Source organism: Macaca mulatta, chromosome 4, assembly GCF_049350105.2.
Source record: "Macaca mulatta isolate MMU2019108-1 chromosome 4, T2T-MMU8v2.0, whole genome shotgun sequence".
In the NCBI taxonomy this organism is placed as follows: Eukaryota; Metazoa; Chordata; class Mammalia; order Primates; family Cercopithecidae; genus Macaca; species Macaca mulatta.
In genome coordinates this window covers 38,980,249-39,234,573 of record NC_133409.1, presented here as the reverse complement: position 1 = coordinate 39,234,573, position 254,325 = coordinate 38,980,249, and the positions used below count along the sequence as shown (strand labels likewise).

General features: G+C 40.8%; 2 protein-coding genes across 6 annotated transcripts; one reads left to right on the top strand and one right to left on the bottom strand.

The window, feature by feature from the left end:
• The first annotated feature begins 62,715 nt into the window (after positions 1 to 62,715).
• SLC2A12 (solute carrier family 2 member 12) lies at positions 62,716 to 182,241 on the top strand. 4 transcript variants are annotated; one of them, XR_013416212.1, is made up of 7 exons: positions 116,793 to 117,051; positions 140,028 to 141,368; positions 163,686 to 163,808; positions 168,506 to 168,638; positions 179,646 to 179,986; positions 180,718 to 180,920; positions 181,768 to 182,241. XR_013416212.1 is itself a non-coding variant. In XM_077999434.1 (5 exons), the coding sequence occupies exons 2-5, from the start codon at positions 140,036 to 140,038 to the stop codon at positions 179,797 to 179,799; spliced, it is 1,743 nt and encodes a 580-aa protein (XP_077855560.1). In that variant the 5' UTR covers positions 62,716 to 63,104; positions 140,028 to 140,035; the 3' UTR covers positions 179,800 to 182,241. The 4 variants fall into 4 exon arrangements, 2 of the variants coding, with proteins under 2 accessions (XP_077855560.1, XP_014992896.2); XR_013416211.1 differs by having other exon boundaries at positions 180,718 to 182,241; XM_077999434.1 differs by lacking the exon at positions 116,793 to 117,051 and adding an exon at positions 62,716 to 63,104 and having other exon boundaries at positions 179,646 to 182,241.
• A 452-nt stretch (positions 182,242 to 182,693) lies between these two features.
• On the bottom strand, positions 182,694 to 220,240 carry TBPL1 (TATA-box binding protein like 1). Of its 2 annotated transcripts, none has more exons than XM_028847133.2 (7): positions 217,762 to 217,963; positions 190,736 to 190,914; positions 188,355 to 188,437; positions 188,125 to 188,188; positions 186,511 to 186,614; positions 186,319 to 186,413; positions 182,694 to 183,997 (listed from the first exon to the last, which is right to left on the bottom strand). In XM_028847133.2, the coding sequence occupies exons 2-7, from the start codon at positions 190,868 to 190,870 to the stop codon at positions 183,918 to 183,920; spliced, it is 561 nt and encodes a 186-aa protein (XP_028702966.1). In that variant the 5' UTR covers positions 190,871 to 190,914; positions 217,762 to 217,963; the 3' UTR covers positions 182,694 to 183,917. The 2 variants fall into 2 exon arrangements, with proteins under 2 accessions (XP_028702966.1, XP_014992898.1); XM_015137412.3 differs by lacking the exon at positions 217,762 to 217,963 and adding an exon at positions 218,460 to 220,240 and having other exon boundaries at positions 183,468 to 183,997.
• Positions 220,241 to 254,325: the final 34,085 nt, after the last annotated feature.

The window sequence follows — 254,325 nt, the reverse complement described above, 5'->3', positions numbered from 1 at the left end:
TGTATTTATTGCCCGTCCTGTGAAGTTGGACTATGTGTCCTGACATTTGGCTTGTCTTCAGTAACAGGTAATTCTTTCCAGAAATATTTGAAAGCCTGCTCTGGGCTGGGCTCTGTTCTGAGTGCTCAGGATATCGTAGTGGACAAAACAGGCAACTCTTCGCCCTTCCAGAGCCTGATGGAGGCAGACTTAAAGCAGTTTGTTGAGATGGAAATTGAGAAATAGTCTCTGAAGTTTGGGAGAATGCCACTCAAGAGGGTGAGAATTTTTTTTTTTTTTTTTTTTTTAAGACATGGTCTTCCTGTCGCCCAGGCTGGAGTGCAGTGGTGTGATCTTGGTTCACTGCAGCTTCTGTCTCCCGGGTTCAAGTGATTCCCCCACTTCAGGCTCCTGAGTGTCTGGGACTACAGTCATGCACCACCATGCCTGGCTAATTTTTGTATTTTAGTAGAGCTGGGGTTTTACCATGTGGGCCAGGTTGGTCTCAAACCCCTGGCCTGGCCTCAAGTGATGTGTCTGCCTCGCCTTCTCAAAGTGCTGGGGAGAATGTTTTAAATAAGTGGATATGTTCCCAAAAAGCTGACCTGGCTGGATATCTGGTTTCTGAGAGTACCTGGAGTTGACCAAGTCCACAGTGGGCTCAGTAAAGGGACCCTGAAGGAGCTCATCCCTGGCTTGGACTGAAGCCTTTTGAGCCAGTGTCTACCTAGCACCCTAAGGGCCCAGCAGGCTCTGGCTCTGGGGCTGTGTGGCAGAGCCCACTCCTAGAGCTCACCCCACTGTGATATGCTCTGCGGGAGAAAGCAAGGTGGCACCATCCTAGGAGATCTTGAGTCCGAAGTGTTTGGACTTTTTCACTCTTGTAGGCCTTCCACACAAATACCTAACAAATAATCAGGGAATCCCCAAACAGTTGATGTTGCTGCTGCCTTAATTGCACAAACCCCCTCCAGGCCTGCTGCGCCCCCGCTACCCTGACCTTCCAGTTTGCGCAGGGATTTCCCCAAGGGAAAGCTGTGAGCATTTTTCCTCTTATCCTTGCTCCTGAGTGTTACCTCACTTTACCTTAGTCCCCCTCTCCTACCCCACAAGGTTTCCAAGGGCCAAACAGGTGTTCGGAGATAACTGAGTTCTTCTCCCTCATACTCTGATGAAGGAAGAAGATGAAAGCGAGTCAATAGCTTTTTGCCACAGGTCATGCTCTGCAGTTGACTTACTGCTCTACAGGCACTAGCTACGTGTTCAGTTCCCTACCCAGCCCAGTTGACAAATAAGAGTCCAAAGCATGTATTTTCCTAGTAAAGATTGATGCCGGCATGTTAGACTCATTGCATATTCCCCCTCATTCTTATTCTCAGTAAGTTATGAATTCCTCCTTGAACAAAAAGTGCTTAAATCTCATTTTCATCTGAACACAGTTCAACTGGGCTTAGGAATCTGCAGAGTAATTACAGATAACTCAGATGGGTCAGTCACGAGTTACAAAGCTTTTTTTTTTTTTTTTTTTTTTTTGAAGGTAGAAGTCTGGTTTATTGGATTATAGTCCATCATTTCACATAGAAGATCTGAACTGTGTTTCTCCAGAATCGAAAGGTGCCATAGGAGACCCAAACATCGTCACCCAGATGGGAGATAAGATCAAGCACAAGTGGGTGGGAAGAGAACAAGGCAAGAACAGGGAAGTCAAGAAAGAACAAGAGATCAATAAACAAATGACAAATATTTACTAAGCACTGTGCTGTCAAATAATGTGTGTACAGAGGTATCTTTTACCTAAGGGGGTGGGGCATATCCCTGCCAGCACATTCCCTGAGCCCCAGCCAGCCTGCCTTTGAGCAAGACAATTGATTGGAAAAGGGATACTTGTCTTCTCCAAAGCTCTCCAGCTGTAGACTCTCAAATACGGGTTTGGGGAAATCAAATCAGCTAAGATTCTCATAAGCTAAAATGTGACTCTAAAACCACCGCTACCAAAAAGAATAAGTAAGTCACTCCCTTACAGAATTTGCCATCCACCTGGGGAGACAGGGCACCTACCCTTAATATGTGACAGGCAGTGAACGAGGGGTAAAGGGAGCTTCAGAATTCCCGAGACTCTCTGTGGGGTTGGGTGCCTACAGCAGGCTTCACAGAGGTGAAGCGCTAAGATTCTTCTTAACCAATTCTAGGAACTCTAATAGGATACAGGCCCTGAGAACCAGATTATAATTGTAATAGCTAATTCTACTGAGCTCTTATTATGTGTCAGACATTGTTCTAAGTTTGTTTTTTTTTTTTTTTTTTTGCTTGTTTGTTTTTGAGACATGATCTCTATCATCTGGGCTGGAGAACAGTGGTACAATCATGGCTCACTGCAGCCTCAACCTCCTGGACTCAGGTGATCCTCCCACCTCAGCCTCCCAAGGAGTTGGGGCTACAGGCACATGCCACCATACCTGACTAATTTATTTATTTTTTTTAATTCTTTGCAAAGACGTGTTTTCGCCATGTTGCCCAGGCTGATCTCGAACTCCCTAAGTGCCGAGATAACAGGCATAAGCCACCATGCCTGGCTGTTCTAAGTAGTCTGTACTCAAGGTGTTTACTCTTCATAACAACGCTGTGATGTCAAAAGTAAAGAAACTAGTACAGAATGGTGATTAGCTGGTCAGTAATCTGGCCCCAAAGCCTTTGCTTGTAGCCATTACTTTATCCTGCCTCAGAGGTGACAAAAGAGTATAGAAGCAAACAGCTGTGAGCTTGTTAGTGATCCATTTATTAATTCACCAGACTTTTACAAAGATACCTTCTAGATGTCATGCTAGGCAAAAATAGGGGGATGGAGAAGGAGAGGGAGAGAGGGAAAATTTGTAATTACAGACACTATCAGTGATTGATGAAGATGAGAAGCAGCTACAAAAATATACATTGCAGTGGGAGTATAACTTAGTGCACCATTTTGGAAAACTGCTTGGCAGTATCTGCTAAAGATGAAGATATATATAACTTGTTGCCCAAGAGTTCTCTTCCACGATATAGACCCCAAAGAGTGCACATATATGCAATAAAAAATTTGCAATAGTGTTCAAAGTAATACTATTTATGACAACCCCAAAATGGGAACCATTCAAAATGCCTACCTATAGGAAAAAGAATAAAGAAATTAGAGTGGTTTCATATACTGAAATACTACACAATGAAAATGAGTGAATAATTGCTGTACACAACAAGGAATAAATCTCACAAACACAACCCAGACTGTATAATTTGATTTATATAAAATGTAAAAGCAGGCAAAACAGCATGAATTGATTTGGAAGTTAAGATGTGATTACCTTTGGGGAGGAAGGCAGAGCTCATAGTTGAGAGAGTGCATAAGGGAGATATCCTACCAGGTGCTGTTAATTTCTTGATCTGATCTTGAGCTTGATATTGATTTCATCGAGCTATACACTTATGATACATGCATTTTTCTCTGTATGTCTTATACAACAAAAATGTGCATTACAAATACGTGGTATGATTAAAACAGGGTGTTTGTGTACAGAGGAGTGACACCTTACCCAACTCGGGGGCCAGGAAATGGGAGTACATTTTTAGGTAATTTAGGAAACAGATGCTTAGGGAGATGTAGAGAACCCAGGTAGACTGTCTTGGAGAACTGGATCCTGAAAATGAGGCAGAAAGGCCATTGCACAGTCAGGCTTGTAGTGGGGGCCGGAGGGGACTTGACGTAGGGCAGAATCTCAGCTCTATTGACCAGCTTTCTTTTTCTTTTTCTTTTCTTTTTTTTTTTTTTTTTTTTTTTTTTTGAGATGGGATTTTTAGAAGAGGCAGGGTTTCACCATATTGGCCAGACTGTTCTCAAACTCCTGACCTCAGGTGATCCACCCACCTCGGCCTCCCAAAGTGCTGAGATTACAGGCATGAGCCACCGCGCCCAGCTGAAAATAATTTTAAGTTGGGCGATGGACCATATCTTTCATGTTCTTGATAATCCCATAGGTGAGATGTTTAGGCTTCATCAGATACCAAAGAGAAGCATTTGAAGGTTTTCCATGAGGAAAGTGAAGTGATTCAAAGAGTGTTTTACTGGCTATCACTAAGAGAGCAGAGAAAGCTTTGAAATTAATACAAAAGAAGCCCTTTGGGAGACTTCTGACAGTCATCCCAGTGGTGGTGGGGAGTAAGGACAGAGCAGACACGTTTCCACACTCCCATGTCAATGAGACTTAGTGAGTTACTGAGAATGGCGGAAGACAGATGAATCCAAACAAAGCACATTTCATGAATTTACTTCTTTAATGTACTTGACAACTTACTGAAGCAGTTGTCACAGCTGCAATAATAGTTTCTAGGACAAAGGCCGCCCACCGGTTTCTTCAACATCCCCAGGATATAATCAATCAGCCAGTCAATAATCAATCAATTTAATTGGCAAGGCAAGACATTATGCCCTGTAGTCAGTCTCTAACCTATCCTGCTAAGTAATTTCTCTCCTCATCCATCAACAAGCCCCTAAAATCCAGCCTAGACAACAAGAACAAAACTCCATCTCAGAAACAAAAAACAAAGAAAGAAAGAAAAAAAGCCTCTAAAATCCTGTGTAACTTGAGCCTTGTACTAGGGGCAAAGCAATGTTAACACTTTCCCTGGTGTTAACTAGAACAATATTTCTATTAACAAAAACAACAAACCTGCGTATATATTCCCTGAATCTAAACTAAAAATTGAAAAAATAAATACTACAAAAAATAAAATAGAAAATAAAAATGCAATCATCCAAATAAATTAAGCCAAATTTGAGAGAAAGTATTTAAATGTTTTTCTCATATTGCATGAAAAGTGTTAATTATTCAAACCAAAAATTAATTTATTGCTTACACCTCACTGTGGCTTGCAAGTGATCTTTTCTAGTCTTTTTTTTTTCTTCTTCTTTACATTTTAAGCAATTTTTGGTACTGCTGCTCTTTGTGAAGCAAGGTTAATTCATAGGCAGTGTGACTGCAATCAGCCCTTTCCTAGTCTAACTTGGCCACTGCAAACAAATGTACACGAGAACACATTTAGTTTACATATGTTTTCTCTGCTTTCCACATGTTTTCTGTGAAAGACTTTATCAGCAAGACCATAAGCAATCATTAAAGGTTTTGGTTTGTTTTGAGACAGGGTCACCCAGGCTGGAGTGCAGTGGTGCAACCACAGCTCCCTGCATCCTCTGCCTCCCTGGCTTAAAAAATCCTCCCACCTCAGCCTCTGGAGTAGCGAGGACTACAGGCATCCACCACCATGCCCTGATAATTGTTTTTTATTATTTGTAGACATGGGGTCTTGCTATGTTGCCCAGGCTAATCTCAAACTCCTAGGCTCAAGTAATCCACCCACCTTGGGCTCCCAAAGTCCTGGGATTACAGGCGTGAGCCACCTCGGCTGGCCACTCCTTAAAGTTTACTCGGTGTGTGCCTATAACATTGTGTTCAGACAGATATCTTTGTGTATTTGGATGCCATGGAAACCATGAACTCTGATGGGCAGGGTTCTGTGTTTCCTCTTTTCTGGGTCCTCTGTCCTGTGCTCCACCTAGTAGTGTATCACAGGCAGCATGATGGTAGTGTTATAATGACAACATGCCAAGTACAGACTGTTCCCAAGGAAATACACAAGCAGACAAGCACTTCGTGGGAAGAGTAGACCAAGGGTCATCAGCATAAGGATGCAAGTCACTTAACATATACATACATAAAATAGGTGAGTGGCTGCCCATTTGTTCATGACACCTAGATGACTCCAACACCATGCTGCTTACTCTTCTTGCTACTTTTGATAGATTCTTTTTTTTTTTTTTTTTTTTTTTTTGAGAGGGAGTCTCACTCTGTCGCCCAGGCTGGAGTGCAGTGGCCGGATCTCAGCTCACTGCAAGCTCCGCCTTCCGGGTTCCCGCCATTCTCCTGCCTCAGCCTCCCGAGTAGCTGGGACCACAGGCGCCGCCACCTCGCCCGGCTAATTTTTTGTGTTTTTAGTAGAGACGGGGTTTCGCCGTGTTAGCCAGGATGGTCTCGATCTGCTGACCTTGTGATCCGCCCGTCTCGGCCTCCCAAAGTGCTGGGATTACAGGCTTGAGCCACCGCGCCCGGCCTTTTTTTTTTTTTTTTTTTTTTTAAGATAGAGTCTCGCTCTGGCTCATGCTTGAATACAATCTCAGCTCACTGCAACCTCCACTCCCCAGGTTCAAGCAATTCTTCTGCCTCAGCCTCCCGAGTAGCTGGGATTACAGGCGCCCACCACCACACCGGGCTAATTTTTGTATTTTTAGTAGAGATGGGGTTTCACCAGGTTGACCAGGCTGGTCTTCAACTCCTGACCTCAGGTGATCGACCCATCTCGGCCTCCCAAAGCGGTAGGATTACAGACAGGAGTCGCTGTGCCCCGGCCTGATAGTCATAGACTCTAAATGTAGCATTCCACAGGCCAAGGTCATTGCCCTCCCTAACCCTAATGAACTCATTTGATCCCAAGTGTGTTACAGTGTTGCCAGCAAAGCTCAGCACATATCTGTCTGTTTCAGCAATAATTAAATAAGTTTACTTAATTAAATCAATTAAAATATGGCTCAAAATGATCTGGGGTCCAAACTGAAAACTGTGATTATATTTTCCTCTGAAAGCTAATTTAAAAAGAGACATACAGAAAAGATCTGATATTTGAATTAAGTCACATGCTACCTAACAATGAACACTCTGGGGTAAATTTAGAGAAAATACAATATTTGAAATCAAACATATATGACAGTTATTTTAAAATAAGGTAAATAAAACAATAATGAAACAAGGAAAAAGAAAGAATGTGAATAAAATAATGTTTCCTTAAATTTTCCTTTTATTTATGTATGGATAACATGCTCACGTTTAAAATAAATAAAACAAAATATCACAGGTCAAAAGTGGAATAATTTTACAACCGCCCCTTTCAGTCATTCCCATCTCAATTTCTTCTGGCTGGAGATAACCAAGATTGAGCTCTTCTGGTATAAACTTTCAGAAATTTAGGATGCAAGTACCAGCGTGAAGGCTTCCAGTAACATAGATGCTTCTAAATTAGAATTTAAGGGAATCACTTCTCAGGCTTTTGGCTGAGATTAAGGTAAAAATTTTAAAGGAGGGAGAAGAGGAGGTTTCTGGCTGATTTTTTTTTTTTTTTAAGTCATCCCCATTGTTCATATTTTATAGAAGTCCAAAAGCTCACTTGTGTGATTCCAGCACTTAAAGATTTTTGGAGCAAAATTACCCTTACAATGCATGCGAGTTTTTCATCTGCTGCTGAATGCAGACCCAGGGATTTGCTTTCCTGCTTCAGGAAAACAACAACAACAAACAAACAAAAACAAAGCAAACAACAACAACAAAAAAAAATTGGTAGATGTGTTGAGACACGGCATTGACTTTCAAGGTTGCCCTTTGCAACTATGTACAACTTTTGCCTTGCCCACACAGTCTTTAGAATTTAACATCTCACCTTTCAAAATGCAACTTCACCCTAGCTACAGTCTTAGTAAAACAGAGTGGAAACCATCTTGATTTTCCTGTTACTAAATAGTTCTATGCCTAAGGCATACCTGAATGTTTTCCCAAAACCTTCCTGATCAGGGGGTACTTTCCCTTCCAGCCATTCCTGTGAGTCACTCTCACTATGAACTATCCTGTCCTTCCAATTTCACAGAGTCATAAAAATGCCAGACTAGGAAAGATCTCTAAGTCCAGGGGTCATAAATTTAATGGCTTCAGGAGCCAGTCTTATAAATCACATCAGAATAAGATAATCAGAGCCATGGGCAATGCATTTTCTCTTAAATGCACTGAAATTAAAATAATAATGAAAACCAAAAACAAAAACCACTGTCTGGCCAAGTAAAATGAGGCTGTAGCCAGAAACATCTGCAAAATTTCTAGTCGCATCTCATATGCAATTATGTAAAATTCAGTGAGCCCCCCTCCCCCACCACCCCAGGTTTTGCATTCTTATTCTTTCCTTATCTATCAGCAACACAACAGAAAACAAAACCCCTAACATTGGGTATTGAGAACTCTTCTCCTCCCAGCTCCGCACCCATGAGGAAGGAATGGGCTTAGAAGAGGGGCAGTAATTTTGCATTGGATGTCGCAAAGTCCATCCCTCCAAGATGATGATCAATAAAGACTGTCCCCAGCTTCTAACCATATCCACACACCTGGTGGGCCCAACTTCCATCAGAATCCCCATTACCGCTTTTGGAAAGAAAGCAGACAGGCTCTTAGTCATTAACGAGGAGCATTTGATAGGCCCCTTTTAAACAGACCATTCACTCACTCACAAGGGAAAATGGATCACACATTGTTTATAATAATCTGATGAATGTTCTGTCTTTCTGTAAAAGGACAAGACATCAGCTTGGCTAATTATCCAGAGTTACAATGAACAGGACACCAAGGAAAGGTATGGTGAGGGAGGCAGCATGGTGAATTAGGAGAACCTCTGACTTGAAAACTGGCTCCACTTCTTAGTCTCTTCTTTCCCAAATTGGGACTAAAAGCACTTGTTTTGTACTCTTGAGGATCTGAGGTAACTTACATGCCAGGGACTCAGAAACAATGTTTTGTAACTTAATAAGTAAGAAAGTAACAATGCTTTTAGCACTTGACCCCAGAGCTGGAGCCTGGGACTATTTGGACCTTCTTTGTGCTTCATAACTTAAAATATTGCTTCCTGTGAATTCCTCCTGTTGGGCATCTTTAAAAGCACTGAGAACAGCCATGTGCCCTCAGACCCTGGACATGCATACCTTTCCAGCTTCCACAGGCAGATCAAGAAGGTTAAGATATTTAAGTACCTAATCTCATGTCCCGGTTTTATGGTGCTTAAGACTTGAAGCCCATAGGAATCTTTTAAAACTTTTTCTAACTATCCTTTTGAGAGTTTTGTTATTTGGTAGAAATGTGTTTTTATACACATCTCAAGGTGCTCAACTGTCCCTTGGTCCCTGCAGGCAGGATTGGTTCCAGGGTCCCCCCCACAGATACCAAACCCCGTGAATGCTCAAGTCCCTTATATAAAATGGCTTATACTCCAGGAGCCGTGGCTCACGCCCGTAATCCCAGCACTTTGGGAGGCCAAGGCAGGTGTATCACGAGGTCAGGAGTTCAAGGTCAGACTGACCAACATGGTGAAACGCCGTCTCTACTAAAAATACAAAAATTAGCTGGGTGTGGTGGCGCGTGCCTATATTCCCAGTTACTCAGGAGGCTGAGGCAGGAGAATCGCCCGAACCTGGAGGAGTGGAGATTGCAGTGAGCCGAGATTGAGCCACCATGCTCCAGTCTGGGTGACACAAGGAGACTCTGTCTCAAAAAAAAAAAAAAAAAAAGGCTTAGTATTTGTGTATAACCTACGCACACCCTCTCTTATACTTTAAGTCATCTCTAGATTATTTATAATACATAATACATGTAAATGCTATGTAAATAGTTGTTCTATTTTATTTGAAAGTTTGTATTATTTTTTACTGTTTTCTTTTTTTTTTTTTTTTTTTTTTTTTTTTGAGACGGAGTCTCGCTCTGTCGCCCAGGCTGGAGTGCAGTGGCCGGATCTCAGCTCACTGCAAGCTCCGCCTTCCGGGTTCCCGCCATTCTCCTGCCTCAGCCTCCAGAGTAGCTGGGAATACAGGCGCCTGCCACCTCGCCCGGCTAGTTTTTTGTATTTTTTTAGTAGAGATGGGGTTTCACCATGTTAGCCAGGATGGTCTTGATCTCCTGACCTCGTGATCCTCCCGTCTCGGCCTCCCAAAGTGCTGGGATTACAGGCGTGAGCCACTGCGCCTGGCCTTTGGGTTTCAAAAAATATTTTCTTTCTTTCTTTCTGTTCTTTCCTTTCTTTCTTTCTGCCTTTCTGTCTGTCTTTCTGTCTTTCTTAGATGGAATCTTGCTCTGTCGCCCAGGCTGGAGTCCAATGGTGTAATCTTGTTTCACTGCAACCTCCACCTCCTAGGTTCAAGCAATTCTCCTGCTTCAGCCTACTGAGTAGCTGGGATTACAGGCACCTGACACCATGCCCAGCTAATTTTTGTATTTTTAGTAGAGATGGGATTTCTATTAAAATAAAAAATAACCTAAAAGCACATTTGATTTTTGTGCCAGGCGGGTCTCAAAACCCTGACCTCAGGTGATTCCCCTCTCTTGGCCTCCCAAAGTGCTGGGATTACAAGCACCTTAAGATGTAAGCCAACATGTCCGGCCTCAAAAAATATTTTCAATTCATGGTTGGTTGAATTCATGGATGTGGACCCTGTGGATACAAAGGGATAACTGTATCCATTTACTTAAATTGACTTTGAAAATGTTTCACATTGGCTGGTCGTGGTGGCTCCCACCTGGAATCCCAGCACTTTGGGAGGCCAAGATGGGAGGATAGCTTGAGCTTGGGAGTTTGAGACCAGCCTGGGCAACATGGTAAAACCCCATCTCTTCCAAAAATGCAAAAATTAGCCAGGCTGGTGATGTGCCCCTGTGTTCCCAGCTACTCAGGAGGCTGAGGTAAGAGGATCTCTTGAGCCTCGGATGTTGAGGCTGCAGTGACCCTATCTCAATAAATAAATAAGTAAATAAATAAATAACCTGCATTCACAGAACACTTCTCTCATGTTGACTCAGTTTATCTTCTTATCAGACTAGTAAAGCAAAGAGGGTAAAATATTTCTATTCAATATGTTAATACCAAGGCTCTGAAAAGTTCAAATGACTGGACACCTATGAAGACAGCGAAAGGGCCAGAGTTGGAATCCAGTGTTTCTGACACCAAAGCCTTCTCTTCTTCCCAGGCCTCCTTTGAACATTGTGGCATATTTACTGAGCATGAGCAAAAGAGCCACTGCCAGGAATATATAGGCCAGCTATTTTAGTCTCCCTTCCACAGGGATTGCTTTTTTTTGTTTTGAGACAGAGTCTCACTCTGTCGCCCAGGCTGGAGTGCAGTGGCGCGATCTCGACTCACTGCAACCTCCGCCTCCCGGGTTCAAGTGATTCTCCTGCCTCAGCCTCTTGAGTAGCTGGGATGACAGGCGAGCGCCACCATGCCCGGCTAATTTTTGTGTTTTTAGTAGAGACGGGGTTTCACCATGTTGGCCAGGCTGGTCTCAAATGCCTGAGCTCGTGATCCGCCCACCTCAGCCTCCCAAAGTCCTGGGATTACAGGCTTGAGCCACCGCGACCTGCAAGGGATTGCTTTTTTATGAGGCAAAATCTTGAAACTGTAGAAAAGAACCAAAGGTTACCAGTTAATAACTTTGGAACGTTTAGTTCAAATATGAATGGGCTGTTTTAAAGTAAATATTCTATTAAAATTTATTACAAATATCCTCAGAGGCAGCATCTTATATTTAATGGTATCTAAGGTCTGTGTTTAAGGGATAATAATACATACTGTACATTCCTCACAGAGCTATTGTGAGAATCAAAAAAAGGAACTTTTACATATAAGGAATTACTGTCTAACTTGCTTTATTGCCTGACATCAAGGTAGCAATTTGTGGAATATCAACCTCAGTCTGCAGCGCCACCCAGTGGATACAATGACACATGATACTGCATTTTCTCGTTTTCAGATACAAACATTACCTGTATTATTTACCTGTCTGGTACACACACTCAGTATACTATTTCTTTCAGGACTTTTATTTATAAAACTGATTATATGAAGTTTTCTTGATAAGTTTCATTTTCACAAGTCATGACCAAAAAAAGGCCAAAGTTTAGGGCAAGAACCCGTATTTTACCTAGAATGATCTATACTACACAGATGTCCTTGTCAGAATTTTAACCTGGGTGTTTATTTTGTAAACCAGCAGTGATGTTAACACAGGAGAAAAAGCTTAGGGACTTTGTTGGAGAGCTATTTCCTTCTTTATTTCCCATAACTTGTCCTTAAAATTCAGCCTATACCTGAAACTTGTTATAGTTCACTCATTCATACACATATCATTGCTTCAATAAAAATATATTGAGTATTTCTCAATGTTAGGCACCACGCTTAGTGCTAGGGATACAAGATGGACAAAAAGGAATGTGGTGCTTGTCTTCATGAGGTTTGCAAACCAGGCAGATGGATTAAAAAATAATTAGGTGACTATACAAATGTTGGTGCCTCACTTAGCTCAGAAAATGAGAATGTTTTATTTTTTGCAACTCAACAATATTAGAGTTTGTCGTGATGTATATCTGAGCATTTGGAGGCAGTGGGTTTACAATGTAAAATTTTGAAGCTCTTTTGTTTATTTTGTTTACTCTTTGAGACAGGGTCTCCTTCTTTCACCCAGACTGGAGTACAGTGGCATGGTTACAGCTTGCTGTAGCCTCTGTCTCACGGAATTAAGTGATCCTCCTACCTCAGCCACCTAGGTAGCTGGGACTACAGGTGCGTGCCACCACACCAGGCTAATCTTTGAAATTTTTTGTAGAGACAAGATTTCACTATTTTGCCCAGGCTGGTCTTGATCTCTTGAGCTCAAGTGATCCTCCTACCTTGGCTTCTCAAAATGCTAGGATTCCAGATGTGAGCCACCACAGCCAGCCTGAAACTCTTTTGTTTAAACCTGAAAACACAAAGAAGAGCGACTTCTTCCACGTTACAGCATAACCATACGAAACAGTGAAATTTAGAGTCAGAAACAACAGGGTTTGAATTCCACAGTCTCTTACTGCTCTGGTGATCTTCAGCAAATGATTGTATCGCCCTGACACAATTATTTGTATCAGGTGCAAATGTAGAAAGTGCAAGTATAAATGTAGTTTCCAAAAAATCAAATGCGCTGTTAGGCTGACTGTTTTTTATTTTCTGTAAAATAGAAATAATATCTAACTTAAAGAGGAAAAGCCTTGACTATTTCAATGTGTGATATACGAGTGATTAATCAATAATTTGCCTAAATGATCAAAGGCCACGATTTTAAATATATTACTTATATTACACTGACTCCCTGAAAAGTTTAAAATGTGAGAAAAACATATAAAAGTGGACCAAAACAAAAAAAGAAATAATTAGTAGTTTTGAGAACATAGCACATAATACTATTATGTTTGGAGGCCAATACAAGGTATTCACATTTCAGGGACAATCAGTGACTATATAAACTCTCATTTAATAGCCAAAAGCACTGGGCTAAGGCAGATGTTATAAATCCAGTTGGCTAAATAAGGTTTTTGTTTGTTTGTTTTTTGTTTTTTAAGGCAGGGTCTTACTCTGTCACCCAGGCTGGAGTGCAGGGGCACAGTCATGGCTCTCTGCAGCCTTGACCTGCCAGGCTCAAGTGACTCCCCCGCCTCAGCCCACCGAGTAACTGGGACTACAGGTGGATGCTGCCACACCTGGAAAATTTTTGTAATTTTTTTTGGAGATGGGGTTCCACCATGTTGCCTAGGCTGCTCTTGAACTCCTGGGCTCAAGGGATCCGCCTGCCTCGGCCCCCCAGAGAGCTGGGATTACAGGCATGAGCCATCATGCCTGGCCAGAAGTAAATATTAATTGGCTATCTTAGGTCTCATGACTAGTTTGCAGGACAAATGGAGCTAAAACCCATGACTCTTAATCCTCTGAGTTGTGTCTTTTTAGTTAGACACCATCTAAAGGAAAGGATATTTCTGATTATCTGAGCGATATTAACAGAAGAGTTTCATCAATACTGTTGGAAGTCTTGCCGTGCAGTCTTTCAGACAATTCCCCTATTACATGTATGCAGAGGGAATGTATCAAATGGTGTGACAGTTTTCTGTTCTGTTAAACACGTACACATTTGTAACCACAACTGAAACTATCTCAGAAGGGAGGGAAAGAATAAGCAGCTAGCGTTTGTGGAAACCTGCATATGTTTAGGCACTCTGGATACATTACATTATTTAATCAGGTAAGTACTGTTGTCTAGGAGCTGTAGAAGGGACACTGAGGCTAGCAAGGATAACTAACTTTTCCATTGAGCTAGTGAATGGCACAGACAGGATTCAGTTCAGGTCTTACTGACCCTGAAGGCCCTCATATTTCCATCACTTCCCAGGCAGAAGAATGATTGATGGAACGGAACATGCTCCTCCCAGACCTGAATATATGTCATTCTTTACAATATCCAGTCAACTGGGAGTAATACAGTTTATCTGGCATCAGAAAATTGAAGGCTGCTAATGTCAATCTCTTTATTTTACAGAGGAAGTTAGGAAGGTTAAGATCCTTCTGAGGATATTACTAGAATCCAAGCAAGCCTGTTATTTTTATTTATTTATTTGGAGACAGAGTCTCACTCTATGTCCCAGGCTGGAGTGCAGTGGTGTGATCTTGGCTCACTCCAAACTCTGCCTCATGGGTTCCAGCGTTTCTTCAGCCTCAGCCTTCCAAGTAGCTGGGATTACAGGTGTGCACCACCAAGCCCAGCTAATTTTTTGTATTTTTAGTAGAGATAGGGTTTCACCATGTTGGCCAGGCTGGTCTAGAACTCCTGACCTCAAGTGATCCACCCGCCTCAGCCTCCCAAAGTGCTGGGATTACAGGCATAAGCCATTGCGCCCAGCCAAAGCAGGTCTGTTAAACTAAGTGCGCATTATTTTTTATTGTCTGCTTTGAGGGACATACATGTTTACTAAGCTATTATTAATACTTATTTATTTTAAAGCTTATTGTGACCAAGGCATTTTTCACTCTGCATCAAAGACTCCTGAGAAGGGCCCACTGGGCATTTCCTTCTTGGCTCGTGTTCTTATTGTTTAATATGATCTGGAAAGAATGAACATTGGAAGGCAAAGCTAATCTGGGCAAGAAGTGTCACTCGACCTGGAGATTAATTTTCCAGAGGACTTTGCAGCTGAGCTGGCATTCCTGTGTGACAGTAGAAGATTGAAAGCAGGTAATAAGGTTAGTGCAAGGACCACGGCTGCAAGAACACAGGCACACTGTAAAGCAGGAATAGTGCACAGCCCTTGCATTCACACACGTGCACATCCTGAGCTCTAACAGCAACTGGGACTTGTCAAAAGGAGCTGCTACGCATCGTTTCTATGCCTGCTCAGCCTGTAATTCCTGAGTCTTTGTGCCCTTCCAAATGAAAATCCTGTGAAATGGAGTATAAAAGACCACCAGTCCCTGAATTTACTAGATGAGGCCTGGCGGGAGCCAGGTTGATTGGCCAGGGTTCTGCAATCAGGGCTGTGTTCTGGGAGAAACTTCTCACTGCACTGTGCTACGTGAAACAAGGAGCAAACCCAAGTCCTGTGCTGGGGCCAAGGTCAGAGGTAGAACCAGATAGACAGAAACAATCTTGATCCTGAACATATTGGTTAAGCTCTTTTCCTGTCTCAGTGATTTTCCACATGCTGTTCTCTGTTCCTGAGAGGCTGCCTCACCTACTCTTCATGTTTTTGGTGATGATGTACCCCCTTTTACCCTATTGTATTAGTCTATTTTCACACTGCTAATAAAGACATACCCGAGACTAGGAAGAAAAAAAGGTTTAATCGGACTTACATTTCCAAATGACTGGAGAGGCCTCAGAATCGTGGCGGGAGGCAAAAGGCATTTCTTACATGGCGGTGGTAAGAGAAAATAAGGAAGAAGCAAAAGTGGAAACGCCTGATAAAGCCATCAGATCTTGTGAGACTTATTCACTATCACGAGGATGGCATGGGAAAGACTGGCCCCCATGATTCAATTACCTCCCCCTAGGTCTCTCCCACAACACATGGGAATTCTGGGAGGTACAATTTGAGTTGAGGTTTGAATGGGGACACAGCCAAACCATATCATTCTGCCCTTGGCCTCTTCAAATCTCATGTCTTTGCATTTCAAAATCAATCGTGCCTTCCCAATAGTCCCCCAAAGTCTTAACTCATTTCAGCATTAACCCAAAAGTCCACAACCCAAAGTCTCATCTGAGGCAATGCAATTCTTTTCCACTTATGAACCTGTAAAATAAAAAACAAGCTAGTTACTTCTCAGAGATCCACTAGGCAGTGCCCCAGTAGGGACTCTGTGTGGGAACCCTGACTCCACATTTTCTTTCTGCACTCCCCTAGCAGAGGTTCTCCATGAGGGCTCTGCCCTGCAGCAAACTTCTGCCTGGGCATCCAGGTGTTTCCATACATGTTCTGAAATCTAGGTGGAGGTTCCCAAACCTCAATTCTTGACCTCTGTACATCAGCAGGCTTACCACCACATAGAAGCTGCCAAGGCTTGGGGCTTTCACCCTCTGAAGCCACAGCCCAATCTGTACATTGGCCCCTTTCAACCACAGCAGGAGTGGTCAAGACACAGGACACCAAGTCCCTAGGCTGCACACAGCATGGGGACCTTGGGCCCAGTCCAGTAAACCATTTTTTCCTCCTGGACCTCCAGGCCTGTGATGGGAGGGGCTGCCATGAAGGTTTCTGATATGGCCTGGAGACATTTTCCCCATGGTCTTGGGGATTAACATTAGGCTCCTTGCTACTTATGCAAATTTCTGCAACTGGCTTGAATTTCTCCCCAGAAAATAAGTTTTTCTTTTCTGTCACATAATCAGGCTGCAAATTTTCCAAACTTTTATGCTTTGCTTCCCTTATAAACTGAATGCATTTAACAGCACTCAAGTCACATCATGAATGCTTTACTGCTTAGAAATTTCTTCTACCAGGTACCCTAAACCTTCTCTCTCAAGTTCAAAGTTCCACAAATCTCTAGGGCAGGGGCAAAATGCTGCCAGTCTCTTTGCTAAAACATAACAAGGGTCACCTTTACTCCAGTTCCCAACAAGTTCCTCATCTCCATCTGAGACCACCTCAGCCTGGATTTTATTGTCCATATCACTGTCAGCATTTTGGGCAAAGTCATTCAACAAGTCTCTAGGAAGTTCCAAACTTTCCCACATTTTCCTGTCTTCTGAGCCCTTTGAACTGTTCCAATCTCTGCCTGTTACCCAGTTCCAAAGTCACTTCCACATTTTCAGGTATCTTTTCAGTAATGTCCTACTCTACTGGTACCAATTTACTGTATTAGTCTGTTTTCACACTGCTGATAAGACATACCAGAGACTGGGAAGAAAAAGAGATTTAATTGGAATTACAGTTCTACATGGCTGGGGAGGCCTCAGAATCATGGCAGGAGGTGAAAGGCACTTCTTACATGGCGGCAGCAAGAGAAAATGAGGAAGAAGAAAAACGGAAACCCCTGATAAACCCATCAGCTCTTATGAAACTTATTTACTGTCACAAGAACAGCACAGGAAAGACCAGCCCCTGTGATTCAATTACTTCCCACTGGGTCTCTTCCACAACATGTGCAAATTCTGGGACATTCAATTCAAGTTGAGATTTGAATGGGGACACAGCCAAACCATATCACCTATCTAAAGTAGCTCCCTTATAAATCATTCTGTTTCTCCAACATGTTTATTTCTTTTAGCACACTACACTCTGCAATTATTCACTTACTTATTATTTATTTCATCTTAGTATATAAGCTAAATGCAAGCAGAGACCTTATTTATCTGTTCTCTCTCTAGCATCTATGTGCCTGGCAGATAGTAAGTGTTTGTGCATTCAAGAAATGTTTGTTGAATGCACAAATAACTAATTCACTTGTACAATACATTCCAGACATTTTATTTTATTTATTTTTTTGAGACAGAGTCTCCTTGTGTCACTCAGGCTGGAGTGTGGTGGCACGATCTCGGCTCACTGCAATCTCTGCCTCCTGGATTCAAGCAGTTTTTGTGCCTCAGTCTCCCAAGTAGCTAGGATTACAGGCACCAGTCACCACACCTGGATAATTTTTGTATTTTTAGTAGAGACAAGATTTCACCATGTTGGCCAGGCTGGTCTTGAACTCCTGACCTCAGGTGATCCACCCACTTCAACCTCCCAAAGTGCTGGGATTACAGGTGTGAACCACCACACCCACCCAATTCCAGATATTTTAAAAATCATCTCTGCACTGGAAAGGAGAGATGCTAATACCTGGATCCATGTCAGCTGATCAGGTAGTCAAAACAAACAACCAAACAAAAAACATTGATCACCTGACATTAAGCCTGACATTAAAACTTAAGACTAGGCCAGGCGCAGTGGCTCACATCTGTAATCCCAGCACTTTGGGAGGCCAAGGCAAGCAGATCACTTGAGGTCAGGAGTTCAAGACAAGCCTGGCCAACATGGTGAAATCCCATCTCTACTAAAAATATAAAAATTAGCTAGACGTGGTGGCAGGTGCCTATAGTCCCAGCTATTTGGGAGGCTGAGGCAGGAGAATCGCGTGAACCCAGGAGATGGAGGTTGCAGCGAGCTGAGATCGTGCCATTGCACTCCAGCCTGGGCGACAGAGCGAGGCTTCATCTCAATAAATAAATAAATAAATAAATAAAATTTAAAAAGAGCTATAACATGTATACAACAGAGTCAGAATTCAAAAAGATTTTTGAAAGAATGAAACTAGATGAAAACTGATAATAAAGTTTCAGATCAAACTCCAAAGAGTCAACTTCACCACTGTAGAGTTGCAAAGTTTGGGCTTAACAGCATGTGCAAACATTATACCACTTAATTGATTGTAAACTCAATGTGAGTCAAGTGCAAATGTAGTTTCCAACAGTCAAGTGTGCTCTTAGGCTGACTAGCAGAACTACTGTGTCCAAAAGAAAAACAGCTCCATCTTTTACTGATGAAGCAATGCCAGGCGAACAAGATTTAATTTCTGGCAGGATCTTTGAAGAAAACCATTCCAGTTAACATGAGTAGAATGAGAAAGGTATTGATCAAGTTCCATAAGCAAAAACTGTGGATGTGTAGCCTGAGAAAGAGGACTTTTGGGGTGGAATTTAGCTTTAGAGAGGAATGAAGAGGGTATGTAGAAACAGAGCGTGGGTTAGCTGTTCACAAATGTTACAAGTGAAAGAGGGATCTGCCTTATCCTGCTGTGTTATGTGGCGGGATGGAACTAAAACTGGGCAGAAATCAAAGCCATGCAGATCTTAAAGCAATTCAAAGACTAAATCTGTAGCACTCCCAATGTCAAACAAAGGAGTGAGATCTTGACAGCTGGAGTGAGCAGGTTATGGCTCTGTAACGACTCTTGGGGCCAGGTTATACTGGGAATTCCTGTATCAGGTAGTGGCCTGGGCAGGTAACCCCTATATTTTCTTTGAGTTCTAAATATTTTATGCTTTCAAAGGTCTCTCACAGATCTGGGGGATAAAATAAAATTTGCAAGTGCATTTGGGAGTATGCAAAAGTGCTTTACAGGCATAACCTATTACTTTTTTCTTTTGCTTTTGTCTTCTTTTTTTTTCTTTTTGACACAGGGTCTGGCTCTGTCCTCCAAGCTGCAGTGCAGTATCCATACTCCCTCCTGCGCTGGGACTACAGGCGTGCACCACCATGCATGGCTAATTTTTGTATTATTTTGGTAGGGATGGGACTTTGCCATGCCTTGAACTGGTCTTGAACTCTCGAGCTCAAGCAATCCACCTGCTTTGGCTTCTCAAAGTCCTGTGATTACAGGCATGAGCCACTGCTCCCGGCCATAACCCATTATTTTTATCTACCATTAAAATGTTACTCCCTATACTTTATTACTTAAACATCAGTTTTAGTTCTTTGAAATAGCTAAGAAAAAGATCTAAAATAGGATTATAATAAGAAAATGGAAAAACTTTTCGATTGACCCTTTTAAATAATTATAGTGAATGATGCCACATTCGTAATTCACTTGCTTGGAGAGGCTACTCCCAGGGGAGACAAAAAGGCCAAATCCTGCTCTGTTGAAGATCTGACAAGAGTACTGTTCATTTCAGCAGCTGATGTTTCACAGTGGAATCTTCAGGGAAATTAGAACTGAGTTCTTTGGGGAAAGCCTCATAACATCCATTTTAAACCAGAATGACAACTGCCAGACCAGCCTGGGACACATCCTGGAAATAGACATTCCCTCAGCTTTCTTCAGTCCTCCAACACCATCAGATTCACAAGTGGGAGGGTATGGGTCTCATTATACAGAAGAACTTTCCATCAGTGTGAATTGTGGGTTAATAAACTCTGGAATGTGTCGTGGGGGGTGGATAAGGTAAACGCCTTCCTTAGATGGGATCATTAAAATAAATAGGATAGATTCTTATTTGTCAGGGGTGATTTAAGGCAGACATGGAGGGCTGGACCACTTAGCACCCAGGACACTCCTACTACTCACACCCATATCAGGATTGCTCAGGGAAAAGTTACCAAAACCAAGGATCACCCTGCTGTGATCAAATAAATCATTGCCGATGCAAAGCAGCGTTGATGCTGGCATGAGGCAGCTGCTCGACTCAGGTGGAGATCAAGCCTTCTGCATTTTATGGCAGGTGAGAACATGGCAAGTACATCACAGTCTTTCTGGAAGCAGTTCATGCCAGCCCTTGCACGATCCTAAAACTACAGAACAAATGTACTAAGGTACAACCAAATTCTAGCTAGGAAAAAAAGTAAAATGAATTGGCTGGTAACTCATAGCTGATGGGAACTGATGTGGTTTATCTGTGTCCCTGCCCAGATCTCATCTTGAACTGTGGTTCCCATAATCCCCATGTGTTGAGGAGGGACCTGTGTGAGGTAGTTGAAGCCTGGGGGTGGTTAACTCCAAGCTGTTCTCCTGATAGTGAGAGGGTTCTCACAAGATCTGATGGTTTTATAAGAAACTTTTCCTCCTTTTACTCTGTACTTCTCCTTCCTGCTGCCATGTGAAGAACAGCATGTTTGCTTCCTCTTCCACCATGATTGTAGGTTTCCTGGGGCCTCCCCAGCCCTGCAGAACTGTGAGTCAATTAGACCTCTTTCCTTTACAAATTACCCAGGCTTGGGTATGTCCTTATAGCAGCATGAGAATAGACTAATATAGGACCCACCCTCCAAATCCAAATCTTTCAAATCCCAGTTTTCTAGGAGTGAACTCCCGGGTATCTAGGATAATCTCTTAGGGTCATGGAGGGGCAGGGTTACCAGATCCTGGACACAGCATTATTGTTTCCAGACTCCCTGAAGAGACTGGCCATTGTCCCTCAAGCTCAGTTTTTCTGAGGCCTATTATGAATGGATTATGTCTGCTTCACACTGAAGGCCCCAGATTTTGGCTTCTTCCACTCTGTTTTCTCCCAGGGGCCCATTAGGAAATCTGGCATCCTCAGTTGTCTGTAATTCTACTCTTTAACTTGCAACAGTCTTATTTTAAGGTATTCGATTAAATGGATATAAGTCTTGTGTTTTATTTGACGTCAAACCTTTTAACTTTTTTATGGATATATGGACTATTATTTTATTTTGCTTTCCTCCATTTCCAAAAATAGGTAGAGGTTTGATTTTGAACTTTCTGTGGCTTAGAAATACAAATGTAAGCAGTGGCTAAAATTGTGTTATCTCCATTGCATTTGGCACAAATTTTGAGGTCACATAACCTGTAAAAATGTTATTAGTTTAACTTTTTCAAAAGAAGCGTATTCTTGGTCCATTATTCCTGTGAGTAATGTAGAAGCATTTTCTAAAACTTTTTTTTTAATCCAAGAATGCTGAGTCAATATGGCATTGGGTTACATTGTTGGTGCTATTATCATTCCTATTTTACAGCTTGGAAAAGGGAAGGTTAAATGTCCTAGAGATAAAGAGCATATCATCTCCCAAGCCAGATGAGGCCATTGCTGTGGCTCTCAGCAGCTCTATATTACCAACAAGGGCATGCTTCCCCTTTTCCTGGCTACAAACGAACTCCTGTTATTGGTGCAGAACCTGCAGAGTGTCAGCTGCTGGGCACGCCCTCTAAGCAAGAAAAGGTCTGAGCTTTAATCCTTCATCACCACAGGTTTGCTCTAATTCTAAAATGCATACTCATGCTGCTCTGCCTGTGGAGTAGTCATTCTGTATTAGGCTTCCTAATAAAATAAAATAAAATAAAATAAAATAAAATAAAATGTGTACTCACAGGGACAAGAAGCAGAGGGGAGGGAAAGCCTAATCTATTCACTTGCAAGAGTCATTTAACATAATCAGCCCTGAAGACAAAACATGTATTAGGTCTAGTGGCTCCGATTGTGACACCGGCAGCAATGAAAAAGAGCAAAGAAAGAAATTGTCACCTTTCAGGGAAAGCTCGTGGATAATCTACAGCATGTCTTACCACCCCCTCGACTAGGGTCCCTTCCCAGCGGGGCTAGAAGTCGGCTGTTGGTATATAGTTAAGAAATAAAGACAACTTTCATTCTTACTGTCTATGAAACACAGAGCTAGTAATCGGCTGGAGAAAAAGTCAACAAGCAAATAACATTTATTATCTCTCAGAGGAAAATATGTTGACATTCATCTCTAGTTCAGTGGTTTGGATCTGGGTACTTTTGTTCTTTCCCCTTTATGACACAAATCAAGAATTAATTATTTGCTTAAAAGATGTATTGATTGATTGATTGATTGATTGATTGAGACCGGGTCTCACTCTGTTACCCAGGCTGGAGTATAGAGGCACAATCATAGCTCACTGCAGCCTCCAACTCCCAGGCTCAAGTGATCCTTCCTTCTCAGCCTCCCAAGTAGTGGTACTACAAGTGTCACCATGCCCAGCTACTATTTCTTATTTTTTGTAAAGATGGGGTTGCACCATGTTGCCTAGGCTGGTCTTGAACTCCTAGGCTCAAATGATCCTCCTGCCTCAGCCTCCCAAAGTGCTGGGATTACAAGCACGAGCCACCATGCCCGGCCTAGAAAATTTATATCTATAGCATAAAAATACTTTAATGTGATTTTTCACTACCAGTCTTTAATTATATAGATAACTTACAAACATATTTTTCTTGTAGAAAATTAGGATCACAAGTAAAGCTAAATTCCCTTTGATCGTATCTATAATCTAGTTTCTTTTCCCTCAAAGTAACAAATGGTTATCATTTTTTTGTTTATGTTGACTGCTTGTAATCCCATCACTTAGGGAGGCAGAGGGAGGAGGACTGCTTGAGCCCAGGAGTTTAAGAGCTGACTGGACAATGTAAGGAGACCCCGTTCTCCAAAAAAAGGAAAAACAAAAACAAAAAAAGTGTAATTTTTTGTTTATGCTTTCAGATATGTTTCTAAGCACTACATCTATTTATGTGGAGTCAAAAAAATATAGTATTATTTCATGTATTTTTCCACATAAATATTATTATAGTATGTATACCAATTTGCTTTTTACTTCACAATGTGACATGAAGTTTACTCTTTACAATTTCAGTATAGACAATCACATAGGTGTCTTAGTTTGTTTTGCACTGCTGTAACAGAATACCACAGACTGGGTAATTTACAAAGAAAATTTATGTATATCCTATAGTTCTGGCAGCTGGAAAGTCCAAGAGTATGCTAAGGGCCTTCTGGGTATATTATAACATGATGAGAGGCATCGCACAGTAAGACAGAACATGTGTGTCAGCTCAGCTCCCTCTTCTTCTTTTTTTTAATTTATTTTTTTGAGATGGAGTCTTGCTCTGTTGCCCAGGCTGGAGTACAATGCTACAATCTCAGCTTGCTGCAATCTCCACCTCCCCGGTCCAAGTGATTCTCCTGCCTGAGTCTCCCAAGTAGCTGGAATTACAGGTGTGTGCCACCACACCTGACTAATTTTTGTATTTTAGTAGAGACAGGGTTTCTCCACATTGGCCAGACTGGTCTCAAATTCCTGACCTCAGGTGATCCACCAACCTCAACCTCCCAAAGTGCTGGGATTATAGGTGTGAGCCACCATGCCTGGTCCCCTCTTCCTCTTTTCATAAAGCCATCAGTGCCATCATGGGACCCCCACCCTGATGACCTTATCTAATCCTGATTACCTCCTAAAGGCCCTACCCCTAACCAACATACGGAATATTGGAATCAAGTTTTCAGTACGTGAAATTTGCAGGACTCATGCAAACCTGGCAGTAGGGAATATGTCATTGTGTTTTAGCTAAACTTTGATTTATAGACATTTAAGCTGTGATATTTTTCTCTATTATAAACATTGCTGCAAAGGACATCCTAGTACACTGGTGTTCCTCTGTTTCTCTGAGGTGAAGGTTAGAGAGGGAACTGCTAAGTTGTAAGGTATGAATATTCAAAATGTTAATAGCAATAATAATAGTAGTCAATAGTTACTGAGGAAATACTACCTACTAGTGATTCTAAGTGCTTTACATTCACAAACTCTATCAGGAGAGTATTTTATTGTAAACCATTTTACAGATGAGAATACTGAGACACAGTGAGGGTGAGTATCTCACTCCAGGTCACATAGCTAGCAACTGACAGAGCCAGTATTTAGGCCCCAAGCAATTCTAAGATTCGACTCTTTCTTATCCACAACACTAGGGCCTATAGTCCTCATTTTCTTCTAACTCATTTGTGTTTGCTACTTACAAGTGGAAATCTACTTACTTGGGGGCTAATCAATCTTATAAAATTGTATGTGCATTTTTAAAATTTTTAGTTTGAGAAGTTGTTTTTATACTAATGATTGATCATAGCCTGGCCTTAGCAAAACAATTCGTATAGCTTGGCAAAAGAAGACAAATTGTTCTATTGTCACCCGTGTGAAATGGAATGAGGTAAAAAGATGAAAACTTCAAAAACTTTTCAGAGAAGGGAACCCAAGCCCAGTCGGGCTCTGAGCAAGTCTTTTCTCACTAGAGAGCTTGATCCCCAGTCTTTAAAACCAGGTACTTAATCTATAACATCTGTTCAAACCCGTTTTAATTAAGCTCTTCTGCTTAGCCTCTGGGCAGTCCTTGGAAAACTGAAAGAGAGAAGAATTTTTGTATGGCGGTTGTGTGCATCATTCTGCTGTATTTTATTTAACATTTTTGAAACAATCTCAAACTTAAAGAAAAGTTGCAAGTCAGTGCCAAAAATTTTTTTCGGAATTACTTGCGAGTGAGTGACTGGCATGTTGGCCCATCTCCACCAAGTACTTTAGTGTATATTTCCTACAAACAAAGCAATTCTCCTTCATATCCATGATAGAACATCAAAATCAGAAAATTAATACCAATACATTACTGTCCTCTAATCTTAAGAAGACCTCAAGCAAGTTTTGCCATTTGTCCCAATGTTTTTTGTTTGTTTGTTTGTTTGTTTTGAGACGGAGTCTTGCTCTGTCACCCAGGTTGGAGTGCAGTGGTGCCATCTCGGCTCACTACAACCTCTGCCTTGCCAGTTCAAGCGATTCTCCTCCCTCAGCCTCCTGCATAGCTGTGCGCCACCATGCCAGGGTAATTTTTCTGTTTTTAGTAGAGACAGGGTTTCACCATGTTAGTCAGACTTGTCTCAAACTCCTGACCTCGTTATCCACCTGCCTCAACTTCTCGAAGTGCTGGGATTATAGGCGTGAGCCACTGCACCTGGCCCAAGTCTGATGCTTTTTCTTAATTAAATTCAGATTATACCTCTTTGGCAGGAATATCATATAAATGACATTATATCTCATCTTATTCTATTAGGTGACACACAATTTGAAATAGTTTCATTACTAATAATGTCATTTTTGCTCACTTATTAAGGTGGGTCTGCTAGGGTTCTCCACTATACAGTTATCATTTTGTATCCCTATAATTGATAAATATTAGGGGTAGAGTTTGAGATTATGTAAACGTCCCATTCCTCATCACACTTTCAATTTATTCTTTCCTCACTCCTTTATTTCAGTTTGTAATTATTGTTTTATTTAGTATGTTATAGCCTTTCATTATCATTATTTATTCTTTTATTTATTTTTTTTTTGAGAGGGAGTCTGGCTCTGTCACCCAGGCTGGAGTGCATTGGTGTGATCTCTGCTTTTGCAACCTCTACCTCCCAGGTTCAAGTGATTCTCTTGCCTCAGCCTCCTGAGTAGCTGAGACTACAGGCATGTACCACCACGCCTGGCTAATTTTTTTGTATTTTTAATAGAGATGGGGTTTCACCATGTTGCCCAGGCAGGTCTCAAATGATCCGCCCACCTTGGCCTCCCAAAGTGCTGAGATTACAGGTGTTAAGCCACCACGCCCAGCCATCATTATTTATTCTGATGCTTACATTGTCTCAAATTTGATATATGAGAGTCCCTTCAATCTGATTTCTAGGTACTTTTGAAAGGTCTCCATATTCTCTGAGCTTGCTTTACTTTCTGACAAAAAAAAAAAAAAGATATATTGATCTAGACCTGGAATCCACCATTTGTCCAAGGAGCACTGGTTCCTTTTAGTGGAGAGTGGTATCTAGACACTAAGATTGAGTGCTAGGGGTGCTCATTGCTTTGCTGGGTCTTAGGGTGTCACTGCTTCCAGGATGACTATCTCCCTTTCTCTCTCTCTCTCTCTCTCTCTATATATATATATATATATATATACATATATATATATATATATATATTTAATACGAAGTCTCACTCTGTCGCCCAGGCTGGAGTGCAGTGACGCACGGTCTCAGATAACTGCTACCTCTGCCTCCCGGGTTTAAGCGATTCTCCTGCCTCAGCCTCCTGAGTAGGTGGGATTACAGGCATGTGCCACCACACCTGGATAATTTTTGTGTTTTTAGTAGAGATGGGGTTTCACCATATTGGTCAGGCTGGTCTCGAACTCCTGACCGCATGATCCAACTGCCTCAGCCTCCCAAAGTGCTGGGATTACAGGCGTGAGCCACAGTGCTAGCTCTCAGCTTTTAATTTAATTGCATTTAAAGAAAGCAATCTGTGCAATTCATAGTAGCTGGCAGCCAGGGTAACACAGGGATCTGCCAGCCTCGGCCTCCCAAAGTGCTGGAATTACAGGCGTAAGACACTGCGCCCGGCTCCTCTATATTTTATTTATATATCTACATGAAAATTATGAACTTACACGGATGTTTCTAATTCCAGTTGAATTCATTGAATTCATTCTTGTTTTCTCCCAGTCCATAACTATAACCGCTTTTCCAGCAGTGAAAAACCTGCTCTCTTTATCTCTCCCAAATTTATTCATTTGCCAACGCCCTGGATTGTAACCTAGGTCCTGTTGCTCCTGCTCTCCCTGTCCCAGGATACCTTCTAAGCTCACACAGGCCCCAACACGCACGCCAAGTGGCCACTTGCTCATAGGGACACCCTGTGAACACACATGGTCACACCCTGGGCACATAGGCTCTGACACCCTGCTGTGCATACCTCCCCCAACCTGTGCAGACACCTATCTTTTTTAACCTCACCTGATAGCTTTAGACCACATTATTGGTCTCAATAATTGGACCAATTTGACCAAACAGAGAAGAGAAAGAGGAAGGGTGAGTGTGTCATGTTAAGAATAACTTGGTTTATCTATTTTGATTTTTGGTTATTCTCTCTTTTTTAATTTTTTTTTTTTTTGGTTATATGAAAAAAACTGCATTTATTTATTTATTATTATTTTTTGAGACAGAGTTTTGCTCTGTCACCGAGGCTGGAGTGCCGTGGCACGAACTTGGCTCACTGCAACTTCCGCATCCTGGGTTCAATTGATTCTCCAGCCTCAGCTTCCCGAGTAGCTGAGATTTAACAGGCGTGTGCCACCACACTAGGCTAATTTTTGTATTCTTAGTAGAGATGGGGTTTCACCATGTTGGCCAGGCTGGTCTCAAATTACTGATCTCAGGTGATCCACCGCCTCGGCCTCTCAAAGTGTTGGCATTACAGGCATGAGCCACCAAACCTGGCTAAAAAGTTGCATTTAAATTAGCCACAGCAGCAAATGATCTCCGACAGTTTGAATTAATTCAGTTATATAAATTAATTCTTACATTTTTCGGAGTCATGAATGTTTTTTATTTTTGAGGCAGAGTTTCACTCTTGTTGCCCAGGCTGGAGCATAGTGGCACAATCTCAGCTCACTGCAACCTCCACCTCCCAGGTTCAAGTGATTCTATTGCCCCAGCCTCCCCAGTAGCTGGGATTACAGGTGCCTGCCACTACGCCCAGTTAATTTTTGTATTTTTAGTAGAGATGGGGTTTTGCCATGTTGGCCAGGCTGGTCTCGAACTCCTGACCTCAGGTAATTCGCCCACCTTGGCCTCCCAAAGTGCTGGGATTACAGGCGTAAGCCAAAGTGCTCAGCCTGATCTTTTAAAATAGTAAAATCATAACAGTCTCAGGCAGTCCAAACAATCAGAATTCAGTCTATTTTTATCACTGTGGGTTTTCAGAATCTTGCTTCCTAATGTCTTATCCTAAACACTTCAGTGTTCCCATGGCGGTAACTTCATCTCCCTTCACCCTGCTCGGTTCCCAGCATTTTCAGGCTTCAATCCGGTCCAAGTATTTATACGTGCCACCCCCAGCTTGTTTTCCAGAACTCTGCCTTTGCATTCCACTGCATAAATACTCTTGTGAAGCCATGAATCTCAGAACGTACAGTTGGAATGGTTTATGGAGTGTCTAAGAAATTCAGGTCACTCAGTTCCATGACTCACCAGGGAAAGTCAGTAATTCACAGTTTATAAGCTGGAGAGACAGTCTATGACATACTGGTTGCCTTTTGCTCCTCACAGAGAGGCTGTTTTATTAGCTCAAACTAATATATGCCCACGATCCCCTGGTACAAAGACATCTGGTCTCTCTGGAGTGTTGCCTGCATCACGGAGGAGAGCTGTGGTCTGGCAGTTCCCCATTCCCAACATAACATCCTTGTTATCTTTCTGTGCAAAAAAAGAAAAAAGAAAACCTTCCAGAAAACCAAAAAGAACAAAAATTCCAATCAAGAGCATCATATGATCTGAGTCTGTGCCAAAACCAAGAAAAGAAATTGGAATTGTTACTATAAGTCACCAGTAACTGAATTAACTGAATGTTCAGCTTGAGAGGATGTGGCATTCAGTTGAGTCAGGGCTGCTCCTCACTGTGATCTCTCAGGTTTATAACTCTAATAGCCAGTTGCAGATGCAAAAAATGGAATTAGCTTTTTTTTTTTTTGAGACTGAATCTTGCTCTATTGCCTAGGCTGAGGTGTAGTGGTGTGATCTCAGCTTACTGCAAATTCTGCCTTCTGGGTTCAAGCCATTCTTCTGCCTCAGCCTCCCGAGTAGCTGGGATTACAGGCACCTGCTACCGTGCCCAGCTAATTTTTGTGTTTTTACTAGAAATGAGGTTTCACCATGTTGGCCAGGCTGGTCTTGAACTCCTGGCCTCAAGTGATCTGCCCTCCTTGGCCTCCCAAAGTGCCAGGATTACAGGTGTGAGCTACCATGCCCGATCTTTTTTTTGAGACAAAATCTCACTTTGTCACCCACGCTGTAGTGCAGTGGGGTGATCTCGACTGGAATTAACATTTTTCTTCCATTATGGAGATATTTCTTTCTGCTGGAAAACACTAAGTGGGGCAGAATCACATACATTTTCAAAGAACTTGCTAATAAATTTTCTTCAAATGCAAAGTGCTTAGAGGAAGAATGATTCCAATGAAAATAACGGGAGCATACACAAGCTGTGGACATGCAGCATCTGAGCATGGCAAAGGTGTGCGGTTCTTTGCTGAATTTGCTCTAGAAGGCCAGTGGATAGGTCTGGGCAAGGATAAATGTGGGTGCTGTGTGCTGTTCAGCAGAATTGCAAAGCACTGGGTAAGAGAAGACCTTTCAGAGAATGTACTTGGGAAACATTTATTTTGATCAACAATTGCTCTTTCAATGAAGGGATGAGAAAGAGTGTATTAGTTCATTTTCATGCTGCTGATAAAGATGTACTTAAGACTGGGCATGTATGAAAAAAAAGAGGTTTAATGGACTCACAGTTCCACATGGCTGGGGAGGCCTCACAATCATGGCCAAAAGTGAAAGACACGTCTTACATTGGTGGCAGGCAAAAGAGAGAATAAGAACCAAGTGAAAGAGGTTTCCCCTTGTAAAACCATCAGATCTCATGAGACTTGTTCACTACCAGGAGAAAAGGACACGGGAAGCCACCCCCATGATTCAATTATCTCCCACTGGGTTCCTCCCACAACATATGGGAATTATGGGAGCTACAACTCAGGATGAGATTTGGGTGGGGACACAGCCAAACCCTATCAAAGAGTGCCCGTTTCCATGTTTTGGGGAGCAAGAAGGAGAAATGGGAAGAAGGGAGCACTGACCAGGTCAGGGCTGGATGAAGAAAATGCCAGCCTGGGGTGAGAAAAGTACCTGGCCCTCAGGGATGTTGAGGGTAATTTTGTGCCATCAAGCGAGAACAGTCACAGGATCTTTGAGCTAAAATTACTTTTTAAATTGGCTTCTTCACCTCAAAGGGAATTCCATTAAATTTAATTCTTCCAGTGCTTCCTGATGTTGGATATGAGTTCTAAATTTATCTTCAAAGAATCAATATGTCAGTATGTTCAATTCTTTGCCTTCTACTTTTAAACTTAACTTCCTCCTAAAGGAACCTTTTTCGATGACCTGCTCCACCCTGAGTCATTTCAATTACCTGCTCCACCCTGACTCATTCTGATTACCTGCTCCACCCAGACTCATTCCAATTACCTGCTCTGTCATAACCATTTTCCCCACCAATTTAAAATCTCTTTAAATTAGCCATTCGGAATTAGTTTAGCCTGTGTGGTCTAACCCTAGCCAATAGGGGAATGACACAGCAGCTGGGGCCACATGCATCAGAGGTAAGAACCCCTTCCCCTCCCTTGTCCAAATGTGCGCTCACCATTGCTCCATCTGTAAGGGTGCACCCTTCTATAGAAGTACATTGCTTTGCTGAGAATTAAAACGAAAATTTTACATTCGAGTACTATTTAGTTTTTGGCACCAAAACTTTGTTTATAACACTGAGTATCTGCTCCCCTTAGGAGACCCTAAAAGACTATTTACTGTTTCCATGTCTTCCTTCTGTGGTAGGCCAGTGCATTTTCATGATCCTCACTCTACTTGCAGCTTCTGAGAAACTTTTCTTCAATCCCTTTGACAAGTTTTTCGTATTACTGCAGTAACAAGTAGGCAGCTAATTTCCCACGAGATTATTTAACTGTTCTAAGAGGATTTCGCTCCTTGCATTTTGATGAGACCACATAATTCGTGTAAATCCTCTTAGATTTCCCTTTTAGGCCATTGCTGTTGTACTACCAGCCAGTACAGGAGGCAGCCTTTATGTGCAGGAGATAAACAGCAAGAGATTGAAGTCGGAATGTCTCTGCTAAGATGGCTCCTGAAATGGCATTTGCCTCCTTCTGTAAACAGTGCTAGGTACTTTGTACATAGTAAGTCCACAGCAATGATTTTTTGTTTATTTATTGAAGAATACTATCTTTAAATTGGACCAAAGGTAAAATTGAGAACTTGCTGATAACTTTTCTTCAAATTTATCCACAATTAAATACAGGTGTGGTGAAGGAGATCATTACAGCCAGTCCCCTGATTTCATGTGTACAAGGCTGTTCATCAAAACCTAAACATTTATAGAACCCTTGCATCTTGCCTTCAGATACAGTGATGTAGCTCTGGCATATCATAAATATTCTTTAACTTTCTTTTCATTGATTAATGAAGTGCCATAGGTCAATGAATATATCATCCAAACTAAGGATTCAAGTAAACACTTTTTGGCAAGACCAAAATAATTTTCTTCTCTGTTCCAAATGTGTTGTTTATAAGACCTATCCTTTTTTGTTTATAAATGGATCTCCTGACTTTCGTATTTTCATTTCCAATGAATTTATAAAATAATAAGGTCAGATGTGATAAAATATCTCAGAAATTTAATCTACCCTGCTGCACACACAGATTGCAAGGAGTCTAATCCTACCAACTGGCAGGCAGGCAGTGACCCAGTGCAAGAGCTCAGCTGAGTCTACAACAGTCTAAAATCAGCATTAGTATGCCTGGACTGGGGAGGAGTTGGATGTTGCCTTTATACAAAAAGGTGTCAGCATAGTATCCCAGCTGGGACAAGGGGAAGAAAGCAAATGTTTATTGCCTGCTATATACCAGGCATTGTTATGGTGTTACATGTTAAATGTCTTACATTTCAACTCACAAAAACCTTGAAGGCTATGTTTTCTATTTTTATTTATTTATTTATTTATTTATTTATTTATTTATTTATTTTAGTGATGGGCTTGCTTTGTTGCCCAGGCTGGAGTGCAGTGGCTATTCACAGGCACGATCTCACTACTGATCAGCATGGGAATTTTGACCTGCTCCATTTCTGACCTGGGCCGGTTTACCCCTCCTTAGGCAACCTGGCGGTCCCTTGCTCCCAGGAGGGTCACCAAATTGATGCTGACCTTAGTGCGGACACTGATTGGCATAGCGCACTACAGCCCAGAACTCCCTGTCTCAAGCGATCCTCCCGCCTCACCCTCCTGAGTATCTGGGACTACAAGTTCACACCACCATACCTGGCTGTTTTCTCTATTTTATAGATGAGAAAATGTAAGCTAAGAGAAGTTAAGTAACTTGCCCAAGGTCGCATAACTAATAAATACATGACTTATCCAGGATTGAAACCCAGAAATATTTAGGTTTAGAAATTGTGCTCCTCCCAAGCAGAAACAAAGTACTCCAAAGCAACCTCCTTCCCTCCTTAAATGACACTCCTATTCTAGAATTTATTGCTAAAGTGACTATTATTATTTGGACAGTTACACTGAGCAACTTAGGATAGACCTGTTTTTCTGATGCTGTACATATTAAAAAAAAAAAATCTCTAGCAGCTCTAAGACAGATATAAGGTATTGGAAGATGCAGAAGCATTATATCAAAGATTAGCCATCTAGGTCTTTCTAATATCTTTTTGACTGAGTTCATTGGTATCAAATCTGATCTCCTTTAATAAATCGCCAGACACTACAACAACATGAAGTACATCTAAAAGAGAAAAATGAAGGCAAGAGATGAGGTATTCGATAAGAAAGGCAGTTTTGAGAAACCTGTAAATTAAGAAACACAAACCAACCAAGCTATTTCTCTTAAGCAGTTGTTTAACCTTGTGACAGCAGTTGGCTGATGAATGATCTTCGTAATGTTTTTAAAAAATCAGAAATGTGCTGAGCTAGCTTTATAGGTGAACTAGATATAGTCAAACACAGTTCTAATTCTTGGCTGACTCAGGGAGATTCTACATTGGGCCAGTTGTTATAAATGAGATCACTTTATATTATCACTTAGTGCAAATCTTCACAGTTTAAGCTCCCTAGCTTTTTCTTGGAGTTCTCCTCTCCAAACATTTTTGAAGAGTCCCCAGGTCTTGTGTGTGTCTGTGAGTCAAGCCAGGAATTCTTTGCATCTTGCTGTGAAATGGACAATTACAATTTCCTATTAAGGCCAGACTCCTTAAAGCAAGATGCAAGTTGTGGGAAATTTCCTATTGTCCTCAGCTTTGTAAATTCTTTTTTTCTTTTTTGCCAGGCATGGTGACCCAGGCCTGTAATCCAGGCTACTCAGTAGGCTGAGGTAGGAGGATCACTTGAACCCAGGAGTTTGAGGCTACAGTGAGCTCTAATTGCACCACTGCACTTGGACAAAACTGTCTCTTTTTTTTTTTTTTTTTTTTTTTTGAGGAGGAGGAGGAGTCTTGGTCTGTCACCCAGGCTGAAGTGCAGTGGCACAATCTCGGCTCACTGCAAGCTCTACCTCCCAGCTTCATGCCATTCTCCTGCCTCAGCCTCCCCAGTAGCTGGGACTACAGGCGCCTGCCACCACGCCCGGCTAATTATTTGTATTTTTTTTTTTTTTTTAGTAGAGACGGGGTTTCACTGTGTTAGCCAGGATCGTCTCAATCTCCTGACCTCGTGATCCGCCCACCTCGGCCTCCCAAAGTGCTGGAATTACAGGCGTGAGCCACCACGCCCAGCCCAAGACTGTCTCTTAAAAAATTTTTGTTTTCAACTTACATACAGTAAATTGCATAAGTCACACATACACACGCACACACACTTACACATTTCTAACAATCTAAATCTAGAGGGACCTATTGGTAGAGAGATAGACAGGAATGTATGTATGTATGAATGTGTAAAACCATGGCAAAGATCAAGATATGTAATGTTTCAGTGCCTTTGAAGGCTTGCTGCGTTCCTCCTATTCTCTGTGAGCCTGAGTTTAGGTCACCTAGACTGGATCTGCCCTGCACACTTGCCCCCTCCTACCTAATGTCCTTATTTGTATTGTTCCGCATAGGGCACTCATGATTTCCAAGTTGGTCAATGAAAATCAGAATTTGTTGTGTCAAACAGCTCCTCCTTTCTTCATTCTTCTTTTTCACTGTATCAGCAATAATTATCATTATAGTTTTAAGCAAATTTACAAAAGAAATGTTATTCACTTTAGAGTATTTAAAATATTATTTGAATTCTATACAACTTCTGATAAAGGGAGTCCTGTATAAACAGGGCACATGTATTCTGACCTTTGATGTGATCACAATGGGTGCCTTGTGATGAGAATTGCACTGTGAACTGAGTACGGATTGCTCTTGAGGAGCAGGGAGGTGGCTCAGGCCAGGGGCTGATGGCTCAGGCCTCGTCTCAGGATGGGACCATGGGTGAGTCACCAGAGCTCAGAGCTAGGCTCTCGGTCTCATGGGCTCCTTTTCCAAATTCAAGCAACTACCTTAGGTTGAAACATTTTGGTTAATTACACTGATGTACTGTCAAGCTACTGGCATCTCTCTATTTTTGAAACTATATTAGTCCATTCTCTCACTGCTATAAAGAACTACCGGAAATTGGGTAATTTATAAAGAAAAGAGGTTTAATTGACTTACAGTTCCATAGGCTGTACAGGAGGCATGGCTGGGGAGGCCTCAGGAAACTGACAATCATGACAGAAGGGTGAAGGGGAAGCAAGCATGTTTTCACAAGGCGGCAGGAGAGAGAGAGCAAAGGGGGAAGTGCCATACACTTTTAAGCAACCAGATCTCATGAGAACTCACTCACTATCACAAAACAGCAAGGAGGAAATCCATCTCCACGATCCAATCACTTCCCACCAGACCCCTCCCCCAGCATTGGGAATTACAATTCAACATGAGATTTGGGTGGGGACACAGAGCCAAACCATATCAATAACCTTTAGTTTTCTTGGTTGGAATTTGGTTAATTTAGCCATTCATGACATAGTATTGCTTCAGGTAAGGATTTCTCAAACTCTGCACTGTGAACATTTGGGGCTGGATGATTGTTATAGGAGGTATCTCATGCATTGTGGGATATTTGGCAGCATCCCTGGCCTCTATCCATTAGATGCAAGTAACATCTCCAGCTTCGACAACCAAAAATGTCTCTAAACTTGCCAAATATTCCTTGGGAGACAAAATTCCCTCCAGCTTGAGACCACTGCTTTACATGGCTAGCTTTGATCAGTTCTCCATCCATAGTTTCATTTTGGACAGTCTATATCTTTTAGTCTGAGAGGCAGAAATGAGGGCTCTCCTCTTATGCTCTGTGAACTGGTCTCTCATTATTTGCCACTTGAATTCAAGGTGGAAAACAACACTAAGTGACTACCACCAAGAAAAACATAGATCCTTTAAGTGTTTGTATCTGGATCTGTGATACATACCCAGATATCACAGATGCTTTGTCCATTTTGTGTTGCTATCATTACCTGAGGCTGGACAATGTATAAGGAAAAGAGGTTTATTTGGCTCAAAGAAGCATGGCACCAGCATCTGCTTCTGGTGTGGGTCTTAAGTTGCTTCCACTCATGGTGGAAGGTGAAGGGGAGCTGGCACATGCAGAGATCACATGGGGAGAGAGGAAGCAAGACAGGGAGGAGGTGCCAGGCTCTTTTCAACACCCAACTCTTATGGGAACTAATAGAGCAAGAACTCACTCATCTCTTCCCACAGAGGAAGCATTAATCTGTTCATGAAGAACCACCCCCCAGCACTTTGGGAGGCCAAGGTGGGCAGATCATGAGGTCGGGAGATTGACACTATCCTAGCCAACACCGTGAAACCCCGTCTCTCCTAAAAAATATAAAAAATTAGCTGGGCATGGTGGCGAGTGCCTGTAGTCCCAGCTGACCAGGAGGCTGAGGCAGGAGAATTACTTGAACCGAGGATGCCAAGATTGTGCTACTGCACTTCAGCCTGGGTGACAGAGCTAGACTCCGTCTCAAAAATAAATAAATAAATAAATAAATAAATAAATAAATAAAAATAAAAATAAAAAATGGAGGGGCCACCTTCATGACCCAAATGCCTCCCATTAGGCCGCACTTCAAACACTGGGGATCACATTTCAAAATGAGGTTTAGAGGGGACAAATAGCCAAACTCTAGCAACCTTATAAATGAAAAACAATAATGAATAATTATATGTGATTTCCTTTAAACACACACACACACACACACACACACACACTGCTTTAACAAAAAGTAAATCAACCAAATATTTCTTCAATTGAGAGTGATTTCCAAGTGACAAATATTACTATTTAGTGACAGTAATCCTTGTTTAGCTTCTTGTGCTTTCAACATTCAACAAAATGATACTGTCTTTTGAGGTCACTTTGACTTTAAACTTCGTAACAAATTGAACTAAAATTTATGTGTAAGTTTTCATCTGCTCCTAAAAATACAGCACTTAGACATTTCTATTGGATTTTGAGTCCTCATAGAAGAAGTAAAAGAAGCATCAAGACCACCGCATAGTAGGAAGAACCAATTTTACAGAGAAGTTATATCCTCTGCATAATTTGAGCTGGCAGAGGAGGCTTCTCTACCCTCTAGAGGAAATAGCTTTCCTCTAGCTGCCTGAAATTAAATCTTTCCTGCTTTGTTCCTGTAGGTTAACCAGAGAACCCTTTTAAAATATAAATACGAGGCTGGGCGCGGTGGCTCACACCTGTAATCCCCGCACTTTGGGAGGCCACTTGAGGTCAGGAGATCAAGACCATCCTAAGCTAACACGGTGAAAACCCATCTCTACTAAAAATACAAAAAATTAGCCGGGCATGGTGGCAGGCGCCTGTAGTCCCAGCTACTCGGGAGGCTGAGGCAGGAGAATGGCGTGAACCCGAGAGGCGGAGCTTGCAGTGAGCCGAGATCGCACCACTGTACTCTAGCCTGGGCTACAGAGCAAGACTCTTTGACAAACTTGGAGTAGTTTTACTTCAGTGCATCTAGCTTTGTGTTTTATTGTATTTACCTGTGTATCGTAACATAGTTTACATGGACTTTTCAAGCCCAACGTGCTAAAAAAGCAAAAACAAAAAATATGTTTGAATTGGTCTGTGGGGAAACTGTTCACAAAGATAGATAGAGCCCATTTCTCATATCAGAGTTCAGAAGCCTAATTTTCTGTCCCAATATGTATATGGAGATTCCATCATCTGAAATACATAGTTTCAAAAATATTTACATAATGAAATTTAATATCTAGATGGTTTTGTGTCATGTGTGATTTTTACAGCTTTATTAAGATATCTCACATACCATAAAACTCCATAAAACTCATCATTTTAAAGTGTACAATTCAAAGGTTTTCAATGTATTCACAGAGGCATGAATAAATTGATGCCACTATCACCACAATCTAATTTTAGAAAATGTTCATCACTGCAAAAAGGAACCTTGTACTCCATAGCAGTCACTCCTCATCCCCACCCCCACAGCCTTGACAACCACTAACCTAATTTTTGTCTTCATGGATTTACTTATTCTGGGCATCTCCAATAAATGAAATTATGCAATATGTGGGCTTCTTTTACTTAATATGTTTTCAAGGTTCATCATGTTGTATAATACATCAGTACGTCATTCCTTTATGGCAAAGTAATATTCCATTGTGGAATACGGTATGAAACCACATTTTTGTTTTGTTTTGTTTTGTTTTTTTGAGACAAGGTCTCTGTCACCCAGGCTAGAGTGCAGTGGCGTGATCTTGGCTCACCTCAGCATCTGTCTCCTGGGTTCAAGTGATTCTCCTGCCTCAGCCTCCCGAGTACCTGGGATTACAGGCCTGCACCACCACACCCAGCTAATTTTTGTATTTTTAGTAGAGACAGGGTTTCACCATGCTGGTCAGGCTGGTCTCAAACTCCTGATCTCAGGTGATCCACCCACCTCGGCCTCCCAAAGTGCTGGGATTACAGGCGTGAGCCACCGTGCCTGGCCAGCTGTGAATTTTTAATAAACGTATGTGTCTGTTTTAAATTAAAATAAGAAGAATCAATTAATTTTGAAGTTTTAATTGTATTAAATGATCTCACCGATTACTTTAAACTATTAGCTTATTTCAAACCTTTCCAGTGCACTTTTACTGGGGCATGCTGATGTTTTGGAATGTAAGAAGGCTTATACGAAGCATTTGAAAGAAGCTATGTCAATCATATTTATTATAAAGTAGTACTGCTTTAAGTCTCTTGAAGGAATCTCAAGAAAATTCTTATCCACATTGAAATAAATATACATTCTACAGCTTACTCAAACTCCCCCAATCTTAAAGATTGAAAAACTGAGGAAATATGTAGAATTTACAAAATAACTGTCTTCCATTTATAGTGATCACATATAATATAATAATATCTTCGCAAATTTTATGACTTAACATATAAATGAGTTTTAAACAACCTTGACAGTCAATAAGATGATGGTCATTTAAAAATATGGAAGGTAGACCCTCTATAATTTGATGAAGAGGGTTCTAAAAATCTCTCTTCTCTTGTATATATTTCACACTGACTTTCCTAAAACGGTCACCATTCATCTTTTCTTTAAAACAGCATACCAAGGCCTGGCACAGTGGCTCACACCTGTAATTCCAGTATTTTGGGAGGTCGAGGTAGGAAAATCACTTTACTTGAAGCCAGACATTCAATCAAGACTAGGCTGTGTGACTGACACAGGGAGATCCTGTCTTGACAAAATAAATAAATTAATTTTAAAAAATGTATTAAAGATTCCTGTAAAAGTAAATAATTTATCTGTAAGATATAATATGCAACACTATTATCATAATTTATAGGGAATTAATTTATCATATTAGATAATCAGCTGAAGAACTGGCTCAAAGAATGGGTAAACTTTGATGAGGTAGAAGATTGGAGAGTTTAGAGTCACAGTGAAGAACCTGGGATAAGCAGATGTCAACGAGAGAACCCTCAGCAACGCAGAGAGAGTAGAGGGGAAGCAAGGGAAGACAGATGGAGGAGCCGTGCTGTACCCACATTTGACCCGATCTGGTCTCAAGAATGCAGTCAGTCTCTTTACAAACGAAATGAAAACCCACATTCAGTACTTTCTTTTTAATTACTTATTTTTAAATATATAAGCACTAAGTGAATATATTTTCATTATAAAAAGTCAAGCAGTTCAGATGAATTTAAAATTATTCTTAATGATTATCCCTAATCCTAATCTCTTACCAGGATAATTGCTACTAGCTTGGCATTTATCATTTAGGGTGCATCACATTTATGTTTATACTTGTATCATCTGTAGTGTGTTATGTTTATAGTTATATGTATATGTAGTTTTTGTTTGTTTTGTTTTGAGACAGTCGCATTCTGTCACCCAGGCTGGAGTGCAGTGGCATGATCTCGGCTCCTCCCGGGTTCAAGTGATTCTCCTGCCTTAGCCTCCTGAGTAGCTGGGATTACAGGCACCGACCACTATGCCCGGCTAATTTTTGTATTTTTAGTAGAGACGGGTTTTCATCATGTTGGCCAGGCTGGTCTCGAACTCCTGGCCTCATGTGATCCGCCTGCCTCAGCCTCCCAAATGCTGGGATGACTGGTGTGAGCCACAGTGCCCAGCCAGTGTATGTAGTCTTTTTTGTTTGTTTGTTATATAGGGATGTTATTTGCCATATGTTCTCTTCTGTGACTCACTGTTTTACTTAACAATGTCTCTCAGTGATCTTTCCATATCAGATACTTAAACATAACCCTTTTAAAAACTGCTTTATAGTTATGGTATGTGATACAGTCTTTTAAAAATCTTTTAAGCTTATGTTATTAGGCATTTTGGCTGCTTCCAATTTTTTCCTGTTACATATACTGCCACAATTTAACAATCTTAAACACGCCTCATTGTGCACATGTGCAAGTGTTTTCCTAGAATAAATACCAAAATTTAAATTTCTGGGTCATAAGGTATGAGTACTACATTTTATTTATTTATTTATTTATTTTGAGACAGAGTTTTACTCTTGTTACCCAGGCCAGAGTGCAGTGGCACAATCTCAGCTCACTGCAACCTCCACCTCCAGGGTTCAAGCGATTCTCCTGCCTCAGCCTCCCTAGTAGCTGGTATTACAGGCCCCTGCCACCATGCTCAGCTAATTTTTTTTCTTTTGTATTTTTAGTAGAGGCAGGGTTTCATCATGTTGGCCAGGCTGGTCTCGAACTCCTGACCTCAGGCTTCCAAAGGGCTGGAATTACAGGCATGAGCCACCGTGCCAGGCCAAGTACTGCATTTTAAAATTGCACTCTATAATCTTACGAAATTTTTACTACCGCCGATAGTGTATGAGAAAGTCCCTTCACAAGTATATTAATATAATAATTAATATTATCAAATTTTGAATTTTTTTAATATTGTAGGTGACACAGGAGTGGTATTTTATTTCATTTCATAGAACTTTTCATAAAAATTTATGTTTGATATCACTCTGATAAGTGGCAAGGTTGAGCATCTTTTATATGTTTGTTCAGAGTTTATACCACCTCTTCTGTGAATCGTCTATTCTTATTCTTGTTTTTCTCTTATTGATGGATTATGAGTTCTTTGCTGATTTTTATATTAATCCATTGCCATGCATGGTGGTTCACACCTGTAATCTCAGCACTTTGAGAGGCCAAGGTGGGAGCCCAGGAGTTGGAGACAAGCCTGAGCAACATAACAAGACTCTGTGTCTACAAAAATTAGCCAGGTATGGTGACATGCACCTGTTGTCCCAGCTACTCCAGGGGCTGAGGTTAGAAGGATCACTTGAGCCTTGGAGGTCAAGGATACAGGGAATTATATTGTACTGCTGCACTGCAGCCTGGGTGACAGAGGGAGACCCTGTCTCTAAATAAATAAGTAAGGTATTAATCCATTGATTGTTGTGTATGTTGCAAATACTTCCTTCCAGTCTTCTAGTTGTCTTTTAACCTTATTTGCAATGACGTTAGTTATGTAAAAGTTCAGAAATTTGATAACATTGCATTTTTAAGGCATTAGCATTTTATATAATGTTTTAGAAGGTCTAATTTTAACTTAAGTATATTCTCCTTTTTTTTCTTTTAATAGGTTTGTTAAGTCTTTTGATAATTTGGAATTTTTGTAAATGGTATGAAATATAGATCTATTTTTTTCAACATGGATTGGCAAATGTCTGTTTTTAGAAAATTTATTTAATTTCATTTTGGTTAATTTTCCTTAAAGGAGAGGAAGGACTTTTTCCTCCCAATATCAGATCGATTAATCTTGAGGAAGTGCTAAGCCTGGCCTGGCTGAATCACATGTCCACCTAGGTGGCCAGGACAGCACAATGCCATGATTGGCAGCTGCCCAAAAGCTCATAGAATCAGTGTCTGGGAGAAGTCCTCAAAAGAAGGAACATTACTGTTCCCAAAGTCAGAGAGGTAAAAACACTGAGTGGGGCTGGGCACAATGGCACATGCCTGTAATCTCAGAACTTTAGGAGGCCAAGGCAGGAGGCTCCTTGAGGCCAGGAGTTCGAGACCAGCCTTGGCAAACATACCAAGACCCAATCTGTACAAGAAAAAAGAAAAAAAGGTGGTCAGATAAAAATAATAAATGCTCACCATAGCCCTAAATAATCTCTTTTATCTTCTTGATATCTTTCTTTCTGATCTTTTTGTTTGCTTCCATATAGATGAAGATACTAATAATTTTAATAGGAAGTACTTACAGAGCACTTCTCTGCACTGGGTTGTGCTCTCTGTTTTGCAGGAGTTCTTCTTAAAGATAAGTCTTTGCATATGTTGAACCAGCCTTGCATCCCAGGGATGAAGCCCACTTGATCATGGTGGATAAGCTTTTTGATGTGCTGCTGGATTTGGTTTGCCAATATTTTATTGAGGATGTTTGCATCGATGTTCATCAGGGATATTGGTCTAAAATTCTCTTTTTTGTGTGTGTCTCTGCCAGGCTTTGGTATCAGGATGATGTTGGCCTCATAAAATGAGTTAGAGAGGATTCCCTCTTTTTCTATTGATTGGAATAGTTTCAGAAGGAATGGTACCAGCTCCTCTTGTACCTCTGGTAGAGTTCAGCTGTGAATCTGCCTGGTCCTGGACTTTTTTTGGTTGGTAGGCTATTAATTATTGCCTCAATTTCAGAGCCTGCTATTGGTCTATTCAGGGATTCAACTTTTTCCTGGTTTAGTCTTGGTAGAGTGTAAGTGTCCAGGAAATTATCCAATTCTTCTAGGTTTTCTAGTTTATTTGCATAGAGATGTTTATACTATTCTCTGATGGTAGTTTGTATTTCTGTGGGGTCGGTGGTGATATCCCCTTTATCATTTTTTATTGCGTCTATTTGATTCTTCTCTCTTTTCTTCTTTATTAGTCTTGCTAGCGGTCTATCAATTTTGTTGATCTTTTCAAAAAACCAACTCCTGGATTCATTGATTTTTTTGGATGGTTTTTTTGTGTCTCTATCTCCTTCAGTTCTGCTCTGATCTTAGTTATTTCTTGCCTTCTGCTAGCTTTTGAATGTGTTTGCTCTTGTTTCTCTAGTTCTTTTAATTGTGATGTTACGGTGTCAATTTTAGATCTTTCCTGCTTTCTCTTGTAGACATTTAGTGCTATAAATTTCCCTCTACACACTGCTTTAAATGTGTCCCAGAGATTCTGTTATGTTGTATCTTTGTTCTCATTGGTTTCAAAGAACATTTTTATTTCGGCCTTCATTTCGTTATGTACCCAGTAGTCAATCAGGAGCAGGTGGTTCAGTTTCGATGTAGTTGAGTGGTTTTGCTTGAGTTTCTTAGTCCTGAGTTCTAGTTTGATTGCACTGTGGTCTGAGAGACAGTTTGTTATAATTTCTGTTCTTTTACATTTGCTGAGGAGTGCTTTACTTCCAATTATGTGGTCAATTTTGGAATAAGTGCTATGTGGTGCTGAGAAGAATGTATATTCTGTTGATTTGGGGTGGAGAGTTCCGTAGATGTCTACTAGGTCCGCTTGGTGCAGAGGTGAGTTCAATTCCTAGATATCCTTGTTAACTTTCTGTCTCGTTGATCTGTCTAATGTTGACAGTGGGTTGTTGAAGTCTTCCATTATTATTGTATGGGAGTCTAAGTTTCTTTGTAAGTCTCTAAGGACTTGCTTTATGAATCTGGGTGCTCCTGTATTGGGTGCATATATATTTAGGATAGTTAGCTCTTCCTGATGAATTGATCCCTTTACAATTGTGTAATGGCCTTCCTTGTCTCTTTTGATCTTTAATGGTTTAAAGTCTGTTTTATCAGAGACTAGGATTGCAACCCCTGCTTTTTTTGTTCTCCATTTGCTTGGTGGATCTTCCTCCATCCCTTTATTTTGAGCCTATGTGTGTCTCTGCATGTGAGATGGGTCTCCTGAATACAGCAAACTGATGGGTCTTGACTCTTTATCAAATTTGCCAGTCTGTGTGTTTTAATTGGACCCTTTAGTCCATTTATATTTAAGATTAATATAATGTATCTCAAAATAATAAGAGCTATTTATGACAAACCCACAGCCAATATCATACTGAATGGGCAAAAACTGGAAGCATTCCCTTTGAAAACTGGCACAAGACAGGGATGCCCTCTCTCACCACTCCTATTCAACATAGTGTTGGAAGTTCTGGCTAGGGCAATCAGGCAAGAGAAAGAAATCAAGGGTATTCAGTTAGGAAAAGAAGATGTCAAATTGTCCCTGTTTGCAGATGACATGATTGTATATTTAGAAAACCCCATCATCTCAGCCCAAAATCTCCTTAAGCTGATAAGCAACTTCAGCAAAGTCTCAGGATACAAAATTAATGTGCAAAAATCACAAGCATTCTTATACACCAGTAACAGACAAACAGAGAGCCAAATCATGAATGAACTCCCGTTCACAATTGCTTCAAAGAGAATAAAATACCTAGGAATCCAACTTACAAGGGATGTAAAGGACCTCTTCAAGGAGAACTACAAACCACTGCTCAGTGAAATAAAAGAGGACACAAACAAATGGAAGAACATATCATGCTCATGGATAGGAAAAATCAATATCGTGAAAATGGCCATACTGCCCAAGGTAATTTATAGATTCAATGCCATCCCCATCAAGCTACCAATGACTTTCTTCACAGAATTGGAAAAAAACTGCTTTAAAGTTCATATGGAACCACAAAAGAGCCTGCATTGCCAAAACAATCCTAAGTCAAAAGAACGAAGCTGGAGGCATCATGTTACCTGACTTCAAACTATACTACAAGGCTACAGTAACCAAAACAGCATGGTATCGGTACCAAAACAGAGATATGGACCAATGGAACAGAACAGAGCCCTCAGAAACAATACCACACATCTACAGCCATCTGATCTTTGACAAACCTGAGAAAAACAAGAAATGGGGAAAGGATTCCCTATTTAATAAATGGTGCTGGGAAAATTGGCTAGCCATAAGTAGAAAGCTGAAACTCGATCCTTTCTTTACTCCTTATATGAAAATTAATTCAAGATGGATTAGAGACTTAAATATTAGACCTAAAACCATAAAAACCCTAGAAGAAAACCTAGGTAATACCATTCAGGACATAGGCATGGGCAAGGACTTCATTTCTAAAACACCAAAAGCAACAGCAACAAAAGCCAAAATTGACAAATGGGATCTAATTAAACTGAAAAGCTTCTACACAGCAAAAGAAACTACCATCAGAGTGAACAGGCAACCTACAGAATGGGAGAAAATTTTTGCAATCTACTCATCTGACAAAGGGCTAATATCCAGAACCTACAAAGAACTCAAATTTACAAGAAAAAAACAAACAACCCCATCAAAAAGTGGGCAAAGGATATGAACAGACATTTCTCAGAAGAAGACATGCATACAGCCAACAGACACATGAAAAAATGCTTGTCATCACTGGCCATCAGAGAAATGCAAATCAAAACCACAATGAGATACCATCTCACACCAGTTAGAATGGCGATCATTAAAAAGTCAGGAAACAACAGGTGCTGGAGAGGATGTGGAAAATTAGGAACACTTTTACACTGTTGGTGGGATTGTAAACTGGTTCAACCATTGTGGAAAACAGTATGGCGATTCCTCAAGGATCTAGAACTAGATGTACCATATGACCCAGCCATCCCATTACTGGGTATATACCCAAAGGATTATAAATCATGCTGCTATAAAGACACATGCACATGTATGTTTATTGCAACACTATTCACAATAGCAAAGACTTGGAATCAATCCAAATGTCCATCAGTGACCGACTAGATTAAGAAACTGTGGCACATATACACCATGGAATACTATGCAGCCATAAAAAAGGATGAGTTCGTGTCCTTTGTAGGGACATGGATGTAGCTGGAAACCATCCTTCTCAGCAAACTATCACAAGAACAGAAAACCAAACACCGCATGTTCTCACTCATAGGTGGGAATTGAACAATGAGATCACTTGGACTCTGGAAGGGGAACATCACACACTGGGGCCTATTATGGGGAAGGGAGAGAGGGGAGGGATGGCACTGGGAGTTTCACCTGATGTAAATGATGAGTTGATGGGTGCTCACGAGTTGATGGCACACCAACATGGCACAAGTATACATAGGTAACAAACCTGCATGTTGTGCACATGTACCCTAGAACTTAAAGTATAATAAAAATAAATAAATAAATACATAAAAAAGAAAACAAACAAAAAAAGATATGTCTTTGATGAAAAAAACTTCATCAAGCATTTTCAATACAGTTCAGATGTGAGAGAGAAGCTTGGGTTTAAAATTTTTTAAGTTCAATCATCTATTTTTCTAGTTAAAAAGAATGTACCAATCTAATATGCATGAGAGATGCTAATCAGAAAACTTGAAGGGCACGAGTCCACTCTTGGAGATTTTCATTGAAGAAAGTGAACAAGTTAAAAAAATTCACTTTATTATTAATTTGCCAAACATATTATTAGTGATAAGCAAACATTGGCACTCAGTTTAAAAGTTTAGCAAAATGATGTTTCCAAAACCTGTGTGATGAAACAGAAAAAAGCTTAATGACAACATGCTAAAATTGCTAAAATTCTCGAGTTTGAATTCTGATTCTGTCACCTTGCAGCTGTGAGATTTTTGACTAAGTTTCTTAATGTTCCTCGTTTCCTCAACAGTAAAATAGGGGTAATAACAGTTCCTACCTCACAGAGGTGCTATAGGAATCTCAAGTGAGATAATACACATGAAGCGCTTAGCCCTGCATCCAGCACGCTGTCAGCCATTGTTATTACCACCACCATCATCATCTGTGAGTACAGCAAGCAAAATACTGGATGGAAAAAAAATCAGAAGGAAATGAACCCATTGGAGACTAGCCAAAGAAGTACACCTAAAATCATAGCAAAAAAAAATTCCAGAAGTTTACAATAACGCATGGAAGAAATTTACAGTTTGAAAATATAAATATCAGTTTAATAGTGAAGCTAAGTCTTAAATGTAATGCCTTTTTTATTAAAGCCTTAAATTTAAGCCTGAAAGTTAGCGACATCTGCTGGAAGAAAGGTGAATTATTCAACTTATGTACTAAGCACCTGTCCTCATTCATTTAATAGTTTATTGAGCAGGAATTTGGTGTCAAATGCTTTCCTAGATTCTGTGGACAAACTGATTAATTCCCACGCTCAAGGAATTTAGTCTTTCAGCTCAGGTGTAAGCCACCTGTGCTTAAGAAGAAAAACAGTGGACATTATCACCATGAACCTTTCAATTCTGTTAAAAAAAATATTAGATCTGTCGGCTGGGTGCAGTGGCTAACACCTGTAATCCCAGCACTCTGGGAGGCTGAGGCGGGTGGATTATGAGGTCAAGAGTTCGAGACCAGCCTGGCCAACATGGTGAAATCCATTTCTACTAAAAATACAAATATTAGCCAGGCATGGTGGCAGGTGCCTATAATCCCCGCCACTCGGGAGGCTGAGGCAGGATAATTGCTTGAAACCAGAAAGTGGAGGTTGCAGTGAGCTAAGATCATGCCACTGCACTCCAGCCTGGGCAACAAGAGTGAAACTCCATCTCAAAAAAAAAAAATTAGATCTACAACCAAGGATAAATTTTAAGCAGCAATACAAAGCTGGTATATGATCAAATGGTAAAATAAAAACTATCAATAGTAGAGCCATAAGAGTTTAGGGAGAGACAGGATATAGCAACTAAGGGAACACTTGGAAAGTCATTCAAAGGTGTGATTCCAGAATTTCTTTTAACGACCAGGGGGAGCTCTGAATGTTTTTGAGCAGAGAAGTGATGATAGAACTAGTAGTCATGTCTCGCTTAACCAAAGGACTATGTTTTGAGAAATGGGTCATTAAGTGATATCATAGTTGTCTGAACATTGTAGAGCGCACTTACACAGGCTGATGGTATGGCCTATTACACACCTGGATTATATGGTATAGCCTGCTCCTCCTAGGTTACAAACCTGTACAGCGTGTTACTGTACTGAATGCTGTAGGCAATTGTAACACAATGGTAAGTATCTGTGTGTCTACATACATCTAAACATAGAAAAAGTACAGCAAAAATGCAGAAGAAAAGATAAAAATAATGATACATTGTATAAGGCCCATACATGAATGGAGCTGGCAGGACTGGAAGTTGCTCTGGGTGAATCAGTGAGTGAGTGGTAAGTGAAGCTGAAGGTCTAGGACATTACTGTGCACTAATGCAGACATTATAAACACTGTACACTTAGGCTATACTACATCTATAAAAATATATTTTCTTTTTTTTTTTGAGACAGAGTCTCGTTCTGTTGCCCAGGCCACAGTGCAGTGGCCCTGTCTCACTATCTCAGCTTACTGCAAACTCCACCTCCTGGGTTCAAGTGATTCTTGTGCCTCAGTCTCCCGAGTAGCTGGGATTACAGATGCGCACCACCACACCCGGCTAATTTTTGCATATTTATTTATTTATTTATTTATTTATTTATTTATTTATTTTGAGACGGAGTCTTGCACTGTCACCCGGGTTGGAGTGCAATGGCACAATCTCAGTTCACTGTAACCTCTGCCTCCCGGGTTCAAGCAATTCTCCTGCCTCAGCCTCCTGAGTAACTGGGATTACAGGTGCTCGCCACCAAGCCCAGCTAAATTTTTTTGTATTTTTATTAGCGGTGGGGTTTCACTATGTTGGCCAGGCTGGTCTCAAACTCCTGACCTTGCGACCCACCTTGGCCTCCCAAAGTGCTGGGATTACAGGCGTGAGTCACTGCGCCTGGCCAATTTTTGTATTTTTAGTAGAGGTTGGGTTTCACTATGTTGGCCAGGCTGGTCTCAAACTCCTGACCTGAGGTTATCCGCCTACTTTGGCCTCCCAAAATCCTGGGATTATAGGTATGAGCCACTGCACCTGGCTAGAATATATTTTCCTTTCTTCAATTATTTATTATTATTATTTCTTCAGTAATAAGTTAATGTTAGTTTACTTGTTTTTATTTTATAAAATTTTTAGATTCTTTTGTAGGTAACAGCATAAAACACACACACATTGTATAGTAGTATAAAAATAGTTTCTTTCTTTGTATTCTTATTCTATAAGCTTTTTCTGTTTTGAAATTGTTTTATTTTTATTTTTTACTCTTTAAACATTTTATTAAGCACTAAGACATGAACACACACAATAGCTTAGAGCCTAGGCCTAGACAGGGTCAGGATCATTGATGTCACTGTCTTTCATCTCCACATCTTGTCCCACTGGAAGGTCTTCAGGAGTAATGACATTCATGGAGCTATCATTTCTTTTTTCTGCTTTTATTTTTTTATTTTTTATTTTTTTTGAGACAGAGTCTTGCTCTGTTGCCCAGGCTGGAGTACAATGGCACAATCTTGGCTCACTGCAACCTCCACCTCCTAAGCAATTTTCCTGCCTCAGCCTCCCAAGTAGCTGGGATTATAGGTGTGTGTCACCACACCTAGCTAAATTTTTATATTTTTAGTACAGACGGGGTTTCACCATGTTGGCCAGGCTAGTCTCCAACTCCCGACCTTAGGTGATCCACCCACCTGGGCCTCCCAAAGTGCTAGGATTACAGCCGTGAGCAACTGTGCCCGGCCTGGAGTTGCCATTTGTTATGATACCAGTGTCTTATTCTATAATACTTCCTAAAGGATCTGCCAGAAGCTGTTTTATAGTTAACTTTTTTTTAAGTAGGAGTACCTTCTAAAATAACAAAAGTACACTATAATAAATACATAAACCAGTAACATAGTCATTTGTTATCCTTATCAATCATTACGTACTGCATCTACATAATTGTGGGTACTATATTTCTATATGACTGACAGCTCAGTAGGTGTTGGTTTTTTGTTTGTTTGTTTTGGTTTTTTTTGAGACGGAGTCTGTCTCTGTCGCCCAGGCTGGAGTGCAGTGACGTGATCTCAGCTCACTGCAAGTTCCACCTCCCAGGTTCACACCATTCTCCTGCCTCAGTCTCCCAAGTAGCTGGGACCACAGGCACCTGCCACCATGCCCGGCTAACTTTTTGTATTTTTAGTAGAGATGGGGTTTCACTATGTTAGCCAAGATGGTCTTGATCTCCTGACCTCGTGATCTGCCCACCTTGGCCTCCCAAAGTGCTGGGATTACAAGCGTGAGCCATCACGCCCGGCCTCAGTAGGCATGTTTATACCAGCATAACCACAAATATGTGAGTAATGTGTTGTGCTACAATGTCACTAGGTAATAGGAATTGTTCAGCTCCATTATAATCTTAGGGAACTACTGTTGCATATGAGGTCTGTGATTACTGAAACAATGCAATATGGCAAATGATGGTATTCTAGGACAATTAGCCTTCTGAAAATCTATAGGATGGATTAGTTTGGGGATAGACTAGAGAAGAGAGACTGATTGGGATGCTATAACTATAAACAGCTGGGATGATAACAACCTGGACATAACTGACTCCAAAGTAGTCAGGATCAAAAGTCAACTTGGCAAAAGATATTCTATCAGACTTCTACTTCATGACATCCACATGAAGATAACAATACATGTTTCTGTAAAATGGACAAATGAGTATGTGTGCCCACAACCAACATTTGCTCCTGCTCTCTGGCAATCTCAGTCACTTCTTTGTGTTTAACTTAGGATGTTATCGAATCACACTTTTAAATATTTTATTTCCACCTATTGAAAAATTGTCCTTCTAAATATGAAATGAGTTCAAGATATCACAAATATTTGACAAATAACAAGCACTTGTATCTAGTTCCAATCTCATATAGAAGAGAGGTTCAGAACAGAATTTTGATACCTGTTACGGGTTGAATATTTTTTCCCCTCAAAATTCACATGTTGAAATCTAATTCCCAGTGTGATGGTACTTGGAGGTGGGACTTTGGGAGATAATTAGGTCACAAGGGTGGAGCCCTCATGAATGGGATTAGTGCCCTTATAAGGAAAGGCCAATGACCTACCTTTTTTCTTTCCATAATTTGATGATATAGGAAGTCAGTGTCTGCAACCAGGAAGAAGACCCTCACTAGAACCTGCACCTGCTGGCACTCTGATCTTGAACTTCCAGCCACCAGAACTGTGAGAAAGAAACATCTGCTATTTATAGGTCATTCAGTGGATGGCATTTTGTTTTAGTAGCTTGAGTGGCTAAGACAACACCCCTGCCACAAATGCAATGGACTCATTTACTCAGTCTGCAGAAACATGAACTGAAATGCTCAAGGAATGTAGTTGTTCTAATTGGTTCAACTGCTTAAATACAAGCCAAACCTTTTACTTTTTAAACTTATATCATTAATAATTTTCCAAAAGATACTTTTTCTACATATAGTTTTTTGCCCTTGTTATAAAGAAAAGTATACTTTTCTCTTCCCTCAATTTGTTAACTAGCAATACCTCAGGTTATAATAGAGTTGGCCACATAACCTATTGTGATGGTTAATTTTAGGTGTTTACTTGACTGGATTAAAGAATGCCTAGAAACTTGCTGAAGTATTATTTATGGGTGTGTCTGTGAGGGAGTTTCCAGAGTAGATTAGCAAGTGAGTCTGAGTGCACTAGGTGGGGAAGTTCCACCTTCCATGTGGGCCAACGCCATCTAATCTGCTGGGGGCCCAGAAAGAACCAAACAGGGAAAGGTGAGTATGTCCATCCATTCCATCTGCTGCTGAAGTTGGGATACACTCTCCTTTTCTCCTATCCTTGGACAACAGCTCCAGGTTTCCTAGCCTTTGGATTCCAGGACTTATACCAGTGACCCCCACGATGCTCACTGCAACTTCTGCCTCCTGGGTTCCAGCAATTCTCCTGTCTCAGCCTCCTAAGAAGCTGGAATTACAGGTGTGCACCACCCCGCCTGGCTAATTTTTGAATTTTTAGTTGATAAGGGGTTTTACCATGTTGGCCAGGCTGGTCTCAAACTCCTGACCTGAAGCGATCCACCCGTCTGGGCCTCCCAAAGTGCTGGGATTACAGGCATGAGCCACCGTGCCTGGCCATACATATATCTATATCATCAGTCTACATCGATAACTATATGTCTACATCCTATTGGTTCTGTCCCTCTTGGAGAATCCTAAGACACCTATAGTTCAAACTGGGACAATTTTGAGAGTGAAAGGAGGTGGGACAAATGTTAGACTGGATGAATTGCAAGAATCCTCAGACCAGTGGGCAACTGTAATTGTCCCTTGGGTCTCCTCTGATTACATCCACTATAAAGTGCCATATGGGCATCACACCCCCCATTGGTTTGATTTCTCCTTCAGTTTGATTTAGCCCACTGTTCTTCTAGCTGCTTTCCTCTGGCTTTGAGGATTTGCTGTAATACACAACTTCCAGAGCTTAGAAATCTCAAACTGGCCCCTTGACTGCATACAAATCATCAAATCTATGTCAACCATAGAAGGGGAATCTGTTCCTTGCTCTGCTGCCTCAAAAAAAAAAAAAAAAAAAAAAAAAAAATCATGGGAATCAAATGAGATAACAATAGCACGAAAGTGTTTGAAACCATAAAGTGTTATACAAATAAAGAGATGCTGGTAAGGGCAGTAGAGAAAACGTGAGGGTAGGTATGATTTTCTTGAGTCGCTGTTTTGGTGCGGCAGTTCAGCCTGTTTGCAGAGTGATAGGAGGGAGCTTCTCTGCATTGTTCAAGCCGGTGGTGCTCTAAGGATACTGTGTTAATTATACACATCCAATTTGCTAGAGGCAGAGGCATATTCAGGCTCAGTTCACAGAGTCTGTTGTAAGGATGCATTGAGAAGCGAGGTAGATGGGAGGCCTATGAGCAGCTGCACAGCCAAGTCTCCCAGAGAAAGAAGCCATCGTGGAGCACACAGCAGAGCTCTAGAGGTCTGCCAGCCTCTCTGGAGCCAGATGCAACCCCAGGAGACGGCCTTGTGGAAGCCGGTGTCAGCTGCTGCCTTCCCCAGCATTTTGCTTCAGCCCTCACTCCTCAGCCACTTCTACTGCTCCTGCGGTTAGTGACCGCCTCTGCCTCCTCCACTACGCATGAGTCTTGTTTGTTCATAGATTCTATGCCTCTTGGTCTCTGCTTACAGCAATTCTTTGTGTGCTCAACTTCTGTGTCACTGTGACATTTCTAAATGTCTCTCATTCAGGCGCCTCAAAGGAAGGGCTCTGGGGGGTTATGTCGCCATCTATTATAGAATACTCCTTCTTGGCTAGAGCTCTGGTACCAGTACTTTTGGAGATTGTTGGCTAGATAATAGATAGCTGACTCCTGGTATGTCAGTCATACAAAACAAAAAAAGGGTTATTTATGTGTTAAAAATCTTCAGCTATTTGCTTTAAGGGTGGTCTTGTACAATGGAACTCTAAGCAGTACTATTTCATGTTAAATTAATTCATTTTCCTCTAAGACTCTAGTTATATTACTTTATCTCATTTGTTTTAAACTTGTAAGCCTTTCATATTTTTAGGTCTTAGCAATTTCATACTCTCAACCTGCTTTACAGCACCTCAAATGATCAGTGTGTCATCTTTGAATATGACCATCCTTTCTTTATACAAAAATCTAATTATAAATTATTTTCTACTGTGCTAAAAATTTTATTTATATTCATCTCTCATTTAATTTTCACAACCTAAGCAAAAGGTAGGTATGATTAACTAAATATTGCAGATGAAGAAAGTGAGTCTTATGAAAATTAAATAACTAAGATTCTAGAGTTAGGATTTCAAATCAATTCTGATTCCACAGCTCATAACATTTCTTTTCTTATTATGGTAACTTTCAGGTTTTATACTACAGTCTCTTTGTTTTTTGAGATGGAGTTTCCTTCTTGTTGCCCAGACTGAAGTGCAGTAGTGCAATCTAGGCTCACCACAACCTCCGCTTTCTGGGTTCAAGTGATTCTCCTGCCTCAGCCTCCCGAGTAGCTGAGATTACAGGCATGTGCCACCATGCCAGGCTAATTTCTTGTATTTTTAGTAGAGATGGAGTTTCTCCATGCTGGTCAGGCTGGTCTCGAACTCCCAATCTCAGGTGATCTGCCTGCCTCGGCCCCCCAAAGTGCTGGGATTACAGGCATGATCCAATCCACCGTGCCCGGCCTCCAGTCTCTTTTATTTGTGTATATATATATATTTCTCTCATGTCTCCTGAGATCTGTGTTTTGTTTTGTTTTGTATTATGGTGTCAGAATATATGCAGTGCTGTAATTCTATACAAAAAGTTTCTGAGGTTGGACACATGTGGCTCAGGCCAATAATCCCAGTGCTTTGAGAGACTGGAGCCGGAAGATCACTTGAGGACTCAAGTGTGAGACCAGCCTGGACAACATAGCATATAAATAACAACAGCAACATAACCTAAGAGCTTGTCTCAGGTTAATACTGTGATAGTTAATCTATATGATTTTGGCATTTCACTTTTATTTCTCAATTACAATTTTAGTGCAAAATGTAAATTAATTATCTATTTTATCTCCTCCTGTACCACAACCTTTAGCCTATTTCCTCTTTACTCTATAGGGACAGCTGGATGAATACTTCCAGGGAAAAATCTGTTTGAATTCCGCTGGTGGCACGCACATAGCCATTTCCAGATCTGAAGGTGCTTGCGCCTTTCCTAGTACTCTATTGTCCACAGGGCCACAAGAGTCTCAACTGCTGGATGTTGTCCAAGTCCTCGTCATTGCAGCTGTGATGGCTACACTGCCAGGCCTGGCTCGAAGGCACAAAGAGGGATTTTTCTTTGTTTGACCACAGAAGGGTCATCCCAACACTGAATGTTATCACCCCTTGGGGATTTGCTAATATAGAAGTCAAAATAGCGAAGGTTTAAGGTGAGAGGTGTGCTCTCCAGTTAACAGGTATCCGTGATCATTCTTCTGAATCTCTAGAAATTGGACTCAGGCCCTCCTCTCATTGGGGCTCCCCGCAGGCGACTGCATTTGCTGCGTGGCGCGGCCAGGCGGGCCCTTAGCGCCGGCACCGTCGCCCTCGGCATCCCAGAGCGCAGCAGCGCAGCCACCGTTCTTCTCTCCCACCTGCTCCGTGCAGAAGGGAAGAGGAGCCAGTGGAGCTGGAAGTCGAGCCGGCCCTTGGCCACCAAGCAGGAAAAGAACGGCACTGAGAAGCGAGGAGGGGGCAGCTCCAAGTCCGAAGGAGCCCAGCACGTTCCAACACCTAAGACCCTGGGCAACCAAAAGGAAGCAAACCCCAGGATGCTGCCACGACCCGGAAAACCACCACAGCTGCAGGAGGGAAACCAAGGGGCTGGCCCAAAACACTGGGAAGGGGGAAGAGGGGGCATCTCACGGGAGTCTTCACGGGAGGAACCGCTTCCTTCTGGGCCCGGACAGCTTTGCTCACCCCCATTGCTTCTGTCCTTCCCCCAGGCCATCGTCACCTGCACCGCCCACCTGCGTCCTCACCACCGCGGCAGGGCCCCTGTGGGCCCAGTGACAGCAGTGTTCCTCTGGTTCCAGTTCCCAGCCACCCCTCCCAGTCACGCACACACTTGCCCTCCTGGACAAGGCTAACAGCCCACTTCACGCTGCTGCACCTGCTGTGGCACCTGCTGTGGCCTCACTCCCTTGTTGGTGGGGACGTTGCTTTCTGGGTTTCTGCTTTGGGGGCTCCTTCTCGACTCCTCCATTGTTTCCTCTGGCTTCCCATAGAGGGGTCTGGGAGGGCTCCCCGGCTTTAAAAGAGGCCCAAGCCCCATATCATTCCGGCATGTCCCACTCCACTGTCCTGGAGGCAGCACCTGTGGTCAATGGAGGGGGGTGCGTGGCTCCCAGAATGCCTCCAGACAACCTGTGTCTTTGTCACCACGTGGGGCTCACATCCATCTTTCATCTTCCCCAACCTTTCCTAGTTCCTGCACCAGGTTGGACAGCCCCCTTTGTAATACTGGAAGTCAGGCGGGGTTTGAGACCCCTACCCCATCTTCACAGGGGCCCCAGCCACCTTGCCCTCAGCCTGGGCTGAGTATACATTGCAGTGATGGAGATGTAGAGTCACAGGTTGTCCAGGTGAGGCCCAGGTTCCCTGTGGCAGCCACCTGAGGTGGTCTGGGACTGCTCACCCAACCCTACCTGTTTCCACCACTCAGCCTATTTCCCCCTCCTCAGACAAGACACTAATAACAAGAAGCTTGCCCTGCCAGCTCCCAACCCTCCCACTCTTCCCTACCCCACAGGGTTCTGTGTCCATCTTTTCCTCTGTTCACAAACTACCACTGGACAGTTGTGTTGTCTCTTGCTCAATGTTCCATTCTTCAACATCTATCATTGCTGCTGCTCCCAGCACCAAATGTTCATCCTCTGCCTCCTGCTCTGCACCCATTTCCCTCCCTCAGGATGGCCTCCATGAGACAGGGGGTCTGGGGCTTGGCAGGCTGGCTGGGTTACTGACTATCCCAGTCCCAGGGAAGGTAGGGCCCTGTCTCTAGGATGCTACAGCAGAGTGAGGAGGGGCGCTCAAATTGACCATAAAGGGTGGAGGGGCCACCTTCTCCCACTGTTTGGTTGGGGAATGGGTAGTTATTATTTGTCTCAGCCTGGGGCTCTGCCTCTAGCTTCCCACTTGCAGTTATTTAAATTAAAAAAGAAAATCCTTTTCTAAAAAAAAAAAAAAAGAAATAAATCTAATTCAAACTGGCCTGAATGGGGCAAAAAAGAGAATAAAAAGAATTTTTGCTCATGTAATAAAGAAGCCATCAGATGGCTTTGCATCAGAGGCTGAAAGAATGTTCTCAAGTCAGTCTCTCTCTAACACTCAGCTCTGCTTCTGGCAGCATGGGTTTCCCTCTTTTTTTTTTTTTTTTTTTTTTTTTTGAGACAGGGTCTTGCTCTGTCACCCTGGCTGGAGTGCTGTGCAGTGGCACGATCTTGGTTCACTGAAGCCTCCTCCTCCTGGGTTCAAGCAATTCTCATGCCTCAGCCTCCCAAATAGCTGGGATTACAGGCACACACCACCATGCCTGGCTAATTTTTGTATTTTTAGTAGAGACGGGATTTCAACATTTTGGCCAGGTAGGTCTCGAACGTCTGACCTCAGATGATCCACCCGCCTCGGCCTCGCAAAGTGCTGGGATTACAGGCGTGAGTCACTGCCCCTGGCTTGGGCTTCACCCTTAAGCAAAGTATCTCCATGTGTGATGAGATTCAGGCTCAGATGTTCTTGGCTGTGGGTCCAGAGAAAGGAGAGAACTTCTCCAAAACTGAAACAAAAGTCTGGTTTTGATCGGTCTGAATCACTTGCCTACCAATGAGCAAACTGCTGCAGTTAGATGTTTGGGCTGTTTTGATGCGCGGATTCTGGCACTTCTCTATGCCTCTCTTCTTGTTTTGGAGCATGTTTTAAAGGAGAGAAATGTGCCAAAGAAAACCAGGGGCTTTTCGAAAAGAGGGGAAAATTTCTGCAGCTTTTTCTATTTGAGACTCTAAGTTATCTCTCAGGGTGGACACATGGCCTTTGTACAAAAGGTTACCACGGCCCCCACATGGGAAGAAATCTTGAGGGGAAATAATGACCTGGTTCACATGTAGGGCCTGGAGATTCGTGGCTAAGCATTGACAGCGCCTCTGGACTTCAGGATGCGTTGAGGGACAGTGGCTGAGCTGGGGCTTTTATGTTGGAGCCCGTAATGGGTTGAATTGTGTCTCTCTGTCTTAGTCCGTTTTCTGCTGCTGGAACAGAGTACCACAGACTGAGTAAATTGTAAAGAAAGAAGTTTATTCGGCTCACAGTCCTGGAAGCTGGAAAGTCGACAGCATGGCACTGCCTTTTGGCAAGGGTCACCCCATGGTGGAGGGGTGGAAGGCAGAAGCAAGCACAGGAGAGACAGAGGGAAAATTGAGCAGAAATCATTTTATCAGGAGCTCCCTCCTGCCCATCAAAAGAGCGCAGACATGTAACTGCGCAATTAACTAACTCACTCCTGTGATAGCAGCATTACTGCATTCAGGAGGTATATTAGTCCGTTCTCATGCTGCTATGAGGAACTGCCTGAGACTGGGTAATTTATAAAGGAAAGAGGTTTAATTGACTCACAGTTCAGGATGGTTTGGGGAGGCCTCGGGAAACTTACAATCATGGCAGGAAGTGAAGAGGAAGCAAGGCACCTTTTCACCAGGTGGCAAGAAGGAGAAGTGCTGAGTGAGTGGGGAAGAGCCCCTGACCATCATTAGATCTGGTGAGAACTCACTCACTATCACGAGAACAGCATGGGGGAAACCACCCCTATGACTCAGTTACCTCTACCTGGTCTCTCCCTTGACATGTGGGGATTATGGGGATTATAATTCAAGATGAGATTTGGGTGGTGACACAAAGCCTCACCATATCATGAGAACAGGGCCCTCATAACCTAATCACTTCTTAAATGTCCCATGTCTTAATACTGTCACAATGAAAATTAAGCTACCAACCATAAACTTTGGGGGACATATTTAAACTATAGTACCCTTCCCCAGAATTCACATGTTTAAATCCTAACCCCTCAGTAGCCCAGAATGTGACCTCATTTAGAAATAGGGCGGTTGCAGATGTCACTAGTTGAAGTCATACTGGAGTATGGGGGACCTCTAACCCAATCTAACTGGAGTTCTTATAAAAAGAGAAATGTGGAATGAGATATGCACACAGGAACACTGCCATGTGAATACTGTAATTATGCAGTCATAAGCCAGGGAGCTACCGGACCTGTAATAGATCCTTCCCTAGAGCATGTGAAAGGAGCATGGCCCTGCTAACACCTTGATTTCTGACTCCTGACCTCCAAAACGATGAGACAATAAATTTCTGTTGCTCTACGCCATGCAGTTTGTGGTAATTTGTCATGGCAGTCCCAAAAAACTAATATAGAGTCTAGAGTTGGTATGTGACTGTGACCTGTGAGAGACTGAGATTTAGCATCAGTAGGCATCATTGCATTGGGAGATAAAAGTCCTGTGATTAAGTGCAAGATTGGCTGGGCATAGTGGCTCACACTTGTAATCTTAGCACTCTGGGAAGCAGAAGCCAAGGCAGGAGGATCTTTTGAGGCCAGGAGTTCAAGACAAGCCTGAACAACATAGTGAGACCCCCATCTCTACAAAAAAAAAAAAAAAAAGAAAGAAAAAAAAGAATTAGCTAGGCATGGTGGTGTGCTCCTATAGTCCCAGCTACTTAGAAGGCTGAGGTGAGAGAATCACTTAAGCCCAGGAGTTTGGGTCTGCAGTCAGTGAGCTATGTTCACTTCACTGCACTTCAGCCTGGGTGACACAGCAAGACCCTGTCTTGAATGAATGAATGAATGAATGAATGAATGAATGAATGAATGCAGGAAATACAGGATTGGTGCTCAACAGGGACACCATGTGACAGTTTTAAAAGAGCCTTTAGTGCCTGTGGGCCGACCAGCACCACCTAGTGTTTGAAAGATGGATGACTTTTACAATTTAGGAGGAAAGGAAGGGAGGTGATTATATAGGATTGTATGGATCTCAAATATTAATTGGAGAATTACATATCTTTATCAAATAATTTTTTTTTAGGCAAAGTCTCGCTCTGTTGCCCAGGCTGGAGTGCAGTGGCATGATCTCAGTTCACTGCAACCTCCACCTCCCGGGTTCAAGCAATCCTCCTGCCTCAGCCTCCTGAGTAGGTAGGATTACAGGTGCATGCCACCACACCTGGCTAATTTTTGTATTTTTAGTAGAGACAGGGTTTCACCACGTTGGCCAGGCTGGTCTCGAACTGCTGACCTCAAGTAATCCACCTGCCTCAGCCTCCCAAAGTGCTGGGATTACAAGCATGAGCCACTGCACCCAGCCTCTTTATCAAGTAAATTTTGAATATCCAATATGAAACATTGTTCACGGTTCTGAGAATACATCTTTGAATAAGATAGATGAAGTGTCTGCTCTGGTGGAGCTTGAGCAATAGGACCCTGTTTCCCCAGTAAGCTGTATAGTGTGGGTCATGGGCTACATGGGCCCTTCCAACTCCATGTAGACCATGGGCCAAGGGAATTGCAATAGGCTAGAAAGCCTGAATCAGATTTGAATTTGTTGCAGTTTCTAAAAGTAAAGGCATCGATGTTAACTGTAATATTTGTCATTTCTCATTATAGGATGAAGTAAGGAGTCTTCATTCCTGGTTCACACCTTATTATAATCAATAAACATTTTTAAAGTTTTTGATCTGATTAGGTTATCTCTAATTAGTCTAGCCTAGTGGTTCTCAGTAAGAGGCAGCAAAATCTTCTGTGGTCTTTTTTTTTTTTTTTTTTTTTTTGAGACGGAGTCTCACTGTGTAGCTCAGGCTGGAGTGCAGTGGTACCATCTCGGCTCACTGCAACCTCCGCCTTCCAGGTTCAAGGCATTCTTCCAAGTAGCTGGGATTATAGAGGCCCACCACCATGCCCAGCTAATTTTGTATTTATAGTAGAGACGGGGTTTCGCCATGTTGGCCACGCTGGTCTCAAACTCTTGACCTCAGCTGATTGGCCCACCTCAGCCTCCCAAAGTGCTACTAAAAACACAAAAATTAGCTGGGCATGGTGGTGGGCACGGTGGCATGCACCTGTAGTACCAACTACTTGGGAGACTGAGGCAAGAGAATCTCTTTAGCTCAGGAGGCAGAGATTTCCGTGAGCCAAAATCACACCACTGCACCCCAGCCTGGGTGACAGAGTGAGACTCCATCTCCAGAAAAAAAAAAAAGTCTCTTATATCATATTTTTATTGTACCTTTTCTATGTTTAGATGTGTGTAGATGCACAAATACTTACTATTACGTTACAATTGCCTGCAGTATTCATTACAGTAACACGCGGTACAAGGTGTAGCTGCAGAGTGATAGACTACCACACACATCTAGTACACCATCTAGGTTTGTTTAAGTACATTCCATGATGTTTGCACAATGATGAAATCGCCTAACGACACATTTCTCTTAACACACCCTGTCGTTAAGCAATGCATGACTGTATTAAAAACTACTTATGCCTTGGTGGCACATGCCTGTAATCCCAGCTACTCAAGAGTCTGAGGTAGGGAGAATTGCTTGAACCGGTACCTGGGAGGTGGAGGTTGCAGTGAGCCGAGATTGCGCCACTGCACTCCAGTCTGGGCTACAGAGCGAGACTCCATCTCAACAAACAAACAAACAAACAAACAAACAAACCTACTGATGCCTGGGTCTCATTCCCACCCCCCACCTCACTCCATCTCAAGGTTCTCATTTAATTAGATTGAAGTGTGGCTTGTGCATCAGAATTGTAAAAGCTCTCCAGCTGATGCTAACTTTCAGCAACAATTGAGAACCATTGTTCTAAGCCATGAAAATGCATTAAGTATTTTTCAGTTGTGGTTGACGAGATCAGAACTTGGTGTTAGGAAACTTAATTTGGCAACAATATAAAGAGCGGATTGAAGCCCAAAGAAGTTTCAGAGAGAAGTCACATAGGAGACTAATGCAGTAGAATAAAATGAGATAATAAGGGCCTAAGGGGATAGGTGTACTTGAGAATGCAGATGTATTATATAAGTAACCGAACTTCAGTGCTGATTTCAAAGAAGAAGCAAATTTGATCATCTAATGACCTTGTTGACCAAATAATACTAAAATAACCTGTGCATCTAAATAATGAGCTGCCTTTCCAATTGATAAGCTGATGCATCTCTTTTGTAAAAAAATATTTTATTAGTATTAATGCATGTTGAATTTGACATTTCATAATGCAATTCATAGAATCTGTGTTTGTTTACTACTCCAGAATTTTATTGCTGAGTTCTCAATTTAAATCTATAGGTATTTCTGAGTGATGTGAATTATGATATAATAACTCTTGCTAATTGATATGGTTTGGCTGTGTCCCTACCCAAATCTCATCTTGAATTCCCATGTATTTTGGGAGGGACCCAATGGGAGGTAATTGAATCATGAGGGCAGGTCTTTCCCATGCTGCTCTCATGATAGCAAATAAGGCTCATGAGATCTGATAGTTTTATAAAGGGGAATTTCCCTGCACAAGCTCCCTTCTCTTGTCTGCCACCATGTGAGATGTGCCTTTCACCTTCCCCCAGGACTGTGAGGCCTCCCCGGCCACGTGGAACTGTGAGTCTATTAAACTTTTTTCCTGTATAAATTACCCAGTCTTGGGTGTGTCTTTATTAGCAGTGTGAAAATGGACTAATACAATAATCAACAAAATGAGAATTATAGACATAAACTAAATATTTTAATATAATGATAGGTCAATTGCATTATAGCCATTGTTTTTGTTGCTATCTTTTTCTTTTTTCTTCTAGATGGGGTCTCACTCTGGGCTCAGGCGATTCTCCTGCCTCAGGCTTCTGAATAGCTGGGACCACAGGCATGCGCTACTGCACCCAGCAATTTTTTTTTTTTTTTTTTTTTTTTTGGTAGAGACAGGGTTTCACCATGTTGCTCAGGCTGGTCTTGAGCTCCTGGGTTCAAGCGATCCTCCTGCCTTGGCCTCCCAAACTGCTGGAAGAAATTTTATAATTATAAAAATTAACAAGTTTATTTAAAATTAAAAAAATATTGGGAGGAGAAAATGGGAATTTGTTGTTTGGTGGGCATAGAATTTTCTGGGGTTCAAATACCCTCCAGAGGCTTCCCATTGGTTACTTGGTATACACCGTATATAAATGAAGTAGTGACCTGTGATCAATCCGTTTGGTTGTGGACAGTGACCAATCAATCAGAGGCTGAAGTGAAGTTACAAAATTATACTCCTATGCAAATGAAGACCTGGTCGGGCAACCAGGCTGACTGGTTGCAGGAGGGGACCAATCAGAGGTACTTTCAGTTTTTTATCTGCCACACAGAAAAGATGGGGGTTGCAAAGGGAGTAGCCTCTGGCCCTTTTGTTACTTGGGCATGGAAAGTTGGGGTTTTCCTTTCGATTTAACTCTAGGAAGTTGGCATGAGTCAGCCTTAGGTTTCCTGCCTCCAGACCCTTTTCTCCTGCCTCAGAAGGTAGAATGCTAAACTGGTCCCCAAGGTTGCTGCCCCTTGACGTATACAACCTGTGTAATCCCCTCCTTTTGAGTGTAGGACTGAACTGTAAATGTAATAGAATAGTCACTCCTATGGCTAGATTACTGTAGTTGACTTTAAGAAAGGGAGGTTACATTCAGTTGGCCTGACCTAATCAGATGTGCTCCTAAAAAGGGACTGAGCTCTTCCTGGAGACAGAGATTTCAGATGTGAGAGGCCTCTAGCACAAGGAAGATTCTCTATTGCTGGTTAAAGACAAAGGGTACCATGTGGCAAGGGACTAAGAATGGCCCCTCAGAGCTAAGTATGGTCCTGGCTGACAACCAGCAAGAGAACAGGGACCACAGTCCTACAACTACAAGGAGGTGCGTTCTGCCCAGGTCCTGAGTGAGACGAAAGAGGACCCTGAACTCCAGGTGAGGATGAAGCTGGTCGGTCCTTGATTTCAGTCTTGTCTTGTGAGAACTGAAGCAGACAATCCAGCTGCAATGTGCCTGGACTCCTGACCTACCCAGAACGGTGAACTGGTAAGTGGGTATTGTTTTAAGTCACTAAACTTGTGATAATTTGTTATGCCACAATAGAAAACTAATTGAGTAGTTTTCATAAGACTTCAATAATAGTGGTGTGTCTTTGAAATTAAAATCTGATTTGAAAAAAACATGAATGCTGCAGAGACTATATAAGGAAAAACATTGGCTGTAACTGAATGTATATACGCGTGATTCAGATTTTAGCAAAACAACATCCAGCACAAAAAGATCATCCAAAAATGTTTTGAGTGTGATGAGGAATTTTACTCCCTTAGCAGAAACATAGCAGAATTTTATACAGAACATTTATACAGAAACTGAATGTTAACATCAAATATTACCCTACATCATTTATAGAATGAAATACAAGACCAAATGATTCAAGTTATAGAAGATGGGATAAATAAAATAATTTTGGAGAGGTAACAAATGCTAAATATTACTTAGTCATTTTAGATAAAACTCCTGGTGTAAGTAAGCCATATAATTCAGATAATTATGTCTGGATTTGTAGATTCCCAAAATGCAAAAATTTCTAAACTTGAACATTTGGGGAATTTTGTCCAGTAGATTATAGGGCTACTAATATGATGCTCTGATACTCTCATAATTGCTTCAAGTTTGGTGATTCACTAGAAGGACTTACAGGCTCAACAGCAGGTTATACTCATGGAGAAGGTATCTCACAGCAACTAATACAGAGCAAAACAGCAGGACAAATATATGTCCTGGTGAAATACAGGTAGGCTAGAAAGGGCTTCTGAGTCCTTTCTCAAATGAAGCTACAGAGAATGTGCTTTTTCCTTTGTAATGAGATTCATTGACATGTGTGGAGTATATATGCCCCGGAAAGCCATTCAGATCTCAGGGTTGGAGGCTTTTATGGGGTGCTGACCCTACAGGCATATCCTGCAATTCAACCAGCCATTGTAACTGAGACTCAGAACCTCAGCAATGAGAACGGGGCACCTTATCTATCTTGATGTTTGTGCAAAGCAACCTGACAAGCTGGTATAGCATGGTCCACTGCTCTAGGTGTAAACAACAAAATCATCAATCACTAACATAAAGAACACTCTAAAAGCCACATTCCAAGGGGTTGGCCAAGGGTCAATCTTGGTTCCAGGCTCCCTTAAAGGCATGCAAAGAGTAAGCAACCAGATCTGTGATCTCTCTCTCTCTCTCTCTCTGTCCCTCCCTCTGTCAATATCCCTCTGAATCTGTGGGTTCCACATTCATGGATTCAGTCAACATAGGATCAGAATTTTTTTTTAGTTGCATTTGTACTGAAAATGTACAGACTTCTTGTCATTATTTCCTAACAATTCAGTATAAAAACAACTGTTTACATAGTATTACATTGTATTAGGTATTGTAAGTAATCCAGAGATGATTTAAAATACACAGGAGGATATGCACAGGTTATCTGTAAATTTTATATCAGGGACTTGAGCTCGGTGGATTTTGGTATCCACAATCCCCCATGGGGAATGAGGGACAACTATGGGTATATATACATCGAAAACAATGCCAGAAATGCAAATAGAAAAACAACAGTTTTCAGTAGGAGATCTTTAAAATGTATTAATTTTAGTCTACAACGAAATGATGGAATATATGTAAAAACATTTAACAGGGATACATTTAAAAGCTTTAAAATACAATTAGAAAGTTAACACAAAATCTCACATAGTGGAAGTATGCAATTTCTTTTAGAAAATAATAATGTATCAATAGGCACTAGAATACAAGCAAAAATTATACTTTTGAAAAAAAATAAGTGTCAACAAATTCATTTTGTCAGTATTAATGGGACATAATATTTTAAGTGAAATTAATGTTATAAACAAAAGAAGGCAGGAAACAAAATTCAGTGTACATAATGCCTTTGAAATCGCCAAAGGTAAGAAGAAAGTCTTTGAGGAAAAACAAATTGTGTTTATGATACCTAACTGACACTACATAGCAGTCTATTGATATTAATGCCAGCTTCTCTACATAGAAAACACTAGAACTATTACGATTTTTCTCAACACAAAGTCTGTCCCACCTATGAGCCAAAACTAAATGTCACTATCAATTCTTTGTTTATGTTAGATATAACAGCCCTACTTTTAAAAGAAAATGTGGCCGGATGTGGTGGCTCACACCTGTAATCCCAGCACTTTGGGAGGTGGAGGCGGGTGGATCACGAGGTCAGGAGTTCAAGACCAGTCTGGCCAACATAGTGAAACCCTGCCTCTACTAAAAGTACAAAACTTAGCTGGGCATGGTGGTGCCCACCTGTAGTCCCAACTACTCGGGAGACTGAGGCAGGAGAATTGCTTGAACCTGGGAGGAGGAGGTTGCAGTGAGCCAAGATTGTGCCATTGCACTCCAGCCTGGGTGACAGAGCAAGACTCCATTTCAAAAAAAAAAGAAAAAAAAATGTTACTCTATCAAAAGAACATCCTGGTCTCTTCAATGCAAGATGACCAATGTTATCTGTAGAACTACTGTAATTATGTAACTCAAATGACACATTTACAATTTAAATAGACTGTTGACCATAGTAAGGAATTCCATATTGATGGGCACCAACACAGAAGCTTTTCCTAAAACGTACAATAAATCTCATTGGAGTGAAGCATAATTTTGAGGGATAATTTCCTAGATGGATTTTTAAAATCTTTCTTTTAATTTTTCAGAATAGATGTAACTTTGCCAAAATTGGCCACCAGTGAAGAATGTGGCTTCTCAAAATTAAAACTTATCAAAAGTGACATAATGTCTACAGTGTCACTAGAATGTCCAATCCAGTAACCATTTTTGAAGGAAAAAGTTATTGGAACAAGTAAACATTGAAACTATCAAAATGAATTTCCTTCCTATAAAAGAAATTTGTATAATAATTTTATAAGAAATTGCTGTAGTCCAATGACTTTGGGTGCCCCATTACTCCAATTAAAATGTAGACTTTTATGTCAATTGACTTGGTTTGCATAAAATATACAAGACGACACCATATTTTTGTAATTATTATCATCCCTTCCTCCAAGCCCATGCCCATATTCGTGGCAGCTACAGCTTAATTCCTTAATGTGCCTGATCTTCCAAACAAAACAGGGTGAAGCTTTCTTCAACAAAATTCCTAGGAAATGAAGAAGTTTAAGAGTAGTCTTGTGCTTATTTAGAGCTAGAGGGCAGTGCAGAAAAACGTATCTCTCAGAAATCCAAGCCTTATTTATTTTATTTATTTATTTTTTAGACGGAGTCTTGCTCTGTCGCCAGGCTGGAGTGCAGTGGCGCGATCTCGGCTCACTGCAACCTCCACCTCCCGGGTTCAAGCGATTCCCCTGCTTCAGCCTCCTGAGAGCCTTACTTTTTTCTAACAAATATCAGTAGGGGTGGAAAAGTACCTTTTCTTCCTTCTAGTCTAACATAGTAAGCACTACAGATTATCCATTAACACAAATATTTAGCATCTCTCCTGACAAAAATAACAGCCAGAGATAGGAATATGGTAACTGGAGAAGGGTGCCATCAATGGAACAGAGATTTCAAAGAATTCCTGGGAAATAGACATCATATGGGCATATATTGATGAAGCATTCTGTGAAGAGAAGCAATGAACCAAAATAGCTGAGAGAGGGACATGTACACAGACTGGAGCTGTTTTCCTAATGGGGTCCCAGGGATACCCGCAGTTCCCAGCCTCTGTGAACAGCTTTAGGTGTAGCCACAAGGTCATGAAAGAACCCAGCACTGGGTGGTTACCCCAACTCATGCTCCCACTACCCTGAAAGACTGAATTTACAAATGGACAATTGCCAGACTGTATTTAACAATATAATTCAGACCCACAGCTGAAGCAATGTGCCCAGGAAACCAGCCCCCTTATCTACAATAAACAGCCCAGGAAGCCAGCCTGCTGTAAGTCAGACTGGCAGGAAGCCAGATTGCTATCTCTGGTAACCGTCCAGGAAGCTAAACAAGAACTGCCACAACTGGCACAAAATGTCCAGGACTTGGTTAGTAACTGGCAGCTTCCCTAATTTTTGTTCTCACTTCCAACTTAGGACCAACCTGAGAAAGCCAATTATATGCCCCCAACCAATCACATGGGATGCCCCACTTCTCAATAGACACTTTCAGCGTCCCCCTGCCAACAGCCTGCAGTTGGGGGCACACCTGAAGCCTTCTCTTTTCCACTCACTCTGAAGCTTTTCTGCTCCTCTGCCTGCCTTGTAGTCTCTGCCAAACATAGGTGATGGTGGCTGACTTCCTTGCTACAGCAAGCTCTGAATAAACAGCTTCTGCTTTTCTCATTTGGTTGGTCTTTGTTTATTTCCACAACCCAGGCTGGGTGCAGTGACTCACACCTGTAATCCCAACACTTTGGGAGGCCAACGCGGGAGGATCCCTTGAGTCCTGGAGTTCAAGACCAGTCTGGGCAATGTAGGGGGACTCCACCTCTACAAAACAAACAAACAAACAAAAAATTAGCTGGGTGTGGTGGCATGCACCTGTGCTCCCAGCTACTTGGGAGGCTGAGGCAGAAGAATTGCTTGAGCCTGGGAGTTTGAGCCTGCAGTGAGCCATAATCCCACCACTGCACTTCAGCCTGGGTAACAGAGTGAAACCCTGTCTCCAAAATAAATAAATAAATAAAAATTAAAACATATTTCCACAACCCCAAAACAGCTCTCAATGATAAGTGGGTTTCTGCTCTAGAGAGCTCCCACATGGAGGCCAAGAGATGCAGATGAAAGCCCAAGGTAGCTTCCAACTTGACCACAGGGTCCGGTGGGAATAAAAGGCAAGTTTGCTTCTCCTGAAAGTGAAATGCAGCGAAGGCCTCCACTTCAGGAAAGTCTTTCCTTGGCAACAGCGAGGATTTCTTATGGCCTGCTTACTACCCACAAAGGCATCAGAGGGTCTGCCTGACTGTCTGCCCAGCTTCTCCTCTCACTCACACAACTCTGGAGTTGGCTTCTCATGGAGGCTGTTGTGTTCTATGATTTATAATTTACATTAAAAATTTTATTGGTATATAATAGCTGTACAGATTTTGGGCATACATGTGATGTTTTGATACATGTATACAATGTGTAATGATCAAATCAGGATAATCAGGATAGTTATCACTTCATTTATTTGTGTTGGGGACATAACGATTCTTATTTTTAGCTATTTTGAAATATACAATAAATTACTGTTAATTATAATTTCCCTACTGTACTATCAATTACCAGACTTATTTCTTCTATTTAAATATATTTTGGTACCCCTTAATCAACTTCTCTTCATCCCTCCCTCCCTCTTTCCTTCCCAGCCTCTGGTAATCACCATTTTACTCTCTACCTCCATGAGATTCAGGTTTTAGCTCCCACATGTTAATGAGGATATGCGATATTTGTCTTTCTGTGCCTGGCTTATTTCACTTAACATAATGGCCTCCAGTTCTATTCATGTTGTTGCAAATGACAGGATTTCATTCTTTTTTATGGCTGAATAATATTCCACTGGGTATACATACCTATCTTTATCCGTTCATCTGCTGATGGACACTTGGGTTGATTCCATATCTTGGCTATTGTGAGTAGTGCTACAATAAATATGCAAGTGCCCGCGGGTCTGAGAAGCTCGCTGGGCAGCAGTCTCGGCTGGGAACCCGACATCAAGCTGGTGGACGAGATGGTGATGATTGTGGAGGGCAAGATGGATGCCACACCTTTCAAGTGATTCATGGATATGTGTGTCCGCGGCTACCTGGCTGTGCGGTGAAATGTCTCTTTGATAAACTGATTTCCTTTCTTTTGGATATATATTCAGCAGTGGGATCGATGGATCACATAGTAGGTGTAGTTTTAGTTCTTTGAGGAACCTCCATACTGTTTCCCATAATGGCTGTACTACTTTACATCCCTACCAACAGTGTACGAGTGTTCCCCTTTCTCCACGTTCTCACCAGCATTTGTCATGTTTTGTCTTTTTGATAATAGCCATTCTAACTAGAATGAGATGATATCTCATTGTGGTTTTGATTTGCGTTTTCCTAATTAGTGACATTAAGCATTTTTTATACACTTGCTGGACATTTGTATGACTTCTTTTGAGAAATGTCTATTCAGGTATTTTGCCCATTTTAATAGGATTATTATTATTATTTTGATATTAAGTTGTTTGAATTCCTTATATATTCCAGTTATTAATTTCTTGTCAGATGAATAGTTTGCAAATATTTTCTTACTTAAACTTGGACAGAGTGATATATGTATGAAGTGTGAAGGCCCTGGGATAGGTTATTTGACATTTGAAGTGTATTTTCCCTCATCAAGAATACATGCTCCAGAAGTAGGTAGCATTTGAAACACTGTAATCAGGCAACCTCACTGCACAGGCTACTCCTATAGGCTTCAGTGATTTCCATCTACACTATAAGGATTGTTCACCAGCATAAGAGCTGTTAGAATTCATTTTTTTATTGTTGAAATGAATGGTGTTCAAGTTATATGATTTTCTAAGAAATATTATGCAAGAATGGTTGCCTTTGCATGAGCTGGGATATCAGAATCTGATGGGTGCAGCTTCCCATACCTTTCACATTTCTTGTTCTAGGGCTCCAAAGAAAACCTGATCATGCTACTTTAAAATCTCACTAGGTTGGTTAAATCCTGCTACTAAAATACTGTCACATTCAATGAACTTTTTATGCAAGGTAGTCACAGAGCTTGTAAAAACAGATTATATAACTGTTATTGTGCCAGCTTGCTAAAAGCTATTTGTTTGAGCCATAATTCAACTTGCTTTCATCATAACATATACCTGATAGTAAGGTTGCGTGGGAACACCTCTCACTCTCTACTACTTTTAGTCACTGGAGACTACTGACATATCCCAGCAATGATCTGTTTCTAATGGTTGGATTAGCTTAAGCCAGTTTAAATCCAGGGAAAAAGGCTTGTTTTGGAAATGTATCTACACAATGTCTGAGAAAATCTATGCTACTTATTTGTATTGATGAAGCACTTTCTTTTTCCTTTCCTTTCTAAGTAGTTTATAATAAGAACTTTCTTAACTTATGAAAATGAATGGATAACTAGAGTCACCAGGCAATTGAAGAAAACACATTCAATTCAGTAATTCTTTTGGCATTGCTATGAGGATTAAGTCAGATAATGTGTGTTAAATGCTTAGTATTTATCACTTAGCAAGTACTCTATATGTGATAATTATTACTTTAGATAACTAAATGTAAAATCTGAGAAAAAGTCAATACAGCCCCTAAAGTTTCATTTGTTCAATAATTCTCACACAAAGTCAATAAATTTTAGAAAATTCCTCCTATCTGGTAGGCACTGGGAGTATAGTTGTGAAGAACTGGCAAAGACCCCACGTTGATGAAGTGGACATCTTAGGACAGAGGCATACCACCAACAAATAAATCCATAATATCACATAGTGACTGTTGCTCCAAATTAACATAGGGCTGAGCTGGTTCAGGGATGTAGCTAATGGGGTGGAGTAAAGAAGGGGATGGCTGCCTTTGTTAGCATGTTTAGGAGAGCCCTGGGTGTGGAAGTCACATTTAAGCAGAGGTTCTGAGTGATATGAGGAAGCAAGTCATTGCAACATCTGGGAAGAGCACTCCAGGTGGGTAAATCAGCAAGTATGAAGACTCTAAAGCGGGAATGTTCAGGCAGAGTTAGAAGTCTTGTGAGACTGGGCACAGTGTGGAAGAAGAAGGCCCAAGGAAATAAGGTCATTCCTGCCCGGTTTCTGTGCAGCCTGGAGGCCATGCTAAGGACTTTGGATGGAATCTGAAATATGAGATGGAGACATTGAGGAGTTAGAAGAGAGAAGGCTCGTGATCTGGTTGACACTTTTAAAAGATGAATTAGAAGACATTTCAGTAGTCCCAGGAAAGAAGATGGCAGCTTGTCTAGGGTATTAGCAGTGGTGGAGATGAAAAAGGTCAGATGAGGGCTATATTTTGAATGCAGAGCTAATGAGTTGTCTATCGACTGAACTTGAGACGTGAGACGAAAAGAGAAGCTAAAGATGCTCCAACCTGAGTAATGCAATGAAAGATCATGTGGTTTGTTAAGGATCATCCTTAGTGGGATGAGAGCACCGAGGAGCAGGCTGGGAGGACTGGAGGGCGTGTGATCCTTAAACACTAGTGTTGGATGTATTGCAGGAGTTCTCTGTAATTAGTCTAAAAGCCCTCATGTAAGAAAAGTGACCATTCAGATTTAACAAGATTGGGATTCAGAAAAGGAGACAATGACCAGAAAATTGGGTTCTAATAAAATTAAGACAGAAACATCTGGTAACAGTTTCCCCAAGTCTCTGGCATTGGGGAATAGGGGTTATTAATTGAATTGCACTGTGTGTTCATTGTGATTTGTAGCGTACGTATGTGACTAAGACACAGATACTAATATGGAAGCATTTCCTCCTCCTCATGACCTTCTGAGGACTTCAAGGGGCCTGCTTTACTCTTGGGCCTTTTTGGTATTGATTAGAGTAATGGATGAAGAGAAGATTTGGCAGCAGCTGAGAAAAGATAGGCAAATTTACACCGGAAAGGGCATGAGCCTACAGAAAAAATTGTAAAGTGAAGAAAGGGGAACAAGAGGCTGAGGGGAGACAAGAAACAGCATGGGAATGTCACAGTGAATTCTGGCTCAGGGACTATGTGATCCGGGAATGGCTTGGCCATTTGTCTTCTATAATAATATCCACATTCTAGAAGTTGTTTTTAGTGATTATATGCTGCATTTTTAAAAGCATTATCCATTTTTTATTTGCTTGTAGATACATGTTTCAAATCTCATCACCATAATAAATTGGATTTGTAGAAAAATGTGAACATTCAAGATAGAAATCCTGCTTTAAAGAGGGTTATAATTTGAAATGACCCTCAATTAAACATATTTTAAGATCTTAAATAACTTCAAGAGGTAAAAATTAAAACTTTAGTAAAATTTCAGAATTTCCATTATGTTTTGCTATTGTACGGTTATGAAAATAAACAGGTTAATATCTTAGAAATCAGAAGTGTTCCACAATAACCAAGAAGCTTTCTTTCATGTCTACCTGAGGAAGAGATATTAATAATAATAACAACCAATATTCACTTAGCACATATTGTGTGCCAAGCACTGTTCTGAGTACATCTATTTTATGGATGAGAAAGCAAAGGTACAGAGAGCTTATCAAGATCACATAGGTAGGAAACAGCACAGCCATGCATATCAGTGCTCTTACTCTCTGCAGCAAATTGTGAAATTCTTCCAGGAAACCAATTTGAATACAGTTCATAAGAATTTTAGTTCTTAAAGAATTTTAGTTTCTCTTTTGCTTTAGTTAAAATCTCACTAGGTTAGTTAAATCCTGCTACTAAATATTGTTACATTCAGTGAACTTTTTATAGGTAGTCAAACTAAAGCAAAAGCTAAAACAAAGCCTCCGGTATCCATCCATCACTTCATTTTATAAGCTATTATAGCAACTTCACCAGTAGATGGCAATGTTGGCTTGGAAAAGTCTGGTGAGCTCACTGCCAATGATTCTAGTGCCAGAATTTTCTGGCACTGGAGAAAACAGGAGCTGCTTAAGGCTTTTTGCAAGAAGATTTTTGTTTTTGTTTATATAATGATGTTGTTGCTTTATTATTTTATGACTTCTCTCTAACCTTCAAGCATTAGTGTTAAACTTGTAGCAAAGGAAAATTCTAGAAACCTTAAAATCACAAGATTTCTGAAACAACACTTTGATTCGACTCATTTTATCAGAGACAATGTCTGCATGACAACAGACATTAAGTATGCTTACTTGCCTTTCTTTCTTTTCCTTTCTTTTATTTTTTCTTTCTTTCTTTCTTTTTTGAGACGGAGTCTCACTCTGTGACCCCCCAGGGTGGAGTCTGCAGTGGTGCCATCTCAGCTTACTGCAACCTCTGCCTCCTGGGTTCAAGCGATTCTCCTGCCTCAGCCTCTTGAGTAGCTGGGACTACAGGTGTGCTAATTTTTTATATTTTTGGTAGAGACAGGGTTTCACCATGTTGACCAGCCTGGTCTCGAACTCCTGACCTCAAATGATCCGCCCACCTCTGCCTCCCAAAGTGCTGGGAATACAGGTGTGAGCCACTGCGCCTGCCCTCTTACTTGCCTTTCAAAAACGAAAAACAACATTTTAAATTGTAGTTACTTAAAAAGAAGCAAAACACGTTTTCCCCAGGACTGAAGTACTATAAGATCATAAGATTTAAAAGCTAAAAGGTAATTATAATTTTAAGTTCATTAAGTATATCGACGTTTCACTGAAGTCGTACAAACACAATAAAATAAGATAAATAAGATCATTCAATAGAAAAAAAATCCCTTAAATCATTAGTCTTATGTAATGTAAATGTCATTTGTAAATATTGACTTGCCTGATTTTCCCAAGGTCCTTGATTTTCTCACTCACTCTATGTTTTCCATAGTAGTAGCTAAAATCACTTTTGTAATGAACAAATGTCAGCAATGCCATACATGCTGAATATTTCGGGGAGTCATTATATTAAAATTAAAGGAAACTTCTCTAAGCAGCTTTGCTGGGGCTCAAGTACTCATTTATATGGAATTACCTGCTATTAGTCCCTGTCACGATTTTTAAAATCATGAACAAGTTTAGACAGGGAATATCTCATTTAACTTAATAATCTCTTATAAACTGATTATACTCTTTTTGAGATTAATCATTCTGGGGTTTTCATTAACTGTGTTGGTGCCACAAAATGATAAACTTGTACTGAGACTTATTAGTTCCAAATACAAATAGAAAGAACCAGTAGACAATTTTCCAAAGTGGATGGCAGAAAGTTTGGCTCTGTGTGACTTAACTTGTTCATTTACTCATTCATTCCTTAATTTGTTTTTTTCAATAAATGCATACCAAACACTAAGATACTAGGGCTATAGGGTTGATGAAAACTGTTAAAGTCCTACCATCAAGGAACTTACATTCTAAGAGGCTTATAATAAAAGTTCATGTTTAAATTAACTGTAAGATATACTGTTATAGTGACATTATACTGACTACTGTAAGCAAGACTCTTATTTAATCATCATAATAAATGCATGAGTTTGGGACTGGGTGTGGTGGCTCATGCCTGTAATCCCAGCACTTTGGGAGGCTGAGGCCAGCAGATCACCTGAGGCCAGGAGTTAGAGACCAGCCTGGGCAACATGGCAAAACCCTGTCTCTACAAAAAAACACAAAAATCACCCGGGCATGGTGGCATGTGCCTGTAGTCCCAGCTGCTCAGAAGGCTGAGGCAGGAGAATCACTTGAACCCGGGAGGCAGAGGTTGCAGTGAGCCGAAATTGTACCACTGCACTCCAGCCTGGGTGATACAGCAAGACTCCATCTCAAAAAAAAAAAAAAAAGTATGAGTTTGGTTCTAATTTACATCAAATGAATAAATATCAAGTAACTTGGTATCTTACAGCATGATAGTTTTACCTTGGAAATGGGTGTAAAATTTATTTTTTGGTTGCCAAAAATTGCCATTTGGATAAAAGGGGATTGTCTATGGTTTAGATGAAACTGGTTTGATCCATCAAGAAAATTTACTGAACAATTACTATGTGCCTGGTACTCTGCTATAAATTAGTTAAGAAATGGAAACTTATTCCGTTCCTATAAGCAACATATAGTTTGGTTCCATAGCTGTATTCATTTTCATTCCATAATTTAAGACAGCACCCCGAGAGGAGCCTCTGACCCATCCTCTTCCTACTTCTTATTAAAATTCTTAGGAAAAGAGCATCCAACAGAGCCAGTTACACAGGAGGCTGACAAGTGGCAGGCATGGGAGCAATGGTGCATGGACTTAGGGTTTCAATCTGAGACCTCCTATTGAAAAAAAATAAAACAAAGCAAAAAATAAAATTCTGAGGAAAAGAGAAATGTATAAAAACTTGCAGCACTGAAAATCAAAACTGGTAATAATCTAGACCCTAAGGGAAATGTTTCTTAACTCTCAGGGATGGCCTGGGTTGAAATGCCCAGCCTGTGCTGGGACACAGGAAACTGAACAGCCTTAATACCTCCCAAACCATCTGCCCCTGTTCCAGAAATGCAAGGACTAGATGGAAAGGAAGGAAAAATGAAAACAAAAAACCTCAGGCATCTCTTCCTCCCTGCTGTGACTGCAACTCCCAGAAGACAGTTGAACTAGAAGAGAATGCATTGAATCTTGGGCTATGTAATCTCATAAGTAAAGTACTCTAAGCAGAAAGTGCCAGCACTGGAAGGAATCGCTTTTCATATTCTCTTTGTGTTCAGTGTCAGAGAAATAGTAGAAGAGGTAGAATACAATCCCATTGGTTCCACAGAACAAAGCTAGATGAAAGCAACTGGTTAACTGCTAGAATTTGGGCTAGGAGCTGAGTATACTAACCTATTAAATAGTTATAGATCTAAAGAGAACATTTAACCCGCATCCAATTGTCAGACGGTAAAACCAGAAACATCAACCATGCTCTGGCAAATTCCAGGTCTGTTAGGTAACCCCTCATGAGACTATGAATAGGCAAACAAACAAATAAGAAAACATGGTGTATCCATTAGCAACCGATGCATAGCAAGGCATAGGTTTTTCCCCAAGGCTTATCTCATGATCTTAGGGACATACAACAATTAATATTCATTCCTATAAGTGTTTCAGTCAGGTAGGGATTGGTTGATCTAGGCTGGCTCAGTTGAGTATATTTCTCCATAGAGGTGAATACTTTCTAACAGTAATCTGTGGTACTAGACATAAACAAAAAGCATGGGAGATTTTGAAAATGTATTACCAAACCAGAGAAGAGATTCATGATATTGGAACCCCCCCACCAAAAGCAAGCAAACAAAACCCTCTAAAAAAATCTCAAAATGATTATAGAATCCAGAAGAAAAATTAAGAGGTTAAAAAATGCTTTGGAATTTTCAGGAGGATTCAAAATTATATTCCTATGTAAAATAAGACCAGCAAGTTATAAGACAAAAGCCTGAACAGATTTCAAAAGTGCACTAAGACAATGAAAGTACAAAGATTATGAAACATTTTAAAGGAATTTCAAAATGCTGAAATAGAATTAAAAATCCACATTTGAAGCAATAAAGAGCAGACTTGAAATCAGATAAAAATCAGTTATGATGTGTAAAAGCCTTTTCATAATGAAGAGAAGATACTAGAGAATGGACGTCTATGATATGAAGTTAAGAGTTCACCGAGAAAAACTCAAGCAGTTGAAACAAGCAAAAACTATACATATTGTTAAGGAAAAAAGTTACCCGAGTTGTGTCAATGTCCTCTAGCCAAAGGCTACCAGGAGCACACTGGTAAGTAAACAAGGGCGGTTTTATTGACTTTTCATAGCAAAGGAGAAGTGAAATACCATACCATGCTGTGTATGGGGAACTGTGGGGCATGTCAGTCAGAGGGTGTGAGAAGGACTTCTATGATTTGGGCTTGTGTTAGGTGATTTTGGGGAGAGTTCAAACAAGTAAGGTTTTTTCCCCAAGGCTTATCTCATGATTGGGTATGTATTAGTTTCTCAGGGCTGCTGTAACAAAGTACTGCAAACTGAGTGGCTTCAACAACAGAGATTTATTCTCTTGGAGCTCTGGAGGCTGGAAGCCCGAGATCAAGGTGTGGGCAGGGCCATGCCCTCTGATAGTGCTAGGAGAATATCTGTCCCAAGCCTCTCTCCCAGCTTCTGGTAGTTCCTTGATTTGTGTAGCATAACTCCAGCCTTCACATGGTGTTGTTTCACATGGTGTCTGTGTCCAAATTTACCCTCCCTATAAGGACACCAGCCATACCGACTTAGGGACCCATCCTATAGTGCAAACCCATCTCAACTTAACTATTTCCGGTGCAATGACCCTATTTTGAAACAAGGTCACATTCTGCGGTCCTGAGGGTTAGGACTTCAACATATAAATTTGAGGATGAGGGGAAGGGACAGAATTCAATGTATAACAGGTATCCTAGTGACCTTATCAAGAAAGAGAGAATAGAATGATGTCAAAGCTGTAATTGGTAAAGCAGTTGTCAGTTAGATTAGGGAGATATTCTGTCACTTTCAGGTTGGGGAGAGATTTGGTGATTTTTGTGGTTTGGAGAACATTCATGGTTTTGTCTGTGTTTAGGCGTGATTATAATAGAGTGGCCTTGTTTTGGTCCTGATCCATCTTGGTCACAGAATGACGTCTGTGTCTAGTGTCGATGTTCTGTGAAATTGTTTTTGTTCAACAGAAAAGGACAAAACTTAGCCGTGAGTACTATGCGTGAGTGCTCGCAAAGCCAAGACCTAACTGATGGGACAGGGCCAGATCCCTGCTCTCAGGGTTGCTTTTTACATTCTCGGTCACCTACTTTGATCCAGGGCAGATGAAGTCCAAATCACAGGACATGAACCTATCGTTTCCAGATCTTCACCACAGCTGAAATTTTGCTCATTAGGAGGCTTTACAGAGAATATAGTCTATATTTCTGTATTTGAAATTTGGAGTCTGACCAAATTTCACCCTTTTATAACTCTCTTTTTTTCCTGTTATCTCAGTAATTGAAAAAAATAAAAATAAAATATAACTCTCCTTTGAGCAGTTCAGTGAAGTTCTTTCCTTTCTCCAAAACAAATACCAACCTTACCCTAGTTTCAGAATCACCAATAGAAGGATAAGCTAGAAAACATACTTTCAAAATATATGAGATGGTCAATCCCTATGTTTCATAGAGAGAAAGCCCGATTCCTTTCCATGGAGAGTTAAGGGCGGGGAGCTGCCCTTAGCTGTGCTTAGATGGATATATGGAGCTGAGGAAAGCTGGTTTCATTAAAGAAGTTCTGATTACAGTGACAGTGAGGACTGTTTCTTTCTAATGTTTCAGCAAGGGGGAAGGGATAGATTCTGAGTTTGGTCATTGCTGAGAAACTTTTAAATCAAAGCTGTGCAAGGCTCCAGATTTATCAATGGCCAAATGACATATAAATCCATTCTAAATCAGGGTTTGGGGAATGAATTTTATTTTATTACTAGGTGCTGAATCAGCTGCCTTATCACATTTCAGCTATAGATTGGATAGAAATATTTCTGAAAAAGTCATCTCGTTTGATCAAGAGATTTAAAAACATGGAACATATTCTGAACAATCTCAATGTTTAAGATTAAAGGAAACTTACTGTTTCTAGAGTAAATGTTATTGTTTTGTAGATGTGCACCTCGTATTCTCGTAAAATATGTAACTAGTGTGGACTTTATTAAGCTTCAAAATTCAGTTCCCAGGCCTCTTCACTTATGTTGTAGTCCTTTCACATTACTGCGAAGAACCTGGCACCACTTTAGTAAAATGTAAAATGATGGCTTGTCTATCTGTTTAATCCCACCCCTCTTCCACTGCCTCTTCCCCAGGCCTCCAAGGAAGTTCTGTAAAAGGGCTTAGAGAAACCAAACTGCTTCTTAATCCTCTAATACGTATTAAAATACTTCTGTGCTTAATGAGTTTAAATTCCAAAAAACAAAATAAGGTTCTACAAGTCTTAACTTTAGGCACCTCCTTCCCTTCTGGGCGAACTTTTAACTTCTTCTTCTTCTCCTTCTCCTTCTCCTCCTCCTCCTCCTCCTCCTCCTCCTCCTCCTTCTCCTTCTTTCTTCTTCTTTTTTTTTTGAGATGGGGTCTCATTCTGTCACCCAGGCTGGAGTGAAGTGGCACAATCATGGCTCACTGCAACCTCTGCCTCCCAGGCTCCAGCAGTCCTCCCGCCTCAGCCTCCCAAGTAGCTGAGACTACAGGCGCCCGCCATCACACCCAGCTAATGCTTCTTATCAGTAATTGACACATGGTCAATTCTGATTCTGGGACCAGGATGCATATTCATTTTACCCTTGGTCTGAGTCAAATACAATTAGGAGAGTTAATATTCTGTAGTAAATTTTAAAAATCATAAGATACTAATAACCTAAACCTACACATCAGCAATTTTATTTATTTATTTATTTATTTATTTATTTATTTTTTTGAGACGGAGTCTCGCTCTGTCACCCAGGCTGGAGTGCAGTGGCCAGATCTCAGCTCACTGCAAGCTCCGCCCCCCGGGTTCCCGCCATTCTCCTGCCTCAGCCTCCCGAGTAGCTGGGACCACAGGCGCCGCCACCTCGCCCGGCTAATTTTTTGTGTTTTTAGTAGAGACGGGGTTTCGCCGTGTTAGCCAGGATGGTCTCGATCTCCTGACCTCGTGATCCACCCGTCTCGGCCTCCCAAAGTGCTGGGATTACAGGCTTGAGCCACCGCGCCCGGCCTGCAATTTTATACTGTGCTATGTTTTGGACAGCCTCAGCACTGAAGTAGTGTGGGGCAGCTGAAAGAATATGTCTTTGGTTTCAGCAGTCTTTCCTCCTTCACAGACTCTGTGGCCTTAAATAGCTCTTTACATACTCAGGTTTCTCTCCTTTAAAGTGAGGCTGAAAAGGTAGTTTGTTAGAAGCCAATGAGATAATGGATGCCAGACATCAAATATTAGTGTTCTTCTTTTCATTTTCTTCCATTATATAATTATGAATTAGGTATATTAGTCGTATCACAGAAAACACATATAATGCTCATTGCACTAAGCATTGTGATACACATACACACACACACATATACATGTATATAAAATTCATTTAAGTAGTCAGAGGTCATACAAAGAGAGAGGATGGAAGAGCTCTTTAACTCTCCCTTTCACCAGTCCTCTTCTGCTCTTTCCATCTGCCTCTCTGATATGGTTTGACTGTGTCCCCATCCAAATCTCATCTTAAATTCCCAAATGTTGTGGGAGGAACCCGGGGGGAGGTGATTCAGTCATGGGGGCTGGTCTTTCCTGTGCTGTTCTTGTGATAGTAAGTCTCACGAGATCTGATGGTTTGAAAAAGGGGAGTTTCCCTGCACAAGCCCTCTTCTCTTGTCTGCCCCAATGTGAGACATGCCTTTCACCTTCCACCATAATTGGGAGGCCTCCCCAGCCATGTGGAACTGTAAGTCCAATAAACCTCTTTCTTTTGTAAGTTGCCCAGTCTTAGGTATGTCTTTATCAGCAGCATGAACATGGACTACCATACTCTCCATCTTTCTGCCTTAGCTTTTCTCTGTTTTCATGCCTTCCCCTTTCTGCTGGATCTTCCGAACCCTTAGTCTCAACGTGAGTCCTGCTGTGTCTGTGCAGTCCAGGTCCTCGCCTCATTCTACTGTGAAGTGGTTCTTAAACCTTGGACTTCATGGACTATACATCTTTTTTTTTTTTTTTTTTTTTTTTTTTAAATAGAGTGGACCATAATAAGTTGTCTAGTTTCTTCTAAAAAATTTCAAATAGAGAAATTACAAAAAACAAACAACTAAGCAACTACTGTCTATCACCACTTTCATGTTTTCTGTTTGTTTGTTTTTGTTTTGTTTTGAGACAGAGTCTCACTCTGTCACCCAGGCTGGAGTGCAAAGGCACAATCTCAGCTCACTGCAACATCCAACTCCCGGGTTCAAGTGATTCTCATGTCTCAGCCTCCTGAGTAGCTGGGATTACAGGCGACTGCCACCATACCCAGCTATTATTTGTATTTTTAGTAGAGATGGGGTTTCACCATATTGGTCAGGCTGGTCTCGAACTCCTGGTCTCAAGTGATCTGCCTGGCTTGGCCTCCCAAAGTGCTGAGATTACAGACATGAGCCACTGTCCCTGGCCCAAATTCATGTTTTTTAAAAAGGATTCATATTTTAATATCAAAAAATAGTTGGAAGAACCTAATGTCAAAATAAAAGGAAGTCCTTTACATTGAATGATTTACCATTATAAAAAATTCTCTGGATGGCTTTTCTCTTCCTCAGTCTCTTTTCAACTGGTAAAAATTTGAATCCAGAGGCTGGCTTTAAAAATTACTTTCTGTTTTTCTTTCTTTTCCTCCTCTTCTTCCTTTTTGTCCTTTTCCTTCTTTTTCTCTCACCCCTCTTATCAAAATGTAATTTCCTTGTATTCTGTTTCTTGAAAGCCTGCCTAGTGACAGGAATTAATTTAAAAAGCCAAATTTATGGTGAAAAATAGCTCAAGATGTTACAGTTCCTTTCAAAGTGTTTCTGTCTGTTGACTTTTCAGCTCAAGTAATAAAGATATTTTGTAAGCTCATGTAACTCAAAATTTCAGAGGTCAGATAGGATTGGTTTGATTTGTAAGTTTTGAAAGATGTTATTAAAGAGCCAGCATATCTGTCTCCTCTCATTGTTCTAACCACACAAATCTGGCTCTCCCTCACGTTCACAAGATTGTGGCAAACAGTATCTGAGGGATGTTTCCTCATCCACATCCGGGGAGAAAGCCTGTCCATGGTTATATTTATCGTTATATTTTCATGCTGGCCTTTCTGGTAACAGAACTGTTTAGAAAGTCATAGTGAGCCAAACAGATCTTTCAGCAGGCAGCTGCCTGTACCACCAGAAGTCCCACTTGCAGGGGGAACATTAAGAATTGACTGTTTTGTAATTGGCCAGAGTCCCATCTTTCCAAGACTTCTTTCCATCAACATGTAATTATTGAGTTCCTGCGCTAAATCTTCAATGAAGCATGAGGGGAAGGATGAGTTAAACTGTATGCTATATTTCCTCTCCCTTATCAATGCTGAATTTTAAACCAAACCATCAAAATGCCTATTACTTAAATTACAAATGCTGTGTTATCCTGGGGAACAGAATGAATTATTGGAATATTTATTTGCATTTTTTAAAAATTTGAATTTTTGTAGGGAACCTCAAGAATGGGATTGTTTTTTCCTCCTTTCACACCTTAAGAAATTAGATTCTGACTCTGTGCTCCCTGACATCAGGATATTTTTGCTGTAGAACTGAAAACAGAAGGTGGAAGGTGCTCAGAGTAAGCCCTTCCTTGCCTCACCAATCCTCCAGCTCAGCTTTTGTTCCAGGAATAGAGGACCATCAAGGGAGGCCTGTACTGTGGGTGGAGGAGCCAGAACTGACCAGACAAGGATGCAGGAATATTGGTTCCAGAACCTGAGGAGAAACTGGCATTTGGGGGGTTCATGCTGAGTGGGTCCTTGTGCCCCAAGAGGACCTAAGACCTTCCTATGAGGTGGCTCATAACTGATAAAGGAACTGAATACTAATAATGAATATTAATACTAATGTCAAGGGGAGTATACTTATATCAAAGGGAGTATTTCCTGATGTTTCCTAACACATGGAGGGATCTCCATATGAGTCAAACACCTAATCTCTCTCTACCCATAACTGTTGGTCCCCCTAGGCAAGGAGAAGCCACTGCTCTGACGAATAGGTTGGGGGAAGGAACCAGGTCTGCACATCCCAGGTCTATTCCATTCTTCCCTGATCTCTTCTGCTGTCAATTTTCCAGGCTTTGCCCTAAGGAACAATGACTGCAGTTGCAGCCTTGACTGGGCAGGTGAACCAGTCTAACTCTGGGATTTGATATTAGCAAACCATTCAGTTATCCTCCCCAGCCTAGTTTTCTCAGTATCTAAAGTGATATTTTGATCTCTATCTGCACTGTTCCTGCACCTGTCTCTCAATGGGTCCTCAATTCAAGTAGCAGAGAAAAGGGAGTGCCATGTATTGACCCCTTCAGACACCAACAACTAAGAATCATGGCCTTGGACACTGAGGTAACAACTCTTCCTGCCCACTTTGAATAAGCCATTCAATCATTCATTTATTTATTCAACAAATATGAATTGAGTGCCCGAGATGTGCTAGGCACAGTTCTCAGCAGTGGCAATATGCCAGATGGGTGTCTCTACCACAGCAATGATATGGTGAAGACTAGATGCCTTTTATGTGTTTGGGGGAATCATGTAAGTCCTTAGATCCCTAATGACACTCCCAAAACATGACTGATGTATGTAATTTAGAATAAATAATACAATCTTTTGCACATATAAGTACTGCAGATCAAATTTATAACCACTACTAATAATTTAAATTTATTTAGAAAGGGTAGCTGTTAATTGAGGGAGCTAGAGGGCAGGATAGGAAGGGAAAAGATAGAAACTTTCCTTGAACTATATAGAGGTTATACAAACAATGTAAAAATTGATAACCTTTTCACACAAAACTATTCTATCACATGGAGAAAAAAAAAATCCTAACCTCAAGTAAATTGGGTTCAAAATGAGAAAAGCAAAATGTTAAAAACAAAAAAGCTAAGATATATCACTCTTTTCTCTTCATACAAAAATTTTTAAAGCTATTGCACAGAGAAATAAATTAATATATGTTGATTCAACAGTTATCAGATTTAAAGTAGTCTTTAAATATCTGGATGGACAAAATACCATATTTCTAAGAAGGGAGTATATTAGTCTGTTCTCACACTGCTAATAAAGACATACCAAAGACTGGGTAATTTATAAAGGAAGGAGATTTAATTGACTCACAGTTCCACATGGCTGGAGAGGCCTCACAATCATGGCAGAAAGCGAATGAGGAGCAAAGTCATGTCTTACATGGTGGCAGGCAAGAGGGCGTGTGCAGGGGAACTCCCCTTTATAAAACCATCAGCTCTCGTGAGACTTATTTGCTATCATGAGAAAAGTACAGGACATACCTGCTCCCATGATTGCATTATCTCCTACTGCATCCCTCCCACAACATGTGGGAATTATGGGAGCTACAGTTCAAGATGAGATTTGGGTAGGGACACAGCCAAACCATATCAGGAATCTTAATCTGACAGAATAACATAATCTCCCTCAAGATATTTAAATGATCTATTGCAGTCCCTATACCATTTTTATTTCGAAAAATCCAAAGGAAAAAGATTTTGAACCACAGAATAATAAAGATTATTATTAGTCTCATTTAAATTCCTTTTTATAGAAACAGGGTCTTGCTCTGTTGCCCAGGCTGGGGTGTAGTGGGACAATCATAGTTCACTGTAACCCTTGAACTTCTGGGCTCAAGTGATCCTCCCCTCTCAGCCTCCTGAGTAGCTGGGACTACAGGCATGCACCACCATGCCTTGCTAGTTTTTTAAATTTTTTGTAGAGATGGGGTCTCATTATATTGGCCAGACTGATCTTGAACTCCTAGCCTGTATTAGTCAGGGTTCGCTAGAGGGACAGGACTGATAGGATAGATGTATATATGAAAGATAGTTTATTAAGGAGTATTGACTCACACAATCACAAAGTGAAGTCCCACAATAGGCCGTGTGCAAGCTAAGGAGCAGGGAAGCCAGTCCGAGTCCCCAAACCTCAAAAGAGGGGAAGCTGAGAGTGCAGCCTTCAGTCTGTGGTGAAGGCCCGAGAGCCCCTGGCAAACCACTGGTGTAAGTCCAGGAGTCCAAAAGCTGAAGAACTTGAAGTCCAGTGATTGAGGGCATGAAGCATCCAGCACTGGAGAAAGATGGAGGCCAGAAGATTTAGCCAGTCTGGTCTTTCCATGTTCTTCTGCCTGCTTTTATTCTAGCTGTGCTGGCAGCTGATTGGACTGTGCTCACCCAGATTGAGGGTGTGTCTGCCTCTCCCAGTCCACTAACTCAAACTTTACTCTCCTTTGGCAACACCCTCACAGACACACCCAGTAACGATACTTTGCATCATTCAATCCAATCAAGTTGACATCTAATATGAACCATCCCATGGCCTCAAGTAATTCTCCTGCCTCTGCCTCCCCAGGTGCTGATATTACAGGTGTGAGCCACCACGCCTAGCTCATTTTTAATTTTTGTCTGCGGCTAAAGTCATGTCCCAGAAGCATTTAAAAATTGTCCATTTTCTTCTCATTTACCATGTTTGCCAAATCCAAATGTGAAGTGCAAGAAATAGCTTTAGTTTAGTTAAGATTTTTAAAATATGTTTAAGAAAAAGACATGTTACCATGCCAATTTCTACCATGCTCTAATCACAGAAAGTTGGATTTAATTTACATAATAGCTATTGCAAAACTTGTTCCTTGGCAAGCAGCTCTGGCTCTCAGCAAAGTCATGAAGTGGGTAAATTCTCTTTTGGTCCACCTAATTCAAACTTCTTTTTTGCGGGGTGGGGAACAGAGTTTTACTCTTGCTGCACAAGCTGGAGTGCAATGGCATGATCTCGGCTCACTGCAACCTCAGTCTCCCAGGTTCAAGTGATTCTCCTGCCTCAGCCTCCTGAGTAGCTGGGATTACAGGCACCTGCCACTAATCCCAGCTGGCTAATTTTTGTATTTTTAGTAGAGATGGGGTTTCACAATGTTGGCCAGGATGGTCTCAAATTCCTGATCTCAAGTGATCTGCCCGACTTGGCCTCCCAAAGTGCTGGGATTACAGACGTGAGCCACCGTGCCCAGCCTTCAATTCACACTTCTTAATGCCCAGGCCTCACTCCACCCACTATTCCACTGTGGTCTTCTGATTTCCCTACTAGAAAATTTCAAATTTCGGTGGATAGCTCTCTTTAAAAAAATAATTGTAGGAATATGCAGATAAGAAATGCAAGTGAGCAAAATGAGATACGAGAAGGCTTCGGTATAATTCTGCATATACATCTGAATTATGATGTCACATTGGGCTATACTTTATTTGTTTTCATGTCTGACTCTCACACCGGATTAATAATTCTGTAGCACAGACTCACTCTTGTTCACATTTGAATCTCCCCTCCCTAGCCTAGGCTGTGACACACAATAGGTGATCAATTTACTTTTGTTAATAATGAATGAAGGTTTATCACATTTGACAACATATTTGTTGTCCCTGTTCATCTATATTGCTACCTCTAATTCCCATTTCATCTTTTCTCAAAAGGCATTTTGAAATTGGATGAGTGAGCAGAATGGAAATGTGACTTCCATGGAGGGCAAGCTGAAAACTACTTTATTCTTTCTCTTCATTGCCCTTTCAAACCTGTTCTATAAAGGTATTTTTTTCTCTGCTTCTTAGATAAAATCCAAGACAGGCCTCAAGAATCTTATCATAACTCTCAGAAAATAAAAAAGACCTCCAGTTACTTCTAGTCATATCAGCTTTATTTCAATAATCGATACATCTAGTTCCATGTAGAACAAAAAATCCAAACTTAAGTTAAGGCTTCTTCCTTACCCAGTTCAGGCCTCCTCTGGGCTGGAAACTTGCAGTGGGAAAGAGGAATGTGGTAGTTTCCTTTCGATTTCCTTTACTTTCTCCTCTTTCCCAGCTGATCTGAGGCCCTAATTGAGGATGGGGTATGGAGGCTCCAAACTGACTTTTTTCCTTTGAATGCACTTGTTGGTTCTTCAGAGGTCTCTGTGAGACTTCACACTGCCCAGCTTTCTCATGAGGGACTCATTCTCTAGCTGAACTGTTGTAACAACCCTCACCTTCAGCACCTGACCCAGTGGTGTTCCCTTGCCCTGATACTGATGGGATCCCCTCACTCAGTTATTCTCCTACATAGGATTCCTTCCAGATGGATCCAGTTACAATCCTCATTGCACATGTGGTTCGTGGCAATCTCAAGCTTTTCTGCCCTCATACATGGCATCAGCTTAGCCTTTTAGCTTTGGCTCCATGGGTAATAGCCAAACACATTACCAACTCTAAGCCACACTCATCAACCTTTCCAAGTGTGTCTCTGACGCCCTTCTCACTACACTTGGGGTAAAGATCCCCAAGTCTCTCCCCTCCCCAATGTCTGGAGTTAGGGGGAGAAAAAGACCTCAGCTTGCAAATAATTTTTTTCAACATGAACTCTTACTCAACCTCAACCTCTTAACCCTTTGGTGGATGTTAGGATGGCAGGGGTTTTTGATCACCTTCTTTGCTAGCTCCGTGTAGGAGGCTAAGCACTTCACTTGGGAATATGGGAACGTTTGTCATCTATTATTTTTGACCCAACCTTTGGAGACAGCAGTCAACATCAAGAGCAAAGGTGTCCAATATTAATATCCTATGCAAACACAAAAGGCAGGGTTCATAGTAGCCTGTTTCAAACCCAGACTCTTAAAAATATAGTGGTTAGGTTTTAGTGCAAAATGCTGAATGAATATGTTACAAATAAAGAAATATAGGGTGAAAACAACTACAACAGGCAATGAGTGGACTGGAGATTTTGACTGGTTTCTAGAATATGGAAAGAAGATCAGGTAGTATTGAATAAGAAGACAAGTAACCTGAGTGCCTTCAAGAGAAAGCTACAGTGGAGGTGGCAGCTGTTCTCCTGTGCAAGCTCCAGGGAGCCCTAAGCTCAGGATTGGCCAGAACAAAAGCGAGAGTGGGCAGCAGGCATTTAAGGCATAAAATGCTAGTGGCTACCTTCACTTCTATCTTTTCTAACCCTACATTTATCAAGGAATCAGTTCTACCATGCTTAGTCCCAGGTGTGGGGACAAAAATGACTCCATTTTGGGTGCTAATCCACCATGTTGACTTCTGACAAGCCCTAGTCCCATAAATGCCTCCTGCTTCCTACTTTATTTACTGCCCCTAGTGTAAGAAGAGGTCAACAATGATGCTGTCACACAGGTTATGGGCTATGACGCACATGGCATTCCTGCCTGTTCTGGAGGGCTGTCTTTAATTGTCTTGCTGGAACATGTCCACTCTTTCCCTACTGTATATGAGCTTTGGGTCTGGGAGGTAACTGTGTGGAAATCTACATGTCTTATGACCACCCAAGATCACGCTTCTATCTGTAAGTTCCTGCAATAAACCACCCTTTACTGACAAACTGGATTTGTCTAGTTTTGTTCTTTGATGTATCGACTCCTTTGGCATTTGGGGACCACTTTGCATATATGGCTCTTTTATGAACATCAGGGAAAAACCCCACAGAGATGTGGTTTCTAAAGAAAGTCAATGACCTATCACTCTTGGGCTTAGGGCCCCAGGAGTGGATGTTGGCACACCAAAGTAAAGCTCTAGCCTTTTTGGCAGCAAAATTGGTCCATTCATTCCCTACAGGGCTTCCACCCCAAAGTAGACCCTATAATTCAGTGCACGTGCATGCATACACAAACACACACACACACCTCCCACTCCCATGACAACTTGCCTGTTTCGGAAAAAGCTGTGTTGGGAGAACAGACCTATGCAGTTGCTTTGGGAAGCACACCAATCACATGCATTAGCCAGTCGAGCCCTTCATGTAGATGTAAGACACCATCAAGAATCATCAGACCATTGCCAAAGAGGTCAGGGTAAACACCAGAGGTTACAAATGGTGGAGGTCGGCAGCAAAAAGTGCTTGGGACCCATGTCGCCCACATCCTGTAGAGAGAGGCATGCTTGATCCAGGGAGCTGCTGAACACAAGGTGAGTCTCCAGCAGGAGGCCCTGAATTCCTGTTGCACTCCCTGTGTGTAAAGCGAGCCCAACAATGGCCTTGAATGTGAGAAATAAACATTTTGACCTCAAGTACTAAGAAGTCTGAGCTTAGGCACCAGTTACCCCTAGAAAATACCAGCTGTCAGCATCTGGAGAATTTAACAGTGCCTGCTACTGTGAGAAGCTGAATTCGGGTAGAAGCCATCCCAGTGGATGCAGGAGAGCACTTGAGCACATGGGAAAACTCAGGCTCTTTCTCCGGAAAACATGAGCCATCAGTCTCAACAAGTTTGTTGCCAGGTAACCAAGAACAATTTCCCAAAATTAGTGATTGAAAGAGAAGGACCAAGATGAATAAACAGAATGACTAAATCTAGAGAAATCAAAGTTTATCCAGGAAACCAAAGATAATTTTTTTTTTTAAGTCTAGAGAAGATATCGAGTATACCACACTCCCACAATGACATCTGCCCACCTACCTGCCTTAAGAGTAGAAAGGCAGGCCAGGCGCGGTCGCTCATGCCTATAATCCCAGCACTTTGGGAAGCCGAGGATGGTAGATCACCTGAGGTTGGGAAATCAAGACCAACCTGATCAACATGGTGAAACTCTGTCTCTACTAAAAATACAAAATTAGCTGGCTGTGGTGGCGCATGCCTGTAGTCCCAGCTACTCGGGAGGCTGAGGCAGGAGAATCACTTGAACCCGGGAGGCAGAAGTGGCAGTGAGCCGAGATCATGCAATTGCACTCCAGCCTGGGTGACAGAGTGAGACTCTGTCTCACCAAAAAAAAAAAAAAAAAAAAAAAAAGGAGGGCAGAATTGTCAAGCAGCCACACTTGAATGGTAGATCATACCCAGCACCAAACTTCACTAATAATTCAAAGACTACAGGCAAGAACCAGACCAGGGACAGATGTGGCATTTCTTTTGAGAGGAGCAGGAATCTGTCAGACTCCAGTTTAAAAAACAATATCTCTGTCTCCCTTATGAGTATACATATTGTTTTCAGAGTAACAATTGTCTTCTGAACAATGTATGTGAAATCATTGTTTTCAAAGTGTCAGCTGAAGAATCATGAGGGAGATTCATAAATTTGGAAAGAAGAGCCATGCTTCTCATAAAGGGTTGCAGCCTGCAAGTGGCTCTTCTGACAGTCTGGGAAGGAAACACACTTCAAGAGAGGAGTGAAGGGAACAGAAATTTGTGCTGAGTCAGTTGGCTAAGCATACATATTCAACAGGTTGAAGGAGGAGCTATGCATATTCAAGAAGAGAAGGCACATGTGTGTGTAGTGGGTAGGCTAACATGCATGCAGCATGCATCCCATGTTCACTTTGGGGTGGACACTTAACATTTAAATGTATTACAATTGCACCCTTTCCATAAAAAGGTGAAGCAGACGACAGGAAGGCCCTCTGTGTGCAGCCTCTGCTATCCACTCCATGGCCAGTGATCTCTTATCAGGAAGGAATGTTGATCAGTTGTTATGTCAAAACCACAACAGAGAGGGGCGGCATCAGGTGGTTGATTTCAAAAGGGCTGGTTTCTGTTTATCCCTTAGGGGAGAAAGCCTAATAGTAGTCAGTGGGGGAGGAGCTCTAATGAGGCGTGTCCAGCGTCACATTCTGTCATGACTGAGAACTTGGTTTTTAAGTTTTTTCTAGGCCAAAAGGTGTCTGTTCAGTTAGCTGGAGGACTAGAGTTTTATTTTTCTCAAAAGGAAGATATTTAGTTGTGTGCTGTCTGTTCACCAACCAGTCATGTTGCATAACTCCACAAACTCTAGGCTAACTTACAATAAGCAATCTTGGCTTGATTCTTCTTCTTCCTTACGAAATGGCGCTGTTGTCTCGCATAAATACATAGGGCTTGTCATCTCACACAAAGAAGATTAAGGACACAGACACACACAAGAAGTGATTTTAGGAGTGGAGATTTAATAGGAAAAAGAAATAGAAAGGAGAACAGCTCTCTCTCTTGCAAGCAAGAGGGTCTCCCGAATGGGAATTCCAGCCTGGAATGGGAGTGCACTGGATTTTATAGACAGGCTTGAGGAGGTGGTCTCCGATTTACATGGGGGCCCACAGAATGGTTGGACCAGGTGTAACACTTATATAGCACAGGGGGAAAGCTGGCCATCCCATCTTAATCTTATTATGCAAATGGGCTTTCCACTTGGCTGGGGTCAAGTTGTCTGCTCCTTACTGTACAAGTGGCTGGCAAAGAGAAAGAAAGATGGAGCTGCCATTTTGAACATGCCTAGTCCCAGGTAGCCTTTTCGTATTAGCACAGCTCCCAGCATTCACCCGTGCAAGCTTCCAGCTTGCTTGTCTACATCTGCAGTTCGATTTTACAGGCTGCTCTTTGTTAGAAAAGAAAATGATTTGGGGGCTGATTTTCATTAAAAAGAAAACCTTACTGAGGACTTCCTTACCCTCACTATCTGTCTAAATAATTTTTTGTAACTCTTATATCACTTATATTCTTTTTGTTTGTTTTTGTTTTTTGATTTTTTTTTTGGCAAAGTCTCACTCTGTTGCCCAGGCTGGAGTTTAATGGTGCAATCTTGGCTCACTGCAACCTCTGCCTTCCAGGTTTGAGTGAGTCTCCTGCCTCAGCCTCCTGAGTAGGTGGGACTACAGACATGTGCCACCATGACTGGCTAATTTTGTAGTAGAGATGAGTTTTCACTATGTTGGCCAGACTGATCTCAAACTCCTGACCTCAAGTGATCCACCCACCTTGGCCTCCCAAAGTGGTGGGATTATAGTGAACCACCACACCCAGCCCCTTATATTTATTTTAGATTCTGTTGAGGAATAGCCTCAATATTTTCTTTTCAGAAGGATGAATGACAGAAAACCTCTGAGCTAATGTGATATTGTGATATAATAAGAATATATATTTTGTTCGTTGTCTTTGGCTCCTGGCATAGAGCTTCTAAAATCCTTGTAATTTCCTAAGTGACACAGCTGATGAAGGAGAACCTTTTGTTATTTATCACAAGCCCCTTTCAACTACATCTGGGTTTATGTTAATGGGGTAACTATTGGAAAGCTTCTGAGAGTGGGGGTTGGTTTGTCAAGGGAACCAACCATGCAATTCGAGGGTTGAAACTTTCAGCCCCACTCCCTGACCTTTAGGGAGGCAAGGGACTGGAAAGTGACTGAATCACCAATGGCCAATGGTTTAGCCAGTCCTGCCTATGTAAAGAAACCTCCATAAAAACCCAGAAGGATGGGGTTTGGAGTGTTCCCAGGTTGTGGAATACATGGAAGTGCTGGGAGAATGGCATGTGTGGAGAGGCATGGAAGCTGTGTGCTACTTTCCACACACCTTGTCCTATACTTTTCTTTCCTCAGTCCTATACTGTTCCTTAGGTGTATCTTTTTAATAAAGATACCAGTTATCTAATAAGTAAATTGCTTTCCTGAGTTCTGTGAGCCATTCTAGCAAATAATTGAACCTGAGGAGGGGGTTGTGGGAACCTCCAATTTATGGACCTGGACTTGAGACAGGCATCTGAAGGGGGGGCAGTGTTGTGGGACTGCACTCTTAACCTATGAAGTCCACACCAATTCCAGGAAGATAGGGTCAGAACTGAATTGTAGAACACCCAATTAGTGTCTCTAAAATATTACAGAATTGCTTGATGTGGGGGAAAAAACGCACACATCTGATGTCAGAAGTGAAGAAAGAGTAGTAGTAGAGTAGTAGAGGAAAAACAGATTTCCCATTCAGCAAGTGTATGCCTGAAAATGCCTTTATTTTGCCTTCATGCTGGAGTAATGGTGTGGGTTGTTATATAACTCTAGGTTGTCTTAAATGATGACAGTAAATATCATTAACATATTTACAAGGAGGTCTAGTCAAGGTCAATCATGCCCCGCCCCCCGCCCCCCCCCCCCGCCAATGTCGCCCCAGGGGAGATAGGCCTCATTCCTGCTGTTGACCTTTCCCTTATCGTTATTCTTCTTCATCTTATCATGGATAACCTATCTATGCTGCTATCTATGGCCAACCTTTTCCCTTGGATGCCAGATCCTATTTCTTCCTATTTATTAAAGGTCATTGCTCCAGCTATTGTCCCCTTTCTCTCCTGTATCACTTTATTTTTTGCTCCTTCTCTCCTGGATCATTAGTGCCTGCATACAAATGTACAATGACTTCTCCTGTCTTCAAGAATCTCTCTCTAGATGCTGCACCCTTGTCCAACACTGCCCCATTGTCTGTGTTTCGCGTAGTAGAAAAACTCCTCCAGAGAGTTGTCCATAGCTTCTGACTCTAGTTGGTCTCCTCTCATTCTCTATGGAATCCACTCTAAACAGGCTTCTACTGAAACTGTTCTTGCCAAGGTCACAATTATTCCATGTCACTACATTCAGTGGTGAATGATCAGTCCCTATCTTTCATGACTCATCAGCAAACAGACTGCAGTTTTAACATTGTTTACCACTTCCTCTCCCTTGAAATATGTCCATTACTAGACTTCCGGGATATCACACTACCCTATTGTCATTTTCTCCTTACTTCAAAAAAAGAGGAAATCTTATGGGGCATGGATTAAAGGGGAGAAAAGTTTAAAAATGAAAACTAGGTGCATAGGGTAGGGATGAGGGAGGTGACTAGAGAACTGGGGTACCGTGTATACACTCTGCAGTGGCCCTTCCATGATTCCTACCTATTGGTGTTTATACCCTTGTATAATCCCTTCTTCTTGAGTGTGGACAGAACCTGTGACTTTTTTCTTTGATGTACTTATTTATAATTGACAAATAAAAAGATATATATTTATCATGTACAACATGATGTCCTGAAACATTTAAACACTGCGGAATGTCTATATCAACCTATGTACTACCTCACATACTTAATTTTTGCGTTGACATTTAAAATGTACTCTCAGTTTTTTGTTTTTTTGTTTGTTTGTTTTTTTGAGACTGAGTTTTGCTCTTATTGCCCAGGCTGGAGTGCAGTGGCACGATCTTGGCTCACTGCAACCTCCACCTCCTGGGTTCAAGCAATTCTCCTGCCTCAGCCTCCTGAGTGGCTGGGATTATAAGCACCCACCACCACACCAGACTAATTTTTGTATTTTTAGTAGAGACGGGGTTAAGCCAGGCTTTTCTCGAACTCCTGACCTCAGGTACCCACCAGCCTCGGCCTCACAAAGTGCTGGGATTACAGGTGTGAGCCATCATGCCCACCCCACTCTCAGTAATTTTTAGGAGTACAATACATTGGTATTAACTATAGCCACTGTGTTGTATGAAAGATCTCTTGAACATGACTCTCTTCTATTTAATAGATTGTGACAAAGATGATAGAATGTCACTTTTGTGATTATATTACATTATACAAGACCTTTTCTCACTAGAAGGCTAGAGCTAAGGATTCCCTCTCCTGAGCTGGCTTTGAAGAAGTGGAAAGCCATGTTGATAAGCCCATTGGCAGATATCTGGGGGTGGCCTCCAGGAGCTGAGGGCAGCTGCTAGTCAACAATCTCCAGTGAACTAGGGTCATCTGTCCTGTAGCTGCAGGGAAAAAATTTCTGCCAAGCTTAGAAGCAGATTCTTCCCCAGTCAGGCCTTCATATGAAACTGCAGCCCAGGTTATATCTTCATTGCAGCCTTTTGAGACCCTCAGCAGACCAGCTAACAGAAACTGTGAGACAGTAAGTGTGCGTGTGTGTGTGTGTGTGTGTGTGTTTTTAAACTGTTAAGTTTGTCGTAATTTGTTATGCAGCAGTAGATAACTAACATGTGGAGGATCAACCCAAAATCTGGTCAAGGGGAGTTCCAGAAATAGAAAATAAGAAAATAAAGGAGATAAAATAATAAATTAAATTATACAATAACATTTCTAAAGTATAAAGAAAAATCTAACAACTTATATTGGAAAGTATTGAGAAACATTAGTAGATGGGGAAAGATTAATATCAAGATATGACATTTCAGAATACCATAGATAAATAAAATGGCTTAAAAGATTTTGAAAGGCAGAGCAGGGAGGGTAAATAGTTTTTCTAAAAGGAACGAAAATCAGGTGGGCATCACATTTTCTGTCCTGACGGCTAGATGCTTGCTTTCAAAGTTCTGAGGAAAAGTTATTTTCAACCTACAGTTGTATGCCAACCCATATCATTACTCAAACATGAAGACAATATAAAGGTATTCTCAGGCATGCATAGCTCAGAAGGTCTTCTATCAATCACTCTTCTAAAAAAATATTGAGGATCTACTTCAGCAAAACTTAAAATTAATCCAAGGAAGAAGGTATAAGAACAAGAAAGGGGAGACTAACCCATGATAAAGATTATGCAGCAAATCTAAAAAGCAACCTGCTCAAATTAAACAAGAAGTCAAAGAAGATCAGTGGATTCACCTTGACAAATATCACTAAGAAGCTAAATGACATTAGCAAAAAGGTAAAGCCCTATGCTTCTCATAGGAAAAAACAAAGGCAATTAGAAACTATAAGAAAAACAAACTTACCTAAAAGAAAGTCAGGGTTCAAATATAAAGCAATCTATTATAAAACGTGGCATAATTTTGTGCAATTAATACAGTGTAAGAAAATATATAGTTTGACTTTAAAATTTGGAGTATTTATTCTTCTAGTGTCATAGCTTTCAGTTACAAGTGAGCACATTTCTTTATTTATCCTACAGCATTACTTTAGTTCTACAGTGAATCCTAGATTTATAATCATATTATTGTAAATGTTGCATGGTGAATCCCAGTTTTAAAAATAAATATATATATATACATGGCATGAATAAATGAATTAGAGCTAGAGAGACTAAACCCACAAAGGCTATAAACATTGAGAATATAAAAATAAGTTTAGTTATAGAACTCAGGAGGTGGTATAGTGAGAACTGAAGCCATGTTGAAAAATCCCACAGAAGAATAAAAAATAACTACAATGAGTTGGGTGGAGAGAAGTGGGCTGATGAGGTTTGTGTAAGTGAAGGATTCAGTGGGAACAGAAATCTAGGCTTCACTCCGCTCACCCACCCCTGTGTGTGAGGGGGCCAGCTTAAGGCGTCCCTTTCTAATTTCTACTAGGACTGGGTGAGGAGTGGAGGGGCAGCCATTCTGCATGAACCCGAATGCAATCCTCCATGATTTCTGCCATCCTCTGCCCCCAAACACTCAAGATATGTTGGGGAAAGCGTTGCCTTTCTAGGTGTGGAAATCATAGAAGCCCCATTCCCTTCTTAGTTCCAGAGGGAAGCTCTTGAAAACCTCCCTCCCCTACAGCTGCCTGCATCTTTTCAACCCGGAGCACTCACTCATTCTCTGTCCCTCTCAGGCAGCACAGTTCCCCTCCATCAGCCCAGGCCTAGGCAAAACAAAAGCCAGGAGGAGGGGTGTCTTCTGGGTGCCTGGCAACGGATACTTCCTGCAGAGCCACACAAAGCGTCCTTCATGCTGGCTGGGAACACAAAGGCCAGGCTATCTTCTGGGAGGGAGGAGAGGAAAACGTACTGTAGCAGCAAGAGCTAAACGCAAACTGATATTTTCAAAGAGAGATCTCACATCTTTCCCCCCAACCTCCCAAAGGATCTTTGAGTCTCTGAAAAGAAAATGTATTCCCCACCCTGATGTCCCTCCAAGAGGGCCAGGCCCCGGTTTCTGAGGATGCTCACCCCCACCACCTGAAGCCACCTGTTGGTTGGTTAGGGATCTTCCCCAGATGTCCTTCGGGACCAGGCATGGGAGCCAGGGTCTGCAGCAAGTGAGCCGAGTTCCAGGTTGGGGAGGCAACCCCCAAACTCACTGTGCATCTCAGTCTTGGAATCTTCTTAGTCTGGTCAAGTGACTAAAAAGCCCCAGCTTTTGGGGAGCAGTGTTTGGTTTAAAGGCATCAGGAGAGGAAAAATGTCAATTTTCACCAAAATGAATCTCGTCCTCTAACTAGGCCAGTGCCCTCTTCCTTCTCACCATTCTCCTTCCCATTTTAGGACTTCTGTAGCTTGGAGTAAAAGGGAAAATGAAAGGAGCCAGCAGAGCCTCATTTGGAGTGTTATTTGGAGTGTTTCCACTCCCTGCTCCTCCCTGATTTTCCAGGATCACCATAAACACACCTCATCTCCCCTATCCAGCTGCCGGTTCATCAGTGGATGCAGTCTACCATCAGAGGAGCAAAAACAAGGCCATTGTGCTTCTGTAAACCTTCAGTGACTTGCTCTGAATCTTCCTACTAAACAGGGTTCCTGGTCTCCACTGGGACCACTGGAGGCCTCCTCCACGGTGCAGTTGCTTCACTCGGGTTCCAGGCCACTTTTTCAAGGACCACGTGGGATTCACATCTGGACCAGACAAGAGGGTGCCCAGCCTTAAATGCCCAGCTTCCAGGCCTATGGAAGGGTGTGCACATCAAGCTCCCCAAGGCCTGCACAAGGACAGTCAGGGTTTTTTGTTGCTGTGGTAAATTCCCATCTATCACAGCAGGCAAGACATGGACTACTGAAGTCAACCCATCCATGTCTAGCTCCTGTATTCGTGGAGGTGAGCAATAGCTTCCTTGCCCTGCTCTTCCCACTCTCCTTCACCTGCTTTGGTGGAAAGGAGAGCCATGGGGGTGGAGAGGGAATACACAGAGTTGAGGGAGGGTGAGTGTGCAGTAGAGTGACACACTCACTGTTGATGAGCCCATGCCTGCTTTAGCAAGCCTGGTCTACAGCTCCTGGGCCAGTTCCTTCTGTACCAAAGACTTGAATCCCAGTGTAAATACAGACCCCATCCTTTCTGAAAACCTTTTAGGTAGATGCTTAAGGAGGTGATCTTACGTGTCCTCTGGTTTTCAGTGGACCCTAAATCCTCTTCTATTTCTAAAGTTCTCAGAGATTCAGGTGCAGTGTCTGAGAAAGGTCATCCTAAGCAAAGACACTCAAATTGCGTCTCTGCAGAATCCACACATTGAAGTCTGATGCCCAGTACCTCAGAATGTGACCTTGTTGGGCATAGAATCTATATAGATACAATTAGTTAAGAGGAGGGAATCACTGGGTTAGGGTGGGTCTCTCCTCCATATGACTGATGTTCTTAAGTAGAAATTTGGAGATAGACACATGCAGGGAGAACACCATGGGAAGGTTGGAATTATGCTGCCACAAGCCAAGGAACTACCTGAAGACGGGAGAGATCTGGAAGCCTTCCTTAGCACCCTCCAAGGAATTGTGGCTCTGCTGACACCTGGATCTTGGAATTGTAGCCCTAGAACTGTGAGGCAATAAATTTCTGTTGTATAAGCTGCTCAGTTTGTAGTGTTTTGTTACAACAACCCTAAGGAAACTAATCCATCTGAGATATTTCATCAGTTGGCATCATTTCTGGCCTTAATTATCTGTCACTGTGGTACCATCTACTTAATATTCCCACTTCCCCCCGGCCTGGAACCTGCTTGATTTTCTGATTCATTTCCACCATGGGCTTCCCTGACCACCAATTCCTGCTACTTGGCCTGCAACTTGAACAGCATGGCCATGTTGGAAGACACTGGAGCTGCCCTTGCATTCCTGCAGAAGGGTTCATTTTTTAAGAGACATTCAGAATCTGAGATAGTGGCCTTAAAGATCGCCCTCTGTGTCATTTCCTTTTCATGATGCTGCCCTTGGATAAATAGCAAAATCACTCCAATAAACTCAAGTAAAGTTGTCTTTGGGTTTTCTGACATGTTTGTTAATATCTCACTCAGTGTTTGCCCAGCAGTCCTGAAGCATTTTACGGGTTTTTAAAAAGTGTTATTTCAAAATCCACTGGTTTGTCCCAACTCAACACTTAAGAAAATCCTCACTCAGCCCTGTCAATCAATTCTCCAAAAGAGTTAAGGCCTTGTCAAAACAATCTATGGCATACAATTTTATGGATTTTGACCAGCCATGAATTGCCCAAGAATTCACATAAATCCTGGAATTATTTCTCATGTGTAGTTGTTATGAATTCTGTTCTACATCATGTGGTGTAAGAAATGTCACATTTGTTGAATTCCTATAAATCAACCATATAAACTCTGGTTGACAGAAAATTCAATCTCAGCCATCTGGGACTCTGTTTCTCCCAGGTTTGGGGAATGATGTGGGGGTTTCACATGGTTCACAGTGTTGACAAGTAGCCTCTGGTCATGGATCTACAATGGTCACTGTGGAGCTCTCTACATTACATACTTCATGGTCCCTTTATGGGGTGGTTTTGCTTCTTTGGCGCCATACTTGGGTCCAGGGATCTTTGCTGAGGTGGTAGTCATGTGCTTTGTGTACAAGTCCCTCTAGTGCACCAGATAGCCATGGTGACCCAGGCCCTGGCACCTCCAGGGCCCCATGGGGACACAGTTGGAGTCCTTGGTGATTGTGGTACCACAAAACCCTTAGTCTTCTACCTAAATCCTCAAAGCCCCATTTGTGAAAGGGTTGCTTCTGACTCTTTAGCTCTAACACTGGATTGAATCATTGTATTTGTCTGTTCTCATGCTGCTAATAAAGACGTACCCAAGACTGTGTAATATATAAAGGTAAAAGGTTTAATTGACTCACAGTTCAGCATGGCTGGGGAGGCCTCAGGAAACTGACGATCATGATGGAAGGGGAAGCAAACATGTCCTTCTTCACATGGCAGCAGCAAGGAGAAGTGCTGAGTAAAAGGGGGAAAAGCTCCTTATAAAACCATCAGATCTCGTGAGAACTCACTCACTCTTACAAGAACAGCACGGGAAAAACCCACCTTCATGATTCAGCTACCTCTCACTGGGTGCGTCTCATGGCATGTGGGGATTATGGGAGCTACAAGATGAGATTTGGGTGGGGACACAGCCAAACCATATCAATCATGTCCCCCAGAATTCATGTGTTTCCTAAAACTTCAGAATAAAACCACATTTAGAAATTGGGTCTTTGCAAATGTACTTAGGTAAGATGTCATACTGGAGGCAGGTGGGCCCTACTCCAGTGTGACTGGCATCCTTGTGAGAAGAGGAGAAGAAACAGACATAAGGAGAGAAAGCCAAGTGACAACGAAGGTAGCAATTGAAGGGATGTGTCTACAAGCCAAGAAATGCCAAGGACAGCCAGCAAACACCAGAAGCTGGAAAAGGCAAGGAAGGGGTCTTCCCTGGGATTTTCAGAGAGAGCGGGGCCCTCCTGACACCTTTAATTTATACTTCCAGCCTCCAGAATCATGAGAGAATATATTGCAGTTGTTTTAAGACACCCAGAGTGTGGTGCTTTGTTATGCAGCCCTTGGAAACTAACACAAACCCAAGCACTGGCCTCTCTTCACCCCGTCAGTTGGACAATCCAGAGCAATCCCCCTCCATCAGTCTGGACTTTGGCAAAACAAAAGCCAGGAGGAGACGTGTTTTCTCAGCACCAGGTCACTGCTGCTTCCCGTCTGCTGCTCAATGCCCCGAGGCAGGGCACACTAAGCCCTGGTTTCCCCGTGAGCCCAGGAGGGCAACACACTCAATGTCTACATAAACTGTTCATGTGGAATTCATACAATATTCATGAAGTTGATGAGGGAAAAATGTTCTTGGATGAGTCTTTATATTCAAATGTTTCAATCTCCAGATATATTTGAACCCCATATATCTGGTGTTGTCATTCACTCATGAAAGACCTGAAATCAGAAATTGAGCAAAAAATATTGCTTTGGCCACTGAAAAGTGCAAGTAGGGTCTGTGTGTTTGACTCACCAGGGGAGGGGCTGACACCCCTTCTGCAGGCACAGAGCCTATCTAATTGTACAGGTGATTTTGGTTTATCTGTCTGTCTTTAATGGCCTTATGTTCCCACTTAGGCTACAAGTGGGGATTGGGGAGTAGACAACATGGAGTGTAGGAAAAAGAGGGGTGGAGAGCTGCAGTCTGTGAGGCCCTTCTGTGAGTCAGCGGGCTGGCCAGCAGGAAGCACTTACAGAGGAGGAGAGAGGGCCTGCCCTTTGGCCTTTCAAGGCAGGGCAGCTGCTCAGCTCTCCCAGCTTTTGTCATGAGGACCTGCACAGACCCTTGCTTTACCTCCCCACAATCCAGCTTTGGCAAATCTACATCCAGTGTAGACACAGAGAACAACTTACAGCAGCTCTCAGTTCAGAGACCCAGGGCTGGCCTCATATCACCTTCCCTGCAGCCACTCGCCTGCCTCCACATCCAGGAGCCAGCCCCTCTCACCGCTGGGCCTCCAGCAGCAATTCCCTGGGCGAAACCTTGACCCTGATTCTTGAACCCTTCTTCTCTAAAGTCCCAAAGAATGAAACATTTCTCTCCCTTCCCACCCAGTTTCTTCCCCCAATCTTGAAATTTTCATTTGTGGTTTCAGATCTGCCCCTTCTCAGGATGATCGTGGGAACTGCCACCTGCTGCGTGGAGCTGCATCCCCAATCCAGAGGGGTTGGCCTTCTTGTTTGGTGCCAGCAAGACAATGTGTCTACTGTGATAGACACCATTGTCTTATTGGCACTACATTATTGTAGTTCCCCAAGCCAGAGTGATTTAGTCTGGTGTCACACCACCTGCAAGACATCGATGGACTAGTTCAGATTGAGCCTGGTCAAATCTAGTCCAGGTTTGTTTTTTTTTTTTAATATACTTTTTTTTTTTTGGAGTAATTTTAGGTTCACTACAAAATTTAGCTAAAAGTACAAAGATTTTCCATATACCACCCACCCCCACTACACAGGCACAATCTCTTTTATTCATCTCCCCTACCAGAGAAGTCCATTTGCTAACATTAGTGAGCCCACATTGATGCATCACTATCATCCAGAGTCCAGAGCTCACATTAGGGTTCACCCGTGCTGTTGTATATTCTGTGGATTTTGGCAAATGTTTAAACACATGTATCCACCATTATAGTATCATCCAGAGTAGTTTCACTGCCCTAAAAATCCCCTATGTTCTGCCTGTCCATCCCACCTTCCTCCCTAGTTCTAGCAACCACTCATCCTTTTAACCTCTCCATAGTTTTACTTGATCCAGAAAGTCATCTTTGGAACCATACAGTATGTAACCTTTCCGGATTGGCTTCTTTCACTTAGTAGTATGCACGTAGGGTCCCTCCATGTTTTTCATAGACTGACAGCTCTAGTTGCTTTTTCGCCATTTTTCAGTATAAGTTGGGGGTTGGGCCTGCTTGCTCCTCCTGCAAACTTCAGGTCTCAATTCCAACTCATAGTGAGTCTCCCTCCCTCCCTCCCTTCCTTCCTTCATTCCAGTTATCATCAATTTATTTTAGAGTAAGAATTCAAAAATGAGGATACTGTCACAGAAGATGCACATGTATGTTTTTATCTGAACTTAAAAATTTGCTGGTGGAAAATAAGTATTATTTGACACTTGGTTTGACACCAAGGCTGATTAGCATATGTAGCAGATGTTATCTACAGATTGGATCTGTACTTCCTTGCTTTGATGCATATAATAAAGGAATATGCATTATACAGTACCTTGGAAAATATAGACTCTGCAACTATTTTAACTTATGATAAAATACTTAGATGCCATCTTTAAAATGTGTGAAGATGTGTGGAGTTTTTGAGTTTTTTGGCCAGGTGTGGTGGCTCACGCTTGTAATCCCAGCATTTTGGGAGGCCAAGGTGGGTGGATCACTTGAGGCCAGGAGTTCAAGACCAGCCTGGTCAACATTGTGAAACCCTATCTCTACTAAAAATACAAAAATTAGCCAGGCATGGTGGTGTGTGCCTGTAATCCCAGCTACTCAGGAGGCTGAGGCAAGAGAATAGCTTGAACCCAGGAGGTGGAGGTTGCTGTGAGCCGAGGTTGCACCACTGTTCTCCAGCCTGGGCGACAGAGTGAGACTCCATCTCAAAAAGAAAAAAAAGAGAGAAAAAAAGAGCTTTTCAAATTCTTTCATGGTGTAAATGAGCAAAATGTTGAGGACTGTATTAGTCAGTGTTCTCTAGAGGGACAGAACTAATGGAATAGATCTATACATCTAAATAAAGGGGAGTTTATTAAGTATTAACTCACATGATCACAAGGTCCCACAATAGGCTGTCTGCAGGCTGAGGAGCAAGGAGAGCCAGTCCAAGTTCCAAAACTGAAGATTGGAGTCCAACGTTTGAGGGCAGGAAGCATCCAGCACGGGAGAAAGGTGTAGGCTGGGAGGCTAGGCCAGTCTCTCTTTTCACATTTTTCTGCCTGCTTATGTTCTCGCTGCACTGGCAGCTGATTAGATTGTGCCCACCCAGATTAAGGGAGGGTCTGCCTTTCCCAGCCCACTGACTCAAATGTTACTCTCCTTTGGCAACACCCTCACAGACACCCCCAGGATCAATACTTTGTATCCTTCAGTCCAATCAAGTTGACACTCAGTATTAACCATCACAAGGACCATCAACTAGAAGCAACTGAGTGAAGGAGCAAAGGTGACTGTGTATTTGACCCATCAGTTACTCTTCAGGACATCATTGTATGACAACACAATGCACTCATTACCCAGAGTAATCCAGAAGATACTCATTCTGGTTCCTACCATATGTTAACTAAGGCATATGAATTAGGATAGTTAAAATAAAATTTCAGAGTGGTCATCAAAAAATTTACTAATTATCTAGTTCCCTAATGGTGGCAAATGTGGATATACTATACATTTATAATTGCCTACTATGGTGTATAAATATTTTGCCATGTATAGAAGAAAATAGAAAGTATCATTGAGGATAAGGAATAGAAAGATCATAGTAAGATTATAGTTTATATTTAGTGGTGTTTGATATTCATCTTTGTCCTATTCTTTTTTTTTTTTTTTTTTTTGAGACGGAGTCTCACTCTGTCTTGCCCAGGCTGGAGTGCAGTGGCGTGATCTCGGCTCACTGCAGCCTCTGCCTCCCGGGTACAAGTGATTCTCCTGTCTCAGCCCACTGAGTAGCTGGAACTACAGGTGTGTGTCACCACTCCTAGCTAATTTTGCATTTTTAGTAGAGACAGAGTTTCACCATGTTGGCCAGGCTGGTACCGAACTCCTGACTTCAGGTGATCCACCTACTTTGGCCTCTGAAAGTGCTGGGATTACAGGCGTGAGCCACCGTGCCCGGCCTTTGGCCTATTCTTCACCAACTCCTTGAACTTGGACAAGCAGATTCCCTTGTCAGTCCTTTCTCAGGGTGAGGCAACGTGAGAATTGCGTCTGTAGGGTCCAGGCCACAGCAGCACCAGTTGAGATTCTGCAGCACAAGTGATACAGACTTAACTAATGTTTTTTGATAATTTTAAAAATTAAAGGTAACATGAAAGTAGTAATTCTACTACCTAATAGTTGGCGGTTCACTTTGTAAACTAAAGCCACTGAGTAAGTCACTATGTGGCCAACCACTTAACCACGGACGGGGCTCAATTTCTCTATCTGTCAAAAGGGGTAGACGGTCTCTGAGGTCACTTTCAGTCCTTACATGTTGTAATTCTTAGTGATGTCATTATAAAGCTGAAGAGAAGAAATGATCAGGAATCATTTTATGTATTCGATTATGACTGCACATCAGAAAAAACATCTTTTAAAGCCCTAGAATGGTTAGGCTGTGGGTAGAAGACTTTAGAAAAATGCAGATCTCCTCGTCCCGGAAATAGTCTTCTGGAATCCAATGAAGAAAGGTATCTCAATGTTGTTCTTCTGAAAAGTGCTCACTCTTTGATTAACATGTTTGCTAACTCCTTTTTCTTAGCTTTCTTCGACTTATCAATCTTTGAACCTGGGTTTTCTCTTCTTTCACTCTCAAATGTTTAATTAAGGGGTAGAAGGATCATTTTGAGAAGAGGAAAGTGCAGTTCGCATGAGATCAAATTATTGTCCATTGGATAATCCACATCCTATGGATAATATCAATTATCCATAGAGTTGATTGGGTTGTGGAAGGGCTTAAAATGAATTATGATGAAGGTGAAGTTTGGGGAGAGGCTAGACTCTGGTTGCTGGTGAGTTTGTTGGTGGAGCACTCGGGACAGGGTCGAGGAGAGGCCGCTGTCACTGCTGAGCTGTCCAGCGAGGTGGATAGGTCCCAGTTCTTCTACCTTTTCCAGAAGGCAGATATAAGGTGTTGCTTACGCCGGTCTAGCAGACATTCAGAAAGCAATAAAAAAGAACAGTTTTCATCCAGCCAGTGAGTCCTAGATAGGAACTCCAACAGTAAGGAATTTGAAAGGCTCATCTGCACATCAGAGCTTCCAGATCCCCAGAATCAGTAAGCTGTTTTGAGAACAGATTTCCAAGTGCCCAGGATGACTGAAGATTTTTTTTTCTTCTACCACTTTACTTCTCATCAGTAAATACCATATATTGATGATGACTAAAGTGGCAAAGTACCTCAGCCTGTCTAGGCCACTCTGTGTTGCTTTGAAGTGGGGCAAGACTCTAGAATTAGGAAAAAATCCTTAATTGCCACTTACAAGTTGCTGTAAAGTTAGAGCAGCCAGGAAAGGGTTGGAAGTGCTAAACACTGTCTCATGACCTTTGCCTTTTTTTCTGTAGAAATTTTTAAGTGTTCTATTTCTTGTGAACCATCACAGAATAGTGACAGCTCTAGATATTAAGAATTCCATTAAAATTTCTTCCCCGAGTGAATACCCTTCCATGCCCAGGGTAACCCCAAGTAGTGTATTCTGTGACACAGACTCTGCCTCCAATGTCAGCAAAAAACAGAATAAAATAAGAATTCTGGACATAGTGAAAATATGAACCTGAAGAGGCCATTTATAACTAAAAACAAAAAAAAAAGTGTCCTTACTAAACAGAATTTGGGATCTGGGAAGCTGTGAAAAGTTGGTTGTTGGATGTGATGTGATAAGAAGAAAGCGATCTTAGATCAAAGACTTCAGTCTTTCAGATTCACATTTAGAAAGGAAGAATCTTAGAGTCAAAGAAAGGTCAGGCACAAGTGTAATGAATATAGTCAGCCCGGAAGAGTGTCTGGTCCTTCGATAAGAATGTCTCACTTATCTTTCTCTTTGTATCTCCCTGCATTGCACCAGGCACATGGTAAGCATCCAATATTTAGAGGGAGGGATACGTTTCTAAATGAACGCCTGCGCCCCCCTTTCCTCTAGGGCCCAAACACACCTGGGCAGGCATAGATAGAGCACAAACAAGCAGCTAATAGGTCGCAAAAACTGTACAGAGCAGTTGACAGGAGCAGTCCTGAGGATTCAAGTGACTCTTTCCCTGATAGACTCTGTTACCAACTTGAAGTCTCCCTCCTCTGTCCATTGCACTGGAAGCCTGTTCTTCCCTCCATCTATCAAAAGGGGGCAGCAGACAAGAGAAAATTCAGGTTTGTGGCCTGCTGTGAGCAGAGCTACCCCACTCCCATGAATGACTCAATGCAGATTTCCCAAACTGTGTTCGTTTAAACGTTAGCAGCATTTTGGGGGGGGGGCGGGGGGGCAGGGAAATTAAGAATCCAAAATTTAAAAGTGTGAGGAAATCTACACTAAAACTGTTTACACATGCAAAATTTCTTAGACATGAAACTTTTTTTATGTCCTGAGAACAGCATATAATGGGAAGAATTTCTCAAACTTTTTGAACGATGAAACAGCCTCCTCATTTTTTAATTCCACAGAATATCTATTAACATCTCAATGGTCATACAAGCTCTGCAGAAGATGAGTTTGGAAGCTCTGTCCTAGCAAGTCCCGTCCTATTTTCATGCTGAAGTTGATTCTCTCAGCTTTCATATATCGGCTCTCTTTCACAACAGGGAGAGAAGGATCGCGACTTTGACAAATGCCATGTCATGGAGTAGACTCTCTGAAGATGGAGCCTGAAGAATGGAAATATACTCCAGTCCTTTATACTTGCCCTTTCTCCTCCTGGTAGCTGTCTCACCACTCCTGGGAAGTAAGGGCAGCCCCGGATTTTCACCTGGAGTTAAAAGATCTCACCGGGGGCCTCCAGTTGTGTATGGGCCTCTATGAAATGCTGAGTCAGGCCATGCTATTGTAAAAACTGGAGATGCCTGGACCCTTCTGGTTTTTCACCACTGTTTCAGTTGCCAGTCTCCTGTCATATGCTGCTTCTATCCTTATTTAGAAAGGGAGAGCATGGTTTGAATGGATAAACAAATGGACTAAGCATTAACTTGATTCTCTTCTACAGTTGTATTGCTGTTGCCTTGGTGAATAGTTCATATTTATATAGCACCTTAATAGTTTTTAAGATGTTTTCAAATACTTCAACTGATTTTATCTTAACTAAAATCCTTTGAGAGAGTTTATGTTAGAGAATCTTTGCACTCTGGGTCACACTAGCTAAAAATGAATTTGTTGCTTGGCCTTTGAGTGGTTCATAGAACTGAAGGGAAAAATAAGAAGAACGAAGTCTTGGGCAAAAAACAGAATAACTCAGGAGAAACAGGTCATAGAAACTGATAAATAGATGGTATTTTTTGAGTTCTGCCATTGGGCATGGCTGTTCTATTCAGGTGTACTCTAATGCTACCTCTCAAGACTCTCATTTTTGGGATAGAATATCTAATTGTCATTGCAGGTAGAGGGAGGTAAACATTAATTGGCAGGTACATCAAATCAGTACGCAATACGCAATCCTCCCTTGCCCCGACCCTGAAAAAAAAATTACAGGAATATTGCCAAGAGGAGAGAGCTTGGCTTCTGGGCAAGCAATTGACAGCTTTATATGAGGGAAGTATATGTCTCCCCGCCTTAGAGATGATGAAACTGAACCTAAAGGGATTATTAGACTTGTCCAAAGTCATGGATAACAAAGTTCCAACATTAGAATTTATATTCTCTTACTCCTGAACCAATAATTTTTCTCTTTTTTTTTTCCTTTTTTTTTCTTTTTTGATGCAGGGTCTTACTCTGTTGCCCAGGCTGGAGTGCACTGGAGTGATCGAGGCTCACTGCAACCTCTGCCTCCCAGGCTCAGGTGATCTTCCCACTTCAGCCTCCTGAGTAGCTGGAACTATAGGCATGCACCACCACAACTGGCTAATTTTTGTATCTTTTGTAGAGATGGGGTTTCACCATGTTGCCCAGACTGATCTTGAACTCCTGGGCTCAAGTGATCCACTCACCTCAACCTCCCAAAATGCTGGGATTACAGATGTGAGCCACTGGGCCCTGTCCCAGCATTTTTTCTATTATTTCTTTATACTTCTATGGAGTCCCTTGGATGCAGCAACAGCTATTATTTATTGCAGATGACTATGGTCAGATACTGTTCTAAATACTTTCTATATATTAATTCATTTAATCCTCACAAGAAGGTTATGAGATGGCTTGTCCTTCTCTATTAGAAAAAAGGAAATTGAGGCATTAAAGAGATTCTAGAGCTTGCAAGTGGTACAGCCAGAATTAGAACCAAGACTAGTCCTAGACCCTACTTTCAAAAGCATGCTGCAATGAAACAACATAATTTGATTGGAAGTTTGGTTGAGTATACCCTTTTCTCCTTCCTCCTTTTCTCCTGGATTTCTTTAAATACATATTTAGTGAACAACTCAAGGTTTCAGACACCATGCCAAACTCTGAAGGAGTATGAACAAGGTGTGCTCACGGTGTTGACACACTAATAGGGAAAACAGATTTGTGAATTATCACAGCACTCTCTGTTTAATGCTCCATCCGTGAGAGTAATATGTGCCCTGGGAGCAGAGAGGAGAGCACTTGGCCCAGTTCTGGGGGAGGGAAGGTCAGAGAAGACCGAAGCGCCTTGCAAATGGGGATGGGTAGGGACTGAGGGGGGATAGAAAAGAGGATATCAGTCAGTCCCTCAGCATAGAAGGGCAAGTGTAAAACACAGCCAGGGCCAGATGCAGTGGCTTATGCCTGTCATCCTAGCACTTTGGGAGGTGAATCAGCTGAGGTCAGGAGTGAATCAGCTGAGGTCAGGAGTTCGAGACCAGCCTGGCCAACATGGTGAAACCCCATCTCTACTAAAAATACAAAAAAATTAGCCAGGCGTGGGTGTCGTGGTGGGCACCTATAATCCCAGCTACTCGGGAAGCTGAGGCAGAAGAATCGCTTGAACCCTGGAGGTGGGGGTTGCAGTGAGCTGAGATTCTGCCATTGCACTCCAGCCTGGGCAACAAGAGTGAAACTCCATCAAAAAACAAAACAAAACAAAAAAACAAAAAAACCCACAGCCAGGCCTCATAGAAAACCTGAAGCCAAGACCATTGTCATGGGGCCATAGAGTCTCGCTTCTGCTTCACTCTGTGAGTTTCCATTGTCCAGCACTCACCCTTCTTTTACTATGCATGTCCCTTTTGCTCCTGCTATTATAACTTCGGCTTACACAAGCTTTGGCCTGCTAGGGCCCTGACCTGAAGCCCCAGCTCATATGATCTATTAACACAAACATTCGCTATGATGCTGGATACAGCAGCGTGACCCTCTCAACTTCCATCCTGCCTTCCCTCCCACTGGAGAGATTAGAAAGCTACATTTCCCAGGTTTCCTTGCAATAGGGTTGTAGATATCAGTTAGATGCACCTGCACGAAGATGAATATGAAGGGAGTGTTTTTGTATTCTGTTTTTTGTTTTCCTCTTTGGAGAGTTTCTGCTGTCCTAGGGAATCAGGCAGATATGAGATTTTCCTGAGGTGGCATTCCAGTATCTACAGCTTCCTAGAGAATGCAGATATGGGAGCAGAAATGATCTGATCTCTGGGTTTAAACAATGCATTCCTGAACTCATGGCTCTATTGGGCAGCTTAGATGTAGGAGCCCAGCTGATGAGTCAGCTCTGTATTATTCTGGGAGTCATTCCTGAATGCTTGGAATCTTTCAGGCTTTCCAATGAAAATATAAGCACCCAATTCTCTGTGCTAAATTTCTTCCTACTAAAAGTTCCTGCACCAAACTCTGATTGATGTAACAATCCCTAACCTAATCAGAGAGGCAAAGGTTCTGAAAGAGGGGACCCTAGCCTGTCCTATCGGCTCCCTGAGCATGAGTCATCTACTCCTGGTTAATTTAGTTTTGCTGGAGGCTGGTGGGGGGCAGGAGTGGGTGGGGAGATGGGAACCACAATAAGATGTGAGACAAGAGTGTCTAAAAGAATATCAGGTTAAGGAGGCGATGATTGGCATCTCCACCATATAGTTCAGATTGCAGAGGGCAAGTCAGGAAGTGGCAAGAGATGGACCTGGAGGGATCAGACCATGCAAGACCCTGTGGGGCATTTTAAGCCTTGTGAAGAAATTTAGGCCAATCCTAAGAACAATTAGAAGTTGGAGAAAAGTTTAAAACAACTGGAAACCATTTAAGTATTTAGATTTTAGAAAAAAAATATTGGCACCACTATGGAAAATGGGCTTGGGAAAGCAAGAATACCCACAGGAAGACCTGTTAGAGGTTATTGCAGCTCTCCCCGTGGGAGATTATAAGGTGGCCCGGATTTAGAGAGTGGCAGCGGTGGGGATGGGGAAGACTGAATGGAGGTATGAGGTTTTTAGTAAACATGGTCATCTGGAAAGAACTTCTCCAACATATTCATAGGGGCAGATCCAAGTTTTGTGGGGCCTGATGTTTATAAAATTTGGGGACTCTGTTTTAAAAAATGAGAATACAAAAAAAAGAAAGTGAATATGTATTTTGATAAATTACAATTTTTAAAAAATTGAGACAGGGTCTATATAGCCCTGCCACCCAGACTGAGGTGCAGTGGTGTGATCTCAGTTCAGTGGCATGATCTCAGCTCACTGAAACCTCTGCATCCCAGGATCAGGAAATCCTACTTCAGCCTCCCAAGCAGCTGGGACTACAGACATGTGCCACCATGCCCAGCTAATGTTTGTATTTTTTGTAGAGAAAGTTTCACCATATTGTCCAGGCTGGTTTCAAACTCCTGGGCTCAAGTGATCTGTCCGTCTTGGCCTCCCAAAGTGCTGGGATTACAAGCATGAGCTACCATGCCTGGCAGTAAATTACAAATGATAAAAAGCTGCTGAGTACTATAAAAATTGCATAATCCAGGAATTACCTGATACACTTCCATAATACTTTCTTCCCTTCATTTATTGATTGAATACATTTTGGTCTTTTTTTCACAGCACAATGTTTTTTTTTTTTGTGACATTACTTTCTATATAGAGAAAATCAAAGAACCCAGTCTGTCCTCTAGCATGGCCCTCTGCCATGGCCCTGGGAGCTGTAGGACAGGTTCACACTGAGAGATAGCCTCTAGCCCTGTGCTTTTCCATCTTTGTGCCACGTGAGTGATAATGTGGGATATGTATGGCATGAGATGGCATAGTGAGGAGCAAAAGAATTCCTGGAAGTCCTTTCTATACCAAAAGAGCTAGTGAGAGCTTAACTGCACATTAGTTAAGTGCTTGTGAGCCATCTGTAAGAAACCAAAACCAGACCCAGTACAGTGGCTCATGCTTGTAATTCCAGCACTTTGGGAGGCTGAGGCAGGTGGATCACTTGAAGTCAGGAGTTTGAGAATGACCTGGCCAACATGGTGAAACCTCATCTCTACTAAAAATACAAAAAATACAAAAAAACAAAAAAAAAATGAGCTGGGCGTGGTGGCGTGCACCTGTAATCTCAGCTACTCAGGAGGCTCAGGAAGGAGAATCAGGAACCCGGGAGGCAGAGGTTGTAATGAGCCGAGACTGTGCCACTGCACTCCAGCCTGAGTGACAGAGTGAGACTCTGTCTAAAAAAAAAAAAAATACAAAAAAAAATATTTTTCAAACTTAACTGATCTTAAGTCAGATCCCAAATATTCCATGGCCACCCTTATGTCACACGACACAAAGGAAATGAGATGTTGCTGGCCAGGTGCAAAACATTAGTGGTCTTAACTGATTGCAGTTATTTCATTTTAGCAAATTTTACAAAACATATCATTATATAAATGCATTGCTGGGTGCCTCCCAGGGCCTTGGAAGGGCTGGAGTGAGTGAGGGGCCCTGCAGCTTAAACTTCATTAGCTTTCTGATTAATCTGCCTCTGCACACACAAAAAAGGACTTATCTAGTTGAGTCCGGTGTCATTCCTAGTTCTCAGTTTAAAGCAACAGAAACCAACTCCAACTTGGAAACTGTAGTCAAGAATAACTCCCCAAATGCTGCTTTGATCTAATCTAGCCACCCCTGAGCACATACCTAACAGCATATATCTAGCAACTCTGACATTAAATATTTTGGCCAGAGCCACTGCCACCATCCTCGCTGGAAGGTGGGGCCTGTACATCCTGCTACTTTGTGCCACAGCTTCTGATGCAAAATCCAAGGTGTATGAACTGCTTGGCAGAGCCTGGTCCTAAGTGAGAAAAGGGAGTATCAGGCTTTTCCAGCTTCTGTTTAGGAGACAGGTTCTTCCTTGCGGAGGGGGATTCCCAACACAGGAAGGGTCTTCCGATCCTGGGCAGCCTAGAAGAAAATAAAAGCCCACGACAAGCTCTAACATGTCCACCTGCACTGAAATGTAAGGAGTTCATCTTCAGAAGCTGAGCATGAGGTTTCACATTTCAGTAAGCTTTGTGCTCCAAATTTTCCCTGAGTTATTCAGATTATTTAAACTTGGAAAGTAGTCATTTTCTGTGCAGTGTCCTCCTCATTGTCTCACAAACAAAGGACATGTAATGAAAGTGGACCAGAGCTCCCAACCCAATAGCTACTGCTTGTTGTCATGTATCAACTTCTTCTGACTTTATGGTATCAAAGGCAGGTTAATCTCAAGGAAAGGGTTAATCATTGAACAGCTTTTTGTTAATGGCTTCCATCCAAGGGTCAGGGCAATCGGACTGAGGGAGAGTTTTAAGTTAAAAATACTTTATTTGGAAAAATAGCTGATCAAAGGAAGAACAGTGCTCATTCTATGTAGCTGGGCAGTTCAAAGACAGGCATAGGCCAAACTAATAGATGCGACGTTGGTGTGATTTAAAGGGAGCTGAGAATTTGAACAGCCCCATCAGTTGCCCAATGTACCTTTGAGCAAATTAGAAAAAGCTGCCTTTTCTTCAAGATTAGTATTGTCATATTCTGGAAAATTTGCTTTATAAATAAGCAAACGTCTGCTGTCTGCAAATGAGAATGACCCACTTAGAGTTGTACTGTGTCCAAATTGCACAATGGTATATGGCAGCCCTAAGTATGAAGAAGTTTTCTCCAGATTTATATTTATTATATATACAATCTGATAGAATCATTAAGCAAAAAACTTTTAAGAGAGTACTTTTTACACATGACTTACCACCCCAACTTATTAGTTATTTTCAGTTGTTCCAAGTTTCCTTCCAGTCTCTACCAATAGGCGCATATATTTATAAAAAGTATTGTAATAGTAATGAGTATGCAACTTTCTGTATGGCACTTTGATTCACCCACTTAAAATAATTGAAAAACTATTTTCTTGCATGGCTACATTGTCTTTCTTTTAGTGACTTATCACATGTTATATAAAGTGAGCATACCATAATGAATTTAACCACACTTACTTTGTAATTTGAGGAACTTTAATCAACATGTTATGACTGATAATATTCTACACCTAAGGAAAGAAGTCATAATGAAAACTTTCAGATAGAGAAGTTATTTAGATAGTATAAACAGGTGAAATAATAAATATCCTTCCAAACAATCATACCAAAATGAATATTTTATTGGAATAAGGCTAAACAAGAAGTGAATTTGTATTTCGAATTTTTTTTTGTTTGCATAAAGACCATATTTTCCCATTTGTGTTTACACTGTAATGAACCATTGTAGAAGGTGCATTCCACATCAGTGTGCTCTGCAGGGTGCACTGTAGAGAAGCAATAGGGTGTAGTGAAAAGCATGTGGGTTTTGGAATCAAATGGACTTGAACTGCTGTGCTCTGAAATGTCATGTTCTGCAAAAAAAGACTTGTGCAAGAATGCTCATAACAGTTTTATTTTTAATAGCAAAAAATTGGCAACAGCCCAGATGTCCATCAATAGAAAAAAGAATAAACTGCAGTATATTCACCCATATAACACTGTTCAGCAATAAACAAAATGAACTACTAATATACATAAAAACACAGATGGATATCAAAACTACGCTCAGTGAAAGACGCCTTACACAAGGCTGCATTCTCTATGGTTCCATTATATGAATGAAGGTTTAGAAGAAGCAAAGGTAATCTATGTGGAAAAATATCAGAAAATCGGTTGCTTCTGGAACTTTTTTTGTCTCAAGAAAAAGAACCTAAACAAGTATTGAACTCTATTTAATAATATGCATTCTGAAGTATTTTAAACTTACTTTGATATGTATAAAGACTAATATGGATCGAAAGATGGATGGAAGAATTATTATATATAGAGGTGAATGAGCAAACATGGTAAAATGTTGAGTGTAGGTTTTCCTGTGGGATTCAAAATTTTATAATTCAACATTGGAAAATTTTTTGATCTTGGAAATGTTTCATAAGCTTCTTGGTTTCAATTTCTGCAAAATGGAAGTAACAGTATTTACTTCACAAGGTTGTTGTGAAGCTTTTAAAAAATTGCCATGAAAATAGGCATGCTCTATGGTAGATGTTTACATGCCCTGTGAATCTGCTTGTCTTCTCTTTCATCCCTTCTTCCCTGCTGTGCCAGTTCATAAGTCAGGATAGGTGTTTTTGGATTTGGTAGCATTGCCTATGAGCAGTAGTCTAAAGTGGTAGGTAGCAAAAGTATTGGGGTTATGAAGAATGAACTGTCTGCTGTCTGCTGATTATGTATTCCTTGAGTGGAGGAACAGATTTTAATAATGGAAGTGGCTCAAACTCCAGAGAAGAGGGATAGCCTGTGGTTATACTTGGTCTGAAGGAATTGGCAGAAAGCAGAGGAAGGACAAAATGTTATAGGCAATCATCATATGGATTTTCACATTTAAAAACTAAATAGTTATTTAGCTCACTAAAAGCTCTATTTGTGAGCCCTCATTTATCTAACAAATATTTATTAAGTGTCTACTTCATGCCTGGCATTGTGCTAGGAGCTGGATGAATGTGCAAGATAGAAATAGGTGCCTGCCCTCTTGGAGCATACATTCTAGTATTGCTAAAGTTTATTGGATTTACAGGGATCAGTCTGTTAGCCAGCAAATACTTACTATTTGCTGAGTGCCAGACACGCAGAATACTATAATAAAGTAAACAAACATAGTCCATACTCTCACAAAGTTTGCAATCTAGTAGAAAAGTCAGATTTAATCGAATCACTGCATGTAACTATATCAAATACACTATAGTGTGCAAAAGACTGGGAAGGAGAAGTACAGGGTTCTTAACGGAATTGAGGCAGAGTTCCCCCCCTCTAGTCTGGGTGAAAAAAATTTTCTCCCCTAAACTTTTCTCTGAGTTAAGAGATTGAGGTAAGTACAAACAGAGCTTGAGACAGCCAGTGGCCCAGGTCAGATCACCAGCAGAATAAAGAAAAAAATTAGGAGCACCAGGAGGTGATATTGTCAGTTGCATTGCTGAGCATTCTTTTTGAATCCTGGTTGGCTTACTATGCCTGTGGTTTGGCTACACAAAACAGAGTGGGAACTGTTGGACTGCTTTTAACCATAGTAAAGTATTCTGGAATTAGGTTTGTCTTCTGCCTAGTCAAGCACTATAGCAAACACTCAAACACTCCCATGGGGCCGAGAAGCTGCTAGAAACACAGGTCGTGGGATAACGGAACAAAGCAATGATACAACTAATCCATTGCAAGAACATTTTACCCCTAATGAGGTCATTGGTTCTGAGCAGAAAGAAGTGAGAAGCCAAGAGAATATAGAGAACTTATGGGAAGCATGTGTCTCACAGATAGAAATTGAGACTCCTATATAATTGTAACGCACCGTGGGAACTAATAAAATGAGTTCCTTCAAACCATCGTTGCATTACACATTCTTTAGTGGGGACACTGATGTGTGGGATTCTGAACTTCTTACCCTCTTAATCAGAAGGGGCCTGGATTATGCCTGGACGACTTCCATTTTCCGGCACTATCAGCAGACATACAACGGGTACATAATAAATAATAGTTGAATTATTATAGGTTTGTTTCCATATGCTACCTGTTTCCCTGAAACATAAGAAAAATATATAATTATCTAGCGATGAGCAAAGGAAATGTACAAATAAGTGAATTGAGAGCTTTGCGGTGATTCAGCTAAAATGTTGAAAGGAAGTAACAAAAATTTAGCTTCTGCTTATACAAGCACAAATTTGTTTTCCTGTCCAGAGAAATGCCTAGGACTAAAAGCCATATTTCATGGCATCTTCTTAAAGTCAGGTAGGTCTGAATGTGTAGGAAGCCAAGAAAATCAGAAAAGGACAACGCTGGGAAGTTAGAATATAGGAGAGTTACAGTTTTAGACTTCCTGGATTCATAATCTCAGCTCTACCACTGATTAGCTGTGAGACTGTAGGCAGGTTACCCAACCTCTATTTCTTCTTCTATAATGTTGGTACCTGCTCAAAGTTATCATTTGAGTTATTGCGCTTAGCACAATTTCCGGCACATAAGTGCTCCATACATGTTAGTTTTTATTCCAAATGATTTTTAAGATGATCTCAATTTCCTCTATGAGGTGTTTTTTTTTTTTTAAATAAACATGATTTGTTGAATGAATAACTGAAAGTAAAATGTCATAACCTTGTAAGATTTTTTAAATAAATATGTTCACAAATCAGAAAAAGATCCTCTCATGCCCTGATTTTGTTTGAGATTACATGACCACCCCACCCACACAATGGGTCACTTAGTCTGGCCTCTCTGAGTGGGGAGTATCCTCCTCCTACCTAGGCAAACATGAAATCTAATAGAAGATTCAGTGTTAATTTGTCTCTTAAAGACAATTCTGCGTTAAAAAATGGATTACTTTGCTATAACCTCAGCATATAAAAAGTCTAAAGAATCTGCGCATTCTGAGTTTGTGTATTCTTGATCTCAGGCTGTGATTTATCTGACAGGCCTTGGAGAGAAAGATACAGGCATTTGCCTAGATGAAAATCAGGTTGAAACAATAAAGGTATTTTATGCTTTGTGTAAGCTGGTAAATACCATGACTTTTGGAATAACAGTCTCGCTGAAAAATTGACACACTTTTCCTTCTGGTATGTCTTTGCATAAATTGTTCCTCTTTCTGCAAGATTAACTGATACTATCTGCGAGTATTCTATCTCCACTCTCAGCTTGCATTTAAATCTGCATGTTTCTTTTCTCTGCCTCTTTTCAAAGGTGCTAGAGTACAAGAGCTACCCTTAGCTAATGGCCAAATACTCCGTCTGAGCTCCCTTTCTTTTAACCCCTTGCTTCCAACTCTGCATCTAAAGGCAAAAACAATCCTCTGACTCACGGCCCTCCCCCTGCCTGTGATAGGCTGCTTGGAATAGCAACAGCCTGTGTCACCGAAAAGGGCAAAGCCTTCGGAAATAGAAACAAAGTTGGTCACAAATCACATTAGCTTTGCCCGAAGTTTTTCCCCACACTCTTCTTTAGCATGCTATTATGGGGAAAGTGACCTCTCGTGGGAGCGGGGGTGGTCGGGGCTGTTCGGTGGCGGGGGAGCGGCTGTAACTTCTACGTGACCATGGTACCTGTTGAAAACACGGAGGGCCCCAATCTGCTGAACCAGAAGGGGACAGCCGTGGAGACGGAGGGCAGCTACCGAGCCAGCGGCAGCCGGCATCCTCCCTGGGCGAGAGGTAAAGTGAGCCTGCGGTGCTCGGGTGACCGCAGAGAAGCAAGCTGTACTCATCTCCCGAGTGTACTGTCTCCTGAGTCTGCGTGTGTGTGTGTGTGTGTATGTGTGTGTGTGCGCGCGCGCGGCGCACGCGTGTGGGCGCGCTGGATGCGTGGAGAGAAGGGGACAGGGTCTGGTGGGACGTGGGATAGCTCTGAGCTGTAATGCTGTGAAGATCGAAGTCTTGGTGGAACCTTATGTGCCAAGAAAATACAGGTTACACATTCACCACCGGTATGATGGATCCCCTTAATTGTGTTTACATAATACAATGTATGAATCTTTTTCATATTGGAACGGTCCACCGGCAAGGATAGTCTCATTTGTAAACACACACAGGCACACGCATGCCCACACTTTTTCATTTATTGTCACAAATGTACACCGTGTAACCAGTTGACATTATAACCACTGTTTTGAAAATCAGTATTTTAAACAGGCTTCATAAAATTATTAGTTATGTAATCAATGAGAACACAAACTTCCTTTTTAAATTCCCAGCACGTTTGTGATGAATTTGAGCGTTATTCAGAGCCTGAAACGCTTGCTTTGCTGGGTGCTGCCTTCTTTTGAAACTGGCCTTGCAAACTGGGTTTGTTTGCTATGTTGTCCTTCTGAAGGTGAAATTTGGAAAAGTTTTTTCATTTAAGCCATCTTTGATAAATCAGGGGCTGGTCTTCCCTTCCACATTTACAATTCCCACAAATACACTGTACACTTTTTGCTGCCTCTTCCTGTTCATTTAGTTTGTGCTGAAAGGAATTGAAAGTAATTGTAATATGAAATGACAACAAACACAGATAATCTTCTCTTTCCTACTACTTTCCTCAGCTCTGTATTCTTAATCAGATATTACATGCCCAAGCAGCATATAGAAATTTCATGCAAAATCCAATACATTAAACGATACAAAAGACATCTGTCTTTCTCTTGGGAATGGTCCTAATACTGACATTTGCCTTGTGGGTTTGTCTGATCCTGGGGAATTGAACCTGTGACCCCTAACATCGAGGCATGAAGCGGCCCTCTTCAGGAGTGGAGAAGCCCTCCATCTTCCATGTCTTCATCTCAGTCTTCTCTTGCTTTCACACTTCTCGTCAAGAATGAGGCTGGGCGTGGTGGCTCATGCCTGTAATCCCAGCACTTTGGGAGGCCGAGGTGGGCAGATCACCTAAGACCAGGAGTTCCAGACAAGCCTGGCCAACAGAGTGGAAACCCTATCTCTACTAAAAATACAGAAAAATAAAAAAATTAGCTGGGCATAGTGGCACATGCCTGTAATCTCGGGAGGCTGAGGTATAAGAATCGCTTGGAAGTTACAGTGAGCTGAGATCACGACACTGCACTCCAGCCTGGGTGACAGAGTGAAACTCTGTCTAAAATAATAATAATAATAATAATAAAAGAATATCTGAGGTCATCTTTCAATATGGCCTGCCGTCTCTTATGCATTGGTGCCCTTTTCCCTAAGTGTTTGCTACTCATTGGCCCACAAGTTCCCTCAGAGCAGGGAAACATATTTGGAGATAAAGGGAAAGAGTTGCAAAGTTCTTTTCTCCAAATTCCTGGAAACGTGAGCTGCAGTGTAGACTGCAGAGCAAGCTGAGGTGGTGATGTTAACAAAAGGACTCACTAAATAGAGTCAGTGATAATGTCACAAAGAAGATGAAAAGAAACTGCCTAGGAAGTCCTCTTGTAGTAACCATTAAAAATGGACTGTTTATTTTGATACGGCTTTGAAGGTACAATGTGCTCTTAATAGCTTGTATTGTACAAATTCATAATTATCCAGAAGAAAGATAATGTGTGTTTACATTTGCAATAGTTGGTTACATGCATAAAATTCAACTTAAAGTGCAGCTGTTTTCGTTGTTGTAAAGAAATAATAAATGAATAAGTACCATAAATTATCTTTCAAATTTAATTTTAAATTAACTTTCATTATGTAGCACAGAAAGCCTAAATGTTTCCTTAAAATGTCAGAGGAACACAGCTTCGATTTGTGCTATATATAATATGCATTTACATGAATGCAAACCTTTTATTTCCTACTTTTGTAAATTTTCTTAACTTGTCTTAAATGTCTTTTGGCACCCGAAAGCAATTATACACACATATGTATAAATGAATGCAAAGTGCAGACTTGCTGTATGGTTTTCCTAAGTTACTCAAAGTCTCCATTCATTAATACTGGGATGGTATCTTCATCTATTTTATGAAGGTGTTGAGATTTAATGAGATCATATTTGTCAAATACTCCATTTGGCTTCTTCGTATTTTCAACTTCTATAGTTGCTTTCATCTAAGAAATTCAGAATATTTAAATTATGCTCAACAATGATCATAATATGTCTGCATTTGAAGGTAGCAAGCTTTTCTACCTTCCTAGATGGAAAAATCAAAGCACAAAGAGGAATGAGTTATATAACTCAGGACAAGGTAATTAAATCATGTGAGATACTGAAAAACAAAGCAAAACCAACCCCCTAAGGTCTGCAGTTGAACTCCCTTGATGCTACTGTGCACAGTGAAAAATTTTGGCAGGTCTTTCTTGACTAACCCTCTTTAACTGAAAAGAATGCTTTGTTCCAGTGACTAGAAGCTAATGAACTTAATTCATTTTCAATAAGCTATGACTCAAAGTGGTTACATTTTTAGTAAATTTTTTCACTTTCATGGACATGTTCCAATTCATCTTAGTATAAGGCAGGATTAAGCTCAGTTTGAAATTCTTGTGCCTAGAGTTGACAACAGACATAAGTGAAGTGAGATACTAGATGGATGGACCAACTCACACAAGCGAAACCTGAGGTCAGAAGATGTGTGATTGGCCCAAGGTCACACAGAGGATGGTGCAGAACTGACCCTGGTGGCCTCTGGCCCAGGAGATTCAACACTGACTTCTGCAGCTCCCAGGTTTCCTTTATTTCATGATCCAAACAATTGGCTGTGGAGAGAGTCCTCTTAAGTTTCCCTTCACCCCCATCTGCCCAAAGGTTCAGAAACCGAGAACAATATTTACCGTATGAGTGCAGGTTGTCAGCACTGCAGAACTCTCTGGCAGTGGGACCCAGAACATGAAGAACGGGACTCATGAACCCAGCTGAAAGGACTGTCCTTCATCCCCTCTGAAGATGCCCCAGTCTGAAATTTAAGAAATACATACTTCTGCTCAGCAGGTGAGCATTCTAAGCCAGTTGTTCTGAAACACGTTTAAAGCTGTGAACTCCTTTTTCCTAAATGGAAGCTGGGCAGGTGGTGAGTATGTAAGATGTAACTGTAACTATGTTCCTGCTGAGTGCTGGTCTCCCGAGTTTAGCTTAAACTGGGCCCCCTGGAATTTCATCCGGCCAGGCTTTCTCAGGCTTCGTCAGTCAGCTCTAGGGGAAGTCAACTTGTAAAAGAGATGGAGACTTGGAAACAAACTCATCCTCAGGGAAGAGAAAGTCAGGCCAACCAGCTTGAGCAGAGGTCAGAGCTTTGGTTGTGAGAAGACAGATTCTAGTAAGAGGCCAGTTGCCTTGGGCAGACCCAGGCATCTCAGAGTTTTTGATGCTGGGCCATTCCCATTTTTCCACACTTTCTATATATTAAAAAAAAAATCAAGCATCAAAACCCGTGACAAAAATTATAGTGCTTTAAAAACATATGTATTTAACAAGTCAATATCTGACAACAATGATTGTGTCTACTGTGATACGCATTTCCAAGGAAATAACAGGTGTTTTTTTGTTGTTTTGTTTTTTCTGAGACGGAGTCTCGCTCTGTCACCCAGGCTGGAGTAAGGTGGCACGATCTTAGCTCACTACAACCTCCGCCTCCCGGTTTCAAGTGATTCTCGTGCCTCAGCATCTCAAGTAGCTGGCTACTTTTTGTATTTTTAGTAGAGATGGGGTTACCATGCTGGCCAGACTGGTCTCCAACTCCTCACCTCAGGTGATCCTCCTACCTTGGCCTCCCAAAGTGCGGGGATTACAGGTGTGCTCCACAGTGCCTGGCTGGAAATGACAGGATTTTTAGACATGTTCATTTATGGAGGACCACTTGCTCTTCTGTGTGGTCACGAGACCAGATTTAAACATAAACATCTCCTCTTTCAGTCCAGTCAGCGTATCTCTGTGACTGTACATTTAAACTCACTTGGAAATCACATCAAAATCTAGATTTGAGGCTTTTCACCACTCTGAGCATTGGGCAAATGGCTCCTCTGGGATCTCCTGGGAAGGGAAAAGGCTGTCAACATGGTGGGAGATGTTTCTCTGCAAACTCTGGGTGCTATGCGTCATACTCAGCAGTGGGTCCTGCTCCTCTTTAAGGACGTGTCACCCAGAGAGGGCAGAGAGGTTGCCACAGACCCCCTCCGAGGCTCTGAAGCAGCAGCAGACACATGCTGCAGGAAGCCTGCCCTGCCAGGGCCTGGCAGACCCGGATCAAGCCATCCTGAGAGCAGCCGGCCAAGCGGTGGAGCCCACCTGAGCAGGCTGAGATGAGCTGGTGCACACCAGCATGCCTGAACCAGTTTTTACAGCCATTCTGATAGGTCAGTGCCTCTGTTCTAGTTGTTAAATATTCTCAACATCACCTTTCTCTCTGTCAGATTACCAACAGTTGCTGAGGCAGCTGAGAGCCCAGGAATAGGCCTGATGGTAGCTGATAGGACCTGATTATGAGCCCACAGGGTATCTTTCTTGTGAATTCTCAAGAGGGTGTTCTTTAGTGGTCTAGGGCTTACACTAGTTGGTAGAGACAGAACTCAAAATATACTGAATCTACCTTGGAGCAGCCGAAGGGAGCTGAGATTTGCATGTGTATACAAAAGATGAATCCGCCAATTTTAAAATGCAATTTTTAATTGCTGTAGGTATGTAGGATTTTATTATTCATTCAAGAATAGTTTGTCTTTGAATCATGGTTTCATAGGGAGCATTTTCTCTGTACTATCTAGCCTTTGGGTTAAAAAAGTTCTGAGAGCTCTAAAAGGCCCTCCACCACTATGCAACAGTTGAAACAGCTATTTACTCAGTGTATGAGCAAAAACGAGTTATATAAGATTTTAAAATTGAGTAGAGTCAGAGCTCCTTCATTCAGTTTTTTTTCTCATGAACAGTTTTCCCCAGAAGGATGAGTTATTGAAAAAATTAATACAATGGAAGCCACTTAAAAGATACCAAGTTATGGTGATGAGAAAGGAAAAGTTGGAATTGGCTCCTTCCCAAGAGGCTATTTGACCAAATATCAAATGTGGATGATTTCTCATCCCTTCTTCCCTTCGAAAGTACTCAATCTCAGTTAACGTCACTGAATATGACATCCTCAAAATAATTCCCAGCTGAAACTGAGTCAAGTATATTACCATTAGAGTAAATCATAAATTCAAATGTTTTTTTCTGTATTATTTTGTTTTGTCTTTGCACATTGGCATCATTTTTCTTCCCATGTTATAGCACACTTACTTATTCTTTTGCTAAGTGACTATGCCTCAGTAATATACTAATCATTCTTTTTTAAAATTTAAGACAGAGTTTTGCTCTGTCACCCAGGCTGGAGTGCAGCCTCAGCTCACCGCAACCTCTGCCTCCGGGGTTCAAGCAGTTTTCATGCCTCAGCCACCCAAGAAGCTGAGATTACAGGCACTCACCACCACACATGGCTAATTTCTGTAAATATATTTTTTAGTAGAGACAGGGTTTCACCATGTTGCCCAGGCTGGTCTCAAACTCCTGGCTTCAAGCAATTCACCCGCCTCAGCCTCCCAAAGTGCTGGGATTATAGGCGTGAGGCACCGCTGCCCACCTAATTATTCTAAACTACTTAGTAGAAATAATAATAAGACTAAAATAATTTATTACATCATTCTAGTTTTAGGAGATTTCATTATTTTTGAACAATGATTTATTTCATACTGTTTTGCCAAAATTCCACGTAGAAAAATGCAATTCTTTGTTTGACTTTCAGGAATATATTTTTTAAGTAAAGCAAGTGTAATTTAATTTTAAACTGTTAAATTGTGATTGCCTTGGAAGTAGCTGTTTCTCAGACAACTCATGACTCAGGTCTGCCTGGCATCCCTGGGCTCTGGAGCTGTTAGCACTGTCCATTACTATTTTATACAAAATGTTTTGCTCCCACACACATCTCCACACTTCATGGAAGTCAGCGTTGGGAGTCATGTGTAATGCTAATTAAAAAGCCATGACAGCTCAGCTTCAGATGTGCAAAGTTTTTAAGAATAGGGGAAACGGAAGTTGTAATTGGGGTCAATTTGTGTGGTGAGAGCGCATCCTCACACTAATGAAATGTTTTATTTATATTGGGAAACTAAGCTGCAGAAACCTTCAGGCAAAATCACAGGAGGAATTTTTCATGCTGCAAGCCCAATTATGTAGGTACTGCCAATTTTGAAAGCAAAGGAATTCAAGAATTTATGAAAGACACAATTGTTATGCTGGAAATAAGGTATTATTTTATTTCTGTTGCTATCAGTAAAAGGCTGTTTCAAAGCTTTACCTCTGTATTATGAAGATTTTACCTTCTAGATTCAGATTAAAGGAGCTTTTGTTGAATGATTCTTGTGGGCCAAGTGGTTCTATTACTGTAATCCCTTCAGATCTTTACAACAACCCAATGAGGCACCCCAGTTCACAGATATGGAAACTGAGGCTAAGAACAACAGCCAACATTTACCAATCACTTATTACCAGGTACCAGGGACTCTTCTGTCTCATTCATTCTTATAACTCTACGGAGGAGGTAATATTATTATCTTTATCTTGTGAATGAGGACACAGAGAGACACAAATCTTAAGGGACTTGTCAAAGTCTAGCCGGTAACTAATTAGGCCTCTGATTCCACACTGTCCTTCACCTTTAAGTCCAGGTTCCTCCTGGAAAGAAGCAAAGGGACTTGTCCTGGGTAACACAGATATTAGAGGACAGCACAGTGATCTGAACCTCACTTTCCTAAATCCAGGGCAGGTTTGTTCTCTTGACCAATATTACCAGCCAGCACTGATGTTTCTACTTTCTGATCTGTGAATTTGGGTTCCAGTTACACTCATTTCAGGACTTGTTTGCATTCTATTTTAGTTAATTCCCTAATTTTTTATGTAACTTGTATTTTTCTATAAGATTATACGTTTCTGGATAAAATATGTATTTCATGCACCTATCAGAGCTCTGAGCTGACTGACAGTGCTTGGAAAGTTCTGTGCGATTCATAATAGGCTGGAATCATGCCTTTTTCTCTGTATTTCAAGCCTACGCATGAGGGATCACATCCATGCGGCACAAGTACCACCTTCTAGTGCCATTAAATCCAGATGTAACCTAGGAAACATCTCAACACGATGCTGCCAGCAACCACGAAGGCTGATTGCAGTTGCCATCAGATGAAACTTGCCTGCCAGACAGTGCTGGCACATAGTACATGCTTAATTGTTGAAGGAGTCAATGAGTAAAGAAGCGATTGGTGAACTAAAGAGCGTTTTACTTCTGCAAATACATATTGAGTACCTACTACATGAGAGGTACAGTGCTGGATGCTTCAGGGTTAAAAAAATGTATCTAAGACATTATTCTTTTTTTTGAGACGGAGTTTTACTCTTGTTGTCCAGGCTGGAGTGCAGTGGCGCTATCTCGGCTCGCTGCAACCTTCTCCTCCTGGGTTCAAGCGATTCTCCTGCCTCAGCTCCCGAGTAGCTGGGATTACAGATGCCTGCCACCACATCCTGCTAATTTTTGTATTTTTAGTAGAGATGGGGTTTTATCATGTCGGCCAGGCTGGTCTCAAACTCGTGACCTCAAGTGATCCACCCACCTCAGCCTCCCAAAGTGTTGGGATTACAGGTGTGAGCCACCATGCCCAGCCTATTATCCTTGTCTGTAGGTTTTACCAACTTATCAAAAAGATAAAAATCAAAATAACTGCGAGATAACCATTCAGCAAATACTGAGTGGGTAGTAGGAATCAGATATGATGCCAAGCCCTGGAGTCTGGTGATAAACGAAAGGCATCCTCACAGCGTGGATGCTTATTGCCAAATAGCGGAGAGAGATGAGGGATCAGGAATCCTTTGATGGAGGAGATGGCTTGATATTATAGATAATACTATGATAGCAAAGGGGGAAGTTCAGCCAGTCCCTGAAGACTCCCGGAAGACAGGATGGCTAAGTTGAGCCGAGCATGTAAAACTGAAGCCAGTAGTTTTACAGAGCATTCTAAGGAGGGAAAATAACTTGAACATGTTTGGAGAAGAGAGAATAGCACATTCAGGGAGCTACACATATTTCGGAATTCTGGGAGCACAGAGTTCAAAGCAGGAAAAGAGAATGACAAAGGAATCTGAAGCTGGCAGCAGGCACAGCTTCCTTAGCTTAAAAAGGATGTCACAAAACCTTTGTGAACTAAGTACCATGAAAGCAGGAATTCTTAGGAAGGAGACCATATTAATTTAGAGAAATCAAGAAAATTTCTTTTTTTTTTTTGAGATAGAGTCTCACTCTGTCACTGGGCTGGAGTGCAGTGGCATGATCTCGGCTCACTGCAACGTCTGCCTCCTGGGTTCAAGCGATTCTTCTGCCTCAGCCTCCCAAGTAGCTAGGACTACAGGAACACACCACCATGCCTGGCTAATTTTTATATTTTTAGTAGAGACGGGGTTTCACCATGTTGGCCAGGATGGTCTTGATCTCTTGCCCTGGTGATCCCACCATCTCAGCCTCCCAAAGTGCTGGGATTACAGGTGTGAGCCACCACCCCCGGCCTGAGAAATCAAGAAAATTTCTAAAAGTGCTGGTAGTGGTGACGGAAGTAGGGAGTTTTAGAAATCCTCGTTTACATGTCTCCAAATTCTGTAGCTTTATGGGGTCACCATTCTTTTAATATTAAAATAAAAATAACCGCAGGTCCCATGTGGCTAAATCCACATGCCTCCTTCCTCCCCACCAGCCTCCCATCCAAACACACACAGTGCACTTCAGGAGTTTCGTGGTTCTGATCACCCTCCTGCACCAACTTCCTGCTTTTTCTGGGTCCTTGCCCTCCACTCCAGCAACTGGTCTTTTCTCTTATCCCTGCTCCAATCCATTCTTAGATGACAGCAGCCGTCTTTCCTTCACATTCTTGAATCCCATTCATATATACTCTTTGTAGATTTTTACTAAGCATTTGAAGAGGGCTGTAGTGCAATCGAATATTAGGTAGGCCCATTCTAAGCATTCTCTTGTCAAATCCACCATAAGGAGTTTCTTTTTTGGGGGGTGTGTGTGTTTGGTTTTTGTTTTGCTTTGTTTTGAGACAGAGTGTTGCTCTGTCACCCAGGCTGGGGTGCAGTGGCACAATCACAGCTCACTGCAGCCTTGACCTTTTAGGTTCAAGCGATTCTCCTGCCTCAGCCACCCAAGTAACTGGGATTACAAGTGCACGCCACCACACTCCGCTAACTTTTTGAATTTTTAATAGAGACAGGGTCTTACTATGTTGCTCAGGCTGGTCTCAGACTCCTGGGCTGAAGCAATCCTCCCACCTCAGCCTCCCAAATGTGTGTGTAATCTGTTGGGGTTACAGGTGTGAGCCACTTAACCTGGCCAGGAGTTTCTTGTAAATCAACTTGTAAAAAATCCGCAGGTTTCTTGTCATACTGAGCCCTTGGTGTCTCTCTCTCTCCCCATTCCCCACAACTTGTCAACTTGTCCTGACCTTTTCTTCTATTTTATTTTTTTTCTATTTCTGGGCTCTCTCAGCCTTTCATTCTCTCTTTCTCTTTCTCTGTCTCACTCTCTCTTTCATCAAAATCCCCCCTTTGTATTTGATAGAGCACTTCAGACTTTTCTCCCTCCCTCTCTCTCTCTCCCATAGGCCATCTGTCCATTATCAACATGATAATGGTGAGCTTAACCCTTAATGTTCAGGTGGTCATTCAGGTATTAGTTTTAGTAAATTGCTCTTCCTAAAAGGACCTTCATCCACAGGCTTCACAATATAACTTATATTCTTCCCATTTCATTTCCCTAATTAAATAATTTATAAAGCACTATTGGTGATTCTCAACCATTATTGAGTGCAGGAACTCCTTTTAAAATATAAAAACAACTTCAAATCCTCCCAAAACAGTCTTCGCAGTTTTATATTTATCGATTAGAAAATATAGAGTGACAGAAAGTTGCTGTGTACTCACTAGCACATTGAATTTTTTTAAAAACAACTTTCCATCCCATTTATATACTTTTGAAATTGTGAAGTACAGATAAGTCTTTTACTATTTTTTCAAGATTAAATAATGTTTAGTGGACTGGGGATCCTTTCGGAGATGTCAGTTTTCAAATGTCCATGGCTCACCAAGGCTCACACACATTGAGTATCCCCTTCCTGGAGTGTCAGGGGACTCTAGGAAAGACAGCTGCGGGTTTATTCTCCAGGTTCCCTCCCTCTTTACCATCTGTCATCGAAAATCTCCACACAAATACAGACAGAAGTGCAAAATCACCACACCATTGAAAGCCCGAATATTTGTCAATGAATTAGGATTTAACAGTAAATAAAATGGGGAGCCTAATGTATAAGATTGGGGCGTAAAATGTTGGATTCCCATAGACTGCCACTGTGCCTCCTCATTTGACAGTGATGGAACTTTCACCAGGCAAGGAAGGGAAAGAGCTCCTCAGACCCTCAGAGCTGCTTTCTCTGAGGGTCAGAATTTCTTGCCTTAATACCTGATTGATTCTTCAATCCCATCCCCCCATCCTGTCATTATCACTTCCCTGTCTCTCTCTCTCTCTCTTATTTATTTATTATTATTATTTTTTGTTTGAGACAGCTTGCTTTGTTGCCCCAGCTGAAGGACAGAGGTACAATCATGGCCACAACCTTGAACTTCTGGCCACAAGCAATCCTCCCACCTTGCCTCCCAAAGCACTGGGATTACAGGTGTGAGCCACTGTGCCTGGTCATTTCTCTTTCTGTATCTCTTCAGGGACTCCCATTTCCATGATTTCGACAACTCTGGGCTGGATAGGCAAGACAGTGACTCATGGCATTTTGAAATATGAAACTAGTGTTAAGAAGGGATAAAGTCTGTCAGAGCCACTGGAACAATGCACTCCAGAAGTTTGTTTTGCACCCACTGTTTTTGACAAGTAAAGAACTGCAGGCTGCTTTAAATAATCCAGGAATGATCTCCCTCATTCATAATCGGGGGATCAAAAAGTGGAAGCAAAATAAATAAACAAATAAATAAATAAAAAGTTCCTTTCTCGGTTCAATGGAACCACACCAGAAAAATAACAGACAGACATCAGAAAGTTGGCTAGCAGCTGTACACATCAATTGCACCTCCAGTGCAAGAGACCTAAGAGGAGTTTCTAACTGAAACCAGGTGGCTAGAATAAGGTGTGTCACACACTGAATATACAACAGCCTTTCCAACTCCCCTCTGATTTTCTACTTTTCCTACATGGAAACTAACTAACTAAAAGATCAGATACACACTTGTCAGTCTCTCTCACAGCCAAGTTTGACCAGTCGTCCACTGGTTCTGGTCAATGAGATATTAAGTAAGTCTTCCAGGGTGCTTCTTGAAAGTTTTCTTCCTGATAAAAGGAGAGAGGCACAGGAGGATAAACCCTTGTCCCAAGCCTCCTTCTATTGTCTCCTGCCCATGGATGTGGTTGTGAGGGAACATAATTCCCAGAGCTGCGGCAGCCACCTTACACATATGGTGGCAAACCAGGGGACAACAGACAACCCTTTGAGGAAACGGGAACAGAAGGATGAGTACAGTGTGAGTCCTTGGAGATACCAAACCCAACCTGGTCTTTTAGTTAATTAAACAATAAATGCCACTATGATGGAAGCTTCTGTTTTTCAGGGCTTGGGGTTCTTGCAGTCTGTGTTAGCCTGTTCTTACATTGCTATAAAGAAATACCTGAGGCCCGACGTGGTGGCTCACACCTGTAAGCCCAGCACTTTGGGAGGCTGAGGTGGGAGGATCACTTGAGCTCTGGAGTTCGAGACCAGCCTGGGCAACATGACGAAACCCCATCTCTATCAAAAATACAAAAAATTGGCCAGGTGTGATGGTGTGCTCCTGTAGTCCCAGCTACTTGGGAGGCTGAGGTGGGAGGATCACTTGAGCCTATGAGGTGTGGAGGTGGCAGTGAGCTGAGATTGTGCCACCGCACTCCAGCCTGGGTGAGAGAGTGAGATCCTGTCTCAAAAACAAAAACAAAACAACAACAACAAAAAAACCTGAGACTGGGTAATTTATTTTTTAAAAAGAGGCTTTACTGGCTTACCACTCTGCAGGTAATTCAGGAAGCATAGCGGTATCTGCTTCTGGGGAGGCCTTGAGAAGCCTCCAATCATGGCAGAAGGCAAACGGGGAGCAGGTACATCACACGGTGAAAACAGGAGTGAGAGAGAGAGTGTGGGGTGGGGGGAGAGAAGCCACACACTTTTAAACCACCAGATCTTACCTGAATTCAGAGTCAGAGCTCACTTATCACCAAGCAGATGGCCCAAGCCATTCATAAGGACCCCCATGACCCAAACACTTCCCACCAGGCCCCACCTCCAACATCCAGGATTAGAATTCGACATGAGATTTAGTGGGTATATACATTAAAACAATATCACAGTCTTGGAATGGGACATCAATTGCGATAAAAAAAAAACAAACAAACTATGTCACCGTCAAAAATATCATAATTGATTTGGGGGCCAGGTGAGAAGAATGCAGCAAATCTAGTTATTGCCAAGTATGTTTCAAATACAGAGGAAAAGGGTGCATTCTAATATTTCTATTTATAGGAAACATAAATAAATTATGGAAAGCATCTGATTTCTGTTCTCAATATAATTTTTTAAAATAGACTCTGTGGCAAAAGATGTAAACCACGTCTGATGATAAGAATAAACTGAGGTGAAGATAGAGCTTGCTGAGAACTGAGATGCAAATAGATCCATGATGTGTAGAGTGGAAGGGAATGAAACTGCAACAGCAGAATCATCATCTGAAATCTGTGATGTGGAGGATGAATATGAGATGCTCTTCCGGATGCAGATAAAAAGGATGAGAAGACAAAGATGAAAGAGGAAATGAATATATTAAACTAACATATAAATAATTATGCCTAAACAAATAGAACAAAAATACTTGAGGAAATCTTTTCTGAATGGATAAAGAACTCAACAAGTAGCAGAAACATTTAGAAGAAAATGCACCAGACTTATCCTGGTGAAAGTTTTGAATTGAAGAAGGGAAGAAAGGAGGCCGGGTGCAGTAGCTCACGCCTGTAATCCCAGCACTTTGTGAGGCCAACGTGGGTGGATCTCCTGAGGTCAGGAGTTCAAGACCAGCCTGGTCAACATGGAGAAACCCTGTCTCTACTGAAAGTATGAAAATTAGCCAGGTGTGGTGATAGGTGCCTGTAATCCCAGCTACTCAAAAGGCTGAGGCAGGAGAATCGCTTGAACCCAGGGGCAGAGGTTGCAGTGAGCTGGGATCACGCCACTGTACTCCAGCCTGGGTGAAAGAGCAAGAATCTGTCAAGGAAAAGAAAAGAAAAGAAGAGAGGATAAAAGGAAGAGCAGAAAGAAGCCAGGCGCGGTGGCTCACGTCTGTAATCCCAGCACTTTGGGAGGCCGTGGCAGGTGGATCACTTGAGGCCAGGTGTTCAAGATCATCCTTGCCAACATGGAGAAGCCCCGTCTCTATGAAAAATACAAAAATAGGGGGCATGGTGGCCCACACCTGTAATCCCAGCTATTTGGGTGGCTGAGACAGGAAAATCGCTTGAACCTGGGAGGCAGAGGTTGTAGTGAGCCGAGATCACACCACTACACTCCAGCCTGGGCGCCAGAGAGAGACTCCATCTCAATAAAAAAAAAAAAAGGAAAAAGCAGAAAGAAAAAGAATGAAAGTCGTACACATACACATAATCAGGCAGAAAAAGTGAACCACAAGTCAAAGCACAGGGGAGTACTAACATGCAAATTTAAACACTGCCTCCTCTTAATACCTCCTCAGCCAATAGGAGTGGAAGAATATGAGTTTCAGGAAAGGATGTCTGTAAAATTGCCACTAAATCAAATCCGTGTTTGGAAAACTAACAAAGAAAGATAGCAACATTTCTATATTTTTTTCCATAGAAAATTCAAATAATAATAGATGTTAAGAGAGGCCAAAATTCCTGTTGGTCCGAGTTTCACTGTGTGCTGAGGAGAGGATCAGGGTGCAGGGGAGGGATGGGAGATAGTAGCTAGATAAGCCTTGTACCCAGTATCTGTCACTACAGGGGTGGCCACGCAGGGCCCAAGGCCAAGGAGCAGCATGTTGGACATTTGGTGGGCTGGAAACACCACACCAGCACTCACCCTGGGACGTGCCCTCTGGGAGGTTATAGGGGGTGAGCTTTCTGCTAAGCTCCTGCATCTCCTTCCAGGGGCATCCTGTAACCTCTACTGAGCACTGGCCCCCATGATACAGACATTCCTGCTCCCAACATGCTCCCAGTCTAAGGCAGGATACAAACCTAATGAAATATAATCCAGGGTGCTGTAAGACCTTGGACGTAAAGGCAAGAGAGAGAAGGGAGATTAAAGCTAACCTGGCCAGGTGCAGTGGCTCGTGCCTGTAATCCCAACACTTTGGGATGCCGAGGCAGGCAGGCAGATCACGAGGTCAGGAGATTGAGAACATCCTGGCCAACATGGTGAAATCCCATCTCTACTAAAAATACAAAAATTACCCAGGTGTGGTGGCACACGCCTATAGTCCCAGCTACTCTGGAGGCTGAGGCAGGAGAATCGCTTGAACCTGGGAGGCGGAGGTTGCAGTGAGCTGAGATCGTGCCACTGCACTCCGGCCTGGTGACAGAGCCAGACTCTGCCTAAAAAAAAAAAAAAAAAAGCTAACCCAAGAGGGTAAGCCTATGGAGGAGGGAATATTTGAGCTGGCCCTTTAAAAATGAATCAGGGGCGGCCCAGGCAGGAGAATCAGTTGAACCTGGGAGGCAGAGGTTGCAGTGAGCAGAGATCACACCACTGCACTCCAGCCTGGGTAACAGAGTGAGACTCCTCAAACAAACAAACAAAAAAAATTGAATCGGGTTTCCTTGGGCTGTGAAGGAAGGCGAAGGACCCTGTGGTGAGGGGAATAGCATGAGTCTCAGCACAAAGCTGGGAAAGAGCACAGAAGATTCTGGAAACAGCTAGTGGTGCAGATGGGCTGGAGTGGTGGTACCTGGAGAATGTTGTGAAACCTGAAGACCTGGTCCACTGAAACAGAGCTGCTAAACACTCTGTCTGAACAACTGGAGAACAATTCCATGCATAGGGCTGAAGTTTAATAAAATGTAAATATAGTTGTGACAATAAAACACTTTATGGTCCTTGAAATGGTGCTATATCAGCTAGCTAAACATAGTGCTAAAACCTTCATAGAAATGCTAACGGATTGCTATTCAATTGCTAAATATTTATGTGAAGATAAAGTTCTAGATGCTAACCATTATATAACACTACAGATTAACCACAGTCTGTTGATACAACTGTGGGGAGTAGAGGTGTAAGGATCAGTATTCTAGAGTGTTGTTTTCATTCATTCATTCACTCGGCAAACATTGAGTGTTCACTTTGTGCCAGAAGGCTGGGGTGAAAGGACAGGTCTCAGCAAGGCAGGGTTCTTGCCTTCAAGGAACTTCCAGTCTAATAGTGAAGACAAGCAGGTCAATCAAAGAGTGCCTTAAAATGAGATGGACTCTGAACACACATTCTGTGCACAGTGGGTGCACATAGGCTGGGGGCAAAGTAACGCTGAGGACTGAGGAGCGGGCTTCAGAGGTGAGATGAGGTGCTAGTAGAGATGAGTATTGGAAGATGAGTTGGGATCAAAGGCATTCAGGGAGAAAGAGCAGAGGAAGGGCAAGCCGTAGACGCAAGGCCATTTTTGGACAACTGCAAGTTTTTCTTGAACAAAATATGAGGTGGGGGTGGGGGAGTCTTTTAAATTTGTGAAGTATTCACAGTTGGTCAAGCTACATAATTACCTGGCTGCCTGCCAAAGAAAGAAAAAGAAAACACCTGTGTATGCATGCTTTTCAGCTGGCTGTAGGATTTAGTCAGCTGGCAAGTGTTTATTGCGTGCCCATTATGTCCATATGCAAAAAAAGGCATATGGGGAAGAAAGAGACGAAGAAAGCAGGCAGAAATTCAAATATTGTGAAAAATGGATTGTTTTGTGTTGAGTGCCAGCTACAGTTGTGGTTTCATCTGACTCACTGTGACCAGCAGACAATGCAGCTATTGTGGTGGTGGCTGGCGCTGCAGTCTCGTGGCGCCCTTGGTGCTCTTGCGCTGCAGGTCTCAGCACCTGTTTGCATAAAGCTGTTGATTGAATCACAGCTTTGATAGGAATGGTTTTACTTTATCAGCTTAATAAAGAATTGTCATTGCATCAAAAGGCAAACTGGAGATCTTCCTCCTACTGCTGCTGCTGTGCTTCTAGCAAAGCAGTGTGGAGACAGAAAGGTGTGATGCTGTTCCTCGTTCATCAAGGGTCACAGCTAACACTCCTATCACAGCAGACAGAGTGACAAGAGAAAAGCATAACAAATTTAGTTAATCAAAGTTTGATGTGACATGGGAGGCTTTCAAAATGAAGATCTAAAGACTCAGGGAAAAATGTCTGATTTTATGCTTAAGTTTGATGAAGAAAGGATGGGCGTGTAGAAATGTGATTGAATAAAAGGATATGAGTTAATAGTAATAAACTGACAGAGGAACCCAGCAAGGCCTGCCCAGATTATTTTGGGCCTCACTGTGTGGCGTTTCTTCCTCCTGGGCAGAGGGCAGGACTCCCATGAAATAAGGTTTTCAAGGGAAAAAGGAGAGAGTGACCTTTCTAGGTTTTACGATTTGCTTTGGGGCAGAGTGGTTCTGGTTTCTGTGACCCACCTTGGGGAAAGAAATTCTGCTTTCCATGACTTGCTTCAGGGGAAAATGGACGAGGGTCAGAAAGACCTTGTTTCTGGCTGAAATCCTACAGCCAGCTGAAAAGCATGCACACACAGGGTTGTTTTTTTTTTTTTGGCAGGCATCCAGAGGCCTTTCCTATGTTCCTATGTCTAGTTCGAAGTACTCAGCACACCAATGTGCCATACTTTGGGGTATCTTGTTCTGAGCCCCAACAGTAGGAAGAAGACAGGATAGGCATAACCAAACCACCTGTGGGTACCACTTACAAGTCCCCAGGTAGTTTCCACTTCTGTGATGTCCACAGAAAGCCAAGAATTCCCTATGGCACTCTTTGGGAGACCTGGGATGTAAAGGAAGGGCCCCTGTGAAGCAAAGCCATGAGCAAAATGGCCGGGAATGCTCTACTTCATCACTATTAAGGGCAGACTGGCCTCAGAGCTGGGTATTTTTTGGAAAAGCATTAATTATGAATCCTCATCTTCCTCTGTCCTTCAGCACTGGCAACTTCTCAGTCCATGCGGCTGCCCAAACTCTCACCTCTGTGTGTAGACAAACACAAATGCCACCTTCCTGCCAGTGCTTCAACCTACATTCTGATCTCTCGCTTCCTGTTCACTGCCAGATTTCTTAGAAAAAGGTGTCTCTACTTTCCAGCATCCATAGGATAGCATCTTGTTCTTCTCGTCATCGCTAATCAACACACAGGAAAAACCCACTCCTTATGCCTCTCTTCATTGTTATTCCATGGTAAAAATAGCACCAGGAAAACTTCCTATGGTGGAAGTCTTGAGGTATCAAAGCCACAATCTCAGAAGCACTAAGGACTAGCCTTATACGGTGAATTAGAATTCAAACTCCCGGATGGGCAGGCTGAGGATCAAACAGCAGTCCTAAGTATCAGTAGGAGGGGAACGGGGAAAGCTAGTTTGGGGCAGTATCCCTTAAAGCATACAATAGGGAAGATATTAAAATTCAGACGACTGAGACCATAGCTAAATTCTGTAGCGTATAACTCCATGTTGGTAAGCCCTCCACGTGGGACTAGGGTTCTAGAATGATCTTGTGCAAAGTTTTAACCTCTTAAAGGCAAATTGCCCAGAGATAGGAAGGTAGAATAGAAAGATGGATAGCAAGCAACAGATATATGTCATCATATAGAAAATTGAAAAAGGTTTTTATGATTCATATAAAAATAATTCTTTAATGTCGCTGCAGAATTATACTCCATGGGTTTCAAGGGGAACGTTGACAAACTGGGATGGCTTCCAGACCCTTTGCACATATTCCCATTTGTCAGTGTGCTATGAGTCCTGGCCCGAGAAACCAGGCAAATGATCTAAGTCCAGAAAGCAGCAGCTCTTTTCTCCAGACAGAGAAGCCAGCACTTAGCAAACCACTTCAGACTCTCTAAGGTAGGATAATGGAGCACAAAAGGAAGGGACTCTTGCATCTCAAGGCATCTTTCTCATTGTAGGGACACAGTATTTTCCATCTAATGAAAGAGGAAAACAAGAAAGGAAAAGGAGAAGTGCAGGGTGGCAAGGACAATCTTCTGCTATTAAAGCAGTTACAGCATTGATTTCCCTGTGTCCTTAACTCTACAGCCCCAGGTGCCCTCTGTCACACTACACGCCCTTCCCAGGTCCCTCACTCAGTCTGGCCTCCCAAGTGGTCCATTCTCCAAATTCACTTATTTCTCCAATCAGAATGTCAGAGACCAATCATCAATTGCCAAAACACACACACTAATCAACACAGCAAACATAGATAAAATGAACAATGACAAGTGGAGATAAGAATAATACAATATTCTTATCCAAATGTGGAGATTTGACCTAATTCTCCTTGTGGTAGAGGCATTCGTTGTTGAGGATTTTAAGATCACATGGGAAAAAGAATATGGAAACCGTGGACATGAATGAACCTATAAGAGAGTACTTTAAAGTCATTTTGCATGCCAAAAAAGTCACATAAAATTAGTAAATAATAGGTAATAAAGGTATCACCAGAATGTTAAGTTTTTTGGCCCCATTATACTTGGAACACAATGAAAAGTCATAACTGTGACCCACAAGGCTTTACTTGAAGTGCCCCATCTGTACTTGTCCAAATTCACTTTAAGCCCTTTCTGTCCTACCTCTCCAGGCTCATGATGTGCCCCACATGTTATATGCTGGCCATCTGACAGTTCCTACAACATAATGAGAACTTTCCTGTCCTAAGGGCTTGGAAATTGCTTTCTCCTGGGCCTTAAATACTCTTCCCTCTGCTACTTTTTTGTTTTGTTTTGTTTCTATTTTGACAAGTTGCAAACATATAACAAACATCTGTGTTTCTTTTTTTTTTTTTTTTTTTTTTTTTTTTGAGACGGAGTCTCGCTCTGTCGCCCAAGCTGGAGTGCAGTGGCCGGATCTCAGCTCACTGCAAGCTCCGCCGCCCGAGTTTACACCATTCTCCTGCCTCAGCCTCCCGAGTAGCTGGGACTACAGGCGCCTGCCACCTCGCCCGGCTAGTTTTTTGTATTTTTTAGTAGAGATGGGGTTTCACCGTGTTAGCCAGGATGGTCTTGATCTCCTGACCTCGTGATCCGCCCGTCTCGGCCTCCCAAAGTGCTGGGATTACAGGCTTGAGCCACCGCGCCCGGCCAAACATCTGTGTTTCTACCACCAAAAATTTATATATATATATATATATATATCAGTGAAACAGAACAAATGTGGTATCAGAGCCATAATCTCAGAAGCACTAAGGACCAGCCTTATACAGTGAATTAGAATTCAAAACCCCAAATGGGCAGGCTGAGGATCAAACACTAGTCCTAAGTATCATAGTAAGGGAAGTGGAAAGCTAGTTTGGGGCAGTATCCCTTAAAGAATATAATAGGGAAAATATTAAAATTCAGACAACTGAGACCATAGCTAAATTCTGTAGCATATAACTCCATGTTGGTATATATGCTATATATATAGCAGTGAAACAGACCAAATATGTATATGTGTGTGTATATATATATGTGTGTGTGTGTGTGTGTGTGTGTGTGTGTATTTCACCCTGTACCCAGGTAAATGCCTGCCATGTAACGGTGCCAAATATTTTGTTTTCTGATTAGCTAAATTGCTGATTTAACTTCAATTTACTAGATTTTGTTCAAAATGCTCATAAATTTGCTTTATTTCTTGTGGATTATCGCACCTTTATTTGCTCCTCCATCTAAATATTCAGTGCTTTTATTCCCCTTATTTTTGGGGCTGCCAAATTCCTATTTCCTATCAGGATCCTACAGATGGAAAATACCTTGAGTATTTGTGATAGAGTTTTAGATCACCTCACCTTTATTTGACCTGCTTATTTCACTAGAGCTGAATACCATTTTTTTTTTTAATTATACTTTAAGTTCTAGGGTACATGTGCACAACGTGCATGTTTGTTACATATGTATACATGTGCCCTGTTGGCGTGCTGCACCCTCCAACTTGTCATCTACATTAGGGATATCTCCCAATACTACCCCTCCCTCCTCCCCGCTCCCCACAATAGGCCCCAGTGTGTGATGTTCCCCCTCCTGCGTCCAAGTGATCTCATTGTTCAATTCCCACCTATGAGTGAGAACATGCAGTGTTTGGTTTACTGTTCTCCCCCAACGCCAAAAAGGCAGCCTTAGCTCAGCCTATGAAAACTGTGTGCCGAAGCACATTTCTAACATTTGAGTTACACCTCAGTTCTGATTCTCCTCCATCTCTTTTGCTGGCGCTACTTTTCTAAATATTGGCGTTGCCTAGGTCCCAGTCTTGATCCTGCTTCTCCTTTTCTCCTATTCTATCTTCCTAAGTGATCTCACCCATTCCTGTGGCTTTAAATACCAAATGTGTGCCGCTGGTTTCCAAATACATATGTCCAGGCTTGACCTATCTTTAAGCTCCAAATCTGTATACCCAATCCCCTACTTAACATTTTTATCTGAATGTCTTACAGGTAAAATAAATAAACCATTTTACTAAGTCCAAAATGAAATTTTTTTATTTTTGCCCCTCCTCTTATCACCACTCACAACCAGGTCTATTCCTAATCTTCCCTGTGTCGGTACGTTGCGCTACACAGTATATAGCACAATGCCCTCTACATCTTTCAATGGGTGTTGGCCCCATATAGTACTGTATTGAGTATATAGAATATTGTAAATCACCCACCCAACTGCTCAAGCCACAGAGCCATCCTGGGTTCTGACCCACTTCTTACCCTCCATCTCCAATTCTTGAACAAGTGTAATGGTTTTGTTTTTTGTTTTTTGTTTTTTTCGTGAGATGGAGTCTTGCTCTGTTGCCCAGGCTAAGTGCAGTGGCACGATCTCAGCTCACTGCAGCCTCGGCCTCCTGGGATCAAGTGATTCTCCTGCCTCAGCCTCCCAAGTAGCTGGGACTACAGGCATGCACCATCATGCCCAGCTAATTTTTGTACTTTTAGTAGAGACGGGGTTTTGCCATGTTGGCTGGTCTTGTCTCGAACACCTGACCTCAGGTGATCCACCCACCTCAGCCTCCCAAAGAGCTGGGATTATAGGCGTGAGCCACCACACCCGGCCTTGAACAAGTGTAGTGGTTTTTAGCTCCAAAATAAGTCTTGGAATCTGCCTACTTATCTCCAGTTCCACTCTTAACACCCGAGTCTAAGCTACCATTATCTCTTGTCCAAACCAAGGCAACAAACTCCTCCCTGCTGCCAGTCTTGCCAGTCTTGCCTTTTGAAGAACTAATCTCTACATTGCAGGGAAGGTGGTCTTTATAAATAAGAAACCGATAGCATCAATGCCCTCTACACCTCTCAATGGGTGTTGGCCCCATTATACTTGAAACACAATGAAAAGTCATCACTGGGACTGACAAGGCCCTACTTAAAGTGCCGCCTCTGTACTTATCCAAATTCATTTTAAGCCCTTTCCGTCCTACCTCTCCAGGCTCGCGATGTGGCCCACATGTCATATGCTGGCCATCTGACAGTTCCTACAACATAATGAGAACTTTCCTGTCCTAAGGCCTTGGAAATTGCTTTCTCCTGGGCCTGAAATACTCTTCCCTCTGCTACTTTTTTGTTGTTTTCTTTCTATTTTGAGAAGTTGCAAACATATAACAAACATCTGTGTTCCTACCACCAAAAATCAATAGTTACTAACTTTTTGACATTTTTCCTTGGATTTGAACATTAACAAAAAAACAATATAAAGGTAAAGTCTCCTTGTTCTGCCTGTGTTCCATCCCCCTTTCTCCTTACTCAGAATGAGTAAGGGATATTGTTGGTCCCTTACACTACATACATTTCTTCCTTCCTTCTGTTTAGCAAAACCTTGATTTTGTTAAGGCATTCACACACTGCCCACTCCCACCTCCACCCTCTGCCCCAACACCCTCCTGTGTTCAGCAGAGCCATTTGCAGCACGATTGTGGCCCAGGGGATAAGAGGGCAAGTTTCCTGGAGGCTGTGTTTCATTTTGACCCAGGCTATCCAGCAGGGAGCCTGTAGCACTTTTAGAGGCTCCTATTCTCTCTCTCCTGCCCTCAAAGATTTGCCTTTAGAGAACGGGGATGGGACCAGAAGAGTCAGGCTCTTTGAATTTCTGATCCACTGCCAAGGCATGAACAAAATGATATTCTTGTTTGTTCGGTCTTCACCGTGTGTCAACTTCTTATCTCAACATCGCTGTCTGATCTAAACCAAAAACATCAACATCATAAATAGAAGGCAACTGGACTTCCTACATGTCTCCATGCCTCTCCTCTCAAAAAAGAAAGAAAAATGATTTCTCCTTCTATATCAAATCATTTTTTGGTTAGTGTATTATTTTATCACAATTGTGTGCGTGTTTAAACTCAGTGCTGTGAAAGACTTCTACAAGGTTAAATCTCCTCCCCAACACAAAACGTTTAAAATCTCAACTGAGAACTGACCTCCCTGTCTCTTCTCTCTGCTTGTAGGTTGCGGCATGTTTACCTTCCTGTCATCTGTCACTGCCGCTGTCAGTGGCCTCCTGGTGGGTTATGAACTTGGGATCATCTCTGGGGCTCTTCTTCAGATCAAAACCTTATTAACCCTGAGCTGCCATGAGCAGGAAATGGTTGTGAGCTCCCTCCTCATTGGAGCCCTCCTCGCCTCACTCACCGGAGGGGTCCTGATAGACAGGTATGGAAGAAGGACCGCAATCATCTTGTCATCCTGCCTGCTTGGACTCGGAAGCTTAGTCTTGATCCTCAGTTTATCCTACACGGTTCTTATAGTGGGACGCATTGCCATAGGGGTCTCCATCTCCCTCTCCTCCATTGCCACTTGTGTTTACATCGCAGAGATTGCTCCTCAACACAGAAGAGGCCTTCTTGTGTCACTGAATGAGCTGATGATTGTCATCGGCATTCTTTCTGCTTATATTTCAAATTACGCATTTGCCAATGTTTTCCATGGCTGGAAGTACATGTTTGGTCTTGTGATTCCCTTGGGAATTTTGCAAGCAATTGCAATGTATTTTCTTCCTCCAAGCCCTCGGTTTCTGGTGATGAAAGGACAAGAGGGAGCTGCTAGCAAGGTTCTTGGAAGGTTAAGAGCACTCTCAGATACAACTGAGGAACTCACTGTGATCAAATCATCCTTGAAAGATGAATATCAGTATAGTTTTTGGGATCTGTTTCGTTCAAAAGACAACATGCGGACCCGAATAATGATAGGACTAACACTGGTATTTTTTGTACAAATCACTGGCCAGCCAAACATATTGTTCTATGCATCAACTGTTTTGAAGTCAGTTGGATTTCAAAGCAATGAGGCAGCAAGCCTCGCCTCCACTGGGGTTGGAGTCGTCAAAGTCATTAGCACCATCCCCGCCACTCTTCTTGTAGACCATGTCGGCAGCAAAACATTCCTCTGCATTGGCTCCTCTGTGATGGCAGCTTCGTTGGTGACCATGGGCATCGTAAATCTCAACATCCACATGAACTTCACCAATATCTGCAGAAGCCACAATTCTCTCAACCAGTCCTTGGATGAGTCTGTGATTTATGGACCAGGAAACCTGTCAGCCAGCAACAATACTCTCAGAGACCACTTTAAAGGAATTGCTTCCCATAGCAGAAGCTCACTCATGCCCCTGAGAAATGATGTGGATAAGAGAGGGGAGACGACCTCAGCATCCTTGCTAAATGCTGTATTAAGCCACACTGAATACCAGATAGTCACAGACCCTGGGGACGTCCCAGCTTTTTTGAAATGGCTGTCCTTAGCCAGCTTGCTTGTTTATGTTGCTGCTTTTTCAATTGGTCTAGGACCAAGTAAGTACTTTATTCTTTATTCCTTCCCTCTCTCCCCCGTGAATATTAATGTATTGCTTTTGACCAGTCAGAGCATCCTACTGCTATAGCACCTCATGCATATAAGTGCTAGAAGGAAGACAAGGATAACATTGGTCATCTGATGTTCCTTCTAATGCAGATGGTATGCTTGGCTTATATCTGCTTCTGAAAAGTACAGGGCTGGTATTCAACTGAAAGATAAGTTTCCCATTATCTGTCACATGAGGATACTTTAATTCCCATTAATTGAGGATGAACCAGACCTGGAAACATATTTATTGCCCAAGGGAATTACATTGCTTTATGAAAGCAAAATTTGCTTTCGTAAAATGGTGTAACGTTTTCCTCCATATCATCTCTGAGTTTCTTCCTATGTAGAAGAAAAAAATCAAGTGTTTAGATTTTCTTAAAGACACAATAGTGGGTGCATTCCAGTGATCGTAAAGAAGGAGGACATTATGAGTTGAGAAGGAGAATGCATTATTATTATTATTATTATTATTATTATTATTGAGTACATCTTATTCAGTAGAGTAGCCTCCCGTGGCACTTTACTCTTGTCCATTAAACAGAAGCATGAAAGTCTAGTTGCTATCATTCAACATAATACAAACAATTTACAAGGACATAGCTATGAGGTTGTTTTATTTTATGTAACTAGTCTGCTCTAATGACAAAGTATAATCACCTCTCTTGGGCAAACTTTTTACAGATGGATTTACTAGAATAGGCTGTTTGTTGCAGTTATCTTGTCTATTCACCTTACATCTAAAGCCTGAATGTCTCTGTAGGGAGGCTGTGAAGGGTCTTTTGTATACCTCACTAGAAAAAAAAGGAGGACTTAAAAGCTTAAAGGTAGCCTCTACCACCCTACCTCCTACCCCATTCCTCTCTCTCTTTCTCTTTATTCCTCTCCTTCCTTTCTCTTTCTTTCTAAGTCCCTCCCTCTCTATCACAAAGTTGGTTTTGAAACTTGTTGACAAGGATCAAGGAGGCAAACAAATTGACTCAAATAATGGGAAGCATTGGAGGCTTAGGCCAATAAGAAGACATAGGCTGTGCTGAAGAAGGAATTTCGTGGGGAGATGTAGGGCTCTGGTTCCAGGTACTGGACAGGGTTTCTGGAAAGAAAGCCATGTAAGGGGCTTGCTCTAGTCATCCACTGCTAACTCATTAACTATTCATTCAAGCAATATGTATTGAGTGACAAATTTTTTTTCTTCATAACCAAGAACTATGCTAAATATTGGGGAAAGGGTAATGAACAAGACAGACACTATCCCTATCTTCAGGGAGATTGTAGGTGAATGGACTGAGTTATACTCTCTGTATCTGCCTCTTTCTGGTCATCAACCAGCAGGTTTGGCCTGCTTAATCTCAATTAATAACTAGACTTGCACATGGCTGATATGGCCTCTCCTGCTCTAACTCTACCTCCTCATTTTTCAGCTTCTTTTTTTTTTTTTTTTTTTTTTTTTTTTTTTTTTGAGACGGAGTCTCGCGCTGTGTCACCCAGGCTGGAGTGCAGTGGCGCGATCTCGGCTCACTGCAAGCTCCGCCTCCCGGGTTCACGCCATTCTCCTGCCTCAGCCTCCGAGTAGCTGGGACTACAGGCGCCCGCCACCACGCCCGGCTAGTTTTTTGTATTTGTAGTAGAGACGGGGTTTCACCATGTTAGCCAGGATGGTCTCGATCTCCTGACCTCGTGATCCACCCGCCTCGGCCTCCCAAAGTGCTGGGATTACAGGCTTGAGCCACCGCGCCCGGCTTTTTTCAGCTTCTAATCCCACTTTTAAGTGCACTCAGTCTCTAGATACTGATTTGTTCAAATTCCAAAGAGAGAGAGAAGGGTTGGGTGAGATCTGATTGACGCTACTCTTTGCTGTGCCAAGTCAGAGATGGAAGTTCAGGCCTAAAGAGCTGTGGCAAGATTGGATCATGGTCCAAGACATGGAAGACCAAGACATGGCCCTTCCTCTGCACTGTGAGTAGACATATTTCCCCCATAAGACTGCTTGGGCAGGTAGAGTAAACATTACAATACCACCAGCCTCTGATGCCTCAGACTTGCTTCTGAACCTTAAATCTGCTTTTTAAGAGCTAACAATGATAATTACCATTAATGAACAGTTTCCTGGAAACAGATTTCTACCATTATTTTGGGATTCAATTATCTTGAGTGTGTACCTATGAGATACTTATATGGCTACTATGAGACTTTAAGCTAATGAAATTTGAGCTAACATCTTATCTATTTACATTTTTATTTTAAGAAACTCTTCAAAGCAGAAGGACAAGATATAGGTGCAGTCTTGTACCAGGGAGCAACTCAGATTTGGGTATGAAACTTCTCTATGTTAACAAGTACAATAAGCTTTGCTCATTTGATAAACTTCAGGTGGTAGTTATTGTTCCATTGGTTTCTTCTGCAAGCATCTCTTGTTCTTCTTGTATATTCATCATAAAACTAAAAATATTTCCTTTTTACATCAATTTTCTTGGTCCAATTTTTTGAAATGTCAAGATTAGCTAAGAGTCTAAGAAAAAGCCACAGAAAAAGAAAGGGATACCCTCTTCTTTCTAATTCAGAAAACCTCTCGGGTTGAAAGAGTATATGTCATGGCACATATCATAATATGAGAGACATTCATCTTAGGCCTCCTGAACCAACCTACTCATGGTTAGCGTCCTTTCAATCTCATGCTACCCATCTCTCTTTAGTTTTGGGGTAATTTTGAAAAATGTAGCAACTCTTCCAGTCTCTAACACATCATTTGATACCTTATTGTATTAGAGCAAGAGTTCTCCTTTTCAGAAAACCAAATTTTATTTTTAAAAAAATTACTGGAGGCAGGGCATGGTGGCTCATGCCTGTAATCCCAACACTTTGGGAGGCTGAGGCTGGTGGATTACTTGAAGTCAGGAGTTCAAGACCAGCCTGGCCAACATGGTGAAACCCCGTCTCTACTAAAAATACCAAAAATAGCTAGCATTGTGGCGCACAATTGTAATCCCCGCTACCCAGGAGGTTGAGGCAGGAGAATCTCTTGAATCCGGGAGGCAGAGGTTGCAGTGAGCATTGCATTCCAGCCTAGGTGACAGAGTGAGACCCTGTCTCCAAAAAAAGAAAACAAAACAAAACAAAAAAAATTCTGGCAACTGTTTGTCTTTCAATAACATTCTATGCTAATTCTTTTAAAATACAGTTTAAGCTTTAGATTCCACTAATATTTATCGACATCTAGTATGTCAAATACTGTGCTAGGCAGTTTTTACATACTTTGGAGTACTTCATTTTACCTTCAAAACAAGCCTGAGAAGAAAGGATATTCACTGCATTTCACAAATGAAGATACTGAGTCTCAGAGAAATTAAGTGACTTGCTGAAATAAATGAAAATATGTTTTATCTTCTGAAATTCAACATTAATCTGAAGTCTAAGACAGATATCGGCAGTCCTGTGTTGGTCTTAAGAGTAAATGTTAGTTTTAGTTCAGTCTTCTTCTTGAAAGTCCACTAGAAGGAAGAATGAATAAAAATAGTGTATCATTGTCCATCCATCAGGATACTAATGGATCATTGTGCATTTCTGCAAAATGGAGAAATAGTCTCTCCTTTTCTGAAGCTCTGCTAAGTAAGTGAACATGTACTTTTTATAAGGCTGAGTTATAGGATGAAAGGGAAGAAGGGTAATAACAAGAAGAGCAATTTTGCTGTGCATTTACTTGCATAACTGAATGTATTAAGAAAATGTTGGCCAGGCACAGTGGCTCACACCTGTAATCCCAGCACTTTGGGAGGCTGAGGCCGGCGGATCATGAGGTCAGAAGATCGAGACCATCCTGGCTAACACGATGAAACCCCGTCTCTACTAAAAATACAAAAAATTAGCTGGGCGTGGTGGCGGGCGCCTGTAGTCCCAGCTACTCGGGGGGCTGAGGCAGGAGAATGGTGTGAACCCGGGAGGTGGAGCTTGCAGTGAGCCGAGATCACGCCATTGCACTCCAGCCTGGGCAACAGAGCGAGACTCTTGTCTCAAAATAATAATAATAATAATGATAAAATAAAATAAAATAAAATAAGAAAATGTTGAATGTAGAATTCAAGCTCAGCAGATGTAACAAGGACCAAAATAACAATGGCTTAAACAAGTTAGAAGTTTCTTTCTCTCTTACTTAATAGCTGGAGTTGGGTAGTTCTGGGGGTTGTGGAGGTGCCCAAGGTCAGACACCTGAAGTCTATAGTTTTTCTGTACATTATTTAATCCTGGTTTCTAGTCTGTCATGATGCCATTTATATAAGATGCATTTAAAAATCTCATGCATATTAAGATGCATTTAAAAATCTCATCATCATTTACTAAGAGCTAATGGTCCCTTGGGAATAAGTGAAAATGCACAAGTGCAGTCAACTAAAGAGAGATGGGGTATAGTAGGGCCTGGGTAATCTGTAGACAGCCTGAGCAACTGCAGCAGGGAATTAGAACCACTGCGAGTGATAACGATAAGAAATTTCCTATAGGGATTCGGCATCACACAATTGTAGGAGAAGCTGAGAACACAAAGGTCTAGAAGGAGACAATTGGGGAAGAGGGAAAAATTTATTAATCAAGGCACAGAGGGAAGCTGGTGAAGAAGCATGTGGAAGTCTGCGGTCTTGGCATCTGGTGGTGGCCTTCTGAAGCTTCTGCTTGACAGCAGGGCAGGCCGGAAGAAAAGCTGGACTCAAAGTAGAGAGAAGCAGAGAGGACTCACTGAATCCGGTAGACAAACTGGAATCCATGCGAGGAAACTGCAGCACGCGCATCTTTCGCCACATCACTCCAGTGAGGCCGGCGACCTGCAGAAAAACTGCTGCCTTCTCCCAGAGCCCGGTCTAGTGCTTGGAGAAGTTATAGGAGGAGATCTGGCCAAACTCAAAGAGCCCGCACTCCACCCAGGGGAACCAGTGATCGGCAGCGGGGTGTACGAGCTGCGGTGGTGGCTAGGGCCCGGCACCAACGCCTCCAGCACAGCACTGTGGGGTCACTTTGGCCTTCCAAATCATGCAAATTTCTCTTCTTTCCAACCCTCGTCCAGAGCTACCCAGGGAAGAGAATTCTGGGAAATGTCCTTCTAGCTTAGCTAAGCAACACAGCACAAAATCACCACAGTAACAGACTCTGACCTAAGAGAGAATACATGTGACTACGGGGGAAAAAAATTCAAAAAGTCAAGGGCCCTAAATTCAGTCCATTGCTGTGATAGACTTTAAAAATCAAAATGTTAGTTATTCAAATATACGACTAGCTTCCATTCCATCTAAAACAAGAGGTGAGGTCATTTCATTAAGGTCTCCTGGCCTTCTGTTTCTTTAGCTATAAAACTGAAAAACACATTTGCTAATGCATTGTAAAGGCTTTCATGCTTGTTTTCTCAGGAACGTTAATTATCTCCCTTGAGCTGATGACTCTCGCTTATCTCCGGTTCCATCGTCTCACATGACTTCTGGTTCCTTTTTTCCCAATGAGTACTAAACTTTTCCCCCTGGAAGCTTCACTGTCAGCCAAACACAACACCCCCAAAGCTGAATTCCTTTTCCTTTTATACCAGGATTCTTTACCACTTCCATTCCCTTTCCAGAGGGCAGTCACTCTTCCTGCCACTCGGAGTGATGCTCTGGAGCTTTTCCTCAGTTCAGTCAATCATCACAAAGGCTCTTGCTTTTATGGTTTCCTTCCTATTTCTGCCATCCTATGCTACCTCTTATCATCTCATTGTCAGGTTACTGGGATACCCTTCCAGAAGTCTTTGTCTACTCCAGGCCCTTCTCACACCCATCCATCCTCCAGACCACTGTCAGCCTAAAATGAGTGACCAACTCTCCAAAGCAAAGAGTTTAATAGGGAGTAGCAGGGGTGTTGCAAACCTGTGATATGCATGCTGTGATGGTTCATAGACGTATCTGGGGGTTGGGGCAAAGGAGGAGTTTTTAAAGACAAAAAGAATTCCACATAGACTGTAACCAAAAGTTACAAAGGCCAAAGGTAACAGGGGTTTGTTATAGGAGTTGGCATTAGCCAACTTATTGGTTGGTTGAGACAGACTTGCTAGGCAAGTGTCTTTGTGAAAACAGATTATTTGGAATACTGCAGTCTTGAGGGATTTCCTTGCAATAAGTCCTGTTACAGGAAAACCGTGTAGTACCTGCAGAAATCTCTCATGATAAGAGCTCCTTCTTTCTTGCCCTCCTGACTCCATTTTGTTTGTGTTTTGACATAAGTGACTCCATTTTGGTACTGGCAACTTTCACATCAGTATTCCTTAAATACTATTTTCCTCATGTCATCAATGTTTACAAATCTTCAAAGATTTCCTCCTTTCTTCCATGACATACAGGTCAAATGCCTTTCAAGATGAAAAGGAGATTAGAAATGATCTGGCGCAACATTTTTCTTTTCTTTTCTTTTCTTCTTCTTTTTTTTTTTTTTTTGGAGATGGAGTTTTGCTCTTGTCGCCTAGGCTGGAGTGCAATAGTGTGATCTCGGCTCACTGTAACCTCCACCTCCCGGGTTCAAGAGATTCTCCTGCCTCAGCCTCCCAAGTAGCTGGTATTACAGGTACCTGCCACCATGCCTGGCTAATTTTTGTATTTTTAGTAGAGTCGGGGTTTCACGGTGTTGGCCAGACTGGTTTGGAACTCCTGACCTCAAGTGATCTATCCACCTCAGCCTCCCAAAGTGCTAGGATTACAGGCATGAGCCATTTAATAGAAAAAAAAAATAAAAGAAAGTCTGGGAGATTGAGGACACACAGATTTGGGACTAGAACCTTAGGTACCTGAAAGCTAATCCATGTTCTTTCTGCTTCTATATCACCTATGTTTCAGGCAAAACCTCTGGTTTTTCAAGACCCTCCATTATCTCACCCAGCTCTACTAGGGCGTCTGCACTACCATAGGGCCACGATTTACTTGTAGTCTAAGTTTTGTGCTCCAGGGTCACCAGAGACTCCACGTAACAGAAAAGTGAATGACGCCTCCTGGGATTGTGCAATGAGGCAATACTTTGTCAGTGTGGGTTTATTCCCCACTGCTCCACACCCAAGTCAATACACACAAAGCACTTGTTGTGGCCTCTTCCTTCCCCCTCTCCTCTATCCAGATCCTTCCTCTTTTTGAAGTTTAATGGAAGCTTTATCTCCTCTTTGAATCCACTCCATTTTTTAGAGGTCTTTATTTATATGAACTACTACTAGTGTGTTTCTAGAGTAATTCGGTTCTGGGCTACAAAGGGTGTAAATTTAAAATCAGAAAACCTCTGTTCTAATCCCAGCTCTTCTACTTACTGGTGGTGGGACCTTTATGTGATTTTTCTTCTCTGAGCTATTTCTAATCTATGAAATGGGCATAGTAATATCTGTCCTATCTCCTAGAGTACAGGTGCACATCAGATGATCTAATGTATACGAGAGTGCTTTAGACGCTATAAAATATGAGAGTATGATATAATGTAGGTTACAACGTGAGAACACATCTTAGTTCTTAGCAATAGTGTATTACTTCTGTATGTTTATTTTGGTTTATTAACCAGAATGTAGTTACGGACTGTAAGCATTTTGAAGGAAGAAACATCTCACATATTTTCTTTCTGTCCCTGTAAGTGAGCACTGCATGAGTCTGTTTAAAAATCATGCTGGTTTATTTACCTTTGTGTTTTTAAGAGAGAATGAGGAAAAGGACTTAAAAATACGATGCAGACATAGGAAAGATCTCAAACTGGGCTTCTTTACTTGTGTAAAGATCTGGCTAGTGGGCAGGCTAGGAACTAAGTAAGCTAGAAATACTAGGATGCCAAAAAAACTTCTGTTCCTGCCAGACACCATCACGAGGCTTTTTGCAGAACAATCCATCACTTGGACATGATTTAAAAAAAATCTCTTTCTGATTTTGGCTGTAAGAAAAGATGCAGGAGATTTAGTAGTGTTAAGAAACAATTGGTGGGATATATTTAGGCATTTCTTTGTTAAGGCATAAATAGTTATTCGAGAATTTTGGACACAATATCTAACAGTTGTTGTGGATGCTTTTTGGATCCTCTGCTTTTTGCTACAACATGGAGAAGAGGAGCTTCAGAGAACTACTTAGACCAAAAGCAATGCCAGCAAGATGGAGAATCTCAAGGTTGAAGGAAGTTTGGATCTAGGAAAAGGAAATACTTCTTACATCTCATGGACTGTCCAATTTACAATTGCAGGTGCAAGGACTGGCCTGGGTAATCACATGTGAGGCTTGGAGTCATGCTGTCAGAGGCACGAATCCAAATCACACCTTCTAAAGAGAACAGTCATTTCACATTCTTATCCTGAGGCTATGAATTCCCCTCGTGTTTTTAAAAGAGACCCAAATAATTCTCCATTTTTTTTCTTGCCAAGAGTCAATCCTTTATGTCCATATTCACATTTTAGTTTCTTTTTCTTTTCTAAAGAAAATATACCATAGTAATTTCATTTCAACCCCCAATTGTATTCTAGGGCATTGGTATAAACTATATAAACTAGTTGGAGCTTAAAGAAGATTTTTATTAGGAACAAGCTTTTCATACCAGATCATGAATGCATTACCAAACTTATTAACCTGATGCGATTAGTGCTCAGGTATTTAGAGAGTTTATTGCTTGTAATACAAACAAATCCTTTGTGTAAATAGAGGTATGAAGGGAAAAGTACTTGCTGTTCTAAAGTAACATTGAAAGCAAGATTAAACCATCCTTATTAGACCTTCTTAAATATGGACTGGCTCGGAACAACATTCCTTAATAGTGTTAGATCACAGCATGATTTTCTTCTGCCAGGAAAGTGTGTCTATTCTTAGGTTAAAGCGGATGTCCTACATCATTTTACTTTCTGGTCCCCTGTTCCCCTAACTGTAAAATAATGGGGTTGCCCCAGAATTTAGAATTCAGGAGGGAGTACTCATGTAATCCTATGTACTTTTTTTTTTTTTTTTTGAGATGGAATCACTCTGTTGTCCAGGCTGGAGTCCGGTGGCTCGATCTCGGCTCACTGCAACCTCCGCCTCCCGAGTTCAAGTGATTCTCTTGCCTTAGCCTCCCGAGTAGCTGGGATTACAGTTGTGCACCACCACCATGCTTGGTTAATTTTTGTAGTTTTAGTAGAGATGGGGTTTTACCATATCGGCCAGGCCGGTCTTGAACACCTGACCTCAAGTGATCCACTTGCTTTGGCCTCCCAAACAGCTGGGATTATATAGCCATTGCACCCAACATCTCATGTAATTTTAGAATGCATTTAAAATATTATTCTAAGAAGAGGTCCATAAGCTTCACCAGCCTACCGAAGAGGTTCATGGTCCCAGAGAGGCTAAGAGCCCCTCCCTTCCATTTTTCTGTAGCTAACATTAAAACTCTTAAATCAAATAAAATCAGGATATATACTTATTAAGCACTCTGTTGTCCATATCTTATCTTTCACTTCAAATGTGTTCAAAATCTTACCTCAACTCTCCACTGTTTCTGGGGTGCTCTTCATAATCACTTTAGTTCCCTTTAATAACAGAATTTTTCTGACATGGTTCTTTCACAACATAGAATCACAGATTCTTGACATTGTGAAGACACAGAACAATGCGAAGATTTTTGTATTCATGCTTCACAAGTAAAGTCAAGATGAGCCAAAACCCAAGGCATAATGTTATTATTTCATGAGTTCATGTGAGGTGATACTTGTGTAGAAACCCAGCCCTCCTGAAAATAGCCACTGTAACTCAGAAAAATATGTGTGACTTTTTAAAATGATAATTATTAGGGCTTTTTATCCAAAAATTCATATGCCCATAAATTAATTAATTGACCTCTTCTTTCATCTCATGATGAATAATTTTTCACGGTGAGCAGATGAAAGGCATTTTTCCCAAGGCCACATATGAAGTTAGATAATAAAGCTGTGACTGTCATCCTTCAGCTACTTTTGTATTCACATATTCAAGTGACAGATGACACCAAATAATCTCCCCTGACCTCTTCTACCAACTCTGAGGACTCAAATGGGCAGAAATTCCAGCAAGAAAACATCTTAGAGTGAGCAAGAAGAAAAGATAGAGAGAGAAGTGGTAGGGATTCATTGATTCACTCACACATCCAGCACATGTGTCTTGCCCACCCACGAGATGGCAGGCACAGTACCAGGTGCTGGAGATCCTCATCTTATCTTCACGAGCTAGTGATGGGGACAGGCAAAAAGAAAAAAAAAAAAAATGAACACACCTATGATACAGTTTCAGGAGACAGAAGTGTTAAAATTTAGGTGGAGGTAAGAGTGACAAAGAAAAATACAAGAGGGTAAGTGAAAGGGCATGCTTGGAGGAGGGTTATTTCCAATATGATAGTGGCAGAAGGCGTTTCTGACCAAGGTTTGATGAAGAAAGCAGTGTGACAATCTCGGAGGAGGGGGTCTTGAAGCAGGGCTAATGGCAGGTCAGATGGCTTTGAGGACATGAGCTTGAAGGGTGAGGAGAGCTGCAAGAAAGCCATCGTGTTTGAATTTGGACCAGACTTTGCCATTGGACTACCTGGCCTTGAATCTGGCACCACCGTGTAGGACTTAGGGCAAGTCTGTTGCTCTCTCTAGCTTTCAGTTTTCTTATCTGGAAAACAGGGCAGTTGTATTCACTTGATGGCCTAATTGTGGAGTTAAATGAAGGAATCTGTATAATGTGCCCCTAGTTCAGTGCATGGTGTGTGGCATGGACTTCATACACTTAGTCATTAGTGTTATTAAATGTCTGGCTGTGGTCTAGACATGAGGTGAACAGTTCTGATAATGCCAGCACTGACTTCAACAGGCATTTTGCTTAAGTCACTCTGGGACACACAGGAAGTGCTTCAAGCCCTTTATTGATTTACAATGTTGTGGTCTTCTTTCCCTCCCTCTACACATAAATCCAGCTGAGTCAGGACCACAGAGACCAGATTGTGGCTTTGAGAAGTCTAGTTCAATCCTAGGTCACCTGCAGTCCAGAGGACTTCCTAGGAAACCAGACAGGTTTTACAGAAAATCATGAAGCTTTGGTAAAAGAAGAGGAAAGGTGAGATACAGGCTGAGAAACAGACAAATGTCCATTCTTCTGTTTTTTTTTTTTTTTTGGAGACAGAGTCTCGCTCTGTCGCCCAGGCTGGAGTGCAGTGGCGCGATCTCGGCTCACTGCAAGCTCTGCCTTCCAGGTTCACACCATTCTTCTGCCTCAGCCTCCCGAGTAGCAGGGACTACAGGCGCCCACCACCATGCCCAGCTCATTTTTTGTATTTTTAGTAGAGACGGGGTTTCATCATATTAGCCAGGATGGTCTTGATCTCCTGACTTCATGATCTGCCTGCCTCGGCCTCCCAAAGTGCTGGGGTTACAGGCATGAGCCACTGTGCCCGGCCTACATGTCCACTCTTCTAAGTTGGTGCAACGAATTTAGACTATATGTCCTGTGCAAACATCAACTCTGCCCTGTTCACATTGGCTTCTCCAGGCCTAACATGGCACCCGGTCCACAATTGGGGATCAATAAATATTTGTTGGATGAATAAAAAAATTCTTTCTAGAACTCTTTCAGCTTCCATAATTAAGGCGGAGCTGCCTAGTCTGGGGCTGGATATCCTGATCTCCTCTGGTATGACTCTGACCTAATATCCAGGGAATGAGAGGTGAATATGGCTTGTGTGGAACCTCACACACATTTGGCCAAAAATTATTTCTGAGTAAAGCTACTAAATTGAGGATGCAAGGCCATCTCCAATATTTGGTGACTGAAGAAGTTTCATGTTTTAGATTCACTAAAATGAAGACCATTTTAAAAAATGTACAGTGTTAGACAAAATTTATTTTAAGTTTTTCCATGTTTTTCTCCAAATATGAGACCCAGCTTCCTCTGACAAAAAGATTGAGAATAGCCCATCCAAGGTAGGATAATTATTCCTACCTTGGTTTCATGTAATTGAATGTTTTTAAACTTGACTCTTTACCAAAAAGATTGGAGGAAATTCCTTCATGGTTCTCCTAAGAGAAATATGTGACAATCTAAAGCTGGAATCTGGGAGGGAAGTGTTTTTGCTTACCTAATTAAACATTAGAGTTTATAGAAATATTTCAATGGATTATCTCAGCCTTAAGAATCACATTAAATCTCTCAGATGTGAATGGGCAATCTAAAGTTGATAACAGTACTCAAAGATCTTTGTAGAAAAATCATACCATCGCCACAAGTAATTAAGCTGTCAATAAGTGTAAGGGGCTGAGATTTTACCCCACTTGCAAGCTAACAAGTTAGCCTGTCACAGTTTAATGATGTTGACGAGAAACACAAGAGTCCTTGGTCAGACACAAAGGGTAGTTTATTATCCATAGCAAAGCAATAGCCAGAATATCAACACTTGCCCAGGTTCTCCAAGCTGCAATACAGGTTAACATGAAGGGGGTCAGATGACACCTGCATATATTTTCTTTTTTGAGAGAACACCCCAGCCTAGCAAACCCATATTTTTTATAATAGAGACTAAGTCATCCTGATGTCTTCCCCAGAGGGAGACATTTTATTTATTTATTTATTTTTATTCTTTGTTATTTTTTCTAGGAGATGTTATCTTTAGCGGACAGTCAACAAACTTGCCGTTTGTTCCAGAGGGTGACACTATCTCTATCTCCAAGACTATTTATTATGCAGCCTACAACAAGGCTATTATACAAACAGCCTTGGAAAGACAGCTTAGAGCTGTCAGTGCCTTTTCCCACAAGACATGAAGAAATGTGAGAGACCCATGGAGAACTGGCTCCCAACCCAAACATCCTAAAACTCAGATGTCTTTCTTTCTATTCGAAACAACAAACTAGAATTTTGAAAAACTCAAAGACCATAGAGCCTAACTTTTTGTTCTGTTTGGTTTTATGGAGCGGAACCAGCCTATTGGAGGGTGGGTATCAATGTTGGAAGCATGAGTCATCTGCCATAAAATTTAAACTTAGATTTAAACAAATAACTCTGGCTCTTAAAAAAAATTTGTTCATGTGATATTTGCACAGCTAAAGATTATGACAGTTACAAGGATGTGGAGCAGCAGGTTCTAATTTGGAAGTTTACTTAGTGGCTTCATTTCAAGACCTACTGGGTTTCAGGCAAAGGGGCTGACATTGCAGAAGCACAGGTGTTTCAAAAAAGATTCTGGTATTCTTCAGATTTTCTCCAAGGCTCCAGGTCCTAATATGCAGAACCATCACAGTCAAAGGCTTTTTTTCTGCTCATCTTGCTCTTCCACCATTCTTATGGGATAATTACATATCTTTAGAGAAAAGGCAATTTCAGACACTGTTATTTTTTGAACAAGAGAGGATTATTTATTTTTTAAATATATATTTATTTCCAACTTTTATTCTAAGTTCAGGGGTACACATGCAGAATGTGGAGGTTTGTTGCAATAGGTAAATGTGTGCCATGGTGGTTTGCTGCACAGATCATCCCATCACCTAGGTATTAAGCCCAGCATCCATTTGCTATTCTTCCTGATGCTCTCCCTCCCCACACACACTCCTTCGACAGGCCCCAGTGTGTGTGTTGGTCCCCACCCCCCACATGTGTCCAACAGTGTAAAAGTGTTAACAGGAGAGTTTTATTATTAAATGTAGCCATTATACAGTAATAGTCACATAATGAGTTTACGTTGTGCATCTACCTTTAAGATATTTCAAATCTTATTTTTCCCGTTAAATCTTAAGTTTCAGTTATCACCAATATTTACACAAACACTGTTCATTTTTCTCAGCTAATTAAGTCAAAGGTCATTTAGAGTGACTGGAATCGTGAATTATTATATGGAAAACGGCATCCATGTGGTTTTGTACTAACTTTGCATCCAAACAACCAGGAAAAACTTAAAGAAATATGTGCATTTAGCTAATTAAATCCTGTTTTTCCTTTTGGAGTTAGATGATGCAGCAGTAGTACCTAATAGAACCAAAGAGTTTAAAACTACATTTTTGTAGCATAAGCACAGCTAGAAGTATGGCAAAATGACACCATCAATCCTATCACCATGGGCAACTGCTCACATGATACGTTGGTGTTTAACTTACCTCTCAGTCTAATACTCTAATTATAGTTCTATGACCTTGAAAATGATAAATATTGGACTGTAAAAGATGTTAAAGTGTCAGGCTAAGGTTTTAATACTATCTTAATAAACACAAGTATTCATGTGTTACTTTACTGTTTTCCATGACTCAATGTTAAGAATTTTTCAAGGATAATTTGCAACACTTGAAACTATAATACTATCCTAATTAAAGTATCAATAATGAAAAATGTACATCAAATATTATCTCTGAAGCCATGACATTTAAGTTATAGTTCAAACTAGAAAAGACTAATTTCTTGCAGCGCCTTCCCTTTTGGCTTGGCATTTTGAACTATTAGTTCAGTGGTCTTCAAACTGGGGTATGCATGCTCCAGGGTAGGGGTTCCCAACTCCTGGATCATGGACTGGACCGCTCAGGGGGTTTCCCAACTCCTGGACCATGGACTGGACCGATCAGGTCTGTGGCCTGTTGGAGACCCGGCTGCACAGCAGGAGGTGAGCTGTGGGTGAGCAAGTGAAGCTGAGCTCTACCTCTTGTCAAACCAGCTGCAGCATTAGGGTCTCATAGGAGGGCAAACCCTAGTGTGAACTGCCCATGTGAGGGATGTGGGTTGCATGCTCCTTATGAGAATCTAATGATAAATGTCATGTACTTGAATCATCTCGAAACCATCCCCCCTGCACCCTGTCTGTGGAAAAATTGTCTTCCATGAAACCAGTCCCTGGTGCCAGAAAGGTTGGGGACCACGGCTCTAGGGAGTTTACTTTCTGAAGCATACTTCTTCCATGATAATTCAAAGCTAATCAATTTCCAGAGATTCAGGTTCAAAAAAATCTGTTCTTTGATATTTCTCCTTCTGCATCTCCCCAGTTATAACTGTTCTCCCACTTAAAAGAAAGCACACTTGTTACTATCAGAAATATTATTTTGACACATATTCAAAATTGTAAAAACCTGAGAATGCTAATCAAAAAGACAACTGGAAATATTGGTGTAGGTGTTCAAAAATGAGTCTAAAGCTTAGATAATCATCATTTTATAAGTCAAGATATTTCTGATAATTTATCAGCACTATATTATTACAAATAACTTCTATTACTTAATTCTTTAATTCTTCTATTAAAAAATTTTTCAACTCCCCATATTTTAATTATTCTTGAGAACAATAATTTTCATCCATTTAAAAAGTAGAACTGTATCATGTTATTCTAGAAATAAGTGACATTCAACCACAGATACAAAATAAAGAAAAAAACTCCCCATCCATCTAATTGAGAGGTATTTCTAATACATTTTCATTTTTCCTGTTTAATAATCATTTCTAAAATATGTAAGATACTTTTATAATTTTGATCCATTTATAGTAATTATTATGTTAATAATTTAATTCAGACAAATTCTTAGAAGCTCTTAGAGTAAATAAAAAAATTCCAATTTAAGGTCACATTTTTAAAAATTATTATTATTATTAATATTATTGTTTGAGACAGAGTTTCACTCTTGTCACCCAGGTTGGAATGCAATGATGCAATCTCGGCTCACTGCAACCTCCACCTCCCAGGTTCAAGCAATTTTTGTGCCTCAGCCTCCCAGCTAGCTAGGATTACAGGCATGAGCCACTATGCCCAACCTAAGGTCATAGTTTTTTTGAGAGATGTATGATGGGATGATCAATAAAAGACTTTCCAGATTAAAAATGCAGTACAGTAGAGTAAAATACTAAGTTCAAGTGAAAAAGAAACAATGTAAACTTTCTATTAAATACCTTGTTCCTATACTATTTATTTATTTATTTATTTACCTTCTAAGAGACAGGGTCTTGCTCTGTTGCCTAGGCTGGAGTGTAATGGTGTGACTGATCATAGCTCACTGCATCCTCAAACTTCTGGGTTCAAGCCATCCTCCTGCCTTTGCCCCCTGAGTAGCTAGGACTACAGGCATGCACCACTATTCCTGGCTATGTTTTTTAAATTTTTTTTGTAGAGAGAGAGTCTAGTTATGTTGCCCAGGCTTGTCTCGAACTCCTGGTCTCAAGGGATCCCCCTGCCTCAGCCTCCCAAAGCACTGGAATTGTAGGAGTAAGCCACTGCACTGGCCTGTTCCTAAAATTTTTTAAATGGATGACAATGGCTATCAAATAGGCATGATATTTGAATTCCACAGGAAACATTTAAAAGAGTAATACAACTATTCTACGTTAAATGTTAGAATTTAAATAAAATACAAATTGCATCCTTAGCTATTATTTAAATTTATGGTGAAAAATGTTAGCTGTTGGCTTATAAATTAAAGAAAATTGTTTTTAAAATTCCAGGCCGCTCAAGCAAGAGAGTTTGAAGATCACTGCCATAGTTCTCTCTTATCCCCAATTGGTGCCTGCTCACAAAAGAGTTCCATTTTTGATTCTAGCGTTCATTATTGAGGGTTATTCCATTTAGTCCAATTTCCCTTTGTATACTTTTTTCAAAAATCATTTCAGTTGGTTTTGACTAGAAATCTTTAGGCAGAAAGATTAGAGAACATTGAGCCTTTATTTAATTGCCTTTTTTAGTTTGTAATTTAAGTAATCCAAGATAATATTCTTGAAAAAGTATTTCTTTTACAAAAGGCCATGAGTGGATATGACTCAGGGAGACTGAGAATGCAAAATAGAAAAAGAAATTAAAGCAACCACATGACTGCCAATGTTGGGGATGGTATCCTATAGTGGGGTTTATTTATTTATTTATTATTTATTTATTTTTGGGGAGACAGCCTAGCTCTGTCTCCCAGGCTGGAGTACAGTGGTGTGATCTCGGCTCACTGCAACTTCCACCTCCTGGGCTCAAGTGATTCTCCTACCTTAGCGGGATTCCATAGTAGCGGGGACTACAGGCTTGTCTACCACGCTTGTCTAAGTTTTTGTATTTTTAGTAGAGATGGGGTTTCACAATGCTGGCCAGGCTGGTCTCAAACTCCTGAGCTTAGGTGATCCGCCCACCTCGGGCTCCCAAAGTGCTGAAATTACAGGCATGAGCCACCTCCCCTGGCCTATTTTTTTTTTTTTTTTTTTTTCGAGACAGGGTATCACTCTGACGCCTGGGCTAGAGTGCAGTGGCATGATCACGGCTCACTGCAGCCTCGATCTCTGGTTAATAACTTAATTCAGAAAAACTCTTGGAAGCTCTTAAATAAAAAGAAATTTCAATTTAAGATTATATTTTTAATTTGATTTTAAAATTAAAAGAGCACTCACTGCAGCCTCGATCTTCCTACCTCTGCCTCCTAGGTAGCTGAGACTACAGGCATGCATCACCACACCTGGCTAATTTTTGTACTTTTTATAGAGACAAGGTTTCACCATGTTGCTCAGGCTGGTCTCAAACTCCTGGGCTCAAGCAATCCACTTGCCTCGACCTCCCAAAGTGCCAGGATTACAGGAGAGAGCCATCACACCCAGTCGTGTACTTATTTTTAAAGAACCCAATTTCTCCACTTCGGCAACTTATGAGGCCAGAATTTAAACATCTGGTTGGAAGCGATGGGCACAGTCCCTCCAAATTCACATTTTAATTACTCCTTTGCAGTCAGAGATAGGTGTGCCACTTACAAAGGCAATAAAAACCAAGGATTTTTCACTCCAACGAAGTATAGGGCATGGCTCCTTTGCAAATCAAGTTGTTGAAAACTCTGCAGCCTGAGTGTAGAGCTTCCTCCAAATTGTTAGTTCTCTGGCAAGACTTTCAAGACCTCTGTGAGCCTTTCAAACCCTGGGCTAGCATGCCAGGTGGTTTCGGAAGGACTCAAGCCAAACAGAAAGTGTGCCTGGAGAGCTGCAGAATTTAAATCTGAAGGCATAGAAGGTTAAATGACAGTTTCTGTGGGAATTAACTGGGGCAGGAACCTGAAATAGGTAGGAGGGTGAAACACACAAGTGGCAGGGCTGCCATTTCCATTGAGTACCCTTATTAATGCAAGTCCATGTCCTCAACCGGACACAGAGAGACTTCAACATACTTGCCCTTCATGATCTTTTTATGACATTCTGTGTAGCCATAAGCACTCTGTCTGTGGATTTCATCTGGATCAGGCAAGTTCTGATAGGCAGCCCTGATGATTTAATACCATGTGAAATATGAGTTTCCTATTTGTTTTCTTGTTTTTTTTTTTTTGTTTTGTTTTGTTTTTTGAGACAGAGTCTTGCTCTGTCACCCAGGCTGGAGTGCAGTGGCCGGATCTCAGCTCACTGCAAGCTCCACCTCCCGGGTTTACGCCATTCTCCTGCCTCAGCCTCCCGAGTAGCTGGGACTACAGACACCTGCCACCTCGCCCGGCTAGTTTTTTGTATTTTTTAGTAGAGACGGGGTTTCACCGTGTTAGCCAGGATGGTCTTGATCTCCTGACCTCGTGATCCGCCCGTCTTGGCCTCCCAAACTGCTGGGATTACAGGCTTGAGCCACCACGCCCGGCCGAGTTTCCTATTTGTAAACAATCACCACTCCTCCGCCCCCCACAAATCCAAAACTTCCTCCATCATTGCAACATAGACAAGACCTTCAAGATTCGTGCGGACCCTGACATTTATAAGGTTATGAATTGCTGAGGCAGTCCTGAAATGATGAGATTGAAAGTGGAGTAATAGGAGTCAAGGAGAATCATTTTAGTGCTTGCTGAACTCCAGTGACTGCGCTCACTGTAAGAGTTCACCGTGTCTCTGTTATGAGTGCTCTGTGGATTCCTGACGTGCAAATAGGGCAATGTGCATCCCCTTTTGGCGTGTCATCGGGGTAGGGAATAAAGAAGATGCCCAGAGAGAGTCACTACTTCTTTACTGTGGTAGTGAAAGGGAGCCCTCCCCTGTGGCAATAGTTTAATTTTCCTTGGGGAGAAATTGGGCCATCTCATTGGGAAAAGGAATTGGTGATTTTAAGAAAACTCCCACCTGTTACTATAAACATAAACACACTAAATCCCCATGTAGTGATTCATACCTCTATGAATGAATAAGTGTTTCAGTCCTTGCTTATGAACTGAAACTGAGTTTCTCCACTGCTTCTGCTTTAGGTATTGACAGCATTCTTTCCAGAGAACATCAAGGCTGGTGAGATTCTGGCACTGTCTTGCTTCTAGGTCAGCCATGGAAAGACTCTGACCCTTTCAGTGAGTCTATCTTGCTGCACATGATACTTTCAGATTTATATTTCCCTCTCTCTGGAGCTGAAAACCTGTGATTCTACAATCTGGAATCATTGTTTAAATAATATTCTTTCTTTTTTGGGGTGAGGGACAAAGTCTCATTCTGCTGCTCAGGCTGGAGTGCAATGGTATGATCATAGCTCAGGGCAGCCTTGATCTCCTGGGCTCATATGATCCTCCTGCCTCAGCCTCCCAAGTGGTTGGGACTATGGGCATGTGCCACCACGCCTGGCTTTTTAATTTAATTTAATTTTATTTTATTTTATTTATTATTTTAAGTAGAGACAAGGTTTCGCTATGTTGCTGGTCTCTAACTACTGAGCTCAAGCAATCCTCTCACCTCAACCTCCCAAAGTGCTGGGATTACAGGTGTGAGTCACTGTGCCTAGCTCAGTATTCTTATTTTTAACTTGACAGGCTCCACATTGGGAGGTTGAACTATCCTTGTCAAAACATTTGTCAATTTTTGTGACATCCAGTTTGTCAATATTAGATAAACCAAGCCATCAATTCTTTAATTCCTTCATTCAATCAAAAAAGAAGTAGACTCTTTCCGCAACAATACAGTTATTTTTGGAAGCATCAGGTGTAGGGCTTGCTTGACAAGTTTCTTTTTGAACAGAGACTGAGGGAAGTCTCTTTTTCAATATTCAACTCACTGCTCGCTGACTGGTAAAACTACTGGAGGACTTGGCTTAGCTGTTATATTGAATGAATGTCTAGGACAGGCTTGCAATGTGGATCTCGAGTTTTTCTAGACAAGCCCCTGGCAGTTCAGACTGAGCACATACAACTGGTGTTTTGTGCAACTGTCCCATCTTCTTGTTGGCGAGGTCCACTTTCTATCACAGCAGGATCAACTCATTTTCATTTGAGGCCAAGATGGTTCTGATGAGCCTAGCAATGATTCTCCCCAAACCTCACTAAGTAATTCCATGGCCACCATGATGAAAGATGGGGAGGGGAAGAAGGAGGTTTGAAAGGTGATGAGGTGAGGATGGAAGTTGAAACAAGAAACCCTGAGCTATCTCCTCTACTAAAAGAAAACGAGAGTGCCCTTTACCCCACCTCCTCCTCATGGCTTTTAAAGCAAATGATTGTAGGGACCCTCAGCTTCACCTGGCCAGCATCGAATACTCATGCCAGGAAAGGGTATAGGGAAGTTGGTCCGTGGCATATATTATTTAGCTTAAAATTCAGATTTATATAATTTTATCTTGCATTTGTCCAAGGACAGGTCTTCATTACAAAGGCTTCACCAGAATTATGCAGATATCAGTCTACTCAGAGCTGGATCTTCAGTCTTGCAAAGCTCAAGACAGGGTTACCTGAGCACGAAACTGGTCTCATTAAAAGTAAAGCGATTCCACCAAGGATATAATCTGCAAGAATCTAGTGAAGCTCTTTCAGCATGGATAGGGGCAGGGGAAGAGAGGTGAGGTAAGAGTGTGGCAGACATGGGGTTTCCTAGTTTTGAATTCCCCATTAATAAGAACAATAATAATAATTATACTACTTTTTATTATAATTATCTTCCACGCATGAAAGGTAACCCTATATAGATTCACTTGGAGAAGATAAGAAAAAAATAGATTTTTCCAGTCTTCTGCAATCAAATTTAGTTTTTTCTTCCTTTAAAGCAGCAAATTTATACCCAGCAGATGTTTTTTCTACAGGGTGTAATCTTGTCAGGAGAGGCAAATTTTAAGTTAGAGGCATGACTGACTGCTGGATTCTGGCACAGGGAACCCAGGTGGTTGCTGGCCAGAGCGGCCTCTCCCTGGCTTCTCGTTTCTTCTTCCCGTCCCCTCTTCTGGGATAAAATTATGTAGTTGGTTGATATATCAGTGCTAGTTTTCTAAAACACAGTGAACCAGCCAACAGTGAGCCTGAGCTGGGGCAGTGCCGAAGGCCTTCTTTCCACTGAATCAAAGATGCTTACACTCCACATTTATTTATTAATTAATAAATATTTATTGAGCCACTATCAAGAAAGCACAGTGATAAAAAAGCATGAATCCCAGAGACTACTAGGGATAATGCCACCTTTGTCACTTACATGCTCTATGACCTGGGCAAGTTAACTCTTCTAAGCCTCCATTTCCTCTTCAATAAAAGAGGTATCGTAATAGTTCCTACCTTGTTGGGGTCTGTGAGGATCAAATGAGATGAGGTTGTAAAAATGTTTGTAAAAGCCCACAGTAAGAACTCCTGGCTGTTTTTCATTAGGCAAACTGGGTTTGATAGGCTGTGAGCAGAAGACAAGTTAATTTGCTCCTTTATTGCCCCGTCTGATCCCATCAGCCAAGCCCCATAATGTTCCTTGTCACTCTCAGATAATAAAAAGTCCTCTGATGAATTTTGGTGCCAATAAGACTCTCCTTCTAGTAATGCAAATGTCCAGTCTGGTAAAATAATCAAATCTTGTAGCTCTATTTAATTTAGAACTTCTCTCCACCCAGCTTGCTTCAGGCCAGGACGCCCAAGTCGGAGAAGGGAGAGTAGCCGGCTTCCTCATGCCCTCCTGGCTCCATTTCCTACCCACTCATTAGCTGTGATTTCTGACTCCTCCAAGGTCAGGGGGAGAGAGACAAGGAAACAGCCCAGTCCTACAGCAGGTACACCTGGGCTCTGGCACTGAGGCTCCTGTGCTTGGCAGATGTCCCGAGCTGGCTCTCTTGTTGCTGCCAGGCAGGTGGCCCCCGCCTCTGCCCTGTGGTTTGCATTTCTTGGGCCTGTGTCAGATACCAGCACTTCATGCCCCTCACCCTATCTGTGGGGACCATGGTCCAGCTCTCCTAATGTTTCTGTGAGTCCTTTCTTCCTTGGCTGGAGGTGAGGAGGCAGCACGTCCCTGTACTGTCCTGGCCTTCTGAGGTAGGAAATGGCCCTGCTTCCCAACCACAAATGCCGGCAGGATGAGGGCAGGGAGAGATCAGGGCGCGGCACTCAGATTCAATGGGTTTTCGCTAAGTGTGCCGTCCGCCACCCACTCTTCCCTTTCTTCTAGTGCCCTGGCTGGTGCTCAGCGAGATCTTTCCTGGTGGGATCAGAGGACGAGCCATGGCTTTAACTTCTAGCATGAACTGGGGCATCAATCTTCTCATCTCGCTGACATTTTTGACTGTAACCGGTAAGAAGTCTTTGTTTTCCTCTAATGTCTTTGGTCCTCATAGGACAAATGTTCGGGAATCACATCCACCTAAAGACCATTTTTTCGTGAAAAATTTCAAACACACTTAGAAGGAGGACGGCCATGACCCTGAAGTACCCATAACCCAATTTACACAGTTTTCAATCTAAATCTATTTTAACCCCACCTGCTCTTCCCCCTACCCAATTATTTTGAGTTACATCCCATATGTAATGTTGTTTTGTCTGTAAAATTTCAGCATAGACCTTTAAAAGACATTCAAATATAGCTACAATGTCATTATCACACTTAAAAATATAAATAATCATCCCTTAGTATCAAATACCCAGTCTGTGTTCACGTTCTAATTGCCCTATAATTGTTTTTTATATGTGATTTGAATCATGACCCAAATACATAACTTACAAGTCCCTGAAATGTGTCATAATTTGTAGGTTTTGTCTCCATCTCCTCTATCTCCTCACCCCCCACTGTACCTCATATTTCTAAAGAAATTAAAAATCTATTAAAAAACAAATGATTTGTTTCATAGCATTTTCCAGTCTGAATTTTGTTGATTATAGTCATGTCACGTGTCCCTTTCTGTTTTTTTTTTTTGTTTTTTTTTTGTTTTTTTTTTGTTTTTTTTTTAAGACAGTCTCTCTCTCTTGCCCAGGCTGGAGTGCAGTGGCATGATCTCAGCTCACTGCAACCTCCAGCTCCCGGGTTCAAATGGTTCTCTTGCCTCATCCTCTGGAGCAGCTGGGATTACAGGCGCACAGCATCACACCCAGCTAAGTTTTGTATTTTTAATAGAGACAGGGGTTTCACCATGTTGGCCAGGCTGGTTTTAAACTCCAAGTGATCCACCTGCCTCAGCGTCCCAAAGTGCTGGGATTACAGGCATGAGCCACCATACCTAGCCTTCCTCTGTCTTTTATGTTTCTTGTAACTTGCTATTAGATTTAGATAGAGGCTTGAGGAGAAAGGGAAACCAATCCACAATAACAAAACTCATGTTTAGGTGTCAGGCAGAATTGCTTGTAATAATAACGAACTTTTATTTTCAAGGGGAATCTCATCAAATTTAATGATGCAGAGAAGCAGAAGCGAGATTCTTTTTTATTTTTTGTTTGTTTTTGAGACAGAGTCAAGGGTCTCACTCTCTTGCCTAGGCTGGAGTGCAGTGGTGCGATCTCGGCTCACCACAACCTCCACCTCCCAGGTTCAAGGGATCCTCCTGCTTCAGCCTCCGAAGTAGCTGGGACTATAGGTGCGTGCCACTACGCCTGGCTAATTTTTTTGTATTTTTAATAGAGATGGGATTTCACTTTGTTGACCAGGCTGGTCTCAAACTCCTGACCTCATGATCCACCCGCCTCAGCCTCCCAAAGTGCTGGGATTACAGGCGTGAGCCACTGCGCCTGGCAGGGAGATTCGATAAGGTCAGGCTCATTGTTACTTTCACTGAAGCCTGAAATTCAACCGCGTTGTATAGAAAATTTGAGGATCCCTATGTCGGAAATAAGGCAAGGCATAAAAAAAGTGTTACAAACAAAACAAAACATTGCTGTTTGTCTGTTCCATTCAGCAGCCCCATAAATTAGATTGATACATTATAATAAAATAACCCAATATTAGGGATCAAATCAGAAACAGAAGCATTTGCCTTGTTTTCCTAGCTCCAACTTGTAAACATGGGCAGAGTAAGAAGGGAGACCCTTGGGGATTACAAAGAATGATAGAGCTAAAATAAATAAATAAAGCCTAAATTTATTTAAAAAAAAAAAAAAAGAGAGAGGCTTGAGGAGATTTAGATGTCATTTGTTGGTGAACTCTGTGGCAGCTGCTGCCGTGTGAATTGCCAACAGGAGGCACATGAGGCCTGGATGTCTTGCTGTTTGTCACGTTGGCCTCCTTTGATGATCATTTCCCAGACCTACTCATTATATCATTCCTTCTCCAGTTTTATCTGAAATGCCTCTCTAAAGAGAAATTTCTTCTCATTAGCTCTTTGGCTACCCTGAAGTGTGGATCATGTAAGAAAGGTAAAATACGTGCTTGAAACTTTCTCTTTATTTTCTAGTTTTCAAAATAATGTGGCTGTTCCCCAGTATCCACCAAAACTGACCAATGAGTCAGTTTCTCTTTATTTAATATACAGATGAGGAACACGTAGCATGACTACAATCAAGAAAATCCAGACCGTGGGAAATTCTGTGAAACAAATAACTCAGTTTCTTCATTTCATATATATTGTCTTTATAGATGTAATTTTCAAAAGTGGATGTTTGCTCAAAACATGTGCATATATATAAACACATATATACACATATACACACACATACATACATACATATTTAGTATATCCACTTTTGGAAATTAACCTTTGGAGTTACTATTTAAGCGTGGTTTGGGTTTTTATATAACATTTTCAAATGTTTCTATCCTACCTTTTGAGAAATAGCTCCAGATTAAAGGAAACAAAGAAACTGGTCCTACTCAGATCACATACATAAACACGTGCCCTCCGCCTTCACATGTGCACACATGTACACAACATACACATACCCTCCATCTGCTATTTGATGTGGAGAAAGAAAAATGTAAAAGAAAAAATGGAATTGATGAGGGATGGAAAAGATGGCTCACATCTCTGGGAGGGTGATAGCTAATACACTGGAGGAGCCAGTGAAGCTTTAGAAGTTCTGTACCGGCTTTTAGAACAAATGTTAGGAAAACAGATCCACTTACCAAAAAAAGCCTAGAATGATCTAAAACCTTTAGATGACATTTAATCGGAATGCTTGACATTTCCTACTTATTTTCAAAAATCAATTTTCCAAGTGTGGGATAGAGGGATCTAAAAGATGTGAGGTTCTACTTGGCAGCAAGCCCTTAAATACCAACATTTTTATGCAATTTCAGCTGTATCAATAAAAGCAGAATGTTCCAGATAGATAACTGTACTCTGCAGTGGTCATGACACAATTGTAGTATTGCATTCAGCTCTGAGTAAAATATCTTGAGAGAGCCATTTAAAAATTGCAGTGTGTTCACTGAAGGAGGGCGGCCTGAATGGCGAGGGCAGTAACCTATGCTGTGGGAAGAATGGCTGAAGAGTTCAGGATGTTTGACTTGGACAAGGGGATTCTCAGAGAAGGGCTGAGGTGCATTCAAATATTTGAATGGCTGCCATGGAGAAGGGGTGGGGAGAGCTGATTCAATGTGTGTCCTTCCAGAGGACAAAGCACAGCCTCTGAAAGGCAGATTTAGGATCTAAGCAAGGAATAACTTTTTAGCAGATGCAGCTATTTCACAGGGCAATAAGAGGCTTTGTGAAATGGTGAGCTCCCTGTTACTCAAAATGCTCAAACAAAACTGGGGACAATTTGATGAGACAACCTTTGGGATTCTGACAATTTCTATATTCTGGTTTTATGCTCCAGAGAAGGAAGAAAACCCAATTCTACAAGGACTTTATTAAGCAATCACTTGGGCAATACCCTGTGCCAGCTAGAAAAGCACAGAGAGACAGGAGTTTAATTAAAATTGCCAAAACAACTGCAGTGCTGTTCCTCCTTCCTGCTTCTCCCAACCTCAGCACAAGTCACCGACAAGTGGTTACTATGCTTCGATTCTTTCATGCTGCATTTACAAACACTGCCTCAGTACACAACTGCTCAGTCAGTTTTCCTGCCTGACCAACTATGGTTTGTGGCTGCAGCTGTTAAAGGCTATTTGTAAAATCTTGTTCATAGTTGGTTTGAGCCTATGTTCAGAAAGAGCCATCTTCTTTCCGACTACTCCTTGCCACACTAGACCTTCTGCTGCTGAGTCAGGGGCCGCCACAATGCAAATAGCAGACTCAAGTGCATTGGGGGCCACTGCTCCCCACTGAATGTGCCTTGACTTGGTCCATGACTACAAAGGGACTGTATCTTCGGCTGGAAGGGGTCAGAGGAAAAACTAGGTTTGCAGATGAGAGTCATCAGAATCTTGAGGATCCTGCTTCTTGTGATGCATCTTGGCAAGTTGATGCCTTTTACTGGATCCATGATCACTTTTTTCTCTGAACCCAGGAAGAAGCATTACAAATACACTGTAAGCTATTAAAAATGATGAAATATTGCCAGCATGAAATGATTTATTCAAATCAGAGCAAAGAAGGGTGAGCTCATTCCAAGAAAAATTCATCTGTACAAATGTCATTAAAAATGTCCACCATTGGGAATGATAGTAAGAGGGGGAAAAAATTGTCCACCAAACAGAAACTAAACTGCTACCATGGCGATTCCCAAGAGGGGAACTGAGGAGGGGGAGAAGAGAGATTTTACCTTCTACATCATATGTTTCCATGTTATTTGAGGTTCCTTTTTTGCATGTGCTTTTTTATATTAATAAAGACACATTGCCATTTTGAAACAGAAAGACATGCCCACCAAGAAGATGAGATTGGGTGTAAATTGTGATGGTTACAAGACTGTTATTTACTTCACCAGAGAAAGCTAAGGTAGTCTGTAAAAGTAACACTTTCAGAGCTGGCTACATTTTAAATTTGTGATTGCTATTTTCCTGGATACTGCTGGCATGTTTGGAAATACATATGGTATTATGTATGCCCTAAGTGGCTGTTCACAAATGGGATCAAAGCCACACAAAACACATTTATAATCAATTTCTTTTGTCCTTTATAGATCTTATTGGCCTGCCATGGGTGTGCTTTATATATACAATCATGAGTCTAGCATCCCTGCTTTTTGTTGTTATGTTTATACCTGAGACAAAGGGGTGCTCTTTGGAACAAATATCAATGGAGCTAGCAAAAGTGTAAGTATTACATGCATTGGTTTCTGAACAATACTCTTTGGTCAAAAGTGCAGCTTTCATATGCAGCAAAGGAATAATATCTGAAATTATTTTAGGACATTCCCTTTAGCGTAAGACTATATCTTAGTGCATAATTCCAATTTCCCTGCCTTGTCTTTAATTTGGGTGATGCAGCTAAGGAAGAATAACCATTTCTTCCCAACGAGTGAAACTTTTTTTTTTCAAACTACAAAGTGAATGCATTTGATTGGCAAGTGCGAAATTTCATTTATCGATGAAATATTGTACTGAATTTGAATAAAATCTTTACAATTGGATTTTTTTTTTTTTTTTTTTTTTTTTTTTTTTTTTTTTTTGAGACGGAGTCTCACTCTGTCTGTCGCCCAGGCTGGAGTGCAGTGACACAATCTCGGCTCACTGCAAGCTCCGCCTCCCGGGTTCACGCCATCCTCTTGCCTCAGCCTCGCCCCGCTAATTTTTTCTTTTGTATTTTTAGTAGAGACAGGGTTTCACCGTGTTAGCCAGGATGGTCTCAATCTCCTGACCTTGTGATCCACCCACCTTGGCCTCCCAAAGTGCTGAGATTACAGGCATGAGCCATCGTGCTCGGTCTACAATTGGAATGTTTTTAACATGTTAGTGTTTTATAATTATCATCAAACTGTAATGCTATTATTCATTACTGTGACCAACCAATGTATAGGTGCAAGGTTACAAGCTTTTTCCTTTTACACAAAACAAAAAAAAAAATACGTCATTGTAATTAAAAAGCATTAAACCACACTTTCCTTTTTTTGTAATGTAATAATTTTTAGTAGAACAAAGTTTAATATTTTCACTGTCTGCATTTCTTTTCTGAAAGAGAAACTGTTATTACTGTTGTTTTACTTGATTTTTTTCTGAAATTAATTTTGTTGTATAGAGGATGTAATTCTGCTGTGCTAAGGATTAAAACTATCTCATTAAAAAATTTTTTTATTTCCGTAGATTTTTGGGAAACAGGTGATATTTGGTTACAGAGTAAGTTCTTTAGTGGTAATTGTGAGATTTTGGTGCACCCATCACCGGAGCAGTATACACTGAACTCAATTTGTAGTCTTTTATCCCTCACCGCCCCCCCAGTGTTTCCCCCACCCAGTCCCCAACCAACGGGTGAACGTTTTAAAGCTCTACTCAGTAACCATCTCAGAACTTCTTCCGTCTCTCCAGCTCCCCCTAGCAGGTTTTCTTTGTTTGGGGTTTGGGGTGGGTCCTGGAAATGTAGATATACCATGTTCACCCTGGGCTAGGAGCTTGGGCCTCAGCCTTTCCATTTCTATCAGACTTATGGCTCCTTCTCTGTGCCCTAAACACTTGCTAAGGCTAAGATTAGCAGAAACACTCTCAGGCTTAACCGTCTACAGTTGTTCTAAATAGTGCACATTTAAGGTAATTTTAAGAAAGATAAGCTTCTTATATGAATAGGCATTTAGAAAACTCGTTAAAAAATTTCACAAGGAGAGACTGTTTAAACAATTTAACTTAGAAGTGGAACATTTAATTTAGAAGTGGGTGGCAGAAAATTCCTTTTCCTTTTTTAGTAGCTCTAATTGCCAAAACCATGTCCTGGGGGAAGAGGTGAGACATAGGGGCTAAGAATGAAGGAGAACTTGTTACTCTTCCTAGGATTACATAATTTCATTTAGAAATGCAGGGATACTTGTTCTTGGGTTTTAATATAATGGGAGGAAACTACATTTTCACAATTTGTGATTTTCTTTTAAAAATACTTTGAAAACAGTAGAGGGAAATGTATGATTATAGATACTGTGGGCATAGCGATTCTTCAGCATTTACTTGAAGGAAGAATAAACCTGATAGGTGAATTGTTAGTAGGTATATGTGTGCATGTGTATTTATATTGAACCAACCATTAATCCTGGCTTATTGGGGGTATGGTAAGTAGGATTGTGGAAAATTTTCACTTTGCGCTTTATACACTTTTAGATGGTCTAAATTTTAAAAATATTTTACTTTACAAAAAGCAGAAAAAAATTCTCCCAGTTTAAGCTTAAGATAAATATCAAATTATAAGGCTTTTTTTTTTAATACAAATGAGGCCCTGTTTTGAAAAAAATAAAATGAAAATGATTCATTTACAATGGGAAATAAAATTGTGAGGAAGGCTGGCTATATCCTTGGACTAACCAATGCACTGCCTGACTATCCAAGTGGAGGTCAAAATGATTGGATTTCTTGGTGTGCATTGGACTCTGAATAATGACTATCAATTACAAATATGATTTAAAGCATCAGTGGCCTCAGACTTTAATAACTCAATGTATCCACCTGTAAACTGGCAACATTCCTCATGGATTCAGGTTTTTTCCATAACTGAGATCCCAGGACATTGATGACTTCCAAATCTATTGATCTTCCTTCATTTCTCATCCTTCCTTGTGCCTGTTTCATATCAATTATCCATTGCTGCATAACAAAAGCATCCCAAATGTAGCAGCTGAAAACAATGGACCATTTCCAATGATTCTTTGGTTTGGCTAGGTGGTGCCTCTGCCTGTTTTGCCTGGGCTCACTCACGTGTCTCCCTGGGCAGGAGGGCCCACAATCACACAGGACTTGATCACATAGGTGGCAGTAGGTGCCAGCTGTCGATGGGGAGCTTCAGTTCTCCCCAGTGGCTTCTCATCCTTGAGGAGGCAAAGTGGCTTCCTCACATGTCAAACTCAGGGTAGCTTTCCAAGGTAGTGAAGGCAGAAAGAAGCTGCAAGTCTCTCTGAGGTTTACATCAGGAATACACACATCACTTTGACCACTTTCTACTGTCAGCACAAGTCCTGAGGCCAGCTCAGATACAAGGGGTGAAGAAAGAGACCTAACCTCTTGATGAGATGAAGGGCAAAGAATTTCTGACCACATTTAATCTACCACACCTACTCTTTCTTGAAGTTCTTTTAGCTATGTGAAACAATCTTCTTTCCTGGATGGCCTCCTAGCTCACGACTCTAATCTCCTGATTTCTCCTTCTGTTCTTACATTTTACCTAGCTTTGAAGATTCAGCTCTACATCCTTATGCTTTTAGACTCAACTCAAGTACTTATCGTCGAAGTCCTGAGTAGCTCTAGCCCTGGAGAGTAATCCTTTGTCCTAGATTTTCAATATCTTCTCGCCCTCTTTTCTTCTATACTGCATTGGCTAGAACTCTTGTGGTTTCACCTTGTTAATTAATAAAGTTTTAGTTTCCAGGAATGCTCTGTCCATTATCTTTCTTATGTAACTCCTACAAAGCCTACCTAGCTTAATATTGATTTCTGGTAGATGATTAAAAAGTATCCACTGTTCAATTTTATAACTTGTTTTGTTGGCTTCGTAGTAAATCCACTTTGTGTATATGCACCTTTGAACTACTCATCTACTAACTCAGGGAGCAAAATTCCTGTAAACATTTTGTGGCCGGGTATACTAGCTCATACCTGTAATCCCAGCACTCTGGGAGGTGAAGGCAGGCAGATCACTTGAACCTAGGAGTTCGAGACCAGCCTGACAACATGGCAAAACCCCATCTCTATCAAAAACACAAAACATTAGCTGGGCGTGGTGGCTTGTGCCTGTAGTCCCAGCTACTCTGGAAGCTGAGGTAGAAGGATCATTTGAGCCTGGGAAGTTGAGGCTGCAGTGAGCTGTGATCGTGCCACTGCACTCTAGCCTGGGTGACAGAGTGAGACCCTGTCTCAAAAGATCACAGAAAAATAAGAGTAAAATTTTGTGAATTCTTGTGAACAAAAATAACTAAAAAATGGAGGCAGGGAGAAAGTAACAATTAATTAATTGAATGAAACTATATAGGCCTCCTTTACTATCACAACCCACTGTACTCTCTTAAAAAAGTCTAACTTGAAAGCAGAATGTTCTGCATAAGATTAAGGACTTTCAAATCCCTTTTTTCATATAAGGTTGTCAGAATGTATCAAATTGCAAACCAAATGAAAATTCAATGACAGAACTTAAGAAAATCTAATCTTTCTTTCTAGTAGGCTTCCAGAATAAGATATTCCTTAAGAACATATGATGTGGGTATCTAAAACGCAACAGAACTTATTAATTCAGAATTTGGGGTGGGGAAAGAATCTGTCTAAATTATTAAAATTCTGACTTATGAAATGTTTTTGAAAGAATCACATTTCTGTTACTTTTGAGTCATGCAATTACTCAAATTTAAATCCAGACCGTCTCCAAGAACGTTATAAATTGCAAATTAGGAGAGGACCAAAAGTCAAAGGTATGTTGACCTCTAAACAGACTATAGGAGAACTGCAAGGTTTGTAATGAAGAACAAAAATACAGGCAATTAAGAAAGATGAGATGGCAAAACAATTTTACATTTTAAAGTCATTACAGCAGTAGTAATACCTACTAGCTATAAACCATGAGGAAGCCCAGTACTGAGGACAAAAAGGAAAAGGTTCTTTTAGAATTTTTTTTCCAACATTTATTTTAGAATCAGGGGGTACATGTGCAGGTTTGTTACAAAGGTTTACTGCATGATGCTGAGCTTTGGAGTATGAATGAATCTGTCACCCAGGTAGTGAGCATAGTACCTAATAGGTAGTTGTTTAGCCCTTGCCCACCTCCATCGCTCTCCTCTCCAGTCGTCTCAGTGTCTATTTTTGCCTCTTTATGTCCATGAGTACCCAATGTTTAGCTCCCACTTATAAGTGAGAACACACAGTACTTGCTTTTCTGTTTCTGCATTAGTTCACTTAAGAAAATGGCCTCCAGCTCCATCCATGTTGCTACAAATGATTTAGTTCTTTTTGATGGCTGTGCAGTATTCCATGGTGTATATGTATCACATTTTCTTTATCCAATCTACTGCTCATGGACACCTGGGTTGATTCCATATGTTTGCTATCATGAATAGTGATGCGATGAACATATGGGTTCATGTGTCTTTTTGGTAAAACGATTCATTTTCCTTTGGGTATATACTCAGTAATGAGATTGCTGCATCAAATAGTAGGTTAACTTTTTTTGGGGGGGGCGGGCGGAGTCTCGCTTTGTCGCCCAGGCTGGAGTGCAGTGGCCAGATCTCTGCTCACTGCAAGCTCCGCCTCCCGGGTTCACGCCATTCTCCTGCCTCAGCCTCCCCAGTAGCTGGGACTACAGGCGCCCGCCACCTCGCCCGGCTAATTTTTTGTATTTTTAGTAGAGACGGGGTTTCACCGTGTTAGCCAGGGTGGTCTCGATCTCCTGACCTCGTGATCCGCCCGCCTCGGCCTCCCAAAGTGCTGGGATTACAGGCGTGAGCCACTGCGCCTGGCCTTTTTTTTTTTTTTTTTTTTTTTTTTTTTTTGAGATGGAGTATTGCTCTGTTGCCCAGCCTGGAGTGCAGTGGCCGGAGCTCAGCTCATGGTAAGCTCCGCCTCCTGGGTTCACACCATTCTTCTGCCTCAGCCTCCCAAGTAGCTGGGACTACAGGCACCCGCCGCCACGTCCGGCTAATTTTTTTTTGTATTTTTAGTAGAGACGGGGTTTCACCGTATTAGCCAGGATGGTCTCAATCTCCTGACCTCGTGATCTGCCCGCCTTGGGCTCCCGGTTAACTTCTATTCATGTAATACTGTGAGACAGAGGCTTTTCTGAGCTGAACCAACAGGTTGAGAAAAGCTTTTAAAATGACAATGTGAGCAGCCTGGCTTATGTAAATTGACCAAAGTATCTATGAAGGATATACGTTAAACAAGGTTTCCAAGAGAGATATGTCAGAGACAAAAAAAATACAGTAAGTTGTTAAATTAGTTAAGAAAATGTGAGGTGGTAGAAAGCCCATGGAACCCGCTTGTGCACAGAAGCTGAAGTGAACTTGAAGAATGAGGAAGGACACTGCTGAGTTAAGAGAGTCTTCATGAATTTAGAATAAAACAATGAATCAACTTTTGTCACCAAGGTAATAGTCCTGATGTAGAAATCCCAATGTCTATTTCTAAGAAAGTAAAGTACAATATCAAATTAACTTCAACCATGATACTACACATTGCATAGCATTTTCCTCTATATTTGGAGTTGGGTTCTTCTACCCCTATTTCTAAAAAGCTGAGAAAACAAATATTCTTCCAAGGATGTTAAGTTTCTTATAAAATAAACAGTGACTCAGCTGAGAGGTCAGAAAAGATTTCTGCAATAATGTAATTTGAAAAGATTTTATTTTGAACTTCTGCCTTGCAAGCTACAAACTCAAAATGGGATGTGATGTTTGCCATATTTGCTGTTTCAGCTGTGATTTACTTTTCCCCCAGCTTAAGTGGGCACAAATGGAGAAAGCAAACAAGTTAATGTTTTTAAATATTTCAGTTCTGAGGCAAACTTATTTTTCACTTTTAGCAGTTAATTTGATGTGGCCATTTCTTCATTCATTCATCTGCCCAATTCATTTATTCAATAAATATTTATTGAGCATCTACTATGTGCCAGGCACTGATGTAGGTTCTACAATAACATTGTCAGCGAGTACAATCACCATGAGATTTCCAGTATGCTGATTAGATAGTGACTAAAGGGCTACTTTCAATTGGGCAGATCTGAGAAGGTTATTCTGAGATGTAACATTTAAGATTAAACCTGGGTAATAAAAAGCCAACCTTGGAAGATAGGGGAGAAAATCCAGGCAGAAAAAACAGCTAATGCAAAGGCTAAGTCAGAAACACACTTGACTTGTTCCAGAAATGGAAAGAAGGCTGTAATCTTTGACGAGTTAGGAAGCAGGTAGAGACTAGTGTGCAGGGCTTTGCAGGCTGAGTGAAGAGCTCGGTTTCAGTCTAATTGCAGCGGAAGCTACTGAAGGATTTTAAGCAGGGCAGTGACATGATCTGATTTACAGTTTAAAGTGTGCCATAGTGAGTGTCTGCAGCCGTCCAGCCGAAGGAGGCTGAGAAAGCAGGCAATTGTAGTGCTGGGTCTCTTTTTCCATCACACCCATGGACCTTAAGTGGCCTTCAATCACATGTGGCAATCACACATATCCCTAGTCTATTAACTGCTTCTCTCCTAGACAAACGCTCCAGATCACTTTCTCTCCAGAAACTTCCTCACATCCTCATTCCTCACCGATGGCCTTGCTTCTGACTTCACTGAGAAAATGGACATAATCAGGTGGAAACTTCCACCTTCCACATACACGACCATTCCTCCAGGGCCTATGTAGGAATGCAGTCCTTCCTATGAGAGGCCCCTTCACCCCCTCTCTCCTCTCTCCCTTCTCCAGCACATTCTCCAGCAATTGTCCCGGCTCACTGCTGCATCACCTGCATCTTTATCTACTCCTCATCAGCACGGAAACCTGCTGTGATTCTTTCTCCATCTTTTTTTTTTTTTTTTTAAAGATCTTTTGGTGCCATTTTCTCTCCAGCTTTTGCCCTATTTCTTGGGTACTATTTATAGCCAAGTTTTTCTAATGCATCGTCTGTATTCACTGTCATCACTTGTGCTTCTGCTCTTCCCACTCTCAAGAACCTGCTCCAATGAGACTTGTTATGGCCATCCCGCTCCTGAAATTACTTTTTAATGTTCCAGTTACCTCCATGTTGGTTAACTCTGTGGTCAATTCTCACTCCTCATCTTAGACTATCCCCAGCATTTGACTGGAGATAGTGCGTTTGCCTGGGGATAGTCCTCCTTCCTGAAATGGTTGCCTCACAGCCTTCTGGGACCCGTCCCCTGTTGTCTCTTACCTATGGGTCTCTCTTCCTCTGCTTCCTCTCTTAAAGTTGGTGTGCCCTGGGGCTTAGTCCCCTGACCGCTTCTCTATCACCCTCACCGGCTAGTTGATCTCAGTCAATGACAGTTTGTATCTCATTAATATGCCAGGGTCTGAAATTTGTCTCTAGCTATCTCTCCAGAATTCAAGGCTTGTTTATTCAACTGCTTACTCTACGTCTTTCCAAATGTCTAACAGATACCTAATACCTCGCATGTCCTAAATTGAACCTGTGATATCCTCAAACCCATTCTACTCACAGCCTTACTCACCTCAGTGGATGTCAACGTTATCCTACTACTTGCTTTGGCCACAAACTTAGGAGTCTTCTCTGACTCTTTCTCTTATACTCCATCCATGTTCAGTCCACCAGGAAGTTGTGTTGGCTCTTATTTCAAAATATATCCAGAGCCTGAACACCTTCCCAGCTGCCCTGGTCTGAGTCACCATGATCTCCATCCTGAATTACTGCAATACCCATTTATTGGTTCTCATTTCTGCCTTTGTCCCCTCCCATCAGTTCTCTACACAGTGGCCAGAATGACCCCTTAAAATGCAACCAAGGTATTCTTTTTCTCCAATCCTCCAGTGGCTCTCCAGCAAGAGCAGAAGCCTTCCAATGCCCTTCCAGCCCCGTACAGCCTGCTAATCTGCCCTTCTCCTCTCACAGCCACACAGGCCAAAGGCTGCATCCCAGACACATCAGGCATGCTCAAGGCTCTGGATCTTGGCACCTGTTTCCTCTGCCTCAAATTATCTTCCCCTAGATATCCACCTGTCTTGCTGCTTCACCTCCATCAGCCTTTTCCTGTCCCTCTATTTCAAATACCAGTTGTGTATCCAACTCTGCACCCACTTTCCAATCCTTCAGTTTTAACCAAAGCAGAAACACTATATTTTACTTGGTCTACTGTCTATCTCTTCCTGCTATATTTAAATTCCATGAAGCCAGGGAATTTTGTATATTTTGTTCACTGTTGTTTCCCAACACTCGGAACAATTCCTTGGCATATAATCAAAGCTCAGCATTGAATACATGAAAAAATATGAACGAAATGGATCTAGGAGTAAGGCAATGAAGCAGTCAAGATGACACTGCAAGTTTTAACTTGAGAAACTGGACAGGTGGTGAGATGGGGAAGCCCGAGAGATGACTAGGTTTCAGGGCTCGGGAGAGAATAGAGCTCGGATTTGGAGATATTAACTGTGAGATGTCCATTAGACATCAAATAGAAACATTAGTAGTAGGCACTTGGATATATAAGTCTGAAATTTGGAGACTCTAGGGGTTAGAGTCAAATGTGAGTGGCCATCAGCTAAGTGGTATTTAAGTCATGAAGCCAGATAAGCTTATCTGGTCAGAGAACAGAGAGAGAAGGGACTAGGCCCAGTTTTGTGCCAACCTTAGAGACCGAGCAAAGAAGAGAGTGTTAAAAGAGACTGAAAAGAAGCCAGCAGTGAGGCTGGAGGAAAGCCAGATGTGTTGTAGGAAGGTGGGACTGGAGAGACCAGCCACAAAGACAGAGGTAATCATAGGCTTGACAGACTCAGGCTCAGTGGAATGAGAGGACAGACGCCGACTGATATGGTTGGAGGACAAAATGGAAGTGAAGTGAAGAAGCTACAGTCCACTCCTTGCATCAGTTTTGCTGTGAAGGGGAGCAGAAAAGCAGAATGGCCATGCCCTAGACTCATTTCCAATCACTGCTTCATTCACAAGCATTCCACTCACCCTCTAACCACTCATCTCTCCAGCCCACTTCCTCAAGTACTGGCACTTTAACAAGTCTTCAGCCCCACCACAACCTGGAGGCTCACGCTCTCCCTTCCTTCCTTCCCCTGCTTCCTACTTTCCATGGCCCACCACCCAGGCCACTTCTTTGCATTTCACCTTCTCCCTTTCCCCTCTTCTCTCTCCTTCCATCACTCAGGCAAACCTTAACTCTGACCAAGTCAACTCTTAGTTCATTTTATCCCTGCATTCAAGGAGCTAAACCTGGCTGAATCAAACACACAACCATGCTGATCAGCCTTGTTTTAAACTTACGAACATCAATCTCAAGTAGCTCTTGAGGAATATCGTGCAATATACCACATTTCCCTGTTGAGTTGACATTCCTACTTTTAAAGACGATTACTTCACACCAATACTTTTCCCAAGCCTCCAGCACCCCCTCCCACTTCCTCACTCTAATTATTTTGCTTTTTAGTTCACTGAGAAAGTAAATTGAGACCATCTCGTCCTCCTGCCACAAGATCTAACCTGCCTACATCTATGCCCACACATTCTGCCTTGCTGCAAAGGTCAATGCTTCCATTTGTACACTGACTGCATCAATTTCCCCCTCCTATGGGATTATCATCATGCACACACTCACAAAGCTGCAGTATTTCCCATCCTGAAAAAACACCTTCCTCAGATTCCCTCCAGATACCAACTCGTTTCCCTGCCCCCACTTCTCAGGTCTCTGGGATTCTTCGCAGGGTTCCCTCCCTAACTTCGTTCCATTTTCTGATGGTCACTGCTTTAGAGAGATGCCACCTGGGTAACAGTCTGTCCTCTCCCACCTAACGAAATCCTTTTTTCTCCTTCTCCGTTTATTTCTCATTAGCACTTCTACTACTTCAAATTATATGCTTGTCTCCCCTCTAAAATCTAAGTAAGCTCCTTGAAAACAGGAGTCTTTATCTACTCAACCCATACCACCTACATACTGTGGCCACTCAAATCACTGGTTAAATTACAGAAAAAGGTATTTGAAAAGGGAGGTTCAAAGGCAGCTCTTCATTGTTAATGAAGGTAAAATACAATAGCATCTTTTTGTGTTGATGGAAAGAATCCTGTAGAAAAATGTGTTAATGTAGGAGTGAGGGAGGACGTAGAAGACAGAAGAGATATAAATATAGGCACATTGCTGGAGTTTGAGAAATGGAAAAAAATAAGGTCTGGGATGAAACCTCCACTGGTTCTCTGTATGTAATACTATCCTTGGAATCCTTCCCCACAGAGCTGACTGCTGGGATTGTGTTCTGAGAAGACACCGTTACCCCTTGCATGAGACTGACCAAAGTCTGCGGCATACTGAATTTCATGGTGCAGCAGGCTTCCTAATAAAAATATGTATTTATTTTGCATAGCTAAAACATTAAAGCCCCAGGGTGGTTTAAAAAATAATAGCCTACACTTTTTTTTTTTTTTTTTGTATGTACTGTAAACTAAGAATGACATTTTCATTAGTGCCTCTTTTTCTTTCAGGAACTATGTGAAAAACAACATTTGCTTTATGAGTCATCACCAAGAAGAATTAGTGCCAAGACAGCCTCAAAAAAGAAAACCCCAGGAGCAGCTCTTGGAGTGTAACAAGCTGTGTGGTAGGGGCCAATCCAGGCAGCTTTCTCCAGAGAACTAATGGTCTCAACACCTTCTGAACGTGGATAGTGCCAGAACGCTTAGGAGGGTGTCTTTGGACCAGTGCATAGTTGTGACTCCTGTGCTTTCTTTTCAGTGTCATGGAACTGGTTTTGAAGAGACACTGAAATGGTAAAGACAGCCTTTAATCCCCTCTTCCCCAAAAGGAACCTCAAAAGGTAGACGAGGTACAAGGTCCTAAGTGATCTCTTTCTTATTCTGAGTAGGATATCAGGTTAAAAAAGAAGTTACTGGCTGGTTTCATACTTTCTACCTTCACAGAGCAGCCTTTGAATAGACTATGTCCTAGTGAAGACATCAACCTCTGCCTTAAGCTATGTATGTACGGAGGCCAGTCACAGCTTTATTATTCAGACACACAAGTGGTCTGGACGTAAGGGTACAGGTTTTGCCTACCAAGACACTGCTTGCAGTGGGTCCTACGCAAAAAAGAACCAGAACACACAGTGTGGACAACTGCTCATGTATTCCATCTAGATTAGGAGAGGGTCCTGGCTAGGATTTTAGTGGTAATTCCTAGTTACATTCAACAAGTATAAAGATTATAGAGCTTATTTTATGAACTATAAACTACAATTTAATGCAAAATATCCTTTTATGAATTTCATGTTAATATTGTGAAATATTAAAATTATTCTGCAATAGTTGAGAAAAATGAGCATTTTTTTCCATTTTTAAAAAATGCATAGAAAAGACAATTTTAAAATCCTGGGACCATATTTATTTAGAAGTAGCTGTTAGTAAAACATTAGGAGTCAGGCCATTAGGTTATTTATCCAAATCTCTAAGCAATTAGGTTGAAGTTATTAAGTCAAGCCTAGAAAAGCTGCCTCCGTGTAAGGCTTTCATGACAATGTATAGTAATCCACAGTGTCCTGCAATTCTTCACACTCCTCAGGAATATCAATACCTCAGGTTACGGCACACAGGCTACACTCGATGATGACTTTCAGTGACCGAAGACACAATAAATGACATTCAGACATCAGGACAATTCCCTCGTATGTTCTTCTCTATGATGGCGGCCTGTACAAGCAACGTGGGTTTCACCCACACAACGATGAACTGTTCTCTACTTCTCCAGCTGATTTTAAAGACTTGGTAAGAGGTCTCACTAATAAAATTTGGGTATGATGATAGAAAATCCATAATCAAATCTTGAACCAAGTAACATATTAAATTACTAATACTGTAAGCGATGGAAGACACAGAAAAAACGTAAAAGCACGAACAACCTAACTTGAAAAAGAATTTTAAAATATGATTAACCTAAAGAAAAGAGAATCCTAAGAGCCAGCTCCTTCTTACTTAGCTTGGAATTTTCCCATTGGTTCCCAATAAACTGTCCCAATGTCATATAAGGCAACATGATCTACTACATTCCTTTATAACAATGTGGAGAGACTATAAACCTATGTAAGTAGTAAAACTATAAGATCAGAGACTCAGGAGACTGACTAAAAGGCCTGATCTGCAGTGTATTATCTGTATTAAAATTGCAGGCGAAGCTAAAAGGAAAGGAGATTTGAGATCTCAATTCTATCACAGTGTATTTCACATGCAAGTCAGAGCATGCATTGTTGTTTGTTTTTGGAAAGAGAAGGGAAGTGTGTTCTGCCCCACGTTTCCTTCCGTGTTTATAGTTCAAACACTATATATACTTTAGTTATTTTTTGGTTTAGCCATTCATTATAAATGGGCAGGAAACTGTTTATCAGCCTAGCCGGTTTATTACTAGTGACCTCGACTTCAGTATCTTGAGTATTCTTTTGCATTTTTATTTTAATATCCCGAGTCTGTAACTAAACAATTTTGTCTCTAAATTTGTATCCAATGTTCATTGCCCCACACCAAATCAAGCTTTTTGATTTTCAAAAATGAAAAGGGGGAAATACTTACAACTTATACATATATATTCACAGTTTTTATTTATAAAAAAAATTTACAGTACTTATGGAGAGCCAGCAGAAGACATCAGAGCACTCACTTCTTCCCCTCTTTGTTAAGGTTAGTGAATTACCCATGGACACTGCTAGGTGAGGCTCACTCAGCAGCCCTGAAAACAGACCCGGTCACACTGTCTTTACCCTCTCCCTTCAGATAAAGCACTTCGATTAGCTATTGATCTGCACAGTTTTCAAGTCATGCGAATACTGAAAAGGTTGTATCATCTGGATCTGTACCTTGGCTATATAAGCATGTTTTCCCCCATTCTACATTTCTTTTTTTGGTGAACATTGCAAAACAGGAGGTGACTTATTACGGTTAATTAAAACTAAATGAAAATGTCAAATCTTTAAAACAGTGAGCTTGTAACTCTTTCATGTAATTTTATTCTCTATATTTATGAGTTTGGCTATCCTACTGAATCTTAAAATAAAGGAAATAAACTTTTTTTTTTTTTTTAAAAGGAAAAATAAAAGTCTAACAATTCCAATGAAATCTTTCCTAAGAAAGAAAAATGTAAGTTCGCCTTTGCCTTCCACTTTGGAGTAAGAAGCAGGTTAGGGAAGGCATTGAGAAGAAAAAAGATAAAAATAAAAATAATAAGTGTTGTTCAGTGCAGTGCCTAAGCTAGGTTTTCAAGATTTACTTTATAATACGGTAAGGAAAATGTACTATATATGGAGGTTAGGATGTTGCAACTTTTCCACAAAGCTTTGAAAACATTTTGGAAATACAGGTTTTTGTGGAACATTGTGTTGAAATATTGTCTCCATTAAGTTTCTCCTGAGAAGCTAATTGGACTCTCCACTCAGCTTTACTTCTAGGTATAATCACTGTTGGTTACACTAAACTCCTACACCTAAGTGATAGGGCACAACTACGCTTGATCCTGTATTACCACATCAGGGCTCCTGGGTGAGCCAGAGACACTGTTTCATAAATGCGTATTTATTATAACTTTAAGAGTAGCAATCTCATATACTGAATAGTCACTCTTTAACTCCATTAAATAAGATACAGCAAGGGGAAGGACAATATCGCACAAAATGGCTTTCAAATTCAAGAGGGGCTATTTGATAATTACATTGTGGCACAGAGGCGGCTTGTGGGCACTTCTTGTTAAAACATCTCCATGTTACCAACTTCTGACAAGACTCTTAGTATAGGCTTGGGCACCAACCCAAGATTAAAGTCAAGAACCTCAATCACTTCTCTACAACTACAGGTGTTGAGTCTTTCCAGAAAAACAAAGATCCAAATGAGGCACCATTCATCACAGCTTCTTTCTCATGGCCATCTAGTGGGTAAGAGGTTTCTCTTCTTAAAACTACAATTTCTTAACCTTTACAAGTTATTTAACATTTTCTATCATATTAAATTAGCAACATAAAACATTATCCTTTATCTATAAACTTCTAGTCTGGTTCTCTAGAGTTTATATACACGTTTTTATTTCTAATCTGCAAGAAAAAAAAATTCCTATTTGTTATTTGGTAACAGAGCATTAAAAGATACTATACACATGTGGCGCATATATATGTATATATACACACACACACACACAAAATACACTTCAAAAAGAAGCCAACACACTTTAGCCAAAGTCTTAAGCTTGCATAGATTTTAAAAAAAAGTATGAATACAATTTTTGTTAAAATAGAAAATGGGGAATAAAAGTTACAGAATGGATATGAAGAGAGATCTTTTCCAAACTTTTATTTGTGCACATTCAATTGAAAAAGATAACTTTTACAGGTTCTTTGGTGCCCATATTCAGCATACAAAAATGTAAAAGACTATTCACAAATAAAACACATTAGCTCAAAATGGAAAAAAATAACAATGACAACAATAAAACAATCTAAGGTAGTGCACACTGTGACAGCTCTGCTTATGGGGACATGAGAATTACTGCGAAAATAAATAGAATGTCCTTTTGTAAAAGCAGCAATGTCATGTCTTGTAAACTTCCTTTTATATTACAGCAAGGTTTGGAATAAAATCCAAAGGGACTGGAGCTTACACTGTAGCCGTGAATGAATAAAAGAGTCTATCTCCTCAATTACTGTTGGTCCAGTTTTCCTTTTGAGTCCAATGTGCAGCAGGTTTAAAAGGTGCTCAGTTAGAGATTCTAACCAATTAAGTGGTGAATTATAAAATTTCTTTCCTGCTTTCAAACACAAATGGGTAAATCTGTTCCACAGCAGTAGCAACAGCCTTTACATTGGGCCCTGTAATAAACACAACGGAGGAAGGAGTGAGAAGAGTTGGAAAAGGGAGCACTAGGAAAAACTGATTTTCCAGAATTAAAAATATTCAAGTGGTATAGAATATCACGTTAACTGTTTAAAAAAAACTACACATATAATTATACACATAGCCATAATAAGTAAAAATAATACAGATTTTGTTCTGGGCAATTAAAGGACACATGAAACACAAAATGAGGTTATTCACTTTGTTTTAGGGCACCAGACCGAAAAAAAAAGTATATAAAAAACTGCATACAAACTATCATGGACTAATACAAAAAGTACTGTAATATAATATGTACATGAAAGGAAGGAGTAACAAATGGGACTAGATAACAGCTATCCTTTTGATCACTATCATCTGGCTTCTGGTTAGGCTACAACAGAGGCTCAGGAATATGCAGGAACACAGCAGAGTGAAACAAAGCTGCCACCAAAATGTTGGGAAACCAGAATGCTGTTTTAAAATATATGGTTTAAAAATCCCCACAGATTTACCACCACTGGGTATCCACATGTTTATTACCAATCTGGTCATTTCACCCTCAGAGCTTATACAAGTCAATAGAAAACAAAGCACAAGGCTACGAGGTGACCGTGCATTATGTTAATTCTTGAACAACTTTATAAAAATGTAATCTTTCATTTAAATTGTTAAAAAGAAACATAAAAAAGGACAATGAAAACTATTTTCATAAAATTTATTTTGAATAAAAATGGCTTCACTAATACACACTTACCTCTTTTGAAAGACCCAGGAAACTAACAAATCCACCCACTGTAAACACTCTGATGGTCCTAACCACATCCTATCTTGGTGAGGTCCTTCCTGACTCACTTTACCCCCACCCTGCTATGCTTTGCTCATGGGAACCAATTCAATATTACTAACATTTCATAGGATATTCCTGATCTAAGTAAACAATGCATACTACTTAACCACGTCAATTGTCTTCAGTTTATTATTGTTTTGTTTAATATCTAGTAACTCAGTAAATACAGAGTTTTACATATGCATTGTTTTATTATATACTTAGTAGAGATAGATCAATAGGCTTTGGGCCTGCTCAGACATCCAGCCTCCAAAGTGTGGAAACAGAGAACAGAAAGAAGGGAACAAACAGACCTGTCCCCTACCATCCCATATTTAAGATTCAGGTGGGATCCTGGGAATATGCTTTGAAAGTCCCCAAGGAAGATGGGAAAACCCATGGGATGAGTCAAAACTAAAATTTATTTGTTGAGAGACTAAATTGTTATTTTCCTCTATGGACTGAATAAAGAAAAAACAAAGCTCAAGGACATTGAAGACATTTTCTTTAATTCTTTTTTGCCTAAGGTTGGGCCTGACTCCCAAGCAACGCCTCTGCACAATTTATAATCATAGTACCATTAAAATGTCACACAGCATGCTAATGCTACCCTTTGACATGAATGCCTAGTTTTCTGAAACCACCCTTTCTCCAAATAAAGATGCAAAAGATGTAGCAAGATAAACATAACAAACAGGTACCAATTATATTTAATATTTTGCTTATGTAAAACTGAAGTTTATAAAATGAGTTTCTCATGAGAATTTTAAATATAAGGTATCATAAATTTACATACTATGGATACATATACCAGAATATATATACATACACATATATAATATGTGTGTGTGTATATATATATATATAAATTTTTCTTTTTTTTTTTTTGGAGACAGAGTCTCACTCTGTTGCCAGTCTGGAGTGCAGTGGTGTGATCTCAGCTCACTGCAACCTCTGCCTGCCGGGTTCAAACAATTCTCCTGCCTTGTAGCTGGGACTACAGGTGTGCACTACCACGTCCAGCTAATTTTTCGTATTTTTAGTAGAGACAGGGTTTCACCACGTTGGCCAGGATGGTCTTGATCTCATGACCTTGTGATTAGCCCGCCTCAGCCTCCCAAAGTGCTGGGATTACAGACGTGAGCCAATGCACCCGGCCCACCACAATATTTTTAAAGCGCCATACTGGAAACTACTCAAATGCCCAATGAGAATGAATGATAAAAACAACTACACAGAACATAATATAGATGAAACCCACTAAGATAATGCTGAGTGAAAAAAGACACAAAATAGTATGTGTAACATTTATAAATAGTACAAAAGTAGGTAAAATAAATCTACAGTGTTAGAAGTCAGGAGACCAGTTCCTCTTAAAGGGCAGAAGTAACTGAAAGGAACAAATCAGACATTATTTCTATCTTGGTGTAAGCATCTTGTATCATTCAATCCATAATTTACAAGTTTGGTTTCAATATCATAGAATACCTGTTACTGTGATACTTCCTGTCGAAAAAATCTGTAACGTAGCTCTTAGAGATTTTATCCGATAGCACACAGCAGGATGAAGTTCAGGTTCATAACTATACAAAAGAAGCCACAATTAATATAAATATTTACACCCTGACTAGTAATTTCAAATTTGGTAATGTATCAAGATAAATTGCTTCAAAGACTTACCTGGCATGAGGTCTATTGTTCTTTGTGAATTCTGGCAAACGGATTTCAAATGGCATGTTACACACTGCCAGAACATTAACAACCTTAAAATCTGTAAATATTACCTTTAGGAGAGAAGTAAAACTCAATAAATTTATTTTGAAACAAACAAAAAAATCTGCTCATCATGGCAATCCTTAATAACAATCAATCCTTAAAGCCAAGAGCAAACAAGATAAAACAAAAACATTTTAAGTGTATGTTTAGTACTGTAAGTTATGTAGCATTGAAAGCTTTAATTCAATTTTTTAAAAAGCCCAAAAACTTCATTAAAAAAATAAAACCAGAGGTATTTGCATGATTAAAACAGTATGGGTCTTTCTAATCACATGTTTAATTTCTTAATACTTTTAAGTGAAATATTTAAAACTACTGAGAAAGGACAGAGAATAGTGAGGGAAAAAATTTAAGTCCAGGTCATCCTGCTAGAGTAAAAATGGAACACATGTCACCTTAGAAAGTCAGTAAATACAGAGTGTACACTGGGCTCCAAAAGTCAGATGTTTTTCTCATATGGAATAAGGCAAAATGACATTTCTGTGATAATATTAGTTAGATGTTTATTTTCTTTCTGGGGATAGAGTGATAAAATTGTTTTTAACTAACTGGGATTTCTCTCAACACTTCTAATGTTACACTAAAAGAAGTTCCAAGGCCGAAAACAATGCTCTTAACCTTAATAACTTTGGTCACTCCTACCAACATCTTCAACTGTTTCATCTCATCTTTTCAAACATTCCTCCTAAAACCACAATTTTGGGTAAGCTAACTATCCTTCAACTCAGCCTTGCACACAGCAGTTGCGCAAAGCCAGGAAACTGCAAAGTGGCAGCACTCTCAAATCACAGTACAACTCAAGACTCTCTCTACTGCCACCCTCCCTCAAGCACCAACCCCCACTCCCCACCAGCCATTCAGTCTCTTCCTATCACCCTCTACTTCAGAGAGACTGAGTCATCAGAGGGAAACGTAACTTCCTCTCCCCACTTCCACAAACTTGTCTCAATCCCAAACAGCCTTGCCCTCATCTTCAGGGACCATTCCCATCTTTATCTTTCATTTATTCATCATTTGCAAGTGACCTAGCAAGTCCATAATATGTAATCATTTTATTCAAAGGTATATACCTCTATCAAGTTATAGTGATGAGGCTGACATGCCGGTGACAGTCACGTTACATGTGTGAGAGCCTGCCAGCTGGTGTGTCCATGTCAACGGGCCTCTGCCATTCTCTATTCACCACTCTGACCTGGCATTCTTGAGATAACCAAAAACGATTTTGTTTGTGTACATCAGAGGTGAAAAAAACTTAGAGTTGAAAAGGAAATTAACTTGTGAGGAAACAAGTCTCTTTATGGGAAAGGAATTAGGGAAAAAGCTAGGATCCTTTACAAATACCCACATGGCCAAATTTTGCTACAAATTTTCACACTGAAGGGCAGTATTAAAAAACCTAGAAAAAGTTCAATCATAAGAATAGTATGTATAGTGATTTCTTGAGTCTATTACAATTTTTAATTCTACAAAAATAAATCCTTAAATATTTATAGTTTAGATACTGTTTGAAAATGTTACCTGAAAACCTAGTTTCTGCAGACTGCGGGCTAAGCGTCTGGCACCAAATTTAGCTTCTTCTTCACTATGGTATTAAGGAAAGAAAAAGATTATCAGTTATACAGGAAATAAATTTTATACTGAGGAACACAACAAACTTCACATATGATTTTGCTGTTAAGTCTAGGAAAATGTCCGTTCCATGAGGGAAAAAGCAAAAAATAAAAACAAAAAACCCAAGTAGCATTTACCTTGTTGCTCCAGTGCAAATAATTTTTCCTGAGGACCAAATTGTAGCTGTAATTCTAGGTTTTCTAAGCTTCATTAATACTTTCTGGGGGAAAAAAAAATCTGATTACCTCATAAGCATTATTTTTCACTTATGGTTCTGTTCTATATAGTCATATTAATGTCCAAATACTACTCTCCAAGCTTATCCAAGACTGCAATAACTGCTCTCCAAATCACCCATTTTGAAATCAAGTACAATACTGAACACAAAGAACATATTAATCCAAAAAGACATTTGATTAATTAAAAATACAAGGTGTATAGAAATCTCTCACTCTATATACTTGAAATCAATGTACTCCAAGTACATAAACAATTCAACTCTCATTCCACTCCAGTCACATAACTGGAACTTGCATGGCTCCTCACACACACGAAATCTGTTCATGCCTCAGAAGCTTTGCAGTAGCTGTTGCTTTCATTTGGAATAGTATCCCCTCAATATTCTCACTTCATTCAGGTCTCTTACCAGATGTCACCTCCTGAAGAGAGGCCCTCCCTAACCATTTTCCCTGAAACACCCATCACTTCATCTTTTTCTAATTCCTAACTCTGCTTTCTGCTGTTTCATGGTACCCATCTCTACTTTATATTGTATCCTAGAGTTGAGATGCTTATTACATACTCTAGTTCAACATGGGCATCTTGAATAAAGGAGAAATGTTGGAGCTGGAGATGTAATTAGAAATTCATTAGCTTTGGAAGGCATTTAAAGCTATGGGTTAGAATGAAATAACTACAGAGTGTGTATCAATAGGTCAAGGACTAAGCTCCAAGAAAATATGCAAATTTTAATTTTCATTCCAACTATTCATTAATGGAAATATTTGTTAGATGCCCATTCTACATAAGAAAGACATAAATGCTCACTGACTAACATATAAATGAATCAGATGTTTCTGCTTAAAATTTTTGTTACATTTTGTGTTCTTCATTCTCTGTCATATGCCATATTATCAAACTAGAAAGCTATTAAATCTGGGCAGACTTAAAATTTACCAAAGATCAAGATAAAATTTGAACTAAAATACATCATAAAATTTCATATACAAGTGACTGAGAAACACTTGACTGAGTTTATTCCACATTTAATTGTCTCTCACCGCCACCAGCTTGTCTATCATCTCAGATTTTTCAATTAACCTTCCTTAAAAAAAATATTTCCTTTCCATATGTCATGGTGAAGTACCAACAGTGTTAGGCATATTCCTCTCTAAACTTTTGAGCAGACATATTGATTACTTTTCTAAAGGAAAGATGGGATTGCTGACAAACTTGAAAATCTTTGTGGGTCACTGAAAATTTTAATTGAATTTAATTCATCTTTACTTAGTTTCTAGTACTAAGAATTAATGATGGCCAGGCATGGTGGCTCACGCATATAATCCCAGCACTTTGGGAGGCTGAGGTGGGTGGATCACGAGGTCAAGAGATTGAGACCATCCTGGCCAACATGGTGAAACCCCATCTCTACTGAAAATACAAAAATTAGCCGGGCATGGTGGTGTGCACCTGTAGTCCCAGCTACTCGGGAGGCTGAGGCAGGAGAATTGCTTGAACCCAGGAGGCAGACATTGCAGTGAGCCGTGATCGTGCCACTACACTGCACTCCAGCCTGGCGAAAGAGCGAGACTCCGTCTCACACACACCCAAAAAAGAATTAATGACAATTTACATAGGTATCCTGGCACCTAATTTTTAAAGCTAAACAGAGCCTTGAGATGCATTCTTAATTTTCATAATAAATGTGTAACATACATATCCATCTCATCAATCTTTGGTTTATAATAATGTCCAATGTCTTTTATAATGTTAATCTCAAAACACTAAGGTTTTATTATTACTTATTAATATTCAGGCTTTAAAATATTACAGGTTTATCAAAAACTAAAATTCAAGATGTCCACGTCAAGATATAAATCATATTATTTTCAGCAGTTTGTTATGAAAGAAAACCATCTATCTTTGTTAAAGAAGAATATGATAATTAAAATACTATAAAAATTATATATAAAGGCATCATTCAAATATAATTACATTTTAATAGGTACATGTGAGAATATAAAGGTCCCTTTCTTCAGTTAAAATAAACTGAGAGAACAATAAAATGTCTCTGTAACCAATGAGTTCTTTGCTGATTCAGGTACCGGCACTCTATGTACAAAAGCTTGAACCTCCATGAGAGGAGGGACTGCTTTTACAGGGCTCACTTCTATATCCAGGACAACCAGCACATGGTAAGGTGATCATAAATTATCTGTAGAATGAATACATTTTAGTATCACTCATAGAACTATAAAATTAGGCTATGTAGTACAAATACGAAAACTCAAATACTTACTCCAACATCACGTTTATAAATTACATTTGCTCCTTCCAAAGCAATCTTCCTTAAGTTTAAATGGCATCTTGTTCTAAAAACACAGACTACATTTGTAATTAGAATGTCCAATGCAACATCACTGTCTGCATCCATTGGGGTGGTTTTAAAATTTAGCTTTCCACCACGAAGATCACATCCTGAGAAATAAAACAAAATAAAGTCATTAAACTTAAATGTTCTGTTAATTCACTTTTCACAAACAATCTTGAAATTGAAATGTAAAAAATGAATCTATATTATTTATTTTTCAAATGTTACTAGAATCAAATCATGTCCCTGGCTGGGCACGGTAGCCCCCGTCTGTGATCCCAGCACTTTGGGAGGCCAAGGTGGTTAGATCATCTGAGGTCAGGAGTTCGAGACTAGACAGGCCAACATAGTGAAACCCGGTCTCTACTAAAAACACAAAAATTAGCTGGGCATGGTGGTGCACGTCTGTAATACCAGCAACTAGAGAGGCTGAGGCGGGAGAATCACCTGAAACCGGGAGGCGGAGGTTGCAGTGAGCCGAGATCGCATCACTGCATTCCGGCCTGGGCGACAGAATGAGACTTGGTCAAAACAAACAAACATTAACAAACAAACCAACCAACCAAATCATGTCCTTTCTTCTCCTCACTAAAAATGTGATTTTTTAAAAAACTAACATGACATCTAATGTACTTCAAAATCTAGGCCTAACTTTCATTCCTTAAATTAATAACTTTTACTTGCCAGGAGCTTGCCAGACTCATCTCCTGCTATTCCCCTCTACAAACACTATGTTCCAGGTGTACCACAGTAATGACAACTCCCCAAACGCGCCACGTTCAAGGGTTGGATTCTGGCCCCAATGTCTAACCCTTAGTGGCATATAACCCATCTCATGCAACTTGCTGGCACTATAAAAAAACATGGCATACTTCTATTTCAAGCAGAGTAACTGACTTAAATTTAAAGCAGCAAAAATATGAATAACATTTACTAACAGAATTTTCTCATTACTAACCATTCATTCATTATTTTCTTTCTGAACACCTCTAGACTGAAGATAACAGAGGCAAAAAAATGATTAAGGCAAAGTCTTTTGTCCTCAAGGAGTTTGCAAACTTGGGTGTACAGGAGGAGCTCTAGCAAATAATTTGCATAATACCATTTTTATCAAGATCAGAATCTCCCAACATATATTTGCCCAGACTCTTATGATTTACACAAACAAACAAGCCCCAGTTTTTACTAAGTATGTGACCCATGACCCAGATAAAAAAATTCTCTCTTTGTGTTTTCACACGTCAAAAAATAAACAATGGCAATTTGACTTAACTCACAAAAAGATCAGAAAATAGTAAAAACATACTATATTTGTCTTTAAAGTTCCTTGCAGCCACAATGTAAAAAACTAGTATTCTTTATAATAAGGATTCGTAATATATAACTACAACAGTGAAGGGGCCAAGAGTCTAAATAAAGAAGGTCTTGTCTCTGCTTTTCAGTTTCTGAGAGAACACAGTGGCAACCCAGACCAAGACTTCTGACACCTCTATGGGACCATATGGCATTCAATTCTGTGTATCAATTGTACCTCAACTTCATTATATTTTTTCACTCTTATATTCCCATATTCCCTTCAATCTGTGTATCTTTTTGTTTTTCTGTTCTTTGTACATGTTTGAGCTACCTCAAATAATTTTTATGTATGAGGAGTGAGGCAGGGGTGACAGCAGGAACTGATGGATAGATATATAGGCAGACAGATTAAAAAGCAGAGGCACAGGGCCAGTTTATTACCATTGGTCTTAAGCATGCGCAATGTCTGACTCACCACTTACTAGCTATCAGAACTTGGGCAAGTTATGTAACCTGTGTCTCAGTGTTCTCATATGTAACATGGAATAGATCATGCCTACCACAGAGCAGTGCTGTGAAAATTATATAACGTATGAAAAGTACTTAGTATATATATCTAGGATATTGTAACAGTAAATGATAGTAAGTATTGATGAAATAAGTTCAAATCAACAGGCAGATCAGAGGATTTCTTCTGATCATGGGAAGTAATCACTACTTCCCATGATTACATTAGAGCCCAGTTACTAAGCCATCTGGACAGCAGCAGGTTTTCTGCTAGGCTCCTGGCTGCTTACCCCAACATCCATTCCACCCTGCCTTCATGACCACAGCTCAGATGTTTAGCTGGGTACAATGTGGCAGAAATAAAATACTATAGACGTCAAGCTCCCTGGCAACAACTGGTATAGCCAACTGGCCACCTGAATATGTTCTGGTCAATGAGACATAAAATAAAATTGTTATGTACCTTCTGGGAAGTCTACTTAGAGCAACCAACTAAGCCAGCAAGGGCTCCTTTGCCTTTCTGCCCTTTTTCATTCTTGCTGTCTAGAGGTTGGATGTGAGAGCTAGAGTTCAAGTAGCCAATTTTGCACCACGAGGCAATGAGGATGACGATGGTTAGAACAACAAGATAGAAGCAGCCTGGGCCCCTGATGCTGTGAATCTCCTTATTCTCCCTGTTCTTCTTAATTCTAGACCTTATGAGGATGAGAGAAAAATCAGTTTCCCTCATGCTGGCTTTCTGTGATACACAGCCAAACCTAATCCTAACTGTTGCACTTCCCTTAAGGATAAGCTACCACAAAGCAACTACTTAAGAAGAAACTCATGCGAATCAACTATCAAATTTACTATTTTACTTGTTTTTATATAAACAGGAGAAAACAAATGGACTGAGATTTACTACTTTGAGTTCTACTCTACTCTGAATTTACTATTTTGAGTTCCACCTGAGGGGACAACACTAAGGACGATATAAGTAAAACTAAGTCAAGAAAAAAAGGGTAAAGCAAATCTGTGTGAATGCAAAAAAGGAGCCTTGAAATTAATTCAAAATTGATGACTTTTCAGCATTTCAGCAACTTGAATTTTAAAAATAAGGTCATGGGAATAGTTCATCATAAGTTACTAAGTATTCATATTTTATAATATGAGTAACCTGACAAGCAGGCTCAGAAAAGATTGCTTTAATAAGAAGTTTTCAATTAAAGATGCAATATAAAAAGTCAACACTTTTTTAAAAGAGGCAACCCACATGAGAGACCACATTTTTCGAAGCATGAAAAAAGGCCCACTTGCAATCAGTTCATCTGTCTTGCAGAACAAGAGAACAGAACTGGATATTAACAAAGATTTAGTTTTTAAAGCTAAACATATTATATCCCTTTTCAATAGGATAATTAGAATGACAGCCCAATGAAACAGACAAATCTCAATGCCTTTTTTTTTTTTTTTTTTTTTTTTGAGACCAAGTCTCGCTCTGTCGCCCAGGCTGGTGTGCTGTGACACAATTTTGGCTCACTGCAACCTCCGCCTCCTGGGTTCAAGCAATTCTCTGCCTCAGCCGCAGGCGCCCTCCACCATGCCCAGCTAATTTTTGTACTTTTAGTAGAGACAGGGTTTCACCATCTTGGCCAGGTTGCTCTTGAACTCTTGACCTCGTGAGCTACCCGCCTCGGTCTCCCAAAGCGCTGGGATTACAGGAGTGAGTCACTGCACCAGGCTGACAAATCTCAATTTCTACAAAGCATCTGACTGCCTAACAGGTCCCTTGTATTTTTTTAAGTGTAGTGACATAATTTATCGATGAGTTAAACAGGTCTATCTGACTAAATATTAGTAGTTCAGAGGCTTAGGTTATTCTTGAAAACACACACACCACTTTGTTTAAATTAAAACAAGAAAAACAAAACAGCTAAAGGAAAGATGGAAACTAATTCCCAGAAGGGAATATTCCAAATTGTTTATGACTATGATGGTACCTACACTTAAACATCAGAATCATCTATTTCCCCTATTAAATTCTAAGCTTCTTGAGGTGAAAGACTGTTTTATCGGTCTATATATTCCCATGGCTCAACATCGTATCTAACACATTGTAAATGTTCAATTATTTGACATATGAATGCTATGAAATCCAACATTTCAAACTCCTAACTATATTAAATTTCTCATCTACCTACAATTCCAAATTATTTCTTTTAATTCTAAGCATGAAAAAAAAAAAACTGTTAGCAAGGCTGAAACTATTTCCAAAGCCACCTATTTTCACTGAATGCAAAAGAGTTAACGATCTTTTTTTTCCTACAAGCCCTTTGACACAACATTCATGAAAATGCATATACAGGATACTTCATTATATTTCATGGTGGTTTACAAATGATTTTTTTAAACTGGTTGTATAGATTCCAAGGGGAATGTGTTTAAGCAACTCCACCAAAAATACAGCATTTGAAAGCGACATTTAAACTCACAAGGCTATTAAGCCTGATAACCATGGCACTACCATATATTTAAGATACACAAAAAGGCAAAAAGAACACAACGAACATCTATGTACCCATCATTCCGCTTAAAAAGTAAACATTACAATACAACTGATGCCTCCCCATGCAGTTCTTCCAAATCACATCCTCCTCACCTTTCCCTCCAGAGAAAGCCTCTACTTTCAATTGCAGTCTTATCATTCTCATGTTTCTCTTAAACTTATTATACATACACAGTGTTATATCCCTAAATCCAACTAATTCTTGATTTTTAAAAGATTATTGATGAATCTGGTTTGCTAATACTTCCTTTAGTTATTGGGTAGAATTAGCTTATACTCTTCCTTTCTCGTATTGTCCTTATCTGGTTTGAGCATCAAGGTTACTATACTAGACTCATTACACAATTTAAGGTGGTTTCTTTTTTCTTTCTTTTTTAATTCTCTGGAAGACAGGTTAGCAGATGTTACCTGAAAATTAACTGCAACTGTTTGTTGTTTGAAAAATTTTTAAAGACAATTTCTAATTTTTAAATTAGACTGAATTTAAATTTTTAACAGTGTTAAAATAATTAATGTCTGCTTTCTTCAAGTCTATTTTGCTAAATTATATTTTCCATTTCTTCTATATTTTTAAAATTTACTGGGCATACGATTCTTCATGGTTGTCTTAATAATCTTTTAAAGTCTCTGTTGTAGCCACTTACCCTTTTTTCATTGCAGTGTCATTAACTCCTGTTTTTTATTGCTCTTGTCAATCTTACTTTTCCACTTTGGTTTCTTCCCAGAACAAACTATCAGTAGCTGATCCTCTCTATTGAATTTTTTGCGCATGTCCATTGTTTCCTTCCTTCTACAGATTTAATATATTCTTTTTCTAATTTCTTACATTAAAGTATTTAAGTTGAATACTGAACACTTTAGTTTTTAACTGTATTTTCTTGTATAAACATTTAAGACAATTATAACCCAGTGCCTTAGGTGTGACTGAAGCTGGATATGTGTTTTCATTATCCCTTAATTCTAATGATATTAAAATTCATTTTTTCTTAGACGAATAATTTATTTAGCAGTTCTCTGCATTTACTAGTAATTGAAGAAATGCTAACTTAAAAGAATAAGACACCACTTACTTATATTGGCAAATATCAAATGGTGTTGAAAGTGTGAGTAAATCAGCGTTCTCTTATAGTCTGGTACAAAGACTTTCTATAGGAGATACTCTGGCCGTGTGTATTCAGATAACTTAAAATGTGAATGTATGTGGAACTACAGTCAATGAGTAACGTTAAGAAATAACTGAACTTGGCTGGGCACAGTGGCTCACGCCTGTAATCCTGGCCCTTTGGGAGGCCGAGGTGGGCGGATCACAAGGTCAGGAGTTTGAGACCAGCCTGACCAACATGGTGACACCCTGTCTAAAAATACAAAAATCAGTCGGGCGTGGTGGTGCATGCCTGTAATCCCAGCTACTCAGGAGGCTGAGGAAGGAGAATTGCTTGAACCCAGGAGGCGGAGGTTGCAGTGAGCTGAGATCACGCCACTGCACTCCAACCTGGGTGCCAGAGTGAGACTCCATCTCAAAAAAAAAAAAAAAAAGAAAAAGAAAAAAGAAATAACTGAACTGACCTAAGTATAATAAGATGACATACTGCAATTTCATTTATGGCTGAAACAACCTGCACATCCAATGAAAAGGAACTAGTTAAATAAAGTACAGTACAGTCTTATATAATAGACTACTAAATGGAATTTATAAATTATAAAACTAGATAGATGTAGAGATATAGACAGAGGTCCATAATGTTTGTGAGAGTAGAAAAAATTATATGTCTAATCATGAGTTCATTCTGGCTTATGAATCTACATATGCACTTACATAGTTATATCTGCCAAAATGTTAACAACTGTTTTATTCAGAGAATTGGCACAGCAGGGTGACTTTTTTTTTTTTTTTTTTTTTTTTTGGGTAAGGTCTGGATCTTTTAAAATAAAAAAAACAAATATTATATATAGTTTAATATAAAAAAACAGTTGTTCCCATTTTGATTTAAATACAAATACCAATTATTTGCCCACTGCCCAAGTCCTAATATTAAGACATAGCTTGATCAGGTGTTTTGTCCTGTTTCTCAAGGAAATGGCTTAGTGTGATTTATCAAATATTTTCTTAGAAAAAAGGCAAACTTCAAAACTGTAGCTGTCTTCCCTTCAGGAAGTGGCACATTTCTAGCCTTCTATTAAAATGCATCATAGAATTTAAAGCACATTCTTCCCCACTCAATGATTCTGTGTACAAGAACACATCATCTGTATTTTTGGTCCTCTTTCTAGTGGTATTCAAGAACATTACTCCAGCAAGTATAAGGAATTGAAACCTTAACTGGAAGACATCGCCACCTTCTGGCTTTTACGACAAATGGCATCATTTAAAATTTTCCACACCAGGAAAGATACTTAAACTGAAAGGCCACAATAAACCCTGTCATAAACACGAAGCAAAAATAAATCTAAAATCTAATTGAAAGACAAGAGAATAAATAAACCTGAGAATATAGAAAAGAAGAATCTAGCTACTTAAAGTGGACTCAAGTTGAAGCTGAGGATACAGAGGAATGCGCCTCAAGGTTCTAACCACAAAATTACCATCTATGATCTGAGAAATGGCAGAAGCAGGGAAGGACTGATAATAGACCAATTTGCAAACACAATATGAACCCACATGTTCTCCTAGAGATAGTTCTTTTCTAAAAGAAAGACACACCATACAAAGTAACCTCATATCCTTTATAAAGCTCCCAAAATAGCAGATTAGGAAATAGACATTTTGTGTCCCAATCCCAACACATTACTTGACAGTCTCTCAACACATGCCTAGGATCAAGATGAAGAAAAGCTAACATTTGCCTTTTAGAACGATGTTCTTTTGTATCTGTTTGATAGTATAAAATAAGCCTTATAAAAGGGGGCTCTGACCTAGTGTTTCCGTTATGTGACACTGGGCCACTTACTTAACTGCTCTCTAAATCTTCATTTTCTCATCTATAAATTGGTGAAAATATCACCTGTACCTCCCAGGGTGCTTTTAAGGATTAAATATTATTATCTATGCCAACTATATAGCATACAGTATGTGTTCATTAAATGGTGGCTATTACTGACAGACGGATTCACCAATAGTTGAATATTAATTGTATTATTTAATGAACTGATGCAAAACTTGAGAACAGTTACGGGGGGCGGGGGGAAACACCAAGATCATAATGGGTTAGGCAAGGGTCAGCACACTACAGCCAATGGGCCAGTGCCTGTTTTCCCTGTTTTGCAAAAGTTTTATTGGAACACAGCCATGCCCATGTGTTTCCATAATGACTATGCAGCACAACTGAGTAGTTGTGACAAGAACCAAATGAACCACAAGCCTAAAATATTTACTCTCTGGCCCTTTAAGAAAAAGTTTGCTGATTACCGGACAAGCCCAAAGAGGTACTACCAAGAAAATAAAATTTATCACTGATAAATGTAAGACCCACATTTTTAATTAAAATGACAAAATGTCTGTATAACATGGTCCTTGATTGGATCCTGGTTTTAACAAATCAGTATAAAAGATATTTGAGAGAAATTTGAGTGATTTGAGTGGATCTGAATAGATTTGAGTGACATGAAATTATGAAATTACTGTTAATTTTTTAGAAGAGAAAACAGAGTGGTTATGTAGACAGACTTTTTTTAGAGATGTACACTCAAACACTTGGGGGAATGTCATATCTGCAATTTAACTTTAAAATCTTTCACTGTTTGAACTCAGTAACAAATACATTGAGATACAATTTCAGAAGATTCTTGATGTCTGGAATCTTGCCATCAAACAAATTTGGATAATCTATTCTAAGATACAGCACAGACTTGGATGTTAGTTATCATAGTATTTTAGGACCAAAAAATGCTGTATTACTGCTTCACCTCTTAACGATTATTAGATCAAGATGACAGAGATTACATCAAACTAAAAAGCTTTTGCACAGCATAGGAAACTATTAACAGGGTGAAAAGCCAACCCACAGAACAGGAGAAAGTATGTGCAAATTATATATCTGATAAGAGGTTATATCCAGAATATATGTAAGAAATTCAACCAACTCAGCAAAAGAAACAAATAATCTGATTAAAAAATAAGCAAAACACCTTAACAGACATTTCTCAAACGAAGATACACCAATGGCCAACAGGTATATGAAAAAATGTTCAACATCACTTATCATAAGGAAACCGCAAATCAAAACCACAATGAGATACCACCTCACTCCAGGTAGAATGGCTATTACAAAAACAACAACAACAACAACAAAAACACCTATGTATTGATGAGGATGTGAAGAAAAGGGAATACTTTACACACTGTTGGTAGGATAGTAAACTCATACAGCCACTATAGAAAACAGTACAGAGGTTCCTCAGAAAATTAAAAATAGAACTACCACATGATCCAGCAATCCCACTACTGAACACATATCCAAAGAAAATGAAATCAGGATGTTGAAGAGATTTCTGCACTTTGCTATTTACTGCAGCACTACTTATAATAATAGCCAGGATACAGAATCAATCTAAGTGTCCAACAATGGAAGAATGGATAAAAATGTGAATAATCAGCTGTAAGAAATAAAGAAATCTTGTCATTTGTGACATTAGTGAACCTGGAGGACATGATGTTAAACCAAGCCAGACACAGAAAGACAAATTCCTCATGATCTCACTCATATGTGGAATCTTAAAACAAAACAAAACAAAACAAAACAAAAAGAAGATGTTATCATAGAAGCAAAAAGTAGAAGAGTGATTAAGAGAGACTGAGGAGAAGAGGATGAGAATAAAGGGAGGTTGGTCAATGGATATAAATTTACAGTTGGATAGGAGGAATAAGATATGGTGTTCTATTGCACAGTAGGGTGACTATAGTGAACATTAAGTCTTGTATATCATAAAATAGCTGGAAGACAGGCTTTTGACTGTTCTTGCCACAAAGAAATGATAAATGCATGAGGTGATAGACGCCCTACCCTGATTTGATCACTATCCAACAAATTTGTACCTCATAAATATGTACAATATGTACAATCATGTGTCAATTAAAAAATAAAAAACCAGCCTGGGTAACACAGAGAGACTCAATTTCTACAACAAATTTTAAAATTAGCCAGGTATGGTGGTGCACGCCTGTGGTTCCAGCTACTTGGGAAACTGAGGTGGATTGAATCTGGGAGGTTGAGGCTACAATGAGCTATGATGGCGCCACGGCATTCCAGCCTGGGTAACAGAGTGAGACGCTGTCTTAAAAAAATAAAACAAAATAATAATAATAATAATAATAATAAAACCTTGGTGACAGATATATGAGTGTTTATTACACTAGTCTCTCCACACTTCTGCCTACAAGTTTCCATAATAATTTCTAACAGCTGTTTAAGATTAGGACTTTATTTAATAAAAGGTTAAGACAACATGGGGTTCAAAATGTACTGTACTACTTAAACAAACACATACTCACATAAACCTAGGTTAGATAAGAGTGTCCAGATCAAAGAAAGTAATAGCCTTTGCTATTAAAATATCTGCAATATCCAGAATTTATCAAATTATTAAAGATATTATTTCCAAATATCCAAAGGAAAGTACGATGGTGTGAGATATAAAAACAGTGAGCTATGTGAAGAAAATCTTAGGACATTTAGCATAAGAATGGAAAAAGAGTAGTTGTTCTCAAATAACTGAAGAAAAAAGAAAATTGACAGAGTCAATTGAGGTCACAAGAAAAATCTCATGAAGCCACACAAAAAAACCACACACTTACACTGCAAAGTGGTGGGCTCTCCAGAAGATACGTGTCCAAAAAGGGAAGGTAGGGCTAGATAATTAACCAACAGTTAGGAGTGGCACAAAACAAGTCTTCCATTAGATGAAAGATGAGACTAGACTGATGGTTTTTAATATTCCCATCTAATTCTAAAATCCCAGGAGTCTAACATATTAGATGAAGATACATTCTAGACAAACGTAGGAATTATACAGTAAATTTCCATTTTAATTCTAGAAGTATTCTGTTAGTTTAGATAAATTATCATCAATTCTGAACTCCCCACTTTCCCTTCAGCATGCATTTGTGTTCAAAGGGGCAGTAATGGGAGAGAGTTAGATGCACTAAGGTCTAACAGTTGAAAACCTTGAACTTGTTGGGCAGGATGACATTCTATCATGAGGACATTTTTGTGTCTGGCCCAAGAGCTTATACTTTAGGAGTCAGTCCACAGGGTTGGCATTTTTGTAGTCTAGCCACATGAAGAAAACTTTACAAACAGTTTGCCTGGCCATAAAAAACCTTGTATCTTCCAAAGAAAAAGACTGTATACTATACCACCTGTAAAACACTTAACAAATGCTTAAGTGAAAGCAAAAGTATTTGATGTACAAAAACCATCATTACATTAAGTTAAACAGAAAGTTGAAGTATCTTCATTACATATGTCTACTTACTATCTATGAGACTCAATCAAGATACTCAGTCTGAAGGCTGTTAAGCAGGTAGCATTCATGTGAATAATTTTGTATCAAAGTGAATTATGGTTAAAAAAATCTACATTAAGAAAGCTACAAGGTACTGTTTTTTTAATGGAAATTAGTCAACAACTCTGAGGTTGCCAGCATCTATTTACTAAAAAAAAAAAAAAAAAAGGGTATTTTATGCTTTAGTCAATGACATTATTTGTAATGGTGTTTAAAAGATGATGGGGAAAGATTTAAATGATACTGATTTTCTGAATGACTGCTTAAGAAAAGATAAGTTCAATGGTTTACGCTCTCATGAAAAAGTTCTCGTCGAAAAAATGAAATATTTTGCAATATAAGAAGATATATCTTATATTGAAAACCTATCTCATCTTAATAATGTTTAAACAGTAGCCTAGTTAATATTTTCACTGTTTCGACGAATACCAAAATATATCTATAAAGTAAGAAAACTTGGATGCTGGCTGGGCATAGTGGCTCACGGCTGTAATCTCAGCATTCTGGGAGGTCAAAGTGGGTGGATCATTTGAGGTCAGGAGTTCGAGACCAACCTGGTGAAACCTCGTCTTTACTAAAAATACAAAAATTAGCCAGGCATGGAGGTGGGTGCCTGTAGTAGCTACTGGGGAGGCTGAGGGAAGAGAATTGCTTGAGCCTAAGAGGTGGAGGTTGCAGTGAGCAGATTGTGCCACTGCACTCCAGCCTGGGCGACAGAGTGAGACTCTGCCTCAAAAGAAACAAAACAAAACAAAACAAAACACTTGGATGCTAAGACAGTAGACATGAATTGTAATGGAAGCTACACGACAGTGGACTAGTTCTGAACTGCTCGTGTTCTCATTTGTAAAACACAATACCATTTACCTCTCATGATTGTTTTGAAGAAAAAAAACTCACAAATTTTGATATGCGCTATTAAAGTAATGTATTAGTCAATGCTAACAATAATATTAACTAATATACTATTGTGGATAAAGTAAAAAAGTGTATTTTACTGACTACAACCTTACATTTGGAAATTTAAACTCAAAGATGAGAAATTTGGCATTTGATTCCTTGTTATACAAAAGCAAGTTTTATTTTGGATAAGACTTCTTAATATTTCAGATAAATTGTCCAAATATACAAGATTTAAGGACGACAGCATGTCATTTTCTGATTACATAAGAAATACTCAAATAGTCACCTGGCCAGGTGGATCATGAGGTCAAGAGATCGAGACCATCCTGGCTAACGCCATGAAACCCCGTCTCTACTAAAAATACAAAAATTAGCTGGGCGTGGTGGCAAGCGCCTGTAGTCCCAGCTACTCGGGAGGCTGAGGCAGGAGAATCACTTGAACCCGGGAGACGGAGGCTGCAGTGAGCGGAGATTGCGTCACTACACTCCAGCCTAGTGACAAAGCGAGACTCTGTCTCAAAAAAAAACAAAAAAAAAAAAGAAAAGAAAAAGAAAAAGAAAATAGTCACCCATAATCCTAACAGTGATAAATGCTTTTTTCCTATGCTCATATAAGCACATGGTTCTAAGCTCTAAATCCATATATTTATCTGTGCATATGAAACATGATTGGGATCATATGCACACGCTGTCTTACCTAGTCACCAAAGGATTTTATAAAAATCTTGGACAACCTGAGATATGAAAAGCAGCAATACTGAATTAACTGATTTTCCCTGAATACTAATGAGGGTGAATTTTTCAAATACAGTTAGTCATGTGCTGCCTAACAATGTTTTGGTCAATAACAGACCCATATACAACTGTGGTCCACAGTATTAAAATACTGTATTCTACTACACCTTTTCTATGTTTAGACACCCCAATACTTACCATTATGTTACAACTGCCTACAGTACTCAGTAAAGAAACATGCTGTATAGGTTCACTGCCTACAAGCAATAGGCTATACCATATAGCCTAGGTGTGTAGATTCTACCATCTGGGTTTATATAAGCATACTCTATGATGTTCATGTGATGACAAAAAACTCACTTCTCAGAACACATCCTTGTCATTAAGTGATGCATGACTATATTACTAACCATTTGTATTTCTTTGTTAGCTGCCTCCTATCTTCCGTTCATTTTCCTTCTAAGATTTCTTGTTGATTTATGGAAGCTCTAATATGTAAAGAATATTCACCTTTTGCCCGCTTAATCTAATTCATTCTGCTGAAAATGATTTATGCCCACTTCTACATGTGATCCACTCCCACTTGTTCTACAGCTCAGCATCACCTTCATTCAATCAATTCTATAACAATGAACTGGAAATCTAAGCATTAAGACCCATACTAGGGGATAGGGACTTGGTAGTGAACAGACTTGGTTCAGGAAACAGCAGATGTTCTCAGCTGAGTTAAGAGTATGAACTGCTCAGGCCTGAAGAAAGAATCAGCATGGCTATGGTAGGAAAAGTGAAAAGGAAAGTGGCATAAGACTAGGTAGAGATGCAGGGAGGGGTCAAATCATGCCTTCTATGCCATGTTCAGAATTTTCATGTTTATCTCAAAAGTAATGGTTAGCTAAAAGAGAAGCAAGACTGACATCACATATTTGCATTATAAAAATCTATCACTACCACTCTGCAATGGGAGGATGGACTGAAAGAGAAGAATGGGTAAGGGGATCTAGCACAGCAGTCCAGGCAAGATGACAAGAGGAACACAGTAGTAGTACTGTTTGAAAATGCAAAGTAGCAGACAGAAGAGAGATAGTTTTAGGAGACAGAGTGAACAGAATTTTGTGATTGATATGGAGATGGAAAAAAGGGAGATGGAGAATGACTGCAGGTTTGTGGCCTATTTACTAAGATAGTAAACACTGGAGAAAGGGCAGGCTTGCAGGGCAGATGAGAAAAGTAGGAGGGGTTAACAATTCTGTTTTGGACATTTTGAACTGAAGGAACTTGTGAGACATCCAAGAGGAGATACGGAGCAGTTAATCAGCTAAAAGTCCATTGCTCAGGACAGGTCTAGGTTAAGACTAGAAATGAAAATTTGGAAATCCTAGTACAAAAGGTAATTAAAACCATCATGGGTGAAATTTAAAAATCAAAGGAACTCAGAAATCTGATCCTCAATACTAACCTAGAGTGTCCCTATTCTAAGTCCCATTTGGTCAATGGTAATGTTACTATACATACTTCTATCACAGCAGTTTTCCACACTACAAACTACGGTGAAATCTTTCCTATTTGTAGTCTCCTTGGTAGACAATAAGCTCCTCAGATGCATAATCAGATCTTATTTCTGTACCCCAGCCTAGGCACAGTTCCCAATGCACCATACACATTCAGTAAAATGTCTGCGGAGTTTAACTGTAAGCTTGAGGTTATTAAAAAGCAATGTTTACTCACACACCCACACGACACACACACACACACAGGCACACACACACTCTCTATATTCTCTTTCTGTCTCCCTCTCAAGTTGAAGAGCTCAGCAGAATGCCTGGGTTAAATCTAGACTCTACCACTTATTAGTCATATGACTGTGGGTAAGTTAACACCTTTGTGCCTCAATATCCTCCTCTGTAAAATAATGCAGATAAACAGAACCCATCACAGTGTTGTGAAAATTAAATTTCATATAAAGTGTTTGGCACAGTACTTGCACACGATAAGCATTCAAATGTAGCTGTTTTTATTGTTACTATTATTATATCTCCTTTCTTCATCGTCTATGGACGGAGAAACGTTCACAAATGGAAAGGATTTCTAGCTACTCACTGCAGTCCTCAAGCTTTGCAACACAAAAACAAATCATATTCCTTCAAGTTTAAAAGCAAGTGCTAAAAATAAAGAATACAACTTTGATGTATCTGTTAAGTGAAATGAGTACTGAAAAAAGCACTAAATTTAGCAATGAATTAAAAAAAAAAAAACCACAAAACTCCAACAATAACAAAACCATCAAATCAAAGCAAATAGCTGTTGATCATGGCATTCTTTTTTGGTGGTGCTGAGGGGAGTGGGAACAGGGAAGGTGGTGAAGGAAACAGGAAAAGATTGACCAAATCTACTATATGTTATGAAATAGATATTACACTAAATTTTACTTCATTAGGTGCCTGCAAAAAAGCAGGAAAATTAGAAGCATAATGGATTTGGATATTAAACTATGATACAAGTTTATGCTGTTCACTTCATTTAAATTGTAAGGTATTTGCTTTCTTGAGCAGGTCTTATATGTGTCCCTACTTCCCATATTATGGACTATAATTTCAAAAGCTAAAAAGTTTCATCTCTTTACAGAGAAGCTTGATATTTGTCCTAAGCTACCTGTAAGTGACTATAAATCTGTAAGACTAAAGTAGCCATTAAATTAATGCTAACGAAACTGCCTAATTTTTAAAAGATTATTTTAATTTGCAAATGTAAATGTTAATTCACTATGGTAGCTAAACGACTGAATAAATCTTCTCATAAGTTGGCGTCAGAATTGGCAGGCATCAAGATCAAGCTTCTCTATATTCTGATTTATTTCAAGGGTGTGAATGCAGGGCTCAAACTTGAAGCACTGATAACTCATCAAGAATTTAATCAAGAGAAAGTACTGCATGGGGAAAATACACAAGTGAAACTTCCTCTTTTGATAGTTTCAACTGTTTTTACAGGGTTACTCCTCATATAGAATGCTCTAGCATAGACAACCGGTTTAAGGTCTATGTCATACACAAATGCCATTTTAAGAAAAGGAAGGTCAGATTATGAAATTAGCTACTTGGGAAAATAAAACAGAGTTCAGCCGGGCGTGGTGGCTCACGTCTATAATCCCAGCACTTTGGGAGGCCAAGGCGGGCGGATCACAAGGTCAGGAGATCGAGACCATCCTGGCTAACATGGTGAAACTCCGTCTCTACTAAAAATACAAAAAATTAGCCAGGAGTGGTGGCGGGCGCCTGCAGTCCCAGCTACTTGGGAGGCTGAGGCGGGAGAATGGCGTGAACCCAGGAGACGGAGCTTGCAGTGAGCCGAAATGGTGCCACTGCACTCCAGCCTGGGTGACAGAGTGAGACTCTGTCTCAAAAAAAAAAAAACAAAAAAACAACAAAAAAAACAGAGTTCAAACATTTCTGGTTTAAAAAACAGTACAAAATATACTTAAACAAAACAAATATGATTACATAATGAACACTCTTTCCACATGTAAGAACCATTAGGAATTTGTTATTTTACTCAGAACTTGTCAGATCTGAGTAACTGCTTGAAGGGTACACGTCACTCAAAAAAGATAAACACAGAGAACTTGGCTAGAGATCAGAAGAAAGCTATACATTTTTAAAACCTGAAATTATGGTCTGTGAGGAAGTTAAGAACACTAGCACAACAGGAGGGTGAGAAATTTGATGATAATATACAAGTAAAAGAATGAGTTCTTACACAGAACACACAAGAGTGATAAGGAAGTTTTCTGATCGGAACATTGGTTTTTTTTTTGTTTGTTTTTTTGTTTTTTTTGAGACGGAGTCTCGCTCTGTCGCCCAGGCTGGAGTACAGTGGCGCTATCTCGGCTCAGTGCAACCTCCGCCTCCCGGGTTCACGCCATTCTCCTGCCTCAGCCTCCCGAGTAGTTGGGACTATAGGTGCCCGCCACCATGCCCGGCTAATTTTTTTTTTTTTTTGGTATTTTTAGTAGAGACGGGGTTTCACCATGTTAGCCAGGATGGTCTCGATCTCCTGACCTTGTGATCCACCCGCCTTAGCCTCCCCAAACGCTGGGATTACAGGCGTGAACCACCACACCCCGCCAGTTCTTAACTATTAAGAAAAAGACAAGGCCAGGCCTGGTGGACTCATGCCTGTAATCCCAGCACTTTAGGAAGCCAAGGTGGGCAGGTTGCTTGAGCCCAGGAGTTAGAGACCAGACTGAGCAACACGGGGAGACTCTGTCTCAGCAAAAAAACACAAAAATTAGCCAAATGTGGTGGTGTGTGCCTATAGGCCCAGCTACTCAGGAGGCTGAGGCAAGAGGATTGAGCCTGGGAGGTCAAGGCTGCAGTGAGTTATGATCACACCACTGCACTCCAGTCTGGGCTACAGAGTGAGACTATGCCTTACACAAATAAATAAAAAGACAAAAAGACAAAACAACAGAAACAAGATAATAACCATGAAGATGCTCAAACCTCACAGATACAGATTTAACTGACCTTGACAGGGCCCTAATTTTGAAAACATTTCCAAGATGTTTCTAATGGGTAGTCGGTTGAGAACTACTGGGTTGAAACACCATCATAGGCAAATAAAATAATAGAATTTCCCTTTCTGTAAGTCCTTAAAAAGGGCTCTATTCTTCTATCAGTACTGTTTATCAGAGAACATTAAGACTTCTACACTCTGTTTACCATCCCTTGTTTCCCAAACTCCATTTCATGCTCTAAACCGGCATAATCTGTCTTCTACCTCTACACAGTACAAAATGTTACAAATGAATGGCTCATTGCTGAATTCAATGGCACACTTGAAACTCCCTCCTACTCTAGAGCATAAAGCACTGGGAACCTCTGATTCTTCAACTGCTCCCTTGCCATGTCCTATCCCTGGCTTCTGAGGAAGCTTTACTGAATTCTCTCCCCATCTCAAATGTCTGTTCCTCAAGTCAGAAGTTCTTAACTGAAATCCATGCCAGACCCTGAAAAGCTCAAAAATAGGTTCCAGAGGTTAGGAACCCCCTGAAATTGCATGCACACTAATCTATGTGTACCTGAGCAGGCCATTGTTTTCATATTACCAATGGGTTTAAGATTGCTAAAGGTTATAAACCACTGCCTGAAATCCTTTTCCTCTTTAAACTTTCCAGGCCTCAGTTGCTATCTATGAGCTTGTGGCTGGCTCCTACATCAATCCTGACCTACCACATATCTGAATCCATATTCCCAATCATCTATTAGGCATATCTATTAAAATCAACACATCCAAACAAAACTCATTAAGCACCTCAAAAAATCTTGCTCTATCTCCTTGTAATTTTGTGAATGGAGTGAGCCACAATTAACACTCGCTCACCTGAACCAGAAATTTCAGAATCATCCTTCATCTCTCATTCTTCTCCTCTGCTCAGTTAACTTTTAATCTAGCTCCTCTTCTGCACCCAAAGCAACAATGTTTTACTTTAGGCCAGCTCACATGTCATTATGGCTACAGGCTTTTAATGGAACTCTCTGCTTGCATTCTCCATGCTCTAATCCATCTACCAAATAGCTACCAGGATTATCTTCCTAATTGTCTCCCTATCTGAAGAAGCATCTCTTGGCTCTCTTAGAATGAAAAACAGAATCTCATCTGCTTGCCTTGGAATGCAGTGGACTTCCCACCCCCGATCTTCCTTATATAACCTAACTTCCAATTCCAACACACCTTAACATTCTCAGCTTTACACAATTCCTCTTCCAGTAACAGACCGTTTCCTGGTTTTATAGCTGCCTAAATTGTCCTTTAGGCACTCCTTCAACTAGGAAACTTTTACGCATAATTGCATATTTCGTATGCAACTCACATGAACCAAGCTCTGCGGGTAGACAATGGGAATACAGCTCAGAACAAAATGGTGAGGCAAGGAACTCTCATGGCAGTTGTATTTCAGTGGAAGAAAAAGACAACAAATAGGTTGACAAAATAATCAAGAGAATGTGATCTATGTTATAAAGGAAACGAGATAACGAAAGAGAACACTTCAGGAGGAATGATCCAGGAAAGGTCTTTCAACTTTCTTAAGAGATAAGAAATAATTCTTGGCTGAGTGCGGTGGCTCACACCTGTAATCCCAGCACTTTGGGAGGCCAAGGCGCACGCAACACGAGGTCAGGAATTCAAGACCAGCCCGACCAACATGGTGAAACCCATCTCCACTAAACACAAAAATTAGCCGGGCATGGTGGTGTGCTCCTGTAATCCCAGCTACCCTCCTGGGGCTTGAACTCGGGAGGCGGAGGTTGCAGTGAGCAGAGATCACACCACAGCATTCTAGCATGGGTGACACAGTGCGACTCTGTCTCAAAAAATAAATAAATAAATAAATAAATAATCTTAAAATGAGATCTTAAAGGATAAGAAGGATAAGAAGTAGCCAGCCATATGAAACACTGGGAGAAGAGCAACCCTGCAGAGGCCACAGTAAATGAATGGTACTGTTGGTGTTGTAAGTGTTTACTGAACTTGCAGACACCAAGTTCCTTGAAGATAACTGTTTAATTTAAATACGTGTCTTTAGAACTTGGCTCAATTGCTGGCATTTGGTCTTAAACTCAATAAAAACTTGATGAATTAAATGAATACCTTAAGAACAACTGAGAAAATGGTTTGTGGGGTTGGGGGCAGGTATGTGTCTTTCACTACAGCAGTAAGAATCTGAGTAGCCTCAACCAACTCAAGTTCTCCAACAGTATCCTATTCTTACCTTATTTCACTTTCTGGTATGTTATACTTAGTGCTCCTACACTTAACAAGTTACTAATCATTTTAGGCCAGACCCCCAAATCCTGAAGAGCAACTGTGTTCCAGGAGCTTTTACAAATACAAAAACATATTTCAGATGTAAGAAAAGAATTATTTTAATTGAAACACACCTACTGACCTTCAGCATTTTTTATATTCCCTTTTCTCATCCTCTGAAAGTTACTATCTCCTTTACTTCATCCCCAAGGATTCGAACTCACCCATGTTCTATAGCCTATAGCTAATTCCACTACAGCTGGTCATCAGAGAATGGCCACCCTGTCAGTCACTTCCAAGATATCAACCATTCAGTTAAACAAGGTATGATGATAAAGCCATTTTTCCTCTATTCCCAAAGAGAGAGTAAAAGTATATAACCAAGACAAATAAATTCAGAATATGGCTTCAGGCATTTGAAACTCTTCTAATTTTAAGAGGCCAAAACCAAAGGCCTAGAAAGAGTAAATCAAGAGGCATATATTCTAAATGTACAGACAAATTAAATAATTATCCGAGTTGTTTTGCACTGCGCACTGAAGTGGAAGTTTCAAGATTACTGGTCACAGCCAAGGAGTAGTGTTGAATTTCTTAAAATTAAAAAAAAAAAAAAAAAAAAAAAAAAAGGCTGTCAGCCAAAGGCTTTCTCTGCTATCCTGGGACCTACAGATTCCATTAGCAATATAGCTTTTAATCTGTTGAGCCACTCAGCATCCCTTACTGAAGGCCTCCCCCTACCACCTCCCTACAAAAGAGTAAAGAACAGAGTACCTTTAAGATTAGCACGCTAATTTCTGTTGAGGAAGGTCTAATGAATTAGTCATTGTGCCTTCAATATGGTTGTTTGTGATCCCTGCAACCACCCTAATCTGTAACTAGCAAAGATCCTGGAATGTGGTCAACCCACAAGCAATTAAAGTATGCTCATTACAACTTTCCTAGGTTGTACATGCACACAAGTCACTGGAAATGCCCAAGGAACACACTGCAGCCATTAGTAGGTGAGAGGAAAAACACTTGCGGCTCACCAGAAGTATCTGACAAATTAAAAAGGATGGGGTGGTTCTTGTTCCACAAAAGCTTCAAGTTCATTAACTGAGTTTCAAACAGTAACAGGCTCTATAAATGCTGTCCACAGTCATAAATCAAATCTCCATCTTCCTATTTGCACTTTTGGGTTACACATTGACTTTATTATGTTCATATCTGAAAGACAGCAACATCTGTCCCTGAAAAAGAGTGTGACAGAAAGAACACCAGGTGGTCGGGTGCAGTGGCTCACGCCTGTAATTCCAACACTGGGAGGCTGAGGCGGAGGGACCACCTGAGGTCAGAAGTTCAAGACCAGCCTGGTCAATGTGGTAAAACCCCATCTCTACAAAAAATACAAAAAAAAAAAAAAAAAAATTGGCCAGGTGTGGTGGTGTGTGCCTGTAATCCCAGCTACTCAGGAGGCTGAGGCAGGAGAATCGCTTGAACCCAGAAGATGGAGGTTGCAGTGAGCCGAGATCACGCCACTGCACTCCAGCCTGGGCAACAGAGCGAGACTCCATCTCCAAAACAGACAAAACAACAAGAACAACAACAACAAAACAACAACAAAAAAAAAAAAAAAAAAAAAGAACATTAGAGAAACATTAACAATGTGTTCGACAGAATTTCGTCTCAAAACAGGCAAGGTTTTATTGTGGACTATAGTTCGGATAACCTTGGCAACTTGTTTTCCTAAAAATTTCCTAACACAGGCCAGACATGGTGGCTTGTGCCCATTGCCCATAATCCCAGTACTCTGGGAGGCCCAAGACAGGCAGATCACTGAGGCCAGAAGTTCGAGGCCAGCCTGGTCAACATGGGGAAACCCCACCTCTACTAAAAATATAAAAATTAGCGAGGTGTGGTGGCGCATGCCTGCAATCCCAGCTACTTGGGTGGCTGAGGCACAAGAATCACTTGGACCTGGGAAGTGGAAGTTGCAATGAGCTGAGACACCACCACTGCACTCCAGTCTGGGTGACAGAGTGAGAGTCTGTCTCAAACAAAAAAAATTTCCCAGCACAGTCCTCAGGGTATCTAAAACTAAAGGAAATATATATCTCTATCTATTTGGTGCAACACTCATGATCATTTCCTCTCTTAAACAGGAAAACAAAAGTCACACCTCTAAATACAAGCATATTTGCCAATCTCCTTAGTGTGTGGAAGCTTAGAAAAACCAGCTGAAACAGATAAAACCAGCACAACATGGAAGAAGGAAATAAAACACTTTACCCTGTACATTTAAAGCAAAATATGCTTTTAATAATAAATTTTATATAAACCTCTATAGTACATATTTTATAAAAATAGATTTCAACTAAAAATCAAGACCTGGATATTAGCCAGAATAGGAAAGATCAGTCTGCAATTCACTTTGTTTAGGCAGAAACATTTATTTTTAGTCAGCAGTTTCCAATGTCCACACAACTGAACTAAAACATTTGGTCTTCACTTTTTAAAGTTAGCTATTTCAGCAGCAGCCCAAACAAAACTGTAATTATCAAATTATTTTCCTGATTAGGTAGCTTCAGTATTTGTTTTTAGCCTTACCATAGACAAATAATTTTGCAATCCTACGAAGTCGTTCTTGAGCCACTTGAATTACTGGAGCAGAGCAGCAATTTTAGCTACTACTAAAATTACAAAAAAAAACTACTATTAGAACATTTATAGTGGCACAGAAAGCTCACAATACATGGCTTTACACTGATACAAGTTTCAAATTCACCATCAACTAAGATTATACAAGTAAAAAATGGTGCCTTCTAAAGAAAGCCTAATTCTGTTAAATGAAACCATTGGGGTCTATTCCTTTTATTCAGAAGTATCATACAGCTAAACAAGTCAAGTCCACAGGGAAACAGTATTTCAATAGCTGCACCACGGTGCCAGCCCAGGCTTTGTTGGCCTTCCTTTTCCAAGAAACAGAGATGTCTCTCTTTACTTAGTCCATCTGCCATCGGTGATAACCAGATGCCTGTGTGACAATTCAAAACTTAAAAAAGTACTTCCCCCTCCTAAAGCCTAACAGCAGAGATGAGTCCAACAGTCAGTGATCAGAAATAAAAAGAATTTCAATGCTCCAGTAGAAAGCCTCTCAACCAAAGAAACAAAGCATCCAAGTGGTCCTACAGTTCACCTTTAATATACTATCCAGTGCCACCGCTACTAGCACCTGCTAGCACTTTTTTAAGCTTTTAACTAAAGTTCGAAGTGCTTTATGCTTAATTCTCACAGCAACCCTGTAAGGTAGTAGTAGTATTAACCCCCTAGTACAGAAGAGGAAACTGGGCCTCCGGGCAGTGAGAAAGCTATTTAATATTTAAGGCCATGCCATTAATTAAAAGCACAGCCATGATGCTGAACACAGGCAGCCTGCACCCAGAGTCCGTACTCTTTAAGTGTTGTACCAACCCCAATCTCAAGGAAAAGTAAGTGATTCTCATCAAAACTCGTCTCACAATGAAAATACTTGTAATTTATCAGGAGCGGGAATGTTAACACCTGATTCTTTGGAACCATTTTATTAATAGTAACACATTTTTTTACTGCTTTTAAGACTTAAGTCCTATCTAGTGAGTTAAAAAAACCAAAACATACCGTGGGCCAATGTCTACACACAGATGTCTATCTTGTGCTAAGCACAATTCAATGCTGAAGTCATCCACATATGTCCTAAGAAAACTCTGTCCTTAAAACCAGTTCAAAAATCTGGTTTTCAGTCTTTTTTTTATTAATGGATGGTAAAAGTAACCAACAGCCAATCTTCTGTGCTGTACTTTTTGGTGAAATTTTAAATAGTTTCATTATTGACTCCCACATACAGGCACATCTGAACTGCCCCAGAAATCACCCTATTGAATTTTTTTTTTTTTTTAACATTTAATGGGATCCATAGCAGCATGCTTCAACCCACAAAACCAGCCATTTAAACCAAATTCTCAACTTTATCCCCCTTTAGTCACAGATGAGTAGAATTTCTGATGTGACCTGATTCCTTTCCACTAAAGACATACTTCCAGAATCTTGCTTTTTCGCAACTATACAAACACACAAACTCCATCTGTCTTCTAAAGAAAAGACTGACTGGTTAATAATACAAAAATCAAATCTGTCTACATAGCCTGGAAAAACCTTAGATATGTATACTGTCTCTCATCCTTTTGAAATTTCCCAAAGTGGTAGTCACGTGACAAGAGCAAATATCGTGTCTACTCAAGTGAAGGGAGTCCATCATTATCTTTATTGTTTGAATTGGTTAGAAGAAGGCTCTAATCATACTTGAGAAAGTGTCATTGCTTATAATTTGCATGCCCACAGCCAGAATACAAAGTTGAAATTTTAGGCATCAAGAATTAGATTTCAAAAAGGTTCCCTTCATACACTAGCTAAGCTCTTGAAGTGAAATAAACAAACATGTATCTCCTTCTATTAACAACATAATCTTCAAAATACACACACAGGGCAGGAACATACAATATGATGGCAACTCATACTCCTGATCCTCAAGAAACTTCTAATTTAGCAGGTATGATGAAGTCCATTCACCAACAACGACAGTACCAGGCAGTATGTAATAATTTAAAATTCATATCTGTGTGTGTCACGTTTTGTTACACACATAGGACATTTCTGTGCTATCTGCAAGTGCACAAAAAGCACCTGAAGGGAAATACCTCTTTCATCCCGCTTTGCACACCTGACACGACACCAGGCATACAGAAGGTGCAACAAATTGGATGTAAGTTTCAGGGAATCTTTATTAGTTTGAATGTCACAATACAGCTAAAATTTGAAAACACCAGAGATTTTAACTCAGAGACAATGTGGAAACATTCTACTACAAATTCTTCTAAAAATCAGCTGCAATGTCTGTATTTTATAGCAATAATTTCATCACATGGTCTATGATGAAACACAAGGAAATCAATCACCTAGGTTATTACTGGTCCCCTTCATCTAAAACCAGTCCTCATGTTCACTCAACTAGATTATACAATATTTTCTGATTTTTAAATAATGTGCCACGTCCACGAGAAGAACTAACTCTCTCCAAATACATTCAGCTATACGTTCCATAAGTATTTGTTCTACTTCATAGCAAATTCTGCATTCTATATGTGTTCATCCACAAAAATGTTGATGTGACAATTTTCTATGTTAAGAATAACTTGGGGAAATCAGTGTAAGTAGTTCCCTCAAATTTGGCAGAATATAATTTCAGTCAAGATTGATTTTAAGAATAATTTTTTTAGAATAAGAATCATGAAAATCTAAGGTTCAATTTAAAACACACAACAGGCTCTGCAATACTTTTTTTAAAAGTGACTGTCTACAATTACAGTATTACCATGTGGACTTCTAACGTCTTTCATTCTGCTAAGTTCAAAAATTTTAATATACCTTATTTTAATATAAGCTCTTGAGTTTCAGCACAGGCTCTTAACCTGTTGTATTCACAACCAACAGTTATTCAGAATGAATACAGAACATCCAACCTGACAACTCCAATTTTCCAAATAAAGAGGAGGGGTACAGAAGGAAAATGCAACAGATAAAATCACATTAATGAAACGCATATGCAGGCGAAAGACACGTTGAAAATGCCATAAGAAACAGAAATGATACAGCATAAAAAATCATTTTTGATTGGGACATGATTAAGAAAAGAGAGTAACTAAACCACCACCAAAGTTGGGAGTATTGGGGCGTAGGAGGGCAGGGAAAGCAGACACTGGATTGCTCATAAAGGTGGAAGCTAGGGCTTGACCCTCACTCAAACAATGAAGAGACAGACAACGGCAAACAAGGTCTAGGTCAAGTGAGTCTGATGGCAGCCCTAAGGTTGAGGGACACTTCGTCAAGTCTCATATGCACAAAGATAATCCCAGGACTCAACATCCGCAGCCTCAAGTATGGTTATCTCAGCATATCTTTCACAGAACTGCTACAAAGATTAAGTAACAGTCTTTGATTCATTAATCTATCTTTTTCTTCTTAGAGTCTTAAAATGCAACTTAAGTTTCCCAGCGTTCACACTTTCCATCCTGTCCAATTCTTTACACATGAATGAAATTCCTTTAACAGACACTGGACCTCAATTCCATATTAAAAGCTTAGATGAAAACGCCTGAGTTAAAACTATATTCTGGCTAGCCCTCATTCAGGAATAAGTCAACCCAATCAAGGGCACACAGCAGTAGGTCACTAGTTTCTGATACTGATTTTGAGGGCAGAGGGTATGCAAAGAGGAGGTTGGGGAAAGGATGACACCTTTTTGCTTAAGAGAAGTCAGGTTTAACAAAAGAGGTGGGGGACAAACAGAAGCTGTGGTTGACCTAATTGCTCCTATGATTTATCAATTTTATTTTCATCTTTAATCTTCAACTTTACATAAAGAACTTTGTATGTATATGTGGCCTTTTCATTGTGCTACAGGAAAACATCATTTACTCACCTAAATTGATTCTGAAAAGTATAAAACCATTAAGCAGCTTGTGATGTAAGACTAAAGAGATAACATAAACTGGTATTTCACTGGGCATACCAAACTGTGAATAAGTCTTTCAGCCAGATAGTGTTAACAGTCACTTCTCAATTGGAATGAACTGCCATTTTCTCAAAGAGACTGCGAAATTATGCCAGGATAGCTGAACCTTCTTTTATGTCTCCTTTTAAATTTTCCCAGAGAATCCACATTGCTTACACACACACACACACACACACAAACCACCAAGCTTACTCCCTTTTCTTGAGTCACAGTTTTAAGGCACTGTTCTTAAACCCTACATACAGAAGCTCAGGCACTTACTGCCAGTGTCGCTTTGGAACTGCAGGTGACAGATGCAGTCAGAGAGCTCACAGATGTGGACTGCAGTTTGGGTCTTATTGCAGTGAGCACATTGACAGAGCCTGCAGATGCACATCTCGGCAGGAGAGATTTTCTTTTTAAGCCCTCATGCCCTATTAGATTTACTTTTAGGGCTTTTATTGGCTATTTTTATCACTTATCCCGACTCTCATCCCTGCTTAGCCCTACCCACAATTCATTTTCTGTTCTTCAGTTCTAGATCCTTCTCCATCAATCCTAATTTTGGTCAAAAATAATAATAAAATAAAGCGGGGCTGCCGGCATTGCCAGAACCAGAAACCGACGAAGCCGCTTTTGGGGAGCTACTAGAGAGGCTGCTGGAAGTTTTCTGAAAAGCAACGGACCCCTAGCATCTTTGCACGGTCCCTCTTCCCCTGGGTGATGGCTCCAGAGACAGATGAGGAATCTCCCTTCCCTGTCTTTCCCAGTGGTGGCTTAAACGAAAGATAACCCGTCTTTTTTTATCCTACACTAGGTTCGATAACGCTCCCAGGTACGGACGCCCCACCCCCAACCCGTTATCCCTAACAAGATCGCCAAATATCGCCCGGTCCTTTTCAGAACTGAGCCCTCCCTCGGCCACCGGACCGGTTTTCCCCACCTCAGCGGCTGCCCTCCAGTCGCCCGCCCCCAACACATCCCACCCCAAGTCTGGCCCGGGCTCCGCACATGCCCACCCCGCGCCAGACGCCCCGCACCCGGTGCTCAGGCCGCTCAGCCGCCCGCGCTCCCCGAGTCCAGGGTCGCCTAGGGGGTTACCGTGGGAAGAGGGAGCGGTGGCTGAGGACGCGGCGGCAGCGCTGCTGCCGGTTGCGTCGGATGCGAAGGAGAAGCTGGAGGACAAGGATGAGGATGAGACGGGCGCGCTCCCCAGTCTCCATGGAACTCCCGCCCCGGCCCGTTGCTAGGAGCCCCCGAGGCTCGGACTCCGTCTTCCTTGCTTTGTTGTTCCGGGTGCGAGGCGGCCGCCGCTTCCCCGCGACAATAAATAGACGAGACGCTGGGTAGCATAGAGACAGCGCGCGTGGGCTAGAGCGCCGCCGGACAGGGCGCTCCTGGGTGCCTCGCTAGCCACTCATTTCCGGCTCTCACTGCTCCCGTCACTTTCCCCGTCCCCCGCCCGCACCCTTCCTTCCTCCTTCCTGGTCCCCAAATCAGGCCGCTCCTGCCCACCCCGCTGGGCGCGGTGTGGGGTGAGAGGTGGGATGGGGGCGGTGCTAATGGGCATCGGACTAGACTTTTTTGTTTAAGAACGGCTTGAAAGGGTTCTGAAAACACCATGAATCCCTTGTATATTTTTAGTTGATATCAAAACATGTGTAGTAATTTCTGGCATACAACCGAATATTTAGGTGGACTTTTTTGTCAAAACCGTAGAACTTTCTCATTAGCTTATTAAATTTATACAAAAGGTTCTCCCCACCCCCCATTATACAATTGGTAAAGCTAGTCCTTACCGACCAGACGAGACTTGTCTTCTGCCTGAAAAAACTCCTTCGCTTTTTCAGTCAAAATGAACCCGTTAATTTATGATGCTGCGATAAATTCCCCTAGTGAGATTCCTCACTAGGCGAACTGGAATCCTGGTCTTAGAGCGACAGGGGATGACAGATGACAGACAGAGGGAAGGAAACGGGGAGAGATGGAGGCACAAGGTGTGGCGAGACGGAGGGATAACGCAGGAGCGTATGCCACTTCTGTCGCCTGTTCCTTCCACATTCCTTACTCTACGTGGGTTTGCGGTCGGGACTGTCCCTCGGGAACCGAGAGGCGGCTCCAGGAAGGATGGGAGGTGGGAGAGGGCGGATGCTGGCGAGGACTCAGGCCGCCCGGGGTAGGAGGACGTCTAGGAACGGAGACCCTCCGCAGCTCTGCGCCCAGGTAGCGCTGCAGGGGCCGGCGGACCCCGGGGGCGCACACGGGCCCGTTTGAACCGTCGCGCTGGGGCCCGAGTGCGTCCTCGGGGTCCCTCGGGGGTGGTCTGAGAGGCGCTGTCCGCGGGAGCGAAAATCGCGTAACGGCCCTGAGAGGGCCACGCCACGCCGCGCGGAAGCCCCTGGCTCCCAGCCCCACGCTTCCCACTCTCAGGCCGGCATCGGCCTCTCCACCAGTGCTCGGCTGCAGTCAGAAGCCTCTGGCGTTAGTTGAGGTCAATGGCAGCCCTGATTTAATTATTAAAAGACCACGCCGAGCGGGGTTCATGGGTACCTGGCCTCTGATTGGTGGGAATCAGATGAAAAAATGAAAATGCCACTGCCTTTTTAAAAGAGAAGACGTGGGCTGAATTCTTGGGGTTTTGGCAGTAGGCAACCATTTGGGTATTTTGTTATTTACAAGATCTCCAAGGATGCCTCTTGATTTTTTGCTTTCCCCTCTGAGTGTTCAGAAACATATCTGAGCATTTGAAAGCTCTGTAGAATGATGGAGTTTGTTTTCATTTCTGTACTACTTTATTTTTCAAGGTATAGTAATTATAGTTGGGTCAGGTTTAATGAAAAAAGTGAACAAGAGGCTGGGTTAGAAAGTAACGGCTGTGTGGTGGTGGGGAGAGGACTTTTAGGAGGTAACGTCTCAGCCAATTTCTAAAAGGGATGGGAGTGGGAAGGAGGTATATAAAGTGTTCCAGGCAGAGGGAACAAGATATGCTGAGTACTTGCTGTGCTGGGGTATTAGTGTGGCTAGGGCATCAGGAAACAGAGCAACGAAGAATGACAGCCATTGAAATTGGAGGGAAATCAAGGTCTTGAACTTTCAGTGCCTTGTAGACCGTGGAAGGAGTTTGGACTTTCTTCCAAGTGCTAGGGAAAGTGGGGTTTTAGGCTGGAAAGTAACATGATTTACCAAGGAAACGGCAGGGGAAACAGTGTATTCCAGCGGCTACTGCCACTGCTGAAAAGTCAACGTTACAGCAATGGCGACCAGTTCTAAGGTCGTTAGGAGGCATTCTCTTTCAAGGGGACCAGCCAAATACCTAGAAGCAGGAATGTCAATTACTTTAGACTCCCTTTTGTCATGGATCAGCCAATAGTTTGCTTCCCTACACTAGTTCCTCATTCCGGAATTGGGTTTGGTTTTGCTGCGAGCACTATTCCCTATTAATTACAGACCTATTATACTATTCGGGTGATGGTTAACACTAAAAGCCCAGATTTCAACCACTACGCAATGTATCCATGCATCAAAACTGCACTTGTACTTCTAAATTTATACAAAATAATAATAATAGACCTATCACATTATCCCATACACCATTCTTCTAACCAAAGGCCATCGGCTTCACCACTCTTATAATATGACCCATTTTTCCCGTGCCAGCTAGGAGACAATGCATTGTAAAGTTAGAATATGCAGTATATGTTCTTATCCAAAACTATTGATCAGTACAGAAATTGATTACCTAGAAATAGGGAATTGTGATTGCTGACCCTTGTATTAAGGTTTTCTAGAGGGACAGAAGTAATAGGATATATCTATCCTATTAGGATAGATACATATAGGATATCCTAATAGGATAGATAGATATATCCTGTTATATATGTATATATCTACTACTTAATAAAATATATATATGGGAGTTTATTAAGTAGTAGTTAACTCACATGATCACAAGGTCCCACAATAGGCTGTCTGCAAGCTGAGGAGCAAGGAAGCCAGTCTGAGTCCCAAAGCTGAAGAACCTGGAGTTCGATATTCAAGGAAGCATCCAGCATGGGAGAAAGATGTAGGCTGGGAGATGCAGTCTATAAGACAGTCTAGCCTTTTCAGGTTTTTCTGCCTGCTTTTTATATCCTGGCCATACTGGCAGCTGATTAGATGGTGCCCACTCAAATTAAAGGTGAGTCTACCTTTCCCATCCCACTGACTCAAATGTTAATTTTCTTTGGCAACACCCTCACAGACATACCCAGGATCAATACTTTGTATCCTTCAATCTAATCGAGTTGACACTCAGTATTAACCATCACAACCCTAAAATGTAGAATTGGCTTAGTAAAGGAGGTGGCGACAGTGAGGAGTCATCCATCCCAGGCTTGGAAAGTAGCAAGTTTTATTGGTTTTATCGGTGCTACTAAAAATGTGATGTACAGACCAAAGCCAGTCTGCAAGCTCTACTAGTCAACAATGAAATAGATATAGAAATTGAGAGGAGGATTTGGAAACTTTTAATAATTTGACATCACAGGGCTATCTAAGCATGCAGTTTTGTATTTATGAAAATATTTGTCTGCAATGGGTTGATAATTAAAAATCATCCAAAAATTGATTCTTCACCCTAGACACTTTGAAAGACACTGGTGGATTATTTGTTATGCCCAGTAAGGCTCTAACTTTAGGGAAATTGGCAAAAACAAAACAAAACAAACAAACAGGCTCTTGAAATATGTTGGCTACTTTTTGCTTCAGTGCCCTGAGATAAACTAACTCAGCATGGCCTTTCTGAAAGAAACCATCAATAGTGAGATGTAATTTACAAAGCATTGTTGAGGAGCTCTTTCGCTAGAGGTTTAATATCTACTCTGCCAAGTGAAATAACGAAATTTTCTGCCGTCCATAAGTTAATACACTAAGTAGGAATTAGCAATGGAGTCATGGATGCTTCATTCCTCAGAATTCTTCCCAAATATCTTCTGCTATGCTTCCTTATCAATAGAAAAAGGTAATTCCTCCCATTATACCAGTTGAGTGGTATACAACTTAAGGGCTGGCATCCAATACGATAACCTAGCTTCATAATCCCAGCCTGTTCTCTTCCTCACCCTTGGAGAGCCTATGACAAAAGCCATTATCCAGGGAGATTTCATGGATCTGCCAGGCTAGTTTTCAAGAGATTAAAACAGGAAGGGCAGGGTCTATATTTGAACTTCAAGTCTTAGTGAGATTTCTGATAACAAGCTAATGGATTTCCCCAAATGGTACTGACTGGCAGCCAAGTGAAATTCTAAGGTATTGCCAGAAATTCCACCTCAGCCTGGCCAAAGGTACCTACTGTTGTGCTGTCTTAAAGGCAACGTCCCAGTCTCCATTCCTTGTAGAAAGATGGCTACCTAATGGCCACCAGGATTCCTTTCACTACACCTCTAAGGCAGGATCTTTGAGACAAGGAAAATCTTGACACTTTGCTTGGCTGACAGAGATCTTGATTCTTTGTTGTAGAAGTGAAGTCCTTCTTACTCTTCTTACTTTTGTCCAGCAGGATATAGTATATGCTCACAACCATTGTATGTTGCTTTTCCTATTTCTGTTTTCTCATTAGTTTTTGTTATCTAGTGCCCCCCAGCCCCCACACCTTTAACATACATTTGTGCTCTGGGGAAAAATTCATTATTCATTATTTAGCCACATCTGGACCTCATCAAGATTGACAGTACTTAAAGATCCTGAATTTGAGGCTGGATTCAATATCGGGATGTGACTGAGTTTTCTCCTCTCACTAGGGAGGGACTGGATATGGAGAAACCAGGGGGTGTGTGTGTGTGTGTGTGTGTGTTCATGCATGCACTGAGCAGTCAAAGGGTGAAGTGTAGGGAACATTTTTCTTTTGTTAGCCCAGAACGCCTCTCTTCTTTTGGGGAAAGTGCTTCTCCCTCTTATTTTGGGAGAACTACTTTTCTTCTCTGCCTATCCCCAGTCTAATAAGAGACCAAATGGGAGCTGCAATAGCCACGGTGATTGACAGAGTAGTTTTTTGACCTAAGCTAGCCAGCTCTATAGTACCTGTGCTGTAATTTATTAATCGCCTCTCAGTTCCAAATTCACTTTTCATTCTTGTTCTGTATAGATGGATCTGACCCCTTAAAATAGTCTTCTACTACTTCTCTCAGCATTCTCTATGTGGTAGGTAAGTCTACCTACCACAATAAAGTTCTGTCCACAGAGAATGCTAGAGAGGCATTGAAATAGAAAAGGGTTTACTTTCTGGCTCCAGCATGCTTCCCTGACAGGCTCCTGCAGCATGGAAGGCCTCTCTAGAATCCATCTTCTGCAGCACAGGTTGCTATCCCAGCCCTACTTAGGCACCCAGAAGGGCAGTGGTGAAGGAAACTCCTCCAGGTGGGCATAATTCAAACAATACATTTGTTACCCAGCATGTCTGGAGCAAGAGATGACCAGAATGGGCCTGGCTAATGATTTGTATAGATAGTCTGTGACTTGGAAAGAATGACATTGAAAAATAGGCAACAAGGAAGTGTGGGAAACAGATATCTGCAAGGACTTAACTGAATGTATACAAACTATGAAGTGTATCTGCTACATTAAATGTATCCGTTGCTGAGGAGACTCCTAATAATCAGGTGGACAAAATGGCACACTCTGTGGATATCAGTCAGCATCTATTTGCCCAGCCAGCAGGTGCTTGTTCAGTGGGCTTATGCACAAAGTGGCCGTAGTGGTAGGGATGGAGACTATGCATGTGCTCAACAACTTGGAATTCCCCTATCCAAAGTTTACCTTGCCAGCACCACTGCCAACTGGTTAATCTTTCAAGAGCAGAGAACAACACTGAGTACCTGATATGGCACCCTTCCCAGGGGTAATGAATCAGCCATCTGGTGGCAGGTTGATTACATTGGACTTCTTCCATTGTAGAGGGAGCAAAGATTCATCTTAATTGGAATAATCACATATTTTGGAAATGAATTTGCCTTTACTGCTTATAATGCTTCTGCCAAAACTACTATCTGTGAACTCACAAAATGCCCTATCTCCCATCAGTGCGCTCTACTCAGCATTGTGTTTGATTAGGGAACTCATTTCACAGCAAAGGAAGTGCAGCAATGGACCATGCCAATAGAATTAACAAGGCTTACCACATATACCATCACCTGGAAGCAGCTGGAATAACTGAATGGTGAAATGGCTTACTGAAGACTCAATTATGATCTTAGCTGGAAGACAATACCCTGGAAAATGAGATTCTGTCTTAAATGATATGTTTTGAGTCAGAGACCATTATATGTTGCTGTCTTTCTCATAGCCGAGATAATTTGAATCTAGTTACGGCAGTAAGAGTAGCTCTTTTTATATTACCACCTACTCTCAGAATTTTTCCTTCCTTACCTGGAAACTCTGTCTTCTGCTGGTTTAGTGACCTCAGCCTCCAAGAGGAGAGTGCTTCCATCAGGAGATGCAACAATAGTTTTGCCATGATAGACTATGAGACTACCACTTGACCATTTCCTTACACTACTGAAGCAAAAGGCAAACACAGGAGGTAATCCATTGGCTGGAGTGATGGATCCTGATAACTAAGTGGAAATTGGCTAGCTTCTAGACAATGGGAGCAAGGAGTACGGTCTAGAACCCAGGGGATCCTCTAGGGATCCTCTCAGTACTTCCATGTCCAATATTAAGATAAATGAAAAACACGGCAACTGAAAATAAAAGGTAGGGTGTTTGAGGTCTTAGACCTTTTGGAAATGAAGGTTTGGATCACTCCATCAAGAATCCTGACCAGCTGAGTTTCTGGCTGAGGGCGGAGGAAATACAGAATGAATAGAGGTGGGGGGAAAGCTGTAGATATCAATTATAGCCTTGTGAACAATTATAGAAATGAGGACTACAGTAACTTTACATATTTTCTATTGGCTTAATTTTTTTTTTTTTTTTTGAGACGGAGTCTCCCTCTGTCGCCCAGGCTGGAGTGCAGTGGCCGGATCTCAGCTCACTGCAAGCTCCGCCTCCCGGGTTTACGCCATTCTCCTGCCTCAGCCTCCCGAGTAGCTGGGACTACAGGCGCCCGCCACCTCGCCCGGCTAGATTTTTGTATTTTTTAGTAGAGACGGGGTTTCACCGTGTTAGCCAGGATGGTCTTGATCTCCTGACCTTGTGATCCGCCCGTCTCGGCCTCCCAAAGTGCTGGGATTACAGGCTTGAGCCACCGCGCCCGGCTCTATTGGCTTATTATATGTATGTGTTGATTTGTATTTTCTAACCATTTTCTTTTCACTGCTTCCCTGTTTTAATTTTTTATTCAAACTGTTGGCACTTGTGTTATTTTCCTAGGGCTGCTACAATAGTTACCAAAAACTTGGTAGGTTAAAACAGAAATCTATTTTCTTACAGTTCTAGAGGCTGTACATCTGAAATCAAGGCGTTAGCAGGGTTGGTTTCCTTTGGGAGCTCCAAGGGAGAATGCGTTCCAGGCCTTTTTCCTAGTTCCTGGTGGCTGCCTGGCAATCTTTGGCATCCTTCTGGGGATTTTCATGCATCACTCTGATCTCTGCCTTATTTTCACGTCGTTTTCTCCTCCGAGTGTCTCTGTGTCTCATATTCCTCTCTTCTTTCTTTAATAAGGACACCAGTATTTTAATTCAGAACCCACTCTAAATCCAGGATGATCTCAAGATTTTTTTTTTAAGACAACGTCTGGCTCTATCGCCCGGGCTAGAGTGCAAAGGCACGATCTTGGCTCACTGCAACCTATGCCTCCAGTGCTCAAGCTATCTTCCCACCTCAGCCTCCAGAGTAGCTGGGACCACAAGTGCACACTATCATGCCTGGCTAACTTTTGTATTTTTTGTAAAGATGGGAGTCTCACTATATTGCCCAGGCTGGTCTCGAACTAGTGAGCTCAAGTGATCCACCCATTGCCTCAGCCTTCCAAAGTTCTGGGATTACAGACATGAGCCACTGTGCCTGGCTGATCTCAAGACTTAACAGCATCTTCCAAGACTGTTTCCAAATAAAGTTCCAGTCCCAGGTACCATCACCAATCATGGCGGTGGTCCGGGGAATTTCAAGCTTCGAGCTTAGATTAAGGTAGTCTCAGATCTTTTTGAGGCCACAATGCAACTTTCCACATAAGTTAACTTCACAATTTGTCTTTAGGCAACAATATTTGGTGGAATTGATTACAAGGATTAATTAATATAGCCAGTGATGGATACAATTACTCCCAGGACTATCTTTCCTCATTTTGGGAAAGCATAAACTTCACTTGTAAGAAGATAGCTGTATCTTACTACATACAAAGATAGCATTATTGGCCGGGCGTGGTGGCTCAAGCACTTTGGGAGGCCGAGACGGGCGGATCACGAGGTCAGGAGATCGAGACCATCCTGGCTAACACGGTGAAACCCTGTCTCTACTAAAAAATACAAAAAACTAGCCGGGCGAGGTGACGGGCGCCTGTAGTCCCAGCTACTCCGGAGGCTGAGGCAGGAGAATGGCGTAAACCCGGGAGGCGGGGCTTGCAGTGAGCTGAGATCCGGCCACTGCACTCCAGCCTGAGCGACAGAGCAAGACTCCGTCTCAAAAAAAAAAAAAAAAAAAAAAAAAAGAAAGCATTGTTTGTTGCGGAAAGGTGCATATGGAAGCTGAGTAGTCAGGCGGGTTTCTGAAGTGCATGTAGCTGCTGCAACGTGAGCAGCTTCTCTGGCATCTGATTCTTGCAACACATGCAGCTCCTCCAGTGCCCAATTCCTGCAACAACACCCCCACCTCTGCCCTGTCAGGTGCCTCCAGTGACCTGCTTTCTTTCCAGCACCCGGGGGTGGATTTCCGGTCTGTGGAGCATCATAGATTCCAAGGCATTCAGTGAGCCCTGGCCATGCCCTCTCCAATAAGGGCTGGAGCTCAGCCATGACGAGGGGGAAGGGGAGTGGGGGGAAGTTGAGGGGGTGGGAGGACATGACGGGAAGCTCTTTGGGTGCCCCATCTCAGCCCTAGGAGTAGTACCTGCACCTTATACATCCTATTTATATATTTACAGAGTTTTCTTCCCTTCTTCCTAGATATTTGCTCAATACTCCAATCCCCCGCTATAGTTTAAAATTCTTTATATTATTGTCTCTATTCAAATTACGGTATGGTTTATCTCCCCTGACTGGACTCACCCCACCTTCCTGGCCACTGTGATTGGTGGAAAGAAGGTATATGACCAATCCAGACCAAAGAGTGTCCTACCCAGGATTTATTGAAGCGCAGCTAGGAAAAAGAGCAATTTCATTTTCTGGTAGTAAAACTGGGAGGATATGAACTGAAAGCAATGGGCTGACATATCTTTTGTGAATATGAGGATGATACGCACTAGCAGATAACAAAGCTGACATGCAGAGAGAAGCAGAGACAAAAGGCGAAGAGAAAAGAAAAGCAAGTGTAATACTACTTGCACCAAGCTTGTCCAACTTGAGGCCTGCAGTTCCCTTGTGGCCCAGGACAGCTTTGAATGCGGCCCAACAATAATTTGTAAACTTTCTTAAAACAGTATGAGACTTTTTTTGTGATTTTTTTTTGTTTGTTTGCTCATCAGCTATCATTAGTGGTAGTGTATTTTACATGGGGCTCAAAACAGTTCTTCCAGTGTGGCCCAGGGAAGCCAAACGATTAGATACCTCCTGACTTAATGAAAAGCTCAGTAGTATGAAGATATCAATTCTCCTCAAATGTGCTACAAATTTAATGTTATCCCAATCCACAGCCAATGATAATTTTTATAAAATTAATCAGATTCTAAATTTCATCTGGAAAAGAAAGTGCAAGAGCAGAACAGAAAATTTTGGGGAAAAAAATACATTAAGACTGCCAGGGACCAGGCACAGTGGCTCATGCCTGTAATCCCAGCACTTTGGGAGGTCAAGATGGTAGAATCACTTGAGGCCAGAAGTTTGAGAAAAGCCTGGGCAACATAGCAAGACTTCGTCTCTATAAAATATGAGTAGTCCTAGCTACTTGGAGACTGAGGCAGGAAGATTCCTTGAGCCCAGGAATTCAAGGCTGCAGTGAACTCTGTTCATGCCAGTGCACTGCAGCCTGGGTGACAGAGTAACTGTGTCCTGAGGTGAAGAATATACCTGAAATAAACAAATCCTCTTGTTATTGTTTCCATCATGGTGACGGTCCGGGAATTTCAAGCTTTGAGCTTAGATTAAGGTAGTCTTAGAGTGTCCTTAGGTGCCTAGCAGAAACAAAGAGATTTCTCTATAAGAAGGTAGATTCCTGTTAGGTGAGGATAGTTCCCAGAAATACATTTTAAAAAATACATGTCTCAAAAAAATAAAACAAAATAAAATGCATTCCACTATGTAGTGGTGAGAAAGTTACCCACTTTATTTCTACTCTAGAAACTTTATCATGCATATTTAACAACTCTATTAAGTTAGTGGAAGAAAGTGGAGGTCAATGCAAGAGAAATGTCCTTAAAACTTGTATTGTTTGAAAGAGGAGTGAATGTATGATTAAATTTCAGATCTTGGTGTTAAGAAAGAGTACTAAGACTATTACTATCACAAGAGAATCAAAATAGAGCATTAAAAAAAAGAGTATATATGTTTTCATCTAGTAAAAGGCAAAAATGAAATAAGAAAACAAGTGAGTAAACAAATACTGTGTAAAGAAACTCAAGAGAGGAGAAAAAAGAAACAGAAAAAGTAGAACAAATAGAAAACACAAAGTAAGAGAGTAGAAGCAAGTTCTAAATGTAGGAACCACAATATGTGTAAATGAATTAAATTCACCCTCAAAAAGACAGAAATATAATAACAATGGAACGATATAATAATGGATTAAAATAATTCAAGTATACTTTTTGTACAAATACATTGAGCTAAAATAAAGACAGAGATTGGTCTGGTGGGCTAAAAAAAGTAAACAAAAAAACCCCTCTATTGTCTCCACAAGAGTCTTTATATTTAAAGAATGGAAAGCTAAAAACTAAAAAGGATTCCAGAAAAATACTAACCAGAAAATCTAGTAGCCATATTAACATCAGACAAATGTTTTGCTGATATTTTGCTTATACAAAAATCACATCTACCCAGGAGATAAGCAAAAATTAATAATACACAATTGTTACCAAAGCGCCAAGGGGTTCATTTAGGTCCTGCTGCTTACTGCACAGAAAGCCAATCACTGAGAGGATAAGCGTTCCCAATGAAGAAGGCTTTAATTGGGTAGTGCAGTCAAGAAGATGGGAGCTCCATCTCAAATCCATCTCCCTGACAGACTAAAATTAGGGGTTAATATAGCAGGGAAGAAATGTAACAATGTGTAGAAAAACAGGAACTCAGGAAGCCTAAGGAATCAAACATGATGATTGAGGGGCCTGGTGTGTCATTGTCTGGAAGCAAATGATTGCTGAGTTTCAGTTCTTTGATACTCTTTGAGAGGCCTGAGGGTCCTTTCTAGAGGAAGGAACTCAGATAAAACACATTTAAGTTTCAAGCTTTAAGAAGATCAGGAGGATCAATTTCTATGTTTATATAAACACAAAAACAAAAAAATCTATGTAACTATTGGGTTGATTTCACAATGAGAAATGACAAATTTATATTGCAATGAATATGCCAATAATATACCTTTCTGAATAAGGCAGATAAAAGTAAGATTTAACTAATACAATGAATAAGCTTGTTATTTGCTTTAAGGAAGAAAACCTGAAAGCTATCAACTTAAGAGTCTAGAAAGAAAGGCAGAAGAAACTGCAAGAAAGAAAAAATTAATGATGAAGATAAAGATGGAAACTCATGAAATAGAAAAATGGAAAACAGAGATGATTCTATTGATTAAAAAACAAAACAAAACAAAACAAAAATGTAAAATAACCATTGGGTGAGTCTGGCCAAGAAAAATGAGATAAAGCCCAAATAAAAACAATTAAGAATGAAAAAGGGATTCCTAACGTCAGATATAGTGAAGCCTAAAACAATAAATGGGAGAACTCTATGAACAACTTTGTACCAATACATTTGAACATTTTGAAGAAATGGATAACTTCTTTAAAAAAAAAAAAAAAAAAAAAAGCTTAGCAAATGTAACTCAGGAAGAACTAAATGAACCTCTGGAATTTGGTAATTGACCAACCATCCTGAAGAAAACTATTAAAAATGCTGGGGGAAAAAATCTAAAAACCTTCTTTAAAAGCAAATACTGAACAGAGAATAAGAAACTATAAGACCAAAATTAGGAACGATAAAGAACCAAGAGAGATAAATAAGCAGTAGAAGGTGTTTATGCTTTGTGGGGGTAATGACAACTTGAACTTTCATTTTGATGTCCCCACTGAGTGAAAGGTATGGCAATTGCCCAGGGATTTCACAAAGCAGGAAGCTGAACACGAAGGAAGTCCTCCTGACAGTGAGGCAGGGAATGAAAGGGCTGTGTCCTGAGGGCAAGAATATACCTGAAATAAACAAATCCTCTTGTGGTTGTTTCCATCATGGTGATGGTCTGGGGAATTTCAAGCTTTGAACTTAGATTAAGGTAGTCTCAGACTGATGGTGTCCTTAGGTACCTAGCAGAAACAAAGAGATCTCTCTATAGGAAGGTAGACTCCTGTTAGGCTAGGATAGTTCCCACAAATACATTTTAAAGCACTATTACAAGAACATGTGTAGTCAAGTTTAAACAGGCACATGAGGAAAGAAGACAACATAAGCAAGAACAAACAGAAATAACAAAGGGCATAGAACCAAGAATACTTAATATTTGGATTTAGCAGGTTATAAAACAGGTAATAAAACAACTATAGTTACTATTTAATGAAATAAAAGATAAATTTGAAATATCTTTGGGAAAAATTACATTGTACATATTGTAAAAAGAACCAAAGAATAAACTAAATTCATATGGTTCGGAAATTCTCCACTGTTTTAGTCTTCTGGTGGCACTCCATACTGGTTTTTAGTGCTGCTATGAATTAATTTTTTTTTTTTTCTTTGAGAAGGAGTCTCATTCTGTCACCAGGCTGGAGTGAAATGGCACAATCTTGGCTCACTGCAACCTCTACCTCCTAGGTTCAAGCAATTCGCCTGCCTCAGCCTCCCAAGTAGCTGGGATTACAGGCATGCGCCACCACACCTGGCTGATTTTTCTTTTCTTTTCTTTTTTTTTTTTTTGTATTTTTAGTAGAGATGGAGTTTCACCATGTTGGCTAGGCTGGTCTCGAACTCCTGATCTCAGGTGATCCATCCACCTTGGCCTCCCAAAGTGCTGGGATTCTAGGTGTAAGCCACCATGCCTGGCCTGAATTAATTTTTATGTTTATGTTTTTACATAATTTTTATTTTTACATTTCTTCAATTTAATTGCATTTTGAAAGGGCAAGGAGGTAAATATGCATTTTTACGTTACCTTGAAAGCCAGTTGATGACTTTAACAGCAGACTAAATAGAGTTGAAAAGAGAATTGATGAACTAGGAGCTAGGTCAGAAAAACAATAATTTAAAAGTAAAACAGAGACAAAAAGAAAATACAGAATAAGAATTAAGAGAAATAAACAACAGATGAGAATGGATTAATATATATCTCATCAGAATCTAGGAAGAAGAGGAGAGAGAAATGGGGCAAAGGTAATCTCTGAAGAGATAATGGCTGAGAATTTTACGGAAGTGATGAAAGACACTAATGTACAGATTAAGACAACCCAGTGAGTCTCAAGGAAAATAAATAAGAAGAAACTTACCTAAAATTGTCATAATGAAATAGCAGAGGAGCAAAGCTAAAAAAAAAAAAATAGAAAAAGAAAAGAAAATAGTGAAAACACTCAGTGAAAAGTGATGAATTGCTTTCAAAGGAGTGAATATTAAATTGACATGACTGCTCAGCAGCAGCAAGAGACATCAGAAGACAACAGAAGGGGATCTTCCACTTACTGAGAGAAAATTATTATCTAGTCTTAATGTCTAGCGAAAAATATTTTAATAGTGAGGCTGAAATACAGAGTTTCAGGCTAATGAAGACTGAGGAGTTTTTCCTAAGCAGAATCATACTAAAGAAATTTATTGAAAAAGTGCTTTAGGCAGATAAAAAAATGTACGCTATAAAAAGGAATAAAGAGCAAAGAAAGTGGTGAATAAATAAGTTAATATATACTGAAAGAGTAAAAAGAATAACAATATAGCATCTAAAACATAGAAAAAATGCAATTAAAAGTATCATGTGTTGAAGAGGGTCAAATGGAATGGAGCAGCTTGTATGAAGGGTAAAGGTTAAGTATGCATGTTGTAATTCTAGGATAATTACTAAAAGAATAGAAACAAATTACACAATCTCCCAGTAGTAAAGGGAAAAAATGTGATGATAAGAAACAATTTGTTGAAAGAAGCAAGAAAAGTATATACTGAATAGGTAAAACAAATAGCACACCATAAGATGGTAAATTAAAATCCAAATATGTAGACAATTACATTAAATGTATATGAACTAAATACTTCATTAAAAGTCAAGCTTATCAAAACTGATTAAGAAAAACAAAACAGGCCAGGCACAGTGGCTCAGGCCTGTAATCCCAGCCCTTTGGGAGGCCGAGGTGGGTGGATCACTTGAGGTCAGGAGGTCAAGACCAGTTTGGCCAACATGGTGAAACCCCATCTCTACTAGAAATACAAAAATTAGCCAGGTGTGATGGCACATATCTGTAATCCCAGCTACTTGGGAGGCTGAGGCAGAAGAATCACTTGAACCTGGGAGGTGGAGGTTGCAGTGAGCCCAGATCGTGCCAGAGCACTCCAGCTTGAGTGACAGAGTGAGATTCCATTTCAAAAAAAGAAAAAGAAAAACAAACAAACAAACAAACACCCAAAATCTAACTATAGGCAGCTTACAAGGGAGACACATCTAGGGCATTTTGGGATCATGGTGGACACGAGGCAGGACTAGGTTGCAGCTCTGGTCAGAAGAGCATGCGGAGGCTTGCATTATGGATTTTAGCTCCAGACCGACTGCAAGAACAAACCAGCAATCCTGAGAGGACCCACAGACCGTCTGAAGGAAGCAGACTACTCCTGCAGGACCCAGGAGATACCCCAAATACTGTGAGGGCCTCAACTGCAGAAATGGGAAAGGGAGACCCTCCTCTCCTAAACACACACCCCTACTGGAGAAGCTGACGGTCTGTTTGCAGGAGAAGTTTCCAGCTTTACCTGGAGCTGATGCAAGTTACAGAGTCGAGCAGAGTGAAATACAGGGGTAGAGGTAGCAGCAGAAAGGCCCTGGGAGCTCGCTGGGTCCTTAAGCAACCCATTCCTGCTTGGCACCACAGGGATCCATCAGGAGGGTGGCCAGAGGAACACGGGGTAAAACTCCAGCGGGAAAAGGAATTCTCTAGCTGAACTTTGTAACAATTTGAACGAGGTGAGACGCCTCCTGGCCAGAACTCAGAGAGAGCAAGAATCCGGCTTGCAGACTTCACAGATGGGGAAAGAACTAAAGCCCTTTGTTTCCCTTTTTTTCTTTTTTAAAAAATTATTATACTTTTAGTTCTGAGACACATGTGCAGAACGTGCAGGTTTGTTACATAGGTATACATGTGCCATGGTGGTTTCCTGCACCTATCAACTCATCTACATTAGGTATTTCTCCTAATGCTATCCTTCCCCTGACCCCACACTCCCTGACAGGCCGCGGTGTGTGATGATCCCCTCCCTGTGTCCATGTGTTCTCCTTGTTCAACTCCCACTTATGAGTGAGAACATGCAGTGCTTGGTTTTCTGTTCCTGTGCTAGTTTGCTGAGAATGATAGTTTCCAGCTTCATCCATGTCCCTGCAAAGGACAAGAACTCATCCTTTTTTTGTGGCTACATAGTATTCCATGGTGTATATGTGCCACATTTTCTTTATCCAGTCTAACATTGATGGGCATTTGGCTGGTTTCCAAGTCTTTGCTATTGTGAACAGTGCTGCAATAAACGTATGTGTGCAATGATTTATAATGATTTATAATGACATATAATGTGCAGTGATATATGTGTAGAATGATTTATAATCCTTTGGGTATATACCCAGGATTGGGATTGCTGGGTCAAATGGTATTTCTGGTTCTAGATCCTTGAGGAGATGCCACACTGTCTTCCACAATGGTTGAACTAATTTACACTCCCACCAACAGTGTAAAAGTGTTCCTATTTCTCCACATCATCTCTAGTATCTGTTGTTTCCTGACTTTTTAATGATGGCCATTCTAACTGGCACGAGATGGCATCTCATTGTGGTTTTGATTTGCATTTCTCTAATGACCAGTGATAATGAGTTTTTTTTCCTGTGTGTGTTAGCCACATAAATGTCTTCTTTTAAGAAGTGTCTGTTCATATCCTTTGCCCACTTTTTTATGGGGTTGTTTTTTCTTTGTAGATTTAAGTTCTTTGTAGATTCTAGATATTAGCCCTTTGTCAGATGGATAGATTGCAAAAATTTTCTCCCATTCTGTATGTTGCCTGTTCATGCAGTTGACATTTTCTTTTGCTGTGCAGAAGCTATTTAGTTCAATTAGGTCCCATTTGTCAATTTTGGCTTTTGTTGCCATTGCTTTTGGTATTTTAGTCATGAAGTCTTTGTTCATGCCTATGTCCTGAATGGTAGTGCTTGGGTTTTCTTCTAGGGTTTTTATGGTTTTAGATTTTCCATTTAAGTCTTTAATCCATCTTGAGTTAATTTTTGTATAAGTTGTAAGGAAGGGGTTCAGTTTCAGTTTTCTGCATATAGCTATCCAGTTTTCCCAACACCATTTATTAAATAGGGAATCCTTTCCCCACTGCTTGTTTTTGTCAGGTTTGTCAAAGATCAGATGGTTGTAGATGTGTACTGTTATTTCTGAGGCCTCTGTTCTGTCTCATTGGTCTATATATTTGTTTTGGTACCAGTACCATGCTCTTTTGGTTACTGTAGCTTTGTAGTATAGTTTGAAGTCAGGTGGTGTGATGCCTCCAGCTTTGTTCTTTTTGCTTAGGATTGCCTTGGCTATATGGACTCTTTCTTGGTTCCATATGGAATTTAAAGTAGTTTTTTTTAATTCTGTGAAGAAAGTCAATGGTAGCTTGGTGGGGATAGCATTGAATCTATAAGTTACTTTGGGCAGAATGGCCATTGTCATGATATTGATTCTTCCTATCCATGAGGATGGCATGTTTATCCATTTGTTTGTGTCCTCTGTTATTTCCTTGAGCAGTGGTTTGTAGTTCTCCTTGAAGAGGTCCTTCACATCCCTTGTAAGTTGGATTCCTAGGTATTTTATTCTCTTTGTAGCAATTGTGAATCGGAGTTCACTCATGATTTGGCTTTCTGTTTGTCTGTTATTGGTGTATAGGAATGCCTGTGATTTGTGCACATTGATTTTTGTATCCTGAGACTTTGCTGAAGTTGCTTATCAGGTTAAGGAGATTTAGGGCTGAGATGATGGGGATTTCTAATAGACAATTATGTCATCTGGAAGCAGAGACAATTTGGCTTCCTCTCCTCCTATCTGAATACCCTTTATTTATTGTTCTTGCCTGATTGCCCTGGCCAGAACTTCCAATATTATGCTGAATAGGAGTGGTGAGAGAGGGCGTCCCTGTGCTGGTTTTCAAAGGGAATGCTTCCAAGTTTTGCCCATTTAGTATGATATTGGCTGTGGGTTTGTCATAAATAGCTGTTATTATTTTGAGATACATTCCATCAATACCTAGTTTATTGAGAGTTTTTAGCATGAAGGGGTGTTGAATTTTATCAAAGGCCTTTTCTGCATCTATTGAGATAATCATGTGGCTTTTGTCACTGGATCTGTTTATGTGATGAATTACATTTATTGATTTGCATATGTTGAACCAGCCTTGCATCCAAGAGATGAAGCCGACTTGATCGTGCTTGATAAGCTTTTTGATGTGCTGCTGGATTCGGTTTTCCAGTATTTTATTGAAGATTTTCGCATCGATGTTCATCAGGGATATTGGCCTGCAATTTTCTTTTTTTGTTGTGTCTCTGCCAGGTTTTGGTATCAGGATGATGCTGGCCTCATAAAATGAGTTAGGGAGGAGTTCCTCTTTTTCTATTGTTTGGTATAGTTTCAGAAGGAATGGTACCAGCACCTCTTTGTACCTCTGGTAGAATTCAGCTGTGACTCTATCTGGACTTGGGCTTTTTTTGGTTGGTAGGCTATTAATTACTGCCTCAATTTCAGAACTTGTTATTGGTCTATTCAGGGATTCGACTTATTCCCAATTTAGTCTTGGGAGGATGTATGTGTACAGGGATTTACTCATTTCTTCTAGATTTTCTAGTTTATTTGCATAGAGGTGTTTATAGTATTCTCAGATGGTAGTTTGTATTTCTGTGGGATCAGTGGTGATATCCCCTTTACTATTTTTTACTGTGTCTATTTGATTCTTCTCTCTTTTCTTCTTTAGTAGTATGACTAGCAGTCTGTCTATTTTGTTGATCTTTCCAAAAAACCAGCTCCTGGACTCATTGATTTTTTAAAGGGTCTTTTGTGTCTGTATCTCCTTCAGTTCTGCTCTTATCTTAGTTATTTCTTGTCTTCTGCTAGCTTTTGAATTTGTTTGCTCTTGCTTCTCTAAGTCTTTTAATTGTGACGTTAGGGTGTTGATTTTAGATTTTTACTGCTTTCTCCCGTGGGCGTTTAGTGCTATAAATTTCCCTCTAAACACTGCTTTGGTTGTGTCCCAGAGATTCTGGTACGTTGTGTCTTTGTCCTTATTCGTTTCAAAGAACTTATCGGTTTCATTATTTACCCAGTAGTCATTCAGGAGCAGGTTGTTTAGTTTCCATGTAGTTGTGTGGTTTTGAGTGAGTTTCTTAATCCTGAGTTCTAATTTGATTGCACTGTGGACTGAGAGACTGCTATGATTTCGGTTGTTTTGCATTTGCTAAGGAGTGTTTTACTTCTAATTATGTGGTCAATTTTAGAATAAGTGTCATGTGGTGCTGAAAAGAATGTATGTTCTGTTTATTTGGGGTGGAGAGTTCTGTAGATGTCTATTAGTTTTGCTTGGTTCAGAGCTGAGATCAAGTCCTGAATATCCTTGTTAATTTTTTCTCATTCATCTGTTTAATATTGACAGTGGGGTGTTAAAGTCTCCCACTATTATTGTGTGGGGGTCTAAGTCTCTTTGTAGGTCTCTAAGAACTTGCTTTATGAATCTGGGTGCTCCTGTATTAGGTGCATATATATTTAGGATAGTTAACGCTTCTTGTTGCATTGATCCCTTTACCATTATGTAATGCCCTTCTTTGTCTTTTTTGATCTTTGTTGGTTTAAAGTCTGTTTTATCAGAGACTAGGATTGCAACCCCTGCTTTTTCTTGCTTTCCATTTGCTTGGTAAATATTCCTCCGTCTGCTTATTTTGAGCCCACGTATGTCTTTGCACATGAGATGGGTCTTCTGAATACGGCACAGCGATGGCTCTTGAATCTTATCCAATTTGCCAGTCTGTGTGTTTTAACTGGGGGACTTTAGCCCATTTACATTTCAGGTTAATATTGTTATATGTGAATTTGATCCTGTCATTATGATGCTAGCTGGTTATTTTGCCTGTTAGTTGATGCAGTTTGTTCATAGTGTCGATGGTCTTTACAATTTGGTAAGTTTTTGCAGTAGCTGGTACCGGTTGTTCCTTTCCATGTTTAGTGCTTCCTTCAGGAGCTCTTATAAGGCAGGCCTGGTGGTGACAAAGTCTCTCAGCATTTGCTTGTCTGTAAAGGATTTTATTTTTCCTTTGCTTATGAAGCTTAGTTTGGCTGGATATTAAATTCTGGGTTGAAAATTATTTTCTTTAAGAATGTTGAATTTTGACTCCCACTCTTTTCTGGCTTGTAGGGTTTCTCCAGAGAGATCCACTGTTAGTCTGATGGGCTTCCCTTTGTGGGTAACCCTACCTTTCTTTCTGGCTGCCCTTAACATTTTTTCCTTCATTTCAACCTTGGTGAATCTGATGATTATGTGTCTTGGGGTTGCTCTTCTCAAGGAGTATCTTTGTGGTGTTCTCTGTATTTCCTGAATTTGGTTGTTGGCCTGTCTTGCTAGGTTGGGGAAGTTCTCTTGGATAATATCCTCAAGAGTGTTTTCCAGCTTGGTTCCATTCTCCCCGTCACTTTCAGGTACAACAATCAACCATAGGTTTGGTCTTTCTACATAATCCCATATTTCTTGGAGGCTTTGTTTGTTCCTTTTCATCTTTTTTCTCTAGTCTTTTCTTCTCGCTTTATTTCATTGAGTTGATCTTCAGTCTCTGATATCCTTTCTTCCACTTGATTGATTCGGCTATTGATGCTTATGTATGCTTCCTGAAGTTCTCACGCTGTGTTTTTCAGCTTCATCAGGTCATTTATGTTCTTCTCTGAACTGGTTATTCTAGTAAGCAATTCCTCTAACTTTTTTTCAAGATTCTTAGCTTCCTTGCATTGGGTTAGAATGTGCTTCTTTAGCTCATAGGACTTTGTTATTAGCCACCTTCTGAAGCCTACTTCTATCAATTCGTCAAACTCATTCTCTGTCCAGTTTTGTTCCCTTGCTCTTGAGGACCTGGGTTCCTTCGAAAGAGAAGAGACATTCTGGTTTTTGCAATTTTCAGCCTTTTTGCACTGGTTTCTCCTCATCTTCGTGGATTTATCTACCTTTGGTCTTTGATGTGTTAGTGAGTTTCAGATGGAGTTTCTGTGTGGACATCCTTTTGGCTGATGTTGATGCTATTCCTTTCTGTTTGTTAGTTTTCCTTCTCACAGTCAGGCCCCTCTGCTGCAGGTCTGCTGGAGTTTGCTGGAGGTCCACTCCAGACTCTGCCTATTTCACCAGCTGAGGCTGCAGAACAACAAAGATTGCTGCCTGTTCTTTCCTCTGGAAGCTTCGTCCCAGAGGGGCACCGGCCAGATGCCAGCTGGAGCTCTCCTATCTGTCGACCCCTGCTGGGAAGTGTCTTCCAGTCAGGAGGCATGGGGGTCAGGGACCCACTTGAGGCAGTCTGTCCCTTAGCAGAGCTTGAGTGCTGTGCTGGGAGACCTGCTGCTCTCCTCAGAGCTGGCAGGCAGGAACGTTTAAGTCTGCTGAAGCTCTGCCCACAGCCACCCCTTCCCCCAGGTGCTCTGTCCCAGGGAGATGGGAGGTTGATCTGTAAGCCCCGGGCTGCTGCCTTTCTTTCAGGGATGCCCTGCCCAGAGAGGAGGAATCTAGAGAGGCAGTCTGGTTACAGCGGCTTTGCTGAGCTGTGATGGGTTCTGCCCAGTTTGAACTTCCCAGCAGCTTTGTTTACACTGTGAGGGGAAAACCGCCTATTCCAGTCTCAGTAATGGCAGATGCCCCTCCCTGCATCAAGCCCTAGCATCCCAGATCGAATTCCGACTGCTGTGCTGGCAGCAAGAATTTCAAGCCAGTGGATCTTAGCTTGCTGGGCTCCGTGGAGGTTGCTTCTGCTGAACTAGACCACTTGGCTCCCTGGCTTCAGCCCCTATTCCAGGGGAGTGAACGGTTCTGTCCCACTGGCATTCCAGGAGCCACTGGGGTATGAAAAACAACTCCTGCAGCTAGCTTGGTGTCTGCCCAAATGGTTGCCCAGTTTTGTGCTTGAAACCCAGGGCCCCGGTGGTGTAGGCCTGGAGGGAATCTCCTGGTCTGCAGGTTGTGAAGACCATGGGAAAAGCGTAGTATCTGGGCCGGAGTGCACCATTCCTCATCGCACAGTCCCTCATGGCTTCCCTTGGCTAGGGGAGGGAGTTCCCCAACCCCTTGCACTTCCCAGGTGAGGTAATGGCCCATCCTGCTTCAACTTGCCCTCCATGGGCTGCACCCACTATCTAACCAGTCTCAATGAGATGAGCTGGGTACCTCGGTTGGAAATGCAGAAATCACTCACCTTCTGCGTTGATGTCACTGGGAGCTGCAGATCAGAGCTGTTCCTATTTGGAACAGCTTGGTCATCTTGCCAGCCACTCCAAGCCCTTTTCTTTCGCAGCTGGGAGGTGAAAAGCCTCGGGCACTTTTTCAAGCCCATTTTGCCCTCCATCAGAAAACAGACTTGGGGCTGTTGCAGGCGGCACAGTGGGAGTGAGACGGGCCCTTTGGTTTGCTTGAGAGCTGGGTGAGTCCTGTGACTGCCAGCTTTCCCGCACTTCCCTAACATCCTGCATGACTCAGCAGAGACAGCCATAATCCTCCTAGGTACACAACTCCAGTGACCTGAGAATCTCACCCCTGTTCCCACAGTAGCTGCAGCAAGATGCACCCAAGGAGAGTCCGAGCTTAGCTACGCCCAGCTCCACCCTCCATGATGATCCTTCCCTACCCACCCTAGTAGTGGGAGGCAAAGGTCATATAATCTCGGGAGTTCTAGGGCCCCACCCACCACTGGTCCCTCCCCACAGTTCTACAGCTGATTCTCTCTGGAACGCACCACCACCTAGCAAGAGGCCAACCAGAACAAAAATAGAGCGTGAAACCACCAAAGCTAAGGACCCTCACAGTACTCACTGCACCCTCCACTACTTCCACTGGAATAGGCGCTGGTATCTATGACTGAGAGACCCATAGATAGCTCACATCAAAGGACTCTGTGCAGACAAGTCCCAGTACCCTCCCAGAACTGAGTAGACTCACTGGGTGGTTAGACCCAGAAAAGAGACAACAATCACTGCAGTTCAGCTCAAAAGAAGCCACATCCACAGGAATGGGGGAGAGTACTACATCAAGGGAACACCCAGTGGGACAAAAAAATCTGAACAACAGCCTTCAGCTCTAGATCTTCCCTCTGACAGAGCCTGCCAGATGAGAAGGAACCAGAAAACCAACCCTGGTAATATGACAAAACAAGGCTTGTCAACACCCCCCATAAATCACACTAGTTCACCAGCAATGGATCCAAACCAAGAAGAAATCCCTGATTTACCTGAAAAAGAATTCAGGAGGTTAGTTATTAAGCTAATCAGGGAGGGACCAGAGAAAGGCGAAGTCCAATGCAAGGAAATAAAAATATGATACAAGATGTAAGGGGAGAAATATTCAAGGAAATAGATAGCTTAAAGAAAAAAAAAAATCTAACATTGCACAAACTTTGGACACACTTTTAGAAATGTGAAATGCTCTAGAAGGTCTCAGCAATAGAATTGAACAAGTAGAAGAAAGAAATTCAGAGCTTGAAGATAAGGTCTTTGAATTGACCCAATCGAACAAAGACAAATTAAAAAAACAAGAAAATATGAACCAAACCTCCAAGAAGTCTGGGATTATATTAAACGACTGAACCTAAGAATAATCAGTGTTCCTGAGGAAGAAGACAATTCTGAAAGCTTGGAAAACATATTTGGGGGCATAATTGAGGAAAACTTCCCCAGCCTTGCTAGAGACCTAGACATGCAAATACAAGAAACACAAAGAACACCTGGGAAATTCATCACCAAAAAGATCTTTGCCTAGGCACATTGTCATCAGGCTATCCAAAGATGAAGGAAAGAATCTTAGGAATTGTGAGACAGAAGCATCTGGTAACGTATAAAGGAAACCTATCAGATTAACAGCAGATTTCTCAGCAGAAACCCTATAAGCTGGAAGGGATTGGGGCCCTCTCTTCAGCCTACTCAAACAAAACAATTATCAGTCAAGAATTTTGTATCCAGCAAAACTATGCATCATATATGAAAGAAAGATAGTTGTTTTCAGATAAACAAATGCTGAGAGAATTCACCATTACCAAGCCACCACTACAAGAACTGCTAAATGGAGCTCTAAATCTTGAAATAAATCCTGCAAACACATCAAAACAGAACCTCTTTAAAGCATAGATTGCACCGGACCTATAAAACAAAAATACAATTTAAAAAGCAAAAACAGAAAACCACCACCAAAAAAAACCCCCAAAGTACACAGACGATGAAGAGCATGATGAGTGCAATGGTACCTCACATTTCAATACTAACAATGAATATAAATGGCCTAAATGCTCCACTTAAAATATATAGAACTGCAGAATGGATAAGAACTCACCAACCAACTCTCTGTTGCCTTCAGGAGACTCACCTAACAGATAAGGACTCACATAAACTTAAAGTAAAGGAGTGGAAAAAGGCATTTCATGCAAATGGACACCAAAAGTGAGCAGGGGTAGCTATTCTTATATCAGACAAAACAAACTTTAAAGCAACAGCAATTAAAAGAGACAAAGAGGAACATTATATAATGGTAAAAAAAGCCTTGGCCAACAGGAAAATATCACAATCCTAAACATATATGCACCTAACACTGGAGATCCCAAATTTATAAAACAATTACTAATAGACCTCAGAAATGAGATAGCAACACAGTAATATTCCGGGAATTCACTACTCCACTGACAGCACTAGACAGGTCATCAAGACAGAAAGTCAACAAATGAACAATGGGTTTAAACTATACCTTGGAACAAATGGACTTAACAGATATATACAGAATATTTCATCCAACAACCACAGAATATACGTTCTATTCAACAGCACATGGAACTTTCTCCAAAATAGACCAAATGATAGGCTATAAAATGAGCCTCAATAAATTTAAGAAAATTGAAATTATATCAAGCACTCTCTCAGACCACAGTGGAATAAAACTGGAAATCAACTCCAAAAGGAACCTTCAAAACCACGCAAATACATGGAAATTAAATAACGTGCTCCTGAATGAACATTGGGTCAAAGACAAAATCAAGATGGAAATTAAAAAATTCTTCTGACTGAATGACAATAATGACACAACCTATGAAAACCTCTGGGATACAGTTAAGGCAGTGCTAAGCAGAAAGTTCATAGCCCTACATGCCTATATCAAAAAGTCTGAAAGAACACAAACAGACAATCTCAGGTCACACATCAAGGAACTAGAGAAACAAGAACAAACCAAACCCAAACCCAGCAGAAGAAAAGAAATAACCAAGATCAGAGCAGAGCTAAATGAAATTGAAACAAAAAAATACAAACGATAAATGAAGCAAAAAGCTGATTCTTTGAAAAGATAAATAAAATTGATAGATCATTAACAAGATTAACGAAGAAAAGAAGAGAGAAAATCCAAATAACCTCACTAAGAAATGAAACAGGAGATATTACAACTGACACCACTGAAATACACACGATCATCCAAGGCTACTATGATTACCTTTGCACACACAAACTAGAAAACCTAGAAGAGATGGATAAATTCCTGGAAAAATACAACCCTCCTACCATAACTCAGGAAGAATTAGATGCCTTGAATAGACCAATAACAAGCAGCGAGATTGAAATGGTAATTTAAAAATTACCAACAAAAAAAAAGTCCAGGACCAGATGGACTTACAGCAGAATTCTACCAGACCTTCAAAGAAGGATTGGTATCAATCTTTTTGACACTATTCCACAAGATACAGAAAGAAAGAACACTCCCTAATTCATTCTATGAAGCCAGCATCATCCTAATACCAAAACCAGGAAAGGACACAACCATAAAAGAAAATTACAGACCAATATCCTTGATGAACACAGATGCTAAAATCCTTAACAAAATACTAGCTAACAGAATCCAACAATATATCAAAATGATAATCCACCATGATCAAGTGGGTTTCATACCAAGGATGCAGGGATGGTTTAACACATGCAAGTCAATAAATGCGATACACCACATAAACAGAATTTAAAAAAAATCACATGATCATCTCAATAGATGCAGAAAAAGCATTTGACAAAATCCAGTATCACTTTATGATTAAAACCTCAGCAAAATCGGCATACAAGAGACATACCTTAATGTAATAAAAGCCATCTATGACAAACCTACAGCCAATATAATACTGAATGAGCAAAAGTTGAAAGCATTCCCTCTGAGAACAGGAACAAGAGGAGGATGCCCACTCTCACCACTCCTCTTCAACATAGTACTGGAAGTCCTAGCCAGAGCAATCAGGCAAGAGAAAGAAATAAAGGGCATCCAAATCGGTAAAGAGGAAGTCAAACTGTCCCTGTTTGCTGACGATATGATCATGTATATTGAAAACCCTAAAGACTCCTCCACAAAGTTCCTAGAACTGATAAAAGAATTCAACAAAGTTTCCAGATAGAAGAATAATGTACCAAATCAGTTGCTTTTCTGTACACCAATAGCGACCAAGCAGAGAATCAAATCAAGAACTCAACCCTCTTTACAATAGCTGCAATAAATAAATAAATAAATAAAATACTTAGGAATATACCAAACAAAGGAGTCAAAAGATCTCTACAAGGAAAACTACAAAACACTGCTGAAAGAAATCATAGATGATGCAAACAAATGGAAACACATCCCAGGGGTAGAATCAATAGTGTGAACATGACTATACTGCCAAAAGCAATCTACAGATTCAATGCAATCCCCATCAAAATACCACCATCATTCTTCACAGAGTTAGAAAAAACAATTCTAAAATTCATGTGGACTCAAAGAGCCCTCATAGCCAAAGCAAGACTAAGCACAAAGAACAAATCTGGAGGCATCACACTACCTGATTTCAAACTATACTATAAGGCCATAGTCACCAAAACAGTGTGGTACTGGTATAAAAATAGGCACATAGGCCAGTGGAACAGAATAGAGAACCCAGAAATAAACCCCAGTACTTACAGCCAATGACCTTCACAAAGCAAACAAAAACATGAAGTGGGGAAAGGACACCCTTTTCAACAAATGGTGCTGGGATAATTGGCTAGCCGCATGTAGGAGAATGAAACTGTATCCTCATCACTCACCTTATACAAAAATCAACTCAAGGTGGATTAAGGATTTAAACCTAAGACCTGAAACTATAAAAATTCTAGAAGATAACATTGGAAAAACCCTTCTAGACATTGGCTTAGGCAAGGATTTCATGACCAAGAACACAAAAGCAAATACAATAAAAACAAAGATAAATACCCGGGACCTTATTAAAGAGCTTTCCACAGCAAAAGGAACAGTCAGCAGAGTAAACAGATAAGCCAGAGTGGGAGAAAATCTTCACAACATATACATCTGGCAAAGGACTAATATCCAGAATCTACAATTAACTCAAACCAATCAGTAAGAAAAAACAATCTCATCAAAAAGTGGGCTAAGGACATGAATAGACAATTCTCAAAAGAAGATATACAAATGACCAACAAACATATGAAAAAATGCTCAACATCACTAATGATCAGGGAAATGCAAATCAAAACCACAATGTAATACCACCTTACTCCTGCAAGAATGGCCATAATCAAAAAATCAAAAAAAGGTAGATGCTGGTGTGGATGCAGTGATCAGGGAACACTTCTCACTGCTGGTAGGAATGTAAACTAGTACAGCCGTTATTGAAAACAGTGTGGAGATTCCTTAAAGAACTAAACGTAGAACTACCATTTGATCCAGCAATCCCACTACTGGGTGTACCCAGAGGAAAAGAAGTCATTATTCAAAAAAGATACTTGCACATGCATGTGTATATATATACATATGTACATATACATATATACACATGCATATATATATATGATGGAATACTACTTAGCCATAAAAAGGAATGAACAGCATTCTCAGTGACCTGGATGAGACTGGAGACTATTATTTTAAGTGAAGTAACTCAGGGATGGAAAACCAAACATCGTATGTTATCACTGATATGTGGGAGCTAAGTTATGAGGATGCAAAGGCAAAATAATGATACAAGGGACTTTGGGGACTTGGGGGGAAGAGTGGGAGGGGGTGAGGGATAAAAGACAATAAATATGGTGCAGTGTATACTGCTTGGGTGATGGATGCACCAAAATCTCACAAATCACCACTAAAGAACTTACTCATGTAACCAAATACCACCTGCACCCTAATAACTTATGGAAAAATAAAATAATATAAAAAAGAGACACATCTAACATATGAAGACATAAAAAGATTGAAGCAAATGTAAACAATATGACATGCAAATACTAACCAAAAGAACGTTAATGTACCTAGAAAAGATAGTTTTTAAAAGGGAAGACATTACCAAAAGTAATGAAAGTCACTTCATAATGGTAAAAGATCAGTTCACCAAGAACATTTAACAATTTTACATTTGTATGTACCTATCAATATAGCCTCAAAATGTATAAAGCCAAAATGAGAAAATTACAACCTAAAATACTAATGGGGATGTTTACTAACCTCTCTTGGAGCTCGGTTAAACAAGCATTTAAAACAAATCAATAAATGAAAGATTAACATAGCACAAAGGAAAATTTCAACCACGCACACATACACTCACACTCACACACACACACATTTGGAAATAATCCACTCAACATTTTTGGAGCACACATAGAACATATGCAAAAACACTGGGTCATGAAGCCAATCTCAAGAAATATAAACGTATTGAAACCATACAAACATGTCCCCTGAACACAACCCAATAAAGTTATAACCCAATAACACAAATATAATATGAAAATTTGTATATATTTCAAAATTTAAAAATTTCCCTTTAAGTAATACATAGATCAATAAGGAAATTTTTTTTTTTTTTTGAGACGGAGTCTCGCTCTGTCGCCCAGGCTGGAGTGCAGTGGCCGGATCTCAGCTCACTGCAAGCTCTGCCTCCCGGGTTCCCGCCATTCTCCTGCCTCAGCCTCCCGAGTAGCTGGGACCACAGACGCCCGCCACCTCGCCCGGCTAGTTTTTTTTGGTATTTTTTTTTTTAGTAGAGACGGGGTTTCACCGTGTTAGCCAGGATGGTCTCGATCTCCTGACCTCGTGATCCGCCCGCCTCAGCCTCCCAAAGTGCTGGGATTACAGGCGTGAGCCACCGCGCCCGGCCTCAATAAGGAAATTATAACAGAAGTTTGGGAATATTTTAAACTGAATCTAATTAAATATGCTATTGGTTAACTTTTGTGATCCAGCTCAAGCAGTGCTTCAAAGAAAATTTAGTCTTACATGCATATATGTCAGTAAAAAAGGAAGGCTGAAATTAATTATCATCAACGAGAAGTTAAAATAAGTTCAGACAATTTAAAGAGAAAGAACATTAACTATTGGAGTGTAAATAAATAAAATAAAACAGTTATAAATAGGGAGAATTAATAGGGTCAAAAGTTAGTTCTCTGAAATAATAAAAATTATGAGTATCTGTTTAACTGAGAAAAAGAGCAGGTAAAAATAATTACTACAGAAATACAAAAGGAAATATTATAGATGCTATAGTGATTAAAAAACAGTAAGGGACTTTGGGAGGCTGAGACGTCAGGTGGTCCACCTGACGTCAGGAGTTTGAGACCAGCCTGGCTAACATGGGGAAATCCCATAACTACTAAAAAAATACAAAAATTAGCTGGGCGTGGTGGCAGGCACCTCTAATCGCAGCTACGCGGGAGGCTGAGGCAGGAGAATAGCTTGAACCCGGGAGGCAGAGGTTGCAGTGAGCCGAGATCCAGCCACTGCATTCCAGCCTGGGCGATAAGAGAGAGAAACTCCCTCTCAAAAACAAACAAAAAACCAATAAGGGATATTATAAACATTCCTACATACCAATGGATTTGAAAGTATAACAGATAAGGACAAATTCCTAGGAAAACATATTTTTCCACAATTAAGAACTCAAATCAATAGTGAAAACATTTTCCCACAAGGAAAACCAGTTTCAGATGGCTTTTGTGGAGAGCTCTATCAAACATTCAAGGAAGAAAAGTAGTTCCAATCTTATATAAAGTGTTCTAAATAATAGAAAAATAGGAAATCCTCCCATGTTTATTTTATGAAAGTAGAACAACTTGCTACTAGAACATGATAAAGAGAATGTGAGATATCAAAGTTACCAGCCAATCTTTTTTTTTTTTTTTTTTTTTTTTTTTTTTTTTTTTTTTTTTTTGTGAGACGGAGTCTCCCTGTGTCGCCCAGATTGGAGTGCCGTGGAGCGATCTCGGCTCACTGCAAACTCCGCCTGCCAGAATCAATTCTGATTGATTCTCCAGTCTCAGCCTCCGGAATAGCTGGGATTACAGGCGCCCACCACTACGGCTGGCTAATTTTTGTATTTTTAGTGGAGACGGGGTTTCGCCATGCTGGCCAGGCTGGTTTCTAACTCCTGACCTCAGGTGATCCGCCCACTTCGGCCTCCCAAAGTGCGGGGATTACAGGTATGAGCCACCGAGCCCAGCCACCAGCCAGTTTTTATCATAATGCAAAATTCTTGAATAAAACAGTGGAAAAATGATAATCTTTTCAACAATAGCACTGGAATCATTTGGTAGCCACATGCAAAAAAACAAACAAAACTTCAATCCAATCCGTACCTTGTACCATATGTAAAATTAATTCAAAACGGATCCTACACCTAAAACTATGAAATTTCTAGAAGAAAGGATAGGGGAAAACTTTTATGGCCTCTGGTTAGACAACTATTTCTTATATATGACATCAAAAGAATGTCCATTAAAGAACAGACTAATACACTGAGCTTATTCAAAATTTAAATGTTCTATTCTTCAGAAGGCATTGTGAAGAGAATGAAAAGGTAAGTCACAGACTGGGAAAAAATATTTGCAAACCATATGTCTTAGAATTCTAAAAACTCAAATATAACGAAAAACTCAATAAAATAACGAGCAAAAGATTTTAATACACATTTTGCCAAAGAAGATACACAGAAAGCAAATGAACACATGAAAAGATACTGTCATTAGTCATTAGAGAAATGCAAATACAACCACAATGAGATACTGCTACACAGCTATACGAATAGATAAAATGTTTAAAAAAACTGATCATATCAAGTGTTAACAAGGATGAGAAAGAACTGGATCTCTTATACAATGATGTTGGGAATATGTAACAGGAAAATCACTTTAGAAATCTGTTTGGCAGGCCAGGCACGGTGGCTGACGCCTGTAATCCCAGCACTTTGGAAGGCCAAGGTGGTTGGATCACCTGAGGTCAGGAGTTCGAGACCAGCCTGACCAACACGGAGAAACCCCCGTCTCTACTAAAAATACAAAATTAGCCGGGCGTGATGGCTCACACCTGTAATCCCAGCTACTCGGGAGGCTGAGGCAGGAGAATTGCTTGAACCCGGGAGGTGGAAGTTGCCGTGAGCCGAGATCAGGCCATTGCACTCCAGCCTGGGCAACAAGAGTGAAACTCTGTCTCAAAAAATAAATAAATAAATAAATAAAATAAAATAAATAAAAGGAAAACTGTTTGGCAGTATGTTAAATAGTTAAATCTATACCAACCATATGATTCAGTCATTCTACTTCTAGAAATAAATACATATGTTATCTGGATATCCCATAAAAAAGAAAATACAAGAAAACATGTTTATTCAAAGACTGTACACCAATGTTCAAGAAGCTTTATTTGTAACAGCCAAAATGAAGAAACAATCCAAATATCCATCAACAGGTGAATTGCTGAACAAATGGTGGTATCACCATAAAATGGAATAGTACTCAAAAATAAGAAGGAATGCACTATTGATACAGGCAATAAAAACATAGATGAATCTGTAAATATAATTATGCTGAGCGAAAGAAGTAAGGCAAAACTGAGCACATACTGTATCATTTCATTTATATGAAATTCCAGGAAATTCAAACCCATATATAGTGACAGAAAGCAGATTAGTGCATCCCTAGGGATAAAAGAGAAGGGTGGGAGAAAGAGAGTATAAAGGGGCATAAGGAAACTTTTTAGAGTGATGAATGTGTTCATTATCTTGCTTGTGATGATGGTTTCATGAGTGTATACACACATCAAAATTTATCAAATTGCACATTTAAATAATAAACGTGCAGTTTATTATGTTAATTATACCTCAAAAAAGCTCCTAACATATTAGCCAATATGTAAACAAGTTAATACACCATGACCGAGTGAGTTTATCCCAGGAACGTAAGGTTGCTTTCACATGAGAAATAAATAATTGTAATCTACTAAATGAATAGATTAAAGAAGAAAATCAGATGAATATTTCAATAGATACACAGAAAGCATTTAATGAATTGTAATATGCATCTATAATTTAAAACGTAACTCTAATAAAATCAAGAATAAAACCAAACTTTCATAAACTGATAGATTGTTCTCAAATAACAATAACAACTTTACTGAAAATATCATACCTAATGGTGAAATACCAAAAACTTTCCTTTTAAGAGTGAGATTAAAACAGACACTTGCAAATAAACTTCTATTTTATTTCAACCAGCTCTCTACTGGAGTACTAGCTAGTTCAGTATGGCAAGAAAAATAGATTAAAGATTAATGCTAGCAGATGCTGTGGTCATGTACATAGAAAGTTCAAAAGAATTATAGGTAAACAATTAAAATTTTAAAAAAGAGGGCTGGTTGTGGTAACACATGCCTGTAATTTTAGCACTTAAAAAAAAAAGAGGAGTCCAGCAAGGTTGTTACATTTTAAAAAATGAATATATAAATATAAAAATCAGTTGTATTCCTATATATTAGTTAACAACCAGGAAATAGAAACCACTCTAAGTTATTTAAATAGAAAGAGATTTAATAGAGGAGATTAGATGCTTATGAAATCATTAGGAGATCTGGGCTTTTCAGCGCGAATCTCAGGAAAACAGACATGACCCTTCAAAGAAGACCACAATAAGTAACTCAGAGAATCAGAAGACTGCCACTGTCATTTAGGAATATAACATTGTCTCAGTCTGCTCAGGCTGTCATAAAAAATTACTACAAACTGCTTATAAACAACAGAAATGTCTGTCTCACAGGCTGGGAAGTCCAAGATCAAGGCTCCAGCAGATCTGGTGACTGGTGAGGGCCCTGCATCCTCACGTGGTGGAAAAGGCAGGAAAGCTCTCTGGTGGCTCTTTTAGAATGACATTAATCCAACTTGTGAGGGCTCCGCCCTCATGAACTAATCATCTCCCAAAGACCGCATCTCCTAATACCACCACATTGCTGATTAGGTTTCAACTTACTAATGTAGGGAGGACACAAACATTCAGACCCTAGCAATCACTAAAGCTGCAGTTCAGGACTCTGAAATCAGAAAACCACTTCTTCAGTTTCCTTTCAAACTCAGCACCTGTGAAATATGACTGGATCCTAGAACAGAGCTGCAGACAAATTTCATGGCTCAGTGACCTTGCCTATTTGCCGAAACCACCAAAGCAACAGAAAGGTGATTTCTGCCTTACTTTTTTTTTTTTTTTTAAACAGACTCTTACTCTGTTGCCCAGGCTGCAGTGCAGTGGCAATCTTGGCTCACTGCAACCTCTACCTCCTGGGTTCAAGCGATTCTCATGCTTCAGTCTCTCAAGTAGTTGGGATTACAGGTGTGCACCACCATGCCCAGCTAATTTTCTTCTATTTTTAGTAGAGACAGGTTTCACTATGTTGGCCAGGGTGGTCTTGAACTCCTGGCCTCAAATGATCCTCCCACCTCTGCCTCCCAAATTGCTGGAATTACAGGCGTGAGCCACTGTGCCCACCCGATTTCTGTCTTACTTTTGCCTTCCAAATCTCCCATAAATATATATAATTGGTGGAAACTATTCATAAAAATAAAACTAACTTCAGGAGAATCTGCAAGATGTAGATTTTAGCTGTCCATCCTCTGCTGGGAATGACAGTGGCAATCAGCTGGTGACTCTAGAAAAGCCTAGTAATAAAACTTGAGTGTCAATGAACCGTGTCCACTTCAACTAGCAACAAATAGTTGAGAGAATATAATACAAAAATGGATGATATTGACAGAATGCACAAAATAAAGTACTTAGGAATACATGTAATAAGATAATTATGTTACATTAAAGGAGATTTAGATAAATTCAGAGATATACTATTTCAATAGATAGGAAAACTCAATATTTAAAGAAAAGTAATTTCTTCTGAAATTGATCTATACATTCAGTACAAATTCCAGTCTAGATCCCAGCAAGATGTTTAGAGGAACTTGACAAACACTCCCAAAAAAAGATCAAGGTTGGGAAAAAAGGGTGAGACTTCCTCTTTCAATAAGCAGAATTCATTAAAAGCTATATGACCGCAGGAGGAGCCATGGATTAGATAAATTGACTAGTAAAACAGAATCAAGAGCCAAAAATCAGACTCACTTACATATGGAAACTTGATGTATGTCAGAGGTTATATGGCGATTTCAGTGGGGAGAGGGTAGATTATTCCACAAAGTGCTAGGAAAATTGGTTATCTATATAGAAAGTAAAATAGGACACCCACTTCACATCATATAGAAAAATTAATTTCAGGTGAATTAAAGACTTAAGAAGTGAAAAAATTTAAAACTTTTTAGAGAAAATATGAAAGAATATGATCTCAGGATTGGGAAGTATTTCTTATATAAGATACAAAAAGCATCAATCATAAAACAGTTATACAACATTAGTATCCTTAATCCATGAAAAAAAAAACCCGCCTTAGATAAAGTGAAAAGACAAGCCACACACTGGAAGAATGTATTTGTAACTTACATAAGTGCCAAAGGGTTGGTGTAGTGTCCAGCTTCTATGAAAAACTTCCATAAATGAATAAGAAAAAGGTAGAAGACCTAGTAGAAAAATGAGCAAAAGACATTAAGAAGCATTACACAGGAGAAACACAATAATATGACAAACATATAAAGAAAAAGTGAGGAAACATGCTCAATTTCATGTCGTTCAAAATAATCAGAATAACTCGTGTACCAGGAGACAATATACAGAAATGTTCACAGCCACATTGTTAGTAGCAAAAAGTATAAGCAATCCCAAAGTCTCTTGAAAGTAGAATGAATAAATTGTGGTGTGTTTATACAAAGGAATATAATATAGCAGTAAAAATTAATAAACAAATGCTAGAAGCAATTACATGGATTAATATTAGCAATTTAATATTGAGAGTCATGAGTAACTGGAAAAAGCTGGAGTATGATACTAGCTCAAAGACAAGCAAAACTGAACATATATGCAAAAGCTCCTTTGAAGCAATGCAAAAAAAACTCTCAAAAAAATAAATTTTCAGAAAGTAAGATATAAACACCAAACTCAGGATAGCGCTTTCTTTTGATGTGATGCAAAGGGATGGGATAGGTGAAAAGTGAGACTTTGGGTCATTTGTGATGTATTTCCTGTTGTATTATTTGTCAGTGCAGCACATTAGTTAAAGTAAAGCTGTGACAAAGATTTCTCTGATCATTATTTCTCCTTGTTTGTTCTAGAAGTTCTAGCCAATACAGTAAGAAAAAAACAAAAAACCTGATAGATTACTAACTAATAAAAGCAAAGTTAAGTGATTTTTTTTTAGTATGTGATGATATTGTCTGAAAACCCCAATGAAATCAATTAAAAATATCCATCAAAACTAATAAAACTTCAATGAAACAATTGGTCATCGGGATCACTATCTGCCATTTGTCGTATATCCACCATGTGCCAGAAACTGGACTCAGCACTTCATATTCATTGTCTCAGAAGCAACCCTATGTGTTACATTTGTATCTCCACAAAGATGAGGAAAAGTTTTCCGTTCAGTAACTTGGGCAAGTGTCAGGACAACAATTTGAAGTTGCTTTGTCTGATTCTAAAACTTGTGCTCTGAGACACTTGATTACATTGTCTCCAAATAAATACTGAAGCTAAGATATTTTTTCCATCACAAAAATAATCAGTGATCAGGAAATTCATCCATGGAAAAATACTTGAATATTTTCTGTGGCAAGCATTATCAAACAAGGATAGTATCTTATTTAAAAGTACACACATCTCAAATGGACAAAATCTATATGCAAAGTGAACATGACTTTCTCTCCTGAACAATACTGCAGAAGACAAAATTCTTCTCGATCTCCCCTTTTTTAGACATTATGCAGACAGCTACCTTTCTTTTAACTTATTTTTTCTCTAGGGGAGTTAACAATATTATTGATCAGTAATTTTTTCACCCTGAAACTATGCCTTAGTTGGATGGGGGTGGTAGTGTATTTCTCCTCTAAGCAGAGTTGCTTACACTAGGAGTTGATGCTAATTTTCTTCTGAGATGGCAGTTTTATGCATAAGAGTTGATTTTAGCACATTTTCTAGGGTATGGAAATTAAACGCAGAACCAGTATTTTCTAGCTCATTCATAAATTCCATCATAATCTTTCTTAATTCTTTTTGTCCTGGAGACCTTCATACTTTGAAAGAGTTTTGATGAGGTCATTATTTCCATACCTTTCATTTGCAAAATGCTGGAAGTGTCCTCAGCCTGCACGTTCTCTTACTATTTCACCACTCTGGAGTGTGCCTGCTGAGCTTGCCCATGAAGTTTTTGACCCACCAACCTCTTACGTGTTAGCCCAACCGTAGCAGGTTCAAGTTTACTAGCAATTCAGCTTTGAATCATGAATTAAAGCTAGATGGAACTTTAGAAATCATCTAATTCAGGTTTACAAATAAGGAAACGAAAACCTGCCCACTTTTTCTACTAGTTTCCTCCAGGGCGTGATTCTGCCTTACTTTGCCTTATTGAGGATCTTCCTTTCCTTTCTTCCCTAACTGGATACCTACTCAGCAGCAGTCAAGATCCCTGTTGCGAACGCACAGAAGAGGAAATGAGAGACAAGGCTGCCACCGTGTGGTGTGACTGGTGAACAGGAAGGAGGGGTTTATACAGAGAAGCGTGAGAATTGGGAAGTTTA

What these genes read in the sequence shown, in the direction of transcription:
- TBPL1 (XM_015137412.3), bottom strand. Translation starts at nt 190,870, where the DNA reads ATGGATGCAGACAGTGATGTTGCATTGGACATTCTAATTACAAATGTA. An exon ending in ATTTGCACTGGAGCAACAAG is followed by an intron (nt 188,189 to 188,354) that starts GTAAATGCTACT and finishes TTAATACCATAG; the next exon opens with TGAAGAAGAAGCTAAATTTG. An exon ending in AGGAAGTATCACAGTAACAG is followed by an intron (nt 183,998 to 186,318) that starts GTATTCTATGAT and finishes TGTTTATTACAG; the next exon opens with GGCCCAATGTAAAGGCTGTT.
- SLC2A12 (XM_015137410.3), top strand. Translation starts at nt 116,937, where the DNA reads ATGGTACCTGTTGAAAACACGGAGGGCCCCAATCTGCTGAACCAGAAG. An exon ending in GCATCCTCCCTGGGCGAGAG is followed by an intron (nt 117,052 to 140,027) that starts GTAAAGTGAGCC and finishes CTCTGCTTGTAG; the next exon opens with GTTGCGGCATGTTTACCTTC. An exon ending in GACATTTTTGACTGTAACCG is followed by an intron (nt 163,809 to 168,505) that starts GTAAGAAGTCTT and finishes TGTCCTTTATAG; the next exon opens with ATCTTATTGGCCTGCCATGG.